Consider the following 288,358-nt stretch of genomic DNA (forward strand, 5'->3'; position numbering starts at 1 on the left):
CACTTATCACAGACCCATCCAAAGACAATAGACTGGGCATCTTTCGCAGGCCGGTTTCTCGGACTCAAGCACCCCACCAAGGTATGAAATCCTAAAATCCACTCATCAGCCCATTGTTTCATCCTCGTCCCGCCTCCCTTCTCCTGATTCGCCAGGGCGCTGAGCTGGTAGGAGCTCTCCCATTGGTTCCTGCGCAGCGGAGCTCAGTGATTGGCTCTAACGCAGGGCAGGTGGCCGCGCCTCCTCCCAGCTGGAATCGCGTCAGCCAATCACCTGCGAGCCGGGCGGAGGGCGATAATTTTGAAACTTCTAAGCCTGTAAACCCTATAAAAATGCCTCTGATCTTAGTACTGGTATGCTTTGTAGGCGAATGATTGCTACATTGCATCCTTTTCAGCTGAATCGCTAATAAAAACACCTCAGTGCCACTTCTTCAACTTTGGTGAGATTATTTTGATTTTAATAAAATTGCTGAAATCAGGCTTCTCTAGCTCGCCAAAGTAGCGATCCCTCTTTGGTGGGGTCTCAGGGTCCCTCCTCCTAGGGACGACCCTCCTATCGACTTCACTTACAGAAAATGGCAAAATCAAGGTTTGCTTTTCTTTGGGAATATTTTCAAGTTGTGGATGGTCGGATCCATGGCTTGCTGTACAAAATCTGGTAATACATATCATCTTCAACCAAGGGCTCTTCTACACTGCCATTTAATCCACGTGATCAAAGAAGATAATCCACACTATTTGCTTTGAACTGGATATGAATCTACACTGCCATATAATCCAGTTCAAAGCAGATAATCTGGATTTTATATGGCAGTATAGAAGGGGCCTGAGACCTCTCTCTGCTAGCATTAATTTTCAACTTTCAGCATCTGGAGAGGCGCCAACATCACAATCTATTTTCTACTCTTATATGGGACAGAAATCTCAACGTGACAGACCTTTTTGTCCCAGTTCTTCTGAATGGAGATGAATTGTAAATTCAGTGATAAAGTACAGGGTTAGTCAAAATGCATAGGCCAATAAGCCATTCAATTCAATGGCTTATTGGCCTATGCATTTTGACTAACCCTGTATATCATTTACATGCAGAAAGCTGCAGGTTCAGCTTTCTGCATGTAAATGCAGAAAGCTGATAGTGTCATAGGTTTGTGGAATACACATGGTAATCAGTTCCCAATATCCCTACCAGCCTATGAAAATGTTTGGATGCTTGTTGATCATTGATATTTTAACCGTTTCGCTTGATAGTGCTTGCTAGCCCCCTGGCTCATTAGAAAGACAAAATAAACATGTGATAAATGCTCAGGTAGTTGTCTGGTTATTTCTCCTTTGATTTGTCCTTATCAGGAGAATCTCTCCTAATACCATGGGAATGGCTGCATTACACATTTGGCCGCTATGTTTAAGTCTGAAAAGAATTACAAGTACACTTGTAAAGGTGGGATGACAACCAATAGTGGAGACAACCTGATGTAAAGGATGAGGAACAACATTTATATAACTTTTACTCTATGATCATTGTCAACATCTCATATGGATGCACGGTATTTCATCACACAATAGTCACACTTTTAATTCTTTATTTTGTTGGAAGGGGGCACGATGATTATGTGATGAAATAAATTTGGTGCCTTGTTTGTTGGATTTTTTTAAAAAAAAATGTTTTAACTCCAAGACAAAGAGGAGAGCAAGCGAGCTCTGTGTTTAAGCTGTCTTTGAGAAGGAAGAGCTCTGTGTTCATTTTATTTACCGCACTTATATCCCGCTCTTCTCAACCCCAAAGAGGACTAATCTAAACTGTATTTGGGGGGGGGGGGAGCACAGAAACTGTCTTGGGAAGGAAGGGAGTTTTTCAGTTTTATACTACAGTGACAATTATACAAGTAAAGGGAAAAACCCTTTTTGGGACCTCAAAAACAGGGTGACTATTATGCGGTGGCAACTATTATGCGATGAAAGGCAGGTATTCATTTCTGCAACCTCATTCTTCCAGTCCTGCATTCTATTAAAATGTCTTCGTGATGAACCCCCAAAGAAACAAATCCAATGGACTCCCAAGTCAAAGCAAAATCTGTTTTGAGGATTTTTTCAACAGGCTGCGGCTGACCTGGATGAATGCTCCTATAAGCAGCACACGAACATCCACGTTGGTTCTTAGATCAATGCAGTTCATTTTATTATTTGTACTTACAAAAAAAGAAACTTCCCAAAGCCCAGCCCTCCCTTTTCAACTATTCCCCCTCCCACAAATGCCTTTTAGAAATAGTTAAAAATTAACAACCAGAGAACATAATTTTTGTAACAATTATTAAGCAACACATCTGTCATAATTAAACAGGTTAAGTTTCGGACATCTCAGTAAAAGGGGGGGGGGGGGGAGTGGGCACGAAATTCTGGTTATTGGCCAAATAATTTCTTTTTTTTTCTCATATTACAAGTTAGCAAATTTCTAGTACAAAAATAGTCCGTGTGACAGAACAGCCTGCTTCCTGTTTATTGTTATTCACAGTTATGAGTCTGTCGGCTGCATAATTCCTTAGGCATTTTGACGAAATTTTATTCTATAGGACTTCTCCTCGGGTAACCCAAATGTATGACAGAGCTGCAAGAAATCCTTAGCAAAGATACCCCCAAACGAGGGTTAATGTGATGTTCGGCTTATCGTCTGTGCTTTTTCTATTATCTCCAAAATCCAAGGGGCTCCCAAATAGCCCTCCTCTTTTGATCACCAGATCCAGAATCAAAAGGATCCCCGAAGGACATTTTGCATTGCAGGCCACAGCTGGAAACTGCAATGCTCAAATTTCCTTTGGAAAAAAAGCCCCATGCTCTCTCCATCCCCTTATTCCACATTTTCCTCTTGTGACCTTCTTAAGAAACAAAACAAAACAGAACAGTATTTTGTTTGTTAGAACACCTTCGGAGGTGGTTCGTGTTCCTCCTCTTCCCATCCAACTCTGACTATGGCCCTCTGCTTCTGTCTGAATGCTTTTCGGCAACTGTTTTCCCCCCATGGGCCAGAGAAACGCTGGAGATGATGCTACTGGTCTCTCAAGATGTCTAGTTGCTCTTGATATTCGGTAAAGAGCCGCTGGAAACGAAGGTTTTGGCCAATGACCGGAAGAAGCTCCTTGAGAAGGTCTCGCTTTCGTAAGCCCTGTATAGGAAAAAAATAAGACAATTCCTTCAGTGTTCATGACATTGATGAGGGATTACACGAACATTGGATTGGTATAGTTTGGTACCCAACACACTGTATATTTATTTATTTATTTCCAACATTTATATGAGAGCCATGATACACTAGCACATTTGCTGTTCAACATATACATGTGAACCTAAATGCAGACCTTCATAGACCTTTGTATAAGTAAAAAAAAATATAGAGACAGCACCAGACCAAACAGAAAAATGTGTGGCACTTTGATATAAACACGTGAATCCTTTAAAAACTAGAATCCATTTCATTATAGGCACAAAGGGTTCTCCTAAGTTAGGGCTCCTCAAACTTTTTAAATAGAGGGTCAGTTCACAGTCCCTAAGGCTGCTAGGGACCAGACTATAGTTTGCTGCTGCTGCTGCTGCTGCTGTTCTTGTGTGCCTTCAAGTCATTTCAGACTCATGGCGACCCTAAGACATCCCTCTCATAGGGTTTTCTTGTCAAGTTTTATTCAAAGGTGAGCTGTCAGAGGCTTTGCCATCCGCTGGTTGGCTAGCCGGTCAACCAGTGGGAAAAAACTTCCACCGCGCAGGGGGCTTCTGGGAAGAAGAAGCCCCCTGCGGCCAACATGGCCGGCGGGAGAGCACCTCCCACCTCAGTGGGAATCGCCTGCTAAGTCAGGCACTGCATTTCATGGCCTGAATCACTGGGTTGCTGTGAGTTTTCTGGGCTTTATGGCCATATTCCAGAAGCATTCTCTCCTGATGTTTCACCCACATCTATGGCAGGCATCCTCAGAGGTTGTGAGGTCTGTTGGAAACTAGGCAAGTGGGGTTTATATATCTGTGGAATAATGTCCAGGGTGGGAGGAAGAACTTGCTAGAGGCAAGTGTGAATGCTGCCATTGGTCACCTTGATTAGCATTGAATGGCCTTGCAGCTTCAAAGCCTGCCTGCTTCCTGCACAGGGGACCCTTTGTTGGGAGGTGTTAGCTGGCCCTGATTGATTCTTGTCTGGAATTCCCCTGTTTTTTGAGTGTTGCTCTTTATTTACTGTCGTGGTTTTAGAAGTTTTACCTTTCTCTTAATCTGAGACTGAGAGAGTGGGACTTGCCTAAAATCACCCAGTGGGTTCAGTGCCACAGTGAGGTTCAAACCACTAAGCCATGCTTTCTGGATTCCCTCCCTCTCTTCTTCACTTTCTTTGCTTCCTTCCCTGTCTCCTACTTAGCTTTCTTTCTCCCTTTTCTACTTCCCTCTCTTTTTCCTTCATTCCTTCCTTCCTTCCTTCCTTCCTTCCTTCCTTCCTTCCTTTCTTTCTTTCTTTCTCCTCTCCTCCTTACCTCCCTCCCTCTAATTTGGAGCCAGAAGCGGTTGGAGAGGACCTCATTTTTGTGCTCTCTCAGAGAAAGCAAAAGCTTAACAAGTGATGACTGGCAGTCTGCCTCTTCAAGCTTCCTTTGTCCACCCCTGCCTCTTGAAGCAAACAAGAGGAACAGATCATCCAAGAACATTTCTCAGCTGCAGGAAAAGCCAGGGCTTACCACTACAGTTGATTCCCACTGACTTCCAGAGGAGGAATGGACCGGCCCCAATAAATCTTTGCATAATTCCCGCAGGCGGTATTCAAACCCTAACAGAAACACAAAGGGAAACCACAGTTATTCATCCTTGGCACAATTCGGAGAGCAGGACTTTGACTACAGGACACCCTCAATTATACAATGAGTGTAGTTTCAGGACTTACATTGTCCCATGGATATGTCAAGCCAGGTTTTTCAGTTGGTTTTAGAACTAAAATGTCAACATATACATACTTATACACAGTAGTAGAATGCAAGACAGAAAGACAAGAGTTTCTTAGGGCTCTGAAGTGAACCTAAGAAGAACCAAACACAGCTGTTGTCCAAGGGACGAGGGGAAAAAAGCAGTGAACTCTGGAGGAGTTTAGTGAGAGAAGCTAGGAGGGGGAGATCTGACAATTCAATTGACATTTCCTCCCAATGTGGTAGGTGGAAAAGGAAAACGGGATCCTCACCTTCATTAACTAGATACCGTGCATAGATAAGGAGCCAGTGGCGGTATTCGTGGCTCGATTGCAAAGTCAAGGCAGCTGCCACCTGGCTCTCCAAGTAGGCCAGGGTTGTTTCCTGCTGGACCAAGAGAGGCATGGAGAACAACTTGGCCGCTTGCCTTCCGGAACTGCAATAAGGAATAAAGACAAGAGCATCTTCAATGGGACAGAAACAGTCTGCCAGAGTCTGTGGATGTGGATGTACTTCCCAAGTCCCTTGCTGACATATGGCGACCCCATGAATTTCACAGGATTTTCTGAGGCAAAGAAACATCACTGCTGGTTTTGCCAGTTTCATCCTCTGAAATGTAGCCCACAATACCGGATATTCCTTCTTGGTCTCCCACCCAATTACTAACCAGGGTTGACACTGCTTAGCTTCCAGGACCAAGCCGGATTTGGTGCCTTTAGGGTATTTAGGGCACAAACCATGGACAACTAACCCTTCCTGCTTTTTTCACCTCTGTCACCAACTGAGGATTAGATGCTTCCACTTTTGATCTGTTCCTAAGATCTCAAAATCCAGAGAAGTTACTAATCTTCTTCCCTTAAGGGATGGAGAAAGGGTACAAGCCAGAGTGTGCATATATTTGGACGGGCAGGTTGTAATAACTGAGCCACCATCTGTAAAAACACTAGCCCTGTTTCTGGATCTATTTGATCTGCGGATTCCAAAAAGGCACCAGTTTTTCCCGTCTGCTCCCGTTTTTGAGATGCAGAACATACGCCCTATACCAGTCACCCATAGAAAACCAAGATCTCATTGGATGCAATCTATAATGCCATTTCTTGAATCAATGCGCAAAAGAACCACAGGACCGGGCCTAAAAGGCAAGAAAAACTGTAACAGTGCCGTCTGTGAATACAGAGGTGTTTTTCAATGACCAAGAGGACATCTTATAGTATAAAAATAGGCCTAATGGAGATGAGAGAGACGGGGGAAGGAAATGGAAATGGGCCAAACAGGATGGGCAGGCAATTATACCAGGCCCCATCTACATTGCCAAATAATCCAGGTTCTGAATTGAGATTGTCTGCTTTGAATTGGACTGTACAGCAGTGTAGATTCGTATCATCCCGTTCAAAGCAGATAATCTGCATTTAGACAGGACTATCCAGCCTCAGTTACAACAAAACTTTAGGGCTAGATTTGGAATGTATATCGGCCCGTGTGTGCCTCCCCCAACTTTCAGAAGCCCTCTGCAAGTAATTATAGTCTAAATCTGCCACAGGAGTGATACATTCTTCTCCTTTCAAGGAGAGGAAAAGAGAGGAAGGCCCACATTAAAAAGGGACACTACATGCCGGGTCTTACTTCGACGTCTTCCCTTGGATTATGGCTAAAGGTCCTGAGCACAGCATCGCCTCCTGGGATGGCAAACTGCTCCTGAAGTCCGCACACTGCGCTAGCATCTCCTGCTTGTCGGAGATCAGGTTCCTGGGAAAGGAAGGAATATTGATGGAAAATAAATGAAGAAGCAGTACTCTGAAAATCCAAAGAGAGAGCAGACTATTCCAGTATCTCATGACCCCAAACCTAAAAGGCCTTTTCTTTGAAACCAATTTGAAATCCACTCGTTGCCACAGAGCAAGAACGGAAGAATGAGCCACAGAACAAGAACGGTTTTAAGCAACAGGAAAAGTCATGTAATTTAATTAATTCAGAAGCAACTGAGTTCAACAGATTAACATTCTGTTGCAGAATTCCCATAGAATTAGACCTGCAATGTGGTATTATCTATTTATACCCCACTTTTTCTATCCACAAAGTAGAGAATTTAGTGACGTGAACATGAAAGTTTCAGCCACTTGTCATGCACAGGTTCTTCAAAAAGAGGATCCAAAATGGCTGAGTCAAAAATGAAAATTGACCCAACAAAATCTAGGGTTTTTTTCCCCGCTTTTTTTCATGTCAGGAGCGACTTGAGAAACTGCAAGTCACTTCTGGAGTTAGAGAACTGGCCGTCCTTGTGGGAGGTTTCTCTCATGTCCCTACATGGGGAGCTGAAGCTGACAGAGGGAGCTCAACCCGCTCCCTCTAGATTCAAACTGCTGACGTGTTGGTGTACATATTTTTTCTATATTTTTAATTTAAATTTCCAACAGAAAAAAGATACAAACTATACTGATGCATGCATAAATATAGACACATTAACGCTGCATCCTACGGCCCACTTATTCCAAGATGGGAATCCTCTGGATTTCTAGGGAAAACCAGCTGTTATTTTGACGTATGTACTGGACAACCAAAGTATGAGCCAGAGTCGTGCTCCTATTTAGTATAATGGAAAACAAAACATGGGGTACTTACCAGGATGACAGAGATGGACTAAAACAGTATGCTTTCCCATCCGACATATTCATAATCGGGATGCCATGTTGCGTCAACAAGATCTGAGACACAGTGGTTTCGCTTCCTAGGGATCACATCACACCAAATGCTTAGATGGGGTAATTGAAGAGCAGTGCTAGGTAGCTTCGCATGCAAAGGGACCTTGGCATCAGCAGGGAAAACATCTCAGAGAGCAGGACACAAAAATATGCTGTCTGGGACTCTGGGCGAGTCTTCTTCTCTGGAGGTTTTAAAGCAGTAGCCAGATGGCCATATGTTGGGAGGAGTTGGATTGTGTCCTCCCTTTGTCATTATACCTTATCAAGTTGGAGGAGGCACATATTTCCTTTGTCATATTTTAAGCAGGTTGGACTGGATGACCCTTGGGGTTTCTTCCAACAATAGGATCCTGTCATTGTAGAATCATAGAGCTGGAAGATATGACATGGGCCATCTAGTTCATCCCACTGCCAGGCAGGAAAAGCACAATCAAAGCACCCCTGACAGATGGCCATCCAGCCTCTGTTTGAAAGCCTCCAAAGAAGGAGATTCTACCAGACTCTGAAGCACAGAGTTCCATGGTTGGACAGTTCTTACACTCAGGAAGTTCTTCTTAAGGTTCAGGAAGAATCTCCTTTTCTGTAATTTGAACCCATGATTCCTAGTCCTCAGGGCAGTAGAAAAAAAGCATGCTTCCTCTTCCTTAGGACATCCTTTCAAATACTGTATTTACTTGCGCCTAGTACGTCATTGATTTTAATGCACACTTCCATTTTCAAAAGCCTGGCGACTGAAGGTGTTTTACAGGTGAAGAAATATGGTGATGTATTTCCACATACGCTACCTTATGATGGCACACAGTGAACATTTCCCAATGTCAACTCCTGTGACCTGAGCAGGGGCAAACCTACTCAGAGAGCCCACTCCTGCTCTTCAGGAAAGACAGCTTTGTTCCTTCGAGAAGTAAAAGTTATATGGGTGTGTCTTTTTTTATAACCTGCCAGTATTACCTGCTTCCTGCTGCCTCAAAATCCTGTGAATGGCATAGCACAAGAAAAGCCTCCTTTCTGCAACATCAACATGATCAACGTAGGCAGATAGATCCCACTGGGGGCCAGGGAAGATAGGAAGTATTCAAACGTTAAGAATATTTTAGCCATCTCTTTGCAGAAAGGAGAATGAGTTCATCCCCCCTCCAATTTTCTAGAAAGCAACATACTTATAGATGGAAGGAAGAAAGCGGCAGCATTATACGTCAAATTGAGAATGGATTTCTCTGAGACGAGGCCTACTCTGTCCATTTTGAACTCTGAATTTGAAACTCACATTCTGTGTTTACTGTGTGTTTTAATTTTTGTTCTGTGCATTTTAATGCATGCATTTACGTTTTAATATATGTATTTTACACCATGTTTTGTTTTAATTATGTTATGTCCCACCTCGAACCACGAGGAGAGACAGGTAAGACATAAAATGCTCTTGGTTTGAATTTAAATCGAATATAGGATTCGATAAATGAAGCTCCTGCTGAAATCTCTCTGAATAAATAAATGAGACTGTTTTCAGAGAATATACGAAGCTGGAAAAAGAGCTACAAAATAGTATGAAATGGCGCACAGACCACTGTGACCCCCACCAATGACAGATCAGCACCAAAGTTGGCACACAGACTCCCCATGACCCGCTTTACATCCTGGTGCAGTTTGGGGGAGGATGGGCTACGGATTATGAGATTTGCAGTACCTTCACTCACTTCCTGGGACCACTGCGACCCTCACGAATGACGGATCTGGACCAAACTTGGCACACAAACCCCCATGACCCACCTCACACTCTGGTAAATTTTGGGGGAGAATTGACCACAAATGATGGGATTTGCAGTACCTTCACCCAATTTGCCTCCAATAGAACACTGCGGCCCCCACAAATCATAGACCTGGTCAAAACTTAGTAATATAATATAATAATAATTTTATTTGTTTTGATTCACAAACAATTTTTGTTCTGGATTCCAATCAGTGGATTTAAAGAGCCTTTGTGTTACATGCTCCTTGCTTCCAGCCCCTGTTATTAATATTAATGAGTCAAAGCTAGAAGAACAGTAGTGACTGCTAGGAAAGACTGAAAAATGCAACTCAAAAGCAGTTGGGAAAAGTAGCAGAGATGCAGTTTCTCTAGGCCATTTACCAGCACCCTGCCCTTAACTTTAGACTTAGGCCCACCTAAGTCTGAAACGCCTTAATGGCACACAACAACCTCAACAATACTAATTAACCTAAAAATTTCATTAGCCAAAAGTAGGCCCACACTTCCCCTTAAAATATTTGTAAATTTATGTTGGATAAATCTGGTCTTCATTTTAAATACTGTATTGTTCTTCCTTGTATTTTTGGGGTTTTTTTGCTTTTTGAACTACAAATAAGATAGGTGCAGTGTGCATAGGAATTCATTCATGTTTTTCTTTCCAAACTATAGTCTGACCTTCAACAGCCTGAGGGACCATGAACCGGCCCTCACTTAAAAAGTTTACGGACCCCTGGCTTAGTATGTAGCCTTTTGGCATCCTTACCCGCTAAAATGGTTTGCAGAGACTCATCTTTCACCACGACCGAGCGTTTCTGAACATTCCTGAAAAAAATAAGATGAAGTACAACTATTTCAAGCCCAGAAAGGGACACATTTCCCCAAAGGGGGAAATGTAAGGATTTGAATGTTAACATGAAAACGTAGTCTGCGTTCTTATATATTGAGCATCTGTTATTTGGAATACTTGAAATACAAAATACTCCAAAACCTGAAACTGTGCTGGCTGAGATAGTGATGGCTATTGAGGAAATGGCCTCGCAGATATAATTCCCCCCTCCCCCAAACACACCCCTTCTCCTGCTGGCCTTCCATTTCTCCTTTGTCCCAGAGCCCTGGCTATGTGCTCTCTTCCATTGCTTCCTCAAAGGAGCCAGTGATGATGGAGCTATCTCTGGCCCCGTCTTCACTTCCTGAGGGCTTCAACTGCCGCCTCCTCCTCCTCCTTGCAACCCAGTCTATGAATGTGGCTTCCTTCCTTGCCACAAGAGCAGGTAAGGAATTAAAGAGACAACCCCCTTCTCACTTCTGCCCAATTTTGATTCCTTCCTTCCTTTCCTGCTCCTGAGGAGGCTGCTGCTGCTAGAGCCCCATTTGCAGTCTCCTCCTTGCAATCCAGCCCCCTGCCATCTAGCCTTGCAAGGAAGGATCTGACATTGAGAAAGTGAGGTGGGGGGGGGGGGGGCAAGAATGGCAGTGTTGGATCCTTCCTTCCTTGCCTGGCCTTGAAACTGCTCTTGTCAGAGTCCCATTTGCAGGCCCAGATGGCAGAGGGCTGGGTTACAAAGAGATTGCAAATGGGGCTCTGGCAGTAGTCTCCTCAAGCACAGGTAAAGAAGGGTCCAACACTGAGCAAAGGGCGGAAGCAGGAATGGTGACATTGAATCCTTCATTCCTTACCTGCTTCTGCGGCAAGGAAGGAAGCCCCGTTTGCAGGCAGGCTGGATTGCACGGAGGAGGAGACAGCCAAAGCCTGCCTTCAGTGAAGGCGGGGGCCAAGGGAAGCTCCATCACTGGTTCCTCATGAGGAAACAAGGGAGAGGAAGGAAGCACGTGGGTATGCTTTCTCTCTTTGGTTGAGCCAGTGGAAGAGCTCTTGGGAGCCCATTCTACCAGACTGGATCTTGAAGCCCAAAAACAGGAGCCTAATATCTGGGCTTCAAAAGCCAGTCTGGGAGTCTACTACTACCAAGAGCCAGTCTTCTAGTACTCAATGCCACGACACATGCATGGCATTGAGCAATAGTATCAATCCAAGGTGTTTGCCTTTATAACACAAAATAAAAATGTATATGTGGATGTTAATACGATTAAGACATTCTAGTTCTTTAAAAACATTTTACATTTATTTTTGTCCAGGTGGTGGGGAGAGGGTTGATTGATCTTGATGGTCCACGATTTATCCAATCTTTGTCTCAGTGGTCCACGGTCTCTAAAAGGTTGGGAGCCACTGATATAAACATACTGAGACAATGCTTACCTAACAAACATACATCTCTGCTTTATTTGTAACTCTAAAACTATCAATATATACATAAATTAGTTTTAGAAGTGGATTTCCAGCTTCTCTTTTGTCGGTTTCTTTATTATTATTATTATTATTATTATTATTATTATTATTATTAACCTCTCCCGAAGGAGATTCAAAGCGGCTTATGTTAAAAGTATTACCACACAATTAAAAATATACAAATATGCACACATTAAAACAGAATTAAACGTAACAGTATTAAAAAAAGTCTTCTACTTTATATCCAACAACTTGTTTACTTCTCCTGTTTTTTACATTTGCAAGTGAATATCCAAACTTCAGATATTAATGTCTCCAAACTTTGTACATCATGACTAGAGTTGATGGGAGTTCTGATGCAGTCACATATGAAAGGCTGCGGCTTGTTCTGTTTAGTCAGGAGAGTGGGGTTACATTTAGATTAAAGATTTGTGGATAAGATGCCTGGCTTTAAAATGTCCTTTCACCTTTCCCCAACCTCAGAGCCACAAATATCATTGGGTTACAGTTCCCATGATCCCCAATCCGCACGGCAGAGAAAAGTGATCGGAGCTGTCCTCCAATAACATCTGGGGATCCAAAATGGGTAAAAATTAAAGTGCACTGATGGCTATGTAAAAAAACAATAGTTGGCCTTCTGTGTCCACGCATTCTCCATCTATGGACTCAATGGCCCTTTGAAGTCAACCATAAGGCTGAGAGGGCACTTCAATAAAAATGAGCTTGACACCCCTGCACTAGGTCGTACAATGTGACCAAAGAAAATAGACCACAGTCACACATGGGGAAGTAGATATTCATAAAAAGATCATCTTTATCACATCCATAAAAGTCAAACTCACAAATGTGGAAGGCCGACTGTACTCTCTCTATGGGGGCATCAGTGTTAGGGACATGGCCCCTCCTTCACACTTACCAGACAGAGAGGGTTGCCGTAGTCGTGAGAGCCATGATGTAGAACCCTGTGCAGTGCAAAGTAGAGATAGGGGAGTGGAGGACGATGGGGGGCAGCAGGCGGCGGCCACAAGCCGAAAAGACCGAGAGGGTCCTCTTCTCGCAAGCGACACTCACCACCTCACTGGAAAAGAGAAGGAGAATTGTCAGAAAGTGTAAGTTTGTGTGTGTACACACACACACACACACACATATGAGGGTGGGTCAAAAAGTTTTGCCTCCTGTGTCATAAAAACGCTTTTTTTTTTTTGTCGTGTCAGGAGCAACCACTCCTGTTGTGAGAGAATTGGCCGTCTGCAAGGACGTTGCCCAGGGGACGCCCGGATGATTTCTGATGTTTTATCATCCTTGTGGGAGGCTTCTCTCATGTCCCCGCATGAGGAGCCGGAGCCGATAGAGGGAGCTCATCCACCTCTCCCGGGATTCGAACCTGCGACCTGTCGGTCTTCAGTCCTGCCAGCACAAGGCTTTAACCCACTGCGCCACCGGGGGCTCCTATAAAAACGCTATGAATTAACATATAACAGAAGAAGTTGCTACAGACCATAGCCTGAACTGTCCTCTATGCAAAACTACTGCTCAACATAGTCACCATCAAGTTGGACACATTGGCGCCATCGTTTAACCCAGGCATCAAAACCATTTTGGAAAAATTCAGGGTTTTGCTTTGTGACCCATCATTTTAAAGCTGCTTGAATGTCATTCAATGTCAGACTACAAAGAGAAGTCAGAGGTCCTCTGAAAGACAACCTATGTTTATTTATTTATTTACTAGCCATCCCCTGCCACGTGTTGCTGTGGCCCAGTCTGTGAATATGTGTTTTGTGTGTATATATATGTGTATATATGTGTTTATATATTTGTGCATATGTGTGTTTGCGTATATATATATATGTGGCTTTGTAAATGCATTGTAATGGGTTTTTTTTCTTTTTAAATCTCTTCTGCTGTGTTTTTCAGTGTCTTTATGAGTCATGGTCACTCGTTGGCCTGATAGGTGTCTTGTGTCCAAATTTGGTGTCAATTCGCCCAGTGTTTTTTTTTTAGTTATGTTAATCCCACAAACGAACATTACATTCTTTATTTATCTACTATCTTTACCCGGCCACGCGTCGCTGTGGCCCATTGTGGAGAAATGGGAAAGAAAGAAAAGAGGAAGAGCTGGTTTTTATACTATCAATACACAACTGAAGTGGCAAAGTGTCAACCTAATATAGGCTCATTTCAGTCTCCTCGAGGCCAAAGGGTTATATGGATGTGTGGAAGGGCCCTGGGTTACCTGAGTCCACACTGCCATATAACCCAGTTCAAAGATATTACATAGTTATTATTATTATTATGGAGCCCCCGGTGGCGCAGTGGGTTAAAGCCTTGTGCTGGCAGGACTGAAGACCGACAGGTCGCAGGTTCGAATCCCGGGAGAGGCGGATGAGCTCCCTCTATCAACTCCAGCTCCACATGCGGGGACGTGAGAGAAGCCTCCCACAAGGATGATAAAAACATCAAATCATCCGGGCGTCCCCTGGGCAACGTCCTTGCAGACGGCCAATTCTCTCACACCAGAAGAAACTAGCAGTTTCTCAAGTTGCTCCTGACACGACAAAACAAACAAACAAACAAACAAATTATTATTATTATTATTATAGATGTATAGATATTATTATAGGCATGTAATATTATTATTATAGACACAGATTATTATTATTAACGGCATATAGGTATTATTGGGTGTCGTTTTAACGCATGCTCTGAATAGCCATTTAGCTTTGTGGCAGATTAAGTTCTTTCAGGTTAATTTTTGTGTGTGTGAAGGACAAAGATTGCTTTGGTAGGTGTCTTGTGTTCAAATTTGGTGTCAATTCGTCCAGTGGTTATTGAGTTCTGTTAATCCCACAAATGAACATTACATTTTTATTTATATAGAAGATCTCTCTCTCTCTCTCTTTCTCTCTCTCTCTCTCTATATATATAAATGCTCTGTGCGTAATGAGTACCTTAAAAATAAAAACAATTTAAAACTATAAAAATCAATGACTTCTGGCTTTAAATCCATGTCCATTTGCATCGTTAAACCATTCCATATTCATTTACAATACTGAGTTTATCTGGTTACAATGAGGTTCCAAAGAAAGATTATATGTTCATTTATAAGAGGCAAAACCTTTGACCCACTCTTGTATATACTTAAAATATGTCTGTCTGTGGCACAAAAGCTGTTGCTAGGTGTCAATTCAGTGGCCCTTTGTGATGTCACTGAATTGCCTGTCTTCAGTGAAGGATTAACTGTTTCTAGGTGAAGTGGCTCTCTGTGATGTCACTGGGAAAGGAAGGTTACCTGTCTATGCGGGGAAGGGAGGAAGGAAGGAAAGAGCCACAAAAAAAGCCATGACGGGAGAAAGAAGGGATGACAGCAGGGGGCAATGACCCCTACAACACCATGCTGGGCAGATATGCTAGTTAAGACTAAACCTTACTGGTCTACAGAGAAATCCAGATGCAAACAACAAGTAAAATGGAAAAAAAACACAAGGAAAAAAAACAAATGCTTCTGAGGAAAGAGACTTAGTCCACAAAGCCAGAGAATCGCTCTGGAAAAGCTAGAAAATTCCTAGAGAGATACGTAGGATCTTGCTGGGTCCCCCAAGGTAACTCTATGGTAACATCTGACCCAGGCATACCACAGAATTTTCTGGAGGAAATATTTTGTCGCTTGCGGGTAGGTGAAATTCACGTACCAGTCATACTGTTAAAAGACAGACTCATCATGACCAACTTTAATTACTGGTGAGGTTTGAGGAGGAAATAATGGGAGCTGTAGTCCACTCACCTCAAGAGAGCCCAGTGAATCCTACCGACGATGGATCTGGACCAAATTTGGCACACAGACCCATCATGATTGATTTTATACTGACAGGGTGTTTTGGGGGGATTGGTCCAGAATGATGAGAGTTGTAGTCCACCTACCTGCAGGATCATACTGTATACAGACACGGACACACACTTACCAGCTTCCTGCTGCGGTGAGAATGCGGCTGGTGAGCACTGTTTCCCACTCTTTTCCTTCTCGGTTGCACTTTAACCTGCTCAGTTTCGAACCCCCCACTGTAGTGATTTCATTCTCCACTTCGATATACATGGAGGGATCTGAGCTTATCTTGGGGGGGGGGGGGAGGGAGAGAGAAAATGTCCTTTTAAAATAGAAGCAGAGCAAGGAAACATCACATGTAGACCCCCAAATGAAAACACGTGTTTTAAATCCGGGAGCTGGAAAGTTACACCAACAATCCTGGCTCTGGTTACGGATGCCTATCGCCATCATCTGAATGTTCCCCATGCAATCACACTAAAAGCCTCACAAGTCTGAAAACAAGCAAGAAGATAGCATGATTTCCGGCCAGTCTAATCCTCTGTTTTTCTCTAGGGTGCAAGTCACAGTGAAAACAATACTAGACGTGAAACAACAAAATAAGAGCAATTAGGACAGGCATGGGCAAACTCAACTCCCATAATTCTTAACAGCTGGTAGTCCAAAACACCTGGAGGGCCCAAGTTTGCCTATGCCTGAATTAGGAAGTTGAAAAAATGACTTCCTTGACACCCAGTCCGAAAATACTGGAGCCATCCCAGCTCTACAAAACCATCTCAGGGAGCATTTTGACACCTTTCCTTCTGAAGTCATAGGGGCAATTATGGTCACTGCACCCGACCCCAGCAGTTCTTTTCCACTCGCTCAGTTTTCTTTGGCTATTCACTTACTTGCAGCGCAAACGATTTCTGGGGGGCTGGGGTTGGCAGCTTAAGCGCCAGCGGCGCACTGTGGCAAGCCCCATCCTTCTCCGAAGCCAGGAGCGAAGGGGACTGAAAGACACCAAAAAAGGAACACTTGTAACACTACGTAAATAAAAAAGACACCTTCTCACCAACTGTTCTGGAGGAAGGAATCCTGCAGGATGGGAATCAAATAGCAGCATTATCTCAACTCTACAAAACTCTGCAACACCATCTCTGTTTACAGCTGGTAGCACCCTGGACAATGTCACCTAAAAAGCAGGCTATTAGTCTATCACACTGCTTCTTAAACTGTGAGTCATGGCTCCAAATGGGGTCCCCTTAGAGTGCAATGTTGGTGTCATGAAAAAAAATGGCAAAAGTCAAAGGTTTCTGAACGCCAGCCATTTACTAAAATCTGTTAGTAAATAGGTGCATTGTTTACTGTGGACTCTGCAGTAAATGCTTCAGCTGTACTTCACAATATGGAAAGTTAGCCTGTTCAGCTAGCTTTGCAAATGCTGATTTGTTGTCATTAATGTTTGAATTATATACTTAGTTTCTATAGCTATATACCTGGGGTCACATATAAATTTCTTGAGTGCAAAGGGGTTGTGAGTGGAAAAGGTTTAAGAAGCCCTGGACTATCAAACAAACACTATTTTGCTCTTCTCATGCCCTCCCTACAAGTAATAGAGTTTGACCCTTTATTTATGAGGATTACATTCCAAGACCCCGCTGGATACCTCAAACTACAGATAATAGCAAATCTTATATTTTGGTTACACTTGTATCAGAAGCATACCATCAAATTGTACTGGGGGTCCTAGAGGGGCCCACAAACTCTCTCAGAGAAGAATAAATTTAGAAGTGTGGATATAAAGGTTGCTTACCTGTAACCGTATTTCTTCAAGTGTCAGTCCGTGAAATCCGCACCTATGGGTTCTTCCTTGCGCATGCGCAGAAACTCGGAACATTCTAAGTTTAAATGAATTTAAAAAATGATTATTTTGAGCCGTATAGGCTCCGCCCATCTCCCCGCCCCCCGGATATATGCGCCGAGCAGCGCCGCCATTATTTAGTTCCCCAGCGCTAAACAGTGGCTAGGAGAAAGGCATGACAGAGGGGAGGACGGGCAGGTCGTACGGATTTCATGGACTGACACTCGAAGAAATACGGTTACAGGTAAGCAACCTTTATTTATTCTTCGTGTTGTCCATGAAATGCGCACCTATGGGTGAATAGCAAGCTACTGACCTGGAGGTGGGACATGCCAGACAGGAGAAAAGAACTGCTCTGCCGAAACCGGCATCTTTCTTTGCTTGTATGTCAAGCTTGTAGTGGGAGGCAAACGTGGACGGTGTAGCCCACGTAGCTGCTTTGCAAATTTGGTCCAAGGGAATTCCCTTGAGAAATGCTTGGGACGTGGACACAGAGCGTGTTGAATGTCCCACAAGGTGAGATGGAGGGTCTTTGCCTGCGAGTTGGTAGGCTAGACGGATTGTCGCGACAATCCAGGAGGCTAGTCCTTGGGAGGACACAGGATGGCCAAGCATGTCTTTCCTGTATTTCAAAAACAATCTAGGAGACTTCCTATAGGAGGAAGTTCTATGTAAGTAAAAGGACAGTGCTCTTTTAACATCAAGGGAGTGCAGAACTACCTCCAACTGGGAGGATGGATTGGGGAAAAAAGTTGGTAGAACGATGTCTTGCGACATATGAAAATGGGAGACCACCTTAGGGAGGAACGTGACATCGGTACGGAGGACGACCTTGTCAGGGTGGAATCTAACATAGGGAGGGTCTGAGCGGAGGGCCGTGAGTTCGCTGGCTCTCCTGGCTGAGGTAATGGCCACAAGGAAGGCCGTCTTCCACAATAGGTGGGAGATATCATTAGAGGCCATGGGTTCAAAAAGGTGGTTTAGATAACTGGGATAACACTAGCTCTAGGCTCCACTGCGGGGGGGGGGGGGGGGGGAGGGGAGACGGGAGGGTGGATATTTTTGTAGCCCTTGAGGAACAATTGTACCAAATGGTCCTGGAAAAGGGACGGCAAACCAGACTTTCTTCGGAAGAAGGAAATTGCTGCTAGGTAGCATTTCACCGAAGAAAGGGAGAAACCTTTATTGGAGAGATGGGTCTAGTATCATGGGTATAGGTGCAGAAACAGGGTTGTGTCCTGGTGATTGAACAAAGGATTTGAAAGAGGACCACTTATAGTCATATGATTTTTTAGTGGCGGGTTTATGAGCCGCCAAGAGTATGCGGGAGATTTCGTCAGAAAGAACTAGTGTGGTTTGATCCTCCATGCTGTCAGGCGTAGGGATTGCAGGTCTGGGTGCAGGACCAGGCCGTTCTCCACTGTGAGAAGGTCTGGGGTCTGGCTGAGATGGAGGTACTCCTTGCTGGAGATTTGGAGAAGGGGGGCAAACCAGTGTTGCCGTGGCCACCAGGGTGTGATTAGAATGCAGTCCGTGTTGTCCTGGATTATTTTGGCTATGACTGGAGATAGAAGAGGAAGAGGTGGGAAGAGGTAGAGGAGGCCAGGCGTCCATTGGAATAGGAAGGCGTCTCCGAGACAGCCTCGGGATGCGCGAGGGTGGAGCCGTGCGCAATAGAGAGGACAGTGATTGTTTATTGGAGATGCAAAGAGGTCTATTCTGGGTTCGCCCCACTTGCGTGTGAGGACTTTGAACTGTCTGGGGTGTAAGTGCCACTCGTGGTTGTTTTTCGATGATCTGCTTAGGGAGTCTGCCAGGGTGTTGTCCTGGCCTGGCAAGTGAATGGCCGTGAGGAGGACGTTCCTCTGAATGCACCACTCCCAAATGCGTTGTGAGATGTAAAGGAGTGCTCGTGAGCGTGTTCCTCCCTGCTTGTTGATGTAATATTTGACAGAGGTGTTGTCTGTTACTATCTGTATTACGTGGTCTGACATTGGAGTCCCAGCGGCTTGTGGTGCTGGGGGACTTCAATGTACATGCGGAGTCCACTCTTTCAGGAGCGGCTCAGGACTTCATGGCCACCATGGCAACTATGGGGCTGTCCCAACTAGTATCTGGCCCTACTCACGGTGCTGGACACACACTTGACCTGGTCTTCTGTCAGGGCTGGGAAGAAGGTGGCGGTGTGGAGGAGCTGTCAATCTCTCCTTTGCCATGGACCGACCACCATCTGATCAGGTTTAGACTTGTTGCAACATCTAACCTCCGCAGGGGTGGTGGCCCCATTAAGATGGTCCGCCCCAGGAGGCTTACGGATCCAGAAGGATTCCTGATGGCTCTTGGGGATGTTTCCGCTGCCTTGGATGGTGATTCTGTCGATGCCCTGGTCGTTCACTGGAATAGGGAGCTGACTAGGGCAATAGACACGATTGCTCCGGAGCGCCCTCTCTTAAGTCGCCGAGCGAAACCTGCCCCTTGGTTCAACGAGGAGCTGGTGGAGCTAAAGCGAACAAAGAGATGGCTAGAGAGCGCGTGGAGGAAAGAGCCCAGCGAGCCAAACCGAACACGTCTACGCCTTTATCTAAGGGCGTATGGCGCGGCAATAGAGGCTGCGCAAAATGCTTTTCGGCCAATATTGCGTCCGCAAGGAACCGTCCGGCAGAACTGTTTCGAGTAGTCAGAGGGTTGTTGAACCCCACCTCGAGTGGGTCTCCTGACGATTCGGCAGCGCGCTGTGAAGCATTTGCTCAGTATTTTGCGGACAAAGTCGCTTTGATCCGCGTGGGCTTTGACACCACATTAACTGCGGTCTCTGAGGATGTAACTCAAGCATCTGCTTGTCCAGTTTTGTTGGATTCGTTTCAATCTATTCAACTCGACGAGGTCATCAGGGTTCTGGGAGAGGCGAGACCTACCACATGCATCCTAGACCCCTGCCCTTCCTGGCTGGTAAAAGAAGCCAGAGGGGGTTTGGCAGAGTGGGTAAAGGTGGTGGTTAATGCCTCCCTTCGGGAAGGCAAGATTCCAGCCAGCCTAAAACAAGCTGTAATTAAACCGCTGTTGAAAAAACCATCACTAGACCCCACTCAATTCGTCAACTTTCGGCCAGTTTCCAATCTCCCCTACTTGGGCAAAGTCCTGGAACGTGTGGTGGCCTCGCAACTCCGGGAATTCCTGGTGGACACAGACCATCTAGATCCGGCACAGTCTGGCTTTAGGCCGGGACATGGTACTGAGACAGCCTTGGTCGCCTTAGTTGATGATCTGCGCCGGGAACTGGACAGGGGGAGTGTGTCCCTGTTGGTTCCACTGGACCTCTCTTCGGCCTTCGATACCGTCGACCACGGTATCCTTATTTATTTTATTTATTTGGGGTTCTTTTACCCCGCCCTTCTCACCCCGAAGGGGACCCAGGGCGGCTTACACAGTAAAGGCACGATTAGATGCCTGCATCACAACAATCATCACAAATTACAATAAATTCACAATTACCAACAGTTCATGCATTATTCCAATAAAATCAATAAAATCTATAAAATCAATACAAACCCAATTCCTCCCTTACATTGTCAGTGTTTGCTGTCTCATAGATCTGCTTTTGATACCATTTCGTCCATCCTGCTGGTCTTACCCGTCAGATTATCTTGTTTAATTGCCTGGTTGCCCAAAGGCCTGGTCCCATAACCATGTCTTCACCGTCCTCCTGAAGGAGAGGAGGGATGGTGATGCTCTGATTTCCCCGGGGAGTGAGTTCCACAGGTGAGGGGCCACCACTGAGAAAGCCCTGCTCCTCGTCCCCACCAGCCTCACTTGTGAGAGTGGTGGGGTTGAGAGCAGGGCCTCCCCAGATGATCTCAAACTCTAAGGTGGGACGTAGCGGGAGACACGTTCGGACAGATACACTGGACCGGAACCGTACAGATACACTGGACCAATACAGATACACTGGAGACACGTTCGGACAGATACACTGGACCGGAACCTTCTGGGACGTCTCGCGGGAATGGGTCTTGGGGGTACTGCCTTGCAGTGGCTCCGGTCCTTTTTCGAGGGTCGCTCCCAGAAGGTGTCACTAGGGGACTCCTGCTCGACTCCTCGGCCATTGCACTGTGGAGTCCCGCAGGGCTCAATACTGTCCCCTATGTTGTTTAACATTTACATGAAGCCGTTGGGAGAGATCATCCGGAGTTTTGGGGTACGATGTCATCTGTACGCAGATGATGTCCAACTCTATCACTCTTTTCCACCTACCACTAAGGAGCCTGTTCAGGTCATGAACCGGTGCTTGGCCGCTGTCTCGGACTGGATGAGGGACAACAGATTGAAACTAAATCCAGACAAGACAGAGGTACTCCTGGTCAGTCGTAAGACCAAACAGGGTATGGGGTTACAGCCTGTGCTAGACGGGGTCACACTCCCCCTAAAAGCTCAGGTACGCAGTCTGGGAGTTCTCCTGGATTCATCGCTGAGCCTGGAACCCCAGGTCTCAGCGGTGGTCAGGGGAGCTTTCGCACAATTAAAACTTGTGCGCCAGCTGCGTCCGTACCTTGAGAGGGCTGACTTGGCCACGGTAGTACACGCTTTGGTTACATCCCGCTTAGATTACTGCAACGCTCTCTACGTGGGGTTGCCTTTGAAGACTGCCCGGAAGCTGCAGCAAGTCCAACGCGCGGCAGCCAGATTACTAACGGGCTGGGTACAGGGAGCACACCACTCCGCTGTTACGCCAGCTCCACTGGCTGCCAATTAGCTTCCGAGCACAATTCAAAGTGCTGGTGTTGACCTATAAAGCCCTAAACGACTCCGGCCCTGTTTACCTCTCCGAACGTATTCTCCCCTACGAACCATCAAGATTACTAAGATCATCTGGAGAGGCCCTGCTCTTGGTCCCACCAGCCTTGCAAGCGCGGCTGGTGGGGACGAAGGACAGGGCCTTCTCGGTGGTGGCCCCACGACTCTGGAACTCTCTCCCTCTGGAGGCCAGAACCGCCCCATCCATCCTAACATTTAGGAAACGGGTGAAGACGTGGCTGTGGAGTCAGGCCTTCGAGGAATGAGACAACACCATAGGACTCTGGATGGAAGTGGATATAGATCCATCTTAATAGGACGACTGACCACTGTAGTTTTATATTTAGTGTATTTTAAAGTTGATGTGTAATTTAAAGTTGATGTGTAATAATGGTTGGATACAATGCGTGTGAAGGCCCGAAGAGCCTTTTCCACTGCCATCATTTCTAGAGCATTGATGTGGAACTTCTGGTCTTGTGGGGACCAATGGCCGCTGACCTGAAATCCCTTGAGATGCGCTCCCCATCCTGAGTTGGAGGCGTCGGTTGTGAGGGACATAGAAGGACGGGGATGATTGAACGGCATCCCCGATTGAACATTGTATTGCTTTGTCCACCATGAGAGTGACTGGAGGACAGGGAGGGGCGGTTGTAGGACCCGTGACTGGGGTTCGTGAAGGGGGTCGAACGCCCTGAGAAACCAATTTTGAAGGGGTCTCATTCTCAGGCGAGCAAAGGGTGTTACGTTAGTGGTAGAAGCCATGTGGCCAAGGATAGACTGGATAGCCCAAGCTGATGTTTGGCGGGATTGTTGTAGGGCCAGGATAGATTGGCGCAAATTGAGGAAGCGATCTTCTGGGAGGAAGGTCTTCTGAAGTGTGGAGTCTATTACGGCTCCTATGAATTGGATGCGTTGTGTTGGGGTCAGGTGAGATTTTTCGTGATTCACGACCAGACCCAGGTCCTGTAAAAGAGATAAAGTGTAATCAGTATCTTTACACAATTGTGACCGAGAGGGCGAGCAGAGCATCCAGTCATCCAGGTAAGGAAAAACTGTAACGCCTTGCTGGCGGAGGTGTGCGGCTATGACAGACATACACTTGGTGAATACTCTTGGCGCTGTGGACAGGCCGAATGGGAGAGAATTGAAAGAGAAGAATTTGTTTTGGACCGCAAAGGTAAGGAACCTGCGATGGGAGTGTCTAATTGAAATATGAAAGTAGGCGTCCCGTAGGTCCACCGTAGCTAACCATGAGTCTTATGGAATGAAGGGAAGAATATTGGGAAGTGTTACCATGCGAAACTTACGTGGTGTAATGAAAGTGTTGAGTTTACGTAGATCAAGGATGGGGCGTAGACCGCCATCTCTCTTATCTACCAGGAAGTAACGGGAGAAAAAGCAGGTGTCTGTATTGTGTGAGGAGGTAGGCGAGATGGCGCCTTTTTGGAGGAGAGAATAAATCTCTTCCCAGATGGTCTGGGAAGGTGGGGTTAGTAGGATATTGCCAACTGGAGGGTAGTTGTCAAATTCTATAGCATAACCTCTTTTAACGATGTCCAAGACCCAGGCGCCCGTGGTTATGGACTGCCATGTTGGGAGGAAGGTATGTAGTCTGTCCAGATATGTAAGTGGTTGGATGTGGGATGGAAGGAGGGTGGTAGTAAGTGTAGGTGTGCTAAAAATGACGTTTGTTGGTATTGGGGGGTCTGGTACCGCGGTACTGACCTCTGGAAGGCAGGGGTGGTCATCTTGACGATGTGGAGGGGGTGTAAGGCATCTGTCGTCCCCTGTAGAATGAGGTGTTGTAGGGCCTATTGTAATATTGAGGACGGTAGTAGTAGGACCCCCATCGCTGGCGTTGGTAAGACTATGGTTGTTGGTCATACTTGTATACCGTTTGTTTCATTTCATGGGAGTGTTTCAATTGAGAATCTGTTTCAGGATTGAAAAGGCCTGCTTCATCCATAGGGAGATTCTCAATCAGGGTGCGTTGTGATTGAGAGAGGATAGCTGCCCTTAGCCAGGCGTGGCGGCGAAGGGCCACTGATCCTGCAATAAGTTTACCTGAGGTGTCAGCAATATTTTTGGAGAGGTCTTTTTGTAGGGAGGCCAAAAGGAGAGCTTCTTGTCTAAAAGCTGTGGCCAGAGGTTGTTCAGTTGGAGGTAATAGGTCTAAATAGGGAGCTATTTTATTCCACAAGAAAGTCTGGTATACGCTCATGTATGCTCCATAGTGAGCCATGCGTGCAAAGAGGCATGCTGAGGAGTAAAATTTTTTGGCCATAGTATCCAATTTCCTCCCTTCTTTGTCAGAGGGTGAGGTTTGGTAAACTTGAGTTGGTTTAGGTTGAGCATCAGTGACAACAGAATTTGTTTTAGGCATTTTAGCCAGCCATGAAGCTGAGGAGAGATCAATATGGTACAAGTTTTCTGGTCTTTTAGGGGTTGCCGGGACCAAAGCCGGGGCAACTCCATTATTTTTGAGAATCTTTAGTAAGTAGGGTAGAGTGGGCAACACAGTGGATGAGGGCTGTTGTTGTTCAGTGGAAGTAAAACATGGACCAACTACCGTATCGGTAGATTCTGGAGTAGCTAAGTTTAAAGCTCTAGTCAGTCTTATTAGAAGAGCTGAGAATTTTTTGAATTCCTCCAAATTTTGGGGGGAAGGGTCAGCATCTGGTTGGGTGTCTAGGATGGCAGGCGTGTCATCAGTGGATTCAAGGTCGATGGTTTCCGAGTCTGGCAGGGGTGGATTGTTGGGATCCTGTTCGGGTGAATGAGTTTGGGCCTCAGTTTGATCTTCCTGAGGGCGAGAGAGTGTGGCCGTCGGAGGCGCACGGGGGGGCTGAGGGTATCTAGGGTCCTCCGGGTGAGAGGCATCAAAGCCTCTATAGTGATCAGGGTGAGGAAGGTAGTAGAAAGGGTATGGAGGGAAGGGAGGAGGAGGGGGGTAGAGGTGGTAAGGGTACTCTGGGTACCCATATGGATGAAAGTGTTCAGAGGAGCAAGGACGGGGCCTTTTGGGAGGAGGAGAGGAGGACGCTGCCGGTTCCGCCTCAGGAGAAGGGGATCGGTGGCGGCGGCGGGAAGATTGCGCAATCGGCGCAGATGGAACGGGGGAAGGAGTTTCTCCCGGGACCGGGGTTTGTGGAAGATTAGGAGATGGGAGGGGGTAGGCTTGGGAGAGGGGAAGCGGCGGGGGAGAAGCCGATCGGCCTGCGGAGGGCTGAGCCTCCAACTCCAGCTGAGGAGCCAGGAGTTCGAGTGGGGGGAGGTGTCATCCAATTGGAGCATGGTGGGGAGCGGCTCCTGGAGATGTAGTACGGAACCGGAGGAATGGGGCATTAGTTCCAGTCTGGGAGGACTCAAGGACTGTGTGTCAGTGAGTTGCCGTCCCTTTTTCTGTTTACTTATTTTCTCTTTCGTTTTCCCGGGCCTCGTGGCCTGTTTGGAAGATTTTTGTCTTTTTGCAGGCGGTTCCACAGGGGAAGCATTTGCCTGATCCAATTCACGCCTTTCCCCAACGCGTGGGGAGGGAGGCTGAGAGGGCTCTATTAATGGAGATAGGGAGGAGGTAGGGAGGGATTGTGGAGCCAGAGCACGCTCATAAAGCAGAGCTTTTAAACGGGCATCCCTTCCTTTACGAGCCCTTGTAGTGAAACTAAGGCAAATCTCGCATGATTGGAGATTATGGGATTCCCCCAAGCAAAGGAGGCATTTTGAATGCCTATCAGCTTCGGGGAGGGTGGCCCCGCAAGCTGAGCAATTTTTGAAATAGAGGGAAGACATCCTAGCCTGAGGGTGAAGAAGGAGAGTTGTCAGTCGGTCCGAATCGGGGGTTGGAGAGAGGCAGGCAATCAAGTCCAGAAATCAGTCCAAGTCAGTCCAGTAATCAAAGAAATCGAGGAGAAGCTGTTCCGAGATGCTGCTAGTTTAGCGCGGAAAAAGGAACTAAATAATGGCGGCACCACTCGGCGCATATATCCGGGGAGATGGGCGGAGCCTATATGGCTCAAAATAATCATTTTTTAAATTCATTTAAACTTAGAATATTCCGAGTTTCTGCGCATGCGCAAGGAAGAACCCATAGGTGCGCATTTCACGGACGACACGAAGAATAAAGGAGAAACCATAGATATTCAATATGTTGAAAAGGGGTCATGCCATCTACAGGCAGTTCCTGAGTTACAGACATCCAACTTATATATGACTCTTAGTTACAAACAAGGGTGAGACAACAGAAGTGAAAGGAAATCTACCCCCTTAAAAAGGGAAATTCACTCCTGCAGGAATTATTACCAAGGGGAGAAAGTGTCTCCACCGAGACTTTCTCACCAATCCATGAAAGCCCAAAAGTTTCAAAATCAAATTGTCCCAGGGACAGAAAGTGAGGTAGCACAGACAGCAAAAGAAGGATTAAAAGGTAAAGGTTTCCCCTTGACATGAAGTCTAGTTGAGTCCGACTCTGGGGGGTGGTGCTCATCTCCATTTCCATAGATGCCTCCAAGGTCAAGTGGCCGGCATAACTAAATGGAGCGCTATTACTTTCCCACAGAAGCAGTACCTACTGATCTACTCACATTTACATGTTTCTGAACTGCTAGGTTGGCAGAAGCTGGGGCTAACAGCGGGAGCTCACCCCACTCTCTGGATTCAAACTGCCAACCTTTGGGCAGCAAGTTTAGCAGCCCAGCGGTTTAACCCACTGTGTCACCAGGGGGTCCCAAAAGAGAAGACTTGCAGGGGTGCTAACCCTTCCCAATGTGATCCAAAACTAAAACAATCTATCTCTGGCTGGAGTTACACTTAATGTACCTGTACCTGTTCCAAATCGAACTTAATCTACAGAACCCACACTGGGATTGCATTACCTATTGATCCTTTTTAGTTCTGCTGTGACTGCAAATGAGCGTGTTCCCTAGTTAGAGGGGGGACTTTCACTATTTGTAGTGTATTCGCTGTATTTTGCCTTTCCTTGGCCCCAAAAATAGCCAAGGGAGTGAAAACATGGTAACATTGTTCTGGATAAGCACATAAATATTTCTAGAAAATATTTTGGATGAGCAGAGTGGGGCTACATTTTCCATGACCAGGTGTAAAAGAAAAGACTCAGTGAGGCCTTTTCCAAACTCAGCATACGTTGCACACCCAAAAATACCTCATGAGCTGGAAATCACACAGCCCTCCTGATGCTGATGGACTGGGGGTTCCAGCCCTCCTTAAGACTGTTGTACCCTGTCTCGAGCCACAAGGAGAGGCATATTATTATTATTATTATTATTATTATTATTATTAGTAGTAGTAGTAGTTGTTGTTGTTGTAGTACTATTTGGTGGCTTGGCCTGTTGGAACCTACTCCAACAACATTTGGAAGGCTATGTGATTTCTCTTGCAGTTACACCAGAACCCACTGTGGTTGTGACAAGGAGATTGCTCTTTAGTACCTGAACTGTCAGAGTGACCGGCATGAGCCTCGCATCCTTCCGAGGCCTGCCTTTCTTCTTCTTCTCTACTTCAAGTTCCAATTTACGCTTCGACAGTGACATCGGCTTGGCTGGAACTTTCTCCTCACTGTCGCTGCTGCTCTCTAGGAGATCCCTGGGTTTATTGTCCCTAATTGAATTCTGCTCCTTCAGTCTGAAGGACAAAGAGAGAAAAGATTAGTTGCCCAGTTGATGTCAGGTTTCTTAAAGTTTCCCAAAAGTAGCCCATGGCCTAGATAAACATCAGGCAGGCTCAACAATGTTAAGGGGTGGACTTACAGTTCAGTTTAGGGGAAAGCTACATTTTGTCCCGGCTAAAGTCCCAAGATGCTGCTGAGGCCAGAGCTGTCCCTACCATTAGTCAGTGAGGGGTTGCCTTAAACTGCAGGTGCAAAACAAGTCATCCAAAGAGAGAACTGTGTGCCATGCGGCCTCAAAGGTAGCCCCAAGTAAGATGCAACTGCCAGTCGAGTCAACTTTGGAGCATGAAATAGGAAAGTGTGCTTCTTTGGCTTTATTCTAATTTTGATCTTAGCAGCTTATGGTCTGTGTTGAAATCAACTCCTGGTCTTGCTTTGGTAGAGAATGGAGCTTTTCCTTTTTCTGCTTCCGAAGAAGTATTTCTATATTGGCCACATATACAGCTGTCTCTTGGGTTGCTCGAAGGATGTGTTCATACGGAACAAACTGTTGGCCTTGTAAAATATGGAGAGTTGTTGTTCTGCTTTTAAGGTCTAGTAGGGAATCAATGTAGCCCCATTAAGAAAACCTCTATGAATATTACTGCCTACTTTGAACTGATGATGGCCTACCGGTGTCCCAAGAAGAGATATTTTCCAACCCTGCTACCTGGTCTCTTTTTAGATGGAAGTGCAAAGAAACTCTGTATGCGAAGTACACACTTTTCTAGATGATTACACGCCTGCCATGTGCATTAAGATCCACCGCAGCTACTGTTAACCTCATGTGCATTCTCTCACTTGTGGAGTTCAACCCCTCACCTGTCTATGGCAATCTGATTCGTGTGCACGATAGCAGAAGTCCCTGAGGTGGCTTTGGATCGCTCTGTAAATCTCGAATCAAATGCTTTCATTGGCTCGATCTTGGATGAAGCCGTCAGCACAGAGGGTGATGATGTAGGAGGAGCAACTGAAGCCGAGGTAGCATTTACACTGCAAAAAGAAAAGGTAAGCTCACAAGGTGTGGATGAGGGCAATCTCCCCATTTCAGTTTCCCCACAACCTAGTATGGTATCTAGTAACAAGGAGTATACTGGTTCTGAATACAGACAATGCTTTTTGGACAGTTGTAGACTGCAGCTACAGGACTACACCTATATGCTGTCTAAAATGGTACTTCCTACTTGGAGAGTGCCCTTTGACCATTTGGAAGGTAGACAGTCCCCACCCAACTTCCTTTTTCAAACACTCTTCGAGTGAAGACTGTTAACTGATGGGAGAAATATTTGCCATTCCCCAGAAATATCTAGATCTCAGGAGAAAGTAAGGGGAGGTTTAAACCATCTCTGTGTTAGTGTGTCTCCAAAATGAAACCTGATGTGGCTACTAAGGGGTCACAAAGGTTGTACATCCTGGTGACATTACATATAAGCATCTCTGTATCTTTATAGTACTATTAAATACTCAATGTAAAAAGCTAAAATAAAAAAATGAAGCACACACGCACACAGGTACCCATGGGTTTGTCACTAATTCAATATGGGATATAATTGTTCAAAGTCTGAAGTGATTATCTGACTCAAATTAACATTGGTATGGGAATCAATATATTTTATACCACCAGATGTAAGGAGGGAAGGTAACAATAATATCATCAGTGGGTGAGGATCTTTACTAAAGTGTTTCATTCTGTGAAACTCTTGGACTCTTACAATAAATCATTCATTTGGTATATGTATCTAAATTTATTTATGAAAACTTGTTTTGTGTTTTCAGTTTGGCAGTGGTAGAAAAATCTGCCCATCTTCTCCTCCTGACTCCCAGAAGGAATTGGTTTCTGAAAGTATTGTTTTAATGCCCAACTACACTGGAAAATTTAAGGTCATATGGATCTGGCTTGTAGGGTTTATACCACTGTTAAATAATATCAAGATGTAATTATGTGTCCAGGAATTGATTATGACCAATTCTTGCAACTAAATCCAGAAGACAAACTGTTAACCTAGCAGGAATTAGATGTTCACAACCACTCTAGAAAAGAATTGTCACTAGATTGCTTTATTGTATGGGCAGTTGGATATCTGCTTCTGTTACTGTACTGCTGCTTTTTATTATTGTGAATCAAAAAATAGGTATAATGGTCCCAAAGTTGGAAGTATAGTCCCTGTAGTTTATCAAGAGACAGGCTGTTTAGCTTTTAAATGAAAATTTAATTGTATTTTTACTTCGTCGTTCAGACACAAGCATTTTTTAAAATTTTTATATTTCCCTTTTTTAAAAAAAATGGTGTGGATGTGTCATGTTATTGTTGGTTGCCTTGAGTCCCAATGCAGAGAAAGCCGAGATAGTCATAAAGTTAGCAGTAATAATAATAATAATAATCGTGGATTAGCAAAAATCCTTTAAATAAGGTTTGAGTGTGGGACGACAACTCTGGAGACCAGGCTTTGCGTCTCTGTTTGTCCCTGAAAATCCAATAGGGAATCCTGGACAAATTGCTGACTCTTAGCCCCAGGAAACCCTATGATGGATCAACTTTAGGTTTGCCTAAGTTGGGAATGACTTGAAGGCGAATAACATGGAATAAAAAACACCTACTACTTAGTATCAAGTAAGTGGAACTTAGTATTTAGCGCGTCTCCTCACAGAGGAGAAGAGTTGGGGTACAACTATCTACGCGCTTGGAAGAGAAGGGTAGATTTGGAAAGATATGCAAGCTAGTGGTACCATCTACTCTTCCAAGCTTCCATATGGGGATGGTGGACTCCAACCAGCTCCAAACTTAATGTCCTGGTAAGGCAGCTTAAGCAGCTCAGGAACTGAGCAAAGCTAGGAATCTACAGTGAAAGGAAGAGACGTTCCTTTAAAAAAAAGCAATGTACAGGCCCTTGACTTACACAGTCAGAATTCTCTTTACACCTCTTTACGCCAGTGTAAGGACTCTTTCCAGTGTTGTGCCAGGAGGCATGATGGGCACCTCTTTAGAAGGCGACGTGCCTTACTTATTTCAAACGATGGTAGGCCACTTCTACTCAGGTCCCTGAACTTCTGTCTGACAATCTCACCCTGTGTGTCTGAAGCAATCTAGGGCTAGCAAAAAGTTTTTCCATGGTGGTTCTGAACTGATACATGTTGCACAGAGGAGGAGGAACATTCCAAAAGCTAGGCAATGAAATCTTCCACTCAATACTGACCCATCTTTGTTGGCTGTGTCTTCGGCGGGCTTAACACTGACCGCCGTGGGTTCTAAGGCCGGCTTAGAGGTGCCAATGGAATTGGTTGCATTGTAATCTAAGGACATGAGCTGATTTGTTTGGGAAGCGGACATCATTGAGCCTGCTAAGGATCCAGAGATTGGGATACTATTGAAAAAAGCGGTGGAAAAATCCCTATTCAAAGGAAAGGAGAGGAAAAGAGACAACAGTCAAGGAAAACGTTACTGTGCAGAAATCAATCACGAGATTATATGCATGCTCACATGATCAAAGAAGCACAGACTTTGCACACAACCATATGCCGGGGTTCAGAAGAAAAGCGAGAGCTTCTTATCAGAGAGTTGATCGAAACTTATCTCTCAACACTCCCTCTTCCCCAGTCAGCCTTAGTCATACAATAAAATACTTCCAATACTGTCCATGGAAATAGACCTCCCATAAATTCTCAGAGATGAACATGCCAACGCAAGTCTGGGTCTCCCAGTGTATTTTCAGAGCTGAAATAGAAATGGGTCAGCCCTATCCCCATCATTCAGCAATTTCCATGCAAAAATAATTCCAGAAATAAAGAATCAGGGGCTACCAATTCAGAGAGACAATCTCAAAACTCCATGAATTGCGGCCATCAGTTCTAGAAGTGACAAGAGCAGACTCCTAACAGTGTAGCACTTGGGAGTTCTCCTAACAAACCATCATTCAACATGCTGCTCACCAGGTAACTTTGGGACAGTCACAATCTCTCAACTTCACCTGCCTCATAGGGTTATTGACAGGATAACACAGCAATACGATTAGAAACCAAAATGTAAATTTAGTATAGAAACGGTTTCTAGTTAGGAGTATTGATAGCTCATCAAGTCTGTGGCGCCACTGTTACTATCAAGATCTTAAGGAAGGTCTGGAAGCTCTTCCAGACTAGACCTCTGGTCTTTCAATGAGTTTGTAATCTCGCTTGACCATCACAAATGTTCTTCTAGATCATGTGTGTCAAACTCTGGGCCTACAGCTTGAATCCAGCCAGCATGTGAGTTGATGTGGCCTTCTAGATGCTAAACTACAACTCCTCTATTCCCATCATTAGACATCATGACTAAGGTTGATGGGAGTTGGGATATAATTATATTTGGAAGGATGTACAGGCAGTCCCTGAGTTACAAACATCTGACTTACAAACAGCTCATCACTAAGAACGGGGGTGAGACAACAGGAAGTAAGAGAAATCTACCCCCAGGAAGGGAAATTCGCTCCTGAAAGAGTTAACATGGGGAAAGTATGTCTCTGCAAAATTCAATTAGCACAGGGACAGAAAGTGAAGGGAAATTTTCTGAACAAGGGCACAGACAGCAAAACAAACACCACAGGGTTGTTGTAGGTTTTTCATGCTGTATGGCCATGTTCTAGAAGCATTCTCTTCTGATGTTCCACCTGCATGTATGGCAGGCATCCTCAGAGGTTGTGAGGTCACCACAGGGGTGTCATGCTTTCCCTATGTTACCCAAAGCGCTGATATATATATAGAGAGAGAGGGGTGTGTGGCTGGACTTACACTTAAAATGCACCTGTTCTGACTTACATACAAATTCAACATAAGAATAAACCTACACAACCTATCTTGTTTGTAACTTGGGGACTGCCTGTAGTTTGTTCTGTTTTGTCAGGAGAGTGTGGTTTGGACTGAGAGACAAGGCTTGTGGATATGATGTCTGGCTTTAAAATGTCCTTTAACCTTTTCCCAACCTCAGAGCCACAAGTGCTCTTGAGTTGCTGTTCCCATTATTCCCAGCCCGCATAGCTGATAAACAAAAATGATAGGAGTTGTTGTTCCATAACATCTGGGGACCCAAGCTGGCTAAAAACTAAAGAGTGTTGACCACTATGTAAAATATTCTCCATCCATGGATTGAACGGCCCTTTGAGGGCAACCATCAAACTGATGTGGACCTCCATGATAATGCATTTGACACCCCTGGTCTAGATCAAACTGAACGTGTGGAAAAACAAATGGACAAGAAAGCTATGCTATCTGCATCTTCATACCTTGTTAATAGCATGGCACTAGGGGGTAAGAAAATTCTGTAGCATCACAAATGATTCCAGACAGAGTAACATTCTAAGAGTTAGTTGAGACGCTACATACAGAACTAAGTTCTCCACTGTATTGAAAGTGATTTGCAGTTATATATATTTCATTCAATGCAGACAGGGAACGTACCTGTTCTCATTGCCATTTCATCCTCACAATGCCATGAGGTGGACTTGTAGGTTAGATAGTGACTGGCTCAAGGTCACACCTGTGAGCTTCATGACTGTGTTAGAGGTAAAACCTGGATCTTCCCATTTCCAACTAACTCCCACACCACACTAACTCTCCCATTAATTTCACTTATACATTAAAACCTAGTTCTTTGCAGGATTTACTGCCACATGCAATCTCAAACACTATGTCTCCCTGCCCTGCCTTATACAACAATATATTGTTTTACTGCAACTTGTGAATGAATCTATTTGGAGTAAGACTGCAAAATCAGTTATGCATGACAAGAAGGGATTTGTAAATTATGGGTTGGGAAAAATTCACAAGATAGAAGTGAAAACAAAACCTCAGCATTATGTACCCAGTGTCCAGCTGAGCAATGCAAAGAGGTGTGATCCGTCTCCGACCATCGGCCGTCCGGGTCTCAACTTGCTTCTTTAGGAGATTCTGTCAGAGGAAAGGTGGTTATTGGAATGTCTGCTTTATACATTTTACAACCAGGCTACATCAACAGCCCACATATTACCTTCTCGAGAAGGACTCATCTGTCTTGCAAAATTCAGTACTGACAGAGCTGAACAACAGTGACAACAGTCCTCAAAACAAGTGCTTGGAAGAACTTCTAAAGTTGTACTTCCAAAGGTTTCTACTTATGGAAACCCTGTGTCCTCGAGCTGAACAGCGTTGTCTTAACGGATGCGAAGAGAGCGTAGCAAAGAGGCATCTTGCTAACAGGAGGCCAAGGCAGTTTCCTGAAACTTTCTGAAATCTAAAATATATCAGCTAGACATACTGCGTCCCAGGGATGCATTCTCTATGTGTCATCGTCCTTGTAGGCACATGCTACGTAAGACTCCTTCTCTGAAACATGGCTTCCTCTCTGTCCTCTTCTGTTGTCTTGAAAATGTATTTAGATGAGTTATGACAGTAACTGCACTGCAATTTGGTTTTTACCTCTTTTGGACTATGCTTTCATCCATATCTGTTCTCTCTTCCCTGATTCACTTTTTGGTTATTTCTTTTCTTGCATTACAACACATGCACTGGTATTTCATTCACAAGCTTTATACATGAAGGATGACAGAATATCTACCTTCCGAATGTCCTCCAAGCTTTCCCCATTCACCATGCTGGCCACCTTAGGAGGTGCTGTTGTTGCTGTTGAACCCGTGGTCTCTCTCGCTGCTTCATTCTTCTTTTCCACTTGCTGCTGCCTTTGCTGGTACTTCAGCATCTCTGGGTTCTCAATAATAGCAGTAGACAGATGTGCCTCAGTCATTATGGCCAAGCTTTTACCATAGGTAGACTGATGGATGTTGCTCTGAAGGGTGTAAAAGTTTTAACACTAAATGGCTGTTGATATCTTGAGAAAGGCTGACAGCAAACTGAGGCAAAACTGAACAGCCTGATCCTGAACACTGGCTTGTCATTCATTCCTACCTTTTCTCCCTTTGCCAAAAATGCTGGTTTTCATCACTGTGTGTTAATAAACGCCAATTGCTATGTTTTCCACGATCTCTAGCAATCGATCTCTTCCTAGTTCTAAAGCTCTGCTTAAACGAAGATGCAATGCACAGAACTAGCGATCCTCAGAATAAAAAACAGAGGTAGGGAACTTTGTATTTAACTGCTGACAATAGCAGGAAGGTAACGTAGGCACAGACAAACAAAAGGATCCCCTTACATTCCTGGGTGCAATCCAAAATATATGACAAACGGGTAACATCACCCTGCATCATCAGCAACATCCTGCCGTTTGTAAAACGAGAGGCTCAAAAATCAAGCCAGGTCAAAAGAATACACTGTACCTTCTCCTCCTCACTCAGGGGATCACCAAGCTCATCTTGGGAAAAATCCAAAAAGGCCACTGACCCATCCATGGAGCACACCAAGATGCCAAGCCCATTTAAGGTCCTGAAGGGCAAGAAGTCAAAGATTTGGTGATTAATACAGTCCATAAAATGGAAGGGGGGGGGGTAACAGCACCTGTAAATGGAAGGCTAAAAGATAGTTGATAGGCTGGCCAACCCTAAATCGTATCTAAATGTTCATAGCCATTGAGAAGCAAAAACATCCTGGGTGTCCCAAAGACACTCCCATGAATCCTCACCACAATTCAGCAAATCCAAACTCAACAGTCACACATGAAGTACATAAACTGAGATGCCAAATGAAGTGTGAAGAAGCAATGATGCAGTAGCTCCCATGCCACCAGGGCCATGTGAATACCAGGCCAGGTGTTTACAGTAACAGATATTAAATCGACACATGGAAATTATCCTCTATCAGAGAACAAACGTGAAACCCAAACAGAGAAGCTGGGAAAAGGACACCTCTGGAGCTTATCTGTCAGGTGGCCTTGGTTTTGCACAAGCACGTTATGCTTTGAGAAGAATACTTTGCCACCGAACAATGAGAGAAACTGGCACCTATAAGCACCAACACGGAACACATTCCTGCTCCTTCGTTGTGGATCCAAGATTTTAGCAATTCCAAAGTGGCAATTATTAGATACACGTGACTTTATAACACACACACACAAAGGGCTCAACACAGTAGACAGATGCATCGAAAAGGAAGAAAATGATAGGCGATGGATGACACTATTAGAAGGCCTGCCTCAGGAAGTTATGGTTAATTTCACAGTATTTAATGTGTGGAGAAGAGCTATTGCAGTGTTGCAAGGATCAAAAGGCAACCTATCCATCCCCTCACCTTCTCTAATTATTTGATTTCAATGTCTTGCCCACTGGGTCTATTTTGAGCAGCTTTCCAAACGATTTAGGACCCATGGTTTTCAAACCACAGTCCACAGACTTGTGCAAGTTTCTCCGAAGCATATAAGGAATTTGTCAATGAAAAGATCCATAACAACAGACGGGTGTCACCCGGATGACAGTTTGCCATGCCTTCAGCCACAGGAAGGAAGGCAAGGTAATAGCACTGCCTCACAGTCTTGGGTCCAGTGCCTTGCAGCATGAACAGACTGTATGGCAAACAGAGTATACAGGAAAGCAGCTAATATGGTTGGATCAACAAAGGATGTGGTGCGCACAGATACCTTGAATTTCATGAAGTTATAATCGATTGGTAGTCACATCCATGGACATGTCTTCACAAGCAAGCGTTGGCAGAAGAGTGTGTTGTTCATTATCAGGAAGTCCAGCATGCATCATGTGTAATGATTTGTTGACAACACATTACTATAAAATACATGACATTTCTGGGAGAGGCTGCCTGGAGTTTTGGGGTCTGGTGCCAGCAAGAGGCAAGGTGACACCCAACTCTATAACTCCTTTCTGCCTCCATCCAAGTAGATTTGGTCCTAAACTGGTGCCAGGCCTCAGTAGTGAACTAAGCAGGGCAACTAAAATGAAACTTAATCCAGAAAGGAAAGACATCCACCTGTTCACTTGAAAGACAGATCTGGAAATGGGGATTCCATCTGTTTTCAATGGAGTTATATTTGCCATGAAAACACATGTTCACAATTTGGGGATCAATTTATCCCTGAGCCTGGAGTATGTGCTTTTAACTTAATCTTTGATCTTTGATATTGTTGTTTTTAAATTGTTTTTAAATTGTGTTAGATTTTAGCCTGTTCTTGTAAGCCGCTCAGAGCCCCAGGGGAGTGGCGGCATGTAAGTTTGAATAATAAATAAATAAATAAATAGTTTCATTATCTTCCAATTAAACTTTATATTTATCCTTTTATTTACACGTTTGTATAGTTTTTAATTTGAATTGTTTTAAATGTGTTGGGATCTACCAAGCTCCACCGAGCCCCATAATTGGGAGAAAGGCAAGAAGTGATTTTAATGTTTATGTATATGTATAGTCTATTCATGTCCCGGTATTGAATGTTTGCCGCTTATGTGTTGTGCTCTGCTCTGAGTCCCCTTCGGGGTGAGAAGGGCGGGAAATAAATGCTTTAAATAAATAAATAATAACTAAGAATAAATGAATAAAACAATAGCAATAATATATGTATGTATGTGTATATCTTCAAAATTGTATTAATTATATATATATTATATAATATGCTTTCAAAACAATATTATATATATATATATATATATATATATATATATATATATATATTAGTATATTTATTTATTTATTTAGAGCTTTTATAGCCCGGTCTTCTCGACCTCCGAAGAGGGACTCGGGCCGGCTAACAGCAGAAAATTCAACACAAATATAGTAAACATAATAGCATCATAATACATTAATACAAAATACATTAAAATACAGATCATACAATATCATACAATTACAAAAGCCATGTCATCAGAATTGTGTGTGTGTGTGTGTGTGTGTGTGTGTGTATATATATATATATTTCCAACACACACACACACAGATCTTTTTCTCTCTTCAAAATTGTATCATATGAATATATAAAGTATCTCTTAAAATTATATTAATTATATGAATATGTATACAATATTACATATATCTCCATATGGAGCCCTCAGTGGCACAGTGGGCTAAACCACTGAGCTTCTGAACTTGCTGACCAAAAGGCCGCCAGTTCAAATCCAGGGAGCGGGGTGAGCTCCCGCTGTTAGCCTCAGTTTCTGCCAACCTAGTAGTTTGAAAACATGCAAATGTGAGTAGATCAATAGGTACCGCTCTGGCGGGAAGGTAAAGGTGCTCCATGCTGTCATGATGGTTATATGACCTTGGAGGTGTGTATGGACAAGCTCTTTGGTTTAGAAATCGAGATGAGAACGAATCCCCAGGGTCAGACATGACTCAGGGGAAAACCTTTACCTTTATCTTATATATATCTCTCTCTTCCAAATTGTTGTATTAATTATACTAACATATACCTTCAAAATTGTACTACATTAATATATATATATATATATATATATATATATATTCTAAAGTACATTAATTATAGGAGTATAAATATATATTTCTTCAAAATTGTGTTAATTATACTTGTATATGTGTATATATATACATAATATACCTTCAAATTGTATTAATTATGTATCTATATCTATAATACATCTATATATCTTCACAATTGTATTAATTGTATGAATATTGACATAACTTCCCAACACTCCTCAAAGTGCCTTGAGTTTTGGTTTTGGGGAGACAGATGATAATAATACTTTGAATATTAACAGCAATGTTGAATATTAACAGCAATGATGATTTTACTACCCAAGGGTTTCATCAACTTTGAACGCTGAATTTTCCCCCTCGATGCTTTTCCTTTGCCTTACAATGTGACCGATTCAAGGCCGCTCTGAACAGTTTGAGACAGAGTGCCCCAAGAAGCCTTGAAATGGGGATGAAATAGTCTTAAGCTAAAGATCAATAGACCCTCCTTGGCCTACTCACTTCTGCGAGGCCTTTTAGGCTGCTGGAATCAGCAAGCCTCAGCTCAGCAGCTCCCTCATGGAGTTCTCCTTCCTTCACAGGAGGCTGCTCACTAACACTTCCCCACCTGCAGGGGGAATGATTGAGAACAGGGGCAATTTCCTTCCACTCGAAGAACCACTGTGCCATCTAATGGCCAGGAGGCAGTACTGCACCGTCACCCATACAGCATAGTGGGCCCTTTCTATCTGTTGGACCTCAGCACATATCCAAATCTACAAACCCTCCAATCCCATGGCGTCGTAAAACCTCTTTTATAAAATGGCCAAATCAATGGTAGAATCTGTGGATACGGAGGGCCAACTGTGCAGATATTCTCAATTGAGCTGTCAGAATTTAAATGAGCTGTTGGAATTTAAAACACAACTGAAGGCCTACCCAGCCAGTTGTAACTGGGTCTTTTAAATCACCTTCGATGTTTATTGCATTTTCTCTCTTGTCTTGGGGATTTTAAGATGTGCTTTCACAGTTGCATTTTAGCCATGCTTTCATATGAAGCTCAGGTCGCTGCTGCCAGAAAACAGGCCTTTTTCCATCTACGACAAGCGAAGCAACTGGCACCCTACCTATCTGACGAGGCTCTGGCAACTGTCATCCATGCCACGGTCACGTCTAGGCTGGACTATTGCAACGCCCTGTATGTGGGCCTTCCGATGTCTACGACCCGAAAGCTTCGTATTGTTCAGAATGCGGCAGCCAGGTTACTCACAAGAACGCCCATGAAATGCCATATAACACCGGTGCTGCAACATTTACATTGGCTTCCAACTGAGTACTGTGGCCTGTATAAGATGCTAGTTCTGACCTTTAAAACTCTTTACGGCCAGGGTCCATCGTACCTTAGGGACCGCCTCTCCTTCTCCCATCATCGGAGGTCGCAACGACCAGCCCAACGTGACTTACTCCATATACCGGGTCCTAGAGAAGTGCACTTGGAAAGGACCAGACGCAGGGCTTTTTCTATTTCTGCCCCTGCCTTATGGAATTCCTTGCTGCCCTACATGAAAGCCATGCGTGACTTAGGGCCTTTTACTCTCGCACTTAAGACCTGGCTTTTTACTAGAGCATTCAATCTCTGTTGATTTTTAATTTTTGTATGTATGTATTTTATCTTTTGTAATTTAGCTGTAAATCGCCTGGAGCATTCTCGGATGGAGGGCAATTAATACGTTATTAAATGACGACGATGATGATGATGATATGAGACTTTATAAGCACATTGAGGCCCCTTCTACACTGCCTGATATCCCAGGATCTGATCCCATTTCATCTGCTTTGAATTGGATTATATGAGTCTACATTGCCATATAATCTGGGATAAGAAGGCAACCTGGGATGAAATCCTGGGATAAAGGGCAGTGTAGATCCAGCCTAAGAATGCTGTGCCTGTATCCGAAAGGAGAGGAGGATAATACATTGTTGTTGTTGTTGATGATGATGATGATGATGTTAGTTCCTAAATCCATTCCATAGGACACCTGAATGAAACTTTGCTTGACCAAAACAGTTTAAGAAACTATGATCCTCATCCACACAGCCATATAATCCAGTTTCTGAATCTGGATGATCTGTTTTGAACTGGATTACAGTATATACTCGAGTATAAACCGACCCGAATATAAGCCGAGGCACATAATTTTACCACAAAAAACTGGGGAAATGTATTGCCTCGAGTATAAACAGAGGGTGGGAAATGAAGCAGCTACTGGTAAATTTCAAAATAAAAATAGGTACCAATAAAATTACATTAATTGAGGCATCAGTAGGTTAAATGTTTTTGAATATTTACATAAAACTGTAATTTAAGATAAGACTGTCCAGCTCTGATTAAACCATTATTCTAAGCTTCTTCAATGTAAAATAATAAATGTAATAAAATAACAGTAATAGAGTAAAATAATGTAACTGTAATAATAATAATAATAAATAGAGTAAAATAATAAATGTAAATAATATTAATAATAACACAGAAAAATAATAAATGACATTGACTTGAGTATAAGTCGAGGGGGGCTTTTTCAGCCTAAAAAAGGGCTGAAAAACTCAGCTTATACCCGGGTACATACGGTAAATGGCTGTGTAGACTCATATCATCCAGTTCAAAGCAGATAATCTGGATTTAGAAACTAGATTATATGGCAGTGTAGATGGGGCCTATGAGAAACTTTAGAGTCCCAAGATTATGCTTCTCCACACTTTTTCAAAACCATGGCATTAAAAACCCCACAACTTCCTCTTGGCTACAGATGCCCGGGCAATGGAAATAAAGGACATTATTTTGATACACATTTGTTGCACGCCTTAGGCATATAAATACACAAAAACAAAGCAGGAAAATATTGTCAGTTTATGTCTTTAGGAAGAGAACTGAAAGACATTAGAAGTCAAATATGATAGGATGTCTGTTCGGTGACACTACGAATGAAGGTGACGTAGCAAAACCCAAAAGCGACAGGATGAGTGGATGGAAAATGATCACATTTCTGCACAATTTCCTGGCCTAGAATCAAAGCCGTCTTACCATGAGATGTCCATAATCGACTTGTCAAACAGCTCGTGAATGACCACCAAAGGCCTTTTCAGACATGTCAGCTAAAGAAAAAAAAAGTTGGAGACTGGTGAATGTCATTGGCCATCTTCAAACTAGCTGAGTAATAAATTTATTATTATTATTATTAGTAGTAGTAGTAGTAGTAGTAGTAGTATTCCCTACTACCTTTAAGATTTAGCCACAGATTGAAAAGCAGTCTATGTGTTAAAGGCATGCTAGTAGTATTTCCAATAGTAAAAAAAATCTAGAGGTAGAGAGGTACACTTTTATGCAAAACTACAGAGACAGAATAAGGCTTGAGATAGCCTGCTAAACCAATAATATCCAGGGAAGTCAGAGTGATCCCATCAAAAAGAGACCCTGAATGCACAACAAGCGATGCTTCTCTATCTTGACCCAAGTCTGGACCACAAGATTAAGACCACATGCTGCTTATTTTTTCTTTGAACAAAACCCTCTTCTGGCAGGCCTATCAGTCAGTCCAAGTGTGACTGGAATCCAACTTCCATCATCCTCTGTCAACCATCCCAAACCCCGCTAGTATTTTAAACTGAAGGTTCTGTGTGCCAAATTTAGCCCACAACCATCATGGGTGGGATTCACATGTCTCCCTGTATTTGGGTGTACTTTAGCTCCCATAATCCTCTATCAGTCCATCCCTTCCAGACACCACCACTATTTTAAGTTGGTCATGATGGGTCTGTGGGCCCAATTTGGCCGAGATCCATCAAGTTCTATAAGACCCTTTGTGGATTACAGGCAGCTAAAAACAAAGAGGACCCAATACAAAACAGGTCTACACAGTCAGTTTTAAGTATGAATTTTAAAATCACATTATATTTTTATTGCATTTTAACTTCTGTGTCATGTGTTTTAATATGCGTATGTTTTAGTATGTACCTTTATGGAATGGATTTTAACTAGGTTTTAATATGTGCTTTTATAGCTATGTTTGGTATAAGTTGATTAATAATAATAATAATAATAATAATAATAATAATCTTTATTTATAGACTGCCCTATCTCCCCAAAGGGACTCAGGGCGGTTTCCAACAAATATGGCAAACATTCAATGCCAAAAGAAAACCATAGAAACAGTTTGCGTCAGGACAAGATACATTAGACAATATAGAACAACGTAACTGTAACTTAATAAATAAAATAGCAAAAAAATAAAAATAAAACAAAATAAAAATAAAAACATTATAAAATACAAAAATCCTGATAAACACACTAAGAATCAAATATAAAACTGAATACATCAGAGCTCCATCAGGTGAGGTTCAACAATAGTAATGGCCAGGAGTACTAAAATGGACCTAATCAACTATCAAAGGGCTGGATGAGGGATAGTGCAAACAGCGTATCATAGGGCCAGGGAAGTGGATGAAGTGGTGACCTAGAGACTGGGCCTAGGAAATCATCGCTCTCAAAAACTTGCTGGAACATCCAGGTTTTCAGTTCACTACGAAAGGAGGACAGTGTGGGGGCTTGCCCTATCTCCCTGGAGAGGGAGCTCCAAAGTTGGGTGGCCACCACTGAGAAGGCCCTCTCCTTCGTCCTCACCGTGCTTGTGACAGTGGTGGAAGTGAGAGGAGGGCCTCCCTGGCAGATCTTAGAACCCACACCGATTCATAGGGAGATGTGATCACAAGGATAAGCAGGGTCTGAACCATTTAGGGCTTTGTAAGTCATAACCTGCACTTTGAATTGGGACTGGAAATGTATCAGCAGCCAATGGAGCTGCTTTAATAGGGGCAATCTCGATGTAACCAAGGCATGGATCACTGTGGCCAAGTCAGGATATCTGAGGTACGGTTGCAGATGGCGCACAAGCTTTAACTGTGCGAAGGCCCTCCTGGTCACTGCCAACACCTGAGCATCAAGCATCAGTGTTTAATCTAGGAGGATGCCCAGACTGCAGACCTATCCTCAGGGGGAGTGTAACCCCGTCGAGCACAGGTTGCTACGCAAAACCCCAATCAGCCTAACGACTGACCAGGAGGACCTCTGTCTTGTCTGGATTAAGCTTCAGCTTGTTAGCCCTAATCCAATCCATCACAGCTGCCAGGTACTGGTTCAGGATCTGGGAGACTTCCTTGGAATTTGGTGGAAAAGAGAAGTAGAGTTGAGTGTCATCTGCGTACAAATGGCACCAAACTCCAAAACTCCAGATGACCTCACCCAGCAGTTTCATGTAGATATTAAAAAGCAAGGGAGATAGAATGGAACCTTGCAGGACCCCACAGGTAAATGGCCAGGGGTCCTAGCAGGAGTCGCCCAGCTTCACAAACTGGTTGCGATCATCCAGGAAGGAGCGGAGCCACTGCAAAACAATGCCCCTAAGACCCATTCTGGAGAGCCGACCCAGAAGGATACCATGGTTGATGGTATCGAAAGCCACTGAGATATCCAAGAAAACCAACAAGGACACACTCCCCCATCTAGCTCTCTGCGGAGGTCATCCACCAAGGCGACCAAAGTCATTTCTGTACCGTGACCAGGCCTAAAACCAGACTGCGATGGATGAAGATAATCGGTATCATCCAAGAATTCCTGGAGCTGAGAAGCTACCAATTGCTCTAGAACCTTGTCCAAAAAAAGAAGATAAGAAATTGGCCAATAGTTATTCAATACTGAGGAATCTACTTATATGTGTATGTATGTGTGTTTTTTATCAATGAAACTTAATAATTTATTGTATTTATTGTAATTTATTGTTCATTTGTTTTTGAATTTGTTGTACCCCGCCTTGAGCCATCAAGAGAGGCGGGTAATAAATAAAATGTACTATTATTATTATTGTTATTATTATTATTATTATTTACTAATAGAGATGTATTTGACTATGTTGTGTGTCGCCTCGAGCTGAAAGGAGAGGTGGGTAATAAATTATTATTATCATAATCATAATCATCATCATCATCATCATCATCATTATTACTATTATCATTATTTGAAACACAACAAGATTAGTACACAGCAAACAAGATCACTCTGCTGGTTGTTGGATTGGATCGCATCGTCCTAGACACTTCCCAAGTGTCTAGGACTATGTGATGGATTGGCAAATAATGCATGCAGATCCCAGCAGGATTATTACTATTATTACTGTTATTATTGTTGTTGTTATCATGCAGTTCTAAGATGCACTTTCCCCCTTATATAAACATCTCTAAAAATGGGGTGCGTCTTAGAATCACAGGTGTATTTTTCTTGGTGGTAATGGTACTGAAGTTAGGGGGTGTCTTACAGCTGACGGCTTCTTACAATTGAAGAAATATCATATTATTATATTATTAAATTCTAAGTTGCACTTTTCCCCCTTACATAAACATCTCTAAAAATGGGGTGCATCTTAGAACCATAGGTGTATCTTATATAATTTTGGTGATGGTCCTGCAATTAGGGTGCATCTTACAATCGATACCATCTCACAATGGAAGCAATATGTTGTTGTTGTTATTATTATTATTATTATTATTATTATTATTATTATTATTATATTTTTCAATCTAAGATGCAATGTTTTAATACAAACATCTCTAAAAATTGGCTGTGTCTTGTAGGTGTATTTTATTATATTTTTGTTGGTGGTGATGGTACTGATATTAGGGGATGTCTTACGACTGATGGCATCTTAGAATTGAAGAAATATATTATTATTATGTTTCTTCAATTCTAAGGTGCACTTTTCTCCTGAATAAACATCTTTAAAATTGAGGTCCATCTCAGAATGCCAGGTGTATCTTACGTATTTTTGTTGGTAGTACTGAAATTAGGGTGTGCCTTACAATCAATGGCATCTTACAATTGAAGAAATACAGTATTATTATTGTTACTTACCCAGACAGAAAGAGAGCGGTCTTTGCTTCCAACGGCACAGCAACAATATGGACAGGTAGGCTTTGTTGAACTTCCATTTTTTTGCTTCTTTTTGAAGATTTTTGGGTTGAATTTCTAAGAACGAAAAAGGCTCCTCTTAAAAGTTCATAGAGCCATGGAGTTGGAAGAGACGTCGTGGGCCATCCAGTCCAACCTCATTCTGCCAAGAAGCACGAAAACCCCCAATAGATGGCCATCCAGCCTCTGTTTCAAAGCCTCCAAAGAAGGAGCCTTCACAACATTTCAGGGCAGAGAGTTCCATTCCTGAACAGCTCTCACAATTAGAAAGTTCTTCCTAATGTTCAGGTGGAATCTCCTTTCCTATAGTTTGAAGCTGTTGCTCTGCATCCCAGTCTCCAGGGCAGCAGAAAACAAGATTGCTCCCTCCTCCCTTTGATTTCCCCTCACATCTTGATCCATGGCCCTCATCATGTCTCCTCTCAGCCTTCTCTTCTTCAGGCTAAACATTCCCAGCCCTTTAAGCCACTTCTCATAGGGCTTGCTCTCCAGACCCTTGATCATTTGAGTCGTCCTCCTTTGGACACATTCCAGCTTAGAGTCAACATCTCCCTTCAATTGCAGTGCCCAGAATTGGACACAGTGTGATTCCAGGTGTGGTCTGACCAAGGCAGAATAGAGTTGTATGACTTCCCTGGATCGAGACACTAGACTCCTAATTATGCAGGCCAAAATCCCATTGGCTTTTTTAGCTGCCACATCACATTGTTGGCTCATGTTTAACTTGTTGTCCACAAGGACTCCAAGATCTTTTTCACACGTCCTTCTGTCGAGCCAAGCATAGTCCCCAATTCTGTATCTTTGCATTTCATTTTTTCTGCCTAAGTGGAGTGTCCTGCATTTGTACCCATTTAATTTCATTTTGTTAGTTTTGGCCAATCAGTTCTCTAATCTTTGAGTCGCCTAAGGGCTGAGAAAAGAGGTATATAAATGAAGTAAATAAATAAATAAATAATTTGTTAAGACAGTCTTGAATTCTGCTCCTGTCTTCTGGAGAATTAGTTATCCCTCCCAATTTGGTCCCGTCAGCAAACTTGATGATCATGCCTTCTAACCCTTCATCTAAGTCATTAATAAAGATGTTGAACAGAACCAGGCCCAGGACGGAACCCTGATTCTGGCACTCCACTCGTCACTTCTTCCCAGGATGAAGAGGAAGCAGTGGGGTGAATCATCCTTTGGGTTCATTCGCTTAACCAACTACAGATTAACTGTAGTTTTACCTAGTGCCTTCATGCACTGGGATTCTAAAAAACATCTCACACTTTTTATATTCAGAAGTATTTCCCATCCCAATCAGAATTTCATCAATCAAAATGCTCCATCTGGGTGAGCCTTTTTTTTTTTTTTTTTTTGACTTGCCTATATCACCTGCCCGTATTTGTACTGCATTGGTTTGAATTCTGGATGGCTACATCAAGCTTTTGGGATGGAAAGCGACTTACCACCACCGTCACCGCTTTGCGATGCCCTACAAAATCCATGTTGGTTTTCCACCCGTCCCTCTCGATGATTTGTGCTGTGGGCCCGGAGTTATTCATGGCATGAGCAGAAACGAGGTAGTGCCCATCCGGCGACCAGCTGAGACGCAAGACGTGGGTCGTCCCTCCGCACTGAAAACAAAATAAAGCCACCCTAAAGAATCTGATGTTACTTGTGAGTTTGGAAATGTACAAGGGATAAATTTGTACAACATTTTAGCATTCCCATTTTCATGGACGCTACCTGTCACTGGTGTCAATGGAAATTTTTGTTTGCACAAAATCTCCCCCTTGGAAGGGAAATCCACTCCTGGAAGTCTTATCATGAGGAAAAGGGGTCTCCACTGAAGCTTTATCTCCAATACTTGTTTCCACAACAAGCCACATTTTTCAAAACCCAATTTCCCCAGGGACAGAAAGTGAGGTGACAGACAGCAAACCAAACACCACAGGGTGTTAACCCTTCCCTATGTTATCCAAAGCTTATATATATATATATATATATATATATATATATATATATATATATATATATCTGGAGTTGCACTTTAAAAAATGTACCTGTTGCAACTTACAAACAAATTCAGTTTAAAAACAAATCGACAGAAAATATCTTGTTAGTAACTTGAGGACTGCCTGCATATGTATTTCATAGAAATGCATTTTAATATGTGTTTCATACAATATTTTATAATGACGAGTTTTCAGCTGTGTTGTACTCCGCCATGAGGAGAGGAAAGTAAGAAATAAAATTATATTAAAATTCAATATATGATACACTATAAGAATATATTATGCTGTATATACTAGAAGATAAGTTGAGTTTTTCAGCTCTTTTTTGGGGCTGAAAAAGCCTCCCTTGGCTTATAATGGGGTCAAGCTAGGCAGTGGAGCCTAGATGTCATTGCTTGAAATATATAATATATTTCTCTCTCTTCTTCCCCTCACAGTGTGTTTTCTTTTCCATATCCTCCCTCATTCTGCTTCTCCTTCCAGGCTGGAGTTGCCCATTTTGAAAACTCTTATTTTTTTTTAAAAAAAAAGAGAGAGAAGGGGATGCTTTGAAAAGGGAAAGGAGGATGCCAGGAAGAATAAAAAGATGGTGTATTTACTTTATATGTGCATTTTTGTTCCCTTGGAAGAGTTCACTGGCCTTTGCCTGAGGGCTGAGAAAAGCGGTATAGAAATAAAGTAAATAAATATAGAAATAAAGTAAATATAGATCTATAAATACGTTTCTATTTATGCATGTTTCTCCTGAAGTCTTTGCAAACCGTATGTATCCATTAATCTTATAAAAGCATCTTCCCCTGAAATATTTGTTATCTCCTACAGATATATAGGCATTTCCCCATGCAAGCCTTTGCAATCCCTATGTACCTCTATATGTCTGTCTGTCTATCTATACACATTAATTTTATATGTGCATTTTCCCCTCATAAGTGTGCAGGTCTTTGCAAATCCTATATGCATATAGATATCTAGAGATTTCCATGTATCTGCTTATCTGTATCTATATATATATACATTATTTTTATATATGAATTTTCCCCTCACATGTTTGCAAGTCTCTGCAAATCCTATATAGATATAGATAAATATATAGAGGTACCTATATGACTTCTCTGGATCTAGACACTAGACTATTTAAGCAGGCCAAAACCCCATTGGCTTTTCTAGCCACCACATCAAATTGTTGGCTTATGTTCACCTTCCTATCCACAAGGACTCCAAGATCTTTTTCACATGTACTGCTGTCGAGCCAGGCCTCCCCGATTCTGTATCTTTGCATTTCATTTTTTTTTTTGCCTAAGTGGAGTGTCTTGCATTTGTCCCTGGTGAACTTCATTTTGTTAGCTGTAGCCAATCATCTCTCTAATCTGTTCAGGATAGAACCCTGCTTATGACACTCCACTCGTCACCCTTTGGGTTCGTTCACTTCACCAATTACAGATCCACCTAAATGTAGTTTTGCTTAGCTCACATTTGACTAGTTTGTTTGCCAGAGAACAGGGACATTTCAATACAAACCCTGTGAGCCCCAGAACATGGCCTACGATTCTGTTAAATCACATGAAAGTCACTGGCACCTTCAACGTATTTCTTTTGGTTCAGTCAATCAATTTGTTTATTGTACCAGACCAAGGCCATGAGAAAAAGCGACAAAACGTACTGAAAAGTATGTTCAGAGCAAATAAGGAACAGGAGACACTGAACAAAGCTTATTCTCGCTCTCATACAAAAAATACAAACATTATGGATTGCAGATAAATTACAAATAAAATTCAGGGAGGGGGGAATCGAATTAAGTATTTGTGTCTCTAAGACCATTCATGGCAATTTTATCTAAGTGCTGCATATTCCTTGGAGCCACTCCAAAAAACCTGAACCGATTGTACAAAAGAGTTCCCGTTTTCATTGGTCAGCAAGGGTTTATGCTCTTTTGGTTACCCTCCTCCATCTTCTTCTTTGTTTTATAGCTTTCCCCTTTGTTAGCCATGGCTCTAAGCCAGTGTTTCTCAACCTGGGGGTTGGGACCTCCGGGGGCGTTGTAAGGGGGTGTCAGAGGGGTCGTCAAAGACCATCAGAAAACACAGTCTTTTCTGTTGGTCATTGGGGTTCTGTGTGGGAAGTTTGGCCCAATTCTCTCATTGGTGGGGTTCAGAATGCTATTTGCTTGTAGGTGAACTATAAATCCCAGTAACTACAATTCCCAAATGTCTAGGCCTAATTTCCCTCAACTCCACTAGTGTTCATGTTTGGGCATATTGAGTATCTGTGCCAAGTTTGATCCAGATCCATCATTGATTGAGTTCACAGTGCTCTGGGTGTAGGTGAACTACAACTCCCAAACTCAAGGTAAATGCCCACTAGACCTTTCCAGTATTTTCTGTTGGTCATGGGAGTTCTTTGTGCCAAGTTTGGTTCAATTCCATTGTTGGTGGAGTTCAGAATGCTTTTTGATTATAGGTAAACTATAACTCCCAGCAACTATAACTCCCAAATGACAAAAATCAATCTCCCCCCCCCCCCCCAAAAAAAAAACTACCAGTATTCAAATTTGGTTGTATCGGGTATTTGTGCCAAATTTGGTCCAGTGAAAGAAAATACATCCTACATATCAGATATTTACATTACGATTCATAACAGTAGCAAAATTACAGTTACAAAGTAGCAACGAAAATAATTTTATGGTTGTGGGTCACCACAACATGAGGAACTGTATTAAGGGATCACGGCATTCGGAAGGTTGAGAAACACTGCTCTAAGCAATCAACCAGGTTATAAATACGACACACCCATACACCTTTTCCTTCTCAAAGAAGAGCAAGTGGGTTCCCCAAATAGGTTTGCCGCAGCTTGGGTCACAGGAGTTGACAGCAAAGATTGATCACTCAAATAATAGAAGAATGGCATAATTATACTAAAGAAAGGGACATTGCTAAACAATTTAGGGAATTCTACAAAAGATTATACAAAAAAGGCACAGTGAAGAAGGAAGACATAATAACATTTATTTCCAACAAAAAAATATCCAAAATTTCTGATAAAGAAAGAGAGCTCCTAAATACACCGATAAAAGAAGACGACGTAAATGAGGCCATAAACAAATTGGCAAACAACAAGGCGCCAGGACCTGATGGCTTCACGGCACAATATCATAAATTATTTAATGAAGAACGAGTTACACATTTAAAAGAAATTATGAATAATATAATGGAAGGACAAGAGATGCCGGAAACCTGGTGGGAGGCATACATAACATTAATCCATAAGGAGAATACAGATCACACAAATGTTAAGAATTATCGTCCTATATCACTCTTAAACTGTGACTACAAGATTTTTGCAAGCATAGTTGCTGCAAGATTCAAAGGATTACTTTAAAAAAGAGTTAAGGAAGATCAGAGAGGATTCCTCCCGAACAGACAGTTGAGGGATAACATAAGATCAATTTTGAATATAGTGGAGTACTACGAGAAGAACAGACAAAAAGAAGTAGGCCTTCTCTTCCTCGATGCCGAGAAGGCGTTCGATAACACGAACTGGGATTTCTTAACACATACATTAAAAGAAATGGACGCCGGCCACCAGATATTAAATGTCTTTAAATCCATATATGCCAAACAATCGGCAAAAATCATAGTGAATAGTCAATGCACCGAGAAAATTAAAATACAAAAGGGAGTGAGACAGGGATGCCCCCTATCCCTGCTATTGTTTATACTGGTATTAGAAACTCTTCTAGAGGACTTAAGAACAGATAAAGACTTAAAGGGCACAAAGATTAGATCCGAGGAATACAAAGTCTTGGCATTTGCGGATGATGTGGTATGCATTATGGAAAATCCGACTGAACTCGCTCGGAAATGGTTAATAAAAATTGAGGAATTTGGGAAGCTAGCTGGATTTAAGATAAACAGAAGTAAGACCAAAATACTAACTAAAAATGTAAAGGCAGATGGAAAAGATAAGATCACTAAAGAAACAGGAATGGAAATAGTCAAAAAAATTAAATATTTAGGAATAACAATCTCTGCATCTAATGCAAGCCTATTTAAAGATAACTACAAAAAGGTATGGGAAAATATACAAAAGAAACTTAAAAACTGGAAATACCTTAATTTATCTTTATTGGGGAGAATCTCTGTTATCAAAATGAATGTGTTGCCCAAGCTGATTTTTCTGTTTCAAACGATCCCTATTATTAAAACATGTGTGCTTTAAAAAATGGAATAAGGACATCTTAAACTTTATCTGGGATGGCAAAAAACCAAGGATTAAATACAAAAATTTAATAGATACAAGATACAGGGGAGGTCTGGCAATGCCTGACCTACAATTGTATTTTGAAGCGTGTGCTCTGTCTTGGACCAAAGCGTGGGCTACCCTTGAGCCAAAAAGAATTCTGACTCTCGAAGGATATGACATCAGAAGAGGATGGCATGCCTACTTGTGGTACAGAACGGCGAAGGTAGAATTTTTTTTTAACAATCACTATATTAGATCTTCCTTACTAAAAGTTTGGAACTAATACAAGGGCTACATCGACACCAGAACACCCAAGTGGATATCACCATCGGAGGCATTCCATAAGAGAGAGCTACCTAGGGAAAGATGGCTCAGTTATAAACAACTCCTGATAAAAGACAATAATGAATGGCGTATAAAAACCATGGAAGAACTTAAAGAGATAGATGAGGAAATTGGATGGTTTCATTACTTACAGGCTAAATAATATTTTAAGGAAGATTGTAAAGTTGGCTTTAATGACAATGACACCTGTTGGGATATTATAATGAGAAAGGAGAAAAAAGTGATTAAATTACTATATCAGAGCCTATTGGAGTGGAGCAATGAAAAAGACTTGGTAAAGGGAAATATGACCAAGTGGGCAAGAGATATAGGTCGCTCCATATTGCTTAAAGAATGGAACAGGTTTGGAAAGATAAAATAAAAATCACAAGCTATCCCCATAATAGAAAACTGCTATAAAGTATTATATCGATGGCATCTAACGCCAGTCCAACTAGCCAAATTAACTAGAAAACACAACAATTTATGTTGGAAATGCAAGAAAGAAATATGAACATACTACCATCTATTCTGGAGTTGTAATGAGATTCAAAAGTTCTGGTCACTGGTCCACAAACACATACAAAACATAATTAAAACGAAATTCGACATGAAACCAGAGTATTATCTACTGAATATAACAAATCTTGACTTAAAGAACGAGGAAAAACATTTCTTTTACTTATCAGCAGCGGCAAGAATATTAATTGCACAAAGATGGAAGACTAAAGAAATACTTTCAAACGAGGACTGGATTAAGAAGGCTACAGAATGTATGGACTTGGACAGAATTTCATGTTTAATAAAGGACCAGAGTAAGGGAAAACAAACTAATTGGAACCAATTAAAAGAATACCTAAAAGGGAAAAACAAACTCAATATATAATATTAGCTAAAAGGAATTAAACAGAACAAAGAATAAAAATTAGACCATAAGAAGACGTTACAAATTGAAAGATATTACCTCTGTGGACTGAACGGAAGTTACAATGGCTCCCCCCCCTCCTTTTTTTTCTTTTTCTCTCCCCCTCAGATGTCCTCCCCAGACACCCTCTACCCACTCTCTATCTAATTTCCTACTTTTCTGTTACCACGATTGTTCTCCCTCTTTCACTGTTAAAGGAAAAATCACAATAAAGATTATTCATAAAAAAAGAAAAAGAAAATGTTAACGGTGTCCTGTCATAAGGTAATGCCTTAAATAAATTATGTCATTTATATATTTCCTGCCTTTATATTCCAAAGTGAGATCTAAGGAAGCTTAAGGCAACACTTGGCCGGCAACGGCCCCCCAGCTCTGGAACTCTCTCCCTAGATAGACTGGCACCCACCCTGTCCACGTTTTGCAAGGACCTAAAAACAAGGATGTTTTACTGTGCCTATGACTAAACAGTTCACCAGATAACTGTCCCCTAATTGTAATTTACCAACAGCTCTTGCACTTTAGCATTGCCCTCTGCCCTATAGACCTGGCATTCCAATGCCAAATGACATTACCCTTCCAGCCGTAACTTTTACTGGATTTTGCACTTCTCCATTAGTCCTGTCCTGAAACTATTGCACAAATCCTTAGCCCTCCGAGCTCAGTATTTACTACGGTTCAGGCTAGGGATTGTTTGTATGATGCTGTGTTGTGTTATTGCGATGTGTTTATTTTATTTTTGATTATTTTGATTTTATTTTATTGTGTTGTGTTTCATTCTATGTTTTCCAGACTTGTCCCTACGTCAGCCGCCCCAGTCCCTTTGGGGAGATGGAGGTGGGGCATAAAAATAAAGTTATTATTATTGTTGAAACAACAGCCATGGCATGTACCTCATCAAACGGTTTGGTGATGCTGGTTTCAAGCTGCCAGTCCATAGTCCGCCACACTTTCAAGCTCCGGTCGTCCGCTTGGGAGGCGATGTATTTCCCGACCGGGTCCCACGTTAGCCCTTTAACCAAGCCAGAGTGACCCTTCAGCGTGGCAAGGATTTCTAAAGGCGAGAAGGAGGGGTTTCAGAAAAGAAACTTGGGTGTCTGGAAAGAAACAACTGGCAAAAAAAGCTGGAGGAGGTTCAAAAAGTCTAGCTGTAATGGGAAACATCTGGCCCTTTAGATATTGCCAGGTTACCATTCCCATCATGAGTGACTTTGCTGTCTGGGGCTCTTGGGAGACAGCATATGATGATATACAGTATAATTCCAAGGCCTTGGAAGATAAGATACAGCAATGGTTTCCAATGGTTCCCACCCTTTGGAAGACCTTTTACATGCATGGAACCCTAACTCTATCCCTAAACCTTGTGAACCCACAAAGTCCTTCCTTCTTTCATCTTCTCCTATGGTCGGAGTGTTTTGAACAATGTCATCGCTTCGGTAATAAAGAGAAAACCTTTCAGACATAGCCACAAACCTTTGTTTTGGCACAGAAAATTTTTCTATTTGTACCGAAAGCGATGAATGCATTTTTTTTGTTTTTGTACTGAAAATAGTAATATGTAAATCCAGGGCGGCATCCTAAACTTGTTTTTGATGCATTGCTTGGATAACTTCTCTGGCTACGGATAGCTATACGTCATTCAGTCCTACCCAACAGTCATTCAGTGGCACAGATTCCACTTTTGTTTTGAAAGCAGAGGGACACTCACTTTCAATACGACCTTCATCCTCAGGCACTGACTTTTAAAAAACAAATCTTAGATTTTTTTTCACAGATTTATGATGATATCACCATAAATCACCTACTCACGAAGCCACACAGTAGGGGATGGTTTAGGGATCTATTCTCCCTTTGTTTAGGGATCTATTCTGTGAGTCAGGAGCCTTCAAGGGCCATCCAATCCAACCACATTCTGCCACGAAGACAACAAAACAATGCACTTGTCACTCAGAATGCAATCAATGCATGCACCGTACCTGGGAATTTGACGGCGTTCCAGATGACGACAGTGTTATCCACACTGCAAGAGGCCAGCCAAGCATCATGAGGAGACCACGCCACATCCATGACATCTATGGGAACACAAACCCTTTGAAAAACACATCTGCATGAGAACAACAATGAGAATCTATTTAATGGTCCTTCTGGGTTTCAAGAGCAATGTGCAGCCTACCCAACCACAACAACAATGAGCAAACCAGAGTGTCAATAACAAGAGAGATGTCAGCTTTAAATCCTGATAGATGTAGCCACTTATCGAACTAACCGAGCAGAAGATGGCAATGAGAAACAATGCAGACCAAACACAGCTGGTCTAATCCAGCCTGACAACAAGGAATGAACTTTTGATGTGACAGAGCCTCTCTTCCGAGATCAAATAATCCATGGTGGTTTCTGAACCCACTTACCCCCTGAATGACTTCGGAGAATCGAGACACATCGCCACTGTTCTACGTTTGCAAGTTTACTACTGGAGCCGAACACGGTGCTAGGGCCAATGTACCTGTCGAAGGCAGAAGAAAGGATTATTTTTTAAATATCGCAGCATTGATTTATTAAATACCAAGCTGGAGTCACAGCTTCAACAGGTAACAGTTGATGTCAGGATGCCTGTAACAGCCGTGAGAAGTGGCTGCCTCATTCACCCTGCCATGCTGGCAAAGCGGGGAGGTTGGGAAGAAGATGAGGAATGTAAAGTAGACAAGAGCATCTGCCGGTGTTTTGGGAATTGAAACTGTAGCTTGCATTTTGGAAGTTGAAAGTAGAAACTGTGAGAATGACTTCTGACCAGAAGGGGTGGGGTGGGGAATAATGTCTTGATATATACCAGGGAGTGGGAGGGGAAAGTTACAACTGACTTTCTTGAGAGTCTGGCAAGAAAGGAACATAAAGGTTTCCAGTGAACATCATTGCGAGTTTGTCTTAATCCCAAAGAGTTTCCAGGTTCTGACAGTCACCTCCCACCAGAAAATTCAGGGAGAAAATAACATATATACTTGAATAAAGGCTGTGTGTTTCAGCCCTTTTTGGGGCTGAAAAGCCTCCCTAGGATTATAAGGGGGTCAAGTCTCTGATGCTGCCCCACTGTTACAGCTGTTTTCAGTCATTGCTTGGAATATACGATATATTTCTCTCTCCTCTTCCCCTCCTTTTTCTTTTCCAAAGCTTCCCTCACTCTTTTCTCCTCCCAGGTTGGAGTTGCCCATTTTGGAAACTTCTCTATTTTTAAAAGAGAGAGAGAGAGGGAGAAGGAGAGAAGAAGGGAATGTTTTGAAAAGGAGGGGGAGAGAAGCCCTTGCAAGTCAGGAAGAAGAAAAAGATTGCATGGGTGGAAGGGGAAGAAAAAACAGAGAAAAACTCTTGCAAATCTGCAAGATCTATTATTATTATTATCATTATCATTAGTACTAGTAGTACTATTTAAAAATAGAGAAGGGAATGTTTTAAAAAGGAAAGGGATATATAGGGCTTGCAAATATTGCAGGGGAAAATGCACACACAAATATATAGACATGTCTATATAGATATAAATATAGATATATAGGGCTTGCAAATTTTGCAGGGGAAATGCACATACACACAAATATATATAGAGAGAGATGTTTAGATAAAAATAAACAGAAATATAGGGTTTGCTAATATTGGAGGAGGGAAATGCTAATATTGGAGGAGGGAAATATATAGAGAGAGGATTTGCAGGGGGAAATGCATATGTGAAATTAGTATATATAATTATAAATCTATATCTAGTTCTGCATTGTTTATATAGGCATTGAATGTTTGTCTGTTACTATGTTGGAAGCTGGCCTGAGTCTCCACGGAGAGATAAGGTGGGATACAAATGAAGTTGTTGTTGTTGTTATTATTATTATTATTATTATTATTATTATTATTATTAAGTTAGTTGATATCATATTGTTTTTGTTGACCCTACTTTTCCACTTACAGAGCTAGTTTACTGTTTTTATTAGAAATATAGTAAATATTCAAACACATTTAGCCTACTGATGTCTCAATTAATGTAATTTTATTAGTATCTGTTTTTATTTCGAAATTTACCAGTAGCTGCTGCATTTCCCATCCTAGGCTTATACTCAAGTCAATCAGTTTTCCCAGTTTTTTGTGGTAAAATTAGGTGCCTCGGCTTGTATTCAGGTTGGTTTATACTTGAGTATATACGGGTAACTCACAATAAAGTTATCCAATTAAGTCTTCAAAGCAAGGCAGATACATTATTATTTAGAGTCTCAAGGTGAGGAAAAAAGTGGAATACAAATAAAATAAATCAGTTTTCACTCTAGAGAAAAGAAACAGGAAAGAATTCAAAAGGAATTCAGGGTAAAGAGGAAGTTCTACTTTTTTTAGAGGGAAGGACACACTTACGCTGCTCTCTTCCAAACCATGATTAGCTTGTCGTCTCCCCCAGAAGCCAGATATATGCCATTATTTGACCACCGTACACAGTTTACGCATGCTGGAATGTAACAGAGAAAAATTAAGACTCCCAAATGTCCCCCCAAGCAGTTTATGGATATGTCATTGTTTCAATTTTCAAAAAGGTATTTACAGCAACAAACAATAAGACTCAAATAAAAACAGAAATACATGGCAAACCAAAGCACCTTATATTTAATTATTCCGAATATTTATATACTGAATTTATTTCAACGGGAAGGTCCCAAAATGATTTGACTTGGGTGAAAACCCCATAAGAATGTCTACTTTGGAAACCCAGCAAATGCGAAATGCTGTGTTGGCATCCAAGTGCTCAAATTAAAAAAAATGTTTTCACTACACTCCAGACTTGTGTGTGTGTATTTACATAGACATAATAATAGTGAAAAAATAAAAGGGAAATACAGTACGTACGTGAGTATGTGACAGAGGTGTCAGTTAAAATACGTATGTGTGTATGTGGCAGGGGTGTCCACTTACAACAGCAAGCTCCCGTCTCCACAAACAGCTATATCTCCCACTATTCAGACAACACTAATGGCCCTCCCTCCAATGACATTGCAGGTTATAGTGAGTGCTGTAAACATGTAGCCCAAGCCCTGTCAATGTCCTCCACTTACTACTTACTTAGGCGATCCCTCGTTTTCCGAGGAGGATTGTCTTCCAGTATTCTTGTGGGTCCGTATGTGGCTGTGGAGCCCTATTCTTGCTCTGCATCTTCTTCCGCAGTGAAGGCATAGGTTTCCAGGTGGAAGGCGGTCTCGGTCGGCTTGACGCGCCTTCCTCTTGGCACGCTTCTCCCTTTCACCCTCCATTCGTGCCTCTTCAAATTCTGCATCACTGGTGGTCACAGCTGACCTCCAGCTGGAGCGGTCAAGGGCCAGGGCTTCCCAGTTCTCAGTGTCTATCCAGGAGTTTTTAAGGTTGGCTTTGAGCCCATCTTTAAATCTCTTTTCCTGTCCTCCAACATTCCGTTTTCGTTCTTGAGTTTGGAGTAGAGCAACTGCTTTGGGAGATGGTGGTCGGGCATCCGGACAACGTGGCCGGTCCAGCAGAGTTGATGGTGGAGGACCATTGCTTCAATGCTGGTGGTCTTTGCTTCTTCCAGCACGCTGACGTTTGTCCGCCTGTCTTCCCAAGAGATTTGCAGGATTTTCCGGAGGCAGCGCTGATGGAATTGTTCCAGGATGGAATGTCCTCCACAAACACTATACTGCCCACCACCCAAGTGAAAGCTTTCATTTCATCATAGATTTCATTTGTTTCCTCCACCACAGGCATCCCAGTGTTTCTTACTCTCTCCATTGGTGTGGAATTTGCATAACCCCGCCTACTGCCTTTCTCTTCAAACTTTCCTATTCCTTTCTATAGCACACATCAAACAGAGGAATTGATCAGCAACTGAACATTCTAGAGAGATTTGGGGAGAATTCACCATGATTTATAGGAGCTGTAGGTACCTACTTGGCACACAGAACCCCCATGACCAACAAAAAATACTGGAGGTCTTTGTAGGGAGTTATAAGAGTTGTAGTTCACATACATCCAGTGTACACTATGAACCCAAACAATGATGGATCTGGACCAAACTTAGCATGCATACCCAATATGTCCAAATGTGAATACTGGCGGGTTTTGAGGGGAACTGGCCTGGACATTTTGGAGTTGTAGGTACTGGGACTTATAGTTCACCTGCAATCAATGAGCACTCTGAACTACACCAAAGATGGAATTGGACCAAACTAGGTACACAGAGCCCCCATGACCAGCAAAAAATACTGGAGGTATTTGGGGAAAATTCACCTTGATTTGGAGTTGTAGTTCACCTACATCCAAAGAGCACTGTGAACCCAAACACTGATGGAGCTGGACCAAACTTGGCAAACATACCTAATATGCTGAAATTTAATTACTGGGGGGAGGGGGGACTGACCTTCCTTTCTGGGAATTGTAGTTCACTCAGAACCAGAGAAACTGTGATCTCCACCGATCATGGACCTGGGCTAAACTTGGCACACAGAACTCCCATGACTAACTCAACCTACTGGAGGTACTTGAGGGGACAGACTCATCATAGTGGGAGTTGTAGTTTACCCTACAGCCAGAGAGCACACTGAACCCCACCCATGATGCATCTAGAGCAAACTTGCCCAACATAACAAACTTTAAGTACTCGTGGAGTTTCTCAGGGTTAACCTGGCATAATGTCAGTTGTACTTTATGCATTTTGTACAATTAAAAATTGACTTTTTCAAATAACCCGGGCAACACCAGGTACCCAAGCTAGTATATAATGAAGAGGGAATTCTTTGAGTGGCTTCAAACTCTTTAAATAGCCTTCCTGCTCTACAGGCACTTTATTTATTATTTACTTACAGTATTTATATACCACCTTTCTCACCCCTGGGGGGACCCAAAGCGGTTTACATATAAATAATGGCAAAATTCAATGCCTTACATGGGGCACCGATACGATGCCAATACAAACAATTACAATAGTAAAACCACAATTAAACATAAATCATAATTAAAACAATACATCAACAAGCATTAAAACAATAAAACAGTCTCTTCAGCTGAATTGCCATTCCAGTCAATGTCCCTCTAAAATGCTACATACATCTACTGTCCGAAGGCCTGGTCCCAGAACCATGATTTTAATTTTTTCTAAAAGCCAGGAGGGAGGGAGCGGATCTTACCTCATTTGGGCGTGTGTTCCACAGGCAGGGTTTTATTTTGGTTTTTTTTTTTGTCATGTCAGGAGCGACTGGAAAAACTGCAAGTTGCTTCTGGTGTGAGAGAATTGGCCGTCTGCAAGGACGTTGCCCAGGGGATGCCTGGATGATTTGATGTTTCAATCATCCTTGTGGGAGGCTTCTCTCATGTCTCCGCATGAGGAGCTGGAGCTGATAGAGGGAGCTCATCCGCCTCTCCCCGGATTCGAACCTGCGACCTGTTGGTCTTCAGTCCTGCCGGCACAGAGGTTTAACCCGCTGCACCACCGGGGGCTCCATATAGGTGGGGTGCCACAGCCGAGAAGGCCTTGTCTCTCGTCCCCCCATTTGTGCTGTTGATGAGAGCGAGAGCAGGGCCTCCCCAGGATGATCTTACTTTATGAGGTGGGACGTAGGGGTGGATGCGTTCAGACAAGTTAGCTTCCACAAAGTTGAAGTGCCTGATCTCATCTGTAACAAGAGATGAGATTCCTACCTTGAAAAAGCCTTGGCTCAGAAAATAATACATACTAAAGAGAGCCCTCCTAGCAAGTGATACAGGCTTTGATGAGGAAGTCAGGAAACAAGTGGCCTGCCTCCACGAAACAGTGCAAGAAGAAGGAGAACTCTTGGGAGGGTGGGAGGATTAACACCATGGGAGTGTTTTTAAAAATCTATTAAGACAGCGCACATCTTTGGCGATAATCTATAGCAGTGACGCAAGTATTTAAACATGAAATAATATATACCACATATACTCGAGAATAAGCCAAGTTTATCAGCCCTTTTTTGAGACTGAAAAAGCGCCCCTCAGCTTATACTCGAGTCAAAGTTATTTATTATTTTATTGGGTTATTATTATTATTTTATTACATGTATTATTTTACTCTATTATTATTATTACATTTACATTACTTAACTCTATTATTATTATTTTATTACAATTATTGTTTACTCTATTTATTATTATTTCATTTATTATTTTGCTCTTATTATTGTTGTTATTATTACATGTATTATTTTACTCTATTTATTAGTATTTCATTTATTATTTTGCTCTTATTATTGTTGTTATTATTACATGTATTATTTTACTCTATTTATTATTATTACATTTATTATTTTACTGTATTTATTATAATTATTATTACATGTATTATTTTACTTTATTATTGTTATTAATACGTTATTTTACTGTATTTATTATTGTTATTATTACACTTATTATTTTATTGTGTTATTACTGCTATTATTACAGTTACATTATTTTACTCTATTACTGTTATTTTATTACATTTATTATTTTAAATTGAAGAAGGTTAGAATAATGGTTTAATCAGAGTTGGACAGTTTTTTCCTAAATTACAGTTTTATATAAATATTCAAAAACATTTAACCTACTGATGCCTCAATTAATGCAATTTTATTGTTATCTATTTTTATTTTGAAATTTACCAGTAGCTGCTGCATTTTCCACCCTCAGATTATACTCGAGTTGATACATTTTCCCAGCTTTTTGTGATAAAATTAGATACCTCGGCTTATATTCAAGTGTATACAGTACACTTACCGTATATACTCAACTATAAGCCGAGTATTTCAGCCCCTTTTTTTAGGCTGTAAAACCTCCCCTCCGCTTATATTTGGGTGAGGTCCTGGTGGGGAATATGTGAGGCTGAAAGAAGAGCCCTTATCCCATGCCTTCCCGTCAGGCTCCTCACTTCTTCTCATCCCTCGCTCCTTACGCGCCTTTCCCTCCTCCGAGCCCAGAGGAGAGCGAGGCTGTGGACAAACCCCACGGCCATGGCTCCCTCCTCCACCGAGGAAGGTGTGCATGGAATGAGGGGGAGGAGGGAAAGGCGAGCCTTTCTCGGTGGCAGCAGTGACACAGAGGGAGCCCCGACAGCAGGGTTTTCCGCAGCCTTGCTCTCCTCCTCACTTGGCCCATGCACAGCGGTGGTGGTGGGGGCAGCGGCGAGAGGAGGCAGAAAAGCCACGCACGTGGCGAGGGAGGAGGGAAAAGCACACACCTTTGCTTCCTCCTCCCCCTTCTCCCCCGTCCCATGCATGCCTTCCTAGACGGTGGAGGCAGGAAAGGCGTGCGAGGGAGGAGGGAAAGGAGTGCACCTTTCCCTCCTCCCTCAGTCTGTGCGTGCCTTTCCCCCCCCCCCCCCCCCCCGCAGCCAAGGAAGGCACGCACAGGGCGAGAGAGGAGGGGGAGAGGCGCATGCCTTTTCCTCCTCCGTCGCCCTGTGCGTGGCTTTTCTGCCTCCTCCCGCCGCTGCCCCCACCACCACAGCTGCGCATGGGCTGAGGGAGAAGGAGAGCAAGGCCATGGAAAACCCTGAGGAGGCTCCTTCCTCCTCTGCCACTGCCGCTGAGGAAAGGTCGTGCAGTGCAAGGGGGGAGGAGGGAAAGACAGAAGGGGGTTGGACTAGATGGCCCTTGGTATCTCTTCCAACCCTCTTTATTAGTGTTGTTTTCATTATTATTATTATACTATTGTTATTGTTATTATTATTATTATTATTGTTATTGAGACTGAGTGGCCATCTGTCAGGCTTGATTTGATTGTGCTTTTGCTGCATGTAGGCAGAAGGGGGTTGGACTAGATGGCCCTTGGGGTCTCTTCCAACTATTCATTAGTATTAATGTTATTGTTGTTGTTGTTATTATTATTATTATTGAGAATGGGTGGCCGTCAGGGGTGCTTTGATTGTGCTTTTGCTGCATGAAGGTAGAAGGTCCTTGGACTAGATGGACTTTAGAGTTCCCTTCCAACTCTATTATTATTATTATTATTAATAATAATAATAATAATAATACTATTAAGGATAGATTGCCATCTGTCGCAGGTGCTTTGATTGTGTTTTCCCTGCATAAAGGCAGAATGAAGGGGGTTGAACTAGATGGCCTTTAGAGATCCCTTCCAATTCTAGGATTCTATGAAAGGAGTCTTAGTCAACCACGAGCGCAACACGCGCCAACAGTGTGATGCCGTAGCTGAAAAGGCCAGTGCCGTTCTAGGCTGCATCAATAGGAGAAGCCTGACAGAAAGTGAAAGGGAACTGATATGACACTATACCTTGGCTGTCTTTTTAATTTCTTTTAATAATTATTTAATGCAACTGTTTATTTTAACTTATTGTACAACGTTTAGTATAGCCTTTTGTTTAGATTTTTTATGGTTTTATGTTTATATAGTTATTGAATGTTTGCCTGTTATTATGTTGGAAGCCGTCCTGAGTCCCCATGGGGAGATAGGGTGAGATACAAATGAAGTTTTATTATTATTATAAAATTATTGTTGATACCATATTGTTGTTTTGTTGACCCTCCTTTTCCACTTACAGAGCTAGTTTACCGTTTTTCTTTGAAATGTGGTGAATATTCAAAAACATTTCACCTACTGATGCCTCAATTAATGTAATTTATTGGTATCTATCTTTATTTTTGAAATTGACCAGTAGCGGCTGCATTTCCCACCCTCGGCTTATACTCAAGTCAATAAGATTTCCCAGTTTTTTGTGGTAAAATTGGGTGCCTCGACTTATATTCGGGTCAGCTTATACTCGAGTATATACAGTATTTCAATCAGTAACAATCAAAGCAGCTCTCTGGCATCAGAATACACTACATCTTGTGGACTTCAGAAAAGGATTTGTGAAAGATCCGCACCACCATACCTAAATGATTGTCCATCTGACAAAGCATCTTGGGCACATTCTCATTCTTTTCATCTTCCTCTCGGACAACAGGAGCCATGTTCCATATCACAACTTTCCCAGAATCCTCTCCTAAAAACACAAGGAAATCAACACATCATCAAGAAATTGACAAAAGCACTTGCATATCCTCAGAAAATGCTACATCTTTGATTAATGTCAAATGCAATATTAAAACTTGTTGGATTAATAGGCTGGGATTAAAATAAAATTGAATGTTTTTACAAACAGAGCTAATGCCTTATTCAAATAATAATAATAATAATAATAATAATAATAATAATAATGTTTCACCAAGGTGTATGGCTGAGCTAAGCTTCCTGCTTTCCACTGCCTTTCCAACAGACCCATAGACTTAGGAAAATAGACTCAAGCAAACAAAACAACTTACAGGCTGAAACATAAGCAAGGAATTGTGCATGCAGAGGAAATTCTAAAAAACTTCAAAGAAAATTATTTTTTCCAAAATTGGAGTGCACCTGACATTCAATGGTGCCTTTGGTGAAATATAATAATAATAATAATAATAATAATAATAATAATAATAATAATGTAAGATACACTGGGCTAAAGACTGTATTGCTGTGGTCAAACTTCCAAATATAACTGGACATAATAATTAAAAAGAATAAACTTTATTTATACTCCGCCACTATCTCCCCAAAGGAACTCGGGGCAGTTCACAAAAGCACTCCAGAGTGCTGCATATAAAATAAACAATACATAAGCATAATAACAATAACATAAAATTATAGCAAGAACCACAATGTACACAAATAACACCACATAATAATAAAATAGCTAAAATGCATAAAACACAAAAGTACCTGCAAGATAATGAACTAAAGTGCTGGAGTGAATAAACAGTCCTCACATGCACCCTTTTCAGTCTATTCAAGGTCAAAGGCCAGTTCAAAAAGTCATTTTTAGGCTAGATCGAAAGTTTTGGAGAGTGGGGGCTAACCTCATCTCTCTAGGGAGGGCATTCCAGAGCCAGGGAGCCACCACGGATAAGGCCCCCTCTCTCTGTTACAGTATATGATGTATATGACTAAGTTTCTGTAAGGATTGTCTCCTGTGTGTGTGTTGAGGAAAAGCACCTGGATAATTGAAGCAACCAAGCTTGAACCACTCCCTGAATAGAGTATAACATGAGGAGTTTTTCTAATGGATTTTGGGACTTACTGAACCACTTGCTTCAAGACTTGTCTCCTTGCACCATTGAGGAAGAAGAAGATGCATGGATTTAAGGCATAGGACTTTGTGTGAGTTTTATTTCTGCAAATGAACCGAGTTATTTTCAAAGCTGGATATTTTTTATGAAGCTGCTTATTTGACTCTGTTACTTAAGAGTAAATTTTGTTTTCCCCATTTACTTGGCTCATATTTACTCTTTGTGGATGAACAAAGGGCTGGGAAGTCTGGACAGGACTGCACGATTTCTGGGTTAGCTTTCGTATAAACCGCAACACTCTCGTCCCCACCAACCTTACTTGAGACAGTGGTGGGACCGAGAGAAGGGCCTCCCTGGCAGATCTTAGAGCCCACGCCAGTTCATAGAAGATGAGGTCTCGAAGATAGGTTGGACCTGAAGCATATAGGGCTTTATAGGTGATAACCTGCACTTTGAATTGGGCCTAGATCATTGTCAGCAGCCAGTGGAGCTGCTTTAATAGGGGCATGGTGTGCTCCCTATAGATAGTCTCAGTTAGTAATCTGGCTGCCGACCTTACACTAATGGCAGTTCCCGAGCTGTCTTCAAAGGAAGCCTCAAAAAGAGTGAAATTACAGTAGATCGTTCTGGATGTAACTAAGGTGTGGACCACTGTGGTCAAGTCAGGCTTTTCGAGGTACGGTCGCAGCTGTTTTAACTGTGCGAAAGCCCTCCTGGCCATCACCAACACCTGAGCATCAGCGCTGAGTCCAGGAGAACTTCCCAAGACTGCAGACCTGTGTCCTCAGGGGGAGTGCAACCCCGCTGAGAACAGGTTGCACCCTGGACCCTGATCGTCCCCAAGACTGACCAGGACCTCTGTCTTGTCTGGTTTATTCTCTGTTTGCTGGCCCTCATCCAGTCAATCACAGCTGCCAGGCACTGATCCAAGATCTGGGGAGCTTTCTTGGAAGGGGTGGAAAGGAGTACTAGAGTTGTGTGTCATCTGTGTAGAGATGGCACCTAACTCCAAAATTCCAGATGAGCTCACCCACTGGTTTCATGTAGATGTTGAAAAGCATGGGGAAAAGAATAGAACCTTGCAGGACGCCACAGGTGAAAGGCCAGAGATCCAAGCAGGTGTTCCCCAGAATCACCATCGGGGAACGGTCCTCCAGGAAGGAGCAGAGCCACTGCAGCGCAGTGCCTCCAAGACCCATTCTGGAGAGCTGACCCAGAAGGATATCATGGTCGACAGTATCAAAAACTGCTAAGATGTCCAAAAGAACCAGCAGGGACACACTCCCCCATCTAGCTCCCTGCATAGGTCATTCACCAAGGTGACCAAAGCTGTCTCCATTTCTTGACCAGGCCTAAAGCCAGATTGCGTGGTTAAATGCATACATTTACATTTGTGGTTTTGACTTTTACAGATTTTATTATTCATGGATTCAATTAAAAATAGTCTCTCCAGAAATCTCTTAAGCTCTCCAGTGCAGCTCTATGGTCAAATTCCTCCAGTCATGCTGGAGGACTTAAGAGATTTTTAGACAGAACACTTTTGTGGGATTCTTTAGGTCCTCTAATGCAATTCTATGGTCCACTTCCAGTGACAGCTGATTAGAGTTGTGCTCGAAGGTCTAGAAATTATACACACACACACACACACTCTGTATATTCTCTCAGGCAAAAATCGTAATTTCTTTATTTGTGCTTTCTCCTTTTCATGGGGGTATGTTGCTCTTTGTTGTTGTTCATTCGTTCAGTGGTTTCTGACTCTTTGTGACCACGGACCAGTCCACGCCAGAGCTCCCTGTCAGTCGTCATCACCCCCAGCTCCTTCAAGGTCAATCCAGTCACTTCAAGGATAGCATCCATCCATCTTGCCCTTGGTTGGCCCCTCTTCCTTTTTCCTTCCATTTTCCCCAGCTCTGTTGCTCTAACCCCAGTGAATGTGGAGGGATGAACATAATCTGATATGTCACAATAATGTGAATGTATATTATTGTTGTTTTAAATTGTGTATTTTATGATGTTTTATACTTATTATCAATGTATATGGATTCTTGTATACATGTTTTTAATATGTTGTAAGCTGCTTGGGTCCCATGAGGGAGAAAAGAGGGATGCAATTTTTTTTAAAAAATTATTATTATTATTATTATTATTATATATGAGAACAAATAAAAAGTTTATTTAAAATAGTAATAATAAAAATGATAATAACGAGGAAGAGGGCTGGAAGCAAGAAACATGTAACACACAGCTCAGAATCCAGAACAAAAAAAAATGTTTGTGAGTTAACATACTTTAATTAAGGAACAGCGTGGTTCTGCCAATGTAAACAAAGGAAGGAAAGGCAAGAAATTACAGGACATTCTGAATCACACCTTTTAACTTATGCTGAGCAATGGTGCATTTATTATACCTAAATACAATGGTCTTAACTGTGACTGGAAGTTTGTTGTCAAATTTACACAGACGACACCGAATTCTATTACTCCTTTCCACCTAAAGCCAAAGATGCCATTCTGGTCCTGAACCGGTGTCTGTCATCAGCGATGGACTAGATGAGGGCCAACAAGCTGAAACCGAACTCTGACAAGACAGAGATCCTCTTGGTCAGTCGGAAGGCAGCTCAGGGTGTGGAGTTTTAACCTGTGCTGGACGCAGTCACACTCCCCCTGAAGACACAAGTTCGCAGACTAGGGGCGATCCTGGACTCATCGCTGACCCTGGAACCCCAGGTGTCGGCAGTGGCCAGGAGTGTTTTTGCGCAATTAAAACTTGTGTGCCAGCTGCGCCCATACCTTGAGACGCCAAATCTGGCCATGGTAGTCCATGCTTTAGTTACATCCCAATAGGACTACTGCAACGCTCTCTACATGCCTTTGAAGATAGTTTGGAAGCTTCAATTACTCCAAAGATCATCAGGGAGCGAATAACTCCACTGTTACGGCAGTTCCCCTGCCTGCTGGTCTGTTTCCGGGCTAAATACAAAGGGCCCTAAATGGTTTGGGCCCTTACTTACTTAGGGTACTTACTTAGGCAATCCTTCGTAGTCCGAGGATGATGGCCCTCCAAGTGTAGTGACTTGGCGGTAGATATGTAGGTGGCCTCTTCTTGATCCGCATGTTCTTCTGCAATGAGAACATTGGTTTCCAGGTGGAAGGTGGTCGCGGTCAGGATTGGCTTGACGTGCCTTCCTCTTGGCATGCTTCTCCCTTTCGCCCTCCCTTCATGCCTCTTCAAATTCCACAGCACTGCTGGTGATAGCTGACCTCCAGTTAGAGCACTCAAGGGCCAGGGCTTCCCAGTTTTCAGTGTCTGTGCCACAGTTTTTAAGGTTGGCTTTAAGCCCATCTTTAAATCTCTTTTCCTGTCCACCAACATTACATTTTCCGTTCTTGAGTTACGAGTATAGTAACTACTTTGGGAGATGGTGATCGGGCATTCGGACAACGTGGCCAGTCCAGTGGAATTGATGGCGGAGGAGCATTGCTTCAATGCTGGTGGTCTTTGCTTCTTCCAGCACGCTGACATTTGTCCGCCTGTTTTCCCAAGAGATTTGCAAGATTTTTCAGAGGCAACGCTGATAGAATCGTTCCAGGAGTTGAGTGTGACGTCTGTAAACAGTCCACGTTTCGCAGGGTTGGGAGGACAATAGCTTTATAAACAAGCCCCTTAGTATCTCTATGGATGTCCCAATCCTCAAACACTCTCTGCTTCATTCGGAAAAATGCTGCACTTGCAGATGTCAGGCAGTGTTGTATTTCAGCGTCAATGTTGACTTTTGTGGAGAGGTGGCTGCCAAGATAGCGGAAATGGTCACCATTTTCTAATGATACACCATTATACTGTATTTCTGGCATTGCAGAGGAACTGGCTGGTGCCTGCCAGCACTTTGGTTTTCTCAATGTTCAATGAGAGGCCAAGCTCCTCATATACTTCTGCAAATGTGTTTAGAGTGGCTTTTAGGTTTTCTTCTGAATGGGCAAAGACTATATTATCACCAGCATACTGGAGTTCTATAACAGATGTTGTTGTGACCTTGGTTTTGGCTTTCAGACTGCTGAGTTTAAATAGTTTGCCATCCACCAACAAGATGAAGTATCATAGCGATGAAGATGGAAAATAAAGTTGGGGCAATAACACATCCCTGTTTGAAACCTGATTCCACCTTAAATGTGTCATTTTGGGAGCCACTGCTGTCCAAGACTGTTGTCATCATGGAGGAGCCCAGACTATCTGAGAACCTGCATCCCGACTTACAATCCCATTTGGCCACTGTGATCATCTGAGGGGGCCCTCCTCTCGATCCCACCCCTGTCCCAAGCACGGCTGGCAGGCAAAAGAGAGAGAGAGGGAGGGCCTTCTCTGTGGTTGCTCTGGCTCTCTGGAACGCCCTCCTTATTGAAGTGCCTCACCTCCATTAAAAAATATCTTAAAACTCACCTGTGCTTCATAGTCTATGGAGAAGCAGATGAATATTGAAAAAACCTGCCCCCTCCTGACTGCTTTCTTACTAAGGGATAACACACTGTAAGGTCACTTTATACCTATATGTTATATCTCTAGATTCCCTCTGAACAGTACTTGGTTATTGCACTTTAGGAGACCCAAATGACACCTCTCCCATAGAACTTATTTTATATGTGCTTTTAATTATGATCTGTATTTTATCGTTTTATTATGTTATGATTTTATGTATATTTGCTTCTGTTTTTATGATTGTATACAGCATAGAATATTTGCCTTTTGTATGTGTAAACTGTCCTGAGTCCCTTTGGGGAGAGAGGGTGGGTTAGAAATAAAAAACTTATTATTATTATTATTATTATTATTATTATTATTATTATTGTGGTGCAATTTCATAATATTTCATAGTTCTTTTTCCAGCTCCGTATCCTCTCTGAAGACAGCCTTCATATTTATTTATTTAGCAGTATTTCAGCCAAAGCTTCTGATATAGAATTCAATGTATTATTTAAACTCAAATCAAGAACCTTTTAAAATTCAGTTATCATGAAACATTATTTGATTGAAACTGGCAGATTGATCAATTGTGAGACAAGTGGCATTTGAAGCTAGCCCACCGGAGCAATCAAATGGAGGAAGCCCACATCTTTAGTTCTGCAGTTGAAAATCTGCTCTGATGTTTCATTTTCAGTAAACAATGATCAACTTAGGCCCCATCTACACTACCATGTAACACGATTTTTGTTCCTGGCTTATAAATGTCATTTCCCAATTGGTTATCTCATAAAAACATGCAAAAGGTTTATTAAACTGCAATCCAGTTTCTGAATCCAGGTTATCTGCTCTGAAAAACTGGATGATATGGCAGTGTAGATCCAGCCTTAGAGCTTTCCAAAGAGAGATATCTACAAACATACCTTGCCCTCCCGTTGCAAACTTGGTCCCATCTGGGTGAATGTCAACTGAGAATATTGGCTTGCCTGAACAAAAACAGGAAGAGGAAAAGTATATTGTGAGCCTGGATTATAATGAAACAAAAAACACATCAAGTTACAGGTAAATAAACTAATAAACCAACTGCTGCTTTGCCAATCCAATCCAAAACAAGAGCAAGTTGGCATGGCACAGCGGAAGACAGCTGGTTTCATTTTTCCTGGAAACAGCAACAACTGTAAAGCATTACGTTGGCCATGTCATGATTTTGAATGTTATCTTCAAACAAAACCTTATAACATGTATTACACTTTCCCTGTCAATGAGTTGGAAGATGATACAATCGAGCTTCATAGTACCAAACGTCTGATACTAATACTCTCTGTATGAATCACCGATTACTAAAAATATTTACAGAAGTTAACAAACTGATAAAACCAAAGAGGTTAAAATGCATGCTACCAGGTATGAGAACATATGACAACCAGTCTTGACATCGGATGACAAGAGAATGTGTCTGCTGTGTTACAGAGGTCATTTGGAACTTAGAAAATTTTAGATGATGTGTATATTGTAATTGTACTTGTGTAGAATAATAATGATAACACTTTATTTATATTATGCCCTATCTCCCCAGAGGGACTCAAGGCAGATCACAGTACACATATACGGACAGAGACAGACAGAACAGAAAGGAGTTATGTTGTGTCGACGTCCAACTTTTTGGTGCCTTGGAGGTTATGCTCGAATCCAGCCACAGGGAGGTGCTGTCGCTTCATCCTCTATGACAAAGAAGCATCAGGACTTCCTCCTTCCTTTTGGTCACCGGGCTTTTTAAGACCATATTCTTTATGGTGTAGTAAAATACCTCCTCTGCTTGCTTTAGCAGTACCTAATTTCTCTACTTACAGCTCAAACTGTTTTCAACTGCTCAGATTAACAGTATGCTGGGCTGACAGTCGGGAGCTCACGTTGACACGAGGCTTCGAACTGGCAACTTTTTGGTTGGTAAATCTTATTATTGCTGGTGATTTACCAGCTGCGCTAAAGCCCTGCCCATCAAATATATGGATGTAACAACTATAATAAACATGCTTTGATTGTGCCTTCCTGCATAGCAGAAAGGGGTTGGACTAGATGGCTTTTTGAGGTCTCCTCCAATGCTATGGGCTCCTCCCAGAAAGCATCTTTTCCTGCCTCCTGCAAAGAAATGCAAACAGCTCTTTCCTACACATTCCTTTTTTTCTGATTTTTTCAAAGTTGAAAACAAGCTGGAATTTTTTTCCAGTTATAGTAGTATTTTAGGACATGGTAATCACACCAGTTATCTATATTTTTTCCACAAGGAAAAAGGAGGTCTGTCTGCTACTGAAACTGAATGCTCTACCTCCTGGGGACATGCCTTTCACGCCTCCGGGTGTCTGACTTGTGCAAAATGATCTCAATTCTTGCCCAGGAGAAACACATCCATGGACACTGAAAAGACAGCCAGAATTCTCACGGCAACATCAAATACTCCAGAAGTCACTTGAGACATTTGTTTCCACCTCCGTCGGCTTGGATGGGGCTCAAATCACCAATTGCATAGAGCGTATTATCTATGTCATACACACTGACAACCACTTGTCTATAATTAGAGATTACGGCAACCAAACCGCAGACACTTTCATTCTCCATGAAACAAGATATTGCCAGAATTCCAGTCTCAGTGTTTGCATTCATCTACCTGTCGGTATGTAGCTGTAGTATTTGTAGAATTCTACTTGCTGTCAACCATTGTATACGGATATATACCTGTCTGCATCTTACGTCTTGGGACACACATATTGTAATTTGTTTGCCTGCAGATTCTGCACCATGGATTCCACCATCCACAGCTTGAAAATATTCCAAAAAAACCTGAAACAAAACCCAACTCTTTTCAAAACACCCGGAAAACCAAATCTCTCCCATTACAAGCTTCAGATTCCTCAGCAAAATATGCTATTTTGCTGAGGAAACATGCTGACTTTTTGGAAGAGAATCGAAGCGACACATATCAGTCTTGGGCAATTTAGCAACTTTTACCAATATCTCTCCATAAACTCTTACCCAATAGTCTTTTTGTGTGTGTGTCAGGAGTGACTTGAGAAACTGCAAGTTGCTTCTGGTGTGAGAGCATTGGCCATCTGCAAGGATGTTGCTTAGCGGACACCTGGATGTTTTGATGTTTTACCATCCTTGTGGGAGGCTTCTCTCATGTCCCCACATGGGGAGCTGGAGCTGACAGAGGGAGCTTATTCGCATTCTCGCCGGATTTGAACCTGCGACCTGTCGGTCTTCAGTCCTGCCGGCACAAGGGTTTAACCCACTGTGCCACTGGCAGCTCCACCCACTAGTCTGATATGACTCAAAGGTTACAGATCTCTTGCTCCCATTTTGAAATGTGAAGCACATCCACTGTATTTTTAGAGGAGCAAATGGAAAACGTGTTCAATGTATTATTGAAGGTTTTCATGACTGGAATCACTGGGTTGCTGTGAGTTTTCCGGTCTGTATGGCCATGTTCCAGAAGCATTTTCTCCTAACATTTCACCAACATCTATGGCAGGCATCCCCAAAGGTTATGAGGTCTGTTGGAAACTAGGCAAGTGGGGTTTATCTACCTGTGGAAATATGTCCAGGGTGGGAGAAAGAACTCGTCTGCTTGAGGCAAGTGTGAACGTTGCAATTGGCCAGCTTGATTAGCACTGAATAACCTTGCAGCTTCAAAGCCTGGCTGCTTCCTGCCTGGGGGAATCCTTTGGTGGGAGGTGTTAGCTGGAAGCAGCCAGGCTTTGAAGTTGTAAGGCTACTTCTACAATGGCATGAACCAGAAGAGAGCCAAATCCTGATTATTACATTTAGGAGCACCTTTCCAACCTTGCGCCATCCACTTGCTGACCTACTAATCCTATCATACCTCAGTATTAGATATGCTCTGGATTGCTCTACAATGATCTCTGGAAAGCCACAAGTCCTGTCTTTCCCTCCTTTCCTGGCAATATGGCTTTTCCTTGCTTTGTCCCCGTCCATTCTGCCATGCACCATAAGTCAGCATCTCCCCACATATGCCTCTTTATCACCTCCCTCAGCTCGCTGATGGAACCGACTGCCACTTTTCAACATATGTGCCTTCTGCACAAAAAATGACAAATGAAAAGGGCAATGAAGGATGACATGCCTCGTTCCCATTAACAGCAGAAGATCGGAAACCAGCACATCCTCCAAACCACCCTTCTGGCAGGGAATTATTCACTGCTGTGACAATACAGGGCTTGCATACAATTCTTCAACAGTGATGAGGCGACTGGCAAACACCAAAAAAAGAATTGACTTCCATAGTGTAACACTGCCTTTTTGTTTTAATGGCCATGGTTTGTCAATGGGTTTTACAGAAAGGAAAGCAAAAGTTACAGTGACAAGTGTGACTGATCTATAGTAATAATGCAACTAGTGTGATTTAGTGTTGGACTGAGATGCCAGGAGAAGAGCCAAGACGACTAAACTGAGACTGCCAAGGCTTGGAAATAATATGAGAAAATCATGCTTGGCAAGGTTGACTGTTCTATCACTGTACGTCAATTTTTTTATTTACGGTCAGCGACAAGTATAGAATCCCACTTTACAATCTTCCACATCAGTACAGTGTAAAGCAGTGGTTCTCAACTTGTGGGTCCCCAGGTGTTTTGGCCTACAACTCCCAGAAATCCCAGCCAGTTTACCAGCTGTTAGGATTTCTGGGAGTTGAAGCCCAAAACATCTGAGGACTCACAGGTTTACAACTGATGTAAAGCATCTTGTATGTATTTTTAAAAAATAGGTAACAAACACATTGCACCTAATCCAACTCTTTGTGAGGAACACAAGAAGAAGCATCAGCTTTGGTACACCATTCCCCGCCTTCCCTGAGCTATGGTTGCACATAAGATTTCCTGATGATTCACCTTCCTCTGACTTGACCCAGATCCTGAAATCAAAAGGAGAGCAGTTCAAATGAAACTGATCCTCATGAACTTGGGGTGAGGGTGAAGGGTGTTGTGTTTCCTTTTATTCCCATTCAACAAGTCAGTGCAACAGCCTTACTTCCGCTGATTTGTGTTGATTTTCATTGCCCTCTGCATCCATAGTCCACCTCTGTCACAAGCAAAATACGCAAGGACACCCAATGAGCAAATATCAGCAAGGCAAAAAGTATCCTTGAAAGAGGCAGATAATAGGAAAAGGTGGCCACGGCATAAAACAATTGAAAGGTGGTAACTGATAAAAGGTCTGACTTATTCCAACCCTTGTTACATTGATAGGGTTTGTTTACCTAAATTGGCAAGCGATCCTGTGTGATCCAACCTATCATCTGTTTTGTGGCCAATGGAAATATTACAAATCGAGAGTTTACAATCAACTGTCTTTGCCACCTGTCTAAAAAGTAGCCAGGATGGAGCTGAATGGGATCATCCTAGGGAAGGATGATCCCATTCACCGATTAGATGACCTGCATGTTTTGTGGGCCATGTTTATTGATAGTATATGAAATCCCTAGTATCAGAAGACTAGACTACTCTCAGCCCACAAATATCCAGCGTCCCCTTTCGTCTGCTTGCCTCCTCGCCTCCCATCTTACACAGCTGCAAACACAAGGTCACCAATACAAGGAGGTGACTCTCACACTTATAGTGGATGCGAATGTAAGAACATCCCCAGAGGTTTCTATGGGAGTGCTAGTAAATGGTGTGAGGTTAATCTCTCCCTAGTCCTCTTAACAATGCTCTATTACTCTGCCACAAAATGCTTTGCATGTCGACTCCAAGAGAGAACACTTTTCGAGGCCAAAAGAGAGTACAGACAACCCTCCTCATCTGAAGGCTGAACTTAACATATTTGATTCATAGGTTCTCTCCAGGAATTTCAAGGTCCTTCAGTGCATAGAGCCTTGAGATTCCTAGCGAGAACATTTCTAAAGGTATTTCTTGATTTTTTAAAATTTGCATTTTGCTTTTTCGCAGAGGTGCTGCACCCCATCAAATCCACAAATGCAGAGTCAAGTGTATTATACAGAGATGAAGAAGCACTTAAGAAAATGGCCCTGAGTCTTTCCCAGACTACAATCTTCAGACAATTCAGAAATGTTCTTCAGTATAAACAACTCTGGCAACCGCTTTCCAAGCCCATGAGCAACACATCTTTTAATACAGGTTTAACTCTACAGCGGACAACAAAACACTAAGGAAGAGCCATGTCAGATTCAACCAAAGGTCCACCCAGCTGATGCCTCTCGGAAAGCCATGCTCAGGGCATTCGGATCCCAAACCAGAAGTGCTATCCATCCGAAGCAACACAGACCCTTTCCATACCCTAAAGAAAACTTGGCACACAGCCCCATCTTTTTGAGGAAGAACAGTTGAAGCTGTATTAAAATTTATCCCAGGAGTGGGTGATTTGTGAATATCGGTTAAGACAAATGAAAGCACACCACCGCTTACTACAAGACGTTTCTATCACACGAGTTAAGAGTCAAAGGGCTGACTGAAAATGAAGGTATCTGAAAGAACATAGAAAGGGCACCAAGCAAACCTCTTGTGGCAGAGAGTTGCACAGGCTGGGAGCAGCCACTGACCAATCTTCAAGCTCACACGAGATCCAGTCCTTCCAACAGTCCGGACCCAAGCTGTGCAGAACTTTAAATGTCAGAACCAGCACTTTGGATTCTACCAGGAAACAGGATTTTAGCCAGCAAAGTCATTGCAAAAAAGTGTTATATGTTACAAGCTCCAGCACGTGTTAAAAAGGGTGAAAGATTCTGGATGCTGCACAAGTAGGAAGGGAATTTGAACATGTCACACTGGCGCCCTTCATTTTCCTCTGTGTTCAGTGAGCAGGGAACCCAAATCTGAATTTAATCCAAGGCCGCCCTGTAAATTTAATGCACCTCTAAAGAGCACTGTTTTTTGCTTAATAATCTCATTTTTTTAGAATGAAAAAGCAGGCATATCGTGTCGATTAACAGTAACAGAGCGCTCTGATTATGTTCAGATGCCCTCTGATTTTACATTCTTAAGATCCTAAAACATGGGAAAATGGGACAGATGCTGCATGTTGGAACCAACCAGACAGATCTGACTCAATGCTCTAGAAATCTCTCCTCGCACGAGACATTATGCAGTGTCCCCTTCTGAATTCAGCTAATTTATTTTTGTCAACGATATCTGAATTTATGCAATTGCTCTTCAGTGACAAACCAAACACTGAATTATACAGCAGCCTTTGGCCTTTTAAATCTGAAACCTGAAAGTTGCTGCCAGATTAAAAAGGCCTACGTACATAAGTCTACAGTAAGGTTAGGGGAATAAGGGCTCTTCCAATATTGTGGCACTCCAATTGCCGTGAGGCATGATGCGATTGGTAGTACTGAAGGCTCCCTGTATAGTGAGACACTGCATACCTTTACCTGCCTTCTGCACTGTAGAATGAAGAAAGTTGGAAACTTGAACTGCTACAGCTGAGTGCTAGGGAATGCTGGGATGAGGCACCGACACTCTTGGGAACAAAAGGCAAAATACATTGTCAAGTTACAACTCCCTAGATTCCATTGCACTAAGCCATGGCAGCTCAAGTGGAGTCAAACTGCATTAATTTAGAAGTATAGGTGCACCTTACAGGTGTACAAGTGCCAAACTGGGGAGGAAAAGTGGTGTTCTAGATATATTAGCCTGAGCAGTATAGGAATAGATCTATGCTGCCTGACACAAGAGTGGATCACAATCAAGAAAACATGACCCTGAGTTCACACACCAAGCACATGGTGCTATACCACTGCTTCTTCAACTGGGGGTCCAGCCGACCACAAATGGGGCTCCCTTTCGCTGAATGGGGTCGCCAAAACTTTGGCAATAGAAAAAGGTTTCTAGACATTGACTGTTAGTGACAACTTGCAGCGTTTACAGTGGACTCTGCAGAAAATGCTCCAGCTGGACTCTGCAAAAAGGAAAATCCGCCTGTTTCGCCATGCAAAGGCTGATTTATTATCAGTAAATGTTTTGAGTTTGATGTCTGTTTTATATCCCTGGGGTGACGTAAATATTTCAAAGGCGGAAAGGGGTCGCGGATGGAAAACGCATAACAAGACCTGCTCCATACAACTGATCCCATAAGGAACAGTGGCCACGGCTGCACACCTTCAAGTCCTTTCCAAGTTATACTGGGCAAGCTTTGTTCCTTGGGACAGTCACCGCCTCTGCCTGTCTTGGAGGCTGAGAGAGTGTGACTTGCTCAAGGTCAAAGCACAGCGCATCTCAAACCGCTGGGGTCTTCCTTCGACGCTGAAGCCCTGGCTTTTCCGCACATCCTTTGGAAGCCTCCTTTCAACCCTGATGGAGAGAAGGCATGCTCTGAGAGTGGTGGCTTGATGGAGAAAACATCCATTCCTCCGTAAAGAGAGGACATCTGCTTTGCTTTCCTCGGGACCCACCTTTGATCCTTTTCGTTGGCGGGTGGATTAACAAAGGAGCAAAACCATGCAACTGCAACTACCTGTCAAATCTGTGCTAGTTTACACACACACATATATACATACACACATATGTGTGTATATACATGTATATGCATGTATGCGTATATATGTGCGTATATATTTTTAATCTATGTGTATTTGTATGTATCTATATATATGGATGAGTCTATATATATATGTGTGTGTGTGTGCGTGTATACATATATGTATAGGTATGTGTTTATATATGTGTTTGTGTGTATATATATTTTAATCAATGTGCATTTGTATGTATGCATGTATGTGTGCATATATATGTGTGCGTGTGTTTTTAATCTATGCTATTTCTTGCATATATTTGGTGTTTGTGACTTGGTCGTACCTTGCCAAGTTTATGACTTGGTCGTACCGGATGGCGCAGTAGGTTAAACTTTTTGTTTTTTGTCGTGTCAGGAATGACTTGAGAAACCGCAAGTCGCTTCTGGTGTGAGGGAATTGGCTATCTGCAAGGACGTTGCCCAGGGGATGCCCAGATGTTCTGATATGTTGCCATCCTTGTGGGAGGCTTCTCTCATGTCCCCTCATGGGGAGCTGGAGCTGATAGAGGGAGCTCATCCACGCTCTCCTCGGATTTGAACCTGCAACCTGTTGATCTTCAGTCCTGCTGGCAAAGGGGTTAAACCCTTGTGTTGGCAGGACTAATGACATGAAGGTTGGGTTCCTGACCTGAAGGTTGCCAGTTCAAATCTAAACCGGGGAGAGTGTGGATGAGCTCCCTCTATCAGCTCCCGCTCCATGTGGGGACATGAGAGAAACCTCCCACAAGGATGGTAAAAACAACCAAAAAAGTCCAGGCATCCCCTGGGCAACATCCTTGCAGGCGGCCAATTCTCTCATACCAGAAGCGACTTGCAGTTTCTCAAGTTACTCCTGACACTGAAAAAAACAAAAACCCTGCCTGGAGTCAACAGGAGAGGCGGGTCTTAAATAACATGGATTAGGGTATTAGGATGATGATACCTACTGAAAATAACAGTTCAGAATATTGGAATGCTCTTTGCTGGAGATCCATGCTGTGTGGGGGCAGAGCCTCCCATTGAAACCCCACGCAAAGGGGAGCCACCTGCAAGGGAGAGACAAGGCACAAAAGCAGCAGCCCCCCCCTCCCCCTCGCCCGCCCCAATGCCACTCTGCCCATGCTCAGAGGCGCTCACCGTTGTGGTTGACCCAGGCGGGCTTCAGGAGCTTCATCTTCCCCCTGGCCTTCCTCCTCCTCCTCCTCCTCCTCCTCTTCCTCCTTCTCCTCCTGGCCTCCCTCGTCGTCGTCGTCGCCTTCCCCTCCTCCTCCTCCTCCTTCCTCCTCCGTCTTGGGGACAACGGCGGGTCGCGGCTCCGCGAGGAGGGAGCAGCAGGAGCAGCAGCAGGAGGAGGCGGAGGAGGAGGGGAAGGCGAGGAGGGCAAGGCGGGCGCCTCTAGGCAGGAGACGGCGCCGCCCTCAATGCTGCTGCCGGGCTGGCCTGGGTGGCCCTGGGCTGGGGCTCCTTCCTGGCCCCCTCAGGCCCGCTCCATGCCTCCCGCCGCCGCCGCCGCCTCCTCCCGGCCGCATCCCCCGCGGCTCCCCGGCAACGCCGGAAGTGGGGCGCAGAGGTCCCGCCGCCTCAGCCGCCCGGCGGGAAACAAGGGGCCTCAAGAAGGAGGGCCGGCCCAAATGGAGGCCGCCTTCCCCACGAGTCCGGGCCTTCCTCGCCCGCTCCCACCAGGGTTGGCCGTCTCCTCTGCCCAACTAGAAGAGAAGAGAAGAACTTTAGGGACTTTGTGCAACGGAATGCAATGCTTTTCCCCGGCACCCCTCGCACAAGAAACAACAACACACCCATCCTTCCCCAGGTTAATCCCTATTGCATGGCCCCCAATGCCACATCCATGAGAAACCATGGAGTACGGTATCGTTACAGCTCTAGGGGCCCTTCCACCCAGCCCTATATCCCAGAATATCAAGGCTTAAATCCCACAGTATCAAAGTATGGACTCAGATAACCCAGTTCAAAGCAGATATTGTGGGATTTTCTGCCTTGATGTTCTGGGATATAGGCCTGTGAGGAAGGGCCCCTGTATAAAATTATCCGGCTGTGTGGACTCGGATAATCTAGTTCAAAGCGGATATTGTGGATTATTTGCCTTGATATTCTGGGCCCCTTCTACACAGCTGTATAAAACCCCACATTATCTGCTTTGAACTGGGTTATATGGCAGTGTGGACTCCAATAACTCAGGGCCCTTCCATATAACCTAGCATCTCAAGGCAGAAAATCCCACAGTATCCGCTTTGAAGTGGGTTATCTGAGCACACTGTCATATATTCCAATTCAAAGTGCATAATATGGGGTTTTATTCAGCTGTGTGGAAGGGACCTAATATTTGCTTCAGTCTTTGCAACAGTAACACTCAAAAATTCAAAGGGGAAAGATAATAATAATACTATATAATAATATAATACATAGTTTATTATTGTTTATTATTTTATATAATATGTATTATATACCGTATTTACTCAAGTATAAGCCGACCCGAATATAAACTGAGGCACCAAATTTTACCACAGAAAACTGGGAAAACATATAAAACTGAGTATAAGCCGAGGGTGGGAAATGCAGCAGCAACTGGAAGGGGCCCCAGTTCAAAGCAGATATTGTGGGATTTTCCGCCTTGATAACCTGCATTATCTGTCAGTGTAGAAGGCCTCATATCATCCAATTTGAAGTACATCATCTGGTGGCCCTTCCAGAAAGGCCCTATATCCGAGGATCTGATCCCATATTTTCTGTTTATCTGGCAGTGTAGACTCATATAATCCAGATTAAATCAGAAAACCTGTGATCAGATCCTGGAATATAGGGCCTGTCTGGAAGGGCCCTGGTGTCCCTTCCACACAGCAGTACAAAATCCACATTCAACTGTATTATATGGAAGTGTGGACCTAGGGCCCTTCCACACAGCCATATAACCCAGAATATAAAGACAGATAACCCACAATATCTGCTTTGAATTGGGTTATCTGAATCCACACTGCCAGATAATCCAGATCAATGTGGATTTTATACAGCTATGTGGAAGGGGCCTCAGATAATCAAGCTCAAAGCAGATATTGTGGATTATCTGCCTTGATATTCTGCATTATATGGCTGTGTGGAAGAGGCCTGGATGATCTGCTTTGATAATCTGGATTATATGGCAGTGGAGAAAGGGCCACAGAGGTCTTCTCTCTCTTTTGCAGGTGGCTTCCCTTGGCATGGGTTTTCAGCGGCCCCTGCCACACAGCTGTATTAAATTCACATTGAACTGGATTATCTGGCAGTGTGGACTCAGATAATCCAGTTCAAAGCAACATAGTGTATTATCTACCTTGATAATTATATGGTTGCGTGGAAGGGACCATGGCGAGAGTTTGCACACAGTTTGGATCACAAGCAAGATCATTCCAGTCATCATCATGGTTGCTATTTTCCGTATGTATCATAATAATAATCCACATAATAAGGAGAAAGATATGAGTAGGAGGCACAAACCCCTTCTAAATTGCCATATAATCCAGATTTTCAAAGTAGGTAATCCACAATATCTGCTTTGAACTAGATTATTTTAGGCCTCATCTACACTGCCATATAAAATCCAGATTATCTGCTTGGAATTGAATTATATGACAGTAGACTCATATAATCCAGTTCAATGTAGATAATGTGGGTTATCAGTGTTGATAATCTGGATTATATGGCAGTGTAGAAGGGGCCTTTGATGGAATTAGAAAGGAGCAGGAATCGAGCTAGACCAGAAAATTATTTAATATCCTTTACATGTATGTATTGATTTTGTGTTTTTTAATACCACTGTAATATAATGGAGACAATTATACTCTACTTATACAATCCAATAAAATACAGTAATAATAATAATAATAATCATCATCATCATCATCAATTTTATTTATGACCTGCCACTCCTGGTAGCTCGAAGCAGAGTAACACCAAGCCCCTTCGACACTGCCATATAATCCAGATTATCAAAGCAAATTGATTATATGAGTCTACACTGCCATATAATCCAGTTCAAAGATAATCTGGATTTTATACAGCAGTGTAGAAGGGGCCCAAGTCACAAACGTAAAATAGGCTGCAAGAACACATTTTCCAGACAGCCTGGAAACCACACACCTGCTCCTGCACCTCTGTGCCTTTCTGTTCTGTTTTGTTTTCTCTTATTTCTGTAAACAATTTCCTTGCATCTAGCTCATCTCTTCTTCCATCTCATAGCTAATCCCTGTCGCTTTCCTGACCTTCTGAACTCTTTCTCTTTAGCAATGTTTTAGTAACCTTATCTGTCCACATTTTTTTTCTTCTTCCTCTCCTTTTTCACTGGGTCAGCAGGGCCACAATATGACACAGTTTTTGTTCCTGGATTATAACTGTCATTTCTTAATTGGTCCTATCATAAAAAATATGAGAAAAGGTTATTATCAAGGTAGATATTAGATATCCTGCAGCACATTTTGCTACAGTTTGTCAATTAACATCTCACTGAATCTCAACCAATTCAATCTACTTTGAGGCAGTCACAAAAACAAAGTTTCTGGAGGATAGCAACTACTTTCAAAGTAAGGGCTGCACAATTAAACAGGAAACAACACTTTCAAACCAGGAACAGAACATTTTCCAAATTGTATTACATAGGGCCCTTCCACACAGCCATATATCCCAGAATATCAAGGCACAAAGTCCGACAATATCTGCTTTGAACTGAGTTATCTGAGTCCACACTGGCATGTATTCCAGTTCAAAGCAGATATTGTGTGATTTTCTGCCTTGATATTCTGGGATATAGGGCTGTGTGGAAGGCCCATAGTGTAATCCAGTACTAAAGCAGATAATCTGGATTTGGAAATTGCATTATATGGCAGTGTAGATGGGACCTGAGGGTGCCTCTGTAAGTTTAATGCAGTTTGATGCCACTTGGTTCCATGCTATGCAGTTTTGATGCCTCCTCTGCCCAAGGCTGCCCAACTACAACTCCCATTATTCCACAGGATGGAGACACAGCAACTCAAAACTGCATTCCTTTTGCTCCGTAAAGAGAAGGCCACTCTCAGAGGAAATGCACCCATCTTGCCGCAAGGAGGGTGCCTGTACATCAGTGTAACTCAACCTTCCTAATGCCGCAACCCCTTAATACAGTTCCTCATGTTGTTCTGACCCCCAACCATAAAATTATTTTCATTGCTACTTCATAACTGTAATTTTGCTACTGTTATGAATTGTAAACTAAATATCTGATATGCATGTTGTATTTTCATTCACTGGACCACATTTGGCACAAATACCTGAAACACCCAAATGTGAATACTGCTGTGGTTGTGGGAGAGATTGATTTTGCCATTTGGGAGTTGTAGCTGCTGGGATTTATAGTTAACCTACAATCAAAGAGCATTCTGAATTCCACCAACGAAGGAACTCAACCAAACTTGGCACACAGAACTCCCATGACCAACAGAAAATACCGGAAGGGTTTGGTTAGGAATTGACCTTGAGTTTTGGAGTTGTAGTTCACCTAGATCCGGAGAGCACTGTGGGCTCAAACAATGATGGATCCGGACCAAATTGGCTCAAATACTCAATATGCCCAAATGTGAACACTGGTGGATTTTGGGGAAAATAGACCTTAACATTTGGGAGTTGTAGTTGCTGGGATTTATAGTTTACCTACAATCAAAGAGCATTCTGAACCCCACCAATAATAGAATTGGGCCAAACTTCCCACACAGAACCCCCATGACCTACAGAAAATACTGTATTTTCTGATTATCTTTGTTGATGCCTCTGACACCCACCTTGCAATCCCCTCCCAGGGGTTAACCTGGGAATATAACCAACAATATAACCAAGAATATCAAGGTAAAAAATCCCACTATATCTGCTTTGAACTGGATTATCTTGAGTCCACATTGCCATATAATGCAGTTCAATGAGGATTTTATACAACTAGTTGTATAAAATCCACATTGAACTGCATTATATGGCAACGTGGACTCAAGATAACCCAGTTCAAAGCAGATATAGTGGATTTTTTTACCTTGATAGAAGGTCCCTTCTACACTGCCATATAAAATCCAGATTATCTGCTTTGAACTGGGGCCCCTTTCACACAGTTGAATAAAATCCAACATTATCTGCTTTGAACTAGAGTATATAGCAGTGTGAACTCAGACATTGTGGGTTTTTCTGCCTTGATATTCTGGGATATAGGACTGTGTGGGAGGGGCCTGGATTATATGGCAATAATCTGGGTTTTATGGCAGTGTTGACTCATATAATCCTGTTCAAAACAAATAATGTGGATTATCTGATTTGATAATCCGGATTATATCAGTGTAGAAGGGGCATTCGTGCAGTTTTACACTCCTTGGCTCCATGCTATGCAGGTTGACAAGGTGTGGAGTTTCTTGAACCTCCATGCTGCGAAATAATGGGAGTTGTAGTTGGGAAGCCTTGAGGAACAGGCCTTGATAAACTGCATAACATGGAGCCAAGGGGTGTCACAGTGCTTTGTGGTCCATCTATGCCCCCTTCTACACTGCCATATAAAATCCAGATTATCTGCTTAGAATTGGATTATATGGCAGTGTAGACTCATATAATCCCATTTAAAGCAGATCATATGGATGATCTGCTTTGATAATCCAGATTATATGGCAGTGTAGAAGGGGCCTACGTTGTAGTGGTGCCTCTACACTGTAGACTTAATGCCATTTGGCTCCATGTTATGCAGTTTAACAAGGCCTGCTCAATGAACAACTCCCATTATTCTGCAGCATGGAGATGTGGCCATTCAAATGGTATCAAACTGCATTCAATTTACACTATAAACTATCCCCACTCTTATCAAGAGACAAAACATTAACCTCATTTATTTTATAAAAATATATTAAAACTGAAATAATAAAAATACAAAGAAAAAAGAGCCCCCCCCCCCTTTCAAGCAAATACTTAGTAACATTTCAGCTTCTGCTAAGTAAGAAACTCATACACATTTTGGTTGTTTTACAGTACCCGCTCAGGCCCCTTCCACACAGCTGAATAAAATTCCACATTATCTGCTTTGAACTGAGATCTATGGCAGTGTGGACTCAGATAACCCAGTTCAAAGAAGATATTATGGGATTTTCTGCCTTGATATTCTGGGTTATAGGGCTGTGTTTTATACAGCTGTAAAAAATCCAGATTATCTGCTCTTAACTGGACTTTATAGCAGTGTAGACCCATATAATCCAGTTCAAAGCAGAACTGGATTAATGTGGATGATCTAATTTCATAATCTGGATTATATGGCAGTGTGGAAGGAGCCTTACGCAAAGGAAGCTCAGGTTAGATCTACACTGCCATGTAATGCAGGCCCCCTCCACATAGCTGTATAAAATCCACATTGAACTGAATTATATGGCAGTGTGGACTCAGATAATCCAGTTTGAAGCAGATATTGTGGATTCTCCGCCTTGATGTTCTGGCTTGCATTGCTGTGGCGAAGGGCCCCGAGCCTCCCCTTGCTCAAGAAAACCCTGTGACATTCACAAGGTCGCCACAAGTCGCAGGCACATGGGCAGGGCTATAAAATGCGTTTAATCCGATTTATGACAAAAGGGAATGGTTCCGGGCTGCAGTCCGGTCGAAACACTAGGACTCAAGTCAGTCCCAGGGAATGTCCATTGGAGCAGAAATGCTCCCAATATCCGCGAGAGGAAACAAAACAATGCTCCTTTCTCTAGCCACGCGGTATGGATTCCATCATAGGGGGGGGGGGGGGACCTTAATGTCAGAGCTCACGTGCGCGGGGAGGCGGGGGAACGAATTGGGAAGGGACGCCTGTGCACTGCCGGAAGTCTTCCCCCCGCCTGCGGAACTGAAAGGGTTAAAAAAAGGCGCTGGAAGATTTCTGCGGGATGATGTCGGCCTTGTGTTTCGCTCGGTTCAGGGCGGGAAGCGCTTCCTTGAGGTAGGCAGGCGCTGAAGGAAGTGGCCTTGTCCTGAAACTTCTTTCCATGCAGGAAGGGAAAACCTTTTTTCCGCCTCCATGGATTGCAGTAACAGGCGAGGCCTCATCGTGCAGTTTGACCCCACTTTAAAGGTCATGGCTCCATGCTGTGGAATGCTGGGAGTTGTAGTGTGGTGAGGCCCAGCATTTCTTTGGCAGGGAATAATAGTAATAATTGTATTTCTTACCCACCTCTCCTCGTGGCTCAAGGCCTTGTAAAGGGCTGCTCCCATTTCATAACATTGCGCCAGGGTAGTTCAAGTGAAGTCAAGCTGCATTCATTCTGCAGTCTAGGGCCCCTTCCACACAGCTGAGGAAAAATCCACATTCTCTGCTTTGAACTGGAATATATGGCAGTGTGGACTCAGATAACATGGAGCCTGAGGGCCCTTCCACACAGCCCTATATCCCAGAATATCAAGGCATGAAATCCCACAATAGCTGCTTTGAACTGGGTAATCAGAGTCCACATTCTGGTCCATATATTCTGGTTCAAAGCAGGTAATTTGGGATTTTATTCAGCTGTGTGGAAGGGGCCCTTCCACACAGCCCTATATCCCAGAATATCAAGGCAGAAAATCCCATGTTTTCTGACTGTGGACTCAGATAAGCCAGTTCAAAGCAGATATTGTGGGATTTCTGCCTTGATATTTGGAATGTAGGGCTGTGTGGAAAGGCTCCCAGTTCAAAGCCCATATTGTAGGATTTTCTGCCTTGGTTGTCTGGGGGCCCTTCCAGACAGGCCCTGTATCTCAGGATTTGATCCCAGGTTTCCTGTTTATCCCAGATTACCTGGCAGTGGGGACTGGTATAATCCAGTTTAAAGCAGAAAACCTGGGATCAGACCTGCAATAAAGGTCCTTTCTGGAAAGGCCTTGGGGACCCTCCGCACAGCTGTATAAAATCCATATTGTACTGGATTATATGGCAGTGTGGACTCAGGACCCATCCACACATCCATATAATGCAGAATATCAAGGCTGATAATCCACAATTATCTTTGAACTGGGTTATCTAAGTCCACACTGCCATATATTCCACAGCTGTATGGAAAGGGCCTCAGGTAATCAAGTTCAAAGCAGATGTTGTGGATTATCTGCCTTGATATTCTGGGATATATGGCTGTGTGAAAAGGACACTAGATGCAGTCATTACTGTACCTATTTATTGCCTCACATTTAGCCTTCAGTGGCAGCAAGGCAGGCTCTTCGCCTCTTTTGTTCTTAAAACAACCCTGCAAGGCAGGCCAGGTGGAATATGCCTCAAAAAGAGGCCTAGGGGGATCCTGGAACCTAGGCCCCTTCTACACTGCCATATAAAATCCAGATTATATGATTTGAACTGGATTATATGGCAGTGTAGACTCATATAATCCAGTTCAAAGCAGATAATTTGGATTTTCTGCTTTGATAAGAGGCATTAGCAGGGGCCCCAGAATTCCAAAGCCCTACTCCTTCAGAGCACCATTTTTAGCATTGTTTGCAAGGCAGGCTTTTTGCTCAACACAGCCCTGTAATGTTTTAAGAAAAAAATGGGGCCACTGCTAGATTCCAGCTGTCTCCAGAGGCCAAGTTGCTCCTCCAACATGGCCACAGTAATGTGCACATTGGCAGTGCAATATCAAATAGAAGCATGTGGTTGTTAGAAACTGTCAGGGGCTGCCCACCAAGTAAACACAATCCAAGTATTCTCAATAGATGGTCATCCAGTCTGTGCTTAAAAGAAGGTGATTCCACCACTCCGAGACAGAAATGTAGTCCACTGTTGAACACAGTTTGTCTGGAGTAGATTTTTACATGCAATTAAGATTCACACTTCCCTTAAAAGTACTGGGTCTGTTTAGCCTGCAGAAGAGAAGGCTGAGAGGAGACATGATCGACATGTTTAAATATCTGAAAGGATGTACTAAGGAAAAGGGAGCAGGGATACAAGGGCTGGATCCACACTGTCCTATATCCCAAGATGTAATCCCAGATTATCTGTTTATCCTAGATTATCAAACAGTGTAGACTCCTATAATCCAGGTCAAAGCAGATAATCTGGGATCAGATCCTGGAATATAGGGCAGTGTAGATCCAGCCTAGGACTCAATGGAGCTTTCACCTGAATATTAGGAAGCACTTCCTGACTGTAAGAAGAGCTGGAGTGTTGTGTGGTTTGCCTGCATCTATGGCTGGCATCTTCAGAGACTCTTCTGAATCACCTTGGTCTCCCTACGAATGTCCCGGTCCTCAAACACTTTCTGCTTCATTCGAAAAAATGCTGCACTGGTAAAGCTCAGGCGGTGTTGTATTTCGGTGTCGATGTTGACTTTGGTGGAGAGGTGGCTGCCAAGGTAGCGGAAATTATCAACATTTTCTAATGTTACACCATTAAGTTGTGTCTCTGGCACTGGAGAGGGATTGGCTGGTATCTGCTGGAAGAGGACTTTGGTTTTCTCGATGTTCAATGACAGGCCGAGCTTCTCGTATGCTTCTGCCAAGGTGTTTAGAGTGGCTTGTAGATCTTCTTCTGAATGTGCACAGATGACGTTGTCATCAGCATACTGGAGTTATATAACAGATGTTGTAACCTTTGTTTTGGCTTTCAGTCTGCTGAGGTTAAACAGCTTGCCATCTGTCCGATAGATGAAACTTCAGGAGAAAATGCTGCTAGAATATGGCCTTATAGCCTGGAAACCACACATCACCCCAGTGATTCTGGCTGTGAAAGCCTTCAACAGTATGTAAGAAGAGCTGTTCAGCAGTGTAAGTCTTTGCTTGGAGTGTGGTAGAGGCTCCTTCTGTGGAGGCTTTTCAACAGGCTGGATGGCCATCTGTTGGGTGTGCTTTGATTGTGCCTTTCCTGCATGGCAGAATGGGGTTGGAACAGATGGCCCATGTGGTCTCCTCCAACTTTAGGATTCTATAATTCTAATATACACTTTGGAAGAGGAACATAAATTATAACTACAGTGTTATGTTAATTGTACTTGGCTCAAAAGTCCTCTTGGCCAAACCTCAGCTTTTCCCAATCCACTTTTATCTGGATATAGAATCCTAAGAGTCCAACCTCCTTCTGCCAGGCAGGAAGATACTCCCCTTTCAAAGCCCCCCCCCCCCCTAACAGATGGCCATCCAGTCCCTGCTTCAAAATCTCTAGAAAAGAAGTCTCCACTAAACTCCAAGGTAGCAGCATATTCTACTGTGGAAGAGCTCTCTCCTAATGTTCAGGTGGAATCATTTCTCCTACAATTTGAATCCATTGCCCCATTGTGTCTTAGGCCCCTTCCACATAGCTGAATAAAATCCCACATTTTCTGCTTTAAATGGGAATATATGGCAGTGTGGACTCAGGGTCCTTCCACACATCTGAATAAAATTGCACATTTTCTGCTTTGAACTGAGATATATGGCAGTGTGGACTCAGATTAACCCAGTTCAAAGCAGATATTGTGGGATTTTCTGCCTTGATATTCTGGGTTATATGGCTCTGTGGAAGGGCATTTAATCTCTAGAGCAGAAGCATACCAGCTATGGGGATAATGGGATTATAATCCAACACATCTGGAAAGCTGTTTTTTTGTCTTCACTACAAAGACCAAAGCTTAGCTACCGTCCATATTTCTGGCTGAAATATACACCACAACATTATTTGTGCCTTACAGTGTGTATTTCTTCCAGCCCTTGTGTAAGAGAAGGGATTGTTTTAAATTGCCTTAATCTTGGGGATGGGTAAAGTGCAGCCTTACACAAAGCCTAGGCTGAATTAAATAAATTGTAGTACAACATCTGGAAGCTACTATTTGTTTAAATCTTAACATATCCAAGTCTTGGAGAGTTTATTGGGTGAAGTTTACTATGGCAGAGAACACCTTCAAGAAGTAACAGTTGCTTCCGCCGCATATTGAAGATTTGCAAACCTTTGGTCTTTTTGGTCATTATTTAAACTGTTTCAACCTCTCCTGTATTAATTCTTCTTTAGTTCTCAGTTAATCTGGAACATTCAGCACCGAGTAAACCACTGGCAGTCTTCACTTCTCGGACTGAGAGCTGCTCTCCCCATGAGGTAAAATGTCATTTAAATTGCAATTATTAGGGCAGCTTTAGAATTTTCCTTTTCAATTGCACTGACACAGTATTCAGCCTTACTTTCCCTGCATGAAAACATTAAGCATAAAGATTCACAGGTTCTTGGTATCTGGAGATGTGGGAGGTTGTTATATTTTTGTATGCCGCTGCTACAAGTGTGCCCTTTGATTTTTTTTCTCTCTCCCTTCATTAGAGCAGAACCCAAGAAAAAGAAGAAGGTGGATCCAAAGAGAGAACTTGCCATAAGGGACCGGATGAGGAAGAAGATTAAAAAACTGGAAAAGGCTCCTCAGGAATTGATTCCCATTGAAGACTTTATAACACCGTTCAGATTCATGGATGAAGCAAGGTGAGGATGGGGAATACCTAGCAACTAGGGTGCTAAAATGTTTAGTTTTCAAGAAATACATTCAGTTTGTAGATCCAGTATTAGTTTCATGTGAAGGCAAAACAGATTTGCCAGTTTTTGCGGCGTTCAGCGCTCTTCAGTTTGCGATCTCTGTGGGAGTGTAGCTGAGTCTCTCAGCGCAGTGGTTCTCAACTTGTGGGGGTCCCCGGGTGTTTTGACCTACAACTGCTAGAAATCCCAGCCAGTTTACCGCTGTTAGGATTTCTGGGAGTTGAAAGCCAAAACATCTGGGGACCCACAGGTTGAGAACCACTGACTTAGTGTTTCAGCAAATGTGTGGGTCCATTTATTATTATTATTAAAATCAATTGCACTACGTTGGAAAGAACACTACGAAAGCCTCCTGAATTGCAGCTCCAATGTGGCCGAAGAGGTTCTCTCACAAATCCCACAACAAACCAGGGATGAGCTTGCAGCACTGCCTAATTTGGAAGACGTCAGCAATGCCATCAACCAACAAAAAAATAACAAAGCCAGCGGACCTGATGGGATCCCTGCTGAAATCTTTAAAGAGGGAGGACCTGAGCTGACACACCAACTCCACCAGCACATAGAAAAAGTGTGGGTGACAGAAAAATCCCAGCAGATTTCAAGGATGCCACCATCATCACCCTCTTCAAAAAAAGGGGAAAGAACAGACTGCGGAAACTATCGAGGTATCTCCCTTCTAACCTCCGCTGGGAAAATCCTCCCAAGAATCCTTGCAAACCGCCTTCTACCCCTCTCAGAAGACACCCTCCCGGAAACCTAGAACGGCTTCTGCCCCTCCAGAGGAACCGTGGCCATGATCTTCACTGCACGACAGCTCCAAGAAAAATGCAGGGAATAAAATCAACCTCTGTACATGGCATTCATCGACCTTGCAAAGGCATTCGACACAGTGAATCCCAGCGCTCTCTGGACCATCCTCCAAAAAATCGGGTGCCCTAAAAAAATCGTGAACATCCTGCGGCTTCTCCATGATGACATGATGGCAACAGTTTTGGACAGCAATGGCTCCCAAAGTGACCCATTTAAGGTGGAATCAGGTGTCAAACAGGGATGTGTTATCGCCCCAACTTTATTCTCCATCTTCATCGCTATGATACTTCATCTTGTTGATGGGAAGCTTCCCAGTGGAGTGGAAATCATCTATCGGACAGATGGCAAGCTGTTTAACCTCAGCAGACTGAAAGCCAAAACAAAGGTTACAACAACATCTGTTATATAACTCCAGTATGCTGATGACAACGTCGTCTGTGCACATTCAGAAGATCTACAAGCCACTCTAAACACCTTCGCAGAAGCATACGAGAAGCTCGGCCTGTCATTGAACATCGAGAAAACCAAAGTCCTCTTCCAGCAGATACCAGCCAATCCCTCTCCAGTGCCAGAGACACAGCTTAATGGTGTAACATTAGAAAATGTTGATAATTTCCGCTACCTTGGCAGCCACCTCTCCACCAAACTCAACATCGACACCGAAATACAACACCGCCTGAGCTTTACCAGTGCAGCATTTTTCCGAATGAAGCAGAAAGTGTTTGAGGACCGGGACATTCGTAGGGAGACCAAAGTGCTTGTTTATAAAGCTATTGTCCTCCCAACCCTGCTATATGCCTGCGAAACATGGACTGTATACAGATGTCACATGCAACTCCTGAAACGATTTCATCAGCGCTGCCTCCGGAAAATCCTGCAAATCTCATGGGAAGACAGGCGGACAAACGTTGGCGTGCTGGAAGAAGCAAAGACTACCAGCATTGAAGCGATGGTCCTCCGCCATCAACTCTGCTGGACCGGTCACGTTGTCCAGATGCCCAACCACTGTCTCCCAAAGCAGTTGCTCTACTCCAAACTCAAGAACGGAAAACGGAATGTTGATGGATCGGAAAAGAGATTTAAAGATGGGCTCAAAGCCAACCTCAAAAACTCTGGCATAGACACTGAGAACTGGGAAGCCCTGGCCCTTGAGCACTCTAACTGGAGGTCAGCTATGACCAGCGGTGCTGCAGAATTTGAAGAGGCACGAATGGAGGGTGAAAGAGAGAAATGTGCCAAGAGGAAAGCGCATCAAGCTAACACCGACCAAGACCGCCTTCCACCTGGAAACCAATGCCCTCACTGCGGAAGAAGATGCAGATCAAGAATTGGGCTCCACAGTCACCTACGGACCCACCACCAGGACACCAAACTTAGAGGACCATCATCCTTGGACTACAAGGGATCGCCTAAGTAAGTAAAGTATGGTTATGTTTATCATGCTTATTTATACCCTCCTTTTAAAAATGTTGTCTTTGTCAATTTAATGTGTAATTTATCTATGTATTGTCTCACTGGCCAAGTCTCTCTGAGGTTTCATTCAGCCACTTTTCAGTCATGCTTGGAAATGGCAGGGATTGAATAATAATAATTGTTATTATTATGATGTTTATGGCAGGGATTGAATTCAGAGCTTTAACAGGAAAAGCCCACAACTGAGTCACCAATCCACTGTTTTATGTGACAAACGTTCAGGAATTTGGCCCTCTAGTGATAAAGTCTGGATTTATATGAACTCTTGGCAGATGTCCAGAGTGTATTAAATACAGGTTAGATTATGATACTGCTTTGCTCCAGAAACAGATGTGTTACATAATACGGTACAGGAAATGTTAAACTCTGGACTCTTTTGTGATGTGTCAAAATGTAACTCGCTTCTAATGCTTCCTTTTTCAGAAGACTTTCTAGGTTACGTTGGCTCAGTAAGTCATTGCATCTCTCCTAAAACAGAAGGGGGGCACCTTTGGCCCTCCTGTTGCTGCTGGAGTTCAGTTCCCAGTCCAACAACAGCCGGAGGGCTGGAGGTTCCCCACCTCAGTTCTGAAAGAAGGAGAAGCTCAGGAATGCAGCCGGGTTTGTACCCCCTTTCTGTCCAATCGGCCCTAAGGAAGGGGTGCCAATTCTGTCTGTTTTTCTTTTCTGTCAGGGTGCGAGCCATCTCTCCCCTGTCCTTTGAGGAGAGCGAAAGACGAGCACTGCTTTTGAAGAAATGGGCAGTGTACAAGCAAACGCAGAACAAGGCAGAGATGGAGGCAGCCAAGGCTCTGATGGAGGCCCAAGAAGAGGCCTTAAAAGAACTGCGCCTTGAATCGGAGAAGCTGTATCAGGCGGCTATTCAGCGGGATGAAGGGCTGTTCCCTTTTGAGAGGCAAGAGCCAACCCACACACCACCAGTGTCTAAGTATGAGGCTCCCGAAGGGAGGTGCCATGACGTTACTAAAGTTTATACCCATTGACACCAAAGGTTGTGAAGGGACTGTCAAAAGACACTCCATTTGATAAATGAATAAATGATACACAGCAGACTGGAAAGCAATCTGGCTACCCACTAGTTCTGAGTGAGGCAAATCGTGCCTGAAGCAAACAAAACTGAAGTGGGTGTGTATCATTTTTAGAGTGGGGTATATTTGAGACACTGGTAATCCCAATCTTCATGGACAAACTGTGTGCTAAAACATTTTGAAGACCCAACCCTCAACAATTTCCTTTCTGGCTCATGGATGTTAGTGTGGGATCCTATTGTGTTTGGGTTTTGTCATTTCCTTTATGACAATTTGAGGTATTCTGAGAGCTATTGAGCAGGATGCTCATTTAAAAAGAATGGAATCCCTGGGAAGAAGTACATACGTTTATTTGTCAGAAGTGAGTTAAAATCACACTGCTTTTGTTTTGTTATGCATTCGATCAAATACAGTACATTCAATTCTTTGTTTGCCACCTTGTCTCTAATACAGACTTTCCCGCCTATAGACTGCATATGAGAAGGCTTTTAAAAAACAATCTGAAAATGATGTTTTTTGGGAATGTGAGTGCTCATTTTGAAGTGGTAGGTGGCTTTATACTCTTCCTGCTTTTTGGAGAGAGAGAAACTCTTCAAAAATGTTCTTATCACTTTGCTGTGTACACTTCTCTAGGAAGAGCTTTGATGAGTGATTTCCACACTTTAGTCTTCCAGATATGGACTTCAGCTCCCAGAAGTCCTGTTGGCTGAAAGGGCCAAAGTTTAGGAATCACTGGGTTAGATCTCTCAGGAGTGCTGTGTTTGTTCACAATACCAAGCCCACATTTTCCTCAGGATACACTTTGATTTATCTGTGTCAACTTCATTAACCCAGAATCAAATGAAAGAACTGTGTGACTTGCAGTCAATACACAAAACAACTGCACATTGCAATAGCTATAGAAACCCTCTGAGCTCTTTTCAGAGATTCATCTGGCTACAGCTCAACTAGGGATAAAATGATTTTTAGAACCATTTTCTGACCAAGGGGACAAGACCAAGTGGGGTTTAGGAATGCCTGCAAAGCCTTGTAAACAAGAAAAACACTGCGACAAATCCCACCTCCAACTATATTAACACAACATCACAACACAAAGATCAGGAACAGATAGATCTATTGCAAGTACAGGCCCAAACTAAAATGAGGTATATGATTTACAGGAACATGGATTTATGGCCAGAAATTGTCCCGTACAGCACAGTTTTGGGATACCTTTGAAGAGACATCGCATCTGTCTCAAATCTGGGCTCTGTCACTTTGGCTTGTCTTCATCAAGGGGCATATACCAATCTGCTGGAGGGCTTTTTCTCAGGGTCCACACCGGAGTATGCTTCTGCTTCTCTGCAATCCGCTCCCTTTCGCTGTTACATAGGGCATCCTAGAAGAGATAAAAATCAACTATTAATTCCATTTTAGATGCTCTTTTCAGCAGAAAAGACCTGGGTGTGGTACAATATAAAGGCACATGACAGTTTGGGACTTCTGTGATTTCTATCCCACTTTTCTCCCAAGACTCAAGGCAGCTCATGTCATCGAAGACAATGGACAATGATAGCATGGTAAGTTCAGATATTAAAATATAATAAATAATAAAAGTTTATTTTTAACCTGCCCTCTCTCCCCAAAGGGACTCATGATAATGATGAAATGATAATATTAAAACACTGTAAAATTAAAACAATTGAAAATAACATCAATACTAACTACAATTATTTATTTATTTCATGTGTATCCTGCTCTTCTCACCCCGCAGGGGACTCAGAGTAGCATACATCACACATCTAGGCAAACATTCAATGTACTTATATTACTTGGATTTAGGGAGCTTATCAAAGTGGGAAACATCTGGGTCTTCAGATGTTATTGACTGCAACTCCCATGAATCCACACCTTTAGCTATGTTGGTGAGGGCTAATGAGAAGTGCATTCCAATATGACCTGGTATGAAATGGGTGCAAATTGTGTTGGCCCTCCAGGTTTTATTCTACTCCAATCTCATCAACATAGATGATTATAATATTATGTAGTGGGCCACATTTTCCTCATGAAGCCTTCGGGCTGAGAGGGACGGTATACAAATATAGCAAATAAAGAAATAAATAAAAAAATATTTTAAACTGGGACTACCATTTGGTTCATGAAATCACAGATTGACAAAGTTTGAAGAGGCCCCAAGGACATCCAATTCAACCAATTCTGCCATGCAATTCTGCCATGCATCTCCTGACAGATGGCCATCCAGCTCCAAAGAAGGAGATTCTATTGGACTCCCAGGAAGCATATTTCCCTGCCAAATGGTTCTTACCATCAGGAAGTTCTTCCTAATATTCAGGTGGAATCTCTTTTCCTGCCATTTGAATCCATGGCTCCATTGTGTCATAGTCTCTGGAGCAGCAAAAAATAAGTTTGTCCCTCCCCTTTCAAATATTTAAACATGGTTCCCATGCCCCCTTCTCAGCCTTTTCCCCTTCTAAGTTGTTCCACATAGGGCTTGTTTCCCAAGCCTTTGTCCGTGTTGATTGCCCTTCTATGAACACTTTCTGGCTTGCCCATATCTTTCCTTAATTGTGGTACCCAGCACTGAAGAATATTATTCCAGATAAGAGCCGACCAAAGCACAATAGAATGGGACTATGACTTTCCTCGATCTCAACACTATACTCCTATTGCTGCTGTTTTGTAAGCTATCCCAAGTCCCTAGGGAGATGGGGCAGGATATAAAGATATAAAGAATTTTATTATTATTATTATTATTATTATTATTATTATTATTATTATTATTGATCCAGAATCATAGCTATTGGGTGTAATTCTTGGATGAAAGTCAATTCTGTTGTTATAAGAGAACTTCAGTAGATTACATAACTCCTCCAAAGAGGAAGGTAGCCAGAAAGAAAGACAAGACAAACTTGCAGGAAAAAAGCAACTTTTTTTGCTTTACAAAACTTAGACTCCCCTAGCCAGAATGGCCAGTGACCCTAATGACTAAAGACAGATCTACTCCAAACTATGGAAGGAGTTGATACAAATCTCTTACTGCACAGCATACCTTTGCGGCCGCGCTTTTAGTTTTCTCCCATGCTCTGCAATTCTGGTAGTCTCTTTTCCACTGTGTACAGGACGGTGTCTCCCCATATGTATAGTAATGGTGGAAGAGGTTCAGGATGGTCTTGCACTGTTTCCATTCGGACCAGTAATCGTCGCAGGCTCGTGGGGGCTGCCCGAGACAAAGACAAGAGCTTCTAGTTAACTGCAGCAAAATTTTATTTATTTATTTATTTATTTACGCGATTTCTATCCCGCCCATATCAGCTCGAAGGTGACTCAGGGTGCCGTACAGAGTTGGCACAATTCAATGCCATATATGAAATACATACATTGATTAAAAGCAAAAAACAAAACAAAAACAAACACATTACAGTACATTTAAAATAATAAGAACAATGAACAATATTGCTATGTCCTATGCTCTGGTTAAGTCTGGAATATTCCCCCCCCCCCCCCCGACATCTCCTGGAAACAAAATAGAAACATTCAAATAGATAATTTTACAATACAAGTACTGTCAGCTTGCATGGATATGATGTTTTGGTATTTATAGTGTAACAGAATATTGCTTATAATCTAAAGCAGACCTGGGTGAACTTTGGACTTCGGAGTTGAAGTCTAAAACACCTGAAGTCCGAAGTTTACCTACGCCTGGTCTAGAGGAAATTCCCCTTGGTTTTAAGGGACTTGGACACAAGTGCATATAGGACTGTAGCATTAACATTTCTCAACAAAGTGCCATAAAAGACTGCTATAAGGATGTTTGTATAAACATAAAAAGAGCAGGTGAATACATAATATTAATAACAATAATAATAATCTATATCTAAAAGTCAAAGTATATATGTGTACATCTGTAGGAGCAAAGAAACCAAAATACTTCCAAAAAGGAGGAGCCCCCTTTACAGAAGGGAGGGCGAGGAAGGACGCCACAAAAGTTGAATCTTCAACTGCTGAAAAATATTTATTGCAATAAACCCTTTGATTGCATTCCTTTATGTAATACCGACAAACTGCATACAGGCTGCAATCAAAAAGTTTGTCACAACTCCCATTGAGGCTGCGGAGCATTTCTCATTTTTGGCAGTAAATTGAATACACATTCTCATTGGTCTAAGCTACCTATACAGCTGCTCATTGGTTGTTTATTTTGATTGACATTATAGCACATGTGGGACCCTAACAACTACACAACTATAGCACAACTGTAGTCTATTGTTCTCTGACCATGACTGTCGTAATGAATCAATCTTATCGGTTCGACAGCGACTGGGAAACCTGGGAGTTCCAGCCCTTTTCTGGCCCAGAGCAGAGGGGAAGGAAAGGAAGAAAGCAGATTGGCTGTAGCTAGGTGAAGTGGCCTTCTGTGGTGTCACTAGGAAAGAAAGGGATTGAAGATTAAGCTGTGACGTGTATGAGGGAAAGAGAGAGAGGGAGGGAGGGAGGGAAGAAATAGGAAAGGGGGAAAGGTATGAAGGGAGGGGAGTAAAAAAAGGAGAGAAGATAAAGGGAAGGAAGAAAGGGGAAGGGGAAGGGATGAGGGGAAAGGCTTCCTTTCAAAAGTAATGTGTCTACAGCTTCAAATCCGTTTGAGAGTGATGTTTACAATGGTTGGATTTCCGCCACCTGTCCCCGCAAGAGAGCATGAAAGCCTTGCAAGGAGGCCCAGCCCGCCCCCTTCCTTCGTGGCTCTGCTTGAGGCTTGCGGTTGGCGGGGTTTCTAGCTGAGCCTGAACTACACCTCCCAGTGGCCTTAGCCACTCCAAGATACAGCAAAGAACTCTGGGAGATAGAGTCCAGGCCCTCTGGTGGAGCCACGCGTCGCCTCCCTCGGCGCCTCGACACGTCCTTCAACTTAAAAAACACCTGTGTTTTATTCGTGAAAAACAGACCAAGCCACCCCGAGCGGAAAACACAAACGAGGGCGTTCTCACCCGCCAGGCCTCCTGGTCAGCCATACTGCTGCCTCCGTTGCCTCCAATTGGTCGAGCGAGCCGCCTTTCAATAGTGTCACTAACAACCCACCCCCGCCGCGTCTAATTGGTCGAGCGAGCCGCCCTTCAAAAAGGGAAACTCGCTAAGAACCCACCCACCCCGCCAGGTCTAATTGGCCGAGCGAGCCGCCTTTCAAAGGCGTCAATCACTAGCACACAGCTCCCCGGTATGGGCAGGTCCCGCGGTAATTACAAAAGGAGCGATCAAAGCAAAGGGCTCCCGTTTCAACGCTTCGCTCGACTTCCGGCTCCCCTGCGAAGTTCAAAAAGCGGAACCCTATACTGGGTAGAACTACTGCCGTTAGGCTTTTTCACTTCCAAAACTCACTGCCGTGGGATCCTGAGAGTTGTCGTTTGGGGAGGCACCAGCACTCTTTGGCAGGGAAGGAGAAAGAGCTTGTCAAACTACAACTCCAATGATCCCACAGCACTGAGCCAGAGCAGTCTAAGTGGGGCCAATCCCCCCCAGCCCTGCCAGCAAACTCAATGAAATTCATGTTGACAATGGGCAACTTGATAGGAGGCAGAATATCCTAGTTCAATGCACTGCCTAAAATCCCTGAAAAATCCCTGATCCAGTCAGATCTCAGAATTGGAACTTGGATAGGAGACCACCGAGCTACTGGGGACTCTATTTGAGGGCACTTGGCTTAAGGTAGCCCTATGGAATGAATGGAGTTGCCCTCAGTCAACAGGCCACTTAAAGGCACAGGGACACACAGCACATCCAACTTAAGCCCTTAAGAGGCATTGAGGATGTCTGACCCTGGAAGCTAAGTGCTTAGGACTTGGATGGAAGACTGCCAACCCATCCCAGGCGCTGGAGGCTCTATTTCAGAGGAAGGGCCTGGTCAAACCCACCCAGAAAGAAACATAGGGTCACCCTAAGCCTCCAGGCGACTTCATGGGCCCTTTTATGTAAATGGACTTTTGGAGCAGGCAGGGAGGAGGTTCCTCTTTTAGAGTTAGGCTCCCAGATGTTCAGAGAGATTCCAGGACTGCCAGTCTAAAAGGCAGACATCCAGGACTCCCAGGTGCTGTCTTTTGGGGGCAGGAATGATTCAAACCCCCTCTGAGGTCTAAGAGGAAGCCACAGGGCCACCACAAGCCCACAGGCGACGTCACAACACACAAGCTCTGACCTCAGTCCTTTCTAACCAAACGGACCTCCGGAGCAAGGCAGGAACAGTTCTTCTCTTCCAATACCACTCCCAGCCGTTCAGAGACAATTGGATAAGCGGTATTCGAAAAGTCAGAACTATCCCCAAAAGTCCAAGTCTCCCAGGAGCTGGATTTCAGAGGAAGGAATCCGCCCAACCGCCTCCGAGGTCCTCTTGTCTAAGAAAAGCAGATTAAATTCATTTCAAGCCTTCATCCTAAGGGTCCAGGCTCAAACGTTTGGTGCAGAGGGGAAGGGTTTTCATTTAGATCGTGCCTCACTGCCACCAAAGCGGAGCAAGTGACAGACAGTCCAAAAGAAAGAACCGTCCCAAAGGAATCTCAGGTGATACAGGCTTGGTTTCGGAGGAAGGACCTGGCCAAACCACCCCAAAGGATCCCTGGCTTGAGCAAAGCTGATTAATTAAATTCAAGGGGTCGTTGTTAAATCAACGAGCAATTTTGAAAACACAATTTTGAACTAAGGACAAGGAGAGGGCCCCAGCTCCCTGCTGCCATAAGCAGGGACATATTTTACTTAGCTCAAGTTCCATCCGAGTTAAGTCCTCGCCGGCAACAGGCTTTCCATTTCCAACTCTCTAAACCAGAACTTTTGTGAGGCTCTTTCTTCTCTCTGAAAGAACAACAAAGAAACAACCCAAGAAAAAGGCTCTGAAAGGATCCGAGGTACTGCAGCATTATTTTATTGTTTGGAAGCCAAAGGATTCAGGATTTAGGGTTTCCTTCCTTTCTTGCGCAGCGATTGGCCTTCTCCTGAAAAGGCAATGAAGCGTTGTCCAGGATCGTCCTGAGAAGAGGGAAGGAAACATATTACTATTAATAATAATAATTGGGGGGGGGGGGGGCGGTTGCCTAACAACCTCTTACTCTGCAACATTTTTACCATCCAAATCTATATTTAAATATTGTTATCACTATTAACTTTATTTATCCGCCGCTTTTCTCCTCATAGGGATGCAAGACAGCTAACAACACCACAATGTGATGGCAACTTACAACAAATCAAATACAAAAACACACACATACCAAAATAAACAATTAAATATTAGCATCTGGATATAAAGTTAAAATAAAATTAAAATACAATAAATACAATTACAGAACAAAACCTTGTCACGTATACCCTTTAGAAGAGGTATGGGCAAAGTTTCTAACTTGGGGGCCACACCCCCTGCTAGGAGGACTGGCTTCAGTGACTTAAGGAAGGAATGAAGGGAAGGAGGAAGGGAAGGAGGAAGGAAAGAGAGTTGGAAGAAAGGACAAAAGGGAGGAAGGGAAGGATGGAAGGAGAAAAAGGAAGAGTGGGAAGGAGGGAGGAAAGAGGGAAGGATGGATGAAAGGGTGGAAGGGAAGTATGGAAGGAAAGGAGGAAGAAAAAGAGAAGGAAAGAAGAAAAGGAGGAAGGGAAGGAGGAAAGAGAGAAAGAAAGAAAGACAAAAGGGAAGGAAGGAAGGAGAAAGAGGGAGGAAAGGAGAAAGGAAGGATGAAAAGGGTGGGATGGATGGATGGAAGGAAGGAAGGTTGAAAGGAATGGAGAGTGGGACAAAGAGAGAGGGAGGGAAGGGAGGGAGGAAAGAGAGAAGGATGGAAAGACAAAGGGAAGGAAAGAAAGAAGGAGAAAGAGGGAAGGAAAGAAGGACGAAAGGATGGAAGGGAAGGAGGAAGGAAAGAGAGAAGGAAGAAAAGATAGATAGAATGAGAGAGAGGAGGGCCTGAGAAAAGAGCCCAAGGGTTTGCCCATCCATGCTTTAGAACATGTTTCTATTCCAGCTCAACATAACAGGATTCTAAAATTCTTTAAACCAAAGCTGTTGTGTTGCATCAAAAAGACGTTTCACATATGCTACATAATTAATTATGATTATACTTTTTATGTCTTATCCCCACTTTAGAACATTTTCCTACCAAAGCAAAGTTTCAATGTAACAGGATTCTAAAATTTCTTCAGATCAATGCTATTGGGTTTCATTGACAAAATGTTTAATATATACTACATTAATAATAATAGTAATAATACAGCATATATGAAACGTTGTTGTTGTTTCTTATCCACCTTGACCCAAGGCTCGACGTGGGTTACAACAGTGATATTGTAGATATAAACGTATAGCTAGCCCCAGTTAGTAACCTTGCTGCCAATCATTGCACTATTTACAATTTCCGAGCTGTCTTCAAAGGCAGCCCCACGTAGAATGTAATTAGTGCAATGATTGGCAGCAAGGTTACTAACTGGGGCTAGGTATAGGGAGCACACCATGCCCCTATTAAAACAGCTCCACTGCCTGCCGATAAGTTTCTGGTCCCAATTCAAAGTGCAGGTTATCACCTATAAAGCCCTACATGGTTCGGGTCCAGCCTATCTTCGTTTTTGCATCTCCCCCTATGAACCGGCAAGGGCTTTAAGATCTGCCGGGGAGGCCCTCCTCTCGCTCCCACTCCATCTCAAGCAAAGCTGGGTTTTTTTTCCCCTATGTCAGGAGCGACATGAGAAACTGCAAGTTGCTTCTGGTGTGAGAGAATTAGACATCTGCAAGGATGTTTCCCAGGGGACGCCTGGGTGTTTTGATGTTTTACCATCCTTATGAGATGCTTCATGTCCCCGCATGAGGTGCTGGAGCTGACAAAGGGAGCTCATCCACACTCCCCCTGGATTTGAACCTCCGACCTGTCGGTCTTCAGTCCTGCCGGCACAAGAGTTTAGCCCATTGTGCCACCGGGGCTCCAGCACAGCTGGTGGGGATGAGGGAGAGGACCTTCACGGTGGTGGCCCCCCGATTTTGGAACATCCTCCCCAGGGAAATTAGACAAGCCCCCATACTGCAACACTTTCAGAGAGAGTTAAAACATGGCTCTTCAAGCAGCCCTTTGATAATGTTTAGGTACCAGCTAAACCGATTGCTGATTACTTTTGCACTTTAATGTTGATATTTTAATTGGTTCACAAGTGGGATGTTCAATTGATTGTACAGCCCATTTTAAATTAGTGGCTACTGCCATGTTTTACTGAGCACTTTATTTAATTTGAGTTGAGCTTTGTTAATTTCCGTATGTTGTGGTTTTATGTAAATTTGTGTGTTATTGATTTTATAAATGCTGATGTATTGTATTTTATATGTTGTGTGCTACTCTGTAAGCTGCCCCAAGTCCCTATGGAAGATGGTGGAGGGGTATGAATAAAGTTTTATCATTGTTGTTATTATTATTATTATTAATGGATAAAAACATAAATCCATTTAAAACACACAGATCAAAAACACAAGACGGAAACACACAATACCATAGCTATACCATAGCTATACAGGCACTCTCTGTGTTACAAACATTTGACTTAGAAATGACTCATAATTAAGAATAGGAGTGAGACAACAGGAAGTGAGAGCATATATACTCCTCGGAAGGGAAATCAACTCCTGAAAGAGTTAATTATCATGGGTGAAATTAAAGCTTTCTTGCTAATCGTTGTTTCCACAACAAGTCAATTTTTTCAAAATCCAATTATCATAGGAACAGAAAGTGAAGCGAAATCTTCAGAGCAGGGGCAGAGACAGCAAAAGTAACACCACAGGAGTGTTAACCCTTCCCTATGCTCTCCAAAACCATATATATATATATATATATATATATATATATATATAGGAAGTTACACTTTAAAATGTACCTGTTTTGACTTACATACAAATTACACTTACAGAACCTATCTTGTTCATAACTTGGGGACTGCTGTATAATTAAAATTGACTGGGATGGCCTGCAGGGAGGGCTCTTTCAAAGAATCCCAACAGTCTGTTTAAGATGGTCATTCCTCTAAGAAATTGTTTGATCCTAATCTATCAATAAGAGTGAGTGGCAGTTGGAGGGATGAAAATTCAAGACATCTCCCAGTCTATTTTTGGTCCCATTTTTCAAAAGAATATTCAATATGCAACTTTAACATTTGAATGTCCCCAAATCTTTTTATATTTGAACGAAGTTCATCTTAACCCATTACATTTTAGCAAAAAAGGCAAAGCCCAGAAGAGTAAAAAATGCATCCACTTTTCCTCAACAGACCACTCAAAGTCTCCTCTAAGAGAACACAGGCTTTGTTCAAAGAAGGGTTCTTTGAGCCCACTTGTTTACTGTTCAGCTTTTCTTTTCCTTTGATTGTGGATGTTTGTTCCCTTCCCCTGTTATTTGCTGGACTGCTTGCCCGTTAAGTACATAAATGTTGTAAACATCCCACATACTATTACCCCTGGGTGCAAGCTGACAAAAAGTTCAATCACAAATACAGATTACAAAAAAGCAATCAACAGAAGTATTATGTTATCCCAGGTACATATCAAAAACAACGGTGCAAGTTGTTTTATGAAAACACAAAGGAGCGCTGATTTTCCTTGTCTATTGAACAGTTAGCAATTGCAGTAACTGTTTATATAATTGAAATATATGGAGAAGAGATAAAATTGGTACATTGGGGAACATTAAGAACCCACACAGTGGGGTGGTTTGAGCACTGGGCTATGACTTTGGGGACCAGGACCAGGCTTTGGATCCTTGGTTGGCCATAGAAACCCAGTGGGTGAGCTTGGGCAAGTCACACTCTCTCAGCCCCTTAGGGTTGCTGTAAAATGGAAACACTTGAAGGCACAAGATGGAAAAATAATAATTTAAAAATAACACTGGCCAACACACATTTTGGTGCCTCAAATGGTAGAAATAATAAAAATAATAGGTATCATTATTTTATTTCTTTGTGGCTCAAGATGTAGGATTTGTTTCTGATTCAAAAAATGGCACCAGTTTTCACCTATCACCTGTCAGTTTTCACAAAACATATGCCATATACTTAGTCACCCATAGAAAACCATGATAACTCTATCAAAGAAACTAAGAGTTGATATGGTCTATCTCATGAAATGTTCTAAATCAGCACCCCAAAGAACCCCAGGGAACAGGCCTAAAGACCAAGAAAAAACATTTTTTAATTGGGCTGTGTAATCTAACTAAAGCAAGTTCAAGCCTATCTATGTAGCAATGCCCTAATCCACCAAGAAAATCAGCAGGTATACATCCAGATGATATGAAACCATCAGAGATGGTATATAATGGAGGTATGACTTCTGGATTTTCTGGGCTTCATCAGCAATACCTAGCTACTAGCCAGACTGTCTTGGCCCCACCAGTATCACAGATCGATTTCAAGAAATTACCCTTCATGACTTTTCACAAACATTACAAGTAGTTTCATGCATAAAAATGGCATACATGTCCCTCTAGTCAAGTATGTTAACCCTTTGGAGAAACAGACAATCCCACCTATGAAATTTCATAGGTACTCACTTCTTCGATTTTTTTGACCAGCGGCCGCGAGTTCCTGATGAAGGTGATCTTGCCAATCTTGAACTCATAATTAGGAATGCCTCTGTGAAAGAGAAATCAGGGCCTGTTACTTATTTATTACAAATATACAAGACCCGATAGGCCACAGTAACAATAATAATAGACTGCTGTGAGTTTTCTGGGCTGTATGGCCATGTTCCAGAAGTATTCTCTCCTGATGTTTCGGTCACATCTATGGCAGGCATCCTCAGAGGTTGTGAGGTCTGTTGGAAACTAGGCAAGTGGGATTTATATATATATATATATATATGTGTGTGTGTGTGTGTGTGTGTGTGTGTGTGTGTGGAATGTCCAGTGCCAGACAGCCTGGAAAACTCACAGCAACCCAGTGATTCTGGCCATGAAAGTTTTCGACAACACATTGATAATAATAATAATAATAATAATAATAATAATACTTTAAGAGCCTGCCACAACCCTTGTCCAAAGCCGATAATTATTTTTATGCCCATCTAAGGAAGGACAAAAACTAAGGGAGCACGAAGGCATTAAACCTCAAGTCTAGATTGAAAGGGATGCCATTTCATCTTGAAATTTCCCCAATTTCAGTGGTTCCAAATGCATTCGACTATTAACATCATTTTTTTTTTTCATGTCAGGAGCGACTTGAGAAACTACAAATTGCTTCTGATGTGAGAGAATTGGCTTTCTGCAAGGAAGTTGCCCAGGGGACCACTGGAAGTTTTGATGTTTTACCATCCTTATGGGAGGCTTCTCTCATGTCCCCGCATGTGGAGCCAAAGCTGACACAGGGAGCTCATCTACGCTCTCCTTAGATTCGAACCTCTGACCTGTTGGTCTTCAGTCCTGCCGGCACAAGGGTTTAACCCATTGCGCCAGTGGAGGCACAGAAAAACAAAACAAAACATCATAATGAAGGAGTTTATCAGCAGCTTATATTACTAAGTCCCTACAGGAAAGGGGGAAAACTCGGAAAGTTGTGTCAAAGGCAAACAGGATGCAATATTTTTTGGGGGGGAGGGGGGTGGAAGGTTAGCAACTTGAACATGAACATTTTGTAAGACAATATTTTTTTGTTTGTCTCACTAAGTTACAAGGAAGTGCAGTTCAGATGAAGAAACAATTAAGGAAATGAGAACTGGCAATGTTAGATGAGGCACTCCCCCTCCTTTTTTGTGCTCATCTCTTATAGAAAATGTAAACATTGCACTGAAGACTTCATCATAAATAAGCGACTTTAAAGATCCAATCTCAAAAAGCCCTTTTAAAATCCCACTGCTTAGTTGGGATTGTTATCCAAGCACACAATTACCAATTAAAGAGAGAAACATCAACTGTACAGGACCGAACAGTGAAGATGTGGGAATTAAGAGAAATTGACAAGTTAACAATAAGTACAAGGATAATAATTAATATAAATTAATATAAATAAAAGGATAAGTCACTGGACACATTCTCAAAAGAATGGACAGTATTTTATCAATCTGAGAGAAAGACTTTAGGTACAGGTTTGGAGACATAAAATGTGGGGATATTGACTTGGTACACAAAAGAGAAGCTGGAAAATCCACTTTTAAAACTAATTTATGTCTAAGTTGGTAGTTTTAGAGTTATAAGTAGAGATGTATGCTTGTTGTACTCTTTTCTGTGCCCTTTTTACTATCAAGAAATTAATTCAAAATATTGGTCAAAAAAAATGATTGTCAACTAACCCAGAACTTTCCTGTCAAACAAACAAGCCATGTGAGTTTGGCAAGGAAAATATGAATAGAATTGTTTGGGGCAAACTAACCTTCGGATGTCTCCGGGTTTAATAGGAAAAGGATTCGCTTCAACACCTTTCTTTTTCCCATCCAATCGGTTTCCAGATCCTGAAAACGCCTAGGGAGAGAGAGAGAGAGAGATAGCTACAGAACCAACAACCCCTTGTTCCTGTAAAAATTAAGCCTAAAGTCTCTAATTTATTAGTCCAAATTTCATTCATTCAAACTGTTCTCAGAGTTTGCAAAAAATACTAAGATTGCTTCACAAGGTGAAAACGGTAATTCCCATTAGCCTTAGCCCGCGCTCAGAGAGGGTAATTGCAATCCCCAACCTAACTCTCTCAGCCCCGCTTTAGAACAGTCGTCGGGGATACGTTAAGAAACACCATCTTATAATCTCAGTTGTTTTTTTTCTCCCCAGACTAGTACTTTGTAGGAGCGCACTCAGCATTAAGTGAAATATAATAGCCCCCTATTTGCACAACTAAATAAAAGACTTACGCGGAATCCTTTGTCACTCACATAGTCGCCAGGATCTGCTTCACCTTCCTGGAAAAGCAAAGACGACAAGACACTTTGGGTCTCTTTTTTAGAAAGCAAAAGCGGGATAAGGAGAAGGAAGAGGAGGAGGAGAAGTTGTTTATTTCATCCTGGCTCCAGGGCTCGAAAGCTTCCCGCAAGAATTACCTGTGGCAGAGTGTGCTTTCACCAGGAATATTTGGCCCTCCCGATATTTTGGGAAGGCATTTCTACCACTCAATGCTTTATTTTTTTAAGCTATATAAAGGAAAGTAGGAGAATCAATCAACAAAGCACACCACAAGAGGCAACTTACTGTGGCTTCCTCATGCTGCGCCTGCCTTTCTGGCTCTTTGTAACCCAAGGGCGCATCGAAGTCTACCTACATCAAATGGATGCAAAATGCACAATCACTCAACAGCAACAGGCTTAAGGACCGGCCTCTTTTGTTTACTTAATACACAATATTGACAGGCTGGTTTTCAACAGTTCCTTTCCAAGTGGTTCCCTCTTTCCCCAGAAATAGAATTTAAGCAGCAAAAGGGGGGGGAGGGGGTGTTTGTTCATTCATTAATGCCTAGCCAACATGACATTTGCATTGATAAAAATATACAAGATGTAACACAGCAGCAATATCAAATAATACAATAAAAACAACAATATAGAAGAACACAATATAAAAGAGTATAAAGTCACTACATAAAACAAGGGAACAATCACCAACTTACATTCATATCACACTCTATGATGGACACTGCTTTGTCGGGTTTAGTCTCCATGACTCGAAGCTCATATATCTAAAAAGAAAGGAAAGAAAATAAGTCACCATTACTACTATTGTGAGCAATTTTCATGACTATGCCTTGGAAATCCTCTCCTAGTTGGATTAAACTGGACACCATCAAGCACCCCAGATCTCCTTAACTGGGAGACAATTATTTTGATTATGTATTATTTTTTATTTAGAAAATTTTGATCCTGCTCTTCAGCCACAAAGGCACTCTGAGATTATAAAAGTTTGCAAATTTGCCCTCAGGCTGACAATCTACATTAGCTGAATCAGGTTTAATAAAGACATTAGAAAACAAATGTAAGGATTGAATAGAAATATAGGCAGAAGATCCACAGTGGAGCGTCAACCCACCCGGTCTTACCTTCTCGTTGTAGTTGATGGCAATCACATCCCCAGTGGTCAGGCACGCAAAATTTCTCAGTGCATTTTCCAATCTTTAGCGGACGTTAAGTCGAAACAGCATCTCAAGGTGAAAGTGGCTGATCACTCCAGGAGCTCGCTTCCCGGCGTTTTTAAACCTTCCCAGTCAACTCCACCCCCCAGGTTTTCCCCACCCCTCGATGGTCAGCTGGTAGCGATCATTCCGCGGGCCGGCGATCAGGCGATCAGAAACTTCTCGGTAGATGTGATCGCAAGCCTACTTAGTGCAGCATTCTGTTCCCATGGCAGAATATATACAAATGGAAAGAGCACAAACAGGACGCCAGGGCAACGGCTCTCTCCCACTCACCATTCCCTAGCAACTGGCAATGAGAGGCATGCTGCCTTTGACAGGGCAGGTCAAGTGGCCCATAATGGACAGTTGCCGCGAACAACCTCACATTGCCAAGATCGGACCAGTCTTCTCCTTGAAGTGCTTTTATTCTTATAAGAGCCCTGAAAACCTCCTCGGTGGGCTTTGCTTGTTCTTCCCCTTCCCTTCTCATCTTTCATTTTGTTTTTCTACTCGCATTCTTGGGTTTCAGACTGTTTGTCTGTTCCCAATCTTAGGCCAGCCACTTAGGGCACTTTGTTGGCTAATTAGCAGGCTTTAGAAGAAATACCGTGGGACCTTGGTGTCTGCTGGCGTTTGGTTCCTGGGACCCCAGTGGATGCCAAAATCCATGGATGCTCAAGTCCCATTATATAAAATGTGGGGAGGAATCCAAGTTTGCTTTTTGGAAATCAAAAAATATATTTTTAAGATGTGGGTGGTTGAATCTGTGGATTTGAAGGGCTGACTATAAGAAGCAAGACCGATTCCACATTCCTATGGGTGAAAAAAGTTACTGTAGAGGAGGCATCCTCAACCTGCATCTCTCCAGCTGTTTTGGCCTCCAACTCCCAAATTCCTCACCACTGAACAAGTTGACTAGGGCTTTTGGGAGTTGGAGGCCCAAAAAGCTGAAGAGTTGCAGTTTGAGGATGCTTGCTTTAGAGCAGTGGTTCTCAACCTGTGGGTCACCAGATGTCTTGGCCTTCAACTCCCGGAAATCCTAACAGCTGGTAAATTGGCTGGGATTTATGGGAGTTGGAGGCCAAAACACCTGGGGACCCACAGGTTGAGAACCACTGCTTTAAAGGAATACAATCATTCACTTTCACTTACATCTCACTCTTACAAGGCAGGCTCCCTGCAGTGCCCATTCATGTCTCTGTTACCAGCTTCTGGATATACAAACCATGCACATGCTGGTCTCTGTTTTGACTGATCCATAGAGCAGTAATGGAGGGGAAGAGGTTGACAGTGTGAACACAGGTTAGCTTTCCACCTGTATTTCTGTAGCTCCCACAAAAGGCTGAAGAAAAGGATACACCGCTTTGGGGTTGGTGATGTCAAGGAAGTCAGGACTTTGAGGTTGAAATTTAGAGTACGTTGCCACCTGAAGGTTTACACTCTCTATTTGCACAAGGCCCCCTTCTTCCAGAAGGAGGTTTTGCATCATCTGCAGAACAGAAGACAGGAGCATACATTCATGCTCTTCCTTGGGAGACTAAGGATGCATCTGTGCTGTAGAATGAATGCAGTTTGACTCCAGTTCAACAGGCTCAATGCTTATGGAATCCTGGGAGCAGTAGTTTTACAAGGCCATTCGCCTTCTCGGCCAATGAGGGCTGTTTTTTCCCCAAATGACCACTCTCAGGATCCCACAGAACTGAGGCAGGGCAGTTCAACTCTATACCATTAACTCAATGGTATAGAGTAGGCATGGCCAAAACACTTGGATTTGAAGTCCAAGTGTTTTGGACTTCAACTCCCACAATTCCTAACAACCTCAGCCCTTTTCCTTTTCCAACTCAGCCACTTAAGGGATGAAGTTTGCACATGGCTGGTGTAGATGCACCCTGGGAACCAAACCAGATGCAAAAATTTAGAGCAAGCAAAGAGTCACTTCTTTAGAGCAAAAAAGCAGAATACAAATTAAATAACAGTAACAGTATTTATTTATTTATTACCCATCTCTCATTTAAGCTCGAAACATGGCACAACATATTTAAATACATCTATAAAATCACATATTAAAACATAGTTAATTAAAATGCAACCATAAAAGCATATCTCAAAACACACAATATTAAAATACCCGAGACAAAACAATAACAACAATAGTAGTAACAGTAGTGTTAATAATAATAACTGAAGTTGTTATGCAAGCAATGCAAAAAGGAGAAAGCTGAAACCTATGCATTTGAAGTGGAACCTGAGAAGCTCATTTGGACAAGCTATTCAATGTAAGTAAGCCAGAAATAATGAAGAATCAGGCAACAGCTTCCACAGAGATCTTTCAAGTTCAGAGTAGTTGATAATACTGGCCAACTCACCTTCGGGTGCCTCCAGTGTTAGACCTGTTTTATGGGTCTATCTGACCCACTTATTCCAAAAATGGCCCCAGTTTTCTCCTAGCAGTCCTAGTTTTTTTCGATACAGAACATATGCTATCTACCAGTTGCCCACAGAAAGCCAGGATAACTTCATCTAAGAAATGAGAGTCGATGCAGTCTATCCCATGCCATTTTCTGAATCAGGGCCCCAAATAATTCCAGGAAGACACCTAAAAACCAAGACACCGACTGTGTCCACTTACCCAGTGTGGAAGATAACATATGCCCTCATCTGCCACGAATTCAAGCACACCACAGTGGGTCATACGGTCTGAATTTTTATTGGTCAATTTAAATAACATAGGATAGGTAATATTCAGTCGACCTAATAAGAACAGAAGAGGAACAATATGCTGTTAGGCTAATACCCCCCAAAAACATCTAGGTCAGGGTCTTATGTAAGCTTAAAATGAAAAGCACACCTGAGCTAGGTTTCAACCACCGACCTATATACAACTCAAAATCATGTAACAACTGATTAATTTTCCATTAACAAACAAAACAGCTAGCCAGGGAAAATAATTAGGCAAATAGAATGAAGTAGATATTTGGCCAATAGACAATGTAAGCAATTGCAAGCTTATCTAGGCTGCACCTGAGACAGCTTTTATAACTTGATCTCAGGTGCACAAAACAATGCAGTGACTAATGTACAAACAAACTGCCCATTTCATATATGGCTTAAAATAAAATATCAGGACAAGGATTTGACCAAGAGACAATAAAACAATTTAGGTTGAAAGAGTCTTGTCTCAAGAAAAGGCCCAAGAACTTAAGAACTTTGCTAAAACTCGCTAAGGATATGGCTTGATATAAACCAGTCAGCTATGCTTCCCCATAACCTGTAGACTCCCCAAACCTATCAGCCCCATCAGTCCATGTTGCCAATGGTCAAAGACAATGGCACCTAGCACCCAACAGCATCTCAAGCAGAACAGATTTGTATTCCTGATCAAGACTTTGCTCAGTTTTGTTTATGTTGCATACATTACAGTTAGGGGGGAAAGCCTACAGATCATTCTATGGCTGTCATCCTCCTTTACTATAGAGAAGAAGTTCCCAAACTATGTTCCACGCAACCCTAGGACCCCACAAAATGGATTTTAAAATAAAACCCCATTAGACCAACTATTTGGTTTACAGTCTCCATACTAGGTTTTTTTTTCTTTTTTGTTCAGATATGGAGAAGATGAGTATTGGGATAGCATTCATAAAATGTCAATAGTAAAATGTACTCAAAGACTAGTGTAAAATGATCCAGAAGATCTATTTCGATTAAGCAAATCATAGAGATAGAGTTAAGGTCAGTAACAGAGCAGGGCTTCTTAAAAGAGAGAGTTTCATCCCCTTAGCTCAATGCTGGGCTCGCACTGCAACAATAGGTAGTGTTTACAATGGATTCTGCAGAAAATGCTTCATCTATATTTCATAAAAAGGGGAAATCAGCCTGTGTAGCAACCCTTGCAAATACTGATTTATTATCAGCAAACCTACTACCTATGCAAAAAGGGTTTGTGAGTGGAAAAAGTTGAAGAAGTCCTGCTACAGAGTATTGAGGACGCATCATATTTTGAACTTCAGCTTCCAAAAGTCCAAGCCAAGGGCAGCTAACCAGAAGAGACCATGAGAGATGATGTTCAAACCATCTGGCAGCTGAAAATTCTTTGATTCTATGTTCCTGACTGTCAGAAAGGGGGTGGACTGAATGGCCCCTTGATGTCTCTTCCAACTCTAGGTTTCTATGACTATTCTGTGCAGTAACTGAATAACCAGTCTGACCCTACACATTACAAAGGAGTTGAACAGAAGTTACTCACTGAGCTGATCCAAAGCAGAGGGAGGCATAATTACTGTGGAAACAAACAAGAAAGTTGTTGTAAGTTGAGGCAACAATGGGACATGAACATAGTTCCGACTACGCAGTTTAAAGCATTTTAGGACATAACTGTGAGTTAAAAGAAACCTCAAATTCCTCTCACACCTCTCTCTTCCACTGGGAAACAAAGAGAATATTAGCACAATGTCAGTCTGGTCTAGATAGACCATTGGGAAGACAAAGGGATCTTTCTAGATGGAGGAACACCAGAGTTGCGCATTGAAAGGGCTGCTGGTGCTGCTGTTCTGTCTGCTTCCTCCTTGTGTGTGAAAAGAAAAAAGGAGACAAGCGAGAAGTTACAAGTGGAAGACACCAACATCTGTAAGCTTCCCTCAATGAAATGGGACGGTTGCATCATAAAAGCCCTATCACAAAGGAGCTTGACACAGCAGTATAATAAACACAACTCACTCTCCACTGACCATGTGATATGGCTTTCCAACCTGTATTTATGACTTATTGACACTTAAAATTAGACATCCTGGCTTCTCACCTTGTGCAACGAATAGTGTAGTTGACTTTTTCCTGCTTTATTTTGTTTTTCCTAGCATATACAGGGGGTTGTTTTCTATACAGTACCGTTTCATTTATCTAGGTCTGAAAAAATATATTATAAGCATTTTCTAGGTCCTCCAGCTCAACTCTATACTAGCCTTTTAAAAATATATATAGATTCATCAATGGTGAAGGAGCCACAAAAGAGAAGGGGGGGGAGGTATTATAATAATAAAGAAATAAAATATGTATAAGTAGATAAAAGGTGTGTAGTAGAGGTATATGAAGTATAAGTTATAATGGAAAGTTTAAAAATGATAAATATGCTTAAAGATGTCATAGATTTATTTTTCTTTTACTGTTGGTTTGTATATAATATGGTATACTCCCTTGTCTAAGATATTGTAAAAAGAGGGAAAAAAACTCTATACTAGTCTTGGGGCAAAAGTCCCTGTCCTTTAGGGCTCACTATTATCCACCTTTTCACGTATCCCCCGCAGAGATGGCAGGCAGTCTATATGTCTTTCAGTCCGCTCCTTCTTCCCAAAGTAACCACAAAGGTGACAAAAATGCTTTGCAGCTCATTGTTATTTTAGGTCCCATAAGAGAAGACCACTCCAGAGAGCATCCCAAAGAAAAACCAACACATACTTTTCCCTCCTTTCTCCACATCGGATCGGTCATTAGGCCCAGCAAGCATTGACACTGAGAAACAACGGTATTGAGTTGAGAAACGGTTCTGGAAGACTCGGGGAATCGGATGATCAAACATGTTGAAAGAAAACTGGGGAGAACAAAATAAGTTATAAGCCAAGGCATTCGAAGACGTGGGTGGCCTTTACACAGAACACGACAAGCCAAAGTGGTCAAGATACTGAGACAGAAAGAGAGAACTTTTGACCCCGAAAATGTCTCAGGCTATAACCCCCACAATTCCTTAACATGGCCATTGACAGGCGGGCTTCTGGGAGTTGTAGTCCAACACATTGTTGTAGTAGTAGGCCCCCTCCCTATTGGCATTTCGGAGGAAAGTGAAGACCTGGTTGTTCGAGCAGGCATTTGAATAGGCAGTGTAATGAACATAGGAATACAGAACAACGGATGAGATTGGATTGTGATTTTACTTGAGACGTTAATGAGACGTTATATTGATGTTTAACTGTTTATTATGTTATTATTGTATTCATTTTTTAACTGTTTTATGATGTTATGCATTGAATTTTTGCTATTGTTAACCGCTTTGAGTCACCCGAGGGCTGAGAAAAGCGGTATATAAATGAAGTAAATAAATAAATAAATAAATTGGAGGGGGATGCTAACAGTTTTCCATCCAGATAAAGCTTAATTGGACATCCTTCTTTCATGAGGTTGATGTGAGGCTCAAACCAGCAGACGGCGAATCAATATTGCATATTTAGCATTGTTGTGTGCCTTCAAGTCATTTCCAACATTGGACAAATTGGATTTTCTTAGTTCAGAGGGTTGACCATTGCCTTCCTCTTACATTGAGAAAGCACAAATTGCCCAAGGTCTCCCTTTGGGGTTCCATGGCCAAGCAAGGGATGCAGCCACACTGTAGAATTAATGCAGTTTGACTCCACCTGAATTACCCTGTCTCAATGCTATGAAATCACAGAAGTTGTTGTTTTGCAAGCTCTTTTACCTTCTCTGCAGGAGTGCTCATGCTACCCCAAAATTACAACTCCCAACAACTCCTGAGGTTGAGAGTTGGAAATGTTTATCCCACTCCTTTAGAAGATTCCTATCACATCCCACTGTTATTGTGAGATTATTCCACCTTAACTGCCATGTTAATATCATACAGAAGGATGTGATTTGCAGTTGAAGGAGGGGCATTGAGAAACCTCAGCTGGAGAGCTCTCAGGTCTTACTAAAAAGCAAGCCTTTGCATTCCAAAGGAAGTTGCCAAAGAGGAATCAAAGTGCTCTAAACATGTGGAGTGATAACAACCTTATGCCTTACCTGAGGAATGTCATTTTCCCCATTTGATGTTCTTGTAACCCAGCTGGAATTTAGAAACTGTACTTTTATTTACACTTGCATTTTATAAAGAAAATATATGTGCGTGCATATACATACATACATGTGTGTGCAAGTATCTGTATGTATATACACACATACATACACTGTATATACTCATGTATAAGTCAAGGACATGTTTGAGGGTAAAAATTATGGATTTTGATATGACCCATGGGTAAGTTGAGGGTTATTCTGTAGAGAGGGGAAAGCGCCAGTGCTGCCGCTACTATTTTCCCCTGCAGGACATTCAGTAAGTCTAGAAGCAGCTTGGCAGCCGAGAGTACAGGAGACTGGTGATTCTTTGAAGTTCCCCTGAGTTGGACCAAGTGTTTGCCTTTTGCCATCTTACTCAAAGAAGGGGGAGGTTCCTGTCTTGATCAGAGTTACAGTATGTACACAGACCTGTGGATAAGCCGACCCAGGTTTTTGGAGTTGATGTTCCGGCTCAAATTTCTAGATGAATACATCAATGTATAGTTCTCAAACATACTATATGGATACACATAATAATTAAAAATGTATAGAGATACACATAAGTCTATAAATGAGTCTATAATTCCCAAAGATACAATAAGTATATGAATAGTAATACTACTAACAAGAAAACATGTCCTCTGCCACCGAGCAATCCAATTTTTTAGTGTCAATAATATGGCTCAAAATTTCTAGATGTATACATTATATATAGACTTATACATGAGTCTATATATGAGTTTATAGTTGCCAAACATAGTAAAAGTAAGTATATGGATACATGTGAAACTGCCTTCTATTATCTCAGGCTATCTTTTCAAACAAAGAGGCCTAGGACTCAAAGCCAGGTTCCTTTTGGCATCCAAATATGTATGATGATGCTACCAAGGGACCACAGTTTTTGGTTCCATGTTCTAGCTCCAATTTCTAGACTTATACATGAGCCTATAGACTTGTACATGAGTTTATATACTGTATTGATGTGAGTCTAATGCGCCATCGACCCTAATGCGCACCTCAATTTTCAAAACCCTGAAATAAAAAAAGTATTTGCTGGCAGCACACTGTCATTTGGACAAAAAAGGTGTGCATTACTGTTGCTGCCTGTTTAGAATTCCTTCTTTCAAAGCAAAAGTGTTAGGACACCAAAGCTTCCAGCGACTGAGAGGAAACCCTTGGGGTGCATCTATGCTGTAGTATGAATGCATTTTAATTGCTTTGGTTCAATGCTATGAAGTCATGGCGGCTGTAATTTTCCAAGGTCTTGAGCCTTCTCTCCCAAAGAATGTGGATGCCTCATAAAACTACACCTGGAGGGAGGGAGAGCAAAAGTTGGTCCAGGTCTGGCCTATAGAGTATTATTATATTATTACATATATATAATTTTATTAGCATAGCACAATATTAGTATTATACATCATTATATTGTACTGTACCACTATGCTGCAGTATTATTAGTAATATTACATGCACTATATAATACAGACTTATTATATAATTATATCGTACTACATGATTATACCACAATATAATACACTATCAGTATATTATACTATTGGTATTTTACAATACATTGTACTATATTATAAGTTTTAGTATATACAATATACAATATATTATATTATAGCATTTTAAAGTATTATTACATTACAATGTAATTATTTCTACATATTATAATATTATATATATTGAGGGGCTCCAGAGTGATGCTGCAGGAGACATGATGTAGCTGTGATAATAATAATAACGTAATACACTTAATAATAATAATAATGTAATTAATAATGTAATTAATTATGTAATGCACTTAAACACAATCGGCGCTGACAAAATTACCATCTGCCAGCTGCAGAAGGCCACCTTACTGGGATCTGCACGCATTACTTGCCGATACATCACACATTCCTAAACACTTGGGAAGTGTTCGACGTGTGATCCAATACAACAGTCTGCAGACTGTCTGCTGTGGACTGATCTTGTTGTGTTTCAAATAATACAATATCATAGAATCATAGAGTTGGAAGAGACCCTGTGGGCCATCCAGTCCAATCCCCTGCCAAGAAGCAGGAAAATAGCATTCAAAACATCCCTGACAGATGGCCATCCAGACATCTAATACCAATTAAATACTAATGGCTGCTAAATACTACTGTTAGTCATTTGATTCTAATATATTAAATATAATTACAACTTATCATCTATAATAATATATGATATACTGTTTTGTTATTGTATATTTAAAGTTGTCATGTTTTGTATTGTGAGTCCCTTTGAGTCTCTGTATGGAGAGATAATGCAGGATATAAAGAATCTAGAGTAGGCCTTGATCCCCAGAGTCCTGTCAAGAACACAAGGCTTGCGATGGAGGCTGCCTCCACCCCCCAAAGAGTAAGAAGAAGAGTCAAGAAGACCCCACCAATGTCCCTGTCACCAGAAACAAGGCTTCTTCAACCACAGGAGCCCTGTCCTGCCCTCCACTGTGGCTCCCAAGCAAAGCCAAGTCTCCCCAAGGCAGCCTCGGGCGGCAGAGGCCGAGGGGGCGGCAGCAATGGCGGCTTCCTTCACTTTTCTCAGCAGGAGGCCTATCCCAGAGCCGCCGCCCCCTCCCAAGCCAGTTCTGAAGTCACAATGCAGGCGACGGGGCAGGGAGGCTCCGGAAAAGCCTCAGGGCCTAGGCCTCAAAGCCCTTACCATGGCGGCCTAGAGTTCCTCCTTTGCCTCTCTTGCTTCGGACCCGACCAAGGCCTCCGCGCCGCCGCTTGTCGCTCGCCTCACCGCCAGGGACACCTTCAACAACTCCGGCTCCACATGAAAGACCCGCGAAAACGCCTTCACTTTCGAAGGAATGTTTAGGAAGACATCGAAGGCCGTCAAGGCCTTGCAAAGTGGTGTTTTGGAATTCGTAACTACATGTCCCAGAATGCGCTTCGAGGCCTCTTCCGCCTTGGAAGCAAAAGGGGCGGGGTTTCGGGCAACTCCTCTGAGGACAACATAGGTTGGGCTTGGGTCTTCTTCACCTGAGCTGAGCTGAGCTGAGCGGGCCGGGCCGACCCGCCCCTATGCCTCGCCGCCAAGTCATCTCAGTCCCCGAAGGAGTCTCATCACTTCCGGCTGTGAGTCGCCATTATTTCCCCCCCCCTCCTCCGTGAGAGAGGAAAGTGCTCCGCGTCACTCCTAATCCGCGGAATCAAATCCTACATTTCCTGCTCGAAACTGGGGGTTCTTCCAGGCTGCCCTTTATTCCAGGATCTGACCCCAGATTACCTGTTTCCAAGTGGAGTATATGCGGCCCCACTGCCAGATAACCTGGGAGAAACAGATAATCTGGGATCAGATCCTGGGATATAGGGGCAGTGTGGAAGGGCCCTGGAATATCTAGCAGTGTGGGCTCCGAGAACTCAGGGCCCTTCCACACAGCCACATAATCCAGAATATCAATGCAGAAAATCCCATAATATCTGCTTTGATCTGGGTTATCTGAGCCCACACTGCCATATATCCCAGTTCAAAGGAGATGATTGGATTCAGCTGTGTGGAAGGGGCCGAAGTCAAGGGCCCTTGGCTGTTGTGCGGCGACTGAGCAAATGTTCCGGCTGACTATGCCCAGGTGGTGATTGGTGTCAGGTACCGGGGCGGGCCCGCTTCGAACTTGTCCAATGAAGATCACGGAAAGAGAGAGAGAGAGGAGACAGCCCATTGGTCGAGGCCCGGAGCGTGGCGGCCAATAGGGAAAGGGAAAGGTTTTGGCGCCTTCCTTTGAGCGGGGAAGACAGCTTCCCGAGGAGTTTTGTCGCCCGACGCCATTGCCGCCTTCCTGTCAGCGGGTTCTTCGGCCTTTGAGCATGTTCTTAACGGACTTCCGCAAAGAGTTCTACGAGGTGGTTGTGAACCAGGTGAGCGGGAGCTTTTCTCCGGGAGTCTGCCGCCGCTCCCTCTTTGAGGCGCGGCCATGATGGAGGAGGAAGGCCTCCGCCCGCTCTCAGGAGCCCAGGGAGCTCCCTCAGGGGGACTCCCACTCTCAGAAGCTGCGAGGGACTCGGGGCAACCATTTTCTTGTCCTAATTAGAAACTTACCCATTGTAGTGCTCATTACTGCCACTCAATCAACAAACTGCGAATGATCAAAGTTTTAGCAGTTCCCACACTTGAATAACACCAGCACTCCACTTCTGTAGGGATTGAAGTGGAGGCTTTTCAACAGAGCCTGGATGGCCATCTCTCAGGCATGCTTTGATGGTGTCCTCCTGCCTGGCTGAAGGGGGTTGGACTGGATGCCCTTTGGGGTTCTCTAGAGAAATATAGACTGCTTGGGAATCCATTGGAGTCTCCTTCTCTGGAGATTTTTGAACTAAGGCTGGGTGGCCATCCAGGGCTGCTATGAGTGTGCCTTTCTGCCTGGCTATTTATTTTTATTTATTGTGTCAGAAGTGAATTGAGAATACAGTTATAATGTATTTTAAATTAAAAACACAAAGTTAAAAACTTGGCATTATACAAGATTTCATTTCACCAGAAGATGGCCACTTGGAGAGCCTCTGGTTTCACTGTAAGAAGGTGCATGTTTTTGGAAAACACCATTTGGAGATCATAACTTTAAAAAAGCATGACCTTTTGGGAAGAGCCAAAAATCCCTTTGTTTAGAATCTTCTCTTGTGGTGTACAACCAGATGTAATTGTGCTAGGCAATGATTGCAGCTGTTAGACCGAATAACCTGTTATCTCTGATCTGTTAGGAAAATAGATATTTTTGCCAGTTCATAAAACAGCAGAACTTTAGAAGTGTTTTTAGTTGTCCATATATATATATACTCTCCCATAAAACAACTTGTTTTATATCATGCACTCAAAAGACAAAAATTAAGTAGACTTTGATAAAAATAACATATTTGGTTTACTCACAACCTTCATTCATTCAGCATACCTTAGTCCAATCGGCCAGGACAATCTTACAGCAAAAACAGCAAGCAAGTGTGTGATCTGAGGTCTGAAATAGTCTGTAGTCATGAAGTAGTCTGTTTCTTTGCTATAGTGATAATGTGGTTTGCAGCCCTTTTCTAGGAACCATAGAGTAAATGAAGCTACATGCCCAGAACATACATACAAACAGTAAGCAACAGGTTCATAGATAAACATTACTAGAGAAGGCTTGAAGAAGGTTGTCATTTCCAGAACATGTGGTGGGGCACAGACTGCATTGTAGTCAGTGATCTATGGTTTGTTCTTCTCCACACTTGCATGTTGTGGATTCAACTTCATGGCCCCATTTCTTAAGATTGGCTCTGCATCTCGTGGTGCCAGAGTGCAGTCTGTTCAGCGCCTTTCAAGTCGCCTAGTCTTCTGTGTGCCCAGGAGGGAATCTCTCATCCAGTCTCAGCCACTGATTGAGGTTCTGGGTTTTAGCCTGCCACTTTTCAACTCTTGCTTTCTCAGGTGTTCCTGTGAGTGCGTCTGTAGATCTTAGAAAGCTATTTCTTGATTTAATGCATTGGTATGCTGGCTGGTATCTGTACAGAAGATGGGCCAGGGATGTCACTGCCTTGGTCCTTTCATTATTGGCTGCTACTTCCCAACAGATGTCAGGTGGTGCAATACCAGCTAAATAGTATAGTTTCTCCAGTGGTGTAGGGCATAGACATCTTGTGGTAATGTGGTATGTCTCATTAAGACTCACATCCACTGTTTTAACATATTCCACACTAGGCATACGTATTCAGTGGCAGAGTAGCAAAACACAAGGGCAGGTGTCTTCACTGTGTCTGGTTGTGATCTCCAGGTTGTGCCAGTCAGCTTTTGTGGGATATTATTTCTAGCGCCCACTTTTTGCTTGATATTCAAGCAGTGCTTCTTATAAGTCAGAGCACAGTCCAGAGTGACTCCCAAGTATTTTGGTGTGCTTCAATGCTCCAGTGGGATTCCTTCCAAGGTAATCCCCATATGCTCGAGATGAAAAGCACACCTCTGTGATTTAGATGGTTTTCCCTGCAATACACAATATGAGCACCTAAAGCTTTGGGTAGCTGTTCAATTATTTCAAAGCTCCCTGCTTGAGCAGTGATGGCACGATCATCTGCCTGGCTAAAGAGAGTTCGACTAGATGCTCTTTGAGGCTCTCTTCATCGTTTAGTTTTGAATATATTTTTAGAGATTTTTAAAAAATACCAATGATATTTAGTCCTGTTTTAATGTGTGCATATTTCTAGATTTTAAATTGTATTGAAAAGCTTTGAAAGTAAGGCGCTTTGAGTCTCCTGGAGAGAAAAAGCAGGATATAAATGAAGATAATAATAATAATTCATCCTCATTCTCCTCCTGGGGCATCCAATGCGCTTCCTCCAAACAGCTGCTAAGCTTCTTCAAGGGAGGATACCTGAATACAACCTGTGTTTGTGGGGATTGGGACTTGGGGGAGCATTTTTCATGCTACACACTAGTGCGTCCTGAAAGCTCTGGTTTAGAGGGTTCCCTTTACCTTCCTCTGAGGCTGTGAGAGAGTGACCTGCCTCAGGGCACTACACTGGCCTTCCAAAACCACACAGGGGTTTGTACCCTGGTCTTCTGAATTCCTTGCCCAACATTTAAACCACAACACCTGTGATTCCCCAGCTTTGGTTCTTCAGGAGTTTGGGACTTCAACTGCCAGAAGCCCCACCTGCTTTGGCCAAGAATCAGGGAGTTTGGGAGTTGAAGTCCAAAACTCCTAGTAGACCAGAGTTTGGGAAACTCTGAGGGAGTGTGGTTGTCAGGATTATCTATCTATCTAGGATGAGGGACAGATAGAGGAGGGTGGCACCTCCTTGAAAACAGTCTGTGTGAAAAGGATCTAGGCATTTAGTAGATCACAAGCTGAACATGAGTCAAGGATGTGATGTGGCAGCTAAGGAAGCCAATGCGATTGGAGGCTGCATCAATCGAAACCTAGTGTTTGGATTGAGGGAAGTCACAGTCCCACTCTCTTCTGCTTTGGTCAGAACTCACCTGGAGTGATACTGTGTCCACAATTCAAGAAGGAAATTGACAAGCTGGAAGGTGACCAAAGAAGGGCAACCAAAATGGTTCAAAGTCTGGAAATCTAGTCTTGTTACTCTGGAGACTGAGAAACAGTGGAGAAATGGATTCACACTGTAGGAAAAGAGATTCTATTTAAACATTTAGAAGAACTTCCTGGTGTTTAGAGCTGTTCAACAGTGCAATATATTGCTGCCTGGGAGTTTGGTGGAGAGTTTTTTTTCTTTTTTTGAAGCAGCATCTGGATGCTCGTCTGTTGTAAGTGCTTTGATTGTGTTTTCCTGCATAGCAGTAGGGGTTGGACTGGATGACCTTTGGTGTGACTTCCAACTCTACGAATATATGAATGTATGAGTGAATGAATGACAGGTTGGGTTGTTGTAGGTCTTTCGGGCTATATAGCCATGTTCTAGAAGCATTCTCTCCTGATGTTTCGCCTGCATCTATGGCAAGCATCCTCAGAGGATGACAGGTTGATAGAAATGCAGTCCAATAGCAGTTAGAAAGCAGCATTTGGCTTACTCTGCCCTACTCCAAAATCCATGTAATTGCTTCCCTGAATTGCAAACAGTAAGTGTTGACAGGACTGGACTGAAACCACAGTCATGAGAAAAGGGAGGTATAGAAATGTTTTGGGGGGAATTCCAGGCCTGCAGGTGCGCAAAACATGTTTAAGGAAGGATAAGCTCAAACACCAACAACTCAGGATGATTGGCCTGCCAGACTGTGTGGACTACAACTCCCATTGTACCCTCGCTCTTGACCAGGTTGGGTGGGGCTGATCCGCCTTGTCAGCCATCAGCTGGGTATTAAAAAAGGGGCGGGGGAGGACCCCTGTCTGAATCTCCAGTGGGATGCCATGCATGAAAGGAATGACTAGCATAAATCCTAACCAAAAGTATTCTTTTTAAGGGCAGCTTTAAACATTCTTGCATTAAACTTCCCATGATCCCTGTCTGGAGCACCATGATTAAAATTTGACAAGCACCATGTTTTAAGTTGCTATAAAGGTTTGGACCACAGCATCTCATGATGTGACAAGTTGTCCACAAATATGAGGTAAAATGTTTTAGACTCTGAAATGCCCCAAGACTGCTGATTTGGTTACAACAAAGAAATACAGCTATTTTCTATGATTTTTCCACTTCCCAAAATAATCATCGTAGGCTATCGCTGGCGATCAAGTGATTGATTTCCAAGTGTAGAGTCTTAGTGGTGGGTCTGTAGGTGACAGTAGAAACCTATTATTGATCGGCATGTTATTTTGCAATGAGGACATAGGTTTCCTGGTGGAAGGCGGTCCTGACAAGGGTTTCCTTGACGCGCCTTCCTCTTAACACATTTCTCCCTTTCACCCTCCATTCGTGGCTCTTCAGATTCCACTGTTGGTTAGCTTTAGGCCCATCTTTAAATCTCTTTTCTTGTCTACCAACATTCTATTCTCTGTTCTTGAGTTGGGAGTATAGTAACTGTTTTGGGAGATGGTGATCGGGCATTCAGACAACGTGGCTGGTCCAGTGAAGTTGATGGCGGAGGATCATTACTTCAGTGCTGGTGGTCTTTGCTTCTCCCAGCACACTGACAATTGTCCGACCTGTCTTCCCAAGAGATTTGCAGGATTTTTCACAGACAACATTGATGGAGTCGTTCCAGGAGTTCAGTGTGACGTCTGTAGACAGTCCATGTTTCGCAGGTGTATAACAGAGTTGGGAGGACAGTGGTTTTATATACAAGCACTGTCGTATCTCTATGGATGTCCTGATCCTCAAACACTCTCTGCTTCATTTGGAAGAATGCTGCACTTGCAGAGCTTAGGCAGTGTTGCATTTCAGTAGCAATGTTGACTTTTGTAGAGAGGTGGCTGCCATGGTAGCGGAAATGGACAACATTTTCTACCATTACACCATTAAACTGTATGTCTGGCATTGCAGAGGGAATGGTTGGTGCCTGCCAGAAGAGCACTTTGTTTTTCTCGCTATTCAGTGAGAGGCCAAGCTTTTTGTATGCTTCTGCAAATGTGTTTAGAGTGGTTTGTAGGTCTTCTTCTGAATGAGCACAGACTACATTATCATCAGCATATTGGAGTTCAACAACAGATGTTGTGACCTTGGTTCTGGCTTTCAGTCTGATGAGGTTAAATAGCTTGCCACCTGTCCAATAGGTGATTTTCACCCCAGTGAGACGCTTCCCATCAACAAGGTGCAGAATCACAGCTATGAAAATGGAAAATAAGGTTGGGGCAATAACACATCCCTATTTGACATCTGATTCCACCTTAAATGGGTCACTTTGGGAGCCGGTCTGTCCAAATCTGTTGTCATCATGGGGAAGCTGCAGGATGTTCACAAATTTATTATTATCCCAAAAGCCTGCAAAGATATAGGCTTTCTGGTTCAGGCTATAGCATCCAGCATCCCTAGCTAAGATACAACAAAACCAGGGTAGAAATAAATACATTTCTACCAAGCGACTATAGAAATTGCAGCCCAACAACATCTGAAGCACTTGGCTCACTCCATTATTAGGGAATTAGGAGTCAAGCTTTTGTAGCCCATCTAATAATTATCTTCCAATTTGTGGGCACAACCTAAATAGCATATTCATTTCCCGTTTAACTTGCCTTTATTTTTTGGTTGCCTGTGTTGTTTTCTACACCGAAATCTCATCAACATAGCCCATCATAGTTCTCTGTAGCAATTTCCAAAGTGTAACTGTGTCTGTCTGTGGTAGCAAAAATGAGAAATGTTTGCAATTGATTGCTAGCCCCATCTAGAGTCGACCCATCAAATCAATGGGATTTACACTATGGGAAGCAAGGTGCTGAACTAAATGGACTTATGATCCGATCCATAGGTGTTATAGCAGGAGTGGAAAGTAGGATACAACATTCAGTAAGGCACAGTGAAATTGCAGATCGTATGAGCCCGTTTTCATTTTAGAAAAATGAAGTGAGGACCTTGAGCTGAACACAGATGAATATGTCCTAATTTGCAATTGGGGAAAAGTGGCCTCAATACAATAAGATTGACTTGTTTGAAAATAATTTCATTGGAGATAGAGAAGCATCCTACTAAAATAATGTGATGTTACTTCAGATATAAGCTGAATATTTCTCTTTATTTTTTTGTAGCGAGTGCTACTTCTAGTTGCTGCAGATGTCGATGCCTTGTGCACCTGTAAAATCCTCCAAGTAAGTATCTTGTAAATGCATTTGGAAGCTATTTTAATGAATTTGTGGGAAGGTCACTAGGCAATCTAGTCTATGAAAGAAATGATTCAAACTTGATCTTTGAATGTAACAATCTCAAGGAGAGGGGAACATTCCATCCTTTCATGGTTCAGATGAAATTCTGAGAAATGGTCAGGAAAACAACATTTTTATTAAGCTGTACTTATTTTCTAGTCCTATATTAATTTGTGACCTTTTGTTGAGTCATGTAGAGATACGAGGAATAGATTGTTCAATAACATATTTGTTTATAGCTCTCTATAGAGTTTTAGCTTGCTTTGATTTCTGGTCTGTAGAAATCCAAATAAATCCATCTTTACTTTTATGTTATATTTGGGGTTACTGCAGAATTAAAAAACTATATGGCTCTGCTATGTTAGGGGGGATTAGTTGGGCTTCCTCTTAAACATCACATTCATTCTTTTAGGCTTTGTTTCACTGTGATCATGTGCAATACACACTAGTTCCAGTGTCTGGATGGCAAGAGCTTGAAACAGCATTTCTTGAACACAAAGATCAGGTAAAAGCATATTTTTTTGAACTCCCGAACCCTTTCATTTCTGATAATCTGCACTATGGAACTATCAATGTTCCTCAAAAATACTGTATAAACTCATGTATAAATCGAGAGCAAATTTTGGGACCAACATGATGGACTTTCAGTAATACAGAAATACAGGCATTCCCTGAGTTATAAACATTAGATTTACTTGTGACTTATAGTTAAGAACGGGGGTAAAAGATCAGGAAGTGAGAGAAATCTGCCCCCCCCCCCCCGAAGGGAAATTGACTACTGAAAGAGTTGTTGTGGGGATGAGAGCTCTTCCCTGAAGCTTTGTCTCCAATCCTTGTTTCCACAACAAGCCATATTTTTCAAAATCCAGTGATTGCAGGGACAGAAAGTGAGATGAAATCTTCTGAACAGGGACGTAGACAGAACAGAAACACCACAGGGGTCCCTATGTTATCCAAAGCTTATATATAGAGAGAGGGGGAGGTTGGGGGAGGGGGAGTTCCTGTTCCGACTTACATGCAAATTCAACTTAAGAAAAAATGTACAGAACCTACTTTGTTTGTAACTTGGAGACTGCCTGTAATTACATTTTCTTAGTGTAGTCCCTGGTACTTATAAAGAACTGGGGTTTTAGATTAACTCTAAGAAGACATGAAGCATTCATGTTTTGAATGTGGACTAGCACTTCACAAAAGGGAAATCTTTATGTATAGTTACCTTGTTTGTTTCTAGTTCCAGTATTTTGTTCTGATAAACTGCGGTGCTAACATTGACCTGCTGGATGTCCTTCAACCTGAGGAAGACGCTATATTCTTTGTTTGTGACACTCACAGGCCTATCAACGTAGTCAATGTTTACAATGAGACACAGGTAAATTCTGCTTTACACAATGTAAAATATTGACCTAGTCATACCTGCTGCCATTGCTGGCTGACAAATTCCAGGACCTGTCCAGAACATATGTTTTCTCTCAACTAAATGAGCGAAATCCCATGAGTAAAATCCCATATGGGTTCCAGGTACCTGATACCACCAGTATATAAACAAGCTTATTTTACGCTTCTGTCCTTATGGTCTTTACCTCCATTAGCATTGCCCCACCTTAACACTTTTGCAGTAGTTTTTGGTCCTAGAAAACTAGCACTGCTGTGGGTACAGGATCTTACTGTATAATAAATAAAATAAATTTAAATGTTCTAAATACTATACTTTCCTGTTCTCTAAAGGTTTTTATTGTGCATTGCTGTCACCCTTACATTTTTTTTTTGTTTTTGCTAATGAAATGGAAGCAACAACCACAAAATGAAGTGGAACTTCAAAATGGAAAACATTGTGAAATGCCAACCCTTTCACATACCCTGTATCAGAAATCCTGAACATCTTATAGCTTCCTGGTCAATCTAAATAGCAAAGCTTCCTAGGCAGAGTTGGAGTTTTGAAAACAAAATTTTCCCACATTTTTCATTTGGATTGTTTTTAAGATGCTTCACCCAATTGCACTTTTTTTTTTTTTTTTTGCTAGATCAAACTGCTGGTTAAACAAGACGATGACCTTGAAATCCCTGCCTATGATGATATCTTCAGGGAGGAAGAGGAGGAGGAAGAGGATTCCGGACATGAAAGTGATGGGTCTGAGCCTTCAGGAAAGCGTCGGCGATTTGAAGAGGTTAGAATGAGTTTCAATAAAATGTACCCCAAAAGTTTCTGGGAAATTATTTTATTTTCTGTCAGGTGAAAAATTAAAAATCACCTTTTGTGATTTAGTTGCAACTTCATTTGTTTCACATAGTTCCCCAAACTGGCAGTTAGTGGTTTTTCAATTTTAGGTTACACAAACTTTGTAGAAAGCGCTTTTTTTTTTTGTAAAAAGCAGTTTTGTTCACTGGAGATTCACCTACATTTCATTTGTGTTGACTTAGAAGATTATTACCTGTGTCAGAGATATTTGAGTGTAAATTGAATTCAAAATAAGGCCTTCACACCACCTGTATTTCATTGAATGATAATCACACCCCCATTTTTGGGGTGACAGAAATTGTATTTTTGTTTTCCTCACATAAAAGTCGCCTCCCCCCCCCCCCAATTTTGGGCTAATTTTCTCTCCCTCCCTCTTTTCCCTCCTTTGTTGGAAGCAAGGCAGTTTAAAAACTACAAAACTGAGGTCTTTGGAGTGCGACTCTTCTCCTTCCTTCCTCTGAGGTTTTAAGGCAATTTACAAAACCTGGAATTGAGCTCTTTGGAGAAAAGGGGAAGGAGGGAAGATCTGAGTTCCAGAGACCTCAATTTCAGGTTTTATAAAACTGACTTAAGACCTCGGTGGAAGGAGGGAATAGTGGAGCTCAAGGGCCTCCATTTTATAGCTTTTTAAAGGGAAGAAAGGGAAACTCAACCCCAAATGACTCTGCTGTTTAAAAAACGAAAAAACAGAAACAGCTGTTTTTTGAGGCTGGATCATTCCCCCTCCCCTTTCGGAGGTAAGGCATTTTATTTATTTAAAAACAACAGAAACTGGAGAATAAAGGGAAATCTTTTTTCCTCACATAAAAGTCGCACACCCCTTTTTTGAAAAAAGTGAAAAAGTGTGCATATTATGCGATGAAATCGGTATTTTAAGTATTTGCACCGTTGTCTCATTCTCATTCCCTATAATATAATCCTCCTTGCATCCTTGTCTCTGTATAGGACATAGCAGAAAGAACAATGAAAAGGCGGCAAAGAAGGGAATGGGAGGCTCGCAGGTATGTTTTCATGCTCTGTTGACTTTGTTTTTTTCTCACTGGAAAACTGAGATTGAAAGCTTGGTAATATCCACATGGTTTGTACATCATCTGTAATGGGGGATGTCATTTATCTAGTAAATGTTAATGTCTTTGTTATTAAAACCCAGTTGGTAGAAATAGTTGCAAGACCTTTTTATTCAACATTGCATATATAACAGTTACAGAAAAGGAATGCTTTGTTTTCTTTACTTTAGGCAAGAAATTCTTTTTGACTATGAGCAGTATGAATATCATGGAACTTCAGTAAGTATCTAGTGCTTCCATATATAACTGGCGTTGCCTGGGTATGCATTTTCTTTGCGGTTCTTTCTTTCCTTCCTCCGTTTCTTCATCTTCTTCCCCCCTCTCTTTTCTTCCATTCTTCCCTTGTATTTCATCATACACTTTCTGTCCCTTTCTTTCTTTCTTTCTTTCTTTCTTTTTCTTTTGATCTCTTCCCTTTTTCTTTCTTCCATTCCTTCCTTTGTTCCTTCTTTTTCTCTTTCCTTCTCTAACCTCATACTTTCCCCCCTTTCCCTCCCTCCCTTCTTTCGTTCCTCTCTTTCCTTCCTTCCTCCCTTCCCTTCATACACATGTCATCTAGCAGCAGCCATTCCACTTCACTCCCCAATGAAGGGTCTTTGTGCCAAGAGGTGCTTCTGTGGTACAAACCAACATACATGCATATATACCTTGACTTGAACTGGAAGTATTATTGTATAGTGTAATGAAACCATTACACTACATAGCAGATACTTAGATTTACCCTTTTCCCATTTCAAAACAATAGTTAAACCAAAGAGAACACTCATCTTTGCAGTCCTTGAAAGTAACAAAAACAACTGAGATGGAATTGGGCTTTGGATCTTTTCTTGGAAAATCAGTCCATTCATTGTTTTTCCTTTTCTCTCGTAGTCTGCCATGGTGATGTTTGACTTGGCTTGGCTCATGTCCAAAGACTTGAATGACATGTTGTGGTATGTAGTCGTGCTCATGATAGTGGCATTGCTAGCTTGATCCCAGAACTGTCCCAACCTGTATAGAGAATCCTTACTGAAGGGAAAAGAATACACTTCCGGATTTCTTTGTTCTTGCGACCTTTGTAGAATATGAGTCTGTAAACTGTCTGAACACTTCTGAACAGGGAAGATAAGAGTCATGGTCTGACCAGAATTTCTAAAACAATTTTCTTAAGTAAAACTAAACATGGCTTATAAAGTGTGGTCTGGCTTAGTAAAAGGTAGTCCCTAAGAACGGGAATCAAGCTTGCTGTGTTATCTGATCTGTCAGGTATGCGTGGCAGTTTGGTACAGAGTGCTCCCTGAGTGTTGATGAACTACAACTCCCAAGAATTCAAAAACAGCACCCCCAACTCCACCAATATTCAATGTTGGCCATGTAGGTTGTGTGCCAAGTTTGGTGCAGATTCATTGTGGGATGGGTTCAGAGTGCTCTTTGATTGTAAGTTAGCTATAAATCCCAGCAACTACAACTCCCAAATGACAAAATCAATCGCCCCAACCCCACCAATGTTTGAATTTCGGCGTATCAGGTATTTGTGCCAAATTTGGTCCCAATCCATCGTTGTTTGGGTTTACAGTGCTCTCTGTATGTAGGTGAACTACATCTCCCCTAAATCACTGTTAATTCCTCCCAAATCCCTCTAATATTTTCTGTTGGTCATGGGGGTTCTGTGTTGTAAGTTTGGCCCATTTCTATCATTGGTGGAGTTCAGAATGCTCTCTGATTGTAGGTGAACTATAAATCCCAGCAACTACAACTCCCAAATGTCAAGGTCTATTTTCCCCAAACTCCACCAGTGTTCACATTTGGACACATTGAGTATTTGTGCCAAGTTTGGTCCGGATCAGTCTTTGTTTGAGTCCACAGTACTCTCTGGATGTAGGTGAACTACAACTCCAAAACTCAAGGCAAATGCCCACCAAACCCTTACAGTTTTTTCTGTTGGTCATGGGAGTTCTTTGTGCCAAGTTTGGTTCAATTGTATCATTGGTGGAGTTCAGAATGCTCTTTGATTGTAGGTGAACTATAAATCCCAGAAACTACAACTCCCAAATGACAAAATCAATCCCTCCCCAACTCCACCAGTATTCAAATTTGGGCATATTGGGTATTTGTGCCAAATTTGGTCCAGTGAATTAAAATACATCCTGCATATCAGATATTTATATTACCATTCATAACAGTAGTAAAACTACAGTTATGAAGTAACAATGAAAATAATTTTAATAATAATAAATAATAATAAATAAGTCCCCTCTGGGGTAATAAAGGTGGGGTAGAAATGCCATAAATAAATAAAGTTATGGTTGGGGGTCACCACAACATGAGGAACTGTATTAAGGGATCATGGCATTAGAAAGGTTGAGAAATACTGCTCTAGGTGTTTAGGATCTACAGCTTAAACCCATATTTCAGTTCAGGAATCTGACTTGATATTGATTGGAAAGAGGAAGACAATGTTTCATGGGCATAACTTAGTGTAACTGAAATACTATTATTTGAAGTATTTAGAATTTCCAGTGCCCTTTGTGAATCTGTACACTACTCAGCATGAACAGAGATTATTCACAAATACCATCTTCTCCCTTTGTTTGTTTTTTTAGGTGGTCTATTATTGGACTAACAGATCAGTGGGTCCAAGACAAAATTACTCAGTAAGTTAGCAGCAAACAACCCATTTTATGTTCTGTTTTCATTTTTAATTTCTTACTCACTTTCAGTGCTGGGACCAAAAGTAAAGGTAAAGGTTTCCCGATTCGAACCACCAACCTTTCAGTTAGCATGTTTGGCAGCTCAGTGGTTTAACCCGCTGCGCCAACAGGGGGCCCTGGGACCAAAAGTAGGATATAGATATTGGAAGTATGCCATAATTATAGCTGATCATACAGCTGTTTCATTGTCGGTCACCTAATTTTAAAAAAAAATTGCACTCTGTCAAATTATTTTGGGAATCCATTGCAACCTTTTGCCAATCTTCCCCAAATGGCATTTGAGCCAGCAATATAGTCCTGATGTCAGAGAATCTGAAGCAGATATTGTGTAACTCTTCTCTTTCTCCAAAGAATGAAATATGTAACAGACGTTGGGACCCTGCAACGTCACGTGTCCCGGCACAACCATCGCAATGGGGACGAAGAGAACTCGCTTTCCATTGACTGCATGCGGATAGCATTTGAATATGAGTATCCTTCTCTAGAATGCTGGGGAAAGCAATCATGGCTTGCAGGGATGGTTGGTAGCTGTCAACATTTTATTTCGAGCATATGCGTCAGGAAAGTGGGTTTTGGATTTAGATGCAGAACTTGTGGATATGATGCCTGATGTTGAAACATATTTTAACCGTTACCTAACCTCAAATCCACCAGTGCTGTTGGGCTGCAGTTCCCATTATCCCCAGCTCGCATGGTGGATCATCAAAAGTGAAGAGAGTTCTTGTTCAATAACATTGGGGGCACCCACCACTATGTCAAAGAATTATAGTTGGCCCTCTGTCTTCATGGATTCTCCATCCATGGCTTCAAAGTAACCAGAGGTCTGATGTGGTCCTCGGTGAGAATTAGTTTAACACCCCTGATTTAGAGCCTGTTCAATTGATATTATTTTTGTGACAGTGAAACAGAGGAAATCATTTTGAAATGGAATATGTATAGCTACTGTTTCATCCAATCTGCTACAATTATTTTTCCTCATTCCTGCTGGCCTTAGCCTGTGCCTTGCACTCTACCAGCACTGGTCTCTCTATGAAAGCCTCTGCAACACCTCTTACACTTCGGCCAGCTTCAAGCTTTGGTCCGTTCAAGGCCAGAAGAAACTGCAGGAGTTCCTTGCGGACATGGGGTGAGTTCAGTAGAAGGGTGTGCTTTGACTGGTACCGTCGCTACCTATCTCCAATTACAGGGGGATAATTGGGCATTCCAAGGAGATTGTTGCAAGGAGGTTAACAAAGAGGAGAGGAGAATGGGGCTGGATTCGGTTAGACATGCCTTGAAGAGCCATGATTTTACATGGCAGGAAGTCTCCTGACCTTCAGTTGCTGTGGTTGGCTTTCAGCCCATGAGTGTTAGAAGTCAACCACATCCTGCACAGGTTTATAGTCCTCATCAAGGAAATAGGCAGGTAGCTGGTAGGGAAAGCCCTTCCCCCATTGCCTCTTTGTCTGCCTCTCTCCCTTTCTTTCTCTGCTGTTTGTTAGACTGATACTTCTCAGGGACATGCCTCTTTTTCTTCAGAGTTTCTAGCCACATGGCAAGTCTCTGAATCTTCCCTTTGTTCTTCTCCTATGAGCATGGAGTGAGAAAAGATGTCCCTAGAGAGCCTGATAGTTAGGCCCTAACCTTCCTATAGAGAAATGTAGTTACTTGAATAAAGTCTTCTGTAAGTTTTAAAGCCTGACCCAGCTCTGCTCCTTGAGAAAGGAAAGCTGAAGCTTTCTCTCTACTGCTAGCTCAGGTTGCTCCTGTTCTGCTAAAATTGCTGCTGCTGCTACTCTTTTGAAATGCTTTTTCTCTTTTGAAATTACCCAACAATGAGATTGTTCATACTTCAATACTGTTTGTGTTTAATTCTATTTTAATGTGTATATTTGTAGGTTTTTCATGGTATTGTATTGGTTTTGTTGTGAGCCACTTTGGGTCTTTTTTAGAGAGAAAAGGCAGGACATCTATGCACATAATAAAACTTTTTATTTCATGTCAGGAGCAATTTGCGTTTTCTCAAGTCACACCTGACATGAAAAAAAAAACTTTTTTAGGAGCAACTTGAGAAACTGCAAATCACTTCTAGTGTGAAATAATTGGCCGTTTGCAAGAATGTTGCCCAAGGAACGCCTAGATGTTTTACCATCCTTTTTGGAGGCTTTTCTCATGTCCCCACATGGGGAGGTGGATCTGACAGAGGGAGATCATCTGCACTCTCCCCGGATTCAACAAGGGCTGTTGGGTTCAGTCCTGCCGGCACAAGGGTTAACCCATTGCACCACCGGGCACAAAAAAACCCCCAAAATTTCATAATCAAGAAGGAAGTTGTCAGCAGCTTTTATTACTAGGTAGGAGCTCACAGAGCCCATGAAATTCTAAACACTTTTAAGAGTGGAGGGCTACTTCCAGGGTCACTCCATAGATAAAGACTAGATGGAACCAACTATCATCAATATCTCAAGTGCCAGTCCTTGGAAATTCATCAGGCATACATTGAATTTGTATTAGAGACACAGTGTCCCTCCTTTCCTGAATACCAACCCTTGGAGAAATGAAAGATACTAAGTGATGTAGTGTCCTTCCTGCCTTAAGAAAGGAAAGCTAGAAGCCATATAATTAAATTACATATGAGACTCAGGTGTCCACTCTTATCTTCAATGCCAGTCCTTGGGGAAAGCAAAGATTGAAATAATCTAATTAAGTTACATAAGAGATGCAGTTGTTTACCCTGGTCCAAAGATGACGATGTTTCATGGGAAAGGGTGGGCTGCAAAGGGAGATTGGAAAGAAATGAAATACATATTCTGTTTTGTGCCTTGCCTTGTATAAGAAGTGGCAATCGAAAAGGGTAGAATTGCTGTAGGAAGACGGGTAAAGCAAAGGCAGCCATGATTGTGGTACAAAAGGGGAATTATTGAATACACAGAAGGGAAGCAACTTCAATAGGATCATCTAAAACACGTTTCAAACTCAAGACCCACAGGTCAAATCTAGCTTTCCATGTCATTTGATGTGGCCCTCAAGATGCTGAATGACTACAACTTCACATTATTATGACTAGTGTTGATGGGGGTTGTGGTACCGTAAGACCGGAAAGACTGCAGTTTGTACTGTTGAGTCAAGAGAGGGGGTTGGATTCGCATATAAGGCTTGTGGATCTGATGTCCGGCTTTAACATGTTCTTTAACTCTTCTCCAACCTCAGAGCCACAAGGGCTGTTGGGTTGCCATTCCCATCATCCCCAGTCCCCAAGGCAGATAATCAAAAGAGATGAGAGTTGACATTCATTGACATCTGGGGCCCCAAACTGGGTAAAAACTAAAGAGCACCAACCACTACGTGAAACAATATTGTAGTTGGTCCCCTATATCCACAGATTCTCTGTCCATGGATTGAGTGGCCCTTTGAAAACAACCATAAGGCTGAGGTGACCTCTATGAAAATATATATGTAAAATGTTGTAAAATAGAGAAGAAGCAGGAGGTTTTTGTCTGTCTTCGAGGAGTGGAGCTTGAACAGTGCACACCAGGTTTTGTGATATCAGGTAGGAAGAAGACTTAGCATGGTTTGAGTGTTGGACTACTGTTCTGGAGACCCAAGTTGGAATCCACTCTTGGCCATTATAACCCATTGGCCCTGGGCAAGTCCCCTTTTTTCAGCTTTAGATGAAGGCAAATGCAACCCCTCCTGAAGAAATCCTGCCATGAAACCCATTGATAGGGTTACTGTAGGTCAGAAACTGTTTGAAGACACGCAACAATAATCAATGGTTGGTTGTGTTAAGCTAAATTCGGTTTGCTTTCCCCTGAACTGCTTTGAATATTTCCTTCTCCAACAATGTCTTGCAGAGAGTATTGACATTTCTAGGCAGCATTGGGAACATCCTTTCTGAAATCCAGGAGAGCACGGTCACGTCTTTTCCAAAGTGTCATCAAAGGAGGATCTTGGAGGTTGCTCAGCCACCAGGATGTGCCCAGGAGCCATTAGGCTATCTTTATTAACATTACCCTTCTATTTCTTCTTCAGATTACCTCTGAAGCAAGTAAAGCAGAAGTTCAACTCGATGGACATTTCCTTGAAAGAGAACTTACGGGAGATGATTGAAGAATCTGCAAATAAGTTTGGGTAAAACAGGTTTCTTATTGATTTTTTTCTAATATGGTGAAGATGGTGAGGTGAAGAAGAAACTCACCCTCAGTAAGGGGCGAGTTTCTGCTTCACCCTGTATATTTCTTCTAAACCAGTAACTCTGAGTTGTTGTTATGTTTATTTATACTCCACTTTTTCTCTCGACAAAGGAGGCTCTTTAGCCCTCCAGATGTTTTGGACCTCACCTTCCAGACTTTCTGGCCACTGTTGTTTCTGATTAGGACTTCTAAAAGTCAGAGTCCAAAGGATCTGAAGGGTAAAGGGTTATTTTATTTTATTTTGGTCAATGGAGAACCAGTTTTCTAGCTGTCCAGCTCCTGAACCGATCCTAAATATCTGAAAGGTCAATGGCTGAGAACCACTTTTCCAACCGCCCAACTTCTGAGCAGATTTTTTGTATGATGTAAGAATGTTATATACACTGCAACTGATTTTATGGAAGTCGGTGACAGAAAAGCCTCAGAATATCAAAAAAGAAGAGTGTAATCAGTGGGAAGAGAAAAAGAGCACAAGGAAGTATCTTGGGAAAGAGTGTATATTCTGTGTCTCACCAAGAGCAGTCTCGGTTAGGAGGGTTAAAAGGCCCCATCTACACTGAGCCAAGAACTAAAATCCTGGGGCCTATTCTTTATCTCCTTCAAACCAATACTGTGTCAAGAAAATATTTTCTATCTCTTGGCTGACACTAACCCTGTGGTTACTCACAAGGTGTCTTTTTTTGCCCTGGCAGCACAGAAAATTCAGGCAAGATTAATTTCTGATATTGCAGCTGACTGTGCTGGGGATGCTTTTAATTAATAGTGGCTGTTTATATCCAAGATGTTCCCTGCTTAAGTTTTAATAATACTGTATTTATTTGGTTTTACTTGTTTTTTAATTACATAGGTGCTAGTTCATGGAGTATGTAGTATTTTAAGGGTGTATCTCGCCATTGATATATGTAGCGTTTTAATGATTCATAGGATTTTAATAGTGTATTTTATATTGTATTTAATAATCTGGTTTTCATGTATTTATTTATTTGCCTTATATGTGAAAGACCTATGGTCTAAGCATCGAATAAACTTGGATTTACCACTGCCATTATAATGCAGATTGAACTGCCTTAAATGGCCAGTGTAGAGTGTATAATGCAGTTCAATCTGCTTTACAATTGCAGTGTAGATGGGGCCAAAGTTCTAAATGTTAACTTTATATATAAACAAAGAGGTTTGTGAAGTAGTGTGCTCATCAGAATGACAACTAGACACTTGTTTCTAGCTATAAATCTACCTGGTGTTGGATAATTTCAAAAAAGACCAAAAGGCATTTAAAAATATAATCAGCAGTAATAGCAGCAGTTTTAGAATATCAGAAGCTCCTTCAGCCTAGCAGTATTTACTTATTTGTTTGTTTGTTTGTTTATTTACTGTATCTATATATAGTACCACCTTTCTCACCCCTGGGGGGGGGGGGGGCTCAAGGCGGTTTGCCACATACTAATGGCAAAATTCAATGCCAACATACAGTACACAAATCATAATAACTAATTACTACATATAACTATGAATTTAAAATCAATCAAAACCATTGAAGATAAGACATACATAAAATTTAAACATTCAGACAAAGTACAATATCATCCTAGTATAAACATTGAAATCCCATGATCCAGAAATCGTATACCATAGCCATTCCGAATTTTCATTGCACATGTTCCTTAATCATGATTTGTATTGCATTATTCATTAACCAAAGGCTTGATCCCACAACCATGTCTTTGTTCTCTTTCTAAAGGTCAGGTGGGAGGGTGCTGATCTAATCTCACTGGGAAAGGAGTTCCAGAACTGAGGAGCCACCACTGAGAAGGCCCTGTATCTTTTCCCCGCCAACTGCACTTGCGACAGAGGCGGGACTGAGAGAAGGGCCTCCCCAGATGAGAAGCTCATTTGCAGCAAATGAGCTTCAGCATTTTCTATATAGGAAAGTTAGGGCCTATCTATCTAACTATATCTCTGAGAACAAAGGGGCTTGCCATGTGGCCGATTCAAAAGAGGCGTGTCCCTGAGGCCCCTTATACACAGTCCTTATTTTCCAGGATCTGATGCCAGATTATCTGTTTATCCCAGATTATATGGCAGTGGAGACTCATATAATCCAGCTCAAAGCAGACAACCCGATATCAGATCCTGGAATATAAGGACAGTATAGAAGGGGCCTGAGAAGTATCAGTCTAACAAACAGAAGAAATAGCTGCCGAGAAAGAGAGACAGAGAGGCAGGACAGGGTTGAGTTCCAACACCTAAATGGGATGCAGTCCTACTTGCCCATTGAGACTTACTTCTCAATGATTGCCCGCAGAGGAGAAGGCTGAGAGGACACACAATGAGGGCCATGGATATATATATATGAGGGGAAGTCATAGGGAGAAGGAAGCAAACTTGTTTTCTGCTGCCCTGGAGACTAGGACGCGGAACAGTGGCCAAACTACAGGAAAGAAGATTCCACCTGAACATTAGGAAGAACTTCCTAACTGTGTGAGAGAGCTGTTCAGCAGTGGAACTCTGTGCCCCGAAGTGTGGTGGAGGCTCCTTTGGAGGCTTTTTAAAGAGGCTGGATGGCCATCTGTCGGGGGTGCTTTGAATGGGATTTTCCTGCTTCTTGGCAGGGGGTTGGACTGGATGGCCCATGAGGTCTCTTCCAACTCAATGATTCTATGATTCTGTGATTGAAATCCTTATTAACTCGCTAGAAATTCTCAGTGACTACAGCCATCGTATTTTTTAAAAAAAATAATTTAAATGACTCCTTTTGGTACTTTAATTTATTTTTTCCAGAATGAAAGATTTGAGAGTGCAAACCTTCAGCATCCATTTTGGTTTTAAGCATAAGTTTTTAGCAAGTGACATGGTGCATGCCGTGGCTGCTTTGATGGAGAATGCAGAGGACGAAAGCGGGACTGATAACTTTATCAAGGCGCTAGATAGCCTATCCAGGTAAGATCCACATTTTCCCCCAAAACCTTTCAAACCATTAAATGACTTTTTCGTTTCAGAATATAAATACAAACGTAAGAATACGTTTTGTGCAATGCACTTTGTTTAGAAAGGGAATTGCCTTGAAAGAGCAATGGTTGATCTATAAAGATCTCCTGTTACTGAAGGATGACTAATACAAATTAAAGATGAGAGAGGAGTTATTACTAGAGGGCTTCTCAATGCAATGGTTTGCTTACTGACAAACTACAGAACAATTTAAGATGAGCCAGCATATGTTTGGATTTGTAACTTGAAACCGTTCTAGATAGAGAGATGCCAAGTTACATAAAATGTTGTTGAAATATGAAGTGGAGGAGGAACATGAGAAAGATTGTTTGGTTCAATGGGAGCAAAACATTGACAGACAAATACAGATGGAACAAGTCTGAAACACTGAGCAATGACTTGAAAGAAAACTCTTATATGATGATGTATAGAAGGTGTTTGACACCAGATGTATAAAAGTAGCTCAAGTAATAGATGGAAATGTGGGGAGAATGTTGGTACATTGTAAAAAGGCCCAGAAAGACTGGGTGCAATTATATCTGGTTCTAGAAGAAGCTGATCAAGTTAAAATTGTGACAAAACCTGAAGTCTTATTTGCTATGGATGTTAGATGATCAACATGAGAAAAATGTGCAAGAATAATGTTAGATATTTATTTATCGTTATCAGAAGCAAATTGAGAATACAGTTATAATGTATAAAAACCCACAAAGTTAAAAACTTGGCATTATATGTCCTTTGACCAGAAGATGACCACTTGGAGTGCCTCTGGTGTTGCTGTAAGAGGTCCTCCATTGTGCATGTGGCAGGGCTCAGGCTGCATTGTAGTAGGTGGTCTATGGTTTGCTCTTTTCCATACTCGCATGTTGTGGACTCCACTTTGTAGCCCCATTTATTAAGGTTGGCTCTGCGTCTCGTGGTGCCAGAGCACATTTGTTCAGTGCCTTCCAAGTTGCCCAGTTTTCTGTGTGCCCAGGGGTGAGTCTTTCATCCGGCATCAGCCACAAATTGAGGTTCCGTGTTTTGTCTTGCCACTTTTGGACTCTCACTTGCTGAAGTGTTCCTGCAAGTATCTCTGTAGATCTTAGGAAGCTGTTTCTTGATTTAAGGCATTGGCATGCTGGCTGATATCCGAACAGAGGATGGGCCGGAGATGTCCATGCCTTGGTCCTTTCATTATTGTAACACATCCAGGCGTCCCCTGGACAACGTCTTCATAGATGTTGTTGTTGCTGATTTACATTTTCAATGCATTTCACTTTTTTGGAATTACCCAACGCTAGATGGATTTGGTATGGAGAGAAACATGATGTTTGCTCTGGGTTAGATAGATAGGCCTCTGACTGTTCTATATAGAAATGTGGGTCTTTCACTAGAGTCTTTTATAATTTTTCAAGCTTGACTCTGCCCCTGTCTTGCTGAAGCTCAATTGCTCTAATGCTAGAAGCTTTGAATCTGCTAGAACTGCTGCTACTCCTGTTGTTGCTGATTGACATTTTAAATGCTTTTTCTTTTCTTTTTTTTGAAATTAGAGCAGGATTATTATCTTCTCTATTAAAGCAGTGCCCTTATTTTCCCCCTTTTTCAGGAGCAACCTGGACAAGTTGCATCAAGGTCTGGAGCTTGCCAAAAAGCAACTCTGTGCCATTCAGCAGACGGTCGCCAGCTGCATCTGCACCAACCTGGTCATCAACCAGGGCCCTTTTCTTTACTGCTACCTCATGGAGGTAAGCATGAACTTGCTCTTATTTTTTGGTCCCATTTTGGACTTGAATGGCTCTGTCTGTCTCTCTCTCTCTATATATATATTTGTTCCATGCATTAAAACAAACCGTAAAAGATAAGTCAAATGGAAGTTTAGACAGGAAAATAAAATTTCTAAAAGTTTGAGAGTTAAAGACAGTATTAAATATTTGTATATTTGAATCGCAGCGATAAAAAGCTGAGATAAAATTATGGAACCTTTTAAGGTTTTGGCATAATGTCATGGAATCCTGGGAGTTCTAGGTCTTTAGTCTTCTCTGCCGAAGAGGACTGGCACTTTGCCAAAATGGATTAATTCTACATAGGGAAAATGGGAAATTGCAGCTAAATGTGCCTTTATTTACAAAATATTCATTACAAAATTTGACAAAATATTCTCTATCTGTTGTATATCTGAAAGTATAAAACATGCTTATATAAATATGTGCATATATAATATGAAATATAATCTATATCTATACATATAATAAAAGTCAAAGTTTGTATGCGGTGGACAAAAGTGTGGCGGTGTGGCGGGAGGAGTATGTGCCAGCGTTCTGATTCGCTGCCGTTGTGGTGCTATTTGCATATGGTCTCTGATTGGCCAGCTTCAATAGGAGCCCCTGGTGGAGAAAAGAGTTCATGACAGAAACGGAGACATGAAAAGGAAATTTGCATATGGTCTCTGATTGGCCAGCCACAATTCCAAGATTCCGAGAAGACAAAGAGAGGAAAGGAAAAGGCCAGGGGCTAGGTCAGAAAATTACCAATACAGACTAAACTTGGCACACAAAGCCCCCATGACCCACTTGACATCCTACTGCAGTTTGGAGGAGGATGAACCGTGGATGATGGGACTTGCAGTACCATCACTCACATTCTGAGACCGCTGTGACCCTCATCCAATGACTGATCAAGACCAAAGTTGGCGCACAAAGCCCCCACGACCCACTCTCCATTCTGGTGCAGTTTGGAGGAGGATGGACCACAGATTATGGGACTCACAGTACCTTCACTAACATCCTGAGACCACTGTGAGCCATATAAATAACTGATTAAGACCAACCTTGAGACACAAATCCTTTCTCAAATAACCCTGGCAGTGCCGGGTCCCCAAGCTAGTATATAATAAAAGTTTGTATGCGAAGGACGGAAGTGCGGAGGGCAGAAGTGCAGAGGGCAGAAGTGCAGAGGGTGGACGTGTTTGTGGCAGCTTTCCGATTGGCCAGCCTGAAAGTTCCAAGATTCTGATTGGCTGCCGCTGTAGTGCTATTTGCATATGGTCTCTGATTGGCCAGCTTCACAGGAGCCCCTGGTGGAGAAAAGGGTTCATGACAGAAACGGAGACATGAGAGAAGGACATTTGCATATGGTCTCTGTGGCAGCTTTCCAATTGGCTGCCACTGTGGTGCTATTTGCATACGGTCTCTGATTGGCCAACCTCAACAAGACCCCCTGGTGGCGAAGACAGTTAATGAGAGAAACGGGGACATGACAGAGGGAAATTTGCATATGGTCTCTGATTGGCCAGCCTCAATTCCAAGATTCCGAGATGACAAAGAGAGGAAAGGAAAAGGCCAGAGGGGGCTGGGTCAGACAATTACCAATACAGACCAGACTTGGCACACAGAGCCCCCATGACCCACTCGACATCCTGCTGCAACCATGGATGATGGGACTTGCAGTGCCATCAGTCACATTCTGAGACCACTGTTAACCTCATCCAATGACTGATCAGGACCAAATTTGGCACATAGACCTCTCATGACCCACTTTACGTCCAGGTGTGGTTTCGCCGGGGATGGACCATGGATTATGGGACTTGAAGTACCTTTGCTCAATTCTTGAGACCACTGCAACCCTCATCCAATTACCGATAAAGACCAAACTTGGCACACTGAGTCTCCATGACGCACTCTACATCCTGGTGCAGTTTGGAGGAGGGTGCACCATGGACGATGGGACTTGCAATACCTGCACTCCCTTCCTAAGACCATTACAACTGCCAACAATGATGGATCAGGACCACAATTCACACAGAGAGCCCGCATGACCCACTCTACATCCTGGTGCGGTTTGGAAGAATTTGGAGATGGATGATGGGACTTGCAGTAACTTCACTCACTTCCTGAGACCACTGACACCCTCGCCAATGACTGATGAAGACCAAATTTGGCGCACAGAGCCCCCATGACACATTCTACATCCTGGTGCACTTTCGAGGATGATAGACCATGGACGATGGGACTTCAAGTACCTCCACTCCCTTCCCAAGACTGCTGCAATCCTCAGCTAATGACCAATCAAGACCGAACTTGGCACACAGAGCCCCCATGAGCCACTCTACATCCCGGTGCTGTTTGGAGGAGGATGGATAATGGGACTTGCAGTACCTTCACTCCCTGAAACCACAGCGACACTCATCCAAAAACCAATAAAGACCAAACTTGGCACAGAGAGCCCGCATGGCCAACTCAACATTCTGGCGAGGTTTGGGGGAGAACAGACTATGGATGATGGGACTTGCAGTACATTAACTCACTTTCTGAGACCACTGTGACCCTCATCCAATGACCGATCAAGACCAAACTTAGCACACAGAGCCCCCATGACCCACTCTCCATCCTGGTGCAGTTTGGAGGAGGATGGACCACAGATGATGGGACTTGCAGTACCTTCATTAACTCTTCCTGAGACCACTGCGAGCCCATATAAATAACTGATACAGGCCAACCTTGATACACAATTCCTTTTTCAAATAACCCGTGCAGCGCTGGGTCCTCAAGCTAGTAAAATATACATATAAAAATGTTTTCCTATGAAATGCATTGATTAAAATACTCAGAAAAAAAGATGAATAGTAGTAATTTTAATAGCAATAATCTCTAAGATCTCCTCTTGTGACTGACTCCATGGGTTGCACTCCTGGAAAAACAGAACACCATCAGACTTTCTCTGCTCCTTCCATTTGATATGTATAATTGTTTACAATACACAAATCTGACCACACATCATAGGAGAGGAGCTGCCTCTTTTAAAAACTGTAATAAGTAATTGTTGTTCTCTTTTTTCCCAAGGGCACTCCTGATGTGAAATTATTCTCTAAGCCAGTGTCATTACGTCTGCTTAGTAAATACTTACTGCGGTCCTTTATTTGTTCGGTAAGTAACTTGCTGTTTCTGCTTAGATTGATATTATTTCCAAGAAGGGTTTCTGCTTGTTAAATAGCAGCATTTCATCATCTAAATATGGGACAAACTGCTGTGCGTTTTTGTAAATGAAACATGGCATATGGTGATACCAAATAAGATGCTAAAGATGTCTTTTCATTTAAAATGCCAATAGCTTCAACTTGGTGTTTGTGGCTTTTGTCCCTGAATGGAAATAGCACTTCCGCTGAAAGACATTTCCGTTGGGACAGAGAAGGAAAGGAAACATTTAATTAGAAAGATGATAAATAGGCACAGAGGGAGAAAACCCTCACTCCCTGATTCACATTTTTAAAAAGCAACAGCTTGTTTAATACAAAAATATATTTAATATCACCACATTTTAAAAGAAAAAACACAGTCCTGGAATAATAATAATAATAATAATAATAGCCTATTTTATTTCAGAGCATCATGTGTTATATCACATTTTTTTTCCATTTCAAAAGGGTTGAAGCATTATAATTCTACAAAACTACCAGACATACCTGGTGTTGTCTGGATGTCATTGGGACTGCTACCTGCTTTCTCCATTCTCCAGCTCTGAGAAGGCCCCCCTCACAATGTCTTCATGGGAATAGAGGGCAGGCTCCCTTTGTGGCTTTTCCTTTCCTTCCTCTCTTCTTTTCATACACATCTCACATTTCTTTCCCAGTGACACCTCAGAGGGCCACTTTGCCTACTTTCTCATTTCTCCAGCTCTGAGAAGGCCTCCCTCACAATGTCTTCATGGGAATAGTGGGCAGACTCTCTTCGTGGCTCTTCCTTTCCTTCCTCTCTTCCCTTCATACACACCTCATTTTTCTTTCCCAGTGACGCCTCAGAGGGCCACTTTGCCTACTTTCTCATTTTTCCAGCTCTGAGAAGGCCTACCTCACAATGTCTCCATGGCAATAGTTGAGAGGCTTTCTTTTCATTCCTCCCTCCCTTTCCAGTGAGAGCCACTTCACCTACTTTCTCTCTTCTCTGGCTCTGAAAAGGTCTTCCTCACAATGTTTTCATGGCTACACTCTGGTAATGGTGCTCAGGCTCCCCCCCCCCCCTTCTGTTATCCCTTTTTTCTTCCCTTCCATTCTCTTCCATTCTTTCCTCCTCTCCCTTCATGCCTTTTCCCATTTCCTTTCCCTTCCTCCTTTCCTTTCCTTTGCTCTCCTCTCCCTTTTCTCCCCCCCCCCCCATATACAGCCCATCCTTTTCTTTCCCATGTCACTTTTCTTTCCCAGTAACATCACTGAGGGCCACTTCACCTAGCAATAGCCTTTGCAGTACCAATAGACAAACAGACATACTTTGACTTTTATAGCTATAGAACACATTTCTGAGCAATTTCCCGAGGTAGGTCAAATGCAGGAACATCTGGGTTTTTTTTTGGGGGGGGGGGGGTTGTTAGTTAGTTAGTTAGTTTTCCTTTTAACACTGCTTCTGTTGTAAACCAGGTCTGGGGAAGTTATAGGTAAACAGAAAATCATGTGCACATCCTGGATTTGGGGCTGTAAATTGCCATTTACGGTTTGATCCCCCCCCCCCCCATGTCAAACCATCCTGCAAGACATCCTTTCCCGTATATTCAGTGTTTTTGTTGTGTGATTCATCCAGCAGAATGAATATTGATTTATGTTTTTATGTCAACAAGCATAATAATAATGATAATTTTTATTTATTTTCCCACCTTTGTTTTCAGCTCGATCATATTTTACTTTAAGAAAATTTGTCTGTTATCTTAGCTGTTAAATTAAAAAATGGGGGTGGCAATTTGAGACTCCATAAAGTCCATTGAAAGACCTCCCGGTGTGTGTGGGGTATGCATTGAATCACTGGGAAGAAAGCCTGGGGTCTGGCAGCTTTTGTCTCGAAACAAAACAAGGTTTGAGCCTTAATCCCTACTAGATAAGTTTAATCCCCTCATTCATGTTTCAAAAACTCAGAAGTCTTTGGGGTTTGTATAATGGAGGTGCCTCTTGGCTTCCAGACCAAAAACAAGCGCTGCAGGCTCCTGCCGATGGTCATGGCCGCCCCGATGGACCTGGAGCAAGGGACGGTGATCATGGTGGGGATCCCGCCACACACGGAGAGCTCTGACAAAAAGAAGTAAGGCTTTTCGCGGATTCCTTTAGATAAGATACTGGGTAGGCTGGTCTGATATGAGTGCTTTTGCTGAGAGAGGATGCGCCTGCAGCCTTGTCTCTGCAGCTGGAATGAAATCAGCGAAGTCTGACACAGCTTTTGACTCAGGCAATTGGACAGATTTTTGAGTTTGAAAGACATGGGGATATATTGGGAGATGATTCATAAAATATGCAGCTGAAAACGTACCCCAATACTAAATGCTGTATAGGAAATTGGGAAACATCTCTGAATAGCAATCTTGAACTTTTATACCCTGAAAAGCTCCATCAGTGCTTAAAGTTTGTTATGTTGTGCAAGTTTGCTCCAGATTCATCGTTGGTGGGGCTCAGTGTGCTCTCTGGCTGTGGGGTAAATTATATCTCTCACCATGGTGAGTCAGTCCCCTCAAGCACCTCCAGTAGGTTGAGTTAGTCATGGGGGTTCTGTGTACCAAGTTTGGTCCAGGTCCATCATTGGTGGAGGTCACAGTTTCTCTGGTGGGTGAACTACAACTCCTAGAAAGGAAGATCAGTTTCCCCCAAACCCCTCCAGTTATCAAATTTTGGCATATCACGTATGCCAGGTTTGGTCCAGATCCATCAGTGTTTGGGTTCTCAGTGCTCTCTGGATGTAGGTGAACTACAACTCCCTCAAATCATGGTGAATTTTCCCCATGGACCTCCAGTATTTTTTGCTGGTCGTGGGGGCTCTGTGTGCCATGTTTGGTCCAATTCCATCTTGAATGGAGTTCAGACTGCTCATTGATTGCAGGTGAACTATACATCCCAATGCCCAGAACTCCAAAATGTCCAGGCCAATTCCCCACAAAACCCACCAGTATTCAAATGTAGGCATATCGAGTCTGCATGCCAAGTTTGGTCCAAATCCATCATTGTTTGGGTTCATAGTGCACTCTCGATGTAGGTGAACTGTAACTCCTCTAAATCCCTCCAAAGACCTCTAGCATTTTTTGTTGGTCATAGGGGCTCTGTGTGCCAAGTTACTTCCAGGTCCATCAATCTAAGTGCTCTTAGATTGCAGGTGAACTATACATCCCAGGACCTACATCTCCTATAAATCCTGGTGAATTCTTCCCAAACCTCTCAAGTATGTTCAGTTGCTGATCAATTCCTCTGTTTGCTGTGTGCCTTAGAAAAGAATAGGAAAGGGTTAAGGGAGAATTCCATACCAATGAAGAGAGTAAGGAACACTGGGATGTCTGTGGTGGAGGAAACACATGAAATCTAGGATGGAATTGTCCCCTTATGAAAGCCTTCACTTGGGTGGTGGGTAGTATGGTGTTTGTGGAGGACATTGGCAGGGTTCCTGGACATGTTCATGGTGCTCACTATAACCTGCAATGTCATTGGAGGGAGGGCCAGTGGTGTCTCCTGAGCAGTGGGAGCTATAGCTATTTGTGGAGGCACGAGGTCATCTATGTAAGTGGACACTCAGGTCACACACACATACATATTTTCACTTTTATTATGTGTATAGATTAGTAGCAATTCTATTTTAATATCTGTACCTTTTTAGGTTTTACATTGCCTTGGCTTTATTGTGAGCCAATTTAAGTCTCCTTTTTAGAGAAGAAAAGTGAGATACAAATAATAATAATAATAATAATAATAATAATAATAATAATAATATTATAATAATGTAAAAATATCCAGAATATATATATTGATTAAACAAATTGGGAATAGAGTCAAGTGGACTTGAAGCAAAGAAACTGGAGTCCCAGTCCTAATTTTGATGTGAAACTTGCTGGGTCACTCTCTTAGTCACCACCTTGAGTCTATTTAAGAGAAAAAGGAGTATTTTAATAATAATAATAATAATAATAATAGTCGATCATGGGTATCGTGTCAGCTTTTCCAGTTGTTTCTCTTCGTGTCTAGGACTGTGTGATGTATTGGCAAATCGAATTGCAAAGATTCTGGCACTAGCCCGTAATGGTGGTCCCAGTGGTGATTGGCACACTGGGTGCAGTGCCTAAAGACCTTGGCCTCCACTTAAACACAATTGGCGCTGACAAAATTACCATCTGTCAGCTGCAAAAGACCACCCTACTTGGATCTGCACACATTTTCGCTGATACATCACACAGTCCTAGACACTTGGGAAGTGTCCAATGTGTGATCAAATACAACAGCCAGTATAATGCTCTTGTTTGCTGTGCGCAAATCTTGTTGTGTTTCAAATCATAGTAATAGTCTACAATGGATATCAAACTCATTTTCATGGAGGACCACATCAGCCTCTTGGTTGCCTTCAAAGGGCTGTTGAATCCATGGATGGTGAATCCGTGGAGACAGCGAGAGGGCCAACTATATGTGTGTGTGTGTGTGTGTGTGTATATATATATATATATATATAACATAGTGGCCCATGCTCTTAAATGTTTACTCTGTTTGGGCACCCAGATGTTATTGAACAACAACTCCCATTGCTTTTGATTACCCTTCGTGTGGACTGGGTATGATGGGAACTACAACCCAGAAGCGCTTGTGGTTTTGAGGTTGGGGAAAGCTTAAAGGGCCTTTTAAAGCCAGGCCTCATACCCATTAGCCCTGTATCTAAATTCAAACCTCAGTGCAAACTGCAGCCTTCCAGATGTGACTATCCCAAATCCTACCAGCTCTAATGAAAAAGAATATAGGAGTTGTAGTCCAGCATCTGGAGGGCCACATAGGAATAGAAGGCCTCCTCTGCTCTCTAGTGAATTCTTATAAAATACTTGTTTGTATGTTTTCCCTCTAGCTTTTTTGGAAGAGCATTTGAAAAAGCTGCAGAGAATACAAATTCCCATACTTTGCACAACCACTTTGAAACGTCTAGTAAGTATGCTGCATTTTTCCTGTGTGTATTATATTATTTTATTTTATTTATTTACAGTATTCCGCCCTTCTCACCCCGCAGGGGACTCAGGGTGAATTACAATGCACATCTACATGGCAAACATTCAATGCCACTTAGACATACAATATTTATAGACAGACACAGAGACAATTTAACATTCCAGCTTTTCCAGCTTCATGAGGGTATGCTCAATTCCAGCCACAGGGGGAGCTGCTGCTTCACTGCCCACTTGTGACACCGAGTCCTTTGATGGAGTACTTCCTCATTCTTCTGGGTGCTGCTGGAAGGTTTTATGATATTGTAAATTAGTTAAATTAGCCTTCTTGCATAAAACAGTACCTAAATTTCCTACTTGACAGATGCAACTGTTTTGGGCTGCATAGGTCGACAGCAAGCTAGACTATTAATAGTCAGGAGCTTACTCCAACCCGGGCTGGCTTCGAACTCATGACCTGTTGGTCAATAGTGATTTAATCCAGCTGGCTACTAGCTAGCTGTTCCACAACCCGGTCCTTATATGGCCCGGCGTGTTGTGTAGATGTGGCAAACTTGTGAATTGGACTGTGTTGTACCTCTGGCATTGACTCTTGATGGCAATTTCTTTTATCCCTTTAGTCATTGAATTGAAAATGGAAGACCGGAGCAAATTCCTGGATGCCCTTATCTCCCTTTTGTCCTGAAGGTGATGTGGTGCTGAAGATTTTTATTTGGAACCTTTTACGAAGCGGCTAGAATGGACTGTGCCTTGTGTGCTTGGGTTTCCCTATATTTAAGAAGTGTCCCCACCACCTTGTAGAGCTGTGAGACCTTTTCCTCTGTACCTTTTACCCTGTGCATATGAAACGTGTAAATGCTAACTGTTATTTTATGTCATGTTGTATAGATTTGGTATACGCCTGTTTTTATAATGATGAGAGCTGCAGCTGATCAGCTGTAACTGAAAAGCGCTATCAAATAAATTTTTTTTACTCCATATCCACTTTCAAGAGAGTTCAATAATCCATCAAAACAAGGTAAGACCTACTAACCTCCTGGACTGGCAATTCTCTAATGGCAAGGCCTTGCTTCAGAAAAGTGCCTTTGCTGGGAGCGGTGTTTCAAAAACCAGAAGTAAAGTTTGTTACTTCCAGTTTATGAGGAAAGTACATTTTTGGTGGTACTTACGCAGATGAGGTCCACTGTAAGTTCTGGGACAATGAAAGTGACCTATGACCAGTAATGGTTTTGTGCCCCTATCAAAGGTACAGGTTTCCCCTTGACATTAAGCCATTAATGACTTGTAGTAGTAGTAGTAGTAGTAGTAGTAGTAACAATAACAACAATAATAATACATTGACAAAGAAAAAACATGGATGTGGCTCACAAATGGAAAAAGGAGACGGAGGGCCTGATTCTGGCAGCCCAAGAACAAGCCATTAGAACAAATGCCATCAAAGCCAAAATTGAAAAGTTGACGACAGATCCCAAGTGTAGACTCTGCAAGGAAGCAGATGAAACAATAGATCACATCGTCAGCTGCTGCAAGAAGATCGCACAGACAGATTACAAGCAGAGGCGTAACATGGTTGCTCAGATGATTCATTGGAACTTGTGCCACAAATACCATCTGCCTGTGACAAAAAACTGATGGGATCTCAAGCCTGAAAAAGTTACAGAAAATAAACATGTCAAACTACTCTGGGACTTCCAAATTCAGACTGACAGAGTTTTGGAGCACAATACTCCTGACCTCACAATCGTGTTAAAAAACAAAGTATGGATAATTGACATTGCAATCCCAGGCGACAGCAGGATTGAAGAGAAACAACTGGAAAAGCTGGCACAATACGAGGGTTTAAAGATTGAACTGCAAAGATTCTGGCACAAGCCAGTAAAGGTGGTCCCAGTGGTGATCGGCACACTGGGTGCAGTGCCTAAAGACCTTGGCCTGCACTTAAATACAATCGGCGCTGACAAGATTACCATCTGCCAGCTGAAAAAGGCCACCTTACTGGGATTTACATGCATTATTTACTGATACATCAAATAGTCCTAGACACTTGGGAAGTGTCCAATGTGTGATCCAATACAACAGCCAGCAGAGTGACCTTGTTTGCTGTGTACTAATAATACACCCTTAAATTCCTCTCTATCTCTCCAAGAGGACTCAGAGCGGATTAAAGTAAAGGTTTTCCCTGTCATTAAGTCTAGTCGAGTCTGACTCTGGGGGGTAGTGCTCATCTCCATTTCTAAGCCATTGTCCGTAGATGCTTCCTAGGTCATGTGGCCGGCATGACTGCATGGAGCGCCATTACCTTCCCGTCGAGGCACAACCTATTGATCTACTCACATTTGCATGTTTTCAAACTGCTAGGGCTAACAATGGGAGCTCACCCATCCCACGGATTTGAACCGCGACCTTCCGGTCAGCAAGTTCTACAGTTTGGCGGTTTAACCCACTGCGCCACCACAGCCCCTTGTGCACAGTGTAATCCATTTCAGTCCTTTATCAAATGCAGCTGCCCAATTGAGAAGGAGAGATCTGGAAATGGTGGGATTATTGCTTTGAATTTTCCAAAGGGAATAACATCTACAAGCAGCCCTTGGTATTCACTGGGGTTATGTGCAGAGATGTGAAGGCCGAGCGAAGGAAGATCGATGCTTTTGAACTGTGGTGTTGGAGGAAAGTTCTTAGAGTGCCTTGGATTGCAAGAAGATCCAACCAGTCCATCCTCCAGGAAATAAAGCCCGACTGCTCACTGGAGGGAAGGATACTAGAGACAAAGTTGAAGTACTTTGGCCACATCATGAGGAGACAGCAAAGCCTGGAGAAGACAATTATGCTGGGGAAAGTGGAAGGTAAAAGGAAGAGGGGCCGACCAAGGGCAAGATGGATGGATGGCATCCTTGAAGTGACTGGACTGACCTTGAAGGAGCTGGGGGTGGTGACGGCCGACAGGGAGCTCTGGCGTGGGCTGGTCCATGAGGTCACGAAGAGTCGGAGACAACTGAACGAATGAACAACAACATGTGCAGAGAACCCCTGTGGCAGTGAAAAGCTGAGAATGATTCCCATTTTTTAAAACATGACAGAGAACACTTTTCTGGAAATATCTAGGTCTTTCAGCAGGATTCCAGGGGCCACGGTAGCTCAGCGGGTTAAACTGCTAGCTGCAGAAAAACCTGCTGACCAGAAGGTTAGCAGTTCAAAGCCACAGGTCGGGGTGAGCTCCCGCTGTCAGTCCTAGCTTCTGCCAAGCTAGCAGTTCGAAAACATGTAGTGTGAGTAGATCAATAGGTACCGCCTCAGCAGGAAGGTAACGGTGCTCCATGCAGTCATGCTGGCCACATGACCTTGGAGGTGTCTACAGACAACGCCAGCTCTTCAACTTAGAATTGGAGATGAGCACCAACCCCCAGAGTAAAAGGCGCCCTGCAGCCATGCCAGCAAAGCATGACCAGGAGGGTCTACAGACAACAGACTCCTCGGCATGGAAAAGGACAAGAGCACCTCCCCATGGCCAATTGAGCATTGCCTCCAAACGCCGGAGATGGAAAGGGAAACCTTTGCCTTTGTTTGTGTATTGTATGTCATTGTTCATCGTATAAAAGGCATTGAATGTTTGCTTTTGGGCCATCTGCAGCCCTGAGTGTGGGGCTTCCTCTGTGCTCTGTATGGCAATGGGAATGGTGGGCATGTGCTGACTCTGTGCGCCACTCGAATAGCCAGGCAGAAAAGGGATGTCCAAAAAGCCAGAATCCCCAGCCCCTCGTATACATCAAAGCAGAGCCTCGGAGCAGCTCTAGCAGAGGAAATGTTGGCAGGACTTGGGCACCAGGCCTTTCTCCTGCTCTTTGTCCAGACCTGAGAGGAAAGGATCAACACAGAGGCTGGGCCTTGCTTGGGTGTAGGTGCTGTGTTGTTCCCAAGGACCTGCTCCTCCTGGCTGCCATTGTGGGCTACTTTACTTTCTTTGAGGGGCTGCATAGGACCCGCGGGCAATACGTTGTGCAGGTCTGACCTAGAGATTCCCAGAGAGGTGATTTCTCTAGAAATGTTGGAGTTCTTCCGGCATAACAGGCCTAAGAGAGAACTTTTAAAATCAAATCTGCCAAAATTGAAACCATAAATTAAAGGGGCTGTGGTTAGCAAAGCAGGTTAAGTCACCAGCTACAGAAAATCTTGCCGACTGGAAGGTTGGCAGTTCAAGCTGTGGGTCAGGGTGAGTTCCTACCGTCAGCCCTAGCTTCTGTTTACCTATCAGTTCGGAACAGCAATGTGAATAGATCAATAGGTAGCATTTTGGTGGGGAGGTAAAAGGCGCCCCTGAAGAAATAATGCAGGTGATTCAATCAGGAAGACGGCCAGTGCTCCTCAGTTTGGAAAAATGGAACATCAGCACCTCCTCATGGCCAAGTCAAGATGCCAAAGATGAAAAAAAGGGAAGCCTTGTCTATCTACTGTTTGTCCATGTTAATTGTATAACAGCATGGAATGTTTGCTATGTATGTGTTTTGTAATCCGCTCTGAGTCTCCTCAGGAAGATATAGTGGAATATAAATAAAGGATATTTATTATTATTATTATTATTATTATTATTATTATTTCACTTTTAAAAACCCTAAAGGCAATAGATTACATAGCTAAACAACAACAAAACATTCTTGGTCTCTTGGTTTTTCAGCCTGTTCCTGGGTTATTTGAAGCATTGATTGGATCAACCCCACCAGCTTTAGTTTCTTAGATAGGGTTATTGTTGCTTTCTTTGAGTGAGCAGGTGGCAACTTAGATGGTATATCACAGAATGCCATCTACCAGTCGTCATCTGCTCAAAAACTAGAGCTGATAGGAGAAAATTGGTGTCACTTTTGGAATCAGCACAACAGATAGACCCAGAGAGAAGGCTAACATTGGAGGTATCAAAATGTGTGTTGGCCAGTGCTACCATCCTTTTGATTTATCCCTTCCTTGCTTAAGTAGAACTTAAGGGATGAAGGTAAGAAAGGGGGATCTCAATGCCCTCTTGTGGCTTTCTAAAAAATTGTCATTCCATGGGGCTGGCGCAAAACCCATGGAAAGGCCAAACTCCTTTGTGGGAAGCTTCGCGTGCTTTCCTAGCAGTAAGGTTCATGGGGAGAGTTTTGGCTGTGGCTGGGATTTTAAAAATAAACGCGTTACGGCCAGGAACAAAGCGGCTTAAGGCCCTCTTAGGTCTCCGCATTCCATGCTGCGGCTTCTGAAGGCAATGAAAAATTCCCCACGGATTAGGCTTTGGGGCGGCAAGATATTTTTACCCTAATATTTGTTTACGGCAAGAACTCCCGGTGAGAAGCCAGGCTTCCTTATTTCCCGGATTTCAAATCAAGGCCGGAGGGGAAGGGACCGAGAGCAAAGGAATTGGCCTAAACAGCACACATCATAAAATAAAACTTTTCAAGGCTCGCAGTGAGATGGAATGGAACATGTATTTTGGTGACGAGAAGGCAACAGGCTGGCAAAACTACAACTCCTGGGAGGAAGACATTTTTTAAAAAAAATGGTTCCCTTTCAGTTGTCATGTGTGTTTCCCATGCCACTCTTAACTAATGTCTCTCCCCACCCCTTTCAGAAGTCTAGCCATTCTTATCAGAGGCTGCATGGGCTATGAACAAAGGATTTCTGGCTTCTAATCTCTACTGTAGTCTGGTCAGTGTGTATAAACATACACACTGTTTATACACACTAATCATAGCGGTGCTGTTGATAAATTGGTTTTGAAAGATTATGCAAACTGGCCAGCTTCAATCTCGAGTGACTTGCATAGAATCAGACTACATTAATGAGGTGCCATTTGATAGGATTAAAAAAGGATGCTATATAAGACAAGCATGGTATGGTCCTCATGACGTGTCTGGACTGCAACTCCCAGCATCCCTAACCAACATAGTCCAGTGTGGATGTTGCCGGGAGGTGTCTTTTCACACCTGGAGGGTCACATCATGCACATCATTACATCAAGGATATCATAGAATCCTAGAGTTTGAAGAGATCCCAAGGGCCATCCAGTCCAACCCCAGGCAGGAAAAGCACAAAGCCCTACCATTGGCCTTTGAGAAAGGCTTCTTGGAGCTGAAATCCCAAACATCTCATGGACCGACATTTCCCCTTCCCAGGCTTGAAGATTTTCTGACTGAAGATATTTTCTGAGTCTCATTGTGCCTTATGTAGTAAATGTGAGGAAAGAAAATGTGAGCAAACAACCATCTTTATATATAAAAGCCAAAAGTATGTCTATCTATTTGTACCACAAAAGCTGTCACTAGGTGAAGTAGCCCTTTGTGATGCCACTGGGAAAGAAAGGTGTCCTGTGTATGAAGGGAAGGGAGAGAGGAAAGAGCTACAGACAGAGCCATTTTGTCATAGATACTTTGTGAGGGAGGCCCTCTCAGAGCTGGAGAAGGGAGAATGGAAAGAAAGAAAGAGGGGGGGGGGGAGAAGAAAGGAAAGAAACGAATAAAGAAAGGTGGGAGGGAAGGGGAAGAAAGGAAAAGGAACAAGCCACGAAGAGAACCTTGTTCCCATGAAGACATTGTGGGGAAGCTCTCCCAGAACTGGGGAAAGGAAATAGAAAAAGAAGGGGGGAAAGGAATTAAGATAGGGAGGGAGGGGGAAGAAAGAAAAAGGAAGGAGTCATGAAGAGAACCATGTTCCCATTAAGACTTTGTGGGGGAAACCCTCTCAGAGGAGGAGAAAGGAGAAAAAGAAAGAAATAGAAGAGAAAGAAAGGAATGAAGAAAAGATAGAAAGATGGGGGAAGGAAGAAAAAGGAAAGAAGGAGCCACAAAGAGAACCATGTTCCCATGAAGACATTGAAATAGAGCAATTTAAAATGGCCACGGAGATCTGGGCTGTGGATACAGGAACCTGAGGTGCAGATACCAAGTCCGTTAGGTGGTAGTTGGCACCGGTGTTCAGCTGACCTGAGAGTTCATGCACCTGGCGAGTGAAGAAGCCTGATCTGCCGAAATAATGCTCACCAAGTTGAAGAAGAAGCCACCGAGGTATTTTATTCAATCAGCTGAAAGTGATGCCAGCCTGCGGTAATCCACCAAAGTAAGCTGAGATACAGTATAGTGCAAAACAGTCATTTTTATACAATGCTACCCTTTGAAATTCCCGCTCTCGCACAACTGTTCCCGGCTTTGCGATGATTGCCTGGGCTCCGATGATGTCAGGAGGAGTTCCCCGTAGAGGCAGGAGTGTGGCACCCACCGGCCAATGGGAGCACGTTCCTCACTCTCGATGTAGATTTCCTCCCATCCACTGAAAAAAGGGTGCTGAAATGGTTCTTGATTGGATTATGTTGTTTTAGCATGGGTCAAACAAAGGAACCTTGCTGATCCTAGGAAACTTTGTTGTGACAACGAGGCAATTTTAGTGGGTCTAGTGCCTCCGACACTACTGTCCATTGAGTCCAAGGCAGGAAATACAGTGTTCCCTCACTTATCGCGGGTGTTACGTTCCAGGACCACCCACGATAAGTGAAAATCCACGAAGTAGGTACATATATATATATATATATATATATGAAGCATTCCGAGGGTGAGACAGAAGCGAGGAGGGATTTAAAGGCATTGCGCACCTTTTTTTTGCTAGCTATAGGAAGGGGCTATATTTATTTATTTACTGCTTTGTATCTCCACTCTTTTTTATGAATGAAAACGCTCCTCAAAACAGTATGTAAATCACAGCTGCCTTGATTGGCTGCCTCTCTCCCGAAGGGGGAGAGTGAAACCCCCTTCTACACTCCATCGTTGCCAGGAGGCGGGATTAGAATGCTGCTCTGGGCAATGGCAACTATTCATAAACTGAGGGGCGGCCTCACCTCTGAGCGTCATTGGCGGCCCGGTAGGGTAAACAAGCTGGGATTGACATCTGCTGGCAGGGCTGTGGCCCAATGGTGGGCATACTATACATGTGCAAAACGAATACCGCAAAACCCGCGAAACAGCGAGTCCGCGAAAAGTGAACTGCAAAATAGCAAGGAAACACTGTATTGTTCATCCTGAAAGGATGAAGTGGTCAGTTGTTGGGAAAGGGAAAATGTCATTGTTGGAAAATGGGGCATGGCTTTCTCATCTTTGGGAACTGCCATATCAGGCGAGGAGTGTCTTTGTATGTCCAATAGCTATAGAAAGGACAGGTGGCCCGTACCTCAGGATCCTGTTGTCCCCTGTAGAGCTGGAGTTATGAGTAATTGTTGCTGGGTGATTGGATCCAGTTTCATGTAAATGAAGTCCAGGAAAACAGCTGGTTGGGCCTCCTGGGTTCAATAGGTGAAGGCAAAAAGGCCATCACAATACTGAGTCAGTGGCAAGACTTCTTCAATATTTTATATAAAGGTATAAAATATAAAAATATTAAACATATACACACAGAAGGAGCCCATGGATACGGGGGACCTGTTACTCTGGAGACCTGAAGCTCACGGGGAGTGGGGGAACATACCCTGTTTCCTTGAAAATAAGACAGTGCCTTATAATAATTTTTGCTCCCAAAGATGCACTAGGTCAGTGTTTCTCAACCTGGGCATCGGGACCCCTGGAGGGGTCGCCAGGGGGTGTCAGAGGAGTTGCCAAAGATCATCAGAAAACACAGTATTTTCTGTTGGTCATGCGGGTTCTGTGTGCAAAGTTTGGCCCCACCAACCTCACCAGTATTCAGTGTTGGTCATGTAGGTAGTGTGCCAAGTTTAGTGCAGATCCACTGTGGGCTGGGATCCACTAAAGCTCTCTGGATGTAGGTGAACTATAATTCCAAAACTCAACGTCAATGCCTACCAAACCATTCCAGTATTTTCTGTTGGTCATGGGAGTTCTGAGTGCCAAATTTAGTTCAATTTCATCATTGGTGGAGTTCAGAATGCTCTTTAATTGTAGGTGAACTATAAATCCCAGCAACTACAACTCCCAAATGACAAAATCCACCCCCTCCCCAACCCCACCAGTATTCAAATTTGGGTGTGTCGGGTATTTGCCAAATTTGGTCCAGTGAATGAAAATGCATCCTGCATATCAGATATTTACAATTCACAATACTAGCAGAATTACAGTTATGAAGTAGCAATGAAAATAATTTTATGGTTGGGGGTCACCACAACATGAGGAACTGTATTAAGGGGAAGGTTAGGAAGGTTGAGAAACACTGTCGTAGAGGTACCTGGGACACTAAACTATCATTTCATACCATTGAGCCATGGCTGTTCAGATATTCAACTGCATTCATGCAACAGTGTCAATGCACCCATGGCAACAGAATCCTGGAATCCTGGGATCACCAATGTTTTGAAAGGGAGTCTCCTTCTCTAGAGGCTGTATGGCCATCTGTCAGGAGGGCTTTGATTGTGTCTTCCTGCATGACAGAAGCGGTTGAACTGGATGGCCCATAGGTTTTCTTCCAATGCAAGGATTCTAAGCCTCCATATGTTAGAATCTGTTGTTCTTCGGAATATAGATATACAGTGTAGAATGCACCCTTGGTGTTACATAAACCAGGCAGGGGAAAGGGGAGGGGGGACAACTTGAGATTCAAGTCACATCCATCGTCCGCTTGTTGTCTCTTCCGTCGGGATCATCAGGTATTTGGTTTTGCGCAAAAAAGCCCCCAGGCTCTCTGTGCACAGAAAAAGTAATAAAAAGTCATGAACTTGGATTCTCCATTTGGAAAACACAAAAACAAAACAGCTTACCCAGAACATTCTCTCTCTTAAGCAAAGGGAAAGCCTTTGAAGTCCTGCGACTGGCAAAAAAGGAACGGTAAAAAAGACAATTTCTCAACAACCAGGCTGGTTTTGCGCTGATCATGCCAGTTGTCAATAGATTCAGAGAGCCATTGCATTGGAAGGGACCCCCAAAGTCAACGTAGTCCAACCCACTCGGTGCAGGAATACACAATGAATGCATCCCAAAAGGATGGCCAGTCAGCCTCTCTTGATGGACCATCCAAAGGAGGGAATGAATTTCCCGAAAGGCACCACTGGCTGTTGCTTTATTGTACTGGGAATTTCATGTTTTGTGTGCAAAAAAAGTGGCCTGCGGAACAGATCGGCAATAATGCACCTGAGCTTTGTCTTACTTGGCTGGCAGGCCCAATTGCGAGCGGCAACAATGGGCCGAAAGCGAGGAAAAGCCTCCCTCCACCCCCTCCCTGGCGACATTCGCATTGTCTCCCTCGCACTTAATGCTTCTTAATGTTTCCTTTTGGCAAATGTCAGGTTCTTGGGGGGGGGGGGGGCAGGAGCTTTTCGAAGGCTGCATTTGAACATTCCACCTTGGAATCAACATGTTGACTGGATTCCAAGTCAAATTCTTGGGAAGCTTGAAATGGGTCGCTAACAAGCGCGGGGTTTCGACCAAGCCACATGTGCCCCACATCCTGCTCCTTGCCCAGGAGAGAAACTACTGGACCATATACTTGGTGTCGCCCAGGTGTTGGAGGGACCCTACTTTTTCTTTCCCTCCTCTCCTATCTTTTCCCTTTCCTTATTCCTCCCTCCTTTCTTCATTCTTTTCTTTCCCTTCTTTTTCTCTTTCTTTCCTTTCTCCTTTCTCCAGCTCAGAGAGGGCTTCCCCCACAATGTTATTACAGAGCACAAAAGACCATCTCATCTCCTGGGTCTAAATTATTAAATTGATTAACTTGGAACTGCAGCAGAGCGTTCCACAGGTTAGCACAGGCTTTTACTTTTACCATTATGAATTAGGTCAGTGTTTCTCAACCTTCCAATCATAAAATTATTTTCGTTGCTACTTCATAAATGTAATTTTTGCAACTGTTATGAAGTATAATGTAAATATCTGATACACAGGATGTATTTTCATTCATTGGACCAAATTTGGCACAAATGCCCAATGCGCCCAAATTTGAATACTGGTGGGGTTGGGGGGGATTGATTTCAACCCCACCGATAGAATTGGGCCTAACTTCCTACACAGAGGAGCCCCCAGTGGCGCAGTGAGTTAACCCCCTGAGCTGCAGAACTTGCTGATCGAAAGGTCGCAGGTTCAGATCCGGGGAGTGGCGTGAGCTCCCGCTGTTAGCCCCAGCTTCTGCCAACCTAGCAGTTCAAAAACATGCAGATGTGAATAGATCAATAGGTACCGCTCCAGCAGGAAGGTAATGGTGCTCATGCTGGCCAAATGTGTTTTCTGATGGCGTTTGGTGATACCTCTGAAACCCCCTCATGACCCCCCGCAGGGGTCCCAACCCCCAGGTTGCTCTACAGTGCCGAATGGATGTAGTTGGAGACCTGAACTGCCACGGCTCAATGCTATGGGATCCTAGCATTGGGTTGAAGGTAGTCTCAAATGGTATTAATTCTAGTGTCTATGCATTCCATTGAAGTTCTATCCAATTGCTATCATTTGCTATCATCTAGGGGAGAAGGAAAGGTGGGGTGTTTACTAAACAAAAGGATGATACAATAAATAATAATCATCATAATAATACTGGCAAACAAGATCTGTTTTTGATGCATCTGATGAAACAAGTTGCTATTCTTGAAAGAATAAAGGCAAATGTAGATAAATATTGGCAAATACGGGTCAGATTACGGGCAAGACGTTTTGTCTATATCTTTGCAAGACGTTTGTGTGTGTTTTTTGTATTTGTGACCTCATTGCAAGCACCTATAGATCATATGAGAGGAAAGCCATGGTCAGTGTTCCAAATGGCAGATTTATGACAAATCTGTGTGCAGGAAGGGGAAATGCGGCCTTAAACATCCTGTGCCAAACGTGACTCGCCGTTTCCTTTTCCCTTGGCTTGCTGACTATTGCATTTCCTCTTCATTTCCCCAGGCAGGTTTTGAACTAGGTTTGCTGGGTCTTTTTTTTTTGGGGGGGGGGGTTGGGGGATTTGCTGGGTCTTATTTGAAATGTTGGCCCCACCAATACATAGAATCCTAGAGTTGGAAGAGACCCCAAGGGCCATCCAGTCCAACCCTTTTCTGCCATGCAGGAAAACAATCAAAGCCCTCCTGACAGAGGACCACCCAGCGTCACCAACATTTTAGCAGGGAATCTCCATAGAATCCCAGAGTTGAAAGAGACTCTGTGGGCTACCCAGTTCAACCCTTTTCTGCCATGCAGAAAAAGCACAACCAAAGCCCTCCCGACAGAAGGCCATCCAGCCTCACCAACATTTTAGAGGAGAATCTCCGTAGAATCCTAGAGTTGGAAGAGATTCCAAGTGCCATCCAGTCCAACCCCCTTCTGCCATGCAAGAAAAGCACAATCAACTATGTTTTTTTTTAAAAGTGTTTTTTCTTGTGTCAGTTGCTTGAGTTTCGGTTAAATGAAAGTGCTGTCCATCCCAATATTGGTAAATATTGCTACGTCCTCATACAAATTAATGGAAATCAAAGTTGGATCTACACTGCTTTGAGTCTCCTTTATGCAGAGAAAAAGTGGGGTATTATTATTATTATTATTATTATTAATAATAATAATAATAATAATAATACAGAGTCAAATGAATGCCATTTGACACCAGTTGAACTGCCATGGCATGGTGCTAGGAAATTCTGGGAGTTTAGTGAGGCACCAGCCCTCTTTGGCAGAAGAGATGGAAAGCCTTGGAAAACTACAACTCCCAGGGTTTCATAGCATTTAGCCATGGCCATTCATGTGGTGTTAAACTGAACTCATTTGACAGTGTAGATGCACCCAAAGTTAGATGATGATGGTGATGATTATTGTACAAACCCTAAACATCTCATCATCACCACCACCACTGTATTACATAAACACTAAGCTGCTACTTGGTATTTAATAAGCTGTCTCATTCTGTTTATGTATTTATATAATCCTTGAACAATTTTCCAAGCTTATGATTATTATCATTGTATTATTATTATTATTATTATTATTATTATTATTATTATAGCCCAAAATTTATTATCATCACCATATTACAAGAGCCCTTGAGTTTATTATTATAATATAATGTACGAAATTATATTGTATATACATATATTTATAATATTATAATGTAATACAATATAATACTACTACTAATAATACGATATTATAATTATATATTTTATATTACACGTAATATTACTAATAATATTACAATATAATGGTATAGTACAATATAGTAATATATAATACTGATATTATACTATGCTAATAATACAATATATTGTATGTATATATCTCTTGTAAGCCGCTCTGAGTCCCCTTCAGGGTGAGAAGGGCAGCATATAAATGTCATAAATAAACAAATAAATAAATGTATTGTCGAAGGCTTTCATGGCTGGAATCACTAGGTTCTTGTGGGTTTTTCCGGGCTATAGAGCCATGTTCTAGAGGCATTTCTCCTGACGTTTCGCCTGCATCTATGGCAAGCATCCTCAGAGGTAGACCTCTACCTCTGAGGATGCTTGCCATAGATGCAGGCGAAACGTCAGGAGAAATGCCTCTAGAACATGGCTCTATAGCCCGGAAAAACCCACAAGAACCAAATAAATAAATAATGATAATAATATGAACCCCAAGCTTAATATCATCATTACCATATTACATAAGCCCAAAACTTATTATTATTAAATTATTATTATTATTATTATTATTATTATTAAAGCCCCAAGCTTATCATCACTGTATTCATGAGCACCAAGCTTAAATTATTATTATTACTAGCGGTCCCCTGCCACACATTGCTGTGGCACCGTCTGGTGATCTGGGAAATAAAGTAATCAGAAAGTGTTGGTCTCTAATTTTTGTAATTTAATTATGCTTGTGGGTAAATTGTATTTTTTTGTTGTTTCTTTGTCGGTGTTGATGTGGAGATTGTGTGGTTTGCCTACTCTGGAACATGCAACATATAATTGTCCTTCTTTAGGTGTCCCTTTCAAATCTATGATACTATATCTGTGTGTGTGAATCATATCTATCTATTGATATCTATGGCTGGATGGCTCTTTGTCAGGAGGGCTTTGATTACGTTTTCTTGCCCTGGTGAAGGCAGTTGGACTGGATGGCCTTAAGTATTTTCTGTTGTTCATGGGGGTTCTGTATGGGAAGTTTGCACCAATTCTGTTGATCGTGGGGTTCGGCATGCTCTTTAATTGTAGGTGAACTATAAATCCCAGTAACTACAACCCCCAAATGTCAAGGTCTATTTCCTCCAAGCTCCATCTGTGTTCATATTTGGGCATATGGAATATTCATGCCAAGTTTGGTCCAGATCCATCATTGAATCCACAGTGCTCTCTGGATGCAGGTGAACTCCCAAACTCAAGGTCAATGCCCACCAAACTTGTTTAGTGTTTTCTGTTGGTCATGGGAGTCCTATGTGCCACGTTTGGTTCAATTCCATCATTAGTGGAGTTAAGACTGCTCTTTGATTGTAGGTTAACTATAAATCCCAGCAACTACAACTCTCAAATGACATTTTTTAGTGATGGTCACTCCTTGGGTAAGTAAGTGTCTTCTGGCCAAATTTGGCAGCAATTCATCCAGTGGTTTTTGAGTTATGTTAATCCCACAAATGAACATTACATTTTTATTTATATATATTATTAGTAGTAGTAGATTAGGTCAAAGCTTATCATTGTTATATTACACAAGCCCCAAGTTTATTATTATCTTCTTGTTGTTGCTGCTACACAAGCCCAAAGCTTATCTTCTTCTCCTTCTGCCCCATCCTTTTATATAAAGTCACCAAAGAGGAACAGATCGCATGGGTTCCTTAAATCCTGGCATTAAAAACACTTTTTAAATTTTTATTTTATTTTATTTTTTGCTGAGATGAGCCGAGCACTCGAGAGGAGAAGCTTATCTCGATGAAGATTTACTGCCTGGCACATTATGGGGATTTTTGCCTTTGCTAAGGAAACCCTCCTTTCTCCCAAAGGATTTCTGCCCCTGGCACCAAAGGGGCAAGTGGACAAAAGCCTGTGAAGAGGTGCCAAGTTATGTCCCAAATAAGGGCGGCCATCCTGGCACAAACATCCAACATGACCACTTTAAATTCTGGCAGGGTGTGGATGGAATTGACCTTGGATACTGGGAGTTGTAGTTCACCCACATCTAGAGAGCGTTGTGATCCCAAACAATGACTGATCTGGAGCAAATTTGGCACAACTAACCAATATGACTAACTTTAAATACTGGCAGGGTTTGGAGGGAATTGACCTTGGATGTTGGGAGTTATATTCACCCACATCCAGAGAGCATTGTGAACTCAACCAATGACTTATCTGGAGCAAACTTGGCACAAATAACCAACTTGACCAACTTTAAATACTTGCAGGATTTGGAGGGAATTGACCTTGGATGTTGGGAGTTATATTCACCCACATCCAGAGAACATTGTGAACTCAACCAATGATGGATCTGGAGCAAACTTGGCACAAATAACCAATTTGACCAACTTTAAATACTGGCAGGATTTGGAGGGAATTGACCTTGGATACCAGCAGCTATAGTTCACCCACAAAAGCATTGTGAAGCCAACTGATGATGGATCTGGAGCAAACTTGGCACAAATAACCAACATGACCAATTTCAAATACTGGCAGGGTTTGGAGGGAACTGATCTTGGCTGTTGAGAGTTATAGTTCACCCACATCCAGAGAGCATTGTGAACCCAACCGATGATGGATCTAGAGCAAACTTGGCACAGATAATTAACTTGACCCACTTTAAATACTGTCAGGGTTTGGAGGGAATTGACCTTGGATGTTGGGAGTTATAGTTCACTCACATCCAGAGAGCATTGTGAACTCAACCAATGATGGATCTGGTTAAAACTTGACACACCGACTCATCATGACCAACTTTAAATACTGGTGGGGTTTGGGAGCAAAAACCCATGATGGGAGCTATAGTTTACTCACATCTTCATGCATTTGTAGTGGGAGTTCTCATAATATCCAAAAGTAAACTAGAATGTTTATCCATACCAAATACCTAAGCTAGTATAATAATAATAATCATAATCATAATCATAATAATCATCATCATCATCATCATCATCTTGTAAGGCTATCAAATCCTTTCTCAAACAAATACCTTGAGAAAGAAGAAGGCGGCTGGAAATGCAGGTATTCAAACTAATACGATGGTATCAAGATCAAACCAAGGGAGACTTGGGAGGCATCTACACTTCTAATTAACACAGTTTGACATCTCATCAAATGTGGTGGCTCAATGCTATAGAATCCTGGGAGTTGCACAAAGTCTTTAGCTTCTCTGACAAAGACCTAGAGCTTCCAGGATTCCAGAGCATTGAATCAAACTGCATTAATTCAACAGCGTAGAATAAATGCACTCCCGGTTAATGTTTTCCTATCTGAAATCAGGATTTGGTTCTCTTCTTTAAAAAAATAAGAAACACAGACAGATAGATGTATTATATATAATATATTATAAATAAACAGAGAATATAAAATGTACAAAGGTCTTGGATTTCAAAACACTGATGAATCCCCCCCCATCCCACCCCAAGATTACATGAAATTGCGTCTGATCCAGTACCGGTGTCCGATTCCGCACCAAATGCATTAAAAAGTTTTATTTGGAGGTAAGTATGTAATACTGAAATGGTCATTCAAATAAATCTTTTTTTAAAAAATCATGTGCACAAAGTCCACACGTGTTTTGAAAAGGAACTTCAGAGGAAGGCAATCTGACCCTGTAGTTGCTTAAGTCTAGTATGTTGTAAACCTCCTTGAGCCCCCTCAGGGGTGAGAAAAGGTAAAGGTTTTCCCCTGACATTAAGTCCAGTCATGTCCGACTCTGGGGGGTTGGTGCTCATCTCCATTTTGAAGCCAAAGAGCCAGTGTTGTCCATAGACACCTCCAAGGTCATGTGGTGGCATACAAATACAGTAAATAACAATAATAACAAACCGGGATTGAATCCACCACAATGCTCAAAGAACTGGCCTTCAAACTCAAAGAACAGGTTCCTTACAAAGATTCAATAAAGGGCCAGCTAACACCTCCCAACAAAAGATCCCCCCAGGCAGGAAGCAGCCAGGCTTTGAAGCTGCAAGGCTACCCTAGACATTATTCCAAGGATATATATACCCCACTTTCCTAATTCCCAAAAGACCTCACAACCTCTGAGGATGCCTGCCATAGATGTGGGCAAAATGTCAGGAGAGAATGCTTCTGGAACATGGCCAGAGAGCTCGGAAAACTCACAGCAACCCTGTGATCGTGGCCATGAAAGTCTCTGACAACATATTCGACAAATCCCTCTCCTTCTTGCAGGCAAAAAATCAAACTAATCAAAATAGCATCAGGGATCGTTGATTTAGAATAGGCGCAATGCCCAAAATGAGCTGAAAATTCAATTCCTAATGATTTCTTCAAAAACAATTCAGAGAAAATTGAACTTAGAAGAACATGAATGTCACGCTGCTTTGGTTAAGAAGCAGTCTGACACACTGAGAACAAAACAGTGCCGAATACAAGCCTTAAATGAATACACACAAGGCCCTCCGTATCCACCGGGGTTCGGTATACAGTCCCATTATCTACAATGGTCTACTGAAACGGCACCCCTTCTATAAAATGGCAAAAAATGCTTTGCCTTTGGGATTAAATTTTTTTTAAAAGCAATGATGGATGGAATCTGTGGATGCAGAATCCATGGATACAGAGGGCTGACTTCCATTTCAAATGGGTGCTCCCAAAACCTTTCTTCCAGTTAGGAAACAATGCAAGGGACCCACTTGGCAGAGGGATGAGTACAATGTACAAACTGTCAATTTAAATATCATGTGTGTGTGTGTTGGTCATCCCCTGAGGCACCTCATTAAGAAGTAATGTGGCAAATCACTTAATGAGGACTAGTACAGTGCAGAGTCCAAAGCCCTAAAGTCTCAGGAATGTGTTCTTTTTGCAAGACAGTCTTCTCCAAAGGCCATTCAAAGGGAAAGAAGAGGTCCGAGAGAGTGTTTGTTGCAAGCCAAAGCTGAACTGGCATCTTTCTGGGCAGCAAAAGGGTACAGAAACGGCAAATGGCATCCTTCTGGGTCCTTGGAAAAGCCTCAAAGAGTCACCGAGCCAGGGAGAAGGCGGAGAGGAGAGTACTAGTCTTCAGCCCCGCCTGCGTGGGCATCTTTCAGGGCATGGCGAAGGCACAAAAATGGTGAGAAACAGCTCAGTGAAGGTCGAGCTGGTATCTCTCTGGGCATCGAGAGGCAATTAAAACAGTGAGAAGAGTGCTAGCCTTCAGCCCAGCCTGCGTCGGCATCTTTCGGGACCTGAATGAGTCACAGAAGCGGAGGAGAGCTGGCATCTTTCAGGGCGCTTTCCAAAGTACATCCAGAGGCACCGCCAGAGATACAGAATTGGCAAGCGGCATGTTTCTGGTCACTTCAAAGGCACTTAGAGGTCCAGGAGAGCACTAGTCTTTGGCCCAGCATGATTTTGGGGCATTGGAAAGGAACAGAAACAGTGCCACGAAGACCAGGAGAGCTGGCCATTGACTGGGCCCTTCAAAGAGCATCAGGAGGGACATTGGGAGGTCCAAAATGGGGAATAGCACCTTCCTGGGCCCCTCTGAGGGCACCAAGAGGCACAGAAGGGTTGAGAAGACATCCAGGAGAGCCCTCGCCTTCAGCCGCAGCCAGCGTAGGCATCTTTGGGGGCACAGAAGGGTCAAGAGGAAGTCTAGGCATGAGCTAGTCTTCAGCCACAGCATCTTTGGGGGGCACTTCGAAAGGCACCAAGGCACAGAGAGGGTGGGAAGTGGTCCGGAAGGTGAGCGACCCTGGACCCAGGCTGAGCTGCCATCCTTTGGGTCCCTTTGAAGAGGCACAGAATTGGGGAGAAAAAAAAGTCAAGGAGAGCGCAAACCTTCACCCCAACCTGACCGGGTTGAGGGCCTTTTGAAGGGGCCTGACGAAGACGTCTGGGAAAGCCGGCATCTCTCTGGGGCCCTTGGAAGGCCCACCAGAAGGGACAGAAATGGCAAAGGGCATCTTTCTCGGCCCTTAAAAGGGCAAAGAAGAATGCAGAGTCAGTCCAGAAGAGGGCCAGTCTGGGTGGGCATCTTTTGATGGGCATCAAGAGGCACAGAAAGGGAGAAAAGCAGTCCAGGTGAGGGACAGTCTTCATTGTGGCCTACGTGGACATCTTTTGAGGGACTCTGAGGGGTGGAAGGGTGGCAAATCAGCCTAGGAGAGGGCAAGTGTGTGTGGGCATCTTTCAAGGCACTTTGATGGGCACAGAAAGGGAGAAAAGCAGTCCAGGTGAGGGACAGTCTTCATTGTGGTCTACGTGGACATCTTTTGAGGGACTCTGAGGGGTGGAAGGGTGGCAAATCAGCCTAGGAGAGGGCAAGTGTGTGTGGGCATCTTTCAAGGCACTTTGATGGGCACAGAAAGGGAGAAAAGCAGACCAGACGAGGGCCAGTCTGTGAGGGCATCTTTCAGGGCACTTCGAAGGGCGGAAGGGTGGAGAAACAGAACAGGTGAGGCCAAGTCTGTGTGGGCATCTTTGAGGGCATTTTGAGGGCCAGAAAGGGCAAAAAACAGTCCAGGTGAGGGCCAGTCTGTGCGGGCATCTTTCAGGGCACTTCGAGGGTGGCAGAGTGACAAATGAATCCAGGCGAGGCCAAGTCTGTGTGGACATCTTTCAGGGCACTTTGAGGGGCAGCAGAGTGGCAAATGAGTCCAGGCGAGGTCGAGTCCCTGTGGGCATCTTTCAGGGAACTTTGAGACATGGAAATTGTGAAAAGCAGTCCAGGCGAGGGCCAGTTTTCGTCACAGCCTATGTGGGCATCTTTTGGGGCACTTCAAGGGGTGGAGGAGTAGCAAATGAGACCGAATCTGTATGGGCATCTTTCAGGGCACTTTGAGGCACGGAAAGTGTGAAAAGCAGTCCAGGCAAGGGCCAGTCTTCATCCTGGCCTGTGTGGGCATCTTTCAGGGCATTTAGAGGCACAAAAAAGTTGACAAACATTCTAGGTGAGAGCCAGTCTTCATCTTGGCCTGTGTGGGCATCTTTCGGGGCCCTTCGATGGGCACTGAGAGGCAGAGAAGAATGGAGAATCAGTCCTGGGGAGGACCAGCCTGGGTAAGCATCTTTCGGGGCACTTTGATGGGCCTGAAGAGGAGAGGCCCTGGCGTGGTTCAGGGCCCTTGGGAGAGCCTCCTGAGCAGGCCTGGGCCAACTTGGGCCCTCCAGGGGCTTTGAACTCCAACTCCTGCCGTCTGTTAGGAATGGTGGGAGTTGGTGTCCAAAGCCGCCGGAGGGCCCAAGTTGGGCCAGGCCTGCTGCTCCAGAGCCAGGGCAAGGGGGCTTTCCTTCTTCTTCGCTCGCTCGCTCGCTCGCTCGCTCGCTCGGGGGCTCAGACGTAGTTCTTCTTGTCGTACTCGGCGGTGGGGCTGGCGGAGGGGCTCCTCCGCGGGGCGGCGTACTTGACGGGGAAGGCGGGGGCCTGAGGCGGGTTGCTCCGGAGGGCGGCGGCCAGGATGAGGCTCCCGCCGAGGAGGAGGAGGGCGGCGGCGGCCCAGCCCAGGTAGAGGGCGGCGCCCATCTCGCGCTTCTGCGAGGCCTGGACGGCCGGGTCGTAGAAGTTGCGGATGATGAGGTGGGCGAACCAGGAGGGCGGCACGAGGACCAGGAGGCCGCAGGCGGCGAAGAGCGCCCCTCCGCCGCCCGCCACCCGCGCCTTGACGCGCCCGGCCTTCAGGCAGGTGGTGCACCGCGCCCCGGCCACCGTCACCAGCAGCGCCGCCAAGCCCAGCAGCGCCGCCAGCACCGTCAGCGTCCGCCCGGCCTGCACCTCCGGCCGCAGCGCCAGCACCGAGTCGTGCACCTTGCACTGCATTTGGCCCGTGCTCTGCACCACGCAGTCCATCCACAGGCCCTCCCACGTGCTCTGCGCCACCACGATGTTGTGCTCCAGGAAGGCCGAGACCCGCCACATGGGCAGCGCCGCCACCAGCAGCGCCCCCGCCCAGCCCAGCACGCTCAGCGCCAGCCCCAGCAGCTCCAACGCCGCCCAGCCCATTGCCAAGCTCCGCTAGCCACACCGACGACCCTCGCCGGCGTCTGAGGGCCGGGCGCCGACGGGGCGCCCTTTATAGAGCCCGCCGAAGTTCTGTCTCCGCCCACGCCTCCGAGGAAGGGCCAATCGGCAGAGAGGAGGTGCCCGGGCCGGGCCAATGGCTGTGTCATGCGCCCAAAGCGCGTGGGACAGAAACCAGCCTTGGAAGGGAAGCGTAAGGAGGGGGAGTCCCAAGTTTGGGGAAGACTCCAGCCCAGAGTTTCTCAACCTTCCGAATGCCACGACCCCTTCATACAATTCCTCATGTTGGGGTGACCCCAACCATCACATTATTTTCGTTGCTACCCCATAACTGTAATTTTGCTACTGTTAGGAATTGTCATTATGCAGCAGGATGTATCTTCATTCATTGGACCAAATTTGGCACAAATAGCAGATACGCCGAAATCTGAATACTGGTGGGGTTGGGCAGGGGGGTTGATTTTGGCATTTGGGAGTTGTTGGGATGTATAGTTCACCTACAATTCTGAACTCCATCAATGATGGAATTGAACCAAACTTGGCACACAGAACTCCCACGACCAACAGAAAATACTGGAAGGGTTTGATGGGCACTGAACTTGAGTTTTGGAGTTGTAGTTCACCTACATCCAGAGAGCACTGTGGACTCAAACAATGATGGATCTGAACCAAACTTGGCACAAATACTTAATATGCCCAAATTTGAACACTGATGGCGTTTGGGGAAAATAGACCTTGATATCTGGGAGTTGTAGTTGCTGGGATTTATAGTTCACCTATAGTAAAAGAGCATTCTGAACCCCACCAACGATAGAATTGGGCCCAACATTCCACACAGAATCCATATAACCAACAGAAAATGCTGTGTTTTCTAAAGGTCTTTGACAACCCTACTGACAACCCCTTGCAACCCCCCCCCATGAGTCCTGACCCCCAGGTTGAGAACCACTGCTCCAGCCCAAAAGGAGAGGCTAGTTTGTTGTTGTTTATTTGTTCAGTCGCTTCTGACTCTTCGTGACTTCATGGACCAGCCCACACCAGAGCTCCTTGTCAGCCATCTCCACCCCCAGCTCTTTCTGAGTCAACCCAGTCACTTCAAGGATACCATCCATCCATCTTGCCCTTGGGCAGCCCCTCTTCCTTTTTCCTTCCATTTTCCCCAGCATCATTGTCTTCTCCAAGCTCTCCTGTCTTCTAATGGTGTAGCCAAAATACTTAAACTTTGCCTCTAATAGCCTTCCTTCCAATGAGCAGTCGGGCTTTATTTCCGGGAGTATGGACTGGTTTGATCTTTCAGTCCAAGGCACTCTCAGAATTTTCCTCCAACACCACAGTTCAGAAGCATCTATCTTCCTTTGCTCAGCCTTCCTTATGGTCCAGCTCTCACATCCATAGGTTACTACGGGGAAACCATTGCTTTAACTATGCAGATCTTCATTGCCAGTGTGATGCCTCTGCTCTCAACTGTTTTATCGAGATTGGCCATTGAGGCTAGTACAGGCATGTTAGTACCGGCAGACTAATAATATTGCAGAATATTAGTATAGTACAAAATAATAATAATAATAATAATAATAATAATAATAATAATAATGAATGCTTCTACCTCACAATGTCTCCATGGAAGCATTCTGGAGCAGGTTCTGTGACTGGCTTTCTTTCTTCCATCTCCCTCATCTGGTTGCTTCCACAGACTACCTATTACAATGCAGCCTGAGCCCTGCCACATGCACAATGGAGGACCTTCTTATAGCAACACTAGAGGCACTCCAAGTGGCCAGTTACTGGTCAAAGAACATTTTATATAATGCCAAGTTTTTAAACTTTGTGTTTTCTCAAATACATCACAACTGTACCCTTGGTTCACTCCTGATATGATAAATAAATACATCTCCCTCATACACCTCCCTCCTTCTTTACTTTATTCCTTCCTTCCTTCCTTCCTTCCTTCCTTTCTTTCCTTTTCTCCTACACCTCACTAATTCTTTCCCTTTCTATTTCGTTGTGGCTCTTTCTTTCCTACCTCCGTTTCCCTCACACACCTTCTGCCTCTTTCCTTCCTTTCCTTCCTTTCCCTCTTACACCTTCCCCCTCTTCTCCCTCCCCTTTATCTTCCCTTCTTTCTTATTTGCTCCTATCCTCTCTTTTTTTACCTTCCTTTCCCTCATTCCTTTTCGCTTTTTGTTTCTCTTCCCTCCTTTTTCTTTTTTCACCCTCCCTCCCTTCTCTCTTCCTTTCTTTCCCTTCTTTTTCTCTTTCTTTCCTTCTCTCCTTCCTCCCTTCCCCTCATACATTTGTCACCTAGCTGCAGCCAATCCACTTTGCTCCTTTTCTTTTCCAGTGACATCACAAAGGGCGGCAAGTTGCTTCAGGTGTGACAGAATCAGCTATCTACAAAGACGTTGCTCAGGGGACACCTGGATGTGTTAACGGTCTGCGGGGAGGCTTCATGTCCCAAGAAGAATGACCTGCCTCAGTGACCTGCTTGCTCCATCAGTGTTTAGCATTTACAATAATGACCAGCCGCTACCAGAAGGGACAGAGAGTTTCATCTATGCTGACGATCGTGCCATCTCCGCTCAAGCAGGGAGCTTTGAAATGGTTGAACAGAAGCTCTCCGAAGCTTTAGGTGCTCTTACTGCCTGTTACAGGGAAAACCAGCTGATCTATTTAAAATACAGATGTGTGCTTTTCACCTTAAGAACAAACAAGCATCACAAGCTCTGAGGATTACCTGGGAAGGAATCCCACTGGAGCATCGCAACACATCCAAATACCTGGGAGTTACTCTGGACCGTGCTCTGACTTATAAGAAGCACTGCTTGATTATCAAGCAAAAAGTAGGTGCTAGAAATAATATTGTACAAAAGCTGACTGGAACAACCTGGGGATCACAACCAGACACAGTGAAGATATCTGCCCTTGCACTTTGCTACTCAGCTGCTGAATATGCATTCCAAGTGTGGAATACATCTCACCATGTTAAAACAGTGGATGTGGCTCTTAATGAGACATGCTGCATTATCACAAGATGTCTACACCTTGCACCACTGGAGAAATTATACCATTTAGCTGGTATTGCACCACCTGACATCCGCCAGGAAGCAGCAGCCAATAATGAAAGGACCAAGGCAGTGACATCTCTAGTCAATCCTCTGTTCGGATAATAGCCAGCATGCCAATGCCTTAAATCAAGAAACAGCTTCCTAAGATCAAGAGAGATACTCACAGGATCTCCTCAGCAAGTGAGAGTCCAAAAGTGGCAAGCTAAAACCTGGAATTTCAATCAGTGGCTGAGACCAAATGAGAAACTCCTCCCTGGGCACACAGAAGATTGAGATACTTGGAAGGTGATGAACAGACTGAGATCTGGCACCACGAGATGCAGAGCTAACTTTAAGAAATGGGGCTATAAAATGGAGTCCACAACATGTGAGTGCAGAGAAGAGCAAACCACAGACCACTTACTCCAATGCAACCTGAGTTCCATCACATGTACGAAGGAGGACCTCCTCACAGTGACACCAAAGGCACTCCATGTGGCCAGCTTCTGGTCAAAGAACATTTAGTACAATGCCAAGTTTTTTAACTTTGATTGTGTTTTAAAATATATGTTAACTGTACCCTCAACTTGCTTCTGACACAATAAATAGATATTACAAAGGGCCACTTCACCTACCAGCAACCAATCCACTTTGCTCCTTTTCTTTCCCAGTGACATCACAAAGGGCCACTTCACCTAGCAACTGCCAATCTGCTCTGCTCCTTTTCTTTCCCAGTGACATCACAAAGGGCCACTACACCTAGCAATCGCCAATCCGTTCTGCTCCTTTTATTTCTCAATGCACCACAAAGGGCCACTTCACCTAGCAGCAGCCAATCTGCTTTGCTCCTTTTCTTTCCCAGTGACATCACAAAGGGCCACTTCACCTAGGAACAGCCAATTCACTCTGCTCCTTTTCTTTCTCAATGATACCACAAAAGGCCACTTCACCTAGCAACTGCCAATCTGCTCTGCTCCTTTTCTTTCCCAGTGACATCACAAAGGGCCACTACACCTAGCAATCGCCAATCCGTTCTGCTCCTTTTATTTCTCAATGCACCACAAAGGGCCACTTCACCTAGCAGCAGCCAATCTGCTTTGCTCCTTTTCTTTCCCAGTGACATCACAAAGGGCCACTTCACCTAGGAACAGCCAATTCACTCTGCTCCTTTTCTTTCTCAATGATACCACAAAAGGCCACTTCACCTAGCAGCAGCCAGTCTGCTTTGCTCCTTTTCTTTCCCAGTGACATCACAAAGGCCACTTCGCCTAGCAACAGCCAATCCACTTTCAATCCCTCTGCTCCAGTCGTTTTTTAAATGTCTCAACCCTTGATTATTTTAAGTTGGACAACGAAGGTCTGGGTGGGAAGTTTGGTCCAAATCCATTAAGCCACGGAGGAACCTTTGTGGCACAAACCAACCAACATCCATACTTTGACTTTTATATAAATAGATTTTAAATAATTTATTACATGCAGGAAAGATTAGGTGCATGGAGCCATCTGAAAACAAAGGAATTGCTCTCTGAGCAGATTTTTAGATTACACTGTGTAACACTTACTTCCAAAGTAAGTACCGTACAATTGAACAGGAAATAACACTTGGAACAGTATTTCCAAATTTTGTTACATAGTGTGGTTGTTGCTGTTGTTGTTGTTGTTGTTATTGACAGCGGAATATGTAAATTCCCAGCAGCATCCTGCCTAATCCTATATTTGTTTTTGGTGTAAGCAGAAGCTTAAAAAGTCTGATTTGCAACAATAGGTGGTCATGAAGGGGAGCATTTCTAGGGTAGCCTTTCTTTAGATGCCTGCCATTTTTCCTCCCCATTAGAACTGTTTGAAATCAGTTCTGTAGCACTGATCCATGGCAGTTCAAGTCATGTCAAACTGCATTCCACAGTGTAGAGATGCACCCCTAGGCCCATCAGCCAAGCTAGCATGGACAATGGGGTATGTAGTCTGCCGCCTGGCATGTGGTAGAGTCCATGAACCCCTCTGGATGAGTCAATGGAGGCAAGATGTGGGTGCAAAGAGTGTGGGATCGAAGGGTTTTCATAATAGAAGGCTCCTCCTTTTGATCAGGGGCACAAAGGTCTTCACTTCCTCAGTGAAATAATGCAAGAGGTTTTCCATGCCTAAAAAAGGAAATGGCTGGAGAGAGTGCCTCCGCTCACCGCAAATACTTCCTCTGTGGAAAATGGGAAGTGACTGCATTTAAGTCCTGCAGGACGTGTCAGGTTTGATAAGCGCCATCGAGTATCACAAGGGGGTTACCATTGCCGTCACAAACACATCTGCCCCCCTTTTTTGGTCATTTATTTGTGGGGAGACAAACGTAAAAAGGTCCATTATAAAGTTGTTGCACTGTGAACATCTCATTCATGAATGGCAAAATTGCATTGCTGATTGAGTACTTCTTCTTCTTCTTCTTCTTCTTATTATTATTATTACTATCATAATAATCATCATTATTTATACCCCATGTTTTCTCTCCACAAAGGAGACTCAGGTCCCTTCTGCACTGTTCTTATATCCCAGGATCGGATCCCAGGTTATCTGCATTGAACTGGATTATTTGAGTCTTCATTGTCATATAATCTGGGATAAACAGATAATTTGAGATCAGATCCTGGGATATAAGGACAGTGTAGGATTACTCCTATCACTGGAATGTAGACACCGAGGGCTATAACCTCTTTCACAGAAACAGAACAAAGGAGAGAGGAGGGGAAGTAGCTTTATATGTCAAAAACAGTTACACCGCAGAAGAGATACAAGACTGCAATCCAGGAAACCAGCTTGAAATCATCTAGATAAGAATCAAGGGAACTGGGACTCAAAAAGATCTCATCGTGGATGCTACTATAGACGTCCGAGCCAGGATGAAGAACTCAATGAAGCCTTTTGTGAACTGTTGGCTAAACAGGCACAAAGAAGTGATATAGTAGTCATGGGCGATTTCAACTATCCCGATATTTGCTGGAAAACAAATTTGGCCAAGAGTACGAAGTCCAACAAATTCCTCGCTTGCCTTGCAGACAATTTTATGGTCCAGAAGGTAGAAAAGGCAATAAGGGCATTGGCTACTCGCAATCTCATTCTAATAAATGCAGAGGACCTAATTAATGCAGTTGAAGTGGTCGGATCCTTAGGGCCAACAAAGAGAAAAAACAGGACAAGTGCAAAGAAGCCAGAATGGATATCCAAAGAACTTCTAACTGGGTTAAGACTCAAACGAAACATGCACAAGAAGTGGAAAAGGGGAAAAATCACCAAAGAAGAATTCAAACGAATAACCAACTCTTGTAAGGAAAAGGTTCCCAAGGCTAAAGTGCAAAATGAGCTCAGGCTTGCCAGGGGCATTAAAAACAATAAAAAGGGCATCTTTGCTTATGTCAATAAAAAAAGGAAGAACAAGGAGGTGATAGGGCCTCTGTGAGGAGAAGGTGGGGTAATGCTGACAGAGGATAGGGAAAAGGCAGAACTACTTAATGTCTTCTTTGCCTCAGTCTTCTCACAAAAAGAAAGTTGTCCTCAACTTCAGTGACATGGAGTAGATGAAGGATTAGGGGAATTCCAACCCCAAACAGGGAAACAAGTCATCCAGGAATACCTGGCTGCTCTAAACAAATTCAAGTCCCCAGGGCTGGATAAGCTACATCCAAGAGTATTGAAAGAACTAGCAGAAGTCATTTTGGAATCATTGGTGATATCGGGCTAGAATTTAGAGGCTCCCACCCAGGAGAGAGGAGCCCTCAGACCCACCAACGAGAGTCCGGTATTCTGGTGAACAAAGGAAAGAGCCAATAGAATTTTCCCAGATTTTTTCCAATAAATCTCACCAAAGTTGAAGAAAAGCCACCGAGCTGTATTTATTTCGTTCAGCTGGTACAGATGTCAAACCACGATAGTTCGTCAGGAGAGACATACATTCAATACATTGTAGTACATTTTAATAGAAAAACAGAACTGTCAAAGTTCAAATTTCCTGCCCCCCGTCCCTTTGCCGTCATTCTCCTGATTGGCTGTCATCATCAGCTGGAGGGGAGGCACGACTGGCTTAGCCGCACCTCAGCCAATCAGAGAGCCAGCGCCACATCGAGCTCTTGTCCAATGAGAGCGGAGGAGGCGGTTCAAGAGGAAAACAATGAACCGAGAGTCCAGATGAGTGGATTATAATAACTCAATATGTGTCCTGATAGCCTGCGATTAATCAGAGATTCCTCAAGCTGGCTGGGTATTGTCTTGGAAGGTTTAAGTATGTAGAAAAAGGCTGGCACGTCCACCAAGCCCTGATAGTTTCCTGACTTAGATATTGGATTATTTGATGTTACCTGTGTGAGTTTCAGTCCCAAGGGAAATGACAATGAGAAGAAAGCTGGGACATCCTGATCTTCCCTGAAGGCAGGATGTCCCTTTGTTGGTAGGTGACCTATTCACCATGGGGGCCCTTCTCGGGCAGACCTGCTCCGAAACCCAAGTAGTGCCTTGCTATTGTCATGCAATCAGTCTTTGTTGGAAATCTTAAATCAATAGCGATTTGCCTCAGGAAATGAACTTCCCAAGACTGGTGTCTTGCTGGGGTCATGAAAGGTGGTTTCCCATATTTCATATACGAACATACACATAGGGGATTTATAAGGCATACACAAGGGAAAAATGGAGGGAAAAGGAAATTCATATGGACCCATTCCACCCACCAAAGTCCAAAAAGAGTCCAATATCATGAAATCATATAGTCCCCCAGTCATGATGGGGAGTTCATGGGGTTTGGGAAAAAGTTCCAAAAAGTTTTTTTAAGTTCTTAAAAGTTGAAGGAAGTTGATAAAAGTTGTAAAGTCCAAGGGGGGAAGTTGGAAAAGGTGTCCCAGTGTCCATGGCGTTCGTATGAGCTGGCTGCCATCGTTGGAGATCAAGATCCACTGAGTTAACTATAGATCCCTCTTCTCCAAGGACCAAGGCAGCCTGCCAACATCTTGGGGTTCCTCTGGGGTGACCGCGACAGTTGCCCAAGATCAGCAGGCTCCCTGAGCATCCACAAAATGGTGGCGACACGGCAGCGTCTCCAAAAAAACAGCTGGGCTCCAGGTCAAGGTTTTAGAGACAAAAAAGGTTATTCCCCGGAGTGGAGGGGTCAGCGGAGCGAAACCGAGGTAGCCATTAATCTTAGAATTCTCCCGGGAGAAGAATGACACAATTTTTGAAGCGATCCGTTGACCCGTGGATACAGGGGCCAGAGGGGGTTTCCGTATCCACAGTTTAAGGGAACACAGTTTTCGCCTCCCCGGGACGCGAAAATCGCATCCCAGAAGGGCCAGCAGTCATCTGCAACCTGGGAGAAGAAAGGTTAATGGAAAGAGAGGTTTGAGGCAATGAAAAGACACAAAGTAATACTGTGGAGAGGGAAAAGGTTACAATTAATTGATACTTTTATTGGGGGGATTAGTTACAATGTTAGGAAGGGGGAGAAAGCGCAGTAATGAGAAGGTCTCTAAGTTGCAGCTGCTGCTGTGGCCGCGTTCATGCAGGTTGGCCCAAGCGGGGCAATGGAGAACTGAGGAACTCCCTGCTGCAGGTCAGATCAGCTTGAAGGCAGGGAGTTCCGTGTTCGACCTCAGTTGAATTCTGCCAACTGAGAGAAAATGCGGGCAATGCTGCCCTAGCAAAGGAAAAACCACGCTGGCAAAGAGAAAGGGGCGGAGAAAGGGGTGGGGTGAGAGGCGGAGTCTCGTGATGTCAGGGACGTGCTAGCAAGGTTTTCTCCCGCAGGAACCTAGTTTGCGACGGCTCTTAGAGTTCTTGGAGAACAGGCGAAGTCCCAGCAGATTGGAGGGGGGCAAATGTCCTTATCTATCTTCAAACAATTACCCAAACAATTACTGCCGGGTCAACCTCACATTGATACCAGGCAAGATTCTGGAAAAGATAATTAAGGAAGTGGTCTGCAAACATTTAGAAAGGAATGCGGTCATTGCTAAGAGACAACACGGATTTATCAAAAACAAGTCATTCAAAACTAACCTGATCTCTTTTTTCGAAAGAGTTAGAAGCTGGCTAGATGCAGGGAACATCGTGGATGGAGCCTATCTGGATTTCAGGAAGGCTTTCAACAAGGTCCCCCACGACTATGGTTAGATGGGTCTCTAATTGGTTAAGTGAATGAACCCAAAGGGTGCTCGCTAATGCTTCCTCTTCACCCTGGAAAGAAGTGACGAGTGGAGTGCCATAAGCAGGGTTCTGTTCTGAACCCAGTTCTTTTCAACATCTTTATTAATGACTTAGATGAAGAGTTAGAAAGCATTATCATCAAGTTTGCAGACGACACCAAATTGCGAGGGATAGCTACTTCTCCAGAAGACAGGAGCAAAATTCAAAACAATCTTAACAGATTAGAGAGATGATTGGCCAAAACTAACAAATTGAAGTTCAACAGTGACAAATGCAAGACATTAGGCAGAAAAAAATGAAATGCAAAGATACAGAATGCAGGACGCCTGGCTCGACAGCAGTCCGTGTGAAAAAGATCTTGGAGTCCCTGTGGACAGGAAGGTGAACACGAGCCAACAATGTGATGTGGCAGCTAAAAAAAGCCAATGGGATTTTGGCTTGCATAAATAGGAGTCTAGTGTCTAGATCCAGGGAAGTCATGCAACCTCTCTATTTGGCCTTGTCAGACCACACCTGGAATCACACTGTATCCAGTTCAGGGCACCACAATTGAAGGGAGATGTTGACTCTAAGCTGGAATGTGCCCAGAGGAGGGTGATTAAAATGATCAAGGATCTGGAAAGCAAGCCCTATGAAGAGCGGATTCAAAAGCTAGGCATGTTTAGCCTGCAGAAGAGAAGGCAGAGGAGACATGATGAGGGCCACAGATCAAGATGTGAGGGGAAGTCTTAGGGAGGAGGGAGTAAGCTTGTTTTCTGGAGCCCTGGAGACTAGGATGCGGAACAATGGCTTCAAACTACAGAAAAGGAGATTCCACCTGAACATGAGGAAGAATTTCCTAACTGTGTGAGAATGCTGTTCTGCAATGGAACTCTTTGCCCTGGAGTGTGGTGGAAGGAGGCTCCTTCTTTGGAGGCTTTTAAGCAGAGGCTGGATGACCATCTGTCAGGGGTGCTTTGAATGCAATTTTCCTGCTCTATGATTGTATGATTCTGTTATTGCATTGCATTACTGTCCAAAGGCTTGATCTCACATCCATGTTTTTAATTTCTTTCTGAAGGTCAGGAAGGAGGGAGCTGATCTGATTTCATTATAGAGGGAGTTCCATAGCCGAAGGGCCACCTCTAAGAAGGCCCTGTCTCTCGTCCCCACCAACTGCACCTGCGAAGGAGGAGGGAACGAGAGCAGGGCCTCCCCAGAAGAACCTCTGAGATGGTTCATAGGGGGAGATATGTTTGGACTGGTAAACTGGGCCAGAACTGTTTAGGGGTTTATAGGTTTAAGCCAGTACTTTGAATAATGCTCGCTAGCATACCGGCAGCCAGTGGAGTTGACATAACAGGGGGGTTGTATGCTCTCCATATGCTGTTCTGGTGAGAAATGTGGCTGCTGCACATTGAACCAACTGAAACTTCCAAACAGTCTTCAAAGGCAACCCCATGTAGAGCACACTGCAGTAGTCTATTCAAGATGTAACAAGACTGTGGACCACCATGGCAAATCTGGCTTCTCAAGGTATGGGTGCCACTGGTGCCAAAACCTGGGGTTCCAGGCTCAGCAATGAATCCAGGATCACTCCCAAGCTGCAAACCTGTGTCTTCAGGGGGAGTGTAACCCCATCCAGCACAGGATGTAACCCTATACGCTGTTCAGCCTTCCGACTGACCAGGAGTACCTCCATCTTGTCTGGATTCAATTTCAATTTGTTCACCCTCATCCAGATCATCACATCCGCCAAGCACCTGTTCGGGACCAGAATAGCCTCCTTAGTTGCAGGTTGAAAGGAGGGATAGAGTTGTACATCATCTGCATACAGATGACATCGAACTCCAAAACTCAGGATGACTTCTCCCAGTGACTTCATGTAAACGTTAAGCAACATGGGGGATAATACTGAACTCAACAGGACCCCAAAGACAAAGGCTGCAGGGTCGAGCAGGTGTCCCCCAGCAACACCTTCTGAGAATGGTCCTCCAGGAAGGACTGGAGCTACTGCAAAACAGTGCCTCCAAGCCACATTCCTGCGAGGCGTGCCAGAAGGATACCATGGCCTACGTGTACTGTTCCTCATTACAAAAAAAAGGTTCCCCAGACCATCAGCACCTTTTTCTTCTTTTGTTGGCCTGGTGGCTTGAACCTTGTGGGGTTTCAGCAATTGTTCATTTCCCACTTTAAGTGCTGGTTGCTGTTCCTCCAGTCTCACTGTACCATCTGGGACTCTTTGAGTGAAGACCTTCTTAAAAAATCTTGTTATCCTGATGCCCTGTTTTGAAAATAAATCTCTAGCTCTTATGACAAATTTAGCTATATTTGGGTCGATAAAGGAGATTATGTCACCAACATGCATTGAGTCATTATGTAAGTAATCAATCTGGTCAATGTCCGTTGTGTACAACCCCCCTGGTAGAACATTATTCATAAGTCCTATCACATGATTTTTCCGATCTTCTAAACTTAAAATCTTTCCTGGTTTAGGAACTTTTATAATCACCAGCTTGTTTGGCATAAGGACCAAGTTCCAATTATCCTTATAATGTCCATTAATCTTTTGTCTACAATTTTGTTGTTTTACTGTTGGCAATTTAGGTCCATCCATTGCCTCTACCTTTTTTGGGTTCCCACCATCTTTCTCTTCTGTCATATTGGTCACCTGAAATTCGGTTTGTATCGAAGGCCATTGAGAGGTCCAAGAGAACCAACAGGGATACACTCCCCCTGTTGAGTTCCCTGCATAGATCATCCACTAAGGCAGTGGTTCTCAACCTATGGGTACCCAGGTGTTTTGACTTACAACTCCCAGAAATCCCAGTCAGTTTACCAGCTGTTGGGATTTCTGGGGGTTGAAGGCTAGACCATCTGGGGCCCACAGGTTGAGAACCACTACACTAAGGAGACCAAGGCAATTTCAATTCCACGGCCCGGCTTAAAGCCGGACTGCTACAAATCCAGAAAAACAAATATTATTTGTGGATTCACATGGATACTCTTAGGACCACAACAGAGCCATAGCTTAGTGAAGAAACCATGAGCTGAAAGACCATACTTCAGTTATAAAACAACTTCTTTGTACAAAGATAACCAATTTTGAAAAATGATTGCCAATAATAGCAGTTAACAGCATATTACATCACCCAAATGCCACTGACGTTTTTGTAGGAGAGTGGTAAACATTTATATAGGAGAGTGGTCAAAATGCTCTTGACTTCTCTACATTAATTCTCTTATAATAGAAGAGACATAATACACAGCGGTCCAGCACTTTGATTTAAGTGCAGCTAAAAGGTTGTTATTTAATGGAGTATACCTCTCCCAAGCTCTTGCTGCATCATTCTGTGCTATATCCAGACCTCTGCTTAACTACCTCAAATGCATCTCTGCTTGTTTGTCCCTTAATTCTGCCAAATTGATTTGTTCATTTTTTTCTAAGAAGACAAGATTGCAGGCCTTGTCATCAAGCCATTAGCTAATAAGTCAAGATGCTTTGTTCCGTAGTCAACCCATTAGCTTTAAAACCAAGCCTCCTTTCTGATTATGTAAGTCATATAATTATCGCCAGTCTAATGAAAAGTAATTTTGTGTAATCTTGGGAGGCAAGGTCAAGTCAAGCTGGATTTGCACATGGATGGGGATGACTAAGAGATACCAATTTTTGAGGAAAGCAATGGCAAACTAGCTCTGAAGCTTCCTTGCCAAAAGGCATTATCACATAGTGCTGTTATAGCATCATAGCAATGCTTTTGCTCTCCAGGTACTGTTGCATTGCAGCATGGTTGAAAATGTTGGAAAGAATGGTGGAAAGAATGTGTTAACGACCCCTTTATAATTAAGTAGTTAGTTCAGGTGCAGCTATCTCATAGTACTTCCATCCATGAATAAACCATTTATGGATCCAGATTTAGGATATCTTTGACAGAGAAGCCCCTGTCTAATTTTGATGGTCAGGTAGAGAAGATGACTTTTCTAGTATGCTTAGACCCCTCTTATCCTTCTCTTATAGCACAGGCTGGATGGCCATCTGTCTGGAGTGCTTTTATTGAGTATCCCTGCATTGTAAAGGGTTGGACTGAGTGACCCTTATGGCCTCTTCCAACTGTACGATACTAAGACACTTCCAATTTCTGCTATATATTTTTTGCTGATATAGTGTTGTTGTTGTAGCCTGGCAAGGGACAGATGATTCTGATGAGGATGATGGGTTTCAAGATGAAGTGTCTAAGAGCATTCAGGGAGATTTGCAGACAGGCCAGTCTGAGACAGGTTGGCCTGAACCTGTCTCAGCAGATGTTGTGTATACCAGGGAAAGTGAAACTGGACTTTCCCTGGAGAATAGGCCTTCGGAAGATACAGAGGGCGTAGAGATCTCGAGAGAGTGTAGATTAGATCTCAGGAATCAAGATGTGAAAAGTAGACAATTAAGTCATTCTTAGAGAATTAGAGAAAGGAGTTTCGGGTCCAGATATGGCAAGGATGATGTCATGAGTGCCTTGGTGGATTTAAATTGGGTATTTGATTCTCAGCAATTCAGAGAAGATAACTTTGTCATGGGGAAACAATCTTCTGTTCATGTTGTCAAGTTTTCAAGTCTTTGGTTCTTGTAATATCAAGACTCTTGGTTCACATTCATGCCTTTGTACCTTGGAAGAGATTTGCCTGGATTAAGTTTCCTGTGTTCATGTTCCTGCATTTTACCTTGGATTATGGCTATGTTCTTGGATTTCTAGTTCCTATAAAGTTTCCATGGGTTTCTTAAAGACTTTTCTTGAAGTCTGACTGCTTTTGTATAATGCTGTTTATATTGTGACTGCTACTTTTGGATATAACCCTTTCTCCCCTTTTACTATTCTTTATTCAATAAACTCTTTATTGGACTATTGACCTCTGGTGTGGTGCTGGGTGAACAGGTGCCTCAGGCTAGGGTGCAACAGTCGTAACGTTATTGTGCATTCGGCCATTGTGCTGTCATGGCGCTAATGCAAATACAATTAAATTAGATGAACCAATCATGAAGCAAACGATGAATGCAGGAGATGGTAAGAATGGCATTAATGCAGATGAAAAGGGGGCAATAAGCTGAATGGAGAAGATTTGAAATGGAATAATGTGACATAGTGGAATGGTGTGATAAGGCCCTTGGAAAACCTGAAGGAGTTAACTGGCATATGTCAACAGGCAACTCAAAAGCAAAAAACTGTACACATTGCTCACACTTATCTGAACCCCTTCTCACATACTAAGGAACTATTCAGGTTGCTTTACAGCATTTTCCAATGGCAGTGGAGCATCTCAGGAGCCTGAATCCTCTGCCATATCCCACTTTTGCTAAGTCACAATGTGTTTTATGGTTGTCCCCAAAGGAAGGAAATGAACATTTCAGCCCATTCTGGTGTGAGGTTATGTCACACAATTGGAGTCATTACTTAAATGGCAAACGCTTGCGGCTTCCTTATTTGATGGGCTTATGTTAGGAATGACGCATGCTCACCATGACTAGAGAGAAAGAAATGGTCTTGGTTACAAGTCACATGTAGTGAAATGTATTTTGATGCCACGGGAAAGTAACTTTGCAACAGGAAGGCTATGCACGTATCTCAGTTTAAGGGTTGTGTTTCCAATTCTTTCCCATTTACAGTATTGTCTATCTCCACAAGTAACAAAACATTTCTGGGTGGTATTGAACTCATTCAGAAACATATTGCATACAAAGGACTATTAACATGTACCAACAGCACAAAATAAATCTAATAGAAGAAAACGAAGAAAAAGAACACACGTGCAATGAAAATAAAACCAATAGCAAGACACAACTGTGGAGATCCAATACTTTCACAATGTCTGGGGGCGCAAACAGTGTTAATTGAAAATGTTCTTTTAATGGTCCATACTGAACCATTGGAAGGGCTCTCTTATATATCCCCATTTGGAAGCCTTCAATAAGTGGCTGTAGTAACCACTTCACATGCATATATACTCACATAATAAATACATTCATATCCTCTATGGGATAGTAGCAACTTCAGAAGGGAGAATTTAACAATAACAATAATAATAATAATAATAATAATAATAATAATTTATATGCCACTGTCTGTCTCTTTAAAAGAAACTCAAAATGACTAACAACAACATAATGTGCAATTTAAAACATAAAACATATCTTCTCTCTCTATCAACGTCAAAGCATGCATTCTGGTTTGCTTATCTGTTGTGCCACAAAGGCCTCTGCCAGGTGAAGTGGCCCTCTGTAACATCACTGGGAACAAATTTCTGGCGGAGAAGCCCCAGTCTAATTCTGATGCTCAGGTGGAGAAGATGACTTTTCTAGTATGCATAAACCCCTCTTATCCCCCTCTTACAGCACAGACTGGATGGCCATCTGTCAGGAGTGCTTTGATTGTGTATCCCTGCATTGCAAAGGGTCTGGACTGGGTGACCCTTGTGGTCTCTTCCAACTTTACAATTCTATGACTCTTCCAATTTCTGCTGTGTATATTTTTGCTGTTATAGCATTGTAACGTGACACATGCATGAAGGGAAAGGAGGGAGGAAGGAAAGAAAGAAAGAGAAAAAGAAGGGAAAGAAAGAAAGGAAAGGCAGAAGAGAGGGAGAGAAAGAAAAAGGAGGGAAGGAAGGAAGGAAGGAAGGAAGGAAGGAAGGAAAGACGAAAAGATATGAGGGGGAAGGAAAGGAAGAGAAAGAAGGGATGAAAGCAGAGGAACACTTTCCGACACCTGGGCAACGGCAGATTATATATGCTAGTATTAAAAAAAACCTTATAGTCATTGCTTTCCTGCTGTTAGTATCACATCTCACTTGACTCTTTGCTGGTAAATGAAATAGGTGGAGGAATCTTGGATAGAAAAGTGGGGTATAAGTAAACATAACAACAACAACAACAACAACAACAACAACAATAGAAGACCCACAAGGCTGTCAACTCCCTCTCCTTTGTTCCAGGCGGTGCCAGGGTTTACTGAGTTTGCCTCAACTTACACAACCGCCTCCTTCAGACTTCCTGTAGGGGATCTTTCAGGATCCCCAAAATAGACAATGTGACAAAGAGGCATCCCAGCATGAGGAACTTGTAATATGTTGTTCTTCTAAGCATGGCTCACTGGGTCTTGCAATCGGCTCTCATTGGGAAACTTTGGAAACCAGAGCTGTCTCAAGGCACATCCGCACTGTAGAATGAATGCCGTTTGACACCACCATCACTGCTATGGCTCAATGTGATGGCGGTAGTCAGGGCCTTGAGGAGAGAGTTTTCTGGGATACTTCAAATGTTACTTTGGGGGCTTTTTACCCAAAGAGACAAAGCCATGGCCCCAAATATGCCCCAAAATCAGGTGAAGCTTTGGCCTTTGCAGCTGAACGTGAGTTGGCACAACTAGTCCCATTCTATTCTGCTTTGGTCAGTCCTCACCTGAAACATCTGGTACGATAATTCAAGAAAGATACTGATCTTAAAAAACATTCTTTCATAATTTTTACTGAGTGAAATTAATGGGATACAAAATATTAAAAAGAGAAACATCTAGAGATAGTCAAATACATCTAATACTGGTATGTCATTCCCTCAAACTAATACATTGCAATATTCGATCCAATCTTTCGCCTCCTACCCCCACCCATTAATTCCAACACTACTCACTACGAGTCCTATCTATCTATCTATCTATCTATCTATCTATCTATCTATCTATCCAAGTCGTTCCCAGTCTTTTTTTGACCACGGACCACTTAACTAGGGACCACTTGACCAGGGACCACAAGGTTTGGAAACCATGACTCCCTATGAGGAATGGCTTAGGGGGTTGGAGATGTTTTGCTTGGAGAAGGGAACACCAGAGCCAGATTCAAATATTGGGAAACGAGGTCACATCCAGAAGGGGACAAAGTTGGTTTTCTGCTGCTCTGGAGAGTTGAACACTCAGCAATGGATTCAAATGGCAGAAAAGGAGATTCTACTTAAACCTTAGGAAGAACTTTCTATTTATAAGAGCTGTTTGACAGTGGAATATGCTCCCTCAGCGTCTGGTGATCTCTCCTTCTCTGTAGGTTTTTAAGCAGAGGCTGGATGGCCACCTGTCAGGAGAGCATTGATGGTGTCTTCCTGCATGGAAGAGGGTTGGACTGGATGCCCTTTGGGGACCCCTAAAACTCAATGATTATATGATTTAGGATGTTGAAGCAGAGGATGGATTGCCATCTCTCTGAGGACTTTGGTGGTGTTTTCCTGCATGAAAGGGGGCTGGACTGGATGCTCTTTGGGGGTCCCTTCCAATTCTATGATTCTAGATCAGTGTTTCTCAACCTTCCTAATGCCGTGACCCCTTCATACAGTTCCTCATGTTGTGGTGACCCCCAACCATAAAACTATTTTCATTGCTACTTCATAATTGCAATTTTGCTACTGTTATGAATCTTAATGTATAGATCTGCTATGCAGGATGTATTTTCATTCACTGGACCAAATTTGGCACAAATACCTGATACGCCGAGATTTTAATACTGATGGAGTTGGGGGGAATTGATTTTGTCATTTGGGAGTTGTAGTTGCTGAGATTAAAAGTTCACCTACAATCAAAGAGCTTTCTGAACTTCACCAATGAAGGAAATGAACCAAACACAGAACTCCCATGACCAACAGAAAATACTGGAAGGATTTGGTGGGCATTGAACTTGAGTTTTGGAGTTGTAGTTCACCTACATCCAGAGAGCACCGTGGACTCACACAATGATAGATCTGGACCAAACTTGGCACGAATACTCAATATGCCCAAATATGAACACTGGTGGAGTTTGGGGAAAATAGACATTGACATTTGGGAGCTGTAGCTGCTGGGATTTATGGTTCACCTACAATCAAAGAGCATTCTGAACGCCACCAACAATAGAATTAGGCCAAATTTTCCACATAGAACCGCCATGACCAACAGAAAATACTGTGTTTTCTGATGGTCTTTGGTGACCCCTCTGACATCCCCTCCTGACCCCTCCAGGGGTCCTGACCCCCAGGTTCAGAAACACTGTTCTAGATACTTGCTTTCAGCATAGATTTCCCTCCCCAAAGCAGAGCCGTCCTCCTTTTCCAGAATAACTTTGCTTGCAATAGTGTATTTCTGGCAAAGGAGAGCCAACAATTCCTGATCTCAAGGTTACGGATATCCACAGATTATTTTCTGGTCCTTGTTAGCGCTGTTTTTTTATTGTCTTGAGAGGTTTTTAATTAGCACCCTGGAGAGGGGATTGTGTTTATCGGAAAGCGACAGTGTTTGACGTGAGAACGTACTCAGAAACATCCTAATCTGGGGCAAAGCGAAGTGGGCTGAACGCAGTTTATGCAATATATCTTCATACCTTTAAGATAGATAGATATATAGATGTTGCAGTAATCTAAAGAAACCAAGATCCAAACAAGTATCAAAAGGGCAGTTATAAACCTTGGAAGACATGAGTGACATATAATATGTATATAGGTGTCTTTGGAACTGACATTCCATGCTATATCTATACTGTACAATTAATGCAGTTTTGCACCACTTGACACAAAGGTCATTTAATTTTTATATTCTGTTGATATGCATTGACTTTGTTTTCCATTTGCATTGCATTGTGTCTGTTTATTTATTAATTTACTTCATTTCCACCTCGCCTTTCTCACCCAAAAGGACTCAAGGCGGCTTAAAATTCTAGCAAAAATTCAAGGCCGGTAAAAACCAGTGGTAAAAACCAGCCCCCGGTGGCAAAGTGGATTAAACCACTGAGCTGCTGAACTTGCTTACTGAAAGATCATAGGTTCAAATCTGGGGAGCGGGGTGAGCTCCTGCTGTTAGCCCCAGCTTCTGCCAACCTAGCAGTTTGAAAATATGCAAATGTGAATAGATCAATAGGTACTGCTCCAGCAGGAAGGTAAGGTAACAGCACTCCATGCAGTAATGCCGACCACACGACCTTGGAGGTGTCTACGGACAACGCCGACTCTTCGGCTTAGAAATGGAGATGAGCACCACCCCCCAGAGTCGGACACGATTGGATTCAATGTCAGGGGAAAACCTTTACCTTTACTAAAAAACAGTACTAATAATAAAAATTAAACAATTAAAAACAATAAACATTCATCAGTATACAAAAAATTAAAAAGCATATAAAGTGCATAGTTCCATCTGTCCATAACCCTGCTCATAATCCTTAATCCAGACCATATCGAAACCATAGAAACTTACTATTCAAATGCTTGTGTGCAGAGCCAAGTCTGAAGCTTTTTCCTAACATTCAGAAGGGATGGGGCCTGCCTGATGTCGCTGGGGAGGGAGTTCCACAGTTGGGAGGCCACCACGGAGAAGGCCCTGTCTCTCGTCCCCACAGTCACGCTTGAGAAGAAGGTGGGACCAAGAGCAGGACCTCCCCAGAAGATCTTAGAAGTTCTAATAAGACGAGATCCGTTCAGACAGATAAGTTGGACCAGAACCGTTTAAGGCTTTATAGGCCAAGACCAGCACTTTAAATTGAGCTCAGTAGCATATCAGCAGTCAGTGGAGATGACACAACAGAGGGGTTGTGTGCTCCCTGTACGCTGCTCTGCTTAGAAGTCTGCCCCCACCCACTGGACTAGCTGAAGCTTCCGGGCTGTCTTCAAAGGCAACCTCACGTAGAGCACTTTGCTGTAATCAAAGTGGGATGTAACAAGAACATGGACCAACATGACCAAGTCTGACTTCTCAAAGTATGGGCGCAACTGGCACACAAGTTTTAATTGTGCAAATGCTCCCCTGCTCTCTGCCCAAACCTGGTGTTCCAGGCTCAGCAATGAATCTAAGAGAAGACCCAAGCTGTGAACCTGCATCTTCAGGGGGATTGCAATCCTGTCCAACACAGGCTGTAACCCTATGCCCTGTTTGGCCTTGTAACTGACCAGGAGGACCTCTGTCTTGTCTGGATTCAATTTCAATTTGTTTGCTCTCATCCAGACTGTTACAGCTGCCAAGCACTGGTTTAGGACCTTAATAACAGGTGGAAAGGAGCGATAAAGTTGAACATCATCTGCGTACAGGTGACATCGAACTCCAAAACTGTGCATGATCTCTCCCAACACTTTCATATAGATGTTAAACAACATGGAGGACAGTACTGAGCTTTGCGGAAGCCCACAGGACAATGGTTGCAGGGCCGAGCAGGTGTCCCCCAACAACACCTTCTGGGATTGATCATTCAGGAAGGACCAGAGCCACTGCAGAGCAGTACCTCCAAGGCCCTTTCCTGTGAGGCGTCCCAGAAGGATACCATGGTCTACAGCAGGCATTCCCAAACTGCGGCCCTCCAGCTGTTTCAGCCTCCAACTCCCAGAAGCCCTAATGAGCTTGTTCAATTGTCAGGAATCCTGGGAGTTGAAGGCCCAAACAGTGGGAGGGCTGCACTTTGAGGATGCCTGGTCTATGGTATCAAAGGCTGATGAGAGGTCCAGCAGAACCAACAGGGACACACTCCCCCTGTCATCCACTAAAGTGACCAAGGCTGTTTCGTTCCATGTCCCTATTCATTGTTGGCTAGTCCCTATGTTGGGATAAAAATAAAGATAATAATAATAATAATAATAATAATAATAATAATAATGATAATGCCAGAACTTATGCCAAATGAACCACTTTTCGAATCCGGTTGATGGAGGAAAATGGTTAAATCTGAATAGTGGAATAGTTTATAGAGTAAACAGCATCCAACTTTCATCATGACTTATCTAAACACTAATGCTTTCCTCATCTCGTTGCAGGGAGCAGGGGATAATTGTCCAGTCAGTCTAATTGCAAAGGTTAAGTCTTATCTGCTCAGACATGATTTTTTCTGGTCTCCTGACATTTCCCAAAGGAGGAGGTTAAATCCCAGGGCACCTCAGGCTGCATCTACACTGTGGAATTAATGCAGTTTGACACCACTCAAACTGCCCTGGCTCTGTGCAATGGGATCTCTTGGGAGTTGTAGTTTGGTGAGCCCCCACCACTCTTGGGCAGAGAAGATTAAAGGCCATGCAAAACTACTACAATATATTTTGGTGGATCTGGGCAAATGAAACCGTATCAACATATATAAAAGTCAAAGTATGTACATATGTAGGTTTGTTCTGCAAAGGCTCCTACATGGCTTGATGGATCTGGATCAAACTTGGCACACAGACCCTTTATTACCCAATGTAAAGTACTAGTGCAGTTTGGGGGGTGGGTGATAGAGGATGATGGGAGCTGGAGTATACTCACATCCAGAGAGACCTGTGACTCCCATTGATGATAGATCTGGGCCAAATCTGGCACACAGGCCCATCATGACCATCTTGAAATAGTGGCAGGTTGAGAAGGGGAAATACGGGTTGGCTTGGGGAGAATTGGCCCTAGATGTTGGGAGTTGCAGTCTACCCACATCCAGAGAGCACAGCGAACCGCACCAATGATGGATCTGCACCAAACATGGCACATAGGCTCATCGCAATCCAACTTAAAATACTGGTGGTTTGGGAGAGATTGATACAAAATGATAGGAATTGTAGTCCACTCACACCCAGAGAGCAGCATGAACCCCACCAGTGACAAATCTGGAACAAATAAGGTATACATACCCATCATGACAAATTCAAAACATGATGTGGGGTGGAGGGGGATTTGTCAATGGGAATTGTAATCCAGGCACATCCAGAGAGCCATGGGAACCCCACCCAGCCAGATATAGGACTAATGGGAGTTACAGTCACTTAGAATTGGGGCTGATGGGAGTTGCACCCACTCAGAACTGGTGCTAATGAGAGTTGCAGTTAGATATGGGTTGATGGGAGTTGCAGTCAATCAGAACTGGTGCTGATGGAAGTTGCAGTTCGATCTTGTGTTGATGGGAGTTGCAGCCACTCAGAACTGGTGCTGATGGGAGTTGCAGTTAGATATGGAGTTGATGGGAGTTGCAGTCACCCAGAACTGGTGCTGATGAGAGTTGCTGTTAGATATGGGGTTGATGGGAGTTGCAGTCACTCAGAACTGCTGCTGATGGGAGTTGCAGTTCAATCTTGCGTTGATGGGAGTTGCAGCTACTCAGAACTGGGGCTGATGGGTTACAGTCACCCAGAACTGGTGCTCATGGGAGTTGCAGTTAGATATGGGGTTGATGGGAGTTGCAGCTACTCAGATCTGGGGCTGATGGGAGTTGCAGTTAGATCTGGGGCTGATGGGACTTGCAGCTCATCAGAGGTATGATTTTCTAAAAGGCCCCATCATACATGATGCACCTTCGAATGGGAGAATTTCATGCAATCAAAAGGCGAACAATGAGCATTTGTAACAAACAGAATTAATCAAGGTCTAACCCAGGCAAGTCTGTTGGACCAAGACAAGCCACCAGGCTCCAGTGGGAAAGAATGAGAGACGAAGCGACGATGCAGGGCAGGCCTCCTCACCCTGTGGTCTTCTAGGTGTTTGGGCCTCCAACTCCCAAAAGCCTTCGCTAGGACGTTCAATGGGGAGGAATTCTGAGAGTTGGAAGCCCGTAGGTTGAGGAGACCAGCTTTGGGAGACTTGACTCTGAGGGGCTTGGGGGCGGGGCTTGGGAAGGAATGGCTCCCTCCCCTTTTCACCCAAGCCCCTCCCCCAGCTTGCTTCCGGATTGGAGGGCCCGGCTGCAGAGTGAGGTTCCTGAGGCGGAGTGTCGGGGTTTGAGGGGACGGTAAGGCAGGGGACACGCTCCCGGCGGCTTCGGGGGCTCAGGAGCGAGGGAAAGCCAGTCGGTGCCCTTCCAAAGACTGGAGCTGCCGGGAGGGAGGACTGACTGACAGACAGCTTGGCTTCCAAATAGGCGGGAGCCTCAGCCTCAGTTGGGAAGGCCTCAGGAAAGGGCTAGGCCAGGCAGGGGCCAACTTGGGGCCTCCTTCCTGGTGTTTTGGACTTCAACTCCCACAATTCCTAACAGCCTCAGGCCCTTTCCTTTCCCCCCTCCGCCGTTTAAGAAAGGACCTGAGGCTGTTAGAGATTGTGGGAGTTGAAGTCCAAAACACCAGGAGGACCCAAGTTGGCTCCTGCCTGGCCTAGGCTTACAATAATCCATAATAATAATAATAATAATAATAATAATAATAATAATAATATCATGATTTTATTTTTGAGTCTTAATACATCAGAATATTTGTTGTTTTGTTTTTTATGTTATGTATATAATAATAGTTTTTCTTGCTTTTGTTTTCATGTTTAATGAAGTACCACTGTCATAATTTTATTGTTTTATTTTTTACTTTTGGATTTAATCGATCTATATATATATATAAATGCTCTGTGCATAATTAGTACCTTAAAAACAAAAGAACCAATGAACGAAATCACACCACATTTGGCAACAAAACATCTCACAACACAAGGAGTGACCATCACTCAAAAAATTATGATTTCGTCATTTGGGAGTTGCAGTTGCTGGGATTTATAGTTCACCTACAATCAAAGAGCATTCTGAACCCCACCAACGATGGAATTGAACCAAACTTGGCACACAGAACTCCCACGACCAACAGAAAATACTGGCAGGGTTACGTGGGCAGTGTCCTTTGGTTTTGGAGTTGTAGTTCACCTACATCCAGAGAGCACTGTGGACTCAAACAATGATAGATCTGGACCAAACTCTACACAAATACTCAATATGCCCAAATGTGAACATTGGTGGAGTTTGGGGAAAATAGAATCTTGACATTTGGGAGTTGTAGTTGCTGGGATTTATAGTTCACCTACAATCACAGAGCATTCTGAACCCCAGAAATGATAGAATTGAGCCAAACCTCCCACAAAGAACCCCAATGTGGGCCACAGCAACGTGTGGCAGGGGACGGCTAGTTAATATACGGTGACCACATCTCCGTATATGAACCCACACGTTCCCTCCGTTCATCTGGAGAGGCCCTGCTCGCGATCCCACCTGCGTCGCAGGCGCGCTTGGTGGGGACGAGAGACAGGGCCTTCTTTGTGGTAGCCCCCCGACTCTGGAACACCCTCCCCAAGGACATCAGACAAGCCCCATCGTTGGCAATCTTTAGGAAGAGCTTGAAGACCTGGCTGTTCCAGTGTGCCTTTCCAGAATAGGAAACTCCCAGCATCATGTCCCAGTCGCACTTTATTAGAGATTTAAGACTGTCTGCACATTGCACCTACCCTAGAATCCTTACATTTCACCTGTCATATCCAGCACGTTTTAACTGTACCCATTACATTTGGCCTGGCCCTAGTTTTTAAATGTGTCACGGTGTATTGTTTTATTGTTTTTATTGTTACTGCTTTGATGATTTTAGTTGCTTTATGAGTTTTATTATGTATTTGTTATGCTATTGTTTTACTGAGGCCTTGGCCTGTGTAAGCCGCATCGAGTCCTTCGGGAGATGTTAGCGGGGTACAAATAAAGTTAATAATAATAATAATAATTAATAATAATGTTATTTTTACTTTTAAATTTAGTGGATATTAAGGCAGGGCACAACATGGTTGAAACACATGGACAGAACACTTTTAAAAACACATATTAAAATACATCGGGCACAGATTAAAACACCAGGAGTCATAAAATCTGAAGTTAAAGTTAATGCAGTTTGGCACTATTTGTACTGCCATTTGAATGAATGCTATGGGACCCTGGGAGTAGTAGTTTGACAGGGTCTTTAGCCAAACTACTAATATTTTTAAATAGTAGTTTTATTCAGAAACCAAATAATAATAATAACAACAACTTTATTTATACCTCGCCACCATCTCCCAGAAGGACTTGGGACAGTTTACAGAAGCACATACAGTACCATAACACATACAAATAGAAGTAAAATTACATCACATATTAAAAATGACAAGCACAGTTAAGATAAAAACAACACATTACAAAAAGTCAAATTTAAAAATCAATAACACACAGTACAAATTGCCATAAAAACAATACAGCATCCCAACTGCAGCCCAATTCAACCATTAACATGCTAGTGAAGATATGTGTGGTCCTTAGATTATCAGATGTCTTAATCATTTCCAAAGGCAAGCCTGAAGAACCATGTCTTCAGCTCTGTGCGAAAACATAGTAATGTGGAAGAAACCTAATATCCCTGAGGGGGACGTTCCAAAGCTGGGGGGCTATCACCAAGAAGGCCCTCTCCCTCGTCCTCACCATCCGCACTTGAGGCAGAGGTGGGACCAAGAGGAGGGCCTCCCTGGCAGATCTTGGAACCCGCGCTGGTTCATAAGGGGAGATGTGGTTATGAAGATAGGTTGGACCTGAGCCTTTGAACTGTGTCCTCAGGGAGAGTGTAACACAGGTTGCCACCTTATACTCCGATCGCCCTAACTACTGACCAGGAGGACCTCTGTCTTGTCGGGATTTAGTCTCAGCTTGTTAGCCCTCCTTCAGTTTGTCACAGCTGCCAGGCACCAGTCCAGGATCTGGGGAGCTTCCTTGGATTTTGGTGGAAAAGAATAGTAATGTTGTGTGTCATCTGCGTAGAGATGACACCCAACTCCAAAACTTCATTGACCTCACCCAGCTCTTTCATGTAGATGTTGAAAAGCATGGGGGATAGAATGGAGCCTTGTGGGACCCCACAGGTGAATGGCCAGGGGTCCGAGCAAGTGTTCCGCAGCATCACCATCTGGGTACGATCCTCCAGGAAGGAACGGAGCTACTGCAAAGCAGTGGCCCCAAGACCCATTCCGGAGAGCCGACCCAGAAGGATACCATGGTCAATGCTATTGAAAGTGGCTGAGAGATCCAAGAGAACCAGCAGGAACACACTCCCCTGTCTAGTTCTCTGCGGAGGTCATCCACCAGGGCAACTAAAGCTGTCTCCGTTCCGTGGCCAGGTCTAAAACCAGACTGTGAAGGATCAAGATAATATAGTAAGGCAAGAACAATACAACATACATATACATTTTAAAAAGTGATATGTCTTAAAAATGACAGATCTACACTTCATGTACTGCAACTACAAATGCTACAACTATGTACCAAATATGGATTATAAACACAAAAATCAAACATATTTGCACAAAACACGCAGACAGACAAAACAAGGCACTAATCTATGAACCCCTCACTCTTATCTGATGGTTATATCTCTTATTAATCTGCTCCCTTTATATGGTGTCATATAGCCACATGTCTACTTTTAATGACACTTTTCTCAGTCAAAAAATTCAAAATTAACAGGATTCCATAAGCCATGGCAATTCAGGATACATAATTATTTCTTATTATAACGTCACCTGCAGTCAAGATTATTAGTTGTAATAATAGAGGTTATTATTATTATTCATTCTGAATGTGCTCCTCGATCATTTGCTCGGTTTGAAAACTAGACAGGATGGAAACCCCTTTCAAAGCTGTATATTTCATGGTTGTGACACATTACCTAAAAAGTTGTGACACATTATCTAAAAGTTAGGTTTTAATAGCTGTCTTAAGCCAGAAACAAATCTAAAAAATAATTCAAGGAGGAAGAGTTTCGCTCATGGGTGATTTGTGGTTGCAGAGATATAGGTATTGTTGTTGTTGTTGTTGCTGTTGCAGTTTCGGGTCTGTCTTTTTGAATCCTCCTGGTAGACTGTCATTATTACAATGGTTGTAGATATGTCAATACCGCCATTCCTCCATATTAGCTGACCTTAAAGGCACAGAACCCCACGACAAACCGTGCATTAAACATCTCCATAAATATTTTTATATATTTTACAGTTACTTTTTTCTTTACCTGAAACAACATATATATATATATATATATATATAGAGAGAGAGAGAGAGAGAGAGAGAGAGAGAGAGAGAGAGGTAAAGGTTTCCCCTTGACATTTAGTCTAGTTGTGTCCGACTCTTGGGGTGGTGCTCATCTCCATCTCTAAGCTGAAGAGCCGGTGTTGTCCATAGACACCTCCAAGGTCATGTTGCCGGCATGACTCAATGGAGTGCTGTTACCTTCCCACTATTGATCTGCTCACATTTGCATGTTTTTGAACTGCTAGGTTGGCAGAACTGGGCCTAACAGTAGGAGGCTCTCTCTCTCTCTCTCTCTCTCTCTCTCTCTATATATATATATATATATATAGAGAGAGAGAGAGAGAGAGAGAGAGGGGTGTGTGTATATACAGTATATATACACACACACACAAATATACAAGTTTTCCAAAATCTGGAATTAAAAACACTTCTAGTCTCAAGCCTTTTGGATAAGGGAGACTCAACCTGTATTTGAAATGATTAAAGTAGAATGAGGATATTTCTCCTTCTTCTCCATATGTCGACCCTGTTTTTCTGATGGAGAAGGATTGTTGGTTTTAGCAAGTCAGCAGCAGTTAGGAGGTTTTGTGTCACCCAAATCCCTGCCTAGAACTGACAGTTTGGACAAAGAAAAGTCCATGGGTCTGAAGCTGAAAAAGTCCATGAGAGACACGTCAAAATCAAATTAAATGTGGAGATAGTCTCTTAGCTTTGGGAAATAATGCTTTGCCAGGGAGAGAGTTGGCAGCACAAGTCTGTACTTGTCTGGTCATTAGCAAGCTGCCTTTTTTCCAATGGGGATTATGCCAGTTTCGGTTCTTATAATTATTTCCTACTGTATTCTGTAAACGGTTATGGATTTCAGCATCTCATCCTCCTCTTTCCCTTTGCTCATAAGCTCCAGATTTTTCTGCCTGGCTTTGTAATTTTGAAAGCATTTGAGGAATTCCACATCGATTGGAGGCTTCCTGCTTCCATTCCCACCCAGAGCGTTGGGTCTTCCATCGATAAAACCCACATGCAATTTGTCAACTCTCGCATGCATCCTTGTCTTTCTCTTTGAACAATTGTCAATAAGGGAAAGCCAAACGTGTCCGGTGGCTCGTCTCCAAGTGGTCCTTCTTTTCAAAGCTGAGAAAACGTCTCTGGTTTTGGCATTATAAACACATTGGACTTGTTGCTCAGTTAAAACTGGCTACAGACATCTAATCGCTGCTCCAAATTCCAGACATATAGGATTTGGGAGAATAAGGCATGGATGTCTGAGCTGGTTTTTAATCGCTTGAGAACAACAAATGCTGCAAAAGATATCAGCCATTGCCAATGTTCTTGGGGTAGCTGGCATTGCTGCTGTTGTGACTATGAGGAGGTTATCTTTATGTCTTTTTAAACAGACTCTTTGGTCTTAAGTCCCTTTACTGAGCCGCTAATCTCCAAAAGTCAATGGGATCACAGGCTATAGTTACATATGCGGCAGTCCTCTCCTTGAGTATGAGAAGAGTTAAACTAGCCAAAAAGTGGAACAGTGGTCTCTTCTCTTGGATACTCCTTTGTGTAAGGAAAAGCATGAAAGTAGATGTAGGATACATATGTATCACTATGAGCACTTAAGCAAATATTTATAGGAAATGACTATCGGTTCTTTCCCTTTGGCTCATGCTTCTTTGGATCCAACCCAAAGTGTTGGTTTATGATTCTAGCATTGGGTCCTATCTTAGGATTTCAAATCTAGCCTTGTACAAAAGCAGGACAGCCATTTTTATGGCTGCATGATTCTTCCATTGACAGGGCTAGACCATCTTAAGGATTCCTCTCAGCTTTACACTTGCAAAAGTAAATGTTTCAAGATGCGATGGTTCGTCTTGAAACATTTACTTTCATTACATTTACCTAACTAGCAGTTTTGAACAGATTTCAAGATTTGTAAAACAGTCCTTTGATATCTGCTGGTGTTTGGTTCCTGGTCCCTCCATGAATTCTCGAATTCATGGATGCTCCCGTCTCATTACATACATTATCGTAGCAAAATATACTTATCTAAAATGGTAAAATGAAGGTTGGCTTTTGGGTTTTTTAAGGGACTATTTTCAGGCTGTGGATGGTTGGATCTGTGGAGTCGACTATATGGTCTTGTAAACATGAGTAACAGTATGTTTTATTATGGTTGCACTCATTTCTGAGTGTGTGTGTGAATGGAAGAGAGGGCAGGGTTGGAGAATATCTGGCCCTTCATAGTTTCCTGGATAGCAACTCCCATCATCCGTCGCAACTGTCTGTGCTGGCTAGGGATTATGGGAGCTGGAGTCCTAACCATATTGGTTATGTTGTTTTGTGGGTTCATGTTATGTATTGATACAGGAAATTAGAGTTGAGGACTCCTTTCCTGAACTGGGAAGAAACCCCAAGCAAATGTTGGACACATGAAGCAAAATACCCAAGGTGCCTTTCCAGGTACAACAGCAAATCTGGAAAACAAGAAAGAGATATTGGAGGGAAGAGAGCAATAATAAATAGCGGTGGATCTTGGGACCTTTAGCAGTATATTTATGCATGAATTTAGTGCTTATTTATGGTGGATTTTTTTTAAGCATATATATTGGCAGGACAGATTGGAAGTGTGTTCAGAGGGAAAGAGAACTTGAAGTCTCAGGCCTGAATCCTCACCTTCTACTATATTTTGGGTGCCTTTAATATATGTGATGTTGAAGGAGGTGAATAATGTTCAGTTTGTCTTATCTCCATAGGGTTGACCATCAGCTGGTCAGATATAAAACATATAATAGTTAAAGCTTTTGAAATAAACGGCTTATTCAGAGCCACACGGAAGGTATGTTAGTCATTGACAGGGCTAGATACTTAATGCATTTTGCAAAAACACTTCAGTTATTTGATGTGAAACAACTAAAACTGTTTTAAAATAGTAATGAATCATAGCTGTAACAGCGTTCGGCAGGGTTTGCATGAATTCCCAGAACAGTTCTCTTTGTCTTTTATCCTGACTCACCAGGATTAGCTTACAAAAAGAATTTTGTTAACAAAAGAAATTCATTAAAACAGAATGAAACAACTATTTCAAAAGGATTCAAAGGTTCAAAGCAAGACTGAAGAAGATATGACTTCCCAGGGTTGTTGCATTGCAGCTTGCATCATACTTCACAGTAGGCTGTGCTAAACAAGACTGATGGGAGTTGTAGTCCAGCAACCTTTGGAGGGCCGTAGGTTCACTGTCTGGGTTTAAAGACAAATATAAGGTGCTTTTGACAGAGCTGCAGTCTTGGTTTCATCAACTGTTGCTGCAGTCAACTGACTAGTATGGAATCTGATCATTGAGTAAGGATTTGCGGGAGAACTGTTGAGTTTGTGGGGATGACATGCCATGGTGGAATATGATTTTGTCATGGGATGATTCAATAATAAAATCATATCTTTAAGTGTCAGGCCCAGGTTTGTATGATCCTGCAAAAGAGGCCACTCCCTGGCCTTTTTTGTACATAAACTCAGGAAAATTTATATAACATCCTTCAGATGCAGGCTGGCAGAGTTTACTTTTGACCTCCCTGGGTTTCAAAGGAAGCTGCCTGGCTTCCTTCCTGCTTCTGCCGTGGCGGCCTCCTCTTGTCCTGGGATCCCGATGCGGTGACAAGTGTGGTGTTCTTGGGCAGAATGACTGTGCCAGGGCTCTGTGTACTTTCGGAGCATTGCTTTCCAAACACTGCGCTCCCATGAGATCGGAAGTGTATTGGTATAGTACATGGAGTTCAGAAATGATCTTTGATGAGAAGTGATTGGCTGAGTTATGTAACAGTCAGAAATGTCCTTTGATTTTTCTTTCTCAGGACTCTGGTTCCAAAATATTGATGTTTACTGCTCTGTGTCTCCAGGAATTGCTGTAGCTCTGCAGTAATGATTGGAAATGAAAATGTGTTTTTCTATTAGCACATATACAAATGGGTAGGTAGTTGTCTGGAAACTCCTTTTGCCTTTAGGCCAATCTTTTTCCCTCAGTCAGCAAATACAGTCGGCTCTCTGCTTTCATCAGGGTTAGGGGCGCAAAACCCTCACAAAAGTTGAAAAGTGGCCTTTTTCTATCTGAGGTTTCTAGGTTCTCCAAGGCCACTCTGTGGTCAATGTGGGTGGAAGCTTTTGTTGGAATCTCTATTCCTGTAGTTTGAATCTATTGCTCTAATTTGAATCTATTGATCTGTGGTCAGCTTCAGCGAGAAGCGCCTTAGGGGACCTAAAGATTCCTAGAAAAGTATTTCTCTCTAGCAATCTGTAGGTCCTCAAAAGCATCTCTTACGTTCAGCTTCACTTGGTGGAGTTGTTCAGGAGGACCTAGAGATTCCTGGAAAGAACTTAGGCCCATTCTACACTGCCATATAATCCAGATTATCAAAGCTCTTAACCCACATTATCTGCTTTGAACTGGATTATGGAAGTCTACACTGCCATACAATCCAGTTCAAAGCAGATAACATGGTTTTTATACAGCCATGTAGAAGGGGCCATAGCCCATCAAATATGGGAATAAACTTGGCCAAAACACATGTTGGTGCCTCAAATGTTAGACATATTTCTGGGTCTACTTGACCAGTTGTATCTGTTCTTATCAATTTAATATGTAGCTGATACTATATGTGTTCCTATTGAATCAAACTGCTTCTTTATTTACTGGATTGGTAGCCAGTGGCTCAGGGACCACCGATTTGAGGTGTATTGCTTTGCCTTAGACAAGGCAGATGGAAATTACAATGACTGTTGAAATATTATAAAAGGTGTATCTATGAAGCAGGTATTGAATATCTTGCACCTGAGGAAGGCTGAGAGTTTTTCAGTGTTACTCACATTGATTGTGAATTAGAATTTGGTTGATGCTGATTTGATTGTCAGCTGACCCACTGGAAAAAAAACGGGCCTGGGAATGCATCCAAGTGCTACTGAAAGCTCTGTTTGTACAGCTGGATTGCTTTTGTTTGTGGGGCGGGAGGGAGAGATCTGTGAAATATAACAATTGAAGTTGTGCTGGGATTAGAGCCGGTGATGCTGATTGTTTAAAAACATGTTTCTTAGTGTTTAAATGTCCTCTTCTGTGCCCTGCTTGGATTGGGCAGTTTTTTTTGTCGTGTGAGGAACGACTTGAGAGACTGCAAGTCGCTTCTGGTATGAGAGAATTGACCGTCTGCAAGGACGTTGCCCAGGGGACGCCCAGATGATTTGATGTTTTTGTCATCCTTGTGGGAGGCTTCTCTCATGTCCCCGCATGAGGAGCTGGAGCTGATAGAGGGAGCTCATCCGCCTCTCCTCAGATTTGAAACTGCGACCTGTTGGTCTTCAGTCCTGCTGGCACAGGGGTTTAACCCACTGCACCACAGTTGACTTGTTAAAATTCCAAATTGCCGTTGGTGATAGAATAACAGATATGAAATACAGGGCGAGTCTCCCTTATCTGTTATGCTTGGGACCAGAAGTGTTTTAGATTTTGGAATACTTGCATTTGCATCTATGTACATAATATGACCTCTTGGAGACGGGACCCAGATTGAAACATGAATCTGCAAGCTCTCTAAAATAGGGCAGGATTGGTTTCAGCAAATCTTTTAATGGTGTGTGTATATATTTGTGTGTGTGTGTGTGTGTGTATGCACACATATACGCGCACACACATATATACACATACATACACTGTATACTTATGCATAAATCTAGCAATGCTAGTCAGAATTTGACTCCAAAAAGTTGACTTTTCCATGGGCTAGTATGAGTACTGTACATTAACTCTTATCAAAGATGGAACCATCTCTTTATCTGAGTAGAATGGCAAAAGCTTCTTCCATTCCAGAAGAACCCAAAAGAAGCATAAAAATTGATCTGCTCTATGGGGAAAATGGTGATTGCATCCATGAACTGTTGGTTCTGTTCCCTCTCTGCGGAATGACCCTCGACTTATCCATGGATCATAGCGAAATCCATCATTTTGCTCCCCTCAACTTATACATGAGTATATACGGTGTACATAAATACGCTTGTTATGGTGAAAAGTTTTCAGAGCTGCTGAATTCCCCCCTCCCATCCACACAAGTGTTAGTTATGGGTTCTGTCAACTCCAGGATTTATTTGTCCGTTTTCTCCAGTGCTGAGACTTTGCTTTTCATTCTTACTTAGTGCTGCATCCTGCCGTCGTAACTCTTGCAAAGCAACAGGGAAACATCTGCATCCAGAACTCACAGGTGTCTGTCTGTAGGTCATTTCCTCTCTTTCAGACCAAGATGGGCGATTCATCAAGACACCCGGCAATGCAATTTCTTACAACTTTCTTCCTTTGTTCCTGCAGATGTTCAGGATGAGGGAACCATTTGTTGCTTATGAAGCACGCATGCTCAAAAGAGCATGCTCCAAGTCCATAGGGTTTCCAAAAGTAGTGTAGTGAAAACAGGCCTAGCCATCTGGGATACTGGAGGGTGGCAAAAGTGAAGACATTGTACTGTAAGAATCTTTTAAAGGTTTTTGTTTTAAATGGAACATAGATTTGTTGTGGTTTGAAAAGCACTTTCCTCTCTGAAGAGTGTTATAATTCGTAAAAAAGAGAGAGGAGAGGAAGAGAATGCTACTTTTGTTCTGCTATGTCTTGACATTAAAAAGGTGGGGAATCAAATTCTTTTAACATACATACATCTCACCCTGTTTCAAAGATCTCAGGTCAGCTTACAGAGGCATTAAAACACCTTACACCATTTAAAGCAAGGAAATAATGAAACTCACCACCTATTAAACCATGTCCGTAAGTTTAAAACAGATCTAAAATATTTAAAGAGATTTAAAAACTATTTAATTATATATTTCACTTACACTTCATTTTTGAATTATTGCCCTGCAGTTATGTTAAAGTATTGCATTAACTATAGTTTCTTGGTTCATCCGAACCAGGAAACTACTGTTAATGACTTCAGAAAAAGCCAGGAAAGGAAAGTTTGAGGTTGGTTTAGTACTCTGTTCTTTCCAAAGTTTTTATTTTATTTATTTATTTCGTGTCAAAAGCATTGCATAAATAAGTATAAAACTGATAAAAATAGAAGGAGCACAAGCTGCTAAATCATTTTTGACCAAAACTGGGCAATAGCAACCACCATTGTCTGTGGCTTTAAACATTTCTTCCTCTGTATATGAGGCAGGGCATTGTGGACAAGCATACAGGTGCGGAGTTGTTTGTTCTGCTCCATAGTCACACAAGGTGGAGGATTCTTTTTGGTAGTTCCATTTTGCCAGGTTGTCTTTCAATGTGCCCACTCCACTTCTGAGTCTGTGCAGGAACTTAGAAGTTGACCATTCTTGGTTTGCCCCTGGAGGCCATCCAATTGCAATTTCCTGGTTTAGCTGCCCAGAGGAATGCTATTGCTGTTCCTGGGGGAACATTAAGAGGAGTGGTGGTTCTCATGAAACTTTTCCTTGATTTGAGTCTACTGGGAGGAGGCTGATAGCCATGCAGTGGCAGTCCTTATTTCTCTCACAGTTAGCAGCAATTTCCCGACACACAGCAGGGAGGCAATGCCAGCTAGCTTATAGTGTTTATCAACAGGTGTAGGTTTGAGGTATCCTGTGATTATTCTGCATGTTTCATTCAATGCTATGTTCACCTGTTTTGCATGGGCAGACTTGTGCCAAACAGGGCAGGCATACTCGGCAGTTGAGTAAGACAAGGCCAGAGCTGATATTCTTATTAATTTTGGGTCTTCACCCCATGTGCTGCCAGTAAGTTTCTGCAGGATGTTATTGTATGCAGCTACTTTGTGCTTGGTGTTCATGCAGTGTTTCTTAAATGTTAGTGCTCAATCTAAGGTGACACCAAGAGATTTACGATGGAAACAGTGTTCAAGTTCTTGACCTTCCCAGGTAACTTTCAATTTCCTGTTGGCCTCACAGTTCCGTGGATGGAAATTACACACTTGTGTCTTGGCAGGGTTAGGCTTCAGGTGGTTATCTTTACAGTAGCTGGAGAGATCTTTCAAGGCTTTAGTAAGTTAGATTTCGACTGTTTCAAAGTCTTTTGCTTGTGTTGTTAGGCCAAGATAATCAGCGTATGTAAAGCTCTTTGTGCGTGGGTGGCTGTGGGTGATTGTTAGTAAAGATGTTAAACAACGTTGGTGCAAGAAACATTATTTTGCCTTCTCCGTTTACTTTTCCTGCCTTAAAACTCCACATTGAAGCTGTCGTTTTCTAGGAGGGTCTAGGAGTTTTTGTAAAATTGTACTTTTGGGTAAGATGTTAGACTTTCTGCAGCATTTTTCTATGTTGCACCATGTCACAGGCTGCCATAAGGTCGACAAAAACTGTTCCCGTAATGTAACCTTTGTCATATCCTTCCTCAATGTACTCAGTCAGATTAAGAATGTGGACTTATGGGCCATTATATAGTTTAAACATACTACAGTACTATAAATTAGTGGTTCCCAACCTTTTTTTGACCAGGGACCACTTGACCAGGGACCACTTTGACCAGGGACCACTCTCCAACATTAGTACCAAAAGGGCTATGAATCAGTTTTTGGTCAACTTTAGATTTGGTTTGGTTATTTGGGGTGCTGATTCAGGAAATTGCATTGGATAGACCACATCAGCTCTAGTTTTCGATACAAAATCAATGCCATTCAGTAGTCGCCATCTGCTCACCCACAGAAAACCCTATTTAATAATCTAGTGCTGATGTGGTCGCAGTAATCTTTTCTGGGAAGCTAGCCTGTCCCCTCCCGACATCCCCGTTCTTTCGGAACTATAAGAGGGTTTTTCATTGCTGTGTGGTTTCGAGGCAACGGTATAGTAATTATTAGATTGCAGACCACATTTTCGTTCTTGGGGATCACTGGTGGTCCATGATCCACTGCTATAACTAATGGCATATCCTCTGGTTTGTTTGGCCCCATAGTACTTCAAGGGGTTGAAGGATCTTTGAGTATAGCTGAGACAATATTAGTGGTGCGACTGAGTGAGAAAGAGAGAAAAAACTGAAATCTGAATTACATGATACCTTAGTAGTAGTCTAATGACTAATCTTCCCTCTGCTTTATTCTTATCAGTGTGGTTTAGTGATAAAATGTTTGACTTATACCCAGGAAAGCTTGGCTTGGTCACACAGTGAGTCACTGCAATGCATGGTGCACCCTTTGCTTCTGCTGAGCTTTATTTGGTCCAAGGAATGTGGGTTTTCTTAACCAGTGATGAGTAAAGGAGCATGTATCTTGGGGACCACTGGTGGTGCTATTTTGGTGCTATTTTGGTGGGAAATAATAATAATAATAATAACAACTTAATATTCTGCTCTATCTCTCCAAAGGGACTCAGGGCAGATTGTGGTTCTGAGTATTACCCTTTGTATATATTTTTGCAGGCGGAAATTTGGAGTGCAAGAACATGTCTCAGGCAGGTGAAAAAGTAAAGGTAAGCACAGTGGCGTTAGGGCATATCTTACTAGACACATGTGCTAGTAATGTGGATACTTAACTTCAGTAGTTTCTTAGGGAATCATATACAGCATGGCCCCTATATCCATTGGGATGTGTCACTAGACTTACCATGGAAATGTGAAACCAGGGATAATCGGGAACTCTATTAAAATGAATTACTCCATAGAATCGCCTAGAAAATATTGAGAAGGAACACAGTTTTTCAAATGCAAGCATGTGAAATTGCAGATACCATTTCAGTGGAAATAGTAGTGTAGTTTAAACATTCTCAGTAGGATTTCACTTATAATCAGAGTCCTGTCCCATCATTCAGGGAGATAGAGAGGCCTGCTCAAAATATATCTTTATAGCAAAGAGTATGCAAAATGTGACCCCGGAGCCATATTCACCTTTCCAATGCTATTCTTGTGCTGAGAGATCCCAACCAGGTCCCTTGGATCACTTTATTTCTGGCCAAAACAAAGAGAGGGTTTTTGGAAAAGGAAATTCACTTTAATTTTTATTTTTAAAATTTAACATTAAACAAATACTCACCGTATTTTCCAAAAATTGATTATTACTTGGGGGGGGGGGGGGGGGGAGTGGGTGAGAAGTAGCATTTTTGGCAAGCTATGGGGCATTTAGGGGGAGAAATTGGCCTCAGGTTCACTGATATTTCCTGGCCCTATCTTAAAGAATGGCTCTAAGAGAGGGAAAGAGGGAGGGAGAAAAGGAAGAAAGGAGGAAAGGTAGGTAGGAAACAGAGGGAAAGAACTCATAAAGTGTTGCTTAGTGGTTTGAACCTCAGACTGTGGCTCTGAACCCACTGGGTGACGTTAGGCAAGTCCCACTCTTTCAGCCTCAGATGAAGACAAAGGTAAATCCCCTTTGAATAAATCTTGACCAGAAAACTCTATGAGATGGTTGCCTTAGGGTCATCCTAAGTTTGAAACAACTTGAAGGCACACAACAAAAACAACAATGAAGTATAGTCCAGCCCTCCAACAGTTTGCGGGACCATGAACTGGCCCTCTGTTTAAAAAGTTTGAGGACCCCTGGTCTAAGTAGACAGCCTCAGCTTTTATGCATAGTGGTAAAATGTTTACAGTCTATTCAATTATTGGGGTCACTTGTTGCCATTTCTGATATTTTTCACGAAGAGGCAAGAAAGGATGCTTGGATTTGCCTTTAAAAAAAAGAGAGAGAAGGGGTGTCCATGTGGAGAGATGCACGTTGTTTCAGTGTGGGAACATTATGTACCTACCCTCGCCCCATGCATTTCTGTGTGAGAGACCCAGAAAGGAAATAGGAAGCATGAATCATACTTCTTTTTGATTTTCAAACATCCAGAGCAGTCCTCCTTTTTTATTCCCAAGTTTTGTCCCCCCCCTCCCATTTTTCTTCAGAATGAAGAAAACAAAGGAAAAGAGCAATATTAGAATGCAGATTTTTAATAATATGTATTGCTAAAATTATTAACTAGCTAGCTACTGCAGTATGCTATTTTTGTGTTTTTAAAAAACATTTATTTTGAACTATTCTTATAAATGCTTTCGATTGAAAGAATTTTGATGCTGTCTCATGACTCTCTTTATTGCTTTCCTATTCCAGTTTTCTGACTCTGCGGGATATGTTGGCTTTGCCAACCTTCCCAACCAAGTCCACCGGAAGTCTGTCAAGAAGGGCTTCGAATTCACGCTCATGGTGGTTGGTAGGTGCTTTCTCTCCTTCCATTTCATTAACTTTCAAGAGGCAGTTAAACATGTGCTCTGTTTTTGTGATATCTTCCCCTTGCCTCACTCTTTTGTGAACCTTTCTTGGAAAAGGGATCCAAGGAGGACAAAAACTAATGGCTGAAGCTGCTGGGCATTGAAGTCCAAAGCACTGTTTGGAAATCATTGCTTTAATTTTTATTTTACACACTGGAAGTAAGCTTTTATACATGGAGACCTTGCTAATTCCTTGGACATTGGTTGTATTTATTTTTTCTGACCCTTAAAGGTCTTCTCTGCTCCATTTGTAAAGCTAAATAAACTGAATAAGATCTCCAAACGTCCCTTTGTACTTGATCTCCCTATTCTAGTGTTTCTCAACCTGGGGAGATCGCAAGGGGGTTTCAGAGGGGACATCAAAGACCATCAGAAAACATATATTTCGGATGATCTTAGGAACCCCTTTGGCAGAGAAGGCTGATGATCTCTCCTCCTGTTCTTCTCTTCCTTTTTGGAAGCAGACAAGAATCCTCCCATCAAAAGCCCTCCTCCGCCGTGATTGGCTGGCCACTCAGCTTGCCTCTCAGCCAAGGAGTGGGCTGTTTCTGAGACTTCAAGCGGGGAGGGGAGAGCAGGCGTGCCCAGCGCATAACAGCGTGGTGCGCATGTGTGGGCAAGGGAGAGCACGCAAGGCTGGAGGGAGGTTTGCACCAGTGAAACCCTTCAAGGCATGGGGGTTCTGTGTAGGAAATTTGGCCCAATTCTATCGTTGGTGGGGTTCCGAATGCTCTTTGATTGTAGGTGAACTATAAATCCCAGCAACTACAGTTTTCAAAAGTCAAGGTCCATTTCCCCCAAACTCCACCCGTGCTCATATTTGGGCATATTGAGTATTCGTGCTAAATTTGGTCCAGATCTGTCATTGTGTGAGTCCATGGTGCTCTCTGGATGTAGGTGAACTACAACTCCAAAACTAAAGTCAATCCCCACCAAACCCTTCCAGTATTTTCTGTTGGTCATGGGAGTTCTGTGTGACATGTTTGGTTCAATTCCATCTTTGGTGGATTTCAGAATGCTCTTTGATTGTAGGTGAACTATAAATCCCAGCAACTTCAACTCCCAAGTGACAAAATCAATGGGGATGATAGAGAGGGCCTTCTCGCCCCCTCACCCAGCTCTGGAATGCCCTCTAGAGAGATTATACTAGCCCCCACTCTTCAAGTCTTCAGAACAAAGCTGGAAACATGGCTTTTCATGTAGGCCTTCAACCACGTTTAAAACTTTGTTTGCTATATTCGCGGACCTTGTGATTAGTTTCATCCAAGCACTTTACGGGACTGATATTAATTACAGTTTATTTTTATATCTGCAACCACTGCTACATTTTACTTAATCTTTTAAGCTGGTAGGAGGTTTTATATGATGCTGTATGTAATTTTTATGTAGATTTTATTGTTATTGTGTTAATAATAATAATAATAATAATAATTTTAAAAAAACTTTATTTATACCCTGCCACCATCTCCCCAATGGGGACTTGGCCGAACAACAATTTCAATAAGAATGTACCCCAGAGCCCGGAGGACATAGTTGGGTGAGGTTTACCCCCCCCCCCCAACTCGTCCAACCAGGTCTCGAACAACAATTACAATAAGAATGTACCCCAGAGCCCGGAGGCCATAGTTGGGTGAGGTTTACCCCCCCCCCCCAACTCATCCAACCAGGTTTCGGTGATGCACGCCAGATCCGCCGCCTCATCCAGGATCAAATCCTGAATGACAGATGTTTTGCCATTGACAGATCTGGCATTCAAAAGCAGGATCTTGAGTCTGGGGGGTCTGTTATGAAGACTACCACACCTGTCCTTCTCCAGATTTGCAAGAACTCCGTTGCGCTTCTCCCTGGGTAGAGAGTGACCGTTCTTCCTCCTGCCCCACACCACCTCAGTGGTACCCGACCCATTTGAACCCCCACCCTCTTGAAGGCTAGACTGGTAGGAATTATACTCTGAGGGAATTAGTAAGCTCTTCAATACTAGGGAACCACCTAGAAGGTTTGTTTTACTGGAGAGGGAGGAGATCTCCATAGGAGATAAAGGAGGCATCTGACATAGAAAGGGGGCTGAAGAATGGAAGCGTGAGTGGGCGAGATTGGCGATTGGAAGAGGCAGGTATGTAAGCTAGGGGTGTGTGTTCTAACTGGGGGGGGGGGGGGAGGGGCCAAAACGAGTGGACTTTCCACTCTAATGTTGGGGCTTTTGGGAACCTGTAGGTGCGATCTCAGCCCGGTGACCAGAGGGCGGATTGCTTATGTACTTGTATTTTATATGTTTGCACTATTGAGTGCTTTTGTGAGCTGCCCAGAATCCCTTCGGGGAGATGATTTAAAAAAAAAAGAAAAGGGGGGGGGGAGATGATGGCGGGGTATAAATAAAGTTTCTTCTTCTTCTTCTTATTAATCTCACTAGGAAGAAAAGAGAGCAGGGTTGTGACTGGCAATAAGCAACAGAAATTCCAGGGATTGTGTACTGTGGTGAAACAAGACATTTTAAGGCAGGAAATGGTGTCTGAAGGATGCTGCAAAGCCGTTTCCCTTCTTAGTTCTTTCCAGGGTTTGAGTGGCATTTGGCCTTCGCTTTAGACAGCTCAATGAATTGGGAACCAGTACTGGACACATGGAATGGGATTTTCACCATTGTTCTTCCTGATGTCCCAATCCTTTTAAAAACCCCAAACTGCAGTGTAGATCCAGCCTCCTTCTTTGAGGGTTGGAATGGATGAGCTCTGGGATCCCTTCCATGATTCTGTGATAATCACATCAGGGTTTGGCTGGACGCAATGGTTTAGCAGGTACTGACCAAGTTTGTCCGTTTGGATAAGACTTAGAAATTGTGATAGACTGACTGCCCAAACTAGACTATTATTGGATTGCGGTTTAGGCTTTCTCTCACTAAAAGCACCCCCTGACTCATTTCCTCTGGTTGCCAGTGGCGCTTGGGAACCTTTTCCTGTCTTTTGTTGAAGCACGAAAGGCCAATTCCTTGTCAACAATCGCTGCCACTAAAACTTTGGGATTCTTGGGAGTAAAGAAAAAAGGCTGACCTTTTTTCAGCCAGGTGAAGTTTGGCCTTCCTCTGTCGTAACCCCGTTTTCAAGGGCTTGTTTTTACGTGCAAGACAAGGTAAAATCCAGAGTGACTTCACAAAAAGTAATTTTCTTAGATTGATTTCTGTATTTTACAGGAGTGACTCAGGACCCTTCCACACAGCCATATCACCCAGAATAGCAAGGCAGAATAACTCACAATATCTGCTTTGAACTGGAATATCTGAGTCCACACTGCCACATATCTCAGTTCAAAGTAGATAATGTGGGATTTTATTCAGCTGTGTGGAAGGGGCCTCAGACTATTCAGGTTGGCAAGTATGCAGAAAAAACATTTCTATGAAGAGCAGCTGCTGGGGTCTGGGTGACTTTCCTGATTATTATGATGCTCTTCATTTGTCTCCTGCATTTCCCCAAGAGCTGCACTTAAGGCCGCCCACGGGTTATTAAAGCCAGTACATGTTAAAAGCAAAAAGTTGGGAGTTTCATATAAATAACTTTATATAAAAGGTATAGTTTTGTAACTTTCATATAAAGCTATTTAGAAGAAACCATCTGGAAAATGAAAACTATTTAAAAGCTAATGAAAAGTCAAAAATATTTTTACAAATCAACAAGACAGACAGCACACCATTATAGTCAGTTCTGAACAGCTTGATGGAACAGGGAAATTTTCACTGGCTAATAGAAGTAGCACAAAAATGGATGCTATTTTGGACTTCCTAAGAAGGAAGGTCCAAGAAGGCCCTCTCCTTTGTTCCCACCAAATGAACTGGGGAAGGTAGTTGGGCAGAGAGAAGTCTTCTGAGATTGGATAGGCTCATAAGAAGAGATACGTTTGTTCAAATAGCCTGGACCTGAGCCATATTGGGATCTATCTATCTATCTATCTATCTATCTATCATAAAAGTCAAAACATATTTGTTTGTATGTACATGTGTTTCAGCATGGTTTCCCAATGGCTTGATGGATCTGGACCAAACTTGGTCCACAGACCCATCATGACCCAACTTGAAATAGTGATAGGTCTAGGGGAGATTCACACAGAATGATGATATTGTAGTCCACCCACATAATCATTAGCAATGGTCTTGATAAAGACCTTTGGCATTCATCCATCTGTGGAGGCAAAACAACACCTCCAATTAAAAATGTTTAAAAGCGATGCTTTTGGGTTTGGAAAGATTAGCAGTTTACAAGAAACGTTGCCCAGGGAACGCCTGACTGTTTATACTCAGTCTTCGAGGAGGCTCTTTCTGGGGCTTTTGAAATTTTACAATAAATGCTTGGCACACAAACAGATTCCCAGGCTATGGAGGAAAACTAAGATCATTGCCATTTTAAAACCTGGCAAAGATGCCTCCAATGCCAGGCACTACCGACTAATCTCGCGTCTATGTCATCTATATAAAGTATATGAGAGGATGCTATTAAATTGATTAGGACGTGTTATTGAATCCCAGCTTATTGCACAACAAGCAGGTTTCAGACCAGGGAAAAAATGTACAGCTCAAATTCTTAATCTGATTTAGTACATCAAGGAAGGATATGAGAAAGGTTGCATTACCAGAACAGTTTTTGTCGACCTTACGGTGCAACATAGGAAAATGCTGCAGAAAGTCTACCATATTACCCATGTCTATGATTTTACAAAAACTGTCCAGACTCTTATAGAAGACCACAGCTTCTAAGTGGAATTTCAAGCCATGAAAAGTAGATGGAGGAGGTAAAAGAATGGTTTACTCCAAGGCAGCGTACAATTCCTGACACTTCAAGGGAAAGAATTGTGCGTAACAGCTCTGGAGGGACGTGCTGTCCTCAGCTCAGTGCTCTTCTCTTTTGTCAGACTACAATCCCCATCATCCCAAGTCAAACTAACCAGTCAGTTTGGGAAAGGCTGGATTATATGAGTTATTAATCTTGGGTGTAAAACAACTCTCATTGATTCAAATGAAGTGCTTTTGCTACCTTGCATTGTAAGTGGACTTACCTTATAAGTCCCACTCTATATATTGTTGGATTCAAGCATCCATCGTTATCAACTTGAAGAGTGGTGTGCATTGCTGGGAGTTGTAGTTCATCAATGTTAGGCACTGAGGTTCCTCATCTGTGAAGGGTAAACATTATGGGCAAGAGTCTGCATTCCTGTTGATCTTAGAAGACTGGCTTTACTTTGCGTGTAACCCTTCCCCATTATGTATTTTTGGCTTTCCATCTGTTCTGAAAGATAAACTGGGGGGTCAAATAAACATCGAACTCAATGGGAACATGCTATCGTAGATTAGAACTTCTAATTTGACCTTCTGGGTTGCTTTATGAAAACAGGTAGAATAAATTTAGAATTTGTGCGGGGAGTGCGTTGATGTGTTTTTCCTGTTTTCTTTATTTCCGCAAAGCCTTTGATGCCATTATCTTACCTAGGGAGGGAGCTCTTGGTAGAAAGAAATACATCTTGCATGAAAGATGTGGGAGATAAAACCTTCTTCTTATTTTCAGGTGAATCTGGCTTGGGAAAATCAACCTTGATTAACAGTTTATTCCTGACTGATCTCTACCCTGAGCGTTACATTCCAGGAGCTGCAGGTAATCCATCTCTTTTCATTGACTCCACCTTTGATTGTGGATGTGTGTGGTTGGAAAAGGAAATTGGAAAAGGGGTTGGGCATAGCAGGGTTGGAAAATCTGGAAGGTAAAGCATTTTGTTGTTTCCCAATTGTCTTTTCCAACTAGCTGCGGAACATTCCCAGTTTTACTGGGCTGAATTTCCTTTCCCCCCAAAATTAGATATCTCCCACAATACTTTTTTTACACTTCTGCAAGCTAATGCCACTTCCTTGTTTCTCAGTGGTCCTTCTGTGGATCACTTTCCATTAGCATCTGTCTCCCAGTATAGTTGAGGGTTGTGGCTGAAATAATTTCCATTAATATACGAGGGTTGAACGAAAAGTAATGCCTCCACCTTCATAACTCCTCAACAGACGGCAGTACTGATATGCGGCAGGTACTGGCTTGTTCAGTAGACTCTTCTCTACAGTTCCATTTCGGCAGGAAGCCTTAGTATTGAATGGTTGTGTTGTTAAAGTGCGAAGTATGGAACCCTGCGCAGACGGTCGGTCAATGAGACTTAAGCAACTTGTAGTCATTGAATTCTTGACAGCAGAAGGTGTCACCCCAAAGGAGATTGATCAGAGAATGCAAGCTGTTTATGGTTATTGTGTTGATATGAGTACTGTGCGTCGTTGGGCAAGTAAGTTTAAAGATGTTGAAGTGGGAACATGTGACTTGCGTGACAACAAAGAGTTGGACGTCCTGTGACAGCAACCACCGAGTTTCACAAGCAAGAACGTGTGGGTCACATTATTGCTTTGCTTGGCTATCGGAAGATCTGTACACGATGGGAACCCAGGATGCTGATGCCTGAAATGAAAGCGTACAGACTTGAAGCTTCGGAGACTGGATCTCACCACCATACAACATCCTCCATACAGTCCAGATTTAGCACCGTTTGACTTCCATCTGTTTCCGATAATGAAAGAAGATATGCGGGGACATCATTATGCTTCTGATGAAGACGTTGAGAGAACTATGAGACGCTGGTTGTGGAAACAGAGTGTCGACTTCTTCCGTTACAGCTTCAGAAAACTTGTTCATTGTTGGCAGAAATGTATCCAATTGTCTGGTAATTATGTGGAAAAGTGAATAGTGTTAGTTAAAGAGCCCATTCTAAGGATTATTTCTGCATTTGATTTATTAAAATATTCCCATCCAAACCCAAGTAACGAAGGTGGAGGCATTACTTTTTATTCAACCCTCGTAGATACAATGTCTGAAGATTTTTATTTATTTATTTATTTATTAGGAAATTTGTATATCTCATTTCTCCGAGGACCCAAGCCAGTTTACAAGAGCTCAACATGTAATATAAAATTTAAGCCCTTAAAATAGTCCCATACATTCCCGTCCAACATAAAATTGTCATTAAAAGGAATAAAACCATATAAAATTCCCAGGAAGTTAAAATATCAATTTCTGTTTTGTTTTTTGTTTTGGTAGATTTGATTCTCCTTGGATTTGATTAAAAATATTCTCTCCCGGAATCTCTTATGTCCTCCACTAAGACTCTCTGGGATTCTCTAGGTTGTGATTCTGTGGTCAGCAGCTACAGAGTGGTGCTGGAAGACCTAGAAATTCCTGGAGATGCAATATCTTTATTTGTGGTTTTTGACTTTCACAGGGGTTTCCTGCTCCTCAAGTGGAGGGCTCTCTGTGTGTTTGTGGTTGGATGGATGGATAGATAGATAGATCAGTGGGTGGGTGGATGGTTGGATGCACAGTTGGGTGCGTTGATGGGTGAGTGGGTAGATAGGTGGGTGGATGAATAGATAGGTAGGTAGGTAGGTAGATAGGTGGATGGATGGATGGATGGATAGATAGATAGATAGATAGATAGATAGATTGGTGGGTGAGTGGATTAATGGTTGGATGGATGGGTGGGTGAGTGGATGGATAGAAAGATAGGTAGGTAGGTAGGTGTGTGCGTGAATGCGTAGATAGATAGATGATAGATAGATAGATAGACAGACAGATAGAAAGATAGATAGAATAGATGCCTTCATTCAGTCACCTGTTGATATTCGATGCCTCTGTGAATGTCCTAAGGTCTACTTAGGAAAAGAATGCTCAGAGGTGGTTTTGCTAGGTTCTTCCTCTGAAATAGAGCATACAGCACCTGGAATTGCTTGGTGGTCTCCCATACAAGCATTCACCAGGGCTGGTTCTGTGTAATGCATATGCTTCTCAACTTGAGACAGAATTTTCTTGCCTTCTCCTGGAGCTTGGAGTCAACCTCCTACTGAAACAAGGAGAGACGCCATACAAATGCACAGGTGGGAATTGAACTTGAGTCCTCCAGTTCAAAGTTTTTACTGGACTGATTGGATTCCTTAACACTGTAGCCCAACAAAGATCTCTCATTTGAGTCTTTCACAACTTGTTATATGTTGGTATATGCTTCAAGGAACAGCTTGCCCCTGTTACCGTTGTTGCTTAGCTCTGTTGTGTGCTCCTTCCAGACATCAATATTTTTGTTGCTTGTCTTTAATCACTTGAGATTATTTCTCTTGTTGTGTGTCCATTCGGATGCCTCTGTGAAACGGTAATAACGTCTGCCCCTTTCTCTGTTCAATATGCAGATTGTTTTCACTAAATTATATATATGTGTACCCTTTAACAGAAGGAGACAGACAAGAAACCACAAGGAACTTAATCCTTTGGGGGATGTGCAATGAACTAGATCCAAAAGCTGGATCCAAAAGCGCTGTGCAATGAACTTCAGACACCCAAGGCCATTGCTGCATTGTTTGTATCCTCCAACTTTTATCGGAAGCTGTGATACTTAAGACTGGCTAAGAACCAAACCGATAAAAGAAGTCTGGGTTGTTTTTCACCCTCTGGCCATTTTAACAAGGAAACATTAACCTTTCTCTTCCAGAGAAGATTGAGAGAACGGTCCAGATTGAAGCTTCCACCGTAGAAATTGAGGAACGAGGAGTGAAACTCCGCCTCACAGTGGTAGATACTCCGGGATATGGAGACGCCATTAATAGCCAAGACTGGTATGTTCTGCTCCCACTACCACCCATGATCTTGAACCTTCCCATCTGTCCTGGAATTACCAGTATTTGCAATTCATGTCTGGTGTCAAAATAAGAGGGCATTTTCCAAAGGCAGATTTAAAATTCCATGGCTTTCTGTCACTTCTGGGCATTAGGCAATTGATACAGGATTGATAGCATGAATCCTGGCAGGAATGACATTTTGATTTAAGCTAGTACTGGGGCATGTGTGGTTGTGGAACTACAGTGCTCACCATTGACTTTACTGACTTTACTGAAGGAGATTAAAATCATAAATTCATAAAGTTGGAGAAGACCACCAGGACCATCTGATCTGATCCCTACCATGCAGGAAGACACAATCAAAGTACTCCCGGCAATCATCCAACTATTGTTTTAAAGCCTCCAGAGAAGGAGACTCCCTTACCTTCTGGAGTAGTGTATTTCTCTGTCAAGCAGCTCTTATTGTCAGGACATTCTTCCTAAAGTTTAAGAGAAATCTCTTTTCCTGAAGTTTGGATCCATTGCTCTGTGTCCTAGTCTCCAGAGCAGCAGAAAACAAGTCTGTTTCCTATGGCAATGTTTCAGATATTTAGACATAGCTATCATGTGCCCCGTCAATCTTCTCTTTTCCAAGCTAAACATACCCAGCTTCCTAAGCCATTTGATTGTTTTGGTGGCCCTTTTCTGCACACCCTCCATCTTGTCCATCTCCTTCTTGAATTGTTTTGCCCAGAATTGGACATAGGGTTATTATTCCAGGTAAGATCTGGCCAAAACAGAAGAGAGTAGGACTATGACTTTCTTCAATGTAGACACTATGCTCCTATTGATGCAGCCTTGGGCTGGGTATTTCTGAGCCCTAATTTAAAAGGCAAACAATAGCAATGTGTGATCCATTAAAAATGGTTTAAAAGTCATTACAAAACTGGGGGGTGCTGGCATTTTGTTTCTAAAGTGTTTCTAAAGTATAAATGGGGAAACTTCAGGGGCTCCTTTCTTCCTAATTTTAAAGCTATTGCAATGAAACTTGCTACAATGGTAGAACACATTTACCACTGTTAGCCCACTCAATTGCAGAATGTTTCACTTATCCATGGATTTTTGGGGAATTTTCAAAGTTTTTATAACAACGTTTTTTTTAAAAGACTACAAGAGCTATCAACTTAAATTTTATATACAGTGTACAAGATAATGAGGGCATCAATCCCCAGAAGTTTTAGAAACATTCACACATCTACAGATTATTGGGAATTTTTAAAAGTTTAGACAAAACAATTCATTCCCCCAAAAAGCAACAACAGCAATCCTTTGTCTGTCTTTATGACACACAACCACATAACTTCAACTTAGCACAGATGTATTCTATTACTTACTTACTTTAGTCCTCTTTGCAGATTCAATAATTTTATTTATTATTACTAGACTGACTCTAAATGGCTGGTTGCAGCAGCCCTCAATGGACTTTCTGGGGCTGAGCATTGCATTCTGGGAAAATGTAGTTCGGGGCAAGGCCTTTTGCATTCTCTGTCACAAGGGGCCTTCACTTCCAGACTACATTTCTCAGAATGCTGCGTTCTCAGTTTCCCGCCCAAGTTTGCTAGTCCCGCACCCAGTGCCTTTGCTTATGGTGATAGAGCCAAAGAAAAACAGGACTGGTTTGTAAAACATTTTATGTTCTTTTGGCTTTACCAAAGTTGCTTAATGTTTATGCTTACACTTACAATTACTGTAGTGCTTTTTACAGATTCAATAATTTTATTTATTATTATTAGACTGACTCTAAATGGCTGGTGCCATTGGGGCTTTCTGGTGCTGAGCACTGCATTCTGGGAAATGTAGTTTAGGGCAGGGCCTTTTGCATTCTCTGCCACAGGGGGCCTCGCCTTGCAAACGACATTTCTTAGAATGCTCTGTTCTCAGTCTCCCACCCAAGTTTGCTAGTCCTGCCCCTAATGTCTTTGCTTATGGCGATCGAGCCAAAGAAAAACAGGAAAACATTGGTTTTTAAAAGGCTTTATGTTCTCTTGGCCTTACCAAAGTTGCTTAATTCTTATACTGAATATTAAACTGACCTTGGGAGGCATCTGAATGTTACAGAACATTAACAAAAATGATTGGTGAGTGTTTCAATTCTTAAATCCCCCCCCCCCCACCTTTCCTGCATGTTTCTACTGTTGACTAGTATGCACAAATCTAATGAATTTGATCAGGAAAACGAATTAAAAACAAACATTTGCACACCCCTAGTAAGCAACACCCACAATAGTCTCCATCTGTCCAGACTACGTGTAGACTTGGGCCTGAATATTTGAACAGTCCCCATTATCAAACCCTCTTGTCTGCAGAAAGCGGCCGGGTAAAGCTTTTTAAAGGAAGCTGGAAGTGATTGACAAATGTGAGATGTGAAACACAGCAGCCTGTTTTATATCTGCTTAGGCTATTCGGTCCAGAATTATCTCCCGGTTGGCAGACATTTAGTAGACTGTCAGGTTAGAGGTATTTTTCAACATTTGTCACCTGGGCTTTCTAACTGGAGGGGGCAGGGATTGAAACTGTGATTGCCCATGTGCTGCTTCATGCTGTGCCACAGAACTGGGGTTGTATGTGTGTGGCCAAGACTGGATTAAAAGGATTCGCTCTCAAAACAAGACTCTCTTGTGGCATGCGGTGGTGGGGGAGACACAGAAAGGAGATCCATTTGTAGAACATGCATTGCATAGCCCTCAAACTCCTGGAGCCTGAAGACCATGTATTTGTTACTCAGTTACTTAAGTAACACCTAGAATGTGGCCATCCAGATGACACTGAACTACAACTCCTATCATTTTTGTTTAGCATAGCTGAAGGTGAGGCCTTAGGGGAGTGGCAGACCAGTAAGATCTAGAGTCCTGCATCCCTGAGGCAGATGCCCCCCCCCCCCCCCGCCCACAATGAACACTGTACACTGGGGACAACCACTATTTTCATGACAATAGGGCTGTAAAAGCCTCGTTCAGGTGGGATTATGTGTTGTCCTGTTTTTGCTATCTTGGCGCTGTTCGTTGCATTGTTATCCAGCTTCATAATGTTGCTTTCCTGCAGTGATTTCCCAGTTTTTCTGTACCAGAGAGCTTTCTTAGTTTTCATTACAATTGGTTGGTGCTTCCGCCTGTTGGGTTTCCAAGGCTCGCTTGTTTGACTATTGTGTTGCAAGGCCAACTTCCTGTTGATTGTGTCCCGATGCTGTGTTTATCAGTTGGAAACGTTTCTTTGAGTCCTGTGAGTTTGAATCTCCACCCGCTTTTTCCGGGGGAGAGGGCAAGCGAGAGAAAGCAAGGTGGTGCTGGGCTCTTCTGTTGCAACACTATTGTTGAAATTTCGACAAAGAAGTATGTGATTTTCAAAAACCTTTGGTTCTTCTCTTCTCCTCCCCTTAGTCATTAGTAAAACATCAACGAAATTAATAAATTAAATGCAGAAATGAAATTATAAAAAAAATTAGCTGCCCACAATAAAACCTATAAGAAAATAATGCAAAAATCTAAAAATCTACATTGCCTCAAAATATGCATACAGTACAATAAAAAGGTGGCAAAAATATGCAGTCAGTTTTGTCCAGCTGTGTGATGAGTGCTATATTTTCTGGGCTGTTGTCTCTTGAATTTGAAACGTAGCGTGTTTGTTTTGGCAACGTGATATATATATATATATCTCAAAGCAATCCAAACCTCCCAACAATAAGTACCTTGTTTGCTGTTGTAATACTGCGGTGCAGGATATGATGTTGTTTAGCTAATGGTAGTGTCGTGGTGGAAAGCAGGTGTTTCCCGGAATCTGAGAGGTACAATCCATTACCGCGTTCTGCTGGATAGGAAAAATGAACAAGCAGTGATTGATCAAAATGGCATGTACATGACGTCCAGCAGTAGAGACTTTTCTGTGCATTACTCAGCAAGGACTTTTCTTTTTGTCTTAATGGTCCTTTTCCAGCATCCTGTCTCAGTCTCACTGTGAATGCTTTTGCTGCAAATCCTTAAAACAGAAATGCCTTGGGAGACAGGCCAAGATTCTGCATGGACAGAATGGAAAATAGAAAAATATTCCAATATTTCTATCCTATATCTCTAGGATCTCAACACACTGTGAAATCAGCTCACATACATTATTATTGATACATTTTAATGTCACACTTATTACTTAAATTGCAAGGAACAATGGACAGACAATATACATATACAGTCAAAGTGTGTATGTTTGTCTGCCTGTTTGTACCATGAAGTGACCCTTTGTGATGTCACTGGATTGGCTGTTGTAAGGTGAAGTGGCCCTCTGTGATGTCACTGGGAAAGAAAGGTGACATGTGCATAAGGGAAGACGGAAAGAAAAAGCCACAAAGAGGGTCATGTTGTCATGAAGACATTGAAATAGGCCCTCTCAGAGCTGGAGAAGGGAAAAAGAGTCAGAAAAGAAAGAAAAAAAGAAAGGGAAAAAGAGAAGGGAGGGAGGGAGATGGGAAGAAAGAAAAAGGAAGGAAGGAAGGAAGGGCAAGGATGGAAAGGGGAAAAGGTATGAGGGTGTATCTGAGAGCTGAAGTCCAAAGCATTTCAAGGCTCAGCAGTGTGCCACCTTGGCTGTTCACTCTGATGGCTCCCCAGTGCGTAAATGTTTGTGCCAGTGCACACTGGGTTGTAATCCCTGTCTCTTTCAGCTTGGTTCTCATAGTTCTTTTTTGATGGCACACTTTTGGCTGTTTATATTTCAAGCCAAAAATGGGGTGGAGAAGGAGAAAGGACTTAGAGATGGTGAGTGGTTTAATAACCCTAATGACATTAAGTCCCACAGGAGAGTACTAGAAAGGCGGAAGAGAAAGTCTTAGAAAGGAGGTGACTCAGGCTTAGTCAGGCACTTGAAAATGTGGCACTGTGGGTGGGGAGGCTTCCGTTTTCACCCAAACCTCATTCCACTGGCATTTTGACTGCTGGACATGCAAGGCTGGAACAGTTTTCCTCTCTCTCCTTTCCTTCTGCATATTGTGCTTCTTTATTTCTAATCTTTGTCAGTTTCTTCTCAAGTCACTATTTATGTATTTACTTATGAATTTAATTTTCTTTTATGAAAGTAGTTCTACCCCAGTCTATAGCAAAAAGGTGTTGGGTGGCTTCCGAATAATGTTCAAACTTCAAGATGAATGGTTGAAACCTGACACAATTTCAAGATGCTGAAAGCACATTAAATGTTGTCATGTGAACTACACTGGATGCCGATACATTTCCAATGTGAATTCAAGTTTTTTTGCAATGACATTGAAATCCCTAAAAAAAGAAAAAAAAGAAAAAAGAGGGAGGGTGGAAGGAAGGAAGGAAGGAATGAAGGAAGGAATGAACGTCAAAAGGAAAAAAAATGGGCCTACAGACTTGTCTTGATTAGGTACACCTCAGGCAGTATTCCATAAAAGATAATAACCAGATTAATCAATATTTATTTATTTACTATATTTGTATGCCACCCTTCTCAGTCCTTAGGCGACTCAGGGCAGTTTACAATGGCAACGATTTGATGCCCAAAAACACCATAAAACATTTAAAAACATTAACACATAATATAAAACCATAACAAGAATACTAAAAGCATATATCATTTGCGTCTCCTAATAAAAACAATAGATAAGTCTTTGGCAATAAATCAGTCAATAAATAAAAAAGTTGTAGGAGATTGTATTTGACTAGATCTTGGGTGTAATATACATCCAAATCCCCGTTCACTCATGAAGTTTGGTGAGGTACTAGAACTCTCCGGTGACGGGTTTGAAATACCTCATGAAACTATCACTCTCAGGATCCCATAGGATGGAACTGTGGCAGTTAAAGTGGAACCCAAGTGCTACAGGATTCAGTGGGAGGGATGACAGTGAGGAGAAACAAGGTATGTTGCCCTGAACCAAGGATGAGAAAACATGTCACAACAGTAGTAACAGTACTACAGGAAACAGATTTTTTCACAAGCATCTAAATCAGTGGTTCCCAACTTTTTTGATCAGGGACCACTTGACCAGGGACCACTCTCCAGCATTAGTACTAAAAGGCTTACGAATCAGATTTTGGTCAATTTTAGATTTGGGTTGGTTAGTTGGGGTGTTGATTCAGAAAACTGCATTGGATAGACCACATCAGCTCTAGTTTCTGATACAGAACATATGCCATCCAGTAGATGCCATCTGCTTGCCCACAGAAAACCATATTTAATAAGCCTCGGCACTATAAGAGGGTTTCGCGAGACCAGTCACTCAATGCAATGGTGTAGTAATGGTGAGGCCGTGGACCATATTTTAGTTCTTGCGGACCACTGGTGATCCACGGACCACAGGTTGGGAACCACTGATCTAAGTAAACCCTATCTCATTGCAAGTTCTTCCTTTATTACAGTTTCAAGACCATAATCCACTACATTGACAACCAGTTTGAAAGATACCTTCATGATGAGAGCGGCCTCAACAGACGTCATATTGTCGACAACCGTGTGCATTGCTGTTTCTACTTCATTTCCCCCTTTGGACATGGGTAAGAGCTGGATTAAGTGTTAGAGTGAACCCTTTTCAACTTTGCAAAATAGAATAACTTTATTGTCATTGTGCATTGTACAATGAAATTAAATAGTTAAAGACTTACCCATCCTATTGCTTTCTTCTTCTTTCTTCACTGTCAGTTCACCAACTCAGTTCAAATCAATTTTGGGATTAATGGCAACCTTTTAAAGTTGGGTCTCCATTTCAGTGAGGACTCAGTATTAAATCGCTGCGGGGGGTAGATATTAAAACCTGCCTGGAAACACAAGTTGTAGTCATAAAGTCTTCCTGGGAGTAGAGGGGGTTCAGTTACAATATATATAAACTCAAGTAATCTGTACTTCAAACAATGTAATTGTTTCTCTGAAGCGTTGTTTGTTGTTTGTCATTACCAAAAGTAAGAGCAATTTAGCTTAAGTAAAATAAGACTTTCAGTTTAAACTCTCAGGATTGTTTCCCAGCCTCTTTCCTTTACTTGAAACAACAGTTTAAAAATGAATACCTAAACATGGACGGAGAGCTTTGGCCCTGCAGGGTGGTATGGCTACGAATGCTTCTCCCTCTGTTCCAGTCTTTGTTTCCCTCTCTGTTCCCCTTTTTGGAATGAGATTCTGAGAAAGCCCTCCAATGAAAGCAGTTAACTTGGAAGGCATTTGCCACTGGAGAGGAAAAGATGAACTCTCTACATATGCACTGCTCCTTTGAGACAGCCAGTCTGAGTTTCGGAATTGGGCAGAGGGTATCTTTGAGTCCTATAGGCTGAAAAAAATGATTTGCAGCTCTGATCTACAACAAGCCTTATTGCTGCAGTAGGCTCATTCAGATGGATACAGTGGGAAATATCTCACCACTCACTGAAGCCTCTATGCTTATGGACACATAACAGACAAAGATACAGTTGGCCCTCCATGCTGGTGGGTTTGACTTTTGCAGATTTGATTACCCAACCCTTGATGTCTTGGTTTTTAGGTCTCTTCCTGGGGTTATTTGGTACCCTGATTCAGAAAATGTCATTGAATGGATCACATCTGTTCTAGTTTCTTAGATAAGGGAAAGTGGTGTCATTTTTTAAAAATCAGCAGATCAAATATACCTAGAAACAGGGCTAACATTTGAGGCATCAAAATGTGTGATGTCCAGTATTATTCATAGATTGGATTAAATTGTGCTCTGTAGAAACATCTATATCAAGCCTGCACAGCCTGTGGCCCTCCAGATGTTTTTGACTGCAACTCCCAGTAGCCCTAGCCAATTTCTCCAGATCATGAATCCTGTGAGCTGAAGTCCAGAACACTTGGAGGGCCACAGGCTATACAGGTCTGCTCTAGGTCCTGTAGTGCAATTCAGTGGTCAATTACCACCAGATGATGACCATAGAATCACACTGAGGGACCTAGAGATTCCTAGAGATAACATCTTTCTAAGGATCTCTAGGAACCTCAGTGTAATTCTATAGTTAGCTTCTGACGGCAGGTGACCTTGAGTCATGCTGGAGGACCTAGAGATTCCCCGAAAGTTGTTCTCTCAAGTTTTTAAAAAAGCACTTTAAATTTGTTGTTGTGGAGATGCTCTGCCTCCAACTTGCATGGATGTGGTAGGTTGACCGTATACACTATTATGATCCCATGATTGTTATGATTGTTGCTTTTCAGGTTGAAGCCTCTGGATGTTGAGTTCATGAAGGCCCTCCATGGAAAAGTCAACATTGTCCCAGTGATTGCCAAGGCAGACACATTGACGCTGAAGGAGAGGGAGAGACTGAAGAGACGGGTATGTAGAGGACTCTCTGAGGAAAGGTCGTCACTCCTTAATTCAGTAGAACCAAACATCTTTCAAATACAACCTTTAGGGTAGTGTCTTGGCTTTTGGTTCTTGTCAGAGGTGCCCTTCCTGTAGCCAGAGATTGAAATGTTCTTCTGGCAGAGAATTTTTGGTGAATATCTGGGGAGGGGGAGGGGAAGACTTCCGCTATGTTACGCTGTACCAGGCATGGGCAAACTTTCTAACTTGAGGGGCCACATGGTGGGCTGGATCGGAGTGGGTGGGCTGCTGGGAGGGAAAGGGCAATCCCCAAGACCCCTCCCTGCCCTCTCTTCCCCTTCCTCTTCTCTTTCGGAGGCAGAAAGTGAAGGAAAGATGGGAAACGTTTCGATCCCAAAAGGATTGGCTTTGGTCAGAATGAGATGGTGGATGGGAGAGAAATAGTGTATCCTGTATTGCCTACTTCTGATGTAGAATTCTATAGTTGGAAGAGACCCCAAGGGCCATCCACAATTAATGCAGGGAGGCACAATCAAAGCACTCCCAATAGACAGCCTCTGCGGAAAAGTCTCCAGAGAAGGAGACTCCACCACACGCCATGGTGAGCTACACCACTCTCCAGGAAGTTCTTCCTAATCTCTTTGAATCTCTTTCCCTGCCATTTGAAGCCATTGCTCTCTTGTGCCCTGGTCTCTAGAGCAGCTGAAAGTCAGCCCCCAGTCCCCTCAATGGGATACCCTTTGAAATCTCGAAACATGGTTCTCATGTTCCCTCTCAACCTTCTCTTCTCCCACCTAAACATTCTCCAGAAGGAAGGAAAAAGTAAAGGAAGGAAGAAAGGGAGGAATAGAAGAATGGAAGGAAGGAAGGGAAGGAGGGGGAAGGAAGGAAGGACAAAAGGGTGAAAGGGAATGATGGATGGAAAAAGAAAGAGGGAGGGAAGGAAGGAGGAAGGAAAGGAAGAAGGAAGGAAGGATAGGATGGTGAGAGAGAGGACGGGCGGCCTGAAGAAAGAGCCCAAGGGGGCACATCTGGCCCCCAGGCCTGGGTTTTCCCATACCTGTGCTGTACAAATCTTCAAGCTTGAACACAGGGTCACCAAACCTGGTGTATTATCTGGTGGTACAAACACAAAGGCCACTGTAAGGGTTGGTGTGTGTGTGTGGTAGTGGTGGTGGGGGTGTGACCCATTTGGCATGTAAACCAGGATCCAGTTTATACAGACTGAACAAAGTTTAAGAATGTTATGAGTATATGGCATTGTATCATAACTGGCCTACTCTCCTCACAATCTCTTGAACATCCTTCTTTTGTGGGCTTCTCCGGACAAGGTATACCTTGAGATAGCTTCCTCTCTTCTCCGTCTTCTTAAAGAGTTTGCAGTGTTGCTATTCATTAAACCATCCCACCTACAATTCCAGTCTACTCTGACCAATTGTTATCTTGGCTGGGGCTGATGTGGGGTCCAAAACATCGGGAATGACCCAGGTTGGTGGTGTCAGTGTAAACAATGCTGTGATTCAATCTCTTTCCAGGTTCTCATTTCATTCACATAAGACATACTACCACTTTGAATGCTGCCCTCCCATTTTGGGCTATTAAGAGGTGCAATAACTTCATTGATGTATGGTACTGCATAGCTCAGCATACAGAAGATCCTTGCCCCAGATCTCTGCTTGTTGGGATGGGGGAATGGAATCGAAATGATTTTCTGTAATTCTTTTCAATCAACACCTAGTATTTTGCACCTTCTTCCTAACTATTTGCTTAACTTTTATTAGTTTCCAATCAGTGGCCCAAAGAATGCCTCTGAGATGCACTACTGTCCTTCTGATCTGTACTACCCATTTCAGATAGCTGAAGACGTTCTGCTCGAGGTGTAATATGTTTATTTTTTTGCCACTTGCACGCAAATGGTCAGAAAAGTTTTGCCTAATAAGGCGCAGCGAAAGGTACAACAAATAAACATCTTGGTTGGAATTATTTTTGATCCGTTTGGGTCATCCGTTGTGACAAATGGCTGAAGGGGAGAGAACTGTTTAATGTCGATCCAGAGCTTTGAAAGCTTAGCTACTGTATATTTTTCTAACTCCAAGCCTCTCGTAATGCAAAATCTCTAATCAAGGCGAGGGATCAGAATTTGTCTCTTTTGGCTTTGAAGCCAGGGCTGTGTTTTAGATGTGTCTGCCATTTGGCAGTCAGTCCGATGCTTTTTTGTTCAGAGTTTTTTTTTTTTTTGAATAATCAAAAACTGTTTGCTGTGGCGGCTTCTGTCAAGGAAATCCAGCTTGGAATTATTCCTGTTTTGACTCCATGGAATTCAGACTTTTTTTAAAAAATTAAAAAACCTTCTGGAGTGGGAAGAACTGGAAGGTGCCTTCACAGGCCGAGCCGTGCAACGCCGCGAGAGGAAACCTGCTCTGAAGAATGATTACACCAGAAAGGCAACTTTGGATTTTGACTTTTTACGAATTTCCCCCAGGACGGCTAATCTTTAGGAACCACAGAACCTCCGGGGGCCAATAAAACTGATGTTTGAAGGCGCAAAATGCTGTTTCATTGTTGGAAGCATGAAATACAGTTTGTTTTCCTTGCAGTCCTTTTTTTTCTTCCTCTCAGGAAAGCGCTCAGTTGCACAGCTGCGATACAGTATTCCTGCACCCTTGTTCGTTTTCCCGCCATTGTTTCCCCAGCAGGTTTATCGCTACAATCTCTGCCTGAGAGAAATTGACTTTTGTGTTCCATGTAGATGATAAAAGGCAACTTTGTGGGGCCAGCCTGAATCTGTTATGGCTTGCCAACACGGGGTCAGATCTTGGGCCCACTAGCATAACTTAAAACATTGTGTCTTCTGGAGATTTCCCCACTTTTGGAAGGAGGTGAACTAAATTACTTAAAGCAGTGGTGTCCAACCTTTGGTCCTCCAGGTGTTTTGGACTTCAGCATCCAGAATTCCTGACCATTGGACAAACTGGCCAGGGCTTCTGGGAATTGGAGTCCCAAACAACTGGAGGACCTAATGTTGGACACTGGCTTAGAGAGATCAAATCCTTCTATTGTCTAAAGTGAAAAGGTGTTTTTGAATGGAGTATGGACATCATAATAATATTAATAATAATACTTTATTTATATTCTGCCCTATCTCCCTGGAGGGACTCAGGGCAGATTCCAAACATAAAAGGCAAACATTCAATGCCTGAACACAACAACAATACACCCATAATAATGAAAAAATTGACTACCCAACATATAAAAACAAATTAAGCCTTAACAACTAAAATTAAATAAAAAGCATAACCTGTTATATCAGACATAAGACAAAACATCATGGATATCATGGTCTTTCTTTGTGCAATTGAATCTTTAGAGTGCTGCTTCCCACTTTCTATTGGAAAACCTATAGGGCCGAGGAGGGCAACTGACCTCCCTATTGGTTGATAGCAGTCTATACAACCCATTAAAGTCAGGGTGTGCCCACCTTTCTTGTATGATTGTGACACTAATGCAAAGCTTTCCAACCAGTTCCCATTAGTGATCTGCTTTTTAGCCATGACACAGTCATTCAGTTCTACTAGCAAACCAGAGGTTAAACGAACCCCTTATAAAAGACATGGGCACAGATATAAATTGATAACGAAATGTATGGGGACATAACATTTCACATGAAAACCTTTCACTTATGTTTTAAAAAATATATGATCAGTTGCGTATTTCACATAGACTCAGAGGTTTCTCATTACGTTTACGTGATACGCATGAACCAATATGCAAACGTGTCACAACACAAAATAGTATCACAATACAGTTTGGAAAGCTCTGCCCTGATGCCCTGCTTTTTCTGTTTTTAATCTCCCATCTGGAGTGTCCAGGTTTTAATAATCTCAGCTTAAAATCATATGTATTTTATTAAGTAAAGACCTACTATTGCGCTTGGGCACTCCCTCTTTGTCCCCTTCCTTTTCTCAGCTTTGATTCCATTGTTTCTACTGTTGTGTCTTTAATTTCCAGTTGCCATTTCCAAACCGACCCCATCCTGTTTAGCAAGTCAAGGACCATGGTTTCCTGGTTTGCTATAACTGAAAGCTTTTCCCAGAGTACATAAGTTTTATCGCTGGCGCCTGTATTCTTTTCACCTTACAACAGACATGACACCCGAGATGTTTTTATGCTGCGAATCCTAGCAATTATAGCCCATAATAAGATGCCATGGGATTTACAGAAACCATCATGACATTTTTGTCTCGGCTGCAGGTTCTGGATGAGATTTCGGAGCATGGCATAAGAATTTACCAGTTGCCTGATGCGGACTCTGATGAAGATGAAGAATTCAAAGAACAAACCAGACTCCTAAAGGTAGGTTCACATGGGCTCATTAGGCGTGCCGTCCAATTGCAGCACCTCTTTGTGTTGGCCATATGGGTGCTACTGCCACATTTTCCTGTCTGCCAAACTATAATAATAAGCAATGTTGAGTGCTGCCTGTCTGTCAAGGTCTAGTTATCCATGAGTTCAAGGTGCCATCATTGTTTTTTTACTGAATGTAGTGTAAAAGCAGAATATATTCATTTCTTTTGGATTTAAAATGTGCTTCTCTGTGACAAAATTGTGTGCTCAAGTTGTCCCAAAAAAAGCGGTTAGAGGCCTGTAAGCCATTGGTCAAAATAGCCACCACATTCCTTGCCATCCATGGGTTAAAATTTGCCCTTTGCCATAAGGAAAAGCTCCTACTTGGTAATGCTGGGATAAAATATGTGAACCGTTCATTAGGTAAGCTTCCTTTGGCATTCTTCAGTGATGATGATATACAACGGAATTTCTGCTTCTTTTTTAAAAAAACTCATCTAGGCCAGCATTCCTTTTGCGGTGATTGGGTCCAACCAGCTTATCGAAGTGAAAGGAAAAAAGATCAGGGGCCGCCTGTACCCCTGGGGGGTGGTGGAAGTGGAGAATCCGGAGCACAATGATTTCTTGAAGCTGCGGACCATGCTGGTGTAAGTCGAACCCTATATTTAACTGCAGACTGTAGATATCTCAAGTGGAGTAGACCACTGGGTTACATGCACTGCCCACCAAACCCACCCCTGTATTAAGTCTCAGATTTCTTTCTAGTATGACTCCTAATGATTTTGTCTCTAGGCTTATGTGCTGCTCAAAAGGGTTTTGACTCTGGCTTGCTTTCATTAGATTTAATTCGATTAGGACGTGCCATATTTTGATGCTGAAATTTCACAGTTGAATTGAGCTCCAAAGCTTTGGCGTGTTTTGCTAGCCTTCTTCCTGACTGTAAAGCGGAGCTAAATCGCATGGACATCTTTAGAGCGGAGTTATTCAAGCACTGTATATACATCTGTATAAGTTGACCTCATGTATACGTTGGGGTGGGTTTTGGGGCCACAAGTTTTTTGGGGTTTTTTTGTGTCAGGAGCGACTTGAGAAACTGCAAGTCACTTCTGGTGTGAGAGAATTGGCTATCTGCAAGGACGTTGCTCAGGGGACGCCCGGCTGTTTTACATCCCGTGGAAGGCTTCTCTCATGTCCCTGTATTAGAAGCTGGAGCTGACAGACAGGAGCTCACCCTGTTCCCTGGAATCAAACTGCTGACCTTTCGGTCAGCAGTCCTGCCGGCACAAGGGTTTAGCCCATTGCGCCACCGGGGGCCACAATTTTTCCACTGAGTTATTCAAAAAGGTCAGAGGTGGCACCATAGCAGAGGGAATAGAGGGGTTAGTGCTTCTTTTAGGTTCATCTGGGACAAACTAAGCTCTCACCATTCCTTTTTTGATATAGGTACAGTACTTAAATTGAGCTGTGGATATGTTAACCCAGTTTTTTAGTTATTTTTTTGTCTAAAATTTCTAGACCTATCCATGAGTATAAGTTTATAGATTTATACATGAGTACAGGTAGTCCCTGATTCACAAACACTTGACTTTCAAATGACTCATAGTTAAGAATGGGTGTATGACAACAGGAAATGATAGAAATCTACTCCTTGGAAGGGAAATTAATTCCTGAAAGCGTTATTATGATGGGGAAAAGGTGTCTCCACTGAAGCTTTATCACCAATCCTTGTTTCCACAACAAGCCACATTTTTCAAAATCCAATTCTCACAGGGACAGAAAGTGAGGTGAAATCTTCTGACCAGGGGCATAGAAAGAAAAACAAACCCCACAAGGGTGTTAACCCTTCCCTGTGTGATCCAAAGCTAATATATATATCCTTTTGGCTGGAGTTGTACTTAAAAATGTTTAAGAACCAACTTACGGAACCTATCTTGTTCATAACTTGAGGACTGTCTGTTTATGCAATATTATCATTCGGTAAAAAAATCAGCTTGACTCGGTATTTCTTGCCATTGTCTTGATTTGTAATGTAATAATATGGATTACACCCACACCCACTCAGCCCTCCACTGGTTTACTGATAGGAGAAGGAAACATTTTTTAACAAATAGGATGATTCTCAAAAGCAGCCAAATAACTAAAGGACAGAATTCCTTAAAGCAATGGGTCAAGGGTAAATGACAAAAATCCACAATTCTGATCATCTAAAAAGTGCTGCTTGGAAATGTAACATTCATTGATGTCTGGGCTATTACTTTTCAGCTCAATCCATTGATCAGGCTTTGTGAGTTATAGCAATGCTCTGGCATTGAGGAATTTCATTCCATTACAGAATGTATCTTTAGCTGGAGATGGTCAAAGGGCTCCCTCTACTGAAAGTTTTTTTTAGTAGCGTACATGGACATTTTCCACTTTTTAATTCTGGCAATTCAAGCTATTTTTGCAACTGACAGGGATGTAGATACTCTTTCTGATTGTATATGAAAATCCCAAGAAAAAGCTGCAGTCATGGAAATTTTAGATTGTGTTTGTCACAAATGTTTTCTCACTCTGTATCTTCTATCACAGGCTAAAAAATGTCCTTTCTTGAAAACACCTAGAGGTCTATCCACTTTAGAAACAAATTGCGTGATGCTTATAAAAAACAAACTTTTCCCAGGATACATCAAGATTTAGTGACTTATTCCATTCTGAATAGGTTGAAATTTGGATTAAGCTTGGGAGGATTTCATGCTCAGACAACTGCAAGGTGGCAAAGAAAACATCTCTTCTCTTTGAATTCTTGAGTACTCCTATCCCCACAATGTGTTCAGAGGGACAGTGGAAAATTTTGCTTTCAGTTTTCAGTTAACCACAGCTTAACGTGTTACCTGAATCCTAACTTCAGATTAATGTGGAGTGTGGGTTTTTGTGGTCACAAGCCAGCTTCATCATGTTTTGAAACTGATTTGATGAAAACAAGTCATAGTTAATATTAACCACAGTTTACTGAGTTCACAGAACAAGACAAACTCTGGTTAATTGCAACTACAAGCCACAACTTCTGGACTCCTCTCTAAGTGGCGATTGGAGTACGGTGGGAGAGCCTAAAGCTCAGCTAGATCCCTTCTAACCTGGCTCTTTATGTCTTGGCAAAGGAAGTTCAAGATTACATTTTTTATTTCAGAACACACATGCAGGATCTCCAAGAAGTGACCCAAGATTTGCACTACGAAAGTTTCCGGTCTGAGAGACTAAAGCGTACTGGCAAGTGAGTCTGAGCTCAACTGTATTTCTGTTTTGAGACTCTGCCCTTTCTATTCCTTAGTACACCTTCTATGCAGTGGTTCCCAACCTGTGGTCCGTGGATCACCAGTGGTCTGCAAGAACTAAAATATGGTCTGTGTCAATGAATGGCTTTGTGGAATATCTATTTTTTATTATTTTTGCCATATTTATTCAGTGTAGTTTTGCTGAAGTCTAATGAAGTGTTTCCAGACTGTCCGATAGCTAGCTAGATAGGAAACACATGTTGTCTTAGAGACTGCCAAAAAAGTATTAGTGATTCCGGCCATGAAAGCCTTTGACAACACAGTATTAGCTTGGCTTTTTTCTCCATTGAAGCCAGGATGATTTACTCAGATGGGTAGGTTCTGTCTCTAATATATGTCTGTTTTATGTCTGTCAGGCCAGTTGAGGAAGAAGTTGTGGACAAGGATCGAATCCTTCAACAGAAGGAAGCAGAGGTAAGACCTGAAGCAATGTTATGCTAGCAAACCATAATCATGCAGGCCACATGGACCATAAAACAGAATCCCAAAATAGACATTGTACTATAGGTTAAGCATCCCTTATCCAGAATTCCACAGTCCTCAAATGGCCCACATTGTGTGACTGGGAGAGTGACATTTTAATTGTCTTATCGTTCGGTGTGCATAAAAGTATTAAAAATATTGTGTACACTATTACTAAAATTATTGTGTCTACACAGCTAAAGTATATGATGTAGGTGTGTGTGAAGCATAAAGGAATTTTGTGTTTACACTTAGCTCCACTCACTGTGAGATCACATTATGTACTTATAAGCAAATATAGGTAAGATGGTAGAGAGATATTATAAAGAGACCTGGAAGAAATTTTCTAGGACTATAAAAGGGTGGAAAAATCAGAATTTAGGCATTGGGGGCAAAATAAAAGCAGTCAAAATGTTGTTAAATCCAAAATTAATGTAAGTCCTTCTGATTGAAATTAACCAAAGACAATGTAATGTATGGAACAAGGCTATAAAAGATTGGATTTTTGGAGAAAAGAAATCTAGAGGACCAAAAAAAGTTTATTATATATCCCAAGAGGAGCTAGGATGTGGGGGATTTCAAACCTGGAACTATACTATGAAGCACTTCCATTAAAATCACTATGAGTGAGAAGAGATTAAAATGAAACCAGTAAGGGTGGGGAAAGATATGCGGTGTTTACAAGTAACCTAATGGTGGAAATAAAAAAAAACCCCACAATATATGGTCTTAGGAAAGCAGCACTTAAAAAATTGGAAAATGTCAGCCGAAATGGATGGCGGAAATATTTAAGTGGACACCTTTAAAGTGTTTATATGGAAAGGAATATGATCCTAATTTGTGGAAGGAAATGAAGAGTAACGGCCACTATAAAATTAAAGATATGTATGATTTGAATGGTCAGTTAATTCCCATAGGCAAGATAGGCCATAGGCAACTTGAAAACACAGAAACATACACACAAACTCTACTTCTATTTAATCACCAAGTATCTAGCACTGACTGCTGGCTGCATCTAATTTGCACAACTATACTATACTATACTATACTATACTATACTATACTATACTATACTATACGTGAGCATATGTACCTCCAAGTAATCCATCAATTTATGGCCGGCCAGCCCGTTAACTTTATAGGGTTTCCTTAGGCCAGAAATGCTCTGGGGTGGTTTGTCCATTTTCTTCCTCTGAAATATACTCTTCAGAACCTGGGAATAATTGGTAGTCTCCCTTCCAAGTACTCGCCAGCTCTGACTTTGCTTCCAAGATCAGATCAGATCAGATCTGGTATTTTCAGGATATATAGGCTCTGTAGCAGGCATGGACAAACTTTGGCCCTCTTATGTGGAAAAAGACCTGTCTATATGGACGAGATAAAGCATGTAATGTGTATTTATGGCATTTCAATCCAGTCAATCCCTAGGTTTTGGATTCCAACTCCCATAATTCCTAATTGTCGGAACTCAGGTGCCTTTAAAGAGCAAGACACAGTAATATAAACAAATCAACAGTTTATTAAGTCTAAGTAAACAGGACTCAGAGACACTTCCTTAAGTGTCTCTGACCAAACTCAAAGTTTGCAGCAATTTGCAGCTTGAAAAACAACGTAGGCAAATAAACCGGATTATACTGGCAAAAAATCCGGGGTAAACAAGAGTTCAAGCAAAACGCGCCAAAATCACACAGTTCAAAGATAAAGCCAAAACAAAACACTGTGAAGAGATGCCATTGTCCAAAATTAGTCTAAGGTCAAAGAAGTCCCAATAGTAGATAACAGAGTCCAAAAGCAGTGTCGTCGTCAGTAAACAGTCCATAGTCAAGGAGAGGAGAAATCCGCACTTATGAGAGTCCAAGCCGGTCAGCACATGAAGAATGTAGCAACCTGCGGTTCCAGGACTCAAGCCCAACAAGAGAAGTGACAGCAGCAAAACCCAAGGCACGTAACCAACACTTTGCCTACTGCAAAGTTCCAAACTTTCAGTGCCTTCATTCATTTATCCTACAACTCATCATCTGTTGATGAGCTGTCCTCTGCCCTTTCTTCATCGCTATCAGCTGTCTTACCCATTACAGCTGAGCGCCAACACCCATCTCTCCAACTCTTCCACCTCCTGTCAAGACTTAAGTCTCCCCATGAATCCCTGGTATCTCCAGACTGCCAATCCCCAGAAAAGCCCTCAAACGTATCACTGGATGTGGGTTGCATGCACACATTCCTGACTTCTTGTAATTGAGTCCAGTCTAATGGCTCTTCATCCTCACTACTCCCAGATCCATTACTTCCAGTAAAGCCCATGAAATCCTCATCTTCAGTGGGAGCACTAAGTATGTCCTAGATCCTTTTCCTCTGACGTTCTTCGTCAGACTCTTGCTCACGAGTAATCCATTTGACACTTCTACTCCCATCTCCCTCCTCCTCCTCACACATTTCACTCTCTGAGAAACCTTCGAAAGAGTCTTCAACTGTGGGAGACATAAGTATCTCCCGGATACGCTTCCTTTGTTGCTCTTCCTCAAGCGCCTAGCACTTCGTTTGCCTCCTCTACTACTCCCACTAGTAGTAGTATCGTTGCCATCAGACTCTACTACAACACTAACAGCCTACTGGCTGTTAGGGATTATGGGAGTTGAAGTCCAAAACGCCTGGAGGACTGAAGTTTGCCAATGCCTGCTATATAGTATAATAAACAATAAATAAATAGCATTGTGTATCTCATCTTCTCCCATCCCTTTCCCATACCAGATGAAGTCATTATTAGAACCACATATGTAGCAAATCTTCCTCTTAATTACACTGATCGCTCCGCCTTTTCTGTTCTATTCATGTTCATTCTTTATCTTTTTGACGTTCGTGGACCTGACTGAAAACATTTTACAGATGCACTCTGTCATCCATTTCCCAACACGATGGCTTAAACCAGGTTCTCTTATGTGGAAAAAGACCTGTCTATATGGACAAGATAAAGCATGTAATGTGTATTTATGGCATTTCAATCCAGTCAATCCCTAGGTTTGGGGTAACCCTTTGAATCACGTTATTCATTCGACTATGGCTAGTGACAGGGAGGAACTGGTCCCGGATCACTTTGTATGCTTTGTGGATGAGCAGGGATTTGTATCTTAGAATCCCAATATTCCACTCACTGCATCATGTTGACCTTTGTGTTTTTTGTTATGCCTGCATCCCAGTAATTGTTGTTTGCCTCTTTTCAAACCCTTGGGATGGATCACAGCTTCCTTTTCCTTTTCTAAATGTGGTTATAATGTATAACCACATTTATACATTATATATATAAAAGGCACAATATGTATATGTGAGGGGAGAAGCACAAGAGAACCACCTTGCGTTTTGACCATTTGGCTGACTACGGAAAGTTGTGTGAAAGTATGAAAAGTGCCTGTGTCCTTACCAAAGTGCAAGGATTGTCCATACCATCATATTTCCAATTTTTATGTATGGTCGTGAAAAGTGCTCAGTGAAAAAAGTGAATAGGAAGTGAATCAACTCATTTAAAATGCGGTGCTGGAGAGATTTCTGCGGATACTGGGGGCTGCCAAAAAGATATATAAATTGTTCCTAGAGCCAATCAAGCCTGAAGTCTTCTTAAAAGGTGAGCTGACTAAACTGAGGCTCTCATACTTTGGACATATCATGAGAAGACATGGCCACTAAAAAAAGAGAGTAATGCTTTGAATGGCAGAAGGAAGGCGGCAAAGAGGAAGACAGTATTACAAAACTATAGACTCAGGGTGTATCTATACTGTAGAATAAATTCAGTTTAACACCACTTGAACGGCCATGGCTAAGTGTAATGGAATCCTGGGTGTTGTGCTCCAGCAAGTTTTTGGCGGAGAAAGCTAAAGACTTTATAAAACTAAATATACCACAGTTTTATAACATTGAGCCATGGCAATTCAAATGTCAAACTTCATTAATTCTACAGTGTAGATGGACCATGAGTCTGGAAGACCTTGGTGGAGGGATAAAGGGACTTGGAGGTCTCTCATTCATGGGGTCACTGTATGTTGACAGTAGTTAACAACAAACAAAAACATAGTTTTGTCCTGTAGAACTCCCTTTGTTACGGGGATGTCCAACTCATTTTCATTGGGCTCCATCAGCCTCATGGGTTGACTTCAAAGGGCTGTTAAATCCATGGATAGAGAATCCGTGGATACAGGGGGCAGCTATATTTTTGCTGCATAGTAGTCAGTGTTGTCTAATTTTTACCCAATTAGGGTCCCCAGGTGCCATTGCATGACAGCTCCCATCACTTTTGATTGTCCACCATGCAAACGAGGGATAATGGGAACTGCAACTAGACATCACAGGATAACAGTCGGGGAGAAAGTTTTCCAAAAGCTGATGTTAGCCCAGACTTCAGATTGCTGCCAGACAGGCTTTATTATGCAATTACTGTTTCAAATGACCGATCCAGCCTTATTTTCTCAATGCCTCTTTTGACTTTCCCGCCGTAATCACCAAAATATTGACGAATGTGTCCTCTGCTTGGGACACTCTGCGCTGCATTTTGACCTGACTTTGTGGTATAGGAGGCCAATCCAACACTTCCCTGCACTATAGAGACTGGCCACAGTTGGTGACAACATTGTGGTGGTTGTGACATGACACTCTGCAGGTCCAGTGTGTCCCCAACCATGGTCCATATTGGGCGAGCTCCTTTGGGGATTTGCCAGCTATTAACCCCCCTGCAAAAGATTAGGCTGGAGTTACAGGGGAAGAAACATTTCTTTCAGCTTCTGCTGTCTGCTGACCCTCAAGATGAAGCAGCTTTGCTTGGTCTCCTGTAGATAAAGCGGCCCAATCTCTTTATCTCCCAAGCAGTCTGTCGAGGGCTTGGAGCAGGGCATGGGTGGAGGGGTGGGGGCAAGGCAGAGGAAATGGGCTTGCATTCCTTGGCCTTTGCTGAGAACACAAACATCAATTTCCTTTTCTCTTCCTCCGCTCTGAGCAGCAATGATGCTTGAAGTTCTATTTACAGATTGCTAAGGGCTTCAAATAGAGGCTTGGGGAGGTGCCAGCTTCCTCATTACCATTAAAGAATCATTCTGGATTTTTTTTTCAAAGGAGACCGTCCTTGGCTAGTTGGAACTGCTAATCGCTCAGAAGCTTTCTTCAACCAGTTTCTGACATGTGCACATTTCTTTTCCTCCCCCTTTGCTGCAGACAGCTGGCTTCTGTTTTTTTTGAACCGCCTCCGCACCCTCCCCCCTTGGTTCCTCTGGATGTAAAAACTTTTATTTAGAAAGCAGATGGCCATTATAGAAAGATGGAGACTCAGCCGTGCGTCTGTTTCGTCGTCTTGAGAAAGTGGGTTCCGATGCTTAGTGTATATGCTCATGTATAAGTCAACCTCATGTATAAGTTGAGGGCAGGTTTTGGGGCCAAAATTATAGATTTTCAATGTGACCTTTTGATAAGTTGAGGGTCATTTTGCAGAGAAGGGAAAGCACCAATTCCTCCGCAGGAGGACCAGTCACTCCTGGTTGCCGCTGCTATTTTTTCATGCAGGTTTTCAAAAATGCCAGAAGCGGCACCTTGGTGAATACATCGGATGGGATCCGTGCTCCTTTTAGGGTTCTCCTGGGATGGACTAAGTTCTTGCCTTTCACCACTCATTTTTTATAAGAGATAAGGTACAGTGCTCACATTTATAATTCAAGCCAGTTTTGAGGGGTTGGCTTTTTGACAAAAAGTTTCTAAACTTATGCATGAGTCTATAGACTTATACATGAGATTATATTTGAGTCTAGAGTTACTGACCATCCTATCCATAAGTATATGGGTACATGATAAACTGCCTTCCACTATTTCAGGCTTTCTTTCCATAATAAAGAGGCTTGGGAATGAAAGCCAGGATCTTTTTTTGCACACAAAGCATATGCTCTCCTACCAAGCAATGGGTCTTATACACGAGTCTATATATGAGTCTGTAGTTTCAGACCATCATATCCATTAGTATATGGATACATGAGACTATCTTCCAGTAGCTCAGTCTATCTTTCCATAACAAAGAGGCTTGGGATTGAAAGCTAAGATCTTTTTTGCATACAAAGCATGTGCTCTCCCACCAAGCTATGGTTCTGTCCTTAAAAGTAAGGTTCCAGTTCTCATGGTTCTGAATAGAGGACTGATTTAAATCGATAGATAGATAATTTAATGCTTAGACAGACAAATACATAAAGCCAGATTATAAAATACAATATAAAATACGCCATTAACATACTATATAAATAATTTACTATATAATTCTTAAATAAGAATACAGGAGAATGATAGTTATATAGTTTATCTCACCTTTCCCCCCAATACTAGGTTTCAAAGCTGAAAAAAGTAAAAGCAAAAGTTTACTGGACCCCAGGACACTGTGTTGCTCTGGGTCATTATATGAAATTGGCCATCTTCCCCTGCTCCAAGTTTAATAGGTTCTTTTATTATACGTAGTTCTTTTATCGTTGTGTGCTTCATACTGCAAGGATACCTGGAAGTGCGTGTTGGCGATTCCCAATAATACACCACTGTCTGTGTGGACCTGCCTCTGTGATTAAAAGATAGGCAAAATGATTATATTTTTACTTCTTTGTTGGAGCATTTGTTCATGTTCTTTTCACTAAGCTGTGCTTTTTGGCTGGAGCAACAGTACCCCATTGCCAAATCATTGAATTTCAGTTTTCATGTTAGTCTGGGAAATACTAATTCGGAATGCAGGAAATTCTTCTTCTAGTCCTGGTTTTGTCCTATAAAGCCCTAAACCAGTGGTTCTCAACCTGGGGGTTGCGACCCCCCAGGGGGTTGCTTGGCCATTTTTGAGGGGTCGGGTCACTGCCTCCTTTGGCCCCGCCCCCCTCCAACACCCCGAAATGGCTGCCGGGCTCCGGGAACACCGCAGCATGGCCGGAGCCCGGATCCAGTGGGGAGGCTTTCCCTGACTCCATCGCTGCCACCAGAAATGCTCCCGCGGACATTGGGGTGCACCTTGCTGCAGTGCTCCCGAGGGCCAAACAGCTATTCCAGAGAGGCAGAATGGGCGGGGCGAATTAGGCGGAGGTGAGGAGGAGGAAGAAAAAGAAGAGGCCACGCTCCCGCCTCAAAGCCTGGACCCTGATTTGGAGGCGCTCCTGGAAGAAAGGAAAAGGGGAAGAGTGCAGAGGAGAAGGAGAAGGGCATGCTTCGCTGCTGCCCCACGCTGAGCTCTTCTTGCTGTCCTTTGAGGATTCCAGCACAAGGGGAGGCCTCGTAAAGCAGGGCCTTCGCCTTCCTGGAAGCCTCAAAGTACAGCAGGAGGAGCGCGTGGCAGCAGCAGCAAGGCCTGCCCTCCTCCTTCTCTGGGTTCTTCTTCCTCTCCGTTCTCTTCTAGAGGTGCCTCCAACAGGAGGAGGAAGAAGAGCCCAGAGGAGGAGGTCTATGATTTGTGGGGTTCTCAGTAATCTGTCATCTGCATATCTGAGGTTGTTAATGTTCCTTCCAGCAATTTTTACCACAGCTTTGCATTCATCAAGCCCCGCACATCGCATGATGTGTTCTGCATACAAGTTAAAGAGGTTGGGTGAGAGTATGCAGCCTTGCCGTACGCCTTTCCCAATCTTGAACCAGTCTGTTGTTCCGTGGTCAGTTCTTACTGTTGCTACTTGGTCTTTGTACAGATTCCTCAGGAGAGAGACAAGGTGGCTTGGGATGCCCATCCCACCAAGGACTTGCCACAATTTATTATGATCCACACAGTCAAAGGCTTTAGAATAGTCAATGAAGCAGAAGTAGATGTTTTTCTGAAACTCCCTGCCTTTCTCCATTATCCAGCGGATATTGGCAATCTGGTCTCTCGTTCCTCTGCCTTTTCTAAACCCAGCTTGAACGTCTGGCAACTCTCGCTCCATGTATTGCTGGAGTCTTCCTTGCAGGATCTTGAGCATTACCTTACTGGCATGAGAAATAAGGGCCACTGTACGGAAGTTTGAGCAGTCTTTCGCATTTCCCTTTTTTAGTATGGGGATATAAGTTGATTTTTTCCAGTCTGATTGCCATTCTTGTGTATTCCATATTTGCTGGCACATGGCATGCATCACCTTGACAGCATCATCTTTTAAGATTTTAAACAGTTCAGCTGGGATCCCGTCGTCTCCTGCTGCCTTGTTGTTAGCAATGCTTCTCAAGGCCCATTCAACCTCACTCCTCAGGATGTCTGGTTCTAATTCATTCACCACACTGTCAAAGCTATCCTCAATATTATTATCCTTCCTATACAGATCTTCTGTATAGTCTCGCCACCTTCTCTTGATCTCTTCAGCTTCTGTCCCTGCCATCTTTGTTTCTTATCATATCAATTTTTGCCTGAAATTTACCTCCAATGTTTCTAATTTTCTGGAAGAGGTCTCTTGTCCTTCCTATTCTGTTGTCTTCTTCCACTTCCATGCATTGCTTATTTAAAAATAGTTCCTTATCTCTTCTGGCTAACCTCTGGAATTGCACATTTAACTGGGCATATCTCCCCTTATCGCTGTTTCCTTTTGCTTTCCTCCTTTCTTGGGCTACTTCCAGTGTCTCAGCAGACAACCATTTTGCCTTCTTGGTTTTCTTTTTCTTTGGGACGTACTTTGTTGCCACCTCCTGAACAATGTCTGATGGCCGAAAGTGAGGAGGAGCTGAGGAGCCTTCTAATCAAGGTGAAAGAAGAAAGCGCAAAAGCTGGGTTGCAGCTAAACATCAAAAAAACCAAGATTATGGCAACAAGAATGATTGACAACTGGGAAATAGAGGGAGAAAATGTGGAGGCCGTGACAGACTTTGTATTTCTAGGCACAAAGATTACTGCAGATGCAGACTGTGGCTAGGAAATCAGAAGATGCTTACTTCTTGGGAGGAGAGCAATATCCAGTCTTGATAAAATAGTAAAGAGTAGAGACATCAGACTGGCAACAAAGATCCGCCTAGTCAAAGCCATGGTATTCCCTGCAGTAACCTACGGATGTGAGAGCTGGACCTTAGGGAAGGCTGAGCGAAGGAAGATCGATGCTTTTGAGCTGTGGTGTTGGAGGAAAGTGCTGAGAGTGCCTTGGACTGCGAGAAGATCCAACCAGTCCATCCTCCAGGAAATAAAGCCCGACTACTCATTGGAGGGAAGGATACTAGAGACAAAGTTGAAGTACTTTGGCTACATCGTGAGGAGACAGCAAAGCCTAGAGAAGACAATTATGCTGGGGAAAGTGGAAGGCAAAAGGAAGAGGGGCCGACCAAGGGCAAGATGGATGGATGGCATCCTTGAAGTGACTGGACTGACCTTGAAGGAGCTGGGGGTGGTGACGGCTGACAGGGAGCTCTGGCGTGGGCTGGTCCATGAGGTCACGAAGAGTCGGAGACGACTGAACGAATGAACAACAACAACAACAGTAGTCTGTAGAACTCCGAGCTGAATCGGTTAAAGGTATTGCAAATCCCATCAAACGTTGTCCATATTCCCCAGACACGTTGTTTTTGTGATTAATCACTATGTTTAAATTATGTTCAATTTGTAAAAATGAAAATACATCATGCCTTTCAGATATTCACATTACTGTTAATAACAGTAGTAAAATCACAGTTATAAATGACAACAAAAATAATTTTATAGTTGGGGGTCACCACAACATGAAGAACTGTATTTAGGGGTCACGGCATTAGAAAGGTTGAGAACCACTGCCCTAAACAGTTCTGGTCCAGCTTACCTGTCTCAATGTATCTCCTTGTACGAGCCTACTAGAACTTTAAGATAGTCTGGGGAGGCTCTGCTCTCGTTCCCACCCTCTTTGCAAGTGCGATTGGTGGAGACGAGAGACAGAGCCTTCTCAGTTGTGGCCCTCGGCTGAGGAACTCCCCAGTGACATTAGGCAGGCCTCATCCCTTTTAGTTTTTAGAAAAAAGTTAAAGACATGGCTTTGCACGCAAGCATTCAAAGAATAAGTAACTATGGGCTTTGACACGGTTTGAATGTGGATTATGAACAAGGATCTTGGACGAATGGAACAGTGCACTTTACAGTATATGTTTTAATCTGTTTATTGTTTTAATGTGTTTATTGACTAATTATTAACCGTCCTAATGGAGGGGATATGTTACTGTTTTTACTGTTGATTTTACCGGTATTGTACCAGAGTTGTAAACCGCCTTGAGTCCCCTGAAGAGGAGAAAGGTGGGATATAAATGAAGTAAATAAATAATTAGGTCGATCCCTTTTAGATTAGGTCCTGTGGACATTTTTCTTTTGTGCCTTCCATTCACACCAAGGCTGGGAAACTGTCTAGGTGTTGTTGGACTCCAGCCCCCATCAGCCCCTGCCAGCCTAGTTAGCAGTGAGTGATGATGGAGGTAGTATTTAATCAAAGATCTCAAAAGCACTGGAGGGGATAATGCACTGAGATCTGGATATATTCATTTTTGCTTCCTTCCCTTTATGCATTTAGCTCAAATCATGTGATTTTTTCCCTCCTGGGTTTTTAAAAAAACATTTCAGAGAAATTCTAGAACAGCATGAGGCGACTCTTACAGGAACAGTGGTTATTAATAAACGTGGTCTGAAATTTAATTATGAAGCTAGTAATGACTTTTATTTTTCTGGTTGAGTCTCAGATCTAGAAATCTTACTTTTGGCCCTTTTAGGATGTTGCCGATTTATACACAAAGGCGATGCTTCGACCAGGAAACCACAAGGGGGCATTGTGTGGTCCAGGCTCGGCCATTGCTGATATCCCTCTGGGTCTGATAAATATGTAGATAATGTAGGAATTTGAAAAAGGCAGAGGTAATGTTTAACAGTGAAGAGTGCGGGGGCACTAATATAAAAGTTCAGTTTGGGGTGAAATTATTATTCATCCATAAAAAATAAGCACTGATAAGGGACATTGCAAAGGAGTGAACATGCTAGCTTTGTGTAGCAGACCTTGATTGGTGGGGATCAGGGCTTGCTATAAGAAACCAGTGCTATATTATTATTATTATTATTATTATTATTATGTATAACCACTTTTTCTCTCCAAAAAATACACTCAAAGCGGCTTACAGTATTTATTTATTTATCATGTCAGAAGCAAATTGAGGGTACAGCTATAATGTATTAAAAAACCACAAAATTAAAAACTTGGCATTACACTAGATTTCCTTTGACCAGAAGCTGGCCACTTGGAGTGCTTCTGGTGTTGCTGTGAGAAGGTCCTCCATTGTGGATGTGGCAGGAGGCTGCATTGTGGTAGGTGGTCTGTGGTTTGCTCTCCTCTGCACTCACACGTTGTGGACTCCACTTTGTAGCCCATTTCTTTAGGCTAGCTCTGCATCTCATGGTGAGAGACCGCAGTCTGTTCAAAGCCTTCCAAGTCGTCCAGTCTTCTGTGTGTCCAGGGGTTAATTTCTCATTCGGTAACAGCCGTGGATTGAGATTCCAGATTTTCACCTGCCACTTTTGGACTCTCGCTTGCTGAAGATTTTCTGCGAGTATCTCTGTAGAGTTTAGAAAGCTATTTCTTGCTTTAAGGGTTTGGCGTGCTGTCTGATATCCGAACAGAGGATGGGCTGGAAATGTCACTGCTTTGATTTTTTCATTATTGTCTTCTACTTCCTGCGGATGTCAGGTGGTGCAGTACTGGCTAAACAGTATAGTTTCATCAGTAGCGCAGGGTGTAGACATTCTGTGATAATGCAGCATGTCTCATTAAGAGCCATATCCACTGTTTTAATGTGATGAGATGTATTCCACGCTGGGAATGCGTATTCAACAGCAGAGTAGGAAAGTGCATGGGCCGATATCTCCACTGTATCTGGTTGTGATCCTCAGCTTGTGCCAATCAGCTTTTGTATGATATTATTTCTAGCACTCCCTTTTTGCTTGCTATTCAAGCAGTGGTTCTTATAAGTCAGAGCACAGCCCAAAGTAACTCCCAGATGTTTTGATATGCTTCAATGCTGCAATGGGATTCCTTCCCAGGTCATCCCCAGAGCTCGAGATGCTTGTCTGTTCTTAAGATGAAAAGCAGACGTCTGTGTTTTAGATGGATTTGGAATCAGCTGGTTTTCCCTGTAGTAGGCAGTAAGAGCACCTAGAGCTTCGGAGAGCTTCTGTTCAACCATTTCAAAGCTCCCTGTTTGAGCAATGATGGCATGATCGTCAGCATATATGCAGCTCTCTGTCCCTTCTGGCAGTGGCTGATCATTTGTGTAAATGTTGAACATTGCTGGAGCAAGCACACTCCCCTGAGGCAGGCCATTTTTCTGTTTTCACTGTCTGCTTCTTTGACACTGGAACTCAACTTACAGTAACAACAATACAATGCAATTCAAACTCTGAAAAGCATATATACTTGTGTATTAGTCTTTCTCATGTTATAAGTCTTTTCCCATGTATAAGTCTACTTTGTGTGTAAGTCTAGGGTAGGCTTGAGGGCCAAATTATGGATTTTGATATGATCTGTAACTACATCGAGGGTCATTCCACGGAGAGGGGAAAATGTCAACCCTCTAAGCTTAAGATGGTGCTGATTTTACTAAGGTGATTATTATTTTTAATACTTTTTTCTTTTTTCCCCACCGTGAAACAAACTATGCAATCTGTTCTGTCCCTAGTGTGCAACAATTCCCATTTAGGTCTTCGCTTTAATAAGACATGTTCTTTAGGTCTGTCATCTTAGAATGTAGGAGGGCCTGTGTTTGCGAAGTGCATATGCAAATAAGCATTTAGGGATCTGAAGCAAAGTAGCCTCTCAACGATATGAACTATGTTGAGTAATGCTCCAGAGAAGAGGAAGTAAATTGCGATGCTCTGGAAAAACATGGACCACAGTAGGCTCATAGATACCCACTCTTTTCTGATTTATATTTATTGTTATCGAGCTGAGTGTCCCCTTCTTTCCCCTCCATGTTTTAATTAACACTACCAACAAGAAACCATCCTCTTTTATGTCCAGCTTATTTAAAATGCAGTAGAATAATATAAAACAAACGGCTGTTCATAAATAGCACAGAGCAATGTGCTTGTCATGCTGGAGGAATGTTGCTTTTAGGATGCCCAAACAAGTCCCAGGAAAAAGCATTGTTTCCCGCGGGAGACTTGAATACAATAAGAATTACAGCTGGTTTGTGATAGGGTGTGTGGGACCCCCCCCCCCCCCCGTGCCTTCTGTCCTATGTGGCTCAAGATTAGTGGCTAGTTAAAAATACGTTGAATACCAAAGCATGCATTTAGCATCGTGGGAAAATCTGCTTGCCACCACCGTGGCCTGAAGTTCTCTGGGTCTTTCACCCTACAGCCCACTGGATTGGATTAGCTATTTCTGTTTCTCTGCATTTCAGTTGGCTAAAGGACTGGCACATTCCCCTTTCTTTGTTCAGAATGGAACCCAATGTGGAGATCTTGCCATTACACAGGAGTCATAGCCAAAAAGCATGTCCTCCCATTGTAGAAATACATAGAGGCTTGGTACCTCTGCATATGGCTACTAATGGGCAGTCCTAGATATGTGCTATTTGTTCAAGACTTTGAATATGTACCTGTGTTAACAATGATTCTTACCAAGTTGGCAGAATCTCAAATGCCAAGGACAGAGTTGTATATGCTATATCAAGTCTGCCTTGCACCCCATAAGCTAGCAAACCACTTTTACGCGCAGTTCAGGATTCTATCTGATCATCATAGTTGGTGTAAGATTCAGCTGCCAGTTTTTCTTGTTGATCTTCTTCCCTTGAACTTAGGGATAAGTGTCTTGTCTCTTGTCCTGGGCATCCAGATATCTTCATATAGTTCTCTTCTTGCATGAGCTTCAATCAAAACTAAAGATCAGGGTGAAGAGGGCAACAGATATATTGAAGAAAGGAAGGATTGGGGAGAACAGTGTTTCTCAACCTGGGGATCAGGACCCCTGGGAGGTCTGCGAGGGGGGTGTCAGAGGGGTCACCAAAGACCATCAGAAAACAGTATTTTCTGTTGGTCATGGGGGTTCTGTGTGGGATGTTTGGCCCAATTCTGTCATTGGTGGGGTTCAGAATGCTCTTTGATTGTAGATGAACTATAAATACCAGCAATTACAACTCCCAAATGTCAAGGTCTATTTCTCCTAAACTCCACCAGTGTTCACATTAGGGCATATTGAGTATTCATACCAAGTTTGATCCAGATCAATCATTGTTTGAGTTCACAGTACTCTCTGGATGTAGGTGAACTACAACTCCAAAACTCAAGGTCAGTGCCCACCAAATCCTGTGGTAGTTCTGTGTGCCAAGTTTGGTGGAGTTCAGAACACTCTTTGATTGTAGGTGAACTATAAATCCCAGCAACTACAACTCCCAAATGACAAAATCAATCCCCTCCCCCAACCTCACCAGTATTAAAATTTGTAAGTATTGGGTATTTGTGCCAAAATTTGTCCAGTGAATAAAAATACGTTCTGCATATCAGATATTTACATTATGATTCACAATAGTAGCGAATTTACTGTTATGAAGTCGCAACAAAAAAATGAGGGTTGGGAACCACTGTGTTAGAGCAAGGATGGGAAATTTCTTCCAATGGGAGGATCAAATTGATTCGGGGGGGGGGGGGGGGGCGGACGGGGGACGACACACCATATTGAGAGCTACCTTCCCGTGTGTGTGTGTGTGTGTGTGGGAGGGGGGGGGATATGAAAGGAATGCCTGCATATATAGCCTAACTCTTTTGGATCTAGGGATAGTACTAAAGCTGGAAACCACCAAACAGGCATGTTGTGGAAGGGGACAGAACCATCCTGCTTTAAGTGGGGTGATGATGACGATGATGATGATGATGATCCTTTAGCCCAATTATCGATGTCCAGAATCAGCAGCATCCACTGTGGTCCTTTTTATCCTGGGCGTCGACTGAGCCAGTATAGACTTTGTTTTGATTTGTTTCTCCATAATTCTAATGGGTTAGGTGCTCTTAGTTCCACTCCTCAGCTGAGACCTCTCTGACTTGGTTGGACCTGCTGGTAGTTACACTACTGCCAGCACAGCTCGGAGCAGTTAAGCCCCCCACCACGACAAGGTGGCACCCACTGACAAAGATTTGGAATATAATACACCAGACATCACGATTGTGGAAAAGAAAAAAGTTTGGATTATTGATGTTGCCATACCATGGAAAAACAACAGGAAAAACTCAGCCATTATCAGGACCTCAAAATCGAACTGCAAAGACTCCGGCATAAACCAGTCCAGGTGGTCCCAGTGGTCATCGGCAGACTGGGTGCCATGCCAAAAGATCTCATCTGGCATTTGGAAGCAATAAACATTGACAAAATCACGATCTGTCAACTACGTAAGACCACCTTACTTGGATCTGCACGCATCATTCGAAAATACATCACAGTCCTAGACGCTTGGGAAGTGTTCAACTTGTGATTTTGTGATACGAAATCCAGCATATGGATCTCATTTGCTGTGGCATACTGTGTTTTTGTGTCAGTAAAATAATAATAATAATAATAATAATTATTATTATTATTATTATTATAAGTATTCCAGGAGGGACTGGATTTGGTCTCGGGGGTCTGAGGTTCTCCTCTCATATGATTTGAGGTCATAAGCTTGGTGTGCCTTAATACTATAATTACAACACCCAGATAAAAGACAACAGCATTGACATAGATATATTAAAATACATGCTACAAAGATTAAAACAAGACTAATAGAATGTACATGTAAAATTCATAGTTTAAAATTGACAGGGTAGGCCTGCCTAAAGGGAAGGTCTGTAATTGTGTCTTAAATTTTGACAGCTCGTTTAACTGGCCAATCTCTCCTGGCAGATCATTCCACAGCTTTATGCGGATTCAGTTGCAATTTGTTGTCTTCATCCAGTTCATTATGTCCTCCAGGGCATTCATTTAGAGACATGCTCTCCTAAGCCAAGGCTGTTTTTGAAGGCATGGAGGAATATATTTGGGTGTCATCAGCATACCGATAGCACCCCGCCCCATGCCTCTGGACAGTCTCTCCCAGCGGTTTCATATATATGTTAAAAAGCATTGGGGATAGAATGGCACCTTGTGGAATGTCATATATCAGCTCCTTTTTTGAGGAGCAGCTATCCCCAAGCACCACCATCTGGAACTGCCTGAGACGTAGGACCGGAGCCACTGCAGTATAGTGCGTCCGATTCTCAAACCCACTTTCAGGCACTCCAGAAGAATACTACAGTCGATGGTAGTGAGCTCTGCATCAGTGTTAAGAGAGAGATCATCCACTAAAGCAACCATAGCAGTCTCAACTCTGTATCCTGTGCTGAAACTGGTTTGAAATGAGTCAGGGGAGTATGTGTTCTCCAAGACTGCCCCTCCCCCGCCTGCAAAGGAAGATTAGAAGGTTTGTAGTTATTAAGGTCCAGGGGATCCAGGGAGACCCTTTTAAACAGGATGGAAAATCCCCTTCTCCGAGAAGTGCATTATGGCTGGCCTAATCCTCCTTTGCTACCCCATGCCCCCACTTCAAGGACCATGTGGCTGGCTGCTGCTTGGCTTGGGGAGAAGGACAGGGAGGAAGGCAAAGAAATCCTCATTCTAGCGCTCAGGTTTCACCTAGGCTTTTCCTTCCCTCCTGGCTGATATGGATGTCACAAAGCAGGAACCTTTCCCTCCTGCTCCTGGAATGTAGGGCAAGCCGTCACCCCGGAAAACACTTGGGCTGGTGCTGGTTTTAAATGATCTTGTCAGTTTCGAGGCGGCACTGGAAACAAACGCTCATCCACCAACCCTCCAGCCAAGGGAGAGCCTTTGTATAGGAGGGTGTGTTGAATGCAGCCTTGTTTGTGGGAGCTGGAAGGAGGGTGTGTGTGCATAATTCAAGAACCGGAATGGCATAGTGGCGAGAAGAGGACATCGGCTTCCAGATGTGTTGGTAAGCAGCACCCACCCTCTTAGCCCTCAAGGCTGGGGGTGATGCGAGATGTAGTCCAACACATCTGTGCCTTGGCCTCTGACTGGGGAGATGCTTTCCTGTGACAGCTGGACTCAGCTGCCCAAGGAAGTTTGGAGTTTGCTTGGTTTTTCTGAAATGCGGTCCAAGCAGGTGTCAGGGATGGGCCCTGCCAGCATTGTGGCAGCGGCTTAAAGATAGCAAATACTCCTATTATCTTTGATTTTTTTAAAATAGAGTATTGTTGTTTCAATTGCATTCTCCATATAATGTTGTTGGATGTATTTGAACCTTCATATCCTGTTTCTACAAGTCCTGGGAATTGTGGTTGGAGAAGGGATTGGGATTCTTTTCTTTTCCCACCCTAGACCGAATGTTTACTTACTGTATTTATAAACTTATCCTCTGTGGATTGTCACTGAAGTGGCTTATAACATAAAATCACAAGGACATTGTAAAAGAATTTAATTCTAAAAAAACCCATGGTAAAATGCAAAATATGTCCATTCCTTCCCTCTTTATTGTTCATTGCAGTGAAGATAACAAATAACTGCAGATCAGGGTCCTAACTGATATAGGGAAGACAATGTTGGACCAAAGCGAACTATGTCCCTTATGATGTTTAGCTTTTTTTTAAATTGCATTGGGCACTTAAATGTCATTTTTAACTTCTTTATTTTTTATTTTTTGCGCAGTTGCGTCGCATGCAAGAGATGATTGCCCGAATGCAAGCCCAGATGAGGATGAAACCTGGTGATGAATGAAATGTCAAACCAGTTGTTGACGGTAGGTGTAACTTCATGGTTTGGAGGTTGAGCCTCAGTGGCGGTTTGACCTTCTGCACTTCCAGCAAAAAATATTTTTTTAAAAATGAAAGGAAGCAAGCTGCCATTCTGCACCTGCAGCTTGGAAGAATGAATTGTGCTCTGGTTTCAGAAAGTACACTTCTCATATTTTCCCTCCACCATGGAAAGAGTATGTGACATTTATTTCTGTTCCTGCTGATTTTAAGACAATGGCTTTGATCTGCCAGAAGGCATCATCTGAGTAAAATGATTTATATTCTGCTTACATCATACTGTCTTCAACACAATGTTGTCAGATTTCAGAAGCTAAGCAAGGCCCAGTTACTACTTGGAGGAGAGATCGCTGAAGACTAATTCCAAGGATTTCTAGGTTGGAAGGAATCTTGTTTCTGTAACTCCGAGTTATTTTGGCTTGGTAGAAAGCAGCTTCCTATGTTTCTGTGTACTTTGGACCTATGGACCATGTGTGAAATGCCAACATTCCAGCCATAAGGAGGCAGTTGTGTTAACTCTATTTGAACATTGACTTGCCCTGTTTGCATTAAACATAATTATGACCCTTTTCCATTGTTACAAAGACTCTCATCTTCGGTAGACTGCTTTCTGATGTTGAGAGAAGCAAATTTAGTGAATTTGTTTGGCACAGAACAGATGATGGGACGCATGCATGGGCCGATATCTCAAGAGATCTTGCTGTCTAAAGCGCAGCAGTTAAGATTAAGAGTAGCATAGTTAGGTAACAGATGTGGCATACTACCATCCTGCCAGCTAAAAAACTAAGAGCAATTTCTTGCTCTTTCACGACAATCAACACCTTCTACTGGAGATGTTCTCTCTATCTTCTCCAGAGGTAGAACCAGACACCATGGCTGCTGTTAGGTCTTCACAAACATGTCTCATTTCAAAGCCGTTTGAAAGCTCTGCCTTTGCTTTATTTTTACAGCATGGAATGCTACCTCAAGAAACAGAAACTTGCTTCCTTTTAATGCATAAAGTTACATTTTAAAAATACATATTTTTGTAAGGCTTGAGCATTTCCTGCCATGGAAAATGAAACACATCCACTTAGAATTGCAGCCATGAAGTAGCCACTGCTTAGTTGAAATTCTGTTTAAGACATCATTGATGGTGTCATGGGTCTAAATGACCTAGCAGTTGGTGTTTGGAAAAAAATATATGAACGGATTCAACCCAGGCCTTGTTAACTTCCTTAGATGGCCAGTTTGCCGGCATAAAGAATCCTCTTTTCCAAGTCGTGTTGGCTCTAGGACTACACAACTATTACCCACATTCTCAAAAAGTTTGAAAGTCAACAGATGCTGGATGACTTCTCCCAGCGATTTCACATAGATGGGGAAAGAACAGAGCTTTGGGGAACCTCATAGAGCAACATTCAAGGGGTTTCACAAGAGTCCTCCATCCCCAAAACGGAATATTGGATGATAGTTATCCATTACAGTGAGATCCAAGGAAGGCTTTTTCAACAACCACCTCCTTTGGGCCCGTTGATGCCTCGTTGTCAGGAGGCACTCTGTTTTCTGGTTATAGAGGCTTCTCTGTTGTTGCCCCTGACGTAGTGCAATCACCACAGAAACAATTGGTTATCAAATAAGATTGGAAGATTGGGAATAAAACTTAACTGAGCATTCCTGCATTGCTAACAGCATTTTTAATATACCTCTCCTAATTGCATGTACTCAATGGGGCAAGACGGAGTCAGATAGCTGTGACGAAGAGGCATCTGATCTGAATATTTTCCTAGATAAAGCATAAAAACCTGACAGAGCAGCAAGCGCTGAATGGCAGCAGTGTTCAAAGATGCAAAACATTTATTCATTGATTAGACAGGTGGAACAGAGGAGGTCTGGTTAGTGCTGTAAGTGTGTGTGTATTGTGCCATTGGGGTGTATTCTGGTAATGAAAGCAGTGTCGCCATTGCCAACTGGGGGATTCTAGGAGTTGCTGTCCAAAAAAAGGAACTTTTGAATGCGGTTTAATTATGACGTGTGCGCGCGCAGATGGACAAGACCTAAATAGAGGTGTGGGCTCCCAAATGTATCCAGACATAGGTGCTGTCTCATGTCCTGGAACACTTTGTATTTTAACCCATGAGTTCAATTCAATGTGAGCTAGTCCTTTGTATAGTGTAATTTGTTTGTGAAACAGGTGCTGGCTTAGATGGTCTGATCCTATAAGGCTCTCACTTGCTCCTGCGCCTCAGTTTTTCCCAGCATCCTTTTATTTTGAGGTTGGTTTTCTTGATTTCGGTTTTTAAAGGTTTTAAAATTAAAATGCAAAAAAATGGTATGTTTGTAAAATCAGTTAAAAATGATGATGTTGCTGAATTCATTAAGATCCCCATCATAATCATCAAAATGAAACCCCATGCACACATTTTTCATTTTCATCTCTCTCTCTGTATAAAAATCAGAGTGTGTATATTTGCCTGTATGTATCATAAAGGCTGTTGCTAGGTGAAGTGGCAACCCGTGATGTCACTGGGAAAGAAAGGTGACGTGTATGAGGGGAAGGGAGGAAGGAAAGAAAGAAAGAAAGAACCACAAAGAGAGCCATGTTGCCAGGGAGACATTGTGAGGTAGGCCCTCTTAGAGCTGGAGAAGAGAGAAAGAAGTGGGCAGCAGTCCCAACAACACCTGGGCAACAGCAAATATATATGCTAGTTTATATGTTAGTGAAACTGATCTTTACTTAATTGTGATGATATTGTTTCTGATCATTGCTCCTTGAGATCCCAGAGACAGGGACCAAATTGATTGTGATGCTGACCTCCAATAATCGATGCACAGTTTGTAACCACAGTGCACAGTGTTGCCCTCTGTGCCACTCTGCTTCTACTACATTCAGCAAGATACGTCTTGGTGAATATTTCTCCCTGCATGTATACTGCAACTGAGACACATTTTTCTTACTAAGAGAATGCCAGCCGATGTCAATGTTTTACCAAAGCAATGATCTGGAAGGTGCCAACATTTCCCATGCCCCCTGTTTTAAGAACGACTGAATATGTAACATTTAATATATCTGGACCCATTTAAGATTGTTTAGTCCAGAGTGTAAAATAACCAAACTGTGCCATTCTTATCGTAAACTGCTAACAGTTTGCATAGGAAATACTAAACTGAATAGATCACTAATTTGACTCAGTATAAGGGCAAAGAGAGGAAAATTAGTGGACCAAGGGTTAATGTCTTAAGGTAATCCTTAATAAGCTAGACAGTCTAATTCAATTGCATTTAGATTAGAAAGGGGGAATTAACAACTGTGTTAAATATGTATTGAATTGCTGTTTATGCTAAAGGCCTATATTAAAAGACTGAAGCGGAGACATGCCATCTGTGATGTTACTCCTCTCCTGTTTTTTCCTTGTCTTCAGCTTGAGACAGAAGGAAAGCGACTACATGGAAAACCTCATTTCTCATCCACACCATCCTTTCTTTCATCCCATCCAATCTCATTGCCTTACCTTTTCTGGTTTATTCATTTCCGGCAAAGTCTGCAGCATGCAGAGCTTCAGGTGTTTTTTTCCTGGAGCGATGAGGGCATTCAGTTTGGTCTTGCTGTATATTTGAGCTCCCCTGCCTTTATTCAAAGAATAAGGCTCAGGGCTTTTGCACTCTTCTCCCCATCTGGCTACAGAAATCAGTTTCTCCTCCCTGCCCTATCCTTAAGAAAAATGTCAAAAATCAATCTAATTTCCACCCCTCGCAAATTTGGATTGACTTTCAGATAGGACAGGAGCTGTAGTTTGTGACCTTCTAGATCTGACTACATATCCCATCATCATTGACCATGTTGTCTGGAGGTGACGGGGCTTCTGTGCACAGCTGAAGGCTATAGGTTCCTTACCTTTAATTTAAGCGATATCTGGAAACAGCTTGGAGATATAATTTCGAATTGTCAGTAGTTGAGTTAACTTATTCCACTTTGTTCCTTTATAGTGATAGAAGAGTATTCTTTTTAAGTCTGGGGGATGCGAAGTTACTTTTATGCAACTTTCCCGCATCTGATAACAACTTGTGGCTTATTATGCTTAAAAAAACCCATTAGTCATGCTCGTGGCAAGCACATTTTCACAGAGGCCTGAAAAACAACCCACTCCCTGCGATAATGGAGAGGAGAAATATGTGCAGCGGGATTGTCGCAACCCGACTTTCATCATGGTCTGGTGCCAAAGTGATGTGATGAGAGAAGTCATCCGGGGAAGGACCCGTCCGGCTGGTGGCTTCTTCGGCGGCTGGAATGTGACGCTCTAGCAGTACTGTAGCCCTTTTGGGGTGGGACCCCCTTGCTCCACCACCTTGGCGGGCAGCCCAGCAGCCTTGTTGTGTCTGCGGCGAATGTGCTGGGCCGGGCCTCATTCGAGTTGGCTTCCTTGCTTGAGCTTTTCTGTTTGGCCAAGCTGGCAACCGGGACAAATGCAGGGGCTTTGTGGTTTATACAGATCTAACAATCATTGGACTTTTCCCCCTGCTCCTTGTTGAAAGGGGAAGTTCCTCCAGGCATTTCACAGCTGCTAAAGCTTACAAATTATAGTCATATGGCAAGGATCTTCCGTAATGAAGCCATGGCTGGTTGCTGTAGGGTGGGAATTCCCTCCTTAGCTCATTAGTTTTTGCTTTTCTTCTGGGGAAGTAAGTTAGAGTTAAGGAGCTCATAGGTTTCCAGATGTTCTTTGGCTCCAAGCTGGTTTATGATGATGTACTAAATCATCGGCATCTGTAGGGCAGAAGCTAAGCTGAGCCTAAACTAAGGACAAATGTCAGATTGTTGATGCATTCTCTCAAAAACAATGTGAGGGAGAATATTTTGACCAAGGCAATGTTGTGAACTTTATGGATGCAAGCTTCTCCTCAAACTATGGGTCCTCAAACTATGGCCCGGGGGCCGAATACGGCCCTCCAAGGTCGTTTACCCGGCCCTCGCTCAGGGTCAACCTAAGTCTGAAAAGACTTGAAAACACACAACAACAACAACAACAACTATCCTATCTCATCAGCCAAAAGCTGGCTCACACTTCCCAATGAAATACTAATAAGTTTATATTTGTTAAAATTGTTCTTCATTTTAATTATTGTATTGTTCTAAAGTTGTTGTTTTTTTGCACTACAAATAAGATACGTGCACTGTGCATAGGAATTCATTCATATTTTTTTTCAAATTATAATCTGGCCCTCCAATAGTTTGAGGGACTATGACCTGGCCCTCTGTTTAAAAAGTTTTTGGACCTCTGGTCTAAACTGTAAAATTACAACAACAACAGCAACAACAATAAGCTTTGTTTATATCCCACCCCTCTCCCCAGGGGGACTCGGGGTGGCTTACAACAAATATGATTCAATATAAATAATACTAAACAACCAGATCAAAGAAAATAAATCAAAACATCAAATCAAATTAAAAAGAACCAAACAAACAACATAAAAAGAGTAAAAATACCATAAGCATGTTAATTATAATTACAAGAGACATCAATATTAAGTATGGAAAGATGTAAAAATTGAGACTTACAATATGCTAAAATCATTTCCACACCACCTCTTATTGGTAGAGGCAATAGAATAACTAACGTGTGTTTAAAACCTCATCACTTTAGTTGCAGTTAGCTATTCTCTAAAGCCTGCTTTCATAGTCAAGTTTTGATTTCTTACGGTCATCAGACTTAGAGCTAGTTTAATCTCCTTGAGGATGGCGTTCCAGAACTGGGGAGCCATCACCGAGAAGCCCCTTTCTCTCGTCCCCACCAACTGTGCTTGTGACGGCAGTGGGATCGTGAGCAGGGCCTCCCCGGCAGACCTCAGGGCCCGGGAAGGTTCATAGGGGGAGACGCAGTCGCGCAGATAGTCTGGACCTGAACCATGTAGGGCTTTATAAGTAATGACCTGCACTTTAAACTGAGCCCAGAAATACACAGGCAGCCAATGGAGTTGTTTTAACATGGGGGTGGAATGCGCCCTGTATTCAACTCCTGTTAGTAATCTGGCCACCGCTCTTTGCATTAGTTGCGATTTCTGAGCCGTCTTCATAGGCAGCCCACATAGAGTGCATTGCACTAATCCATCCAAGATGGATGCAATGCAAAGCTCTATAAGAAAGGGAATGGGGAGGAGTAATGTTTGTCAAAGGATCTCAGCATTACACACTAGAGACTGGTATCTACCAGAGAACAAAGATGGCAAACATTTCTAGTTTGGAGGCTACCAGCTGCATATCTGACATCAGACAATGTGAGGACTCCAAAAACATTCTGATGTGTCCCTTTTTTCTAAACTGATTTCTGGTATGCAAATGTGGTCTACAAGCAGACGTATTCTTCCATTCCTTGCATTGCTGGGGAGAAAAGATGCTGTGCAATTTGAAAAAGTACAGTAACTGTTTCATATTGCGCTTAAAGAGGATTTGGAGTTTCCTTTTGTATTAAGCTCTTAATCCAGGAGGTAATAACCAACACAAAGTGTGCATTCTGAGCAAGGCCAAACCAGGCACCATCTCATGACTTGTGTGTTTTTTTTTGTTTTTTTTTGTTTTTTTGTTTTTTTTGGAATTTGCCCTCAATTTGCTGATATATGAGATACATGTCAACATTTGGCACGTGGTGACTTGATCATGCCAGCGAACCCCTATCATGTTGTTCTTTTGCCAGTTTTGTCTGTTGTCCTTTTGAAGAATGAAGGCTTTATCTTCTGCTTACTATGCCAGCCCCACCGCCTCCCCTTTGTGTAGTGTGCAGAAGGGATAATACCTGACATGTTGGCTGGGTCCCCACTGACCTTGGACCAGTGATGATCCTTAAACCTCACCTATCTCACAGGGTTGTTGTGTGAGTAAAAAGGAACCATGTATGTCTCCTTGAAGCCCTTGATGGAAAAGGTGTACGTGAGGGGTATAAATGTAATGCACACAGACTAGCATCCTGAGAGTGATTGTTGCGAAGATGGGTATATTGCGGTCCTCCCATTGCAATATCTAAAGTGCTGTTACTCTGCCATTGTATATAATGGGATTGGAACACTTGTGGATTGTGGTACTCACAGAGGATCCTGGAACCAAACCCCAGTCAATATCAAGGGCCCACTGTAGTCAATTGCTTTCCAGTATTATGGAAGATGCCATCCCATGGGCACTGTTGAAAAAAGATTGATCTGCCAGCCAATGTGTGGATTGGGAGCAGGTACCAGCTTGTTTTTTTGCCTCGGGCAGCAAATAAATGGTCTTAGGTAGCCATATTATTCTGTCTTGTAGTGGCTTTTGGGGGTCATAGCTGGAGGCCTTTCCCATCACCTGATCCTTTCTTTTATTTCTGAGAGCAGAACAATGCCTCAAAATGAATCTGGGATTGTCTGTGTGCAAAGCACATGGTTAACCATGGAGCTCTGGTCCTTCTCAGTCTAAACAAGGAATTGATGCTGACAATCCCACCCAGCTGTGTCCTGCTGCTCCGCAAGACTTGGGTTTAGCACTCGTGACTCATCAGAAGCAGCACAGGAAATAAATACCAAGAATCCCCACAATCTTTCTGCTGGGTGCCAGAATAGTCCCCTTGCTGAATGGACACCAGGCCTCGGGTTTTCTGTGTGGTTTGGACTGGCTGATCCCGGGGTGGGGAAACCTTCGAAGGCTGCAAATCAGTACCACGTTTTCTTTCATGCAGTGCTTTCCTGGTTTGCAAACCACAACTCCACTCTTGAGTACTAGACGGCCTCTAGTTTCCAAACACCAATTTGAGAGAAACGCGAAAGAAGCTGTGATAAACCCCTGTGGATTTTGTCTAGAGGTTGCATTTTTTTGTGTAGGCCTCCAAATTATTAAATATCATTCCATACCAAAGTCAGCATCACCCATGCCCCAGCGTTTCTGCTTTCTGTGGATGGTTGTGAAAGCCGGACAGGAAGAGAGTTGACTCATGTGAAATACAGTGCCATATGAGGCTCGAGCAGATACCACAGAGTGCAGAGAGAGAGAGAGAGAGAGAAATAGATCCTACAGTGAATCCAAGACAATACTCTCCCTAAAGAAGCAAACTGAGCCTGGATTGTTGTAGGTTTTTCGGGCTGCATGGCCATGTTTTAGAAGCATTCTCTCCTGATGTTTCGCCTGCATCTTATGGCAGGCATCGTAAGAGGTTGTGAGCCCGAAAAACCTACAACAATCCAGTTATTCCGGAAATGAAATCCTTCAACAATACATCAAACTGAGCCTGTTCTTCTTTGTACACCTTATTAGATGACATAATGTGTTAGAAAATAGAATAATCTTTGATAAAGTGGAATGTGGGACCTAAATACTGGCATACAGAGGAGACACAGATGCTTGGCCAAGGACATGCTTTGCAGACAGAAGGTCCCAAGGACTTTGGGGTCTCCCCTAAGACTTCTGCGACATGTGAGAGCAGCCACCAGTCAGAGTCAGGTGACAAATCTAAGTCACATAGTCTAGATATGTCTTTCTTTTACAGTAAAAAGTCGAACTTTACAGAACTACTTAATGCTACTTAAGGCAGAACTACTTAATACTACTTAAGGCAGAACTACTTAATACCTTCTTTGCCTCGGTCTTCTCACAAAAAGAAAGTCATCTTCAACCTCAGCAAGATGGAGTGGATGAGGGATTAGAGGACATCAAACCCCAAATTGGGAAACAAGTTGTCCAGGAATACCTGGCTGCTCTAAATGAGTTCAAGTCCCCAGGGCCAGATCAACTACACCCAAGAGTATTGAAGGAACTAGCGGAAGTCATTTCGGAACCATTGGCAACCATCTTTGAGAGTTCTTGGAGAACGGGAGAAGTTCCAGCAGATTGGAGGAGGGCCAATGTGGTCCCAATCTTCAAGAAGGGAAAAAAGGATGACCCAAACAACTACTGTCCGGTCAGCCTCACGTCAATACCAGGCAAGATGCTGGAAAAGATTGTTAAGGAAGTGGTCTGCAAACACTTAGAAACAAATGCGGTCATCGCTAAAGGTCAACATGGATTTATCAAAAACAAGTCATGCCAGACTAATCTGATCTCTTTTTTCGATAGAGTTACAAGCTGGGTAGATGCGGGGAATGGCGTGGATGTAGCGTACCTGGATTTCAGTAAGGCCTTTGACAAGGTCCCCCATGACCTTCTGGCAAGGAAACTAGTCCAGTGTGGGCTAGGCAAAACTACGGTGAGGTGGATCTGTAATTGGTTAAATGGACGAACCCAGAGGGTGCTCACCAATGCTTCCTCTTCATCCTGGAAAGAAGTGACGAGCGGAGTGCCGCAGGGTTCCGTCCTGGGCCCGGTCCTGTTCAACATCTTTAATGACTTAAATGAAGGGTTAGAAGGCAGGATCATCAAGTTTGCAGACACCAAATTGGGAGGGATAGCCAATACTCCAGAGGACAGGAGCAGGATTCAAAACGATCTTGACAGATTAGAGAGATGGGCCAAAACTAACAAAATGAAGTTTAACAATGACAAATGCAAGATACTCCACTTAGGCAGAAAAAGCAAAATGCAAAGATACAGAATGGGGGATGCCTGGCTTGGGAGCAGTACATGTGAAAAAGATCTTGGAGTCCTCGCGGACAACAAGTTAAACATGAGCCAACAATGTGATGTGGCGGCAAAGAAAGCCAATGGGATTTTGGCCTGCATCAATAGGAGCATAGTGTCTAGATCTAGGGAAGTAATGCTACCCCTCTATTCCACTTTGGTTAGACCACACCTGGAATATTGTGTCCAATTCTGGGCACCACAATTCAAGAGAGATATTGACAAGCTGGAATGTGTCCAGAGGAGGGCGACTAAAATGATCAAGGGTTTGGAGAACAAGCCCTATGAGGAGCGGCTTAACGAGCTGGGAATGTTTAGTCTGAAGAAGAGAAGGCTGAGAGGAGATATGATAGCCATGTATAAATATGTGAGAGGAAGCCACAGGGAGGAGGGAGCAAGCTTGTTTTCTGCTTCCCTGGAGACTAGGACGCGGAACAATGGCTTCAAACTACAAGAGAGGAGATTCCATCTGAACATGAGGAAGAACTTCCTGACTGTGAGAGCCGTTCAGCAGTGGAACTCTCTGCCCCGGAGTGTGGTGGAGGCTCCTTCTTTGGAAGCTTTTAAACAGGGGCTGGATGGCCATCTGTCAGGGGTGATTTGAGTGCAATGTTCCTGCTTCTTGGCAGGGGGTTGGACTGGATGGCCCATGAGGTCTCTTCCAACTCTTTGATTCTATGATTCTATGATTCTATGAGGTCTCCTATCTTCATGACATCCCTGATGATGTTATGTCATTGAAAGGGATCTTCAAGTAGGTGAGGGCTTTATGTTACCCTTCCGTCTTAGCCCTTGTATTGGCTGATCTACTGATGGAGCAGCATCCTGAATTCTGGAGCTCTGAATATTGCCTCTGGAGGAGACAGTCCCACATATTCTGGCATCTTCCTGTGTTCTTACCTGAAGCGTTCAGCAGTCTTTCCAACACAGCTGCATAAACAGAGCAAGGATGAATTGACTTATTGCTGGAACTCTGTAAGATGCAATCTTCCCCTCGAGTTATAAAATGGCTCAGTGGGCTTGGATCAAAACACTGGTTGTAATCCCTTTGGAGCATTTGAAGCAACCGAGTTTTTTTATATTTCTGTAATTTTGACATGGCTTTAGTGGCGCATCCAAGGGAAATACATTTTCCTGTTAGAAAAACAGATGTGAAAGAAATTTGGACCCAGGTGAGCCCCCTTGATGGCCCTGCCATTCTTTCGCCATGTGATTACTGGTCTAAAGAGTTTGGGTGTTTATTTTGTTTTTAGTAATGTTTGTGACCCACCTTGAGTGCTATTTGTTTGGAAAGCCAGAATAAAAGTGTAATAATTTAAACCTAGGCACAATGGCCATAGCACAGTTGATATGAAGCAGCCCTTAAAGAGTATTGGAAAGTTCACTTGGGTAGGCATTTTGGAACTGGAGGCATCTCCATACCTATACAGATTGCTGGTGCTCTTCTGGCCCAAACAAGGTGGATATATTACCTCGAAAGTCAACTTGGTTCAATCACTTTCTTCCAAGGGAAAGAGTCATATATCCTATTTTAAGCTCATGGGAAAAAAGTAGAGACATCATAAATACTCTTGAAAAAAATGACATCCTTGAAAGAAAATAGGAAAAGGAAGTGCTTCAATCTGTGTAAGTGTGTATGTAAACATGGCACCTCTTTTTCAAGTAAGACAACATTTCTGGGGGACACGCAGGCATAATTATACTCTTTTATCAGCTATTTGGTCTGGCCTGATTCCTTTGCCAGTATCTCTGGAGTTGGATTTGTCTTTCCTTCCTTGCCCTGCCTTTGCCCTGTTTTTTCAGTCCGCCCGGAGTGCCCAGCCTAGCCGAACTGGCACTTTCTCAAAGAAAGTGGAAGAACAGCATGCCTGTTGCCGGGCCGAGTTTGTATCTAATAAAATCCCGCCTGCCCTGGGGCGTATTTGAAGTTGCTTTTCCTTAATTTCGCTCGGCCTCCCGTGAACTTGCAACGTAGGCTCTTCTGCGCCGAGTTGTTTGCTTGTGTTTTGTTTTGGGGATTTGCGAGGCCTCGAGGTAGAGAGGCTTGGATGAACCACCCTCCTACATAAACTGCAGGGCAGCATCCAAATCAAACAGGTATCTTGTGGAAGAATGGTGTGAGGCGAGACTCTTCTGGAATTAGACTTTCTTGTCTTCTTCTAAATTTTCCCAAGAGGATGTGTTTTTTTGGGAAGGGGGAACAGGACTATACTTTGACTACAGGATTATGGGTTTAAAACTGTGTGGCATTACTGAAAGCAGGTTGAATTAAGACTCTCAGGTCTTAATTTTTAATGTACCAAACATACCAAGTTTCTATGAAAATGTGACTATTTTCTGTGCTGGTCAATGAAATAAATGATTTGATTTGATTTGACTCTCAGGTTTACATCTTACCTCTATAAGGAGCTGCGGTGGTACAATGGGTTAAACCCTTGTGCCGACTGACCTGGTGACCTGAAGGTTGGCGGTTCGAATCTGTGAGGCAGGGTGAGCTCCCATCTATCAGCTCCAGCTTCCCATGTGGGGACATGAGGGAAGCCTCCTACAGGATGGTAACACATCCGGGCATCCCCTGGGCAACGTCTCTGCAGATGGCCAATTCTCTCATACCAGAAGTGACTTGCAGTTTCTCAAGTTGCTTCTCATATGATAAAAAAGAATTCTTACCTCTACCATGAACTCCCTTGACATCTGTAGACAAGCCATTCTCTTTCGGCCCCGCGTTTCCCATCTTTGGTGTGGAAAAGGTGTAGTAAATAAATGAAATCAATACTGGGTTGCTGTGAGTTTTCCAGGCTGTGTGGCCATGTTCAAGAAGCATTCTTTCCTGACATTTTGCCCACATCTGTGGCAGGCATCCTATATCCTAGGATGTCTGCCATAGATGTGGGTGAAACATTAGGAAAGAATGATTCTGGAACATGGCCACACAGCCTGGAAAACTCACAGCAACCCAGGGATTTCGGCCATGAAAGCCTTTAACAACACATCAAAATCAGTACTACATAGGATTGAGGCAGTAGCCTGACTTCATATCTGGAAGCCTCCTGTTTCTTTTTTAATTCCTTTCGTTTTTCAGAACTTACTTCCTAATGGGGTGTTCTGGGAGTTGTAGTCCAAAAAAAAGGAACTCACCCACATTGCATAGTTCAGGCAATCCACCAATGAGTGTAAGCCATTGAGATTTACTATGGAGCACACCCGTCCAGTCCATAAATCCAAATGGAGAAGTGACAACAGAATTGCGTGCGATGAGGGGATCTGGGACTGGGTTTCTTTTTCTTTTTTTAAATAAGTCCATCTGAATTTCTGAACTTTCTAATTTCTCCCTTCTTCCTTGCAGCGGTTACCCAAGGCTTCCAAAAACGGATCAGTGCTTTAAACGAATCGGAACGACGACACTAGTGTATACGACTGAGTTGCAAATGGATGCAGGGCTGGATGCTAGAGATGCAGTGGAAAGTCTTGAAGATTGTGTTGGAAAACAGCCTCTTTTTACCTCTCTATATACCTCTCCATAATCATGTCGCTTGTATCCTTTTCCATCCTTGTGGTATTGATGTGCTCATGTTTATTGTGTGGGATCTATTTTCCTTCTCTGTCTTTTTTTAAAATCCAAAAGCTAATATGCCAACCGATATGTACTAGGCTATGAAAGTAGGTTGGCGAACCATGTTTTTTGTCCTCACTTTAGGGTAATTTTTGAGACTTTTGTACCTTTCTTACTAGAAGACGTAGTGATCTCTTTGCCGTAAAGGTGTGTTATTTGCTCCATATCCATGCTACCATTTGTTTCAATGTGGCAGAAACATTGCTTAGTTTGTCACCAGTTTATAGCCTTTGTCTCTCATAGTTTGTCTCTAGCTCTTCAGGTGGAATTTTCTCTGGTGCTTTCCTTTTTGAAAAATGGTACTGAACACTACATCTCCCTCTGCTTGGTGACAGGAGAGGATTGGACATCCTTTAACCCCTGATGCCTTAAATCATGAAACTGGTCTTACATGCCAAATAATCTCAGAGGCCTCAAGTCTTATATTTTCTGTTGGTAAAATTGGGATCCGTTTCCAATGGGTCTTTTTTTGGTTTTCCTTGACTGAGAAAACAATGGTATGTAGTCCAAGCATTTTGTATGTACGATGACACTTACTGTCCCTTATTTTTGTAATAAATGGAATAGACCTGAGAAAAGTGTGTGTGTCTTTTGTCTTTCCGGCAAATGGAATGCACAAATACTACAGCAGTGTTTCTCAACCTTCCTGATGCCGTGACCCTTTAATACAGTTCCTCATGTTGTGGTGACCCCCAACCATAAATTTTTTTTCATTGCTACTTCATAACTGTAATTTTACTACTGATAAGAATTGTAATGTAAATATCTTATAGGCAGAATGTATTTTCATTCACTGGATTAAATTTGGCACAAATACCTGATAAGCCTACATTTGATTACTGGTGGGGTTGGGAATTGATTTTATCATTTGGAGGTTGTAGTTGCTGGGATTTATAGTTCACCTACAATCAAAGAGCATTCTTAACTCCACCAATGATGGAATTGAACCAAACTTGGCATACAGAACTCCCATGAGCAACAGAAAATACTGGAAGGCTTTGGTGGGTATTGAACTTGAGGTATGGAGTTGTAGTTCACCTACATCCAGAGAGCACAGTGGACTCAAACAATGATGGATCTGGACCAAACTTGGCACAAATACTCAATATGCCCAAATTTGAACACTGGTGGAGTTTGGGGAAAATAGACCTTTACATTTGGGAGTTTTAGTTGCTGGGATGTATAGTTTACCTACAATCAAAGAGCATTCTGAACTCCACCAATGATAGATTTGGGCCAAACTTGCCACACAGAATCCCCATGTCTTGAAGGGACTTGCTGGCGTAAACCTCCCTCCAGTCTTGTACACTCTCCCTTGCCTGCACATGTTCACCATGCTGCCATGTGCCGAGCACACCTGCTCTCCCCTCTCCCACTTGGAAACTCAAAAACAGCCCTCCCCTTGGCTGAGAGGCCAGCCAATCACAGCAGAGGAGGGCTTTTGGTGGGAGGATTTGCTGTCTGTTTCCAAAAAGGAAGAGAAGGACAAGAGGAGAGATCTTCAGGCTTCTCTGCCAAAGGGGTTCCTAAGATCAACAGAAATATATGTTTTCTGATGGTCTTTGGGGACCCCTCTGAAACGCCCTTATGACCCCCCCCCCAGGGGTCCTGACCTCCAGGTTGAGAAAAACTACTACAGGCTGTGAGTTTGGGGCCTTCTCTTTAGAACAATCCATAATTTTTTAATATGTAGAGCTGGAGCCTCCATCCTAAATCACTTAAATTTGCCTGATCTTTGGGTCTCCATAAAATCTAGCCGGCTTAGCCAATAGTAAAAGAGAATGGAGGTTAGATCTAACAACGTTTGGAAAGCACTGCTGTGCGCATCCTGATCAAAATTGTTGTCGTTGGGTGCCTTCAGGTCATTTCCAACTAATGGCGACCCTAAGTATGGGGTTTCCTGCAGCTGAGAGTCTGTGACCCCCTCCCCCAAATTGCCCAGTGAATTTCCATAGCCAAGCAAGGAATCAAATTCTAGTCTCCAGAGTCCTAGCCCAACACTCAAACCACTACACCACATATACAGATATGCATTTAAATATTTTGTTGTTGTTCATTCGTTCAGTCGTTTCCGACTCTTCGTGACTTCATGGAGGAGTCCACGCCAGAGCTCCCTGTCAGCCATCACCACCCCCAGCTCCTTCAAGGTCAATCCAGTCACTTCAAGGATACCATCAATCTATCTTGCCCTTGGTCGGCCCCTCTTCTTTTTTCCTTCCATTTTCCCCAGCATCATACTCTTCTCTAAGCTTTCCTTTCTTCTCAAGATGTGCCCAAAGTACTTCATCTTGGCCTTTACTATTCTTCCCTCCAATGAGCAGTCAGGCTTTATTTCTTGAAGTATGGACTGGTTGGATCTTCTCGCAGTCCAAGGCACTCTCAGAACTTTCCTCCAGCACCACAGTTCAAAGGCATCTATCTTCCTTTGCTCAGCTTTCCCTATGGTCCAGCTCTCACATCCGTAGGTGACTATGGGGAATACCATTGCTTTAACTATGCGGATCTTTGTTGCCAATGTGATGTCTCTACTCTTCACTATTTTATCAAGATTGGTCATTGCTCTCCTCCCAGGAAGTAAGCGTCTTCTGATTTCCTGGCTGCAGTCTGCGTCTGCAGTAATTTTTGCACCTAGAAATATAAAGTCTGTCACTGCCTCCATGTTTTCTCCCTCTATTTCCCAGTTGTCAATCACTTTTGTTGCCATAATCTTGGGTTTTTTATGTTTAACTGCAACCCAGCTTTTACGCTTTCTTCTTTCACCTTGATTAGAAGGCTCCTCAGCTCCTCCTCGCTTTCGGCCATCAAAGTGATGTCATCTGCATATCTAAGGTTGTTAATGTTTCTTCTAGCAATTTTCACCCCATCCTTGCATTCCTACATTCTATTTAAATCCTTTTGAGGACATATTTTTATAAGGGAATTTCATTCATTCGTTTATTCTATTTGATTGATTGCAGATAAAGACCCACATCACTCAAAATGTACCCAAAAGTTACAATTCAAATAATATTCAGTGGTCTGTGGACTTCTGATCATTTAGAACACGGATTGAAAGCCAAATGATAAAAAGCAGTACGGTGCCCTAGAATGCCCTTTTCTTGTAAAACAAAAATGTGTGTATGTGTTCCTATGTAGAAACAGAAGCTGCCCGATAAAAGTTCTATAGAACAAAAGTTCTATGTTCAGCTTGCAAGGATTTATTTATTTATTTCATATCAAAAGCATTGCATAAATTAGTATAAAACTGATAAAAATAAAAGGTGTGCAGGCGGCTAAATATCTTTGGACCAACGGCAACGGCATTGTCTGTAGCCTCCAACAATTCCTCCTCTGTACATGAGGCAGGGCACAATGGACAAGCATACAGGAGTTGTCTGTTCTGCTCCACAGTCACACAAGGTATGGGATTCTTTTCGGTAGTGCCATTTTGCCAGGTTGTCTTTCGATCTGCCCACTCCGCTTCAGAGTCTATTCAGGGACTTCGAGGTTGCCCATTCTTGGTTTGCCCCAGGAGGAAGACCCTCGTGGGGGGCCATCCAGTTGGGATTTCCTTGTTTAGCTGCCCAGAGGGATACCCTTGCTGTTGCTGGAGAGACGGCAAGAGGAGTGGTAGTTCTCATAAAGCTTTTCCTTGATTTGAGTCTACTGGGAGGAGGCCATGTAGTGGATGGCTTTCACAGTGTTCAACCTTATTTCTAATTGCAAGAATTAAAAGAATATTGTAGAGACACACAGCATGCAAACAATCCAGTGCCCTTGGAAACCTGCAGATAGGTTTGGGGTTGGAACCAGGCTGTTTCATATTTTAGAGTCCATCGGTTCCCTAAGAAGCCTTAGTGTTATTGATTTCGTCTCAATTAGATAACATTTTTGATGGCCAGGTTGCCAAGCACAGGAGCCTGCTTATTCGATTTTGTCTGCACTTTTGATTTGCACGATCAAGCTTTGTGGTTATCTAAGGTTTTTCTAAACCAAGTGGATCTGGAAACCATTCCTGATTCCTCTCTGCTCCCCATCTATCTTATCTATATCTTATCTCTACACATAATAAAAGTGATACATATGTGTGTATGTGGCTGGAGTGTCTACTTACACAGACAAGCGCCTGCCTTCACAAACAGCTATACCTCCCACTGCTCAGGAGACACCAATGGCTCTCCCTCCAAGGATATAGTAGGTTATAATGAGCGCCATGAACATGTCCAAGAGCCCTGCCAATGTCCTCCACAAACACCATACGGCCCACCACCCAGGTGAAGGCTTTCATATGTGGACAATTTCATCCTAGATTTTATGTATTTCCTCCACTACAGGAATCCCAGTGTTTCTTAATCTCTCCATAAATGTGGAATTTGCATTTGCCCTTCACACTATTCTTTTCTATGGCACACAGCAAACATAGAAACTGATCAGCAACTGAACATACTAGAGAGGTTTGGGGAGAATTCACCATGATTTATAGGCGTTGTAGGTACTGGGACGTATAGTTCACCTGCAATCTAAGAGCACTCTGAACTTCAACCAGAGTGCACTATGAACCCAAACAATGATGAATCTGGACCAAACTTGGCATGTATACCCGATATTCCTAAATTTCAATACTGGTGGGTTTTGAGGGAAATCGGCTCGGACATTTTGGAGTTATAGGTACTGGGATAGTTCACCTGCAATCAATGAGCACTCTGAACCCCACCAAAGATGGAATTGGACCAAACTTGGCACACAGAGCCCCCATGTCCTGCAAAAAAATACTGGAGATTTTCGGGGAAAATTCACCTTGATTTGGGGGAGTTGTAGTTCACCTACATTCAGAGACGACTGTGAACCCAAACACTGATGGATCTGGACCAAACTTGGCATGTATACCCGATATTCCCAAATTTCAATACTGGTGGGTTTTGAGGGAAATTGGCCTGGACATTTTGGAGTTATAGGTACTGGGGTTTATAGTTCACCTGCAATCATGAGCACTCTGAACTCCACCAAAGATGGAATTGGACCAAACTTGGCACACAGAGCCCCCATGTCCTGCAAAAAATACTGGAGGTTTTTGGGGAAAATTCACCTTGATTTAGGGGAGTTGTAGTTCACCTACATTCAGAGACCACTGTGAACCCAAACACTGATGAATCTGGACCAAACTTGGCACACGTACTTGATATGCCGAAATTTGATTACTGACCTTCCTTTCTGGCAGTTGTAGTTCACTCAGAACTAGAGAAACAGATCTCCAGAGATGATGGATCTGGACCAGACTTGGCACACAGAACCACCATGACTAACTCAACCTACTGGAGGGGTTTGAGGGGACTGACTCACCATACTTACCCAACATAACAAACTTGAAGTACTGATGGAGTTTCTTGGAGTTAACCTGGCATGATGGGAGTTGTAGTTCACCCACAACCTTATGCATTTTGTACAATTAAAAACTGACTTTTTCAAATAACTTGTGCAACGCCAGGTACCCAAGCTAGTTGATTACAAATCAAACTGAGAAGGTTGAATGGGTTCAAATCAGCTTTTGGGGTGTTTTGATGTCTCACTACCAATTTCAGAAGCCATTTTCCGGCTTGCTGCGGCATCTGGATGGAAGTGGTTTGCGCAACCGGGGGGGGGGGGGGGGGGGGGAGTGTGATTTTCAGAGCAAATGGAGAGCCACAATGTCTCCAAAGATGTTTATGAGGACAGACCTAATTTCAGCATCAGTATTCCATAATGTATAAGCAACCTTCCCCAATGCTGTCCTGAACCAACACATTTTGTTGCATAAGGCTTTTCAAGACAGCATACCATGAAAAAGAGACATACTCTATATCTTCATGTATAAGGTGAGGGCAGAACACACTGTTTTGGGGATCAAAATTATACGTTTTGACAGTGCCCAGTTTTTGGGGTTTTTGACAAACTTTTGTAGACTTATACATGAGCCTATAGATTTATACACAAGTCAATGCATACAAGAACATTCCATTCATAGATATATGGATAGATGAGAAACTGCCTTCTACTCCATCAGGCTACCTTTCCAAATTATAATAAGGCTTGGGATGAAAAGCCAGGATGTTTTGGTGAGCAAAGCTTTACCATCGAGTGATGGGTCAGGTCCTAGTCCTCATGGTTCCAAATAGAGGTCTGATTTGAACAAGAATAGAGGATGTGTTGTTGAAGGCTTTCATGGCTGGGATTACTGGGTTGCTGTGAGTTTTCCAGGCTGTCTGGCCATGTTCCAGAAGCATTCTCCCCTGACATTTTGCCCACATCTATGGCAGGCATCCTCAGAGGTTGTGAGATCTGTTGGAAACTAGGAAAAATGGGTTTATATAGCTGTGGAATGTCCAGGGTGGGAGAAAGAACTCTTGTCTTTTGGAGGCAAATGTGAATGTTACAATTGGTCACCTTGATTAGTATTGAATAGCTTTACATCTTCACAGCCTGGGAGGTTGCTGCCTGGGAGGATAATTTGTTGGTAGGTGTTAGCCATCCCTGATTGTTTCCTGTCTGGAATTCCCCTGTTTTTGGAATGTTGCTCTTTATTTACTGTCCTGATTTTGGAGTTTTTAAAATACTGGTAGCCAAATTTTGTTCATTTTCATGGTTTCCTCCTTTCTGTTGACATTGTGCACATGCTTGTGGATTTCAATGGCTTCTCTGTGTAGTCTGACATGTTGGTTGTTAGAGTGGTCCAGTATTTCTGTGTTCTCAAATAATATGTCGTGTCCAGGTTGGTTCATCAGGTGCTCTGCTATGACTGACTTCTCTGACTGAATTAGTCTGCAGTGCCTTTCATGTTCCTTGATTCGTGTCTGAGCGATGCTGTTGCATTTGGTGGTCCTTAACCACCAAAAACTCTAACCCTGGACATTATTCCACAGGTATATAAACCCCACAGACCTCACAACCTCTGAGGATGCCTACTATAGATGTGGGCGAAACATCAGGAGAGAATGCTTTTGGAACATAACCAGGCAGTCCTGAAAACTCACAGCAACCCAAGAATAGAGGATGCTGCCTGATGCCTGCTTTTTCTAGTTTAATATTACACTGCTCGTGGAACTTGGAGCCATGGATTTGGGCATCCTGGAACTAAACTGTGGTGGACACTAAGGGCCGATGTCTCCAATCCATGTATTCTTTTTCTCTTTCATGGATGTCATGCTCTTTGAAATGACAATGAATGACCTTTGGGGTTTCCTTTGCGTGAATCAAGAAGAGTTCGCCTTTTAATAATAATAATAATAATAATAATAATAATAATAAGTCAAAGGTGGGGGGGGGCATCAGGATTTTACAGAGGTTGAGGTAGGATAATAATAATAGAGGAGGGTAAAAAATAAAATTATTCTTTTTACAACAGAGCTAAAAACATTTGTTGTTGTTGTTTATTCGTTCAGTTACTTCTGACTCTTTGTGACCTCAAGGACCAGCCCACGCCAGAGCTACCTGTTGGCCGCCACCATCCCCAGCTCCTTCAGAGTCAAGCCAGTCACTTCAAGGATTCCATCACATGTGGTGGACTTGCAATGAAGCCCAAAATTTTTGGAAAGTTATACATGAAGAATCCCAGAAAATACTCAGAATATAATTCCCAAGGAAACCTGAATACTACTTATTAGGCCTTCTAGACTCAGACCTAATATTGAATCACAATATGGACATTTTATTTACTTACATGACAACCGTGGCGAGAATCTCGTGCGCGAAGCTTTGGAAGCTGAACAAGATACCAGAGATAGATGATTGGTTAAGTAAATTAAGAGAAATTAGAGATATGGACAAACTAACTTTCCTTTTGAAGAATTGCTCGGGCAGCCCAATGAAAAGAACTGACTGGTCTCCAGTTGAAGACTATGAAAAATCAAAAGGATTATAAATATTTTTGCCAATTATGGGCTCTTCTTTACAGTATCTATTAAAAATACATAGGGATATTTGAATCTACGAAGAATGTAAATGAGACATGCAGCGGCTCAGAATGGAAGTCAAGAGACCTTTTCTTTCTCTCTCTCTCTCGCTCTCTTCCCTCTACATTTCGTACTTTGCTATCTCCCAATTGTTCTCCCACTTTCTATGTACAATCACAATATGCTCTTTTCCATTTTTGGAATAATAAAATCTGTTTTTAAAAAAGGGATTCCATCCATCCATCTTGCCCTTGGTTGGCCTCTCTTCCTTTTTCCTTCCATTTTCCCCAGCATCATTGTCTTCTCTAAGCTTTCCTTTCTTCTCATGATGTGGCCAAAGTACTTCATCTTTGCCTCTACTATCCTTCCCTCCAATGAGCAGTTGGGCTTTATTTCCTAAAGGATGGACTGGTTGGATCTTCTTGCGGTCCAAGGCACTCTCAGAACTTTCTTCCTACACCACAGTTCAAAAGCATCTATCATCCTTCGCTCTGTCTTCTTTATGGTCCAGCTCTCACATCCACAGGGAATACCATTGCTTTAACTATGCTAAAAACATAATGATAAACATTATATCAAATGGGATGCAAAGTATGCAAGGTACAGGGTGAGGCAGCATAACTTCCTTTTTTCAAAACTTAATAAAACCCATTGTATGAATCAGATTTTTTTTTATTTTTTTTTTATAATGTAGGCGCATACCTAAAGTTTTGTTTTACGTAGTTTTTAAGATCAAATTAGATAGGTGATGTCCCCTATTCTCCATACACTGAGTAAACCGATTTCTGGCGTTTATCATGACTCTTGCCAGCATAGCAGATGTTAGTCTACAAATCTTGTAGGGTCCTTGGACGGTTCACATAAACACGGGCTCTCAAAAAACCCCATAGAAAAAAATCACAAGGGGCCAAATCTGGAGAGCGGGCCAGCCACTCCAAATCTGCTCGAAAAGTAGGCCTCAACGGCAAAAGCACGCTCCTCACTGTTCCAACGCATGATGGCGACTGAACTGTGTCAGGACAAAACTTCATACTCCCGCCTCTCGAACGAGACCACTAGCGCTCCACTATGTCTTCAACCGACTGAATGGCGTGCATTTTAAAAAAGGAAGTTATGCTGCCTCACTCTGTATGAAACAGCTTCCTTCTGTGGAGTTCAGATGGTCATCTGTCAGGAGGGTTTTGATGGTGCTTGTCCTGCCTGGCAGAAGGGGTCAGACTGGATGGCCCCTGGGGGCCTCTTCCAACTCTAGGACTTCATCACACTCGAGAATGAACCCACCTGAAATCCGGTTTCTGCCTCCTGCAGAATTCTGGGGTTTGTAGTTTAGGGAGAGGCTTTAACAGCCTCACTAAACTACAAACCCCCCAATTCTACGGGAGGCAGGGACCGGATTCCAAGTGGATTCCTTCTCGAGTGTGAGGAAGTAGTCGTCAGAGGGCCCCGCTGTGTTTTGGGGCCTCTCTTCCTCCTCTCTGCTGCGCGTGGGCTCTCTCCAGGGGCGAGGGGGAGGAGCCTCCTCGGCTGGTCCAGAGCGGGGCCAATCCGGACGGGGCGCGGACGGGGGGCGGGGCCGAGCCCGGCGCTGGCTCCGCCCACCCCGCGGTTTTGATGGGCTTCCTCCCTCCTCGCCTTTTTTGCTGCCGCAGTCGCCGCTTGGGGAAGGGACCGTTCCGGATCGGAGGGAGCGCTCGCTTCGCCTCAAGATGAGCACCGCCATCCGCTACAAAAACAAGCTGGTCAACCCAGGTAGGCGCCAGGACTGGATGCGAGTTGAGGGGAGGGGGAAGGGGGAAGGGGGAGGGGGCATTTCTGGGTGCCTTTCTTCGAATCTCACCCATCTTCTCCTTCCTTCCTTCCTCCCTCCCTTCCCTCCTTTTCTTTTTCTCACTCTCCCTTTCTTCTCCTGGATCCCTCCCTTGCCTGGGCATGGCCTCCTGCTCCCTCCCCGATGGCTCCATCCTCCTCCCAGAAGAAAAACAGGTAAGGATGCCTTCGCTTTTTCTTTCCCCCTCAAAGCCTTCATCCTTTGCCTCTTGCCCAGGGCTTGGGACTCCATTTCCCAGAAGTCTCAGTTGCGGGTGCCAATGGGGAGGGCTTCTGGGAAATGGAGTCTACATCACCTGGAGGAGCCCAGCTTGGCTAACGCTGGAGATTCTCCCCCATGGGTCCTCCAGATGTTGTAGACTCCATCTCCCAAAATCTCTCCCCATTGGCACACGCGGCTGAGGCTTATGGGAGTTGGAGTCCAAACCTCCTGGAGGACCCAGAGCTAATGATTTGGAAGGTTTGCCTTCCTCTGAGGCTGTGAGAGCGTGACGTGTCCTTCACTCCTGAACTTCAGCTCCCAGAAACCTCAGCTGCTTGGGCCGATGATTAAGGATTCTGGGAGTTGAAGTCAAAAACACCTGAGAACATACTGCCCTTAATTACCTCTCAGGCCATAACGTTAGTGGTTTCCAACCTTTAGCTCTCTAGTGGTTTAGGACTTCATTTCCCAGAAGCCTCTGCTGTTTTGGCCAATGACCAGGCATGCTGGGAACTGGAGTCCAAAAGAACCCAGCAAACTCAAGATTGGAGACTATTGATTTGCCTTGAGATCACGATGCATTAGATGGGAAGTGGGCCGGAAGGGAATGTTGTGATTAGATTGGGTGGCTGTTGAGTCCCTGCAGGGAGAAAGGCAGGACAGTAGTTAGACCACATATGGAATACTGTGTCCAATTCTTGGCACCACAATTGAAGGAAGATGTCACCCAGAGGAGGGTGACTAAAATGATCAAGGGTTTTGGAGAACAGGCCCTATGAGGAGTGGCTTGAAGAGCTGGGCATATTCAGCCTGAAGAAGAGAAGTTTGAGAGGATGATAGCCATAGGGAGGAGGGAGCAAGCTTGTTTTCTGCTACCCTAGAGATTAGGACATGGAACAATGGCTTCAAACTAGAAGAAAGGAGATTCCATCTGAACATGAGGAAGAACTTCCTGACTGTGAGAGCTGTTCAGCAGTGGAACTCTCTGCCCTGGAGTGTGGTGGGGGCTCCTTCTTTGGAGGTTTTTAAACAGAGGCTGGATGGCCATCTGTCGGGGGTTCTTAGAATGCAATTTTCCTGCTTCTTGCCAGGAGGTACAAAATAAATTGTAACTTTGTAGGGCACTCATGAATGTGTATGACCGACCACATTGTATGCGACCCTATTTATTTCCTAGAATTTAGGGTTGGTGGCTTTGCAATTTCCTTCCATTGAAATATTGTTTGGGATTCCACATTCCGGCCAAAGCTGACTTTGCTTAGCTTCCAGGGCCAGGTGCCTTAATGGTAATGTGTATATCTGCCAACTTGCTTTTATTATGGTCATGTTTATTTATACCCTGCTTTTTCTCTCCTCAAGGAGGCTCAAAGTGATTTCCATAAAAAAAAGTCAATACAGTTTAAAATCTACCCCTCTACAAAAATTAAAATGGAATTAAATATCAGTGGTGTTTAAAAAAAATCCAGTTTAAATTCATAAAAACATATTCAAAACAAAAAACCACGACCTGTGGCAACCCCATTGATTTCGTAGGGTTTTCATGGACTTTGCAAACTCCGTCCTCTGAAATATTCCATGGTATTTCTTGTTCGTCTCCCATCCAAGTCCCAACCAGCTTATGAATACTTGGCAAAATCATGTGTCTCCCAGCTGCCTGTGTTTGGTTTTCCTTTTTGCAGTTACTCTCAGTGTTAGTGAACTGGGCAGTTGGTTAGTTGGCATTGTCGGATGGGAATTTGTGCATTGAGAGATATAGATATTATCCATGCTGCTGACTTGCCCCCACTTCAAATTTTGGGATTTGTAGTTTCTTGTGGCATTTGTACTCTCCTGAAAGTAAATGTCTCACCAAACGACACAGCCCAGTGTTCCACAGCCGTGAGCCCTGGCAGTGACAGTGGGGCCAAATGGCTATAGTGTGGATCCAGCCATCATTGCTCCCAGTAAGTACAAGCCTTTCCCCTCCAGATGTGTTGGACTGTACCTTCCATCATCCCCATTCAAAGTTTGGAATACCTTACCTTTGGGTAAGCTGGCAGATGGATAAAAGACAATGATGACCAGAGTAGGAAAGGACAATGACAATGCCGGATGGATTATGGATTTATGAATTGGGGAACGTTGACCACAAGATGATTTTATTGCTGCTATTGTATTAATTTGATTGTTTTAACTAGTTATAACTGTTGTCGTTATATTGTATTTTGTATATTTTGTAAGTGAACTGTTGGGCATCGAATTGTGCCTTTTGTAAGCCGCCCTGAGTCCCCCCTAGTGGGTTGAGAAGGGCGGGGTAGAAGCACTCCAAATAAATAAATTTTAAAAATACATTAGGTTTTAAAGTGGTACTGGATTCTTTGTTGATTTTGCCAGACTTATTATGGCTAATGTTGCCTTGAAGACTTTGGAGGAAAGAGTGCAATGAATCAGCTGAATGAGACATCAGCCTCAGGCATCTGATGCTGGCAGGCGGTAATAAGTTGTTGGAGGAGACAGTTTCATAGCAGGGCTGAGGAATTGTCTGCCTTCCCAATGTTGGTGAAGTACTGCTCCCATCCCCTCTTGGCATTGTTCTGACTAGCTGGGATTGATGGGAATTGGAGTCCAATGACAAACAGAGGCTGGTGGGTTCACCTGTTTATGTGCCGTCCCCACTGCAATGTTAGCCAGGTGGGCTTCTGTCTTATGGGATCCACTCTATGCTTTCCCCCCCACTAGAACTGCCACCCAGCCCCTGATGCCAGCCAATGAATGGAGGCTATATCAACTCTCCCTTCAAACAATTGTCTTTTGAGGAGCCAAATGGAACCAATCTCTCAGTTCTTCTACCCATAAATCCTCTCCTGATTAGTCTGGGCTCTCTTCTTTCCAGTGCTTGCATTTGTTTGGGATGGGGTTTCTATTATTTTAAAGCAGCAATAACCCAGAGATCTAGGGACAGATAGATAGATGTGGTGAGATTGGCACTAACCCAGCCTTGGAGGCTTTGTCATCTTACTATTTTATTTATTTCTTGCACTTCTACCCTGCCCTTCTCAACCCCCGAGGGGCGACTCAGGGTGGCTTACAAAAGGCACAATTCGATGCCGGCACACCAACAAGGTAAAAAATAAACATATGTAAACAGTAATTAAAACAATTAAAACAATCCATTATACATCACACATCAAAATCTATAAAACCAATCTAATGCTCAGCGTATGCCAACTCAGAGTTCATAACTTCAATTCCACACTGTCAAGTCCATCAGTTGTCGTCACTAGTCCTTTGTCTGTCTGCCAGATTACCCAAAGTCCTGATCCCAAATCCATGTTTTTAATTTCCTTCTAAATGAGAGGAGGGATGTTGATGACCTAATTTCCCCGGGGAGCGAATTCCACAGGTGAGGGGCCACCACTGAGAAGGCCCTGCTCCTCGTCCCCACCAACCTCACTTGTGATAGAGGTGGGGCCGAGAGCAGGGCCTCCCCAGAAGATCGTGAACTCCGAGGCGGGACGTAGAAGGAGATACGTTCGGACAGATACGCTGGGTCGGAACCGTATAGGGTTTTGTAGGTCAAAACCAGCAGTTTGAATTGTGCTCGGAACTGGATTGGTAGCCAGTGGAGCTGACATAGCAGAGGGGTTGGTTTATTATGTGATCAATTCCACCACAGATCTAGCCCTGCTAAATGCTGGGATTGCCCCTAGCGTGCGTTTGGGACCTGTATTTGATCTCCGTCCATTATGGGGTCTGTTGTCTTTGGGACTTTGGTGCTGTCCCCTTCCTTCTGCCTGCCGAGATGTAACGCGAGACGTGTGGGCGCCGGCTGTGACGCCAGGGCTGCCTTTGCACCTTGGCAAAGAAACCTGAAGCCGCGGCTCTAAGAATAGGCCCAGCCAGCCTCGCTGGAGGTGGAAGGCGCTTTTTGGCGGCTGCATCCCAGGCCTTGTAACTAAGCAACACCAGGCATCTGGACTCTTCTGCAGGCTCTTCAAGGAAGGGTCGTGAGCTCTGAATGAGCATCCTTGCCATGGATCTCTGTTTGTGTTGTGTATGGCCACTGGAGCTGGGGATTATATCAGGCAGCCTCACAACAGGACTTGGTGTGCTTGGATTTCATCCCTGAGTCTCAGCGATGATTCTTGGGAATGATGGGAAGTGTGGGAACCATTGTCTTTCTCAGTCCATTCATAAATGCCCGGGGTCAAATATAGGACCTTCTGCACTCAAGGCACTGTGTTGATTTGGTGTTGCCATTCGTCATTGAGTTGGTTTTGAATTGTGGCAACCTTCCGAAAGGCCTTCAAGAATCTCGGCCATCAACTTCCTTGCTCAGGTTTTGCAGACTCAAGGCAGCTGTAGTTGCCGTGATGGAGTCAATCCATTTGCAATGCCTTCTTCCTCTCCTACTCTTTCTCCCCTTCTTGTCTTTTTCCTTCTTTTACTCCTCCTCATCTTCAACTTCTCCTTCCTCCTCTTTGTCTTCTTCCATTTGTCCTCCTTATGCTTCCTCCTCTTCTCTTCCTTGTGCTTCTTACCCTTCCTTCCTCTTCCTTCTCTTCTTTAACTTCTCTTTCATTCTCTGTTTTCTTTTTTGTTTCCTCCTCCATATTTCTTCTTCCCATCTCTTCCTTTTCCTTCTTTTTCCTTCTCCTCAATGTCTTCTCCTTCTTCCCTCTCCTCTTCTTCCTCTTCTCTTCCCTCTCTTCTATCAGTCCTTCTTCCATTCCTCCCCCTCTTCATCTTCTTCCATTTCCTCCTTGTCTCCTTCTTTCTCTTTGTATCCCCTCCCTCCTCTTTCTTTCTTTCTTTCTTTCTTTCTTTCTTTTTTTCTTTCTTTCTCCTTCTCTTTTTTCCCTCTCTTCTCCATCTCCCTCTTCTTTTTCTATATTAAAAGATCTCAGGGCAGCTTCCAAGCAAAATTAATGCACACCGGTCAAAAGTTGTGGAAACATTCCTCTTTTCCTCCTCCCTCCTATTTTATCAAGCATGACCGTCTTCCTTCTTTACATCTCAGTGGACCAGTTGAGACCTCAACTCTTCAGCCTACCTCCCAGGGTTGTTGTTGGAAGGATAAAGTGGGAATTGAGAGGAGAGTGTACGCTATGGAAGGAAAAGTGGGGATGTATATATGTAACCCTTGAGCTTCCCTTGTGCTTGGTGTGGCTTTCTCTGAGTGTGTTCTTGACGGTGGCGTTGTTGCAGTGGATTGAAGTCGGTCCATTTCTCCCAATTGGTTCTGATTGTACCTCCTCTGGAGGGTCCCAGTTCCTTGCTGCTCATGAATAGGCAAAGGGCTGTAGTCTCTCTTTGGTACCCCTTCGTCTCCTTCCAAGATCTGCCCACTTGTCATAATGTTGAATTGCCGGATTGCCCTTTATGAGGACCATCTGTGAAGCCGTCTGTGCAATGGCTTATCCACAGAGTGGCATTATCAATGGAAAGAATGGGCTCATTGGTCCTTGAGGTTGTTGTCTCGTGTTCGTAAATATCAGTGTAAACTCTGTGTGTGTGGGGGTGTGTGTGCGGTCATAGCTGAACTGGATCATTGCCGTGGGAAAACACACTGAAATGACGCTCACGAACTGAAAAGAGAGCAACTCAGATTCCCACATAGCATAGCGTAAATGTCTCGGACATTTTTTATTATGCCCTGCAGCCCATCAATGCACAAGCGGATGCACAGCAAGCATGTCAACAACCTTCAAATGAACGGAGACATTGTGCTTTGGACACAAGTCTTCTTCATAAGGTAGGTTTTGATCGAGGGGTCATTTCTGCTCTTCCCATTCTATTTTGAGCTCTGCTTGATGGGGACTTCTGGAAGCTGTAGTATATATATATATATATATGAAAAAGGAATGTGTCTAACCTCCGCTTCTACTTGACACCTGGGTGCAGCACGATGCAGTGTCCTTTGGGAAGGACTCCAAGACAACATGCCTCTTAGGCTTCCCAGGGAGAGGCAACCAAACTGGGTCTTTTCTGGTTTTGCTTTGAGTCCTGGTGGGGTTCTTCTCCATGTTTGAGTGGAAGGAACTGTTGCCAAATGCCGACCACATTGGCATCCCTTTGCTGGAACTTTGCAGAGCATTGAGAGAGCTACAGACCAGCTCTTGGAAGAATTACATTTGTTATTGTAGCCCTTAGGATTCTTTAGCCATGGATGGGGAGTTGGGCAGGAGAACTCAGACTTGTTCAAAACAGCTGTATCACTTGCTTGAGGGGAGCCCATGTGGCGCAGTGGGTTAAACCCTTGGGTGGCAGGACTGAAAACCGACAGCTCGCAGGTTCGAATCTGGGGTGAGCATGGATAAGCTCCCTCTGTCAGCTCCAACTCCCCATGCAGGGACATGAGAGAAGCCTCCCGCAAGGATGGTAAAACATTAAAAAAACAAAAACATCCAGGCGTCCCCTGGGCAACATCCTTGGAGGTGGCCAATTCTCTCACACTAGAAGCAACTTGCAGTTTCTCAAGTTGCTCCTGATATGAAAAAAAAACTTGCTTGAGGGGGATTTTTTAGCTCTGAATGTGACAAACCATTTGCTTTTTGTATGTGCGATGTGGATAGAAGAGTTTCCCCCAATCCTGCCAGAATCCATATCCAGTCTCCAAATGACCGTGACCGATTAGAGAGCTGAATGGCCAAAGCTAACAACGTGAATTTCAGCAAGGAGAAATGTACACGACTCTGCTCTGGCAATAGAAATGGAAGGCACCGCTATAGGATGGGTGAAACCGTCCATGTGACAGGGATCTACGAGTCTTAGTAGGCCAATAGGAGTATCATGTCAAGATCGAGGGAAGTCATCATCCCACTTTATTCTTCAAAGCTCCTTCTTTGGAGGCTTTGAAGCAGAGGCTGGATGGCCATCAGTTGAGAGTGTTTGGATTGTGTTTCCGTGCCTGGAAGAATGAGATTAGACCGGGTCTTAGACTTGGGGTAAAGTCCAAATTTAGGATTCTGTGATTCTTGGCCAGCATCCCCAAATGAGTCCCTATTGACTGCAGGTGGGGATATTGTCATAAAAAGGGCACATATCTGTGCCAGCCGTGCCCTCTTCCATGGTGTTCCATTTCTTTTGTCCCTCTCCTTTGTGTTCCTCCCATTTCCCCACAACCATCAGGTCCACATTCGGTGCAGAGGGAGCACTTCCAGGTTTCTTTTTTGTACATTTCCAAGCCTTGGTGTTGTCCAAGGCCTGCTCAGCCAGCCTTCCTGGAGTGGGTGGTTCTGTTTGGGCTGCAAGAGGATTGCCATTTACCATCAGAGAGGTTTTTTTCCACAGGGGGAAAAATAGTAGCTCCTATTACAGAGGGAAATTTATACACATAATAAAAGTGGAAATGCATATGTGTGTGTGGCTGGAGTGTTCACTTACACAGACAAGCTTCTGCCTCCACAAAGAGCTATAGCTCTTTCTACTCAAAAGACACCACTAGCCCTCCCTCCAATGACATTGTAGGTTATAGTGAGCGCCATGAACATGTCCAAGAGCCTTGCTAATGTCCTCCACCAGTGCCATACTACCCACCACCCAAGTGAAGGCTTTCATATGTGGAAAATTTCATCCTAGATTTTATGTGTTTCCTCTACTACAGGCATCCCAGTGTTTCTTACTCTCTCCATTGGTGTGCAATTTGCCTGATCCCACTCACTGCCTCTCCTTTAACTCTTTCTTATTCTTTTTTATGGCACACAACAAACAGAGGAATTGATCAGCATCTGAACAATACTAGAGAGGTTCGGGGAGAATTCACCATGATTTATAGGAGTTGTAGGTACTGGGATGTATAGTTCATCTGCAACCGAAAAGCACTCTGAACTCCACCAATGATGAACCTGGAACTAACTTGGCACACAGAATCCCCATGAGCAACAAAAAATGTTGGAGGTCTTTGGAGGGATTTATAGGAATTGTAGTTCACCTACATCCAGAGCGCACTATGAACCCAAACAATAATGGATCTGGACCAAACTTGGCATGCATACCTGATAGGCCCAAATTTGAATACTGATGGTTTTGAGTGGAATTGGCCTGGGCATTTTGGAGTTGTAGGTCCTGGGATTTATAGTTTACCTGCAATCAATGAGCACTCTGAAGTCCACCAAAGATGGAATTGAACCAAACTTGGCACACACAGAGCCCCCATGACCAGCAAAAAATACTGGAGGTTTTGGGGGAAAATTGACCTTGATTTGGAGGAGTTGTAGTTCACCTACATCCAGGGAGCACTGTAAACCGAAACACCGATGGATCTGGACCAAACTTGGCACACATACTTGATATGCCGAAATTTGATTACTGGATGGGTTTGGGGGGAACTGACCTTCCTTTCTGGGAATGGTAGTTCACCCACAATCAGAGAAATGGTGACCTCCACCGATGATGGACCTGGATTAAACTTGGCACACAGAACCCCCATGACTAACTCAACCTGCTGGAGGGGTTTGAGGAGACTGACTCAACAAGGTGGGAGTTGTAGTTCACCCTATAGCCAGAGAGCGCACTGAACCTCATTGATGATGCATCTAGAGCAAACTTGTCCAATATAACAATCCTTTAGTACTGATGGATTTTTTTGGGTTTAACCTGGCATGATGTGAGTTGTAGTTCACCCACAACCTTATGAATTTTGTACAATTAAAAATTGACTTTTTCAAATAACCCGGGTAACGCCGGGTACTGAAGCTAGCATATGAATAAATGGCAACGGTTTTATCTCCCCCACCCCCAAATCCATGGTTTCTTTCTTACTTGCAGGAAAGGCAAAAGACATGACGACTTGCTCTTTTCTGTTGCTGTCTTTTCTGCTCCTCTTGTTTGTCAAACAGGACAAATTTCCTGAAAATTCTCCAAGAAATGGTTCGAGCAAGAATCAGAAATCTTTGCTGATCAAATTTCTCAGTTATTTGCCAATCGACCCAGATCTATTTTCTGCTCCATCCCTGTATGAAAGATCAGTAAGGCACACTGTGTACAATTGTCGCATTTCAATCCCACTGTAACTGTCATGACAACATCCTATGGAATCATTTGATGTTCAGATGATGGTGGGGATTTAGGATTTTCTGTCGGAGAGATCTAGTACAGTGATTCTCAACCTGTGGGTCCCCGGATGTTTTGATCTTTCCCTCCCAGAAATCCTAACACCCCGTAAACCGTCTGGGATTACTGGGAGTTGTAGGCTGAAACAACTGGGGACCCACAGGTTGAGAACCAGTACGTCTAGTATGCCCTCCTGCTGCAAATGCCAGTATACTGCAGTGAAAATAGACTCATGGTGCCCTCATTGTCTTGTATGGAAGAGGCTTCTCGACCCGACCAGTTTGTATGTGTTTTTTGGCTTTTTGTGCCAAAGATCTGGAACGCTTCTCCTCCCCAGGCTCAGTTTCTGATAATATGACATTTTCTGGAATTTGGGGTCCCACCCTTTCGTTGGGTGTGGGTCCCCCCCCCCCCCCGGAGAACATCTCCGAAACTGAATCCGGCCCTTGGGCTGAATGAAAGCGCTTCTCCGCCCTTGCCTTGGACGATAAGCCAAGGCCGCAATCCAAACTGAGATCGGCCGTTTCCGTCTCCTGGCATTTGAAGATTTGATTCAGCAAACAGGATGGGATGCACGCCTCAAGAACCCTTGTTGGCGTTTGCATAAAAAGGAGATGTAACATATCAGAATCTCAATACCAGCCGCAGCTGAGAAAACACACCTCCCTTCGCATCATCCCTGGGTTAGTTTTGGGTCTGAAAGATGGCAAACTACTTTTTTGAGGGTCCAAAATATACCTTCATCCTGATGGGTTGTTTTGTCAGTGCTTTTTCCCCTGCCTGGCCTTTAGGAAAATGGCTTTGCTCAGTTTCCGGAGTGCAGACGCACCTCATAACCTCTGAGGATGCTTGCCATAGATGCAGTCGAAACGTCAGGAGAGAATGCTTCTAGAACATGGCAACATAGCCCGAAAAACCTACAACAACCCAGTGATTCCAGCCATGTACGCCTTCGACAATACAGTTCAGCCGCATCGTTTTCAGAGTCACCCGAAGCAGGCATCATTGGGCCTCTCAGGCAGATCAGGTCAGCTGAGTTCACATCTTGCACATCTGTCCCCACAGTTGCTTCCTCGGTGAGCAGATGGCACTGGTGAGGGGGCAGCACTCCCCCTTTTGCCCTCTCCTCTGTGCTCCCCAAAGCACCTCGGCAAGGTCTGATTCTGGCCTTCTTTGCAGTTCAGCTGAGACCTGGCCCTTCGCCTGGGAGTCTGCTTATCCAAGTCCTTTGAATGGCACCGCTGAGACGCCGGTGGGTCTCCCTCCTTGTCAATTATTCATGCGACAAATGGATGAAATGGCCTTCTGGGACGGAAAGAGGGCTTTTGAACATGTGTGGGGTGGGGGGTGGGGGTGGTCTTTGCCAGGAATCTAGCCCTTTGCAAACTAGGAAATGTCACTGCTCCTCACATGTCTCTCTCTTCCCTCTCCCCCACTTGTTTCCATTGTTATGGCCCAGATTGAGAGAAATCCATTCAGTGTCATTGCCCCATCCCTCCCTCCTATACAACTATATAGTAGAACTAGTCGTCCCTTGCCAGGTGTTGCTGTGGCCCAGTCTGTGTATATGTGTTTTGTGTGTATATATGTGTGTGTGTGTATGTGGTTTTGCACATGCATTGTAATATATTTTTGGGGTTTTTTTGGCTTTTTAAGTCCCTTCTGCTGTGTTTTTCAGTGTTTTTATGAGTGATGGTCCATCGTTGGCCTGATAGGTGTCTTGTGCCCAAATTTGGTGTCAATTCGCCCAGTGGTTTTTGAGTTATGCTATTCCAACAAACGAACATTACATTTTTATTTATATAGATTGATGCAATTTGATGCCACATTCTTTCCTTCTGTGCATCTATCCAGGTATGGGCAAACTTTGGCCCTCCAGGTGTTTTGGACTTCAACTCCCACAATTGTGGGAGTTGAAGTCCAAAACACCTGGAGGGCCAAAGTTTGCCCATGCCTGATCTATACTGTTAAATTAATGCAGTTTGACACCACTTTACCTGCTAAGGCTCAAAGCAAGGTATAGCCTTCTTTGTCAAGGAGTGTCACCAAACTGCAACGGCCAGGCTTCTATCGGGTTGAACGATGGCAGTAGAAGTGGTGTCAAACTGCATTGATTCCACAGTGTATAGATGCAGCTACCATCCTGCTTTCATTATTAGAAAAGCTATTAATGGCAGTTATTTGTAGCTGGACAGAAAGGCATTGCCAAGTTGGTTGAAAAAACGAGATTTTCTTTTCGCTGGTGGTGCAGAGAAAGGCACAAAAGGTCAAGATTTGATTTACTTGAAGAGCAAACAAAGCCTTTTGGAGATGGAAAATGTATGAAAAAATATCTTGTGTGTTTGGATAGGGAGTTCCTCCTGCACTGAGTGATTCCCATGTGAACATGGCTCTCTCTCTCTCTCTCTCTCTCTCTCTCTCTATATATATATATATATATTCATGTTTAGCCTTGAAATACAGGAGGAAATGTGATTTGACTGTTGTTGTGTGTTTTTCCTTCTGGAAGCATAGTTTGGGCATGCAACTTGTCTGGTTTGCTATCGGAAGGCAATTCCAGTCTCAGACCATTCCAGGGTCCTGAGAATTTCTCATGTGTTGGGTAAGGCACCAATACGATTTTCAGCATCGTTGTGGGCTAAAGGTACTAGAGCCCATCTATTTTGGGATGCTAAGTAGGTTTAGCCTTGGTTAGTATTTGGATTGGAGACCGCCAAGGAATCCCAGGCAGGAGGAGGCTCCATGTCAGAGGAAGACACTGACAAAACCATCTCCGAGGTTTCCTTGCCAAAGAAAAATTGGAGAAAGTCATGGGGCCATTATGAATCCAACTTGTAGGCACACACGAGATTTGACCTTGATCTATTTCCCCCCAAATGTTTCGAATTGGAGCATTCAGAGCATAGGAAAAGTACCTTTTTGGGGCTGTCACTCCTTTGGCCCTTCCTCAATCCTAGAAGGACTGCAATGAATCCCAGATTCTGTAGGCATTATTTCAGAAGAAGGAAGTGAATCTTCCTTGCCGAAGAAATCCTTAAGACATTGATGGGGCCATCACATGTCGGCAGGTGAGTGCATAGGAACACTTGCACACCCACTTTCAAGGAAAGTCTTTGGAGGCACTTTCAGGCTCAGCCAGCCACTAAGAGCAATTAAGTTTACAAAAGACCTGACTCGAATGAAAAACCATGAGAACCGGTTTGCCATTAAAGCTCGAACCCAACCACCAGCATTTTTGGACTCTCCTTGGGAGCAGGTGCTTTCCCCAGTTGGCCATCACACAAGAGAAGGGTGGAACACGAACACAGTCAAAGCCCTCCTGTCAGATGGCCATCCAGCCTCAGTTCGAAAACATCCAAAGAAGGAGAATCTTCCAGACCCCAGGCAGTCTATACTTCACAAGTTGGAAGGGATCCTCAAAGGGCAACTAGTCCAACTCACTTCTGCCATTAAGGGCGACACAGTCAAAGCCCTCCCAAAAGATGGCTATTCAATTTTGACTTCGGAGAGATTCAGTCACTACAAAAGTGGAGTACTGGTGCTGCTCAAGTGTCGATATTCCTATAAGTTGCACAGCTTCTTGATTGAGTTGCAGTAATTACCACTAAAATGGATCTAATTAAGACAACGAAATCTGTTGACAAGAGGAAAGAGAGGAAACGAGTGTAGTATGTTAGAAGTTTAAAGGAAACAAATTACAAACCTCATTTACAAAGTAAATGTCACAGTATATGAAGCTTAAATATGGTATTGTGTGTGTGTGTGTGTGTGTGTGTATATATATATATATATATATATATATATATATATATATAATATTGCAAGAAACAGTGCCACCAATATAAAAAGTTTGGAAAGCTCTGTCCTATGGAATATAGCCAGGCCAATGATGTTGTCTCTCCCTTTGCCCTGCCATGCTGCGCACCCATCCTTGGGAAACCTCCGAAGCTTTGATTTCACATCAACAAAGCCTGGTCAGAAAGGATCTCCGAGTTCTCCTTTCCTGGCTTTCTTTCTCTTTGCTGAGGAGCGGGATGAGGCTACGGCGGGCTGCGTGCCATCGTGGTATTATCTCAAGCCTTGGCCACTTGTGAAAGCCGGGCTTGTTTTTCGGAGGCCGCGAGGCCCAGCCTTTGGGACAGCTGCTTGCAGGCTACAGCCAGTACCAGGCCTCTGGTGCCAAGACTGGGTTTGAATTGAGGCTTGGCTCTTAACATCTCGATTGGGGGCTGAGGACAGTAAAGGGAAAGATTTGTTACCCAGGTAAGCAAGAGGCTGTAGATACTGATTTTTAGTCTGTGCTGAGAGGGTTTTGCACGGCAAATGGGAATCACGAGAGTCCCCTGCACTCAGGAGAATCCTAAAATACAAGCCATTGAATCGATTAGGTTCACAAGGGGTGGGTCTTTTATCAAGTTAACGGCTCTGAATTTTTACCACCTCTCAATACTTTGCATGAAATAGAGGTAGGTTGCAGTTAAATTGTTCCTGGGGAAATGCAGAAGGGAGTGAGTGGTGGCTTCTCAACTTCAGGGATTCTTAAATGAAACCGATTATCCTGATCCTTCACAGTCTGGTTTAAGCCTGGTCATGGAACAGAGATGGCATTGGTTGCCTTGGTGGATGACCTACACAGGGAGCTAGACAGGGGTGGGGGGTGTGCCCCTCCTGGTCCTCCTGGATCTCTCAGCAGCTTTTGAAACCATCGACCTTCTGGGGCGATTCTCCAGGATGGGTCGGTGGCATTTCTTTGCAGTGGCTCTGCTCCTTCCTGGAGGATCGCACCCAGATGGTGATGCTCAGGGACACCTCTCGGACCCCTGGCCATTGACCTGTGAGGTCCCGCAAGATCCCAAGCTTTTCAACATCTACATGAAACCACTGGGTGAAGTCATCCTGAGTTTTGTAATTGGGTGCCATCTCTACGCAGATGACACACAACTCTACTACTCCTTTCCACCAAATTCTAAGGAAGCCTTCTGGATCCTGACAGGTTTGATGGATTGGATGAGGGCTAACAAGCTGAGGCTTAATCCAGACAAGACAGAGGGCCTCCTGGTCAATCGCAAGGCCGATCGGGGCATTGGGTGGTAACCTGTGCTCGACGGGGTTACACTTCCCTTGAGGACACAGGTCCGCAGTCTGGGGGTCCTCCTGGACTCAGCACTGATGCTTGAAGCTCAGGTGTTGGTGGTGACTAGAAGGGCCTTCGCACAGTTCAAAATCATGCGCCAGCTTCGACCATACCTTGAAAAGCCTTACTTGGCCATGGTAGTCCACGCCTTAGTTACATCTAGAATGGACTACTGCAACTCACTCTATGTGGGGCTGCCTTTGAAAGTGGCTCTGAAACTACAATTAGTGCAAAGGTCTGCATTCCGATTACTGACTGAGGCTGGTAATAGGGAGCATACCACTTCCCTATTAAAGCAGGTACACTGGCTGCCGACAATTTTCTGTGTCCAGTCCAAAGTGCAGGTTATTAGTTACAAAGCCCTACATGGTTCAGGTCCTTCCTATCTTCGTGACAGCATCTCCTTCTATGAACTGGTGCGGGCTCTGAGATCTGCCGGGGAGATCCTCCTCTCAATCTCACCTCCATTTCAACTGCAGCTGGTGGGGACAAGGGAGAGGGCTTTCTTGGTGGTG

General features: G+C 43.0%; 8 protein-coding genes across 17 annotated transcripts in view; 4 read left to right on the forward strand and 4 right to left on the reverse strand.

The window, feature by feature from the left end:
- Positions 1 to 2,947: 2,947 nt before the first annotated feature.
- Positions 2,948 to 79,191, reverse strand: HIRA (histone cell cycle regulator). The gene is made up of 25 exons (XM_060785893.2): positions 78,756 to 79,191; positions 70,022 to 70,084; positions 63,434 to 63,544; positions 56,962 to 57,052; positions 54,987 to 55,081; positions 54,555 to 54,650; positions 53,472 to 53,632; positions 46,545 to 46,712; positions 45,043 to 45,156; positions 41,167 to 41,237; positions 35,054 to 35,159; positions 34,339 to 34,566; positions 33,607 to 33,692; positions 30,971 to 31,165; positions 28,599 to 28,769; positions 27,559 to 27,751; positions 16,371 to 16,472; positions 15,620 to 15,768; positions 12,577 to 12,738; positions 10,137 to 10,195; positions 7,547 to 7,652; positions 6,551 to 6,673; positions 5,200 to 5,363; positions 4,706 to 4,794; positions 2,948 to 3,159 (listed from the first exon to the last, which is right to left on the reverse strand). The coding sequence occupies exons 1-25, from the start codon at positions 78,790 to 78,792 to the stop codon at positions 3,043 to 3,045; spliced, it is 3,057 nt and encodes a 1,018-aa protein (XP_060641876.2). The 5' UTR covers positions 78,793 to 79,191; the 3' UTR covers positions 2,948 to 3,042.
- Positions 70,024 to 98,489, reverse strand: CXH22orf39 (chromosome X C22orf39 homolog). 5 transcript variants are annotated; one of them, XM_060785898.1, is made up of 4 exons: positions 98,381 to 98,489; positions 96,448 to 96,615; positions 94,611 to 94,776; positions 70,024 to 70,084 (listed from the first exon to the last, which is right to left on the reverse strand). In XM_060785898.1, exons 1-3 carry the CDS (start codon positions 98,402 to 98,404, stop codon positions 94,651 to 94,653), a joined length of 318 nt encoding a protein of 105 aa, XP_060641881.1. In that variant the 5' UTR covers positions 98,405 to 98,489; the 3' UTR covers positions 70,024 to 70,084; positions 94,611 to 94,650. The 5 variants fall into 5 exon arrangements, with proteins under 5 accessions (XP_060641881.1, XP_060641882.1, XP_060641880.1 ...); XM_060785899.2 differs by lacking the exon at positions 70,024 to 70,084 and adding an exon at positions 90,916 to 91,264; XM_060785897.2 differs by lacking the exon at positions 70,024 to 70,084 and adding an exon at positions 93,732 to 94,104.
- MRPL40 (mitochondrial ribosomal protein L40) lies at positions 85,439 to 93,825 on the forward strand. 2 transcript variants are annotated; one of them, XM_060785894.2, is made up of 4 exons: positions 85,439 to 85,578; positions 89,581 to 89,664; positions 89,881 to 90,036; positions 93,044 to 93,825. In XM_060785894.2, exons 1-4 carry the CDS (start codon positions 85,526 to 85,528, stop codon positions 93,351 to 93,353), a joined length of 603 nt encoding a protein of 200 aa, XP_060641877.1. In that variant the 5' UTR covers positions 85,439 to 85,525; the 3' UTR covers positions 93,354 to 93,825. The 2 variants fall into 2 exon arrangements, with proteins under 2 accessions (XP_060641877.1, XP_060641878.1); XM_060785895.2 differs by lacking the exon at positions 85,439 to 85,578 and adding an exon at positions 88,221 to 88,364.
- A 1,797-nt stretch (positions 98,490 to 100,286) lies between the features above and the next one.
- Positions 100,287 to 118,105, reverse strand: UFD1 (ubiquitin recognition factor in ER associated degradation 1). Its single transcript, XM_060785891.2, has 12 exons — positions 117,978 to 118,105; positions 113,922 to 114,054; positions 112,717 to 112,749; positions 111,103 to 111,224; positions 109,832 to 109,962; positions 108,399 to 108,471; positions 107,973 to 108,041; positions 107,561 to 107,626; positions 107,227 to 107,274; positions 106,755 to 106,843; positions 104,942 to 105,023; positions 100,287 to 100,406 (listed from the first exon to the last, which is right to left on the reverse strand). The coding sequence occupies exons 1-12, from the start codon at positions 117,978 to 117,980 to the stop codon at positions 100,332 to 100,334; spliced, it is 924 nt and encodes a 307-aa protein (XP_060641874.1). The 5' UTR covers positions 117,981 to 118,105; the 3' UTR covers positions 100,287 to 100,331.
- Positions 118,092 to 149,578, forward strand: CDC45 (cell division cycle 45). 2 transcript variants are annotated; one of them, XM_060785889.2, is made up of 18 exons: positions 118,092 to 118,399; positions 125,422 to 125,481; positions 125,948 to 126,040; positions 126,767 to 126,904; positions 127,557 to 127,700; positions 128,717 to 128,772; positions 129,009 to 129,057; positions 129,709 to 129,770; positions 131,421 to 131,471; positions 131,880 to 131,999; positions 132,523 to 132,654; positions 135,540 to 135,638; positions 138,479 to 138,637; positions 140,274 to 140,412; positions 143,506 to 143,589; positions 145,607 to 145,725; positions 148,507 to 148,583; positions 149,221 to 149,578. In XM_060785889.2, the coding sequence occupies exons 1-18, from the start codon at positions 118,346 to 118,348 to the stop codon at positions 149,283 to 149,285; spliced, it is 1,701 nt and encodes a 566-aa protein (XP_060641872.2). In that variant the 5' UTR covers positions 118,092 to 118,345; the 3' UTR covers positions 149,286 to 149,578. The 2 variants fall into 2 exon arrangements, with proteins under 2 accessions (XP_060641872.2, XP_060641873.2); XM_060785890.2 differs by lacking the exon at positions 118,092 to 118,399 and adding an exon at positions 118,441 to 119,179.
- Positions 149,579 to 164,979: 15,401 nt separating this feature from the next.
- Positions 164,980 to 169,633, reverse strand: CLDN5 (claudin 5). The gene has a single exon (XM_060785887.2). The coding sequence runs from the start codon at positions 169,600 to 169,602 to the stop codon at positions 168,937 to 168,939; it is 666 nt and encodes a 221-aa protein (XP_060641870.1). The 5' UTR covers positions 169,603 to 169,633; the 3' UTR covers positions 164,980 to 168,936.
- Positions 169,634 to 192,429: 22,796 nt separating this feature from the next.
- LOC132781596 (septin-2) lies at positions 192,430 to 264,321 on the forward strand. The gene is made up of 13 exons (XM_060785886.2): positions 192,430 to 192,530; positions 205,966 to 206,015; positions 207,632 to 207,731; positions 213,333 to 213,419; positions 216,328 to 216,451; positions 222,856 to 222,990; positions 224,648 to 224,765; positions 229,008 to 229,109; positions 229,602 to 229,747; positions 232,267 to 232,350; positions 232,768 to 232,825; positions 250,480 to 250,570; positions 263,477 to 264,321. The coding sequence occupies exons 2-12, from the start codon at positions 205,989 to 205,991 to the stop codon at positions 250,546 to 250,548; spliced, it is 1,050 nt and encodes a 349-aa protein (XP_060641869.1). The 5' UTR covers positions 192,430 to 192,530; positions 205,966 to 205,988; the 3' UTR covers positions 250,549 to 250,570; positions 263,477 to 264,321.
- An 8,918-nt stretch (positions 264,322 to 273,239) lies between these two features.
- The window catches only part of SEPTIN5 (septin 5), a 60,363-nt gene continuing 45,244 nt past the window's right edge, over positions 273,240 to 288,358 (forward strand). Inside the window, exons 1-2 of one of the 4 annotated variants that reach the window (XM_060785882.2) lie at positions 273,240 to 273,396; positions 273,620 to 273,630. In XM_060785882.2, coding sequence (XP_060641865.2) covers positions 273,354 to 273,396; positions 273,620 to 273,630 — 54 coding nt within the window. In that variant the 5' untranslated portion in view covers positions 273,240 to 273,353. Of the gene's footprint in view, positions 273,397 to 273,619; positions 273,631 to 279,319; positions 279,411 to 283,778; positions 283,962 to 288,358 lie in introns of those variants that run through there. The other 3 variants (XM_060785884.2, XM_060785885.2, XM_067473168.1) reach the window with 3 other exon arrangements.

Source organism: Anolis sagrei, chromosome X, assembly GCF_037176765.1.
Source record: "Anolis sagrei isolate rAnoSag1 chromosome X, rAnoSag1.mat, whole genome shotgun sequence".
Classification (NCBI taxonomy): domain Eukaryota; kingdom Metazoa; phylum Chordata; class Lepidosauria; order Squamata; family Dactyloidae; genus Anolis; species Anolis sagrei.

Bases quoted from the DNA above. Each gene is read 5' to 3' on its own strand.
- HIRA (XM_060785893.2), bottom strand. From the start codon at position 78,792: ATGAAGCTCCTGAAGCCCGCCTGGGTCAACCACAACG. The intron at 63,545-70,021 runs GTATGTTTGTAG...TTGTGTTTTTAG, and splicing joins GTTTGCAACGGGAGGGCAAG to GAGAGGATTCTGGGAAAGTT. The intron at 41,238-45,042 runs GTAAGTAACAAT...TTTTTTCTTTAG, and splicing joins ACCGCTCTCTTTCTGTCTGG to CTGACATGTCTGAAAAGGCC.
- MRPL40 (XM_060785894.2), top strand. From the start codon at position 85,526: ATGATGTCGGCCTTGTGTTTCGCTCGGTTCAGGGCGGGAAGCGCTTCC. The intron at 85,579-89,580 runs GTAGGCAGGCGC...ATTCTTCTTTAG, and splicing joins GCGGGAAGCGCTTCCTTGAG to TTCTCAGTTAATCTGGAACA. The intron at 90,037-93,043 runs GTGAGGATGGGG...CTTTTCTGTCAG, and splicing joins AGATTCATGGATGAAGCAAG to GGTGCGAGCCATCTCTCCCC.
- CXH22orf39 (XM_060785898.1), bottom strand. From the start codon at position 98,404: ATGGCTGACCAGGAGGCCTGGCGG. The intron at 96,616-98,380 runs GTGAGAACGCCC...TGTCTCGGGCAG, and splicing joins CTGACCAGGAGGCCTGGCGG to CCCCCACGAGCCTGCGACGA. The intron at 94,777-96,447 runs GTATGCTGTGCA...TATCTCTTCTAG, and splicing joins CTAAAAGCGCGGCCGCAAAG to GATGCCCTATGTAACAGCGA.
- UFD1 (XM_060785891.2), bottom strand. The intron at 112,750-113,921 runs GTATGTGTTGGT...TTGTTTCCACAG, and splicing joins TGTGGAGAAAGGAGGGAAAA to TAATTATGCCTCCCTCTGCT. The intron at 108,042-108,398 runs GTAAGACCGGGT...CTTTCTTTTTAG, and splicing joins CCATCAACTACAACGAGAAG to ATATATGAGCTTCGAGTCAT.
- CDC45 (XM_060785889.2), top strand. From the start codon at position 118,346: ATGCCTCGCCGCCAAGTCATCTCAGTCCCCGAAGGAGTCTCATCACTT. The intron at 138,638-140,273 runs GTAAGATCCACA...CCCCTTTTTCAG, and splicing joins GCGCTAGATAGCCTATCCAG to GAGCAACCTGGACAAGTTGC. The intron at 140,413-143,505 runs GTAAGCATGAAC...TTTTTTCCCAAG, and splicing joins TTTACTGCTACCTCATGGAG to GGCACTCCTGATGTGAAATT.
- CLDN5 (XM_060785887.2), bottom strand. From the start codon at position 169,602: ATGGGCTGGGCGGCGTTGGAGCTGCTGGGGCTGGCGCTGAGCGTGCTG.
- LOC132781596 (XM_060785886.2), top strand. From the start codon at position 205,989: ATGTCTCAGGCAGGTGAAAAAGTAAAG. The intron at 207,732-213,332 runs GTAGGTGCTTTC...TCTTATTTTCAG, and splicing joins ATTCACGCTCATGGTGGTTG to GTGAATCTGGCTTGGGAAAA. The intron at 229,110-229,601 runs GTAGGTTCACAT...AAACTCATCTAG, and splicing joins AACAAACCAGACTCCTAAAG to GCCAGCATTCCTTTTGCGGT.